At 54.8% G+C, this 268,925-nt stretch overlaps 19 protein-coding genes across 28 annotated transcripts; 12 read left to right on the top strand and 7 right to left on the bottom strand.

Moving 5' to 3' along the window:
- The first annotated feature begins 2,554 nt into the window (after positions 1–2,554).
- On the top strand, positions 2,555–55,268 carry RUSC2 (RUN and SH3 domain containing 2). Of its 5 annotated transcripts, none has more exons than XM_057431216.1 (13): positions 2,555–2,593; positions 18,760–18,850; positions 37,221–39,299; positions 41,501–42,283; positions 42,759–42,959; positions 44,156–44,299; positions 45,008–45,084; positions 47,622–47,796; positions 48,740–48,845; positions 49,920–49,966; positions 51,577–52,573; positions 53,219–53,392; positions 53,668–55,268. In XM_057431216.1, the coding sequence occupies exons 3-13, from the start codon at positions 37,328–37,330 to the stop codon at positions 53,846–53,848; spliced, it is 4,857 nt and encodes a 1,618-aa protein (XP_057287199.1). In that variant the 5' UTR covers positions 2,555–2,593; positions 18,760–18,850; positions 37,221–37,327; the 3' UTR covers positions 53,849–55,268. The 5 variants fall into 5 exon arrangements, with proteins under 5 accessions (XP_057287199.1, XP_057287200.1, XP_057287198.1 ...); XM_057431217.1 differs by lacking the exon at positions 2,555–2,593 and adding an exon at positions 4,371–4,684; XM_057431215.1 differs by lacking the exon at positions 2,555–2,593 and adding an exon at positions 15,679–15,926.
- Positions 55,269–68,944: 13,676 nt separating this feature from the next.
- LOC130610984 (receptor-type tyrosine-protein phosphatase alpha-like) lies at positions 68,945–86,321 on the top strand. Its single transcript, XM_057431231.1, has 26 exons — positions 68,945–68,966; positions 72,284–72,611; positions 72,807–73,097; positions 73,335–73,432; positions 74,740–74,932; positions 75,127–75,238; positions 75,344–75,590; positions 75,724–75,763; positions 76,305–76,410; positions 76,590–76,657; positions 76,883–77,025; positions 77,154–77,241; positions 77,837–77,907; positions 78,170–78,206; positions 79,043–79,140; positions 79,325–79,441; positions 80,549–80,706; positions 80,783–80,918; positions 81,617–81,766; positions 81,918–82,017; positions 82,515–82,594; positions 83,019–83,153; positions 83,542–83,667; positions 84,326–84,483; positions 84,734–84,869; positions 85,473–86,321. The coding sequence occupies exons 2-26, from the start codon at positions 72,287–72,289 to the stop codon at positions 85,545–85,547; spliced, it is 3,288 nt and encodes a 1,095-aa protein (XP_057287214.1). The 5' UTR covers positions 68,945–68,966; positions 72,284–72,286; the 3' UTR covers positions 85,548–86,321.
- Positions 86,322–86,759: 438 nt separating this feature from the next.
- LOC130610986 (uncharacterized) lies at positions 86,760–92,627 on the bottom strand. Its single transcript, XM_057431232.1, has 11 exons — positions 92,433–92,627; positions 91,287–91,529; positions 90,801–91,091; positions 90,466–90,563; positions 88,967–89,159; positions 88,661–88,772; positions 88,309–88,555; positions 88,136–88,175; positions 87,751–87,856; positions 87,629–87,675; positions 86,760–86,894 (listed from the first exon to the last, which is right to left on the bottom strand). Exons 1-10 carry the CDS (start codon positions 92,542–92,544, stop codon positions 87,633–87,635), a joined length of 1,485 nt encoding a protein of 494 aa, XP_057287215.1. The 5' UTR covers positions 92,545–92,627; the 3' UTR covers positions 86,760–86,894; positions 87,629–87,632.
- A 20,988-nt stretch (positions 92,628–113,615) lies between these two features.
- TESK1 (testis associated actin remodelling kinase 1) lies at positions 113,616–124,875 on the top strand. Its single transcript, XM_057431223.1, has 10 exons — positions 113,616–113,952; positions 120,138–120,259; positions 120,386–120,434; positions 120,656–120,802; positions 120,936–121,018; positions 121,373–121,463; positions 121,678–121,761; positions 122,170–122,259; positions 122,352–122,502; positions 122,927–124,875. The coding sequence occupies exons 1-10, from the start codon at positions 113,734–113,736 to the stop codon at positions 123,949–123,951; spliced, it is 2,061 nt and encodes a 686-aa protein (XP_057287206.1). The 5' UTR covers positions 113,616–113,733; the 3' UTR covers positions 123,952–124,875.
- A 994-nt stretch (positions 124,876–125,869) lies between these two features.
- Positions 125,870–129,814, bottom strand: LOC130610982 (B-cell differentiation antigen CD72-like). The gene is made up of 8 exons (XM_057431228.1): positions 129,608–129,814; positions 129,440–129,529; positions 129,156–129,245; positions 128,050–128,364; positions 127,692–127,840; positions 127,247–127,398; positions 126,342–126,508; positions 125,870–126,046 (listed from the first exon to the last, which is right to left on the bottom strand). The coding sequence occupies exons 1-7, from the start codon at positions 129,690–129,692 to the stop codon at positions 126,367–126,369; spliced, it is 1,023 nt and encodes a 340-aa protein (XP_057287211.1). The 5' UTR covers positions 129,693–129,814; the 3' UTR covers positions 125,870–126,046; positions 126,342–126,366.
- A 1,636-nt stretch (positions 129,815–131,450) lies between these two features.
- LOC130610987 (B-cell differentiation antigen CD72-like) lies at positions 131,451–133,567 on the top strand. Its single transcript, XM_057431233.1, has 5 exons — positions 131,451–131,659; positions 131,780–131,884; positions 132,705–133,019; positions 133,147–133,295; positions 133,478–133,567. Exons 1-5 carry the CDS (start codon positions 131,515–131,517, stop codon positions 133,565–133,567), a joined length of 804 nt encoding a protein of 267 aa, XP_057287216.1. The 5' UTR covers positions 131,451–131,514.
- A 10,736-nt stretch (positions 133,568–144,303) lies between these two features.
- LOC130610988 (B-cell differentiation antigen CD72-like) lies at positions 144,304–146,471 on the bottom strand. The gene is made up of 4 exons (XM_057431234.1): positions 146,329–146,471; positions 144,854–145,168; positions 144,577–144,725; positions 144,304–144,393 (listed from the first exon to the last, which is right to left on the bottom strand). Exons 1-4 carry the CDS (start codon positions 146,447–146,449, stop codon positions 144,304–144,306), a joined length of 675 nt encoding a protein of 224 aa, XP_057287217.1. The 5' UTR covers positions 146,450–146,471.
- Positions 146,472–147,635: 1,164 nt separating this feature from the next.
- Positions 147,636–151,547, bottom strand: LOC130610983 (killer cell lectin-like receptor subfamily G member 1). Of its 2 annotated transcripts, none has more exons than XM_057431229.1 (6): positions 151,359–151,547; positions 150,842–150,952; positions 150,286–150,366; positions 149,557–149,705; positions 149,285–149,388; positions 147,636–147,844 (listed from the first exon to the last, which is right to left on the bottom strand). In XM_057431229.1, the coding sequence occupies exons 1-6, from the start codon at positions 151,411–151,413 to the stop codon at positions 147,649–147,651; spliced, it is 696 nt and encodes a 231-aa protein (XP_057287212.1). In that variant the 5' UTR covers positions 151,414–151,547; the 3' UTR covers positions 147,636–147,648. The 2 variants fall into 2 exon arrangements, with proteins under 2 accessions (XP_057287212.1, XP_057287213.1); XM_057431230.1 differs by having other exon boundaries at positions 151,365–151,539.
- Positions 151,548–152,723: 1,176 nt separating this feature from the next.
- LOC130610981 (uncharacterized) lies at positions 152,724–155,559 on the top strand. Of its 2 annotated transcripts, none has more exons than XM_057431226.1 (7): positions 152,724–153,159; positions 153,277–153,351; positions 153,465–153,542; positions 154,433–154,486; positions 154,689–154,733; positions 154,862–155,005; positions 155,090–155,559. In XM_057431226.1, the coding sequence occupies exons 1-7, from the start codon at positions 152,823–152,825 to the stop codon at positions 155,422–155,424; spliced, it is 1,068 nt and encodes a 355-aa protein (XP_057287209.1). In that variant the 5' UTR covers positions 152,724–152,822; the 3' UTR covers positions 155,425–155,559. The 2 variants fall into 2 exon arrangements, with proteins under 2 accessions (XP_057287209.1, XP_057287210.1); XM_057431227.1 differs by having other exon boundaries at positions 154,436–154,486.
- Positions 155,560–172,673: 17,114 nt separating this feature from the next.
- Positions 172,674–181,664, bottom strand: TMEM8B (transmembrane protein 8B). 2 transcript variants are annotated; one of them, XM_057431221.1, is made up of 13 exons: positions 181,520–181,664; positions 178,500–178,689; positions 177,730–177,937; positions 177,441–177,574; positions 177,047–177,306; positions 176,447–176,796; positions 176,029–176,125; positions 175,706–175,829; positions 174,114–174,256; positions 173,784–173,962; positions 173,549–173,695; positions 173,359–173,475; positions 172,674–173,172 (listed from the first exon to the last, which is right to left on the bottom strand). In XM_057431221.1, exons 1-13 carry the CDS (start codon positions 181,602–181,604, stop codon positions 172,837–172,839), a joined length of 2,370 nt encoding a protein of 789 aa, XP_057287204.1. In that variant the 5' UTR covers positions 181,605–181,664; the 3' UTR covers positions 172,674–172,836. The 2 variants fall into 2 exon arrangements, with proteins under 2 accessions (XP_057287204.1, XP_057287205.1); XM_057431222.1 differs by lacking the exon at positions 181,520–181,664 and adding an exon at positions 181,168–181,186 and having other exon boundaries at positions 178,496–178,689.
- Positions 181,665–183,555: 1,891 nt separating this feature from the next.
- Positions 183,556–188,212, top strand: TAF1C (TATA-box binding protein associated factor, RNA polymerase I subunit C). Its single transcript, XM_057431220.1, has 14 exons — positions 183,556–183,708; positions 183,810–183,903; positions 184,116–184,222; positions 184,314–184,409; positions 184,490–184,560; positions 184,983–185,230; positions 185,307–185,417; positions 185,509–185,632; positions 185,747–185,818; positions 185,929–186,064; positions 186,150–186,278; positions 186,374–186,548; positions 186,666–186,803; positions 187,058–188,212. The coding sequence occupies exons 1-14, from the start codon at positions 183,577–183,579 to the stop codon at positions 188,182–188,184; spliced, it is 2,760 nt and encodes a 919-aa protein (XP_057287203.1). The 5' UTR covers positions 183,556–183,576; the 3' UTR covers positions 188,185–188,212.
- Positions 188,213–188,378: 166 nt separating this feature from the next.
- Positions 188,379–189,904, top strand: HINT2 (histidine triad nucleotide binding protein 2). The gene is made up of 5 exons (XM_057431185.1): positions 188,379–188,469; positions 189,176–189,322; positions 189,416–189,520; positions 189,610–189,682; positions 189,754–189,904. Exons 1-5 carry the CDS (start codon positions 188,383–188,385, stop codon positions 189,843–189,845), a joined length of 504 nt encoding a protein of 167 aa, XP_057287168.1. The 5' UTR covers positions 188,379–188,382; the 3' UTR covers positions 189,846–189,904.
- Positions 189,905–194,165: 4,261 nt separating this feature from the next.
- Positions 194,166–196,716, top strand: SPAG8 (sperm associated antigen 8). The gene is made up of 7 exons (XM_057431184.1): positions 194,166–194,272; positions 194,753–195,095; positions 195,788–195,959; positions 196,040–196,085; positions 196,191–196,305; positions 196,413–196,475; positions 196,562–196,716. Exons 1-7 carry the CDS (start codon positions 194,253–194,255, stop codon positions 196,694–196,696), a joined length of 894 nt encoding a protein of 297 aa, XP_057287167.1. The 5' UTR covers positions 194,166–194,252; the 3' UTR covers positions 196,697–196,716.
- A 546-nt stretch (positions 196,717–197,262) lies between these two features.
- NPR2 (natriuretic peptide receptor 2) lies at positions 197,263–209,558 on the bottom strand. Its single transcript, XM_057431182.1, has 22 exons — positions 208,745–209,558; positions 203,858–204,057; positions 203,662–203,775; positions 203,099–203,234; positions 202,917–203,011; positions 202,709–202,841; positions 202,537–202,621; positions 202,305–202,425; positions 200,922–200,996; positions 200,690–200,767; positions 200,446–200,550; positions 200,125–200,196; positions 199,889–200,048; positions 199,660–199,815; positions 199,411–199,579; positions 199,159–199,305; positions 198,882–199,005; positions 198,695–198,763; positions 198,434–198,608; positions 198,263–198,361; positions 198,075–198,166; positions 197,263–197,919 (listed from the first exon to the last, which is right to left on the bottom strand). The coding sequence occupies exons 1-22, from the start codon at positions 209,499–209,501 to the stop codon at positions 197,863–197,865; spliced, it is 3,219 nt and encodes a 1,072-aa protein (XP_057287165.1). The 5' UTR covers positions 209,502–209,558; the 3' UTR covers positions 197,263–197,862.
- An 8,855-nt stretch (positions 209,559–218,413) lies between these two features.
- On the top strand, positions 218,414–220,071 carry MSMP (microseminoprotein, prostate associated). Its single transcript, XM_057431186.1, has 3 exons — positions 218,414–218,919; positions 219,521–219,629; positions 219,872–220,071. The coding sequence occupies exons 1-3, from the start codon at positions 218,814–218,816 to the stop codon at positions 220,059–220,061; spliced, it is 405 nt and encodes a 134-aa protein (XP_057287169.1). The 5' UTR covers positions 218,414–218,813; the 3' UTR covers positions 220,062–220,071.
- Positions 220,072–220,958: 887 nt separating this feature from the next.
- Positions 220,959–233,077, bottom strand: RGP1 (RGP1 homolog, RAB6A GEF complex partner 1). The gene is made up of 9 exons (XM_057431183.1): positions 232,870–233,077; positions 232,175–232,314; positions 228,263–228,399; positions 227,816–227,899; positions 224,003–224,152; positions 223,777–223,923; positions 223,259–223,386; positions 222,178–222,355; positions 220,959–222,007 (listed from the first exon to the last, which is right to left on the bottom strand). The coding sequence occupies exons 2-9, from the start codon at positions 232,288–232,290 to the stop codon at positions 221,784–221,786; spliced, it is 1,164 nt and encodes a 387-aa protein (XP_057287166.1). The 5' UTR covers positions 232,291–232,314; positions 232,870–233,077; the 3' UTR covers positions 220,959–221,783.
- Positions 233,078–233,262: 185 nt separating this feature from the next.
- GBA2 (glucosylceramidase beta 2) lies at positions 233,263–248,731 on the top strand. The gene is made up of 17 exons (XM_057431208.1): positions 233,263–233,522; positions 236,605–236,696; positions 236,878–236,993; positions 237,089–237,307; positions 238,876–239,115; positions 239,561–239,663; positions 241,204–241,357; positions 241,603–241,728; positions 241,831–242,015; positions 242,361–242,465; positions 243,104–243,211; positions 243,563–243,714; positions 243,866–243,972; positions 244,128–244,270; positions 244,579–244,694; positions 247,518–247,709; positions 247,795–248,731. The coding sequence occupies exons 1-17, from the start codon at positions 233,302–233,304 to the stop codon at positions 248,020–248,022; spliced, it is 2,607 nt and encodes an 868-aa protein (XP_057287191.1). The 5' UTR covers positions 233,263–233,301; the 3' UTR covers positions 248,023–248,731.
- Positions 248,732–252,356: 3,625 nt separating this feature from the next.
- LOC130610974 (avidin-like) lies at positions 252,357–256,479 on the top strand. 3 transcript variants are annotated; one of them, XM_057431213.1, is made up of 4 exons: positions 252,357–252,510; positions 252,591–252,801; positions 253,241–253,361; positions 256,225–256,479. In XM_057431213.1, the coding sequence occupies exons 1-4, from the start codon at positions 252,439–252,441 to the stop codon at positions 256,256–256,258; spliced, it is 438 nt and encodes a 145-aa protein (XP_057287196.1). In that variant the 5' UTR covers positions 252,357–252,438; the 3' UTR covers positions 256,259–256,479. The 3 variants fall into 3 exon arrangements, with proteins under 3 accessions (XP_057287196.1, XP_057287195.1, XP_057287197.1); XM_057431212.1 differs by lacking the exon at positions 256,225–256,479 and adding an exon at positions 253,576–253,664; XM_057431214.1 differs by lacking the exons at positions 252,357–252,510; positions 252,591–252,801; positions 253,241–253,361 and adding exons at positions 253,923–254,081; positions 255,097–255,307; positions 255,735–255,855.
- Positions 256,480–260,814: 4,335 nt separating this feature from the next.
- Positions 260,815–261,992, top strand: LOC130610989 (avidin-like). The gene is made up of 4 exons (XM_057431235.1): positions 260,815–261,060; positions 261,145–261,355; positions 261,695–261,815; positions 261,896–261,992. The coding sequence occupies exons 1-4, from the start codon at positions 260,815–260,817 to the stop codon at positions 261,927–261,929; spliced, it is 612 nt and encodes a 203-aa protein (XP_057287218.1). The 3' UTR covers positions 261,930–261,992.
- Positions 261,993–268,925: the final 6,933 nt, after the last annotated feature.

Consider the following 268,925-nt stretch of genomic DNA (forward strand, 5'->3'; position numbering starts at 1 on the left):
GAGATGGGGCATTCCTGGTCACTGTGCTTAGAGCACTCCTTGCCAAATGTCATGCTTTGCAATCCAGCAAAGCTCTGATACCTGCAGTGCCTGGGTCCTGCAGAGACCTCTGTGCAATACATTAAGCTGTGGTTTGGAATGAGGACTATAATATTCTGACGAGTCTAAGTCAACGCAGTCAGTTTAAAAACTACCTGAAGAATTACAGGAGTAACTTGCAAAGCTATTAGCATGGTAAAACAGCAAATAGGACTCCTTGCTGGTAAATGCCACATGTAATGGCCATTTGTGAACAGTTTCTCACTGCCCACAAGAAGCCCTTTGGAGTCATTGTGGATCATTATCAGAGCACATCAGCTCAGTATTCAGCTGTAGCCAAAAAGTCAGACCTCAGACATGGAAATAAAGAATAAATAAAAAAATGCTGGAATATATTCTTGTAATCTTAGGTATGCAACCATGTTGTGACTGGATATTGAGTACCACATAAAGTCTGGTCATTCTCTCTCAAAAAAAAATGACATAGACCTGGACATGATACAGAAAAAGAGAATGAGGATGAGTAGGGGACTCTGATAGCTTCTGCAGGAAGAGAGATTAAACAAGAAGTAGATGATAGTGGGAAAGTGCAAAGGCCTATAAAATAGCATACAGTGGGGTGAAGTTGGGTAAGGACTGACCTTACTCAACTTTGATATTTCTCAAAGCACAGAGGAAGCACATCCAACGAAATTATGTATCAGGGAAGAGGTTAAGGAAGTCCTTTTTCAACACAGTTGATTTGCAGAACATGTTGCTACGAGATGGCATGGAGGCTGAAAATACACACAGATTCCAGAAGGAACCAGACACCTCAATGGCAGGGGTGCATTTCAGACGTTGCTAAACATGGTGCTCAGTATGCAACCTCCAGCTCTAGAAGCTCCTTGGCTGCTGATTGTTGCAGTCTGGAAGAGTATGGCCTTAGGAGAGATCAGTCCATGCTCTGTGATATGAATATGCTGGTGCCAAAATGTCTAGTATAGAGCACTAGATGAGAAGAATTCTTGGTGTGGCCCAGTATGGTGGTTCTTGTTACCAGAATGTGCTCAAACAGTGGGGTAAAACAGTGGGGTAAGAATGAACTGATTCGGTTTTGGGCACTTCTGGTCTAATGGGTCTCCTGTGGGAGTTACACACAGGTCACAGATTTTCTTATACATTTTATCAGCAAATCTGGGAGCACTTGAAGGAGAAAGGGACTGGTGGAGCATAGCCCAAGCTCACTGTGCTATACACAGTTGTGGTTGTTGCAGAGTATGTCAGCTCAATGACTACTGCCCAGCCAGTCAGATGAGATGCCTGGTGTTAGCTGTCTGGTCCTGCATTTGCTCCCCCTTGGCTTCTGATTTAGTTTATATCCTAATGGAACAAAATCTGCATTCTCAGACCCTCTTCTTCATATAACTGTGGGTGTTACTGTTATCCATCCAAATGTCTTGTCCTATGGAGAGGGGAAAGAGCAGGATGTTGTGAATTCCGCTGTCCTTTCCAAGTCCTATGTTGCAATTTCCTTCACAGGCTAAATAGCAGAATGTCTCCAGTCTCCCTCCGCCGAGAACTGGGAAAGGCACTGCCCTGAAAAGTCTATTTACTGGAAATGAAGTGGCTTAGATTCTCATTCTAGGAGCACTAGTAGGACTGTTATTTGTTGCTCACCCTGTTGAAAACTCATCAAACCAACGTTCTTTTTCTGTGGAAGCTGGCCGGACAATAATGGCTTTATGTTTTTTGTCTGCCGTTCAGCTTGCAGCAGGGGGTTTTTAACTGCTTAAGAGCGAGAATGGTAACACAGTGAGATTTTGGGAACACTGGATTTGAATCCAGTCATCTGGATTTGAATCATTCTACCTCCGCCTTTTTCCGTGAACCCAAGTCTATACACTCACAAGCTCTAACGTTTGTGCCTCTTTCAATAGGATGATTAAAGAGTTTAAAGCCCCTGTTGTGCTGCCCAGTTCCCTGCAGAGAGAAAAGAAGTCTCCTGGCAGCCTCAAGCTGTTTTTAAACGAGACAAATGCTGGGGTGCCTGTCTGCCAGAGCCCCCAGCCTGCACACCGAGTCCCTTTTTAGCACGCTTCTCCATGCAGCTATATCTGGCTCCAGTTTTTTGCTCTGGGAACGTGACCTCATCGTTGTTTTTGTATTTCCAGTGATTCAGCCCTGTCCGGGGCAGGGAGGAGTCATTCCTGGTGCAGGCTGATGGGTGTTTGTGCGTAGCTGGAATTCCAGAGCAGTGCAACCCCAGCCCTTCCGCTGCCTTGACAGCTCAGCTGAGGCTGGTGCATTGCATTCCTGCCTGGCAGATGGCCTGGATGCAGCTGGTAGAGGGACCAAAGGTCCTGCTGTTGCAGGTAATGGGGGTCCCTGCCTTTGCAGCATACCTGCCGTGCTGAGGGTGACGAAAACTGCAGGCAGCAGTTGTATGCCTGGGGAAGCCACAAGGAGTCTCCGCTTTATGGGTGGAAAAGGAGCCTCGCAGAATGCTCGGTACTGTTCACAGGCTGACAGCATCCAGTAATGAAGTTAACTTTATAACATCTGCAGCAGCTTGGTAAGTGTCATGTTCCTTATTTCACAGCGGGGGAAACAGCGAAACTGAGGGAGCGAAAAGGGATGTGGTCTGCTGGAAGTTTTATGCAGCTGAGCTGGAAAAGCAAACTCCCATGAAGGGCTGCTGACTGTGCCCATCCTCTCCTGTAATGTCTGGATTCTTCCAGCAAATGATGAACATGAGCAGTGGGTCAGACTGAGGTGGGACAGTGCTTGTAAGAAAGAGCAGCTCCCAAACTGAGATGAGCGCAGGCTGTACAGATTGCTAAACCCCATTTTCTCTGGGTATCACTTTCATCCATCTCTCCAGGTGTGATCAGAAAGCACAGGGGAGAGCTTATAGACAGGGCTCCACAGCCAGGGTCAATGCCGTGCTTCTAGGAGGCTGTCACAGGGCTGTCACTTGTGCTTTGACAGGATTACTGTCGCTGCAGACGTGGTGAGCCTTATTGCTGCCTTGATCTAAGCACTCTCTACTGCCTCGTTTGAGCCGTGGGACGTTGTGAATGGTTTCCAGACCCTTTGGGATCATCTGCTGGTTAGCCATTCCCTGGCTGAGACCAGTTTGGCTGCAGAAGCAACTTAGAAGTTGCTTCACCCCTCAGGTAGGTATCACTAGGACATATATACCTATTACTTTGATGTCCGTGTACTTCCCTGATAGGTAGGTTTTTAACAGCACTCACTGATGCAATTGGCCTAAGTCAACTGTTTTCAAACCCCTGAGGCTTGGCAGTACATCTTTCAAAGGAGCACACACATACACACCACACACACACCCCCCAAGCTTCTACAGAACAGACATCAGTTGCTTCGTAGCCGCATGAAGTCCTTGTTCTTTGTCACTGATTGTACCCACAAGTCCCTGGTGTGAGCTTTATGCCTGTCTGGCACCACGCTTACTGAAAATAGGCTATGCCTGCTGTGGTATGCATCCTGGAACAGCTCCTTCTCAGTCTCTGCTGAGGTCTTTCAGTTCTCGTTTAACAGGCAGTGGCTGAAACCTGTGAAACGACTCTACTGCTGGCTCCAGTTGTGGGCACAAATGGAGTCAATGTCCCCAAACCCTTTGACACATTGGTGCTTTGCCAAGATAGTTCCCTACCCCCTATCTTCATTATTTGGTGTAAATGCAGTTGTGATACAGCTTCTAAATTATCCTTAAATGGCAGGGAAAGAAGAATCCTAGGGAAAGAAGGAGGTGCCAAAGACAGAGAACTGGAGAGAAAAGGTAAGTCCCAAGAATGTGGAGCCCCCAAGCATGGGTAGAGGGCCTGAACAATGAGAATGGTCTCCTGCTTCTGTGTCACACGTATTCTCAGATGGAGCAATGCTGTGATCAGCCTTTCTCTCAGGGATGATGGGCTGCTTAGCATTATGTGCCGCAGCTGGGCAGGGCTGTGGCTGTCCCAGGTGGGGCGAAGGATGGAGAATACATAGGTCTGCATTATTGCTACCATGTGCTGTGTATGGAGGGTGCAAAGCTGGGGTGTCTCCCATCACTAGTGGCCACTTCACCCGATGGCTTCCCCTTGCAGCCCTGCAACCCCCCTGCCTGCACGGGCAGGCCATGGAGCACAGCCCCATCACGCTCGCTTCTTTCTGAGCGTGCTGTAAATGGCTCGCTGTAACACGAGCTGCATTTCTGCCATAGTCCTCTCCACACTGCATCTGTATTTACACACTGGGGCTCTCATCAGTAATCTGGCCCTTGCATTGCCCGCAGCCCTGTCTTTCCCCCCCGACCACAAGCACGGTGAGTGGGACCAGCACCCTGGCACTGCCGTACCCGAGGACAGGCAGGTGACTGGCAGCAGGAGGGAACCCGCAGCCAGCTCCTGTTTGGAAGAAGTGCCTTGTCATGTTGCCTGCCTCCTGCCATCCTGCAGCAGCGGTGGAGCTGCCTGCAGAGGCTCCCCGCAGCACGGCTCGCTGATCCCTGAGCCGGCACGGGGACAAGCGGGTTTTGCTTTGGATTATCGCCGGCTCTGCATGCTGTATTCTTCCTGCGGCTCTCAGGCTATTGCTGCGGCACCCGGCTTCCAGCTGCAGTGAGCTGAGCCCACCGTCAGGGGAGATTGTATCTGGCAAGGTAGGAGATGATCCCTTCCATTTGTTCTGCTAAAAGTAATGTGGCCAGCCCTGCCCCTGCCTAGAAAGCATGTTCCAATGAGTGGTGTGCATGTGGTTTTGTTCTGCATTGTTCTGTAGCTCTGGGGAACAGTCAGTGTGCTGTGCGGGCTGTAGCCGCTATTACATGGGAAGAAAATGCGTATACCCTTTTTCTTTTTACCTACACATCCGAAAACAAAACTCTGGCTCCCTTTCTACCCCAGGATGCTGTGTGCTGAGGGCTCCAGAGCCTGTTTGTCTCAGCTCTCATTCAGCATCCTGTGCATGTTCTCCAGGTCACATCACCTGCTTCATCAGCCTTCATGTCTTCAGAAGACAAGAAACTAGACAGCAGTCTGAATGTGTCTTGGGCTAAAATAGGAGGGAGAAGAAGCTCAAGCAAGACAAAAATCAAGGAAGCTCAACAGGCATGGAAATGGCTTTAGAGAATTATTTTTATCCCAGGAGATTAGACAGGGGAAGAGCTTCCTTTCCATGGATAGTCTCAAAATGGTGTTTGTTTTTCCTCCTCCCGTCCCTTAGGGCAAGCTGTTCTCATATGTAAAGGCCTGAAGCTGCTGTTGTCCCTAGGGATGAAGGACAGTCAGTCTTGTTGGTCTGGTGGTTTCTTTCCAGCAAACCTCACCTTCCCCTGTCACTGCACACCTTTACTGGGGCTGTGTAGGGAAAAGAGGTGATGACCAAGAAACCCTACCTCTTGCTGCAATAGCCAAGGATAGATAAAACAGGAGGGCAGCAGCATTTTCTTCTGACTCGGCAGGTGTTTAGGCAAAACTGTTCCTTTTTTAGCCCACAGCAGCTGGGATGTGCCTGCCCCTTTACACACAGCCATCATAGAATCATAGAATAGCTAGGGTTGGAAAGGACCTTAAGATCATTCAGTTCCAGTCCCCTGCCATGGGCAGGGACACCTCACACTAAACCATGACACCCAAGGCTCTGTTCAACCTGGCCTCGAACACTGCCAGGGATGAGCATTCACAACCTCCCTGCCCAGCCCATTCCAGTGCCTCACCACCCTTACAGTAAAGAACTTCCTCCTTATATCTAATCTAAATTTCCCCTGTTTAAGTTTGAACCTGTTCTATCACCCCCAAGCTTGCTGTACTTGGGCTTCCCTGCTGTGTGGACAAGAGTGCCTTAAACAGCACAGATGAGGATACCTGGCCTTTTACAGGTGATGGTTCACTTGTGAAGACTAGCCCAAACAACAAACCATGTTTAGGGACCCCTGTATATTCCTAGTTGCTAAGCTGCAAGGAGGGAAGGGGGTCCTCTAGCTTTCCCTCTAAGCATATCCTACTGTGCTGCCAGTGGGTGTATAAATAGTGCCCACAGTATACTATTTTGGTGGCAAGCTCTTCCCAGGATTCATCCAAAGAGTTATGTGAGCAAGTGTTAAAAATATCACCAAGCCCTGCCCAAATGCTGGCGTCGTTTCAGCCAAAGTGTTGGGAATCTTCCATAGAAAGCAGACTTGGACCCTTGGGAGGGGGCAGCAGGAGGGGACCCAGCAGAGCTCCCCATGTTTTCCTCTTCTTGCTGCCCTGCTGACCACAGAGGACACTGACCCTCAGGTTCAGCAGATGTGCTGGTCACCAAGAGGATGTGATGACTTTCACTTCTGGTTAGGTTATTTGCTACTGAGCTTTCCTGAGTGTTATCACTTGTCTAATGACAGATACAGGAAATCCCAGGAGGGGCTAACCTGAGCTTTAATCCAGCCTCTGCCAGCTCCATGCTGGTGGTCAGAGCTACCTGCTTTGCTGAAAAGTCTTGGGCTATAGCAATGGCACATTTGGGGGTTCTGGCCCTGTGTTAGGTTTATCCCAAGGGCTGGTAGCCGGAGATTATTTGTTGTTGAAGGCATATTAAATCTGTATGTTGAATTAACAAGTATAGCTCTAGATGTTTCTTGTTATCCATATAAACACAAAAGTTATTCCAGAATTCTGCCTTTTTCATGTTGTGGTCAGTGCCTGTAGCTGAAAACCAGATCACACCATTTGAGGAGCTGGAAGCTGCAGTTTGTTTCCCTCAGGCTGGGTTTTGCCTGTTGTTGGCCAAGCCCTGTGCTAAGTATGCAATTCAGCTACTCTCATGGTGCTGCAGCATCAGCCCCTGCTGTGTGCTGGAAAACAGCAGATTCTACTGGAAAGCACAGACCCCATTGAGTCCTTGTGTTCACTGTATGGAGCCCAGAGCTCACAGAAATGCTTCTTGGAGAGTTCAAGGTCAAAAAACCTCATCTGAAGACTGAGATGCTCCTTCCTGCAGATAGATGATGTGGCTCCACTTTTGCCTGGCCTAACATGGGATGTAAAAGTTAACCCCTACAGGAGTGGAGTGCCCATTGCTGTTAATACATGGAGCATTGCACATGGATGAAAATGAAAACAGATGAGATTTCTCCTGGTTACAAACCCAGGGACAGTGCTTACTCTTACCTATTTGCCCTGAATGGAAAGCAGAAGTGTCGTGGACATTGAAGACCTCACTTCTCTTTCAGATGCTGGGGTTCAGGACTACAGCTCTATAGCTCCTTGGCCTCCACATTTGCATCCCCAAGTACAGCTGTGCTAGTTTCTGGCTTTGTAGAAAAGAGCCAGATGCTTCTGCAATCTCAGAGTACTTTACTTTCAGAGCACTGGATTTATTTTAGGCTGATACAGAAAGTTGCTGTGAAAGCAGCAGGCATGCAGAAATTGCTAGAAAGGTCACAAGTGCTGTTTGTCACTTCATGCTTCACCTCCTCTGATACGGGATTACTAATTCTGCCAGATGTTCCCAGGGGTGGAGAGCAAGTCCCATTAGAACACCATGACCAAGGGTTTTCTCCAGCCATTGCACAGAGAATGAGAGTAGTTGCTCGTCTTCTGACTTGGACAATTGTATCTCACATGCTCAGACCTTCTCCACATCCCAGCTTTTTGCTGTGTGTCAAGATGCACGCGTTGGTTTTGGAGTGCTTTCTTGAGTGTGTACTGAAAGCACAGATTTCAGAGTTGTCCTGAGATGGAAATATGTCATGGAGATGGAAAACATGTTTCTGTTTTTCCAGGAATATGCTCTGGGCAATCAGTCCTTCATCAGAGGCTTCCTGTTCCTCTGTTCCTCTGACATGTCCAGGCAACAAAGGAGCTCTGAGTCATCATCATTGCTGCTTACTATTAGGCCTGAGCAAATGCTCTGTGTATCATAAACCACAGAGCTCCTGAGGGCTCTTTAAGGGCTCTTTCCACCCTTGCATATTCTCGTTCCCCTGACTGAAATGTGTTTGGAGTGTATAGAGGCACATGACCTTGTTGTTGTCTTTAAGTACCTCTTTGCTGGATGTTTCTCAGTAACCTTCTGTGCGGCGCCATAGCCCCACAGAATGGTTCCCAGCAGTTCCTCAAGTGCTGAGATGTTTCTATGGGGAACCCATGAAGAGCTGTGCCCAGCCCTTTCATCTGCTCCACACAAGGCTGGGCCCTGTTTCAGTCTGTTCAAATCAGTCTAAGCTTGGTGTGTTTGTCAGGCATCTCCAGTGACCTGTTTTGCCTTCCTGGCCTTCCTCATCACTGGTGCCTGGACATTGCCTCTGCCAGCTTTTCTTTTCTGTTTTAAAGGTCATGGCAGGATTTTCTCCTGCACATGGATCCACTTTATCCCTGTAGCATTTATTTCACTGTTGGTCTATCTCCAGTCTGAGCAAGACTGTTGCACACAATCAACAGGCATATACTTCCCATCTCTGGCTCTGTGTGCCAGCCTGCATACGGGATGTCTGCCTGTTGTTTGAACATGTCTTTTGGAGGAGGTAGACCTTGTACAGCTGGTTGCCTGGCAGCTAGGTGCTGCAAATTGGGCTCTTCTTGCCAATTAAGCGTACACTGATAAGCACGTCAAGCCAAAAGGTTGTTTAATCATAGGCTGACCTGACATGGAGACCTCAAGTACAGGTAACGGATGGTCCGGGACAGCCTGCTCTGTTAGATGGGAATAGGTTAATAATAACCAGAGACAAACTTAGAAAGGTTCTCAGCTGTGGTCAAGGATCATCTTCAATAAGATCAAATTAATGAGAAAAAGTCTCTTTGCTGCAGTGGATGAAAGGAGGGTGAATCCTCTGGCTGAAAGCTGATGCTAAGCATATTCCATTTAGGAAACAAACCCAAACAAACAACCTGGATTATGCTTTTAGCAGCCAGGTGGATTAGCTATTGGATCACCTGGCACAGGATGCTTTTCCATTCTCAGGCTATCCAGGAGCATGCTTCTGTTTCTTCAGGTATTCTGCCTCACATAATAAACTGCTCTCAGCTTTTAATCCTGCATTAGAGGCTTCCTGCTCCTCTGAGTCAAACAGAAATCATATGAGAATAAAACCCCCAGAAGCCATGTAATTATAGTTCCCTGATCCAGGCATAGTGGACTCGGGCTACACTATTCCTTGTGTTTCTTCATTTCATCTCTCTAGAAGCTCCCAGTGATTAGGACATTATCTCTGCTGCATCCTTCATCTTAGCAGTCTAGTTCCTTCCCTCTGTTGGTGTCTCCTGATGCCACGGCACACTGGGCTGGCCAAAACTCTAAGATGGACATTTGTTTGGTGGCAAAGCCAGAGAAAGAAATAGTTCCCAATTTCTGACACTAAGGGCCTGTGAAAATTAACAGGAATGCCTGCCTCTAGATAAGTATGCAAAGAGCATTTGAGGCAGACGAGACCATGGAAAATATTGAGAAAACCAGTTTTACCTCCTGAGTGCTGTGTTTTATTTGTGGAATAAAGAATGTCTAGTTTTATCTGTTATATATGATGTCTAACCAAGACTTCCCTGGCTGCTCCTCAGGGAGCATATTTCTGTTGTTGAGGATATGGAGTACAGCTTATTACTTGCTCAGGGCAGCAGCCTTTTATACATTTCAGAACTACTTTAATCTACCCTCTAGCTCTCTACAGAGAACTAACCCGCTTGCTTTGCAATTTACTCCTTTCTGGTTTTCCTCACTCTGTTTGAACTCCCACCAGCTTGTCCATGTAGGACATGTCCATGAGGCATGTGCCAGGGCTGGGCAGAGAAGAAGGATTACTCCATGTCTTGCATATGACATGCCTGTTCATACAGGCCTACATACTGTTTGTCTGCTTCAAAGCAAAATGCCATTATTACTCAAGTTCAGCCTGTGATCTGCAGTAACCACAGATCCCTTCTGAATGAGCAGGTCATGCATGATGATTATGGGTGGGGATGTGCAACCTGTGCTGTGTGAGGTGTCATGGTAATGATCATAATTTATGTCAATTTGGTGTTTATGTATAGACTTTATACCTTCAGCTAACAGTACTGGTACTGCAGACAATACAGATGAAAGGTATAAAACAGCTGCTTCATCTGCAAGCCAGCAGACTAGATGAACAAAGGGTGGACGGGGTCTCCAACGATTAGTTACAAGCCTCCATTACAGAGGCTTTTTAGAATGAATTTTCAGCAGTCTTTTTTCTCTTCCCTCTGCAGCTTTTCTATGTGCCTACTGGGATGTGGGTGCTCAGGAGCACAGGCAGTTTCTTGGGTGGCACTGGAGTCCTGTGCCTGCCAATACTGGGCTGTAGAACTGCTGCTAAGTGGGTGTTTTTCGAGTGTGCCTTCAATAGTCTTTTTTAATCAGAGAAGAACAAGCTGTCTAGACATTGCTTTATCTGTCACTGAAACGTAGCTATCTGGAGCCAGGTAGCACTGCAGACCATCACTGTGTGTCGCATTTGGGTGGTAAATGGAAAAACTTGGGGAAAATCAGTACAAACAGTCATAATTAATATCACATGTCTCTAATACATCAGCTGGTGTTATGTGCTGCCTGGGCTTCGTTGCAAAGGTGGGGGTGTTTGAGAGTAGGAAGGTCTGCTGGGAGCCCACTCTGTGGCAAGATGACAGATCTCACTGCTTGACTTCTCCTGTTTCTCTGAGCAGGGATGGCAAGGAAGTACTTTGGCATGGAGAGAGGGGCGAGTGTGGGTTTCAACTTGGAATACAGAGCAGTTTTCATGCTTGCTGTTGCCTTGGAAAACTGGAATATTTATGACTCAGTGCTGAAGCAGGAGGGCAGGAGGCCTTCTCCGTTCTTGGATGTGGCCTCTTCTGTGTCCAACAGTGATGTTTTCCTTCTCCTCTGCTTTCCCCTTTTGTGCTGCATCCCTTCCATTGCAGTCCCTGTGAGCTGAGGCTTGTTTGCTGTGCAGTCAGCCTCACTTTGATTCAGCCCCTGGAGTGGAAATGGAATGTCACTTTGGTGTACATCATGGGAAACATGAGCAGTCACCTTCCTTGAGCAGCGTGTGCTATGTACACAGGAGTATGTGGTTGTGCTTAGCATATAAACCGTGAACCATTTCATGGCTGCAGATTCAGCTCAGCATGGCAGCTTTTCAGCTGCTTAGTTGGAAATACATGGTTTTTATTTGAGGTCAAAATACAAAACAGTGAATACAGAACTGTGGCTGCCAAATCCAGCAGCTCAAATATAGTATGTAATGTGGCAACTCAAGGCTTTCCTTTTGGCACTGGGGAACTAATAAATTATGATGAAAATTATAGTTTAGGTAAGTTGTGCTGTGTAGCATTGATGTCATTTTGGAAGCCAATTCTAATAGAAGTGAAGCCAGTAACACCTTAATACCACTGTTGCCATGGGCTGCTCAGACCAATTGATTGCCACAGAAGGTGTATCTTTTTTGTCATAACACCGTTTCTGCTCCTTTTGCCAAGTCTTTCCTTGGTGAAAGAGTCTGTATTCCCACTCGGCATATCATCAATACCTGTGTGAGTGCTTGAAGAAACAGAGTTGGTCTTAGAGCTGAGCTCTTGCTACAGACACTCTGAAATCTCAGTCTGGATCAGTTATGTCCAGGTCTCTTTAATTTAAGGTTTTCCATACAGCTTCATGAGCTCAGGTTATCAGATTGAAGCTGAGATTTCAGGCATGACTCAGGAGCTGCTCTGTTTCTTTTTTGTCCTGATCTCCCTCTGCCTAAAAATGTTCAGCTATTTCTTTGTGCTCTTGCTTTGGCAGTACCAAGTGTTAGGGCTAAAAGATGGCGCCAGGGTTGTAGGAACACTTGTCCCTTTCCCAGTCTTCTGAGTGATTCACATCTCCTTATTGCCACAGTCTCCTGGTGTAAAATGTTCATAGCAGCACTTTCCTAGAGAAAGAGTACAACCATAATAGAATCCTGGGCTGGAAGGGACTGGAGACAGGCAGGTGGTTGTGGGCTGGGTTTGGTTTTCCCATAGATATCTCACAGTATTGTAGAGGTATGTGGAACTCAGCCCAGCCCTGTTGGGGAGCCTTGCCAGCACTAGCCCTATCTGGTAGTTGTGACTTTTTATGGAGCTTGTGAAAGCCTCTGTTCCTGGGCAGTGAGGCATCAGCCACTAGCAATAGGAAGGATTAGACCTTTGGGTAGAAATTAAGGTAGTGACTGGGATGGAGGAACCACCTTGCTCAGTATGGTTTTGCCAAAATATGTTGCTTACTGGTGGTCGTCTAGGGAAGAGGGGCAGCAGGGCAAACAGGTATCATATCTTAGTAATTTTTTTCCAGGGGATTTGCTAAGTCTATTTATTTTATCCCTTTAGTGAGCTGAAATGGATCCCTCAAGTGCTTGCCCTGCCTCCCCTTGAACCAACATGAGCTTCTTGCATCCATACTACGCTTGAAAACCAAGAAGCAGTAAACAGACTGCAGGAAGATAACAGGAATGTTGAAAGAGGAACTACTGGTGTGAAGGGAAATTGTTGGAGGAGAGTAGTCTCGAAATGGAAGCTATCTGATACATTAGACAGTGCTCTGAGCAGTAAAAAGTAAGATTATACTAGTGATGGTTCCTTAAGACATAAAGCAATGAAGCATCATCAGAGGCAGTTGAGGATTATTCAGCGGGAAGAGCTGAGATGTCCTTAAGGAATAATACAAATGAGAACTGGATAGCTCAAAATTAGGTGGTTGTGTGCATCAGAAGTGGGCAAAAAGTGCAGCTCCAGCTGGGAGCTTACTGGGAAAAGAGAGAGACAGAGAGAAAGCCAGGGTTTATCAGTGCTGCACAGGAAAATTGTAAGCATCCAGTATGATGCAGCCATGAAAAATATAAATGTCATCCAATGTGACACATTGGAAAAAGTATTTATAGCAGAGATGGAGAAATTTTAGCGTATTAAGGCACAGTGAGACCTTGCTTAAAAGGCTGTGTACATTTCCAGTTGCTTTCTGAAGGCTGTATGCAAACTGGGTCAGGTCCAGAGAAAGGATGTGTATGATCAAAGAACTGGAGAGCCTACCTAATATGAAATGATTTAAGAACTCAAATGATATAACTTAAAACACAGGCTGGGTAAACACTGACGTTAAAGCTCATTTTTGGAACATGAGTGAATAGGGGTGAGATGTGCATGGATAAGTTGGAAATTTAGAGAATGTTCTTAAACATCAAAGGAACAAATTTAAGGAATTAATTCTGCTAGAAGGCAGTTAGTAAGCAACAAGACATGACCAACCTGGGGAAAAAAACAGCAGCAACTTCTTCTTTTCAAGCCCTAGTCCTGAAGAAATCAGTACTGCTGTTACGGGCAGCAGGCAGGGCTGACTGGGACAGGATCATCATGGGGGGTTAGTGAATCCTGCTGTTGTGAACATGTTTGCAACCAGCATATTCCCACAGACTACTGTGCTTCTCAGATGCTCTTGAAAGGCTGTTTCAGTGGGGACTAGCTGGTCATCCCTTGCGGAAGTGTGAGGACTGAGAGCTGGCATTGCCGCTATCCCAACATGTACTTTTACCAATCTGCTTGGATTTTTTGGCCCTTCACCCGAAAGCTCCTATATTTGTTCCCACTGAATAGAAAAGTTGTCAAGCACATGTTGGTAACGATCAGCCTGTATTGATCTCTGTGTGTTTGAGAGATGCTGATTGACCTTGAAGGGCAGGGCTTGCAGTGATGGGAAATTATTTTCCTTTCTGAGGATTTTTATAACATTCTCAGTATCTCCTGCTTTGCTGTTGGCCTCTGTGTTCTGGTCCCTCTTGCTCCAGTTTGGTAGAGCCATGCTCTTAGTTCAGCTCTGACCAACAGCCCTCTCTGTGGCACGGCTGAAATGGACTCAGTGGTAATAGGTGGGGTTGCCGTGTCTTGGGGATTCAGATTTCTGCCACGAGCAATGAGTGAGTGAGGTGGGATGGCACTGAGCTATTCCTACCTTGCTCTTGAGTGTTCCAGCATGTGGGAAAGAGTGAAGATGTCCCTCCCTTCTGTGACCATGCTACAAATGGGGTGGTCATGATCAGCCAGAAGCTGTAGCTTAGGCATGTTCATGCTGCAGATAGCAGAAGTAAAGGCACAGATTGTGGCAATGAGCTTGCTGTTTCTCTTTGCTTGAGAGGCATGGACACACTGAAGGTAATGAGGGCTAGGTCAAAACATATACCTTTTAGGAGGAGATAGCAGGCAGCTCCCTGTGCTGGCATATAGCTGTGAGCTGTGGTGCAGAGGCAGCAGCCCTGGGGCTGTCTGGCTGTTGTGAGGGTGGTCAGATTGTACAGCATGCCTGACAATGATGAGTAATTAAAGACCTGTTTCTGACCAGTGCTTGGTGTCACAGCTACAGCCCTGGCAGCTGGCTGTCATCTGGGGCTAAGCTGTTTCCAGCTCATGGATCACCAGAGCAGTTCTGCAGCAAACAGGTGGGAGGCTTGGGCTGCCGAAGGATGATTTTGCTGTATGATGTCAATAGAAGTGAAAAGGTTTCTTCATCCTTGTATGTGGGGGTGTGCTGACCCTAGCAGCCAGCTCCTGCATGGTACATGAAGGAAGGAGCCCGAGGCCAAGATAGAAATGTGCTGGCCTTTTTCCCACCTAGATGGTCTATATGTGTCTTGGTTGATGCCAGCAAGTGCCTCCAGGCACTCGCACAGCTCATGTCCAATGTCAGTGCAGCACATGGGGCTCTCCCAAAGTGGTGAGCTCTGCTGCAGCCCCACACTGGGAATGGAATGTGCCTCCTTACTGGAATTCGTGGGTGGGAGAATGTGTTGTGCATTGAGTTCTCATACCCCTGCACAACACCTGAGATGTCTGTGAGTAATGAGGCTGACATTGCTTCGTAAGCAATTTTGTCATGCCAAGCTGTGGGGTGCATGGGAAGCACCTCTCCCTACCTCTCCAGGCCCTACAGTAGCAGGGACCCCTGTTTACTGTTGAGGCAGACATGTTCTGGCACCTCCACATCCCTTAACTTGCTTCTCTAAGGAGCGCAGTCACCAGCCGCCTGCAGTATCCCTGTTCTATTCCTTGCATGAGACAGCCGTGCTCCCCTTCTTACACTGACTCATCTCTGTGATCAAAGAGAAGTCATCTCCTAGAAGACAGTCCTCAAGAAAGTGCTTTTTTCTTCCTCATTAACGTCTGTAATCTCTTTATACCTAGGAAGGTTTGAGACAGCGCATCATATTTTACTGCTGTTGCTGAGAGGGACAGATCCTAGGTGGGCAATGCAGCAAAGGGGTATTTGCTGCAGAGGTGCAATGCTGCATCAGCTTGGGGTCATAGGAACATGCTGAATGTGTTTGGGGGATCAGGATATAAACGTTTATGTTGGGAACAGATATGTAAATAAAAGAGTTTCTCAGGGAGCTCCCTTTCTGCTCATTGCTTTGTCTGGCTCTTAAAACAGCCCCCTGACTCCATCTGCTCTGGTGTGCGTGTCTGCTACACTGCTGTCAATGAATTGGTTAATGCCAGTGTCCTGTGGCTGGGACAGGGATGCAGGCAAGCACTCAGCCTGCCAGCATTTATACCTCCTGGCGTCAGCATTGGCAATGCTCATGGAGGACTGGGGAGGGCACCGAAATAGTTTCCATTCTCCTCTCTGCTGTGGGAACAAGTCTCCTGGGTAACAAACGCTCCTTGTTCTGCACAGAGCTCCACAGCTGAGACTCTCTGTCTCCTTCCTCGCTGCTGTTCCCCGACTGCCCCAGCTGAAGGGGCCGGAGACGTCTGCTTGCGCCTGCCTTAATTAACGCTGACAATACAATGGGACTGTCCATACGGGGGTCCAGGGTCTGCACACTAATGGGAATACAGTAAATAGTCTGATTTACTGCAGCTTGAGTGGAGCAGAACCTGCCACGACTAGCTTTCTGCTTGCTGTAATGGCCAGACATGGAGGTAGGTCCCTTGATCCTGCATCCTCCCTTGGGGCTTGTCCCTGTTACCTGAATGGTGTGGTCTTCTGTCTGTATGGTGTGGTTCCTGAGCATCCAAGGAAGGGCAGGCAGTGGGCTGGGGAGTGTGGAATACCACAGATAGGGCAGATGCATCAACCTGTCGTGAAGGACCTGCGGAGCCTGGGCTTTGGGATGGGGTGAGGGATCATTCCCAGTGTTTTGGAGGTAAGTAGCAGAGCCAGGTCTGTGGTCCTGCTCTAGTGTATTCTGAACACACTGCACAGCCTACACCCAGCCCAAGGCCCTTTCTTCTTGGATCTCTGCACTGGGGTGAGTCCTGGGCTCCTGCCTATGGAGCCTTTGGTGGGAGCCACCCACCAGCTGCTGGGTTTTCAGACAGAAATCTGATCTGAGTGTTAACTCAAGAGAGATTTTAAAGGTTTTCAGTGGTTTGGGATCCAAGACAATTGGCAGCCACATCCAGTAATGAGTCTAACATTTTTCTGGCGTGGTGTCCTGGGTTCGGCTGTAACAGTCATTTTTCTCCTTCTTAGTAGCTGGTGCAGTGCTGTGTTTTTGGCTTTAGTCTGACAACAATGCTGGTAACACACCAACGCTTTAGTTGTTGCTCAGTAATGTTTACCCTGATCAATGAGTTTTCAGTCTCAGGCTCTGCTAGTGAGGAGGGGCACACCAAGCCAGGAGGAAGCAGAGACAGGACCCCTGACCCAAAGTAGCCAAAGGGGTATTCCATACCACAGCACGTCATGCCCAGTATAGAAACTGGGGGGAGTTACTCCGAAGGGACAGATCACTGCTTGGGTCGGGCTGGGTATCAGTTGGTGGGTGGTGAGCCTCACTTGTGTTTATTGATTTTTTTCTCCTTCCCTTTTTAGTTTTATATTCTCTCCACTTGTTGTTTCCCTTCTCATTATTATTAGTAGTGGGTTTATATTATATGTTAGCTACTGGACTGCTCTGATCTCAACCTGTGGGGTTTGCATCCTTTAGATTCTCCTCCCCATCCCACCCAGAGTGTTTCTGAGTGGTTCTGAGTTACCTGCTGGGTTTAAACCACAACACGTAGCTTTTTATGGTGGCCTATCCAGAGGCACAAGCTTCTGTAAAGTGTTGTATTGTCTGCGCTTTTGTATTTGTTTCATTTGGTTGCTGCTTCGGGTGAACCGTGTAGTAGAGCACAAAGTAATCAAGCATGGGACAGCTCTCAATTTTGTTGAACTGTGTGTCTGTGTGCCATTTTTACCTCTTCTCTGTCTTACCCATTCCCCATGGAGCCTTGGTTTAGGAGATGAGGTTTGGTTTGGGCTCACAGGGGATGTTTTTTCCAATGTGGATGCTCTGCTTGCTGGGCTCTGCTTAGCTCAGGGCTGGGCAGTGGCTGTAGAAGCTGGGCTTAGGTGGCAAAGTGCAATAATGTGAGTAGATGGTTGTCTCAGGTCAGCTGCTCCAGTGCTAGAAACGTCTCTTCTGGCACAGCCTGGAGCACAGCTGAGTTTCTGGGGTGTGTGACCATACCCAAGCTATGGTAGAAAAGCAAGGGACACCTGTGTCCCTTGGTGAAGCTAACTGTAGGCTGCCAGGACCTGCACTGATTTGCCAATGGAACATGTTGCACCTGCCTCTGGTAAAAGGAGGATGATGGAAAAATCCTTTCACATGGCCCATGATAGCAGAGAACCTGGGCTTTGCAAGTGGCAATCACTTGTTGCAAGAAGGAAGATCTGCTGCGGTTTGCTTTGCAGAGATGCTGGGACTCAGCCCAGGTTATGGGCAGCACAATCTGTAGTTAATAGTGCTGGGATTGGCCTTAGGGGAGATTCAGGTTGGATATAAGGAAAAGTTTCTTCCCCAAAAGGGTGCTCAGGCATTGAACAGGCTACCTAGGGCAGTGGTGGAATCTCTGTCCCTGGAACTGTTCACAAACCATATAGATGAGGCCCTCAGTGACATGCTTCAGTGGTGGACTTGGCAGTCCTAGGGTAATGGTTGGACTTGATGATCTTTAAGGCCTTTTCCAACCTGGTTGATTCTATGATTCTATGATCTTGATCTGAGATTCCCTGTGACAGCAGGGACTGCAGACATCCTGCCCCTGACAGGTTTGTTTGGCACTGAGGGAAACGTGGTTGCTTGCATCTTGCTCTGGGGGTGGCTACGTTTCAGGGATGCTGTGCAGTTACTGTTAATGAAGCTTTTTAGGGTAAAGCACTACAGAAATGTAAAAGAAGCTTCAAGAAGCTTCTTGCAGTTTTCCTGGTCTCTCAGTTAAGTCCTCCCATCCTCCTGCTATGCACCGCTTTGGAGGCTAGCATTTTATCTCCAAGCATTCTAGCTGCCATTATCAGTGGTAGGAACATAGCACTCCAGTTCCTTTTGCTTTCTTTTGCAAAGGGATCAGGCAGCTTGCAGCCACACAGCATCTGAAACCCAGGCTTATCACAGAGTAAGATGTTGCAGCTTTACTCTACTGCATAGGCTTTAGCCTTTTTATTTCTCCTCATGCTGCTTTCCTGATTCCCCAATTACTGTAAGAATCAATCCTCCATCTTCCAGCTCTACTTACCCTCCCCTCCTCTCCATCTCTGCTCCCTCCCATCCCCTGCCTTGTCTGAGGTTCTGCAGGGACTGATTGCAAGCCGGAGCGGTGGTGCTGTGGGCATGCTTGCTTGCTCCTTCACACGCAGCAACGTCACAGCAGCAGCAGGAGCACTGGGGATGTGATTGCGCAGACCCTCTGCATTGCCAGGGATGCAGCTGTGAGAAAAAGATAAAAAAAATAAATAATAATAAAATTGGCTTTGTGTTTTCCACAGCATCCTGGTGGTAGAGCACCGAGGCTGCTGGAATCCAAGTGCTGGAGCAGCGCGCATTCAGTGAGACAGTGAACGGAGCATCTGTGGAAAGGTGAGATGGAGAAACAATTGGGGTGGGCATTAGTTGTACCGATGGTTTTCAGACCGTTCGTTGTCCTGCATGGTGGATGGTTTGTTTTTGTAGAGATTGACAGCTGCCCTATGAAGCACAAGGATTTTAGGATTGCTTTGTCTCCTTAGAGGCTGCTTTGCTTTGGAGCTGCTGGGATTCTAATGGATGCAAGCGAGTGAGGAGGCTGGTATTGATACGCAGAATATGTGTTTGTGCATTGTAACTATGAAATAGCGGTTGTCACGTCCAGGGCTGGTTGTGCAGAGGCGAGTCGTGCTTTCCCCGACAATGCCATCGCACAGCTCTCCATTGTGCCTGCCATAACAGCCAAGCCCACACGGATTGTTTTGGTCCCGCTGGCTACCGTGCTCTCTGTGCATCCCTGGCAGTGATGCTGGTGTGCAATTCAAAAGCTGTTTTGACAGACAGCGCTTCCATGAAAAGCCAGGAACAAAGGATACAGACAGAGGAAAGGCTGCTGTCAGTGTGGCTTTTGGCTTTCTTATTCTTTTTCTTTTTTTTCCCCCTAAATACCGGCAAATCAATTGCTGAAAAGGTGTTGGGTTAAAATATCATGGCAGGTAAAACCCTGCTCTTCTGCTAAGAGATTCATGGGGTCTGTGCAGGCTGAAGTCCTTTGTGTTGCAGAGGGTGTGTCTGTGCTGTCTGTGTAAATGGATGCTTTCTCGCTGCCTCTTTTCACAGATCGGATGAGAAAGGTTATCTAGGAATGGAGGAATTTCTGCTTTTAATTACTGAAATAAGGGGTTCAGGCTGGGTACCAGTTATTGGAGCTTAATTACATGGTCTTGTTATATCCAAATCCCTCTTTTCCTTCCCCGCCTTCCTTTTTCTTCCCTCCCCCACCCTCTGCACAAATCCTTCCATCAAACTGCCTCTGCAAATGCAAAGGGAGACAGGCTTGAACAAAGAGAAGGATATATGTGGGATAGGGATATAGGTGCTAGGGAGGCGATGTTCAGGATGACAGACAGTGAGAACAATAAGGCAAAGGTATAAAAGAATGAGACTTTGGTGTATGTGGTAAAGTGACATGGCTGTAGTGGAATGTACACACAGGAATGTGGTAACAAAAGAGATAAGCAAATAGCAGATGCAGTCTTTTGGGGTTGTGGAAGACGCTGAGCATGCAGGGTTGCAGTTGCAGGTGTTTGAGGAGAACGTGTGTTAATGCTAGTTACACTAATACTGGCTGTTGAGGAACAGATTGTAGAGGGTCTGGGTTGATGGGTGTCTTAAAGGTGTGCGGAGTATGGGGGAAGTAGAGATCTGCTTTTTTACCTCCAGCTACCTGCAGCCTTGTGTACCAATGTTGCTAAAGAGTGAGTTTGGCAAGCCAAAACTATTCACAAAAACTTTGTGCAGTTTGCCAATGTCCAAGAATAATTCAGATAAAGCATCTTTAGACTTAAAATGAGCAATGGGGTAGTAGGAAAAATGTAGATAAAATACTAAATGATTGGCAGAGGACTGTGGAGCTGAAGAGGCAGACATGAGGGGCATTGCAGAGCAAGGGGGGGTTGGGTCAGAGACCAGTGGTAGAGGGCACAGAGGAGGAAATTCAGGGCTGTCATTGTCAGGGAATGCAAATGTGTCATTTGCACTGTCATTCTTCAGCCTCTCACTGTGTTCCCTGAGATGGTCAGTGCTGTGTGCAACCCCATGGGGAGTGCGGAGGGAACAATCCTCAGCACAGCCTTTCATACAGCAATTTTCTTGGAGGAACCATTTCGCTGCTGCAGGTTCTTGGTTGCTCCCTCTTCCTCCCTATGGAGTGGCAAGCTCTCCTGGAAGGAGATAAACCCAGAATTTCAGTGCAGGGTGTCAGTGGGAAAGAGAGGGCTTCCACCAAAACCACAGAACAGATTGCATTCTTCTCACAGCTCTGTGCAATGTCCTGCAAACATCCCAGGGATCCCTGAACTGCAGCTCCTTCTCATCCCTATCTTGGCTTGGGACCTGGGAAGTCTCTCTGTGTCTCCAGGTCTCTGTCCCACACAGCCTGATGGGAGGAGGGAGTGGGATATGATCCTGCAGATGTGTCCCAGGTTGCATTTGTGGTGCTGCTGCAGAGCAGCACCTCTGTGCATGGTGCATTCCGGACTGGAGGACAGGACATGCAACAGGAGGATACCTCCATACCTATGAAGGATACACATACTTGTATTGGGGTGTAGAGAAAAACTGTGTACTGTTTTCAGGTACAGTGCTTACCAAAGGAGGTAATGCGGCCTCCTTTGCTGTGTGGGATGGGAACAGGCCCCAGGACATACAGATGTGCCTAGCTAGTAGGTACCACTCTTACAGGAGCATCTGTTAAGCAGTGAGAGTGCACAGATAATCTCCACCTTGAGATGCTTAAAAGATGGGCAAGAGCTTATGGTGACTGGAGCAAACTGACATGATTCACAGGAAGGAGATCTGTTGGTGCTGTGTGTCTTCCTCTCTGCATTAATGCAGAATGCTGAAGACAAAATGCACTGGACCTGCATTGCAGAATATGCAGGTGGCCCAGAAGAAGATGCTGTGGACTTAGGAATGACCTGCCCGCAGCTCCATTACCACTTCTCAGGTGTCTGAGGCTGTGATAACAAACAAAGAACTAATTCTCTGTCCCAGAGATCTGAATTTTCTTCCGGTCTGATAAGTCAAGATCTTACTCTGGTGTTAATCCTGATAGCCAGACAGTAGCCTCCCTTTTCCAACCCCGTGTTGTGCTTTGCCCCATTTTTCATCTATTTCTTGGCCTTATTATTGTTTTCCAATGTTTTCTGAAAGTCTTATGTAGTACTAATGGCAGGCTGATAAATCTAATGTGGGTCACTTCCCCTCCTCTTTTAGAAGAGGTACAGACTTTATCCTTATTATTCACCAGCCATACAGCTTCCCTTCCCTCCTCTCTTCCCACACAGGTATTTTTATCAAGAGCCCCGTTGCCAGCTGTGATCATGCAACTCTTCTTTCATTGTTCTGCGATCGAGTATGTCTTGTCCTTCTGACTGGAGTGCATTCATCTTCCTGAATTGGTTTCCACTTATAAAGCTCTTTTCCTTTTCTGCACCCTCTTTTCTCTGTATTATCTAACCTGTGATTGCCGCAGCTTCGATTTTCTTCTTGCCAAACAGCACCAAAGATGCTATTTTACTTATGTCTAATACCCTTCTTGGTGTGGTTATTCATTCAGGTTGGTCAAGAGCTCTGCTCTCCTAATTTCATCACCTTGTTAGGTGATTCCAGATATTTCTTTTATTTATAATGAACATTCACAGTCCTTTGTGCAATACTTCTCCAAGCTCTTTGTTCTTGTTGGCTTTGTAACTGTTTTCCCTGATACACCAGAGATCTGCTCTTTAAAAATTAAAAAGGTTTCATTACAGAGCAGTTTGCTTTTTAACCTGCTGTTTAATACAAACTGGGTCAGCTTGAGATACTCAGTCCAAAGCCTTTCTCTATTGCAGATGCTGGGCGATAACTTGTCTCAGTAGACATAGTATTGGTGGTTAAACCCAGGAAAAGCAGACCAGAAGTGAGAGATGTGGGGAGTCTGTGCGGTTGGTTGAGAGGTTGTCCTGGGTTCAGCAGTAGCAGTCATGTTTTTCCTTTGTGTTAACTGGTGCAGTGCTGTGTTTTGACTTCCAGCCTGAGAACAGTGTTGGTGAAGCCGATGTTTTCGGTTGTCGCTAAGTGATGTTTACCCTGACCAAGGACTTTGTGAGGCTCATGCTCTGCCAGGGAGGAGGGGAAGCTGTGAGGAAGCAGAGACGGGGCACCTGACCCAGGCTGGCCAGGGAGGTATTCCATACCACAGCACGTCATGCCCGGGATGGGGGGTAACTGGGAGTTACCCGGAAGGACAGGAGCTTCCGGGTGGAACTCGTTTTCTTGGCCGGTGGTATCGTATTCTCTTCCCCTGTTATTTTCCCTTATCATTGTTGTAGTTGATGGTAGCAGTGGTGATTTGGGTACATTGGTTGCTGGACTGTTCTTGTCTCGGCCCGTAGGAGTTGCACGCTTTCGATCCTCCTCCCCGTTCCTCCGGGAGCGGGGAAGCGGAGAGCCCCGGTGGGGGGGGGACACGGACCCCGATTGTTGTCAGCTCGGCACCACTCACTGGGAGTGAGTGAACAAGTTACCTGACTGGGTTTAAACCACGACAGAGGTGGAGGATCAGAGGTGGAGGTGCCTCCCCATGAGGTGCAGAATCTTAGGACAATATTGCATGAGGAGATATTGTCCCTGTGTTTGTGAAGCCTTCAAAATACAACTGGTGGTGGGAAAGCTCACTTGTGTTCTGCCTATACTGCTTCCTGGGAAGAGTTGTGATGTGAATGAAGTGCTTCTGGCAGTTCAGTCTCTAAGTCCAAAAGAGGCAGAAGTTCACCCGATTCCAGAGTTATGTAAAAGGCAGCAGGACAAGGCTTGAAGGGGCTGAGGGAGCTTGGCTGGCAGGGGTTGAAATCCATAGGAGTGGTCAATGACAGCTGTGTTGGTAACTATCCTCAGCAGGGATTTGTTGTGTTATCTGCTGAGCAGGTTCCCTGCATGCCCTAGCAGTCATCTGACAGCTGGTTACTCTCCAAAAGAAAAGGGATGTCAAAACTGCTCAAGACCCTGATTCTGCTCTAGTTTTCTCTATTGATAAAAGTGATTTTAATGTTCATTTTCTGAAAGAAGTGGGTCAAAGCATGGACACATCTGTTAAGCCTGCAAGAGCAGGCTTGTCCGCAAACTCTCCCTCTCTCCACCACAGTTGTGTTGCAGCCTCAGGGGCATTTAGACAATGTTTTTTCTATCCATCAGATGCATGCAAATATTTCTTACTGGAGTAGGCTGCTCATGATTGTATCAGCAGATAAGAGATAGAAACCCAAAACAGTGTAGTCGTTGAAAGTTGTAAATGGGAGGGAGACAGAAGGCAGAGCTATAATGTAGGTAAGTGGCCATAATACAGGTGATGGCTGGGGCTCACCCTCTGAGTTTGAACTCTTGGGAGAGAGACTGTGTTTTTGGTCTTTGTGCAATGCTGAGTGTGCGGGGCTGGCAGTACCTCTGAGTGATAAATACCTGAGTGATGGCAGCAATGCTTTGTATTGACGTTTGGCAATTGATAGGAAACTGGCACTGCCACCAAACTCTCTGCTCCAGTACAAGATGCTCTCTGGGAGCAGAGAGCAAGTGTCACTGCTCTGTTGTTGTGCTTTTTGGGCCAGTATGATAGAGTGATAGAGTGATAAGAGCTAGCAGTTCCCCTTGGCAAGAGGGGATTTTATCCTCTTGGAGTTACAAGGGAAAAAAAAATAGAGCCTGGGGGGAAGAACTTGGCAAATATAGAACAGATATTCACCTGGTTCTTCCCTCAGACCCATTGGTATCTCAGATTAGACCATGCTTCTTGGGGAAGGATATGACACATGGACAAGGGATGGGTACCAGACTGGAAGAGTTTGCCTTCCAGCTGTGCGAGAGACTCACCTGAGCATCTGCGTCCCTTGCAAATACTCAGGAGCTCTCCTGCATACCAGAGCCAGGAGAAAAATCCTGCATACAGCTGAAGGAAAATGAATTTTTCACAAGAACTCAAGTTGTGATGTGAGGTTTGAGCTGATGAGTTGCTTAACTGTGATGCAGTTGACCTGTGAAAATCTGTGCTCCTGACTGCCGGCTAAGAGACTCAGTTCAGTAACAATTAGATAACCTCTCTCAGCTCCTTCTGACCTCAGAGAACAGGCTTTTCAGGTGTTATTCATCAACAGAGCAGGAAGTCCTTGCTCCCTACATAGTTAGATTAATCTCATCAGTTTTACCAGAACTACACATTGTTCTTTTGTAAATTGGCACCAGCTGCCTTCACTTCTGGAAAAGTGGGATCTAAATGCTTTAAGTGGGCAGGCTGTGCTCCATTCTGCTCTGCCTTCATTGGTGCAGGGTAAACCACATACTTACTCAATCTCCTTTTGTCTAGTAGGTCCAATTCACCTGAATTGTTTAGCAAGCCACCTTCTTCTGGTCCCTCTCTAAGGTTCCCATATTGAAGAGCAGGGACGCATGCCTCATGCTGCAGTGTCATGTGTTTTCTGTGGAAGCTTAGATAGCATAGCTTTTCCTCACAGATGTCCTTCTCAGCAGGGAGAATGACTTCTCTGGACCATTGTGCTAGTGTAATTTGCTGTTCTTAGTAGCGAGGCTAGTTCCAGTGTCTGCTTACACAGCATTTTTCCCTGTAGTCCTACCCTCAGACCTTTTCTAGTAACACAGGTGGCAGAGTCATAAGCTTACGTATGAGGAGATACAGTGGGAGATGTAAATAATTCATATCCCTGGTCCAAGATATTGTTGCCCAAGACAGCATATCTTCCTTGGCTTTTCCTAAGTCATTCTAATGACCAATACCTGGAATGACACACCTGCCCTAGGGTTTGGCTGGCTCTGGTTGATCTCTCCTTCACCACTTGTCAGTATGCGAGTTGTTGTGGTGACTTCCAAGGAATTTCTTGCCTGAATGTGGCTTATCATGAGTAGTTAGATCCCTTAGAAGAGTATCAAGAGGATTTCAGCATGCATCTGAACTTAACCATTTTCTAGAACTTGACTGTGAGATTTTCTTCTTCTAGAAAGAGACAAGAGCAACAAGCTGTTCTCTTTTGTCCACAGCCAGTGGCATCTAACTTCACCTATTGCGGAGATCTACCCTCCATCTGCTTGAAATGGCCGTTGCAGAGAGCATCTTCTTTATCCAGATGTTTCCTCCTGTGTTCGGCTCCTTTTCATATGCCTCATTTTCATTTCTGCAGGCACTTGCTATTTATAATTGCTGTATTTATAAAGCACTTTGAAGGTGATGACTGCTACTTATTACAGTAAGCCTGTCAGTCTTTTTTGTTCGTGTGTGCTGCACTTCCCTATTTCCTCTTAGGCTGCCTGGTTTTGGGGGAAAGCTGGGGCAGAGGAAAGGTGAGGCTGTGTGGAGCAGAAGAGGACATCCTTAGAGGTCTCTAAACTCTAGTGCAGTAAGGCTAGCCAGTTCAGGGCACAGTAACAAAGGAGGAGAGGAGGAACTGCCAGAAACAGGTATGTGCCAACACTGACAAGCAATGTCATGGGGATGGTTAATGCACGAAGTATCTGTACTTCTGTTGGTGACTTTGCATAAGCTTCAGAGACACCAGAGAACGTCCACATCTCCAGAACCCCAGCCTCCCTCAGGCTTTGTGCTACTGACATGGCTTGGTACTGCAGGGTTGAAAAACACCCCAACTGAAGCAATGCATTTGTATTTGGCCTGGAAGCACTGAGAGGTACCAGAACATGTTCAACAGCCCGTATTTTGATCTGCTTGCCTTGTTGTCTGCTTTCCCACTGGCAAGAGTTGAGGTTGGAAAGAAAAACCACAACAGCTTCTTGGCCTGCCCATCAAAACAAAGGGGGAATCGTCTTTCACGGGGGCAAGCCACCAAACCTCACTGATTTAATGAAGCAAATATCATAATTTTATAGATATTTATATAATTTTAATACAGGGAAAATATCCTTCAGACATTCAGGGCCCTCTTATCTCTTGGAGGACTACAAAGAGAATTTGCACGGGGATATAAGAAACCTCTTCCCACAAGCCTATGCCAAGAATCTGTGTTATCTGAGGGAGAAAACACCCCCCAAAACATACTGAACAAGAAAAAGAAACTGCTTTCCTCAGAGAACGGATATGTAAGAAAAATCCACTGGTTTATTCTAGGCTAGTCTTCTTGTGAACCTCGATTACATTTTTTTCTTTTTAGCTTGATGCTAAGTTATGTAAATGCATGTAACAGAAGACAGTCACACAAGTACACTTTGTCAGTTTCCAAATCATTAAACTGATTAAATTCATTAAATTGATTCAAACCCATTGATGTCATTAAACTGCAAGAAGAACCTGGATGCCACCCTGCTCATAAGGGACTTCACTTGATGAGCATCTACATATGAATGCTAAGGTACCTAAAAAATGAGATGGAAAATGATGGTGCAGAATCTTCTAATGTTAATACATTAGGGAGCAGGGGACATCCCACTGTTCATTGGGAAACTGTGTGCAATTAGCTACCCCAGCTCATAAGCATGACTGCAGAGTTAGAGGGAACTGAGAAACTGCCAAGGAAACTACACAAAGTTCTGGAAAACTCTCATAAGGAAAGAGACTGAGGAAATGGAAATTATTTGTGTTAAATAGGAATCTGTGAGGTTTATGATATAAAATAATGAACAGTCTGGAGAAAGGCGATAACGATTTAAGCAGTGCCCTGCTTGTAACATGGAAGTATTCCAGGAAATTAAGGAGGATTATATGAAACTGATAATAGGAATAATTTTCACATACTGTAACTAATTAGTCCACGAATCTTGCTGTCAAACTTCAAAGCCCAACAGTATTCCCAAATGGCTTGGCATTTGTGTGAATAAGAGTACCCAGTGCATCTACAGTTGGTGTTCACAGATTGCAGAGTTTTGAAACCTCCTGGTTGAGTTGAGGCCCATCTCAGTGCAAGGCTTAAGAGAGACAAATTCTTCTTGTGAGCTGGAAGATCTGGGAATCTGAGGTGTCTCCTCAGCCCTCTCGAAGAGCTTTGAAGTGATTAAAGCAGAATGGTCAACCCTTCAGTAGAGTCCCCTGGGACTCTAACCTGCTCTTCCACTACAGAGCCATTGACTATCCCCATTTGCCCTCTTTTTTCCCCCTAGTGAATAGGTCTATGCATCCACTGCAGTCTAGCAAGACTTTCCTCAGTAGAAGACCTCGGTTAATCCAGGGTTATCAGATTTAGTTAGTTAGACCCTTAATGCTCTCTTGAGCCCAGTCATACCAAGCGTAATTAGCACATGAGCTATCTCGTGGAGCAATATCCTAAAATAAACTGTCCCGAATAGGGCTTTACAAGCTCAGTTTGGTTTGGGTTGCTAGCCCCTGAAAGGGAGAAGTTTCTCCTCAGAAGAAAAGTATGTGTAATCATTAGGAGTGTCTGGTCTGCTTCATAAGTATTTTATTAAGGTTCTGGATTGCCTTTTGTTAGTTCTGTTGCATGGAAAATATTCTGTTACGTAAATTGATGCTGCGGTTTCATCCAGATCCTCTTGAGTTCTGCCTTGCTGCTGGCCATGCTAATACACAAACACATCCCACATCAGGAAGGCACTTGGAGAGAGCTTGGTGACTGGACCAAGGATCTGGGAATACTCTTGTATGTGAGCAGAATGAAAAGCTTGGGACTTCTCAGAGAGCTGGTGAACATAGTAGAAAATATGATACCCTCCCAGCCCTAGCCCAAGGACAAGCAATGAATTCAAATGTGCATATGGTCAAAAGGGCTGATTGGGGCATGTAACCTGGTGTGGAACTCACTGGTTCGGGAAGTTACAAGCCCTAAAAGATGTGAGACTTCAGAAAAGAAAATGGGACACACTAAGGGATATCAAGAATATGTCATAATGCTTGTATAGGCTCCTAATTTTCTATGGGCAGGTTATGAAACCTGCTTCTAGACATAAACATTTTTCCCACCAGAATTTCACTTAAGTGAGATTCAGACAGCATTTTGGCATGACTGCAGAGGACCTGTTTGTTCAGGGGCCTGCTCAAACCAGGGTCAATAAACGCACAGTCATCAGGCAAATTCCCTTTTCAAACATCTGTGCTATAGGGTCCTTTCTTCCAGCTACCTTCAAGGGATTGCAAAGTCCAGCCTGTGGTCTAAAAGTGCTTGGATATCAGCAGCAAAAGTGTATGTGATCCTCTTGTCCTTCAGAGGGCAGGGTAAATTTCATGCATGGGTCTCACCAAATGCTGCCTTTATTGGGCTGATACTCAGCATTTTTGCTTTGTAGCATGCTATCACCCCCAAATCAGGGTGCTGCCAGCCTTCAGAGCATTGAATTGCTTATTGCATATTCCTGCTTTGAAGAGACCCAACATTTCTTCCTGTGTATACAGTTATTGCTTCTGATCTTAGCAGAACAATGTAGAGCTAGGAAGGGTTAAGGTTTCCTACAGTCTTAGCAGGAGCCCACTGTTGGACGTAGCTGCTGTTTGAAAAACCATTTAGATGTGACTGTGAAGAGAAACGTGTAATAAAACTAGGCTGCTGCTGGGATGTTTTCTGTTCTTGCTTGAATTTATTGCTCCTGATCTGCTTGCACACAGCATGTATTAAATGCTGTGTAGGATTGCATCATTTAAAAACAATTCAGCTCTGCAGATGCAGGCATTCTAGCTGCTCAGAACTGATGCCCGTCGTTGCTAGGTAATGCCATACCTGTATTGCTTCTATTCACTGGGACGTGATTATCTAGTAATGATAGCAAGCCATTCACCACCGCTGTGTTCAAGGCTGAAAATATTCCTGCTGGGGCTTTTTGACATCTCTTGCTGCTTTATTTACGGTGGCTTGTGGAGTATTACTTTAATTATCTCAATATATTGTCCCTGCTGTGGTTTTACTTCACTCTTTCATAGCCACATTTGCTGCCTGTTCTGCTTTTGCCTTGCTGCTATGTGAGATTGTTACATCTGTAACCTGCCATCCCAGAAGTGTTTATTTTTCACTTGATAGTCATTCCTACATACCTGGGGCTCCAGGCTGAACAAACAGTAAATGTGATTTTACAGCCTCTTTAATTGAGTTATCTCAAAAGTGAGTTCCTTATTTGTGGGGCTTTCTCCAGTGGTCACTTGATGCTTTTGCCTTGCAGGAGGGTTCAGGATTATTTTACAGCTGTGATGCCTGCAAACATGGTCTGGACAGAAATACAATGCCAGTTTAAATCTGGAAGAAAATACCTTCACTTCATACCTTCACTGCTTGAGGCATGAAGCCATGGAGCAGCTGGAGTCTGTATGGATGCTGACCTGTACTGCAGTGAGATCTTATTCACTGTGAAGACAGTCCTTCTTTGTCTCTTTTAGGGCTCTTTTCCCCAAGTCATTATGGTGACAGGGCATCTAGGACTACCTGACATGAAGCTGTCCTTATATGCTTTTTCTTTGTGCAAATGAAACTTCCTTCTGAAATTAGCCTTCCATGAGCCTTGGACAAGCAGGGCCTCTGCCTTGCCATGGTCTAGCATGCAGACAATAATGTCTGAAGCCATACGCCAGTAAATGTTAGGGAGGAAAGTCCTGATGGCTTCTTGGAAGTGATTTGTGACCTCTCATTGAGAGGTCTTTCCAAAGCAGTTCTAGGGATGATTCAGATTTTCCAGCAACCCCTGACATCTCTGGTGCTGTTGAGAGTATCTCCACCCATATGAAGCATCTCCATCCATAGGGATGGAGTATCCATATGGCTGGAGTATCTCCATCCATATGAAGCATCCATGCCCTCTTCACCTCTTGCCATCATCTCAGGAGCCTTTGCCACTGCAATGCACACCTGAGCAAGAGCAGCTGCTCATTCACCACTATATGTAGCCGTATAACAGACTTCAGGAGCAGTTTTGCCATCTTGTATGCCTGCAGGCACAGAGAGGCGGCTTTGATTCATGTGCTGAGTTCAATGCCTGACTCCCTCAGCACGACACTTTATTACCTGCCCTCCTGTGGCTGTTGTGGTGGAGAGTTTTGTGCTCACAGCTCCTAGGCATAGAAGTTGGTGGGAAAAGTGCAAGTCTGAGACTCTGCTGCTCTGTTCCACCCACAGCTGCTGGCTAGGGTTTTGTCACTGACTGGTTCCAGTGATCCTCAGTTGTGCAGGTCTGTAAAAGGAGCACATTCATGAAGCAGCCAGCTGACAGCCCTGCCTTTGCAGCTAAGCCCTGGCCAAGGCCATGAAGTTAAGGAGTCTAGCTTGGCATCTTCAGCTGCTGGTTCTGCCCAGCAATTTTTTGTTTATGGGGTTTTTTCTAATTTATGTGTGGGCCCTTGAGTGTTCAGGGAGCCCTGCAGCAGCCAGGCTCCAGCACACAACCAGATCCATGTTTCAGAAAGGAATTGTGCAATTTCTGCTTTTCTAAGATCTTAAAGATGCTTTCAGAGTGCTTATGCAGAAAGGTTCTATAGAAACGTAGTCCCTTCTCCGGCTGCTCCTGCTACTAGAATGTCTGTGATAAGAAAGGATTTAGAGTGGCAGCAGTTTAATTCAGCAGTGATTTTGGTGTGTTATTAACAGCTAGAAACATCCGAGTCGTCTTCTCCTCTGCAGGCCTGCATGCAGTAATTAGGAGCATATTCAGTGGAGGCTGGGGCAGAGGATGGCTGGTAGGGAAGAGGAGGAGGAGCTGATTCCAGCCTAGATCACCTCAGTGGATGCTCATGAGTCAGGACCTGTAAGTGGCTCCTGCAGAGTGCCACATGCCAGATGATGAGTCACGGAGCAAGAGAGCACAGAAATGGGAGAAACTGGTTCGGTCACTGTCAGGATCATGTTGGCTGCTACGGATCTGCTGCTTGAGCTATTTCTGACGTCTTGTGTAACTCAAAATGCCCAAAGCAGCTGGGGCTGCTTTTCCTCTGACTGGGAGGCAGCACCTGCCTCATGCTGGTTGTGTCATCAGCAAGAATATACATCCTACCTATTGCTTATTTTCAGCCAGCCCCTTGTCCCTGACCTGCGCTGCTCCTCCTGCCCTGAGCGCAAGGGCTGTGATTGATTGTCACGTGCTGCAGTTTCCATTTTGAACACATAATCCTATATCGTCCTGGGATGTAACAATACATTCATTAATCTTGGGCTTAGTCAGGTTGTCCTAGAAGCCTCTGGAAAAAGCCTTGGCCTACGCAGCACCTCATTGTGGAAAGAAAAGGGAAGTGATCTTTTCAGGAGTCACGCTTGCTCAGCACCACAAGAGGAACCAGCATGAGAAATCTCTGAAGTATTTAGTCTTTCTATCTTGATGCAGCCCACTTTATACACTGAGCTCTAAGATATTCACCCTGGGACCAGGCAGACCACCTTCACTATGCTCCCTGTTCCCAGAGGCAGGGAAGGAGAGCTGGAGGTTTAGGATGAGTCAAACAGCTAGTATTTCCTTTTACACCTTTTCTTTCATTACACATGCTAGATTATTTGCTAAAGCATTTAATGAAGGCATGAATTTGGCAGAGATGTGTTAGCTGGCAAGAAATAAATGGATGTCCAAACAAATACCACCAGCTAGTCCCACCTTGTACAGGCTTCCTCACCTCCACCCTGTTCTTACTCACCCTGATGGTTCAAATCCCGGGCCACTCACTCTGTGCCATTGAACCCATCCTCCTCACTGTGCTGCTCCCTGAAGGCTTTCCAGCTCTGAAATTTCCTGGGTTTTGTTGTTGGGTTGTTTGTTTTGTTCTGGGTTTTTTTGGGGGGTGTTTTTGTTGTTGTTGTTGTTGTTTATTTGGCTTGTTTTGGGGTTGTTTGTTTTGGTTTTTTTTTTACTCATTCAGTATTTTCTGGCAGCTTTTGGAGTGGCCAAGCTGGGGCAGAGACTAAGTGAGTGCATTACCTGGATCCTGGAAACTGGTGCTGGAACCAGTGGGCTGTGAGATCTCCCATGCTGTCTGAAGAGTGTCTTTCAGTCTAGTTTCATCTCCCAGCTGGTTTGCCTGGATGTGGACTTACAGGAAATAAACTGAACCTCCCTCTCCCCAGGGAGCAAAGAGGAGATGTTTGAACGTTGCCCCTGCCTGTAAGCTCACACAAACCATTGCTTTTTGCATCATTTCTGCTGGTGCTCGTTTTGTACAGCTGTGTGTGGTTTCTTCAGGCATGTTAATGCAAATGCTCTGCAGGAGTCAGGGATTCACATGGAACAACCCTCAAAGAATGAGCAGCTCAAAAACAAAAGGATTTTTGCTGGATCATCTATGAATCTGAACGACCAGCTTTTAACCCTGTTTTTTCATCTTTACCCTTGGGTGACGTGATGGATTGGGTCTGTCTGAGGAAGATGATGATGATGACAGTGAAACCATAGCCATTAAGAAAGAGGCAGCAAGAACCTTTACAGTTAAAGGTTTCCATTGGGCATTCAATTTTGTAGCTGAAATGACTGAGATTTTTAGAAACAGTAACCTGTTCAAAAAAGCCAGCCTTCAAAAAGCCAGCATTGCCTCCAGGATGCAGTTCTGGTGGTCTTGCTCCTGCCTTTCTATCCTCCCTGCTGTATGTGCAGTTTTTTTGCTTTTAAATCATACCTTATTTCTTAAATCTTCGCATGCCTCCAGCAGAATTGCATTACATTTCATGAGGAAACTTGCATGACGGTGTGTTGAACACTGTTGCTCCGTGCATGCAGCTGACAGTGCTGAGCAGAGCAGGGTATTAAACAACCAGTGATGGAACTCCAAAAGAGTGTCAGGAGCAGTAACAGACAAGAATGTGTTCAGTCTTTGAGGGTACAACAGAGGAGAGGTTTGGAGGTCTCTGTGTAGTGCTCAGCAAAGACTTAAAAGCATAAAGTGCAGAGCCTGAAGGGCTCAGCTCCTCATGATGCTGCATGCCCCTGTTACCTGCAGGGTGCTGCCTCTTTTCTAAATCACAAACCCAGCTTGATAAGCAGCTGTCAGACCCATCCTTTGTTGCTCAGCATTCTCCTCCTTCTGTTTACCAAGAGCTTTGTTGCAGCTAAGGAGTTTCTGTCATATATATGTATATATACATATGGGGGTACAAGCATTGCTGAGCAATTCCACATCACACCGTAGGTGTCTCACAAAAAGCCATCCTTCTCTGCTCCATATTATTTTGACTGGAATGGAGTGTACACAGGTGATGTCTGGCCTTTGCATTCTGCAGGTAACCCTTAGCACCCCAAGGAAGAGCTGACTGAATAAACAGCCGCATCTCCCATGTAGGAGCAGGTGGTGTCAGTGTGGAGAAGGCAAAGGATTTTGACATTTGAAGATAAAATGGCTGTTGTACTGATGCATCTGGAGTCATGGTGCCCCCTGCATGCCTCCCTGCCTTTCAGTACCATGACGCTCTTTTCTAGGCAGGGATCATCGCTGGATGCTGTGCTTGCTGTTGTACGTGTAGGACTGATCAGGATTCAATACACTGTGGGCTTGTTCTGTTGCAAATAAGCGGAATGAACTGATTTGGCAAAATGTGTTCATATACACACTACATATGCACATTGGGAAATTTCCCCTTGAAAAGGGGTGTGAGTGCTTTGCAAAGATCTGATCAAAGCCAGCAGAACCTGAAACTACTCTTTTTGCTGGATTTTACACCCCCATATCAATCCCAGCCTACCAAACACTGAATAGGAACAGGAAGGATCCTTCTACAGTCTTCCAGAATCAGGGAAGGGAACGTCAAGGGATGATACAGCCAGGAAGGGTCCTCTGGAACTGAATAATCCCTGCACTGGCGATGCCATTGCCAACCTCCGCGCATCCCAAATACAGGACCAATCATGGGGTGAGAAGAGGGATATCTAGAGCACACAAAAAGCCATGCATATCCCTAGGGAAGCTATCAGAATGGCTCCCAGCAGGAGCTGGCTCTGTGCCACCCATGATATTGGGCCTTTGAGCCTTGTGCTGGGAGCAGGCTGTGGGTGCAGGCAGAATGGGCATCCATCTGCTGCTGCATCTGTGACAGCCAGTGAATCACAGTCCACCCGGGGAGCCTGTGCTGCCCCTGAGACCGAATAGCTGGGCAGAGCTGTGTGTTGCAGGCAGAGCTCTGGGAGGGATAGCTGGGAAATGGCCGTGTGTCAGCTCTCCTGACATTTTGCTGGCAAATGTCAAAGTGTGCCTGTGCAAGACTTGTCCTCCCACAGCAGCGCCTGCACCAATATGAAGTGTATGTCGCTTGTCAGCAAACTGGTGCTGGTGCTGGGAGCTGGCTCCAAGGCAGCCATTTCCCAGAGTCAGCAGAGACACAGCGCTTCAGCAGTGAAGTGCTCTCTCATCATGGTCTTTTTGTCCTCAAAATGATGCTTTTCAAGTGGTTGCATTGTGGAAACACTCAAGATATATAAAAGGCTTAGGGAGGGATGTGATTTAAGCATAACAATCAGCTACAAAGGCAGAGAGAGACAGGATAAATTGGGGCTTCTACATGTACCACCAGTGGTTCTCAAGGTCCAAATGGTGAGGGCATGAAGAATACCCCAGCTATAGAGTACCACTTTCATCATGTGTGTGTGCTAGGCACAGAGGCACAGGCTGCTGTTAGCCACAGTGATTCTTGAACAATGTGATCTGGGGAATCCTTGATGTAAAAGATCTCCCCCCCAGGAACATGGGTGGGCACAGTCTCATCCCTCTCAGCCTCTGTGATGAGTGCTGTGGGAGAGGAGCCAAAGACTTGTAAGACAGAGGAGTCACTGAAAGGGGAGTGAAGGGTGATATGGGCGTTAGGGGGACTAATAGGTGGGGGAGAGTTTATCGTGGCACTGTAATCCAGCTGGATGTTTTCCAAGTGGTCTTGGTGACCTCTCTGTGGAAGCATCCCAGCAGAAGCAGGCATGACTGTTAGGGCTCCCCAGGTAGGCCTCATGATGATCTCTGATATACCACAAGACTTGTATGAATGCTAACCCGGGTGTTTGCATTAAATCTTACGTCATTGGTTGTTTGCTGTAAATGCTAGGTCCGTTTCCATCTTTATATATTTTTTCCTGCCAGCATCATCCCATGTCTGTGAGAAGCACTACTATGTGTGGGAGGAAAGTGCTTCTTTTGATATTTATTTTTAGCATCTTTCAATTGCCATTCTTATGCCATGAAGCTGAAAGAGCTGAAGTTCCTGATCATTCTATTGAGCTGTCTCATTGTTTACTCTGTTGTTCTAACTTAATTTATCCCACATTTCTCGATTTCCCTCCTTGGTTCCCATGTGCCTTTGAAGCTCTGCTCCAAGTCTATTATCATCCAATCCATCATTGTCACAAATGCTGGGGTAAGGTAGTCAAAGATAGATAACATGAATGGCACTTTCTGGAGTCTAATGGGCAATGCTGGCAGCAGACCTGGGGTCCTGGAGGCCAGAGCTGGATCCTGGTATATGGTGTGAGGAGGCTGTGAGTACTGAGGATGCCCATATGAGATATGGGACGTGAATTGCCGACCAAGGGTATTTCAGCCAGGATTTTCAGAACAAGTGGGGGATCTATGAGAGCACTAAGTCAGCTTTTATTCCCCCAGGATCATCCTGGATCACTGTTGTCTTTTGTGGTTTCTCCCTCTCCTTGCTGCCTTATTTGCTCTCCCATACACTCCTCTGCATCTCTGATGTGTAGAAGGGAAGGCCGGAGGGAAACCCCCTTCAGAGTGCCCTGGAGGAGCCTGTAGGCTGTACCCCTGGGTTAGGTGGGGAAGGAGGAATGAACATCCTCTGTTTTTCCATAGTGAATGCTGGTGAACATCTTCCTCTGGCTTTATGAGAACCTGCTATGTACTGAACTCTGAGGGAGCTGGGGCTCCTAATGCCCTGCCTGTACAGTTGGGGTTGTGGTCTGTGGAGGTCGTACTGTTATCAAGTACAGCAGGTAATAAGATAACCAGATACAAGCCACAGGTAATGTGGCAGAGTGTCAGAGAACTGTGAACCAGTCACCCCAGATCACAAAAGGGACTACTCTGAGGTGAAGCTTAACCACCAGTAGGTCAGCAGAAGGCAATGTGCTGCATGGGACCTATGTAACCATCACCAATGGCTCCCCACGGCCCCACTGAAGTCATCCACTCCTTTTCACATAAGAAGCCCTTGTGTGCATAAGGGGTTGCATGCTTTGGCACGCTCCCCTGGCACCATTAAAGGTGCTCAGGACTTCATGGATTTTGGAGAGGAATGGTTGTTACTGTTTTCCCATTCCAGCCTGTTCTGGCTTTGCACTCTCTGCCTGGAACTGCGTGTCTCTGAGATTGCAAGGTCTGGCAGCGCAGTTCACTCTTTGGGTCTTAAAGGGAAGTTCGAGGTTTCTAAAGAGAGGCAAATCCAGTGTAGAAGATGAGCTGCTTCCATCAGAGTGCAGCACTTCATGTCAGGCCCTGTGCTGTCTGCATGTTTTCCTGCGAGAATACAGTGCCATCCACAGCGAGGTTTTCAGCTGGCCCAAAGCCTGTGCAGCCCTTTGGCCACTTGAGTGAAATCAGCTATTCACTTCAGATAAGCTTGAGAGGGGTCAGCTGAAAGCACAAGTGTTGTCCCAGGAGTCTGCAGGGAGGGGGACTTGTTTGTCTTACGTTGTGATGCTTTCCCTGAAGAAGGACAACTCAGGACTTAGTGCTCTGGTACTTGTGCTCACAAGGACCTCTCTGTTTGGCTCTTGTCAGCATATGAAGGCTTCAGACAAATCAAAGGTACTTTAAACAGTCACTGCCTTTCCTGAGAGGTGACTTCCTTTGTGTTTCTGTCTCACTCTCTAGGTATCTGAATTCCCTTATGAGAAGCGTCTTCCCTGCCTCTCATGTGAAGCTTTACCTGTCCATGGGTAGCACCAGCTTAACTGATGCCCTGAAGAGCATTCCCCACCATGGATAGTCCACCCAAACTGACTGGCGAGACGCTGATTGTCCATCACATTCCCCTGGTCCATTGCCAGGTCCCTGACAGACAGTGCTGCTCCATGAGCAAAAGGACCAACCCCTTCTGCCAGCCAGAGCTCAGCGTGACTCGGACCTCTGCCCTTCCGGACAGAGACCTTTCACAGACTGACTCCTTGGTCTACAGCAGCTTTCTCCACACCTCCGAAACCTCAGCAGATGCCTCAGACAACAAAGAAGGCAAAGGGAGGGATTTGATTGTCCCTAGTGTCAGTAAGAGACACAACCCGTTCTTGCTGACTGAGGGTGAAGACCTCGGTGTATTTGGGGATGACTTGGGCCAAAAATCTTTCCACCTTCACAACTCACTTGTGGCTGGCAAACCTCCCTTTCATCTGCACGAGCTGGCCTTGCCCCCTTTCCATCTCCACGACTCCAACAACATTGTGAAATCCTGGAACATGGCCAGCCGGTCCGGTGTGGTGGACGGACAAGAGGACAAAATCAGCAGTGACGACATCCAGAAGAGGAACAACGCGAACAGATGCCACCAGGCTTCCGAACGCATGGACCTGGATGATTGCAGCTGCCATCGTGGCAGCTCCTCCAGCTTCTCCTTTGATAGTGGTGACCAGGAGTGGAATCAGAACACGGGTGAATCCCTGAGGAATCAGGATGCTCTGCACAGCCGGACATGCAGCTGTTCCAGCTCGGAGCTCCCACACTGTCGTTGCTACAGTTCATCGAGTCAGTCTGAAGTGATTGACCAGCAGATGGGCTACATCAGTGACTCCTCCTGCAACAGCTCTGATGGGGTACTGGTGAATTTCAGTGCTCTCTACAACAAAATGAATGGGCAGTCTCAATCCAACCTGAATTCAGCCAACCTGTCCTGTGACTCTTCCTTCTGCAGCCACTCAGACACAGGGGCTTTTTACCTGGATTTGCATTCATCACCCACAGAATCCAAGATGTCTTGCGAGTCGCATAATCCAGAGAGTTCAGGGAAGGCATGTGGGTGTCAACACTCCTCTTCACCCGTCCTTGATGCTAACTGCAACTCCTACCACCTCCACTGTGAGCCTTGCACTTCAGAGAGCTCGGACCTCACTGCCTGCTTCCAGAGCCAAGCACGGCTCGTTGTGGCTACTCAGAATTATTACAAGTTAGTCACGTGTGACTTGTCTTCCCAGTCATCCCCCAGCCCGGCAGGATCTTCCATAACTAGTTGCTCGGAAGACCATACCAAAGGTAGCCCAGCCCAGGCCACTGAATACTATCTGTTTAGAAGGCCTGACTTGACTCAAGAAGAGGGCAATGTGGAGCACAGTGAAGAAGAGGTGAAGGGAGAATCCACCCAGAACATGATTGAGGGTCAGGTGTATGTGAACGTGTCACCACCTAACCTCAACACAAGCCGGCAGCGCTCCAGGAGCTATGATCAGAACCTGGACAGGAGTCCCAGTGGCAGGCTGGGCTCCTTGGAGCGCATGGTGAGCTGCCCGGTCAAGCTGAGTGAAAGCCCAGCAATACCCATCCAGAGCTCTCCCCCAAAGCGAGTGACATCTTTTGCTGAACTAGCTAAAGGCAGGAAAAAGAACGGCACCTCCCCACCACTCCGGTCCAGCGGTGATTCCTCCTTGGAGTTCTCACCTATCCCTGAGACACAGCGGGATTGCCCAACCTTCCTTGAAGAAAGAGCTCGCCGCAGCCAGAGTCTTCCACCCATGTCCTTCCTCCATGGCCTGAATCGGAGCTGTGAGGGCTTCTGTGTGAATCATGCTTTCGGGGACAGCCAGGCTTTGTGTTCCACCAAAGACTCGGTCTCCGGTGAGAAGGTCCCCAGTGGGCATGGGGCAGGTGAGCAAGCCTCTCTCTCCCTGCTGATGGAAGCAGATGCCAGCTTCTCAGGTGGCTCTGTTGGTGGCCACGGACAAAGAGATGTTAGAGCCCGAGCAGACGGTAAGGACCAAACCAGGTAGAATGGAGAAGTAAAAGAAGTGCTGCTCTTTGGAACATGAGAGTAGCATCAGATGAATCTACATAGCAATGGGAGACCAGTGCCTGTGCAGCTTGTTTCTCAGTCTACCACCCCCCGGGACAAAGCCCTACTGGGCTTATTTCAGTCCCAGATATGGTCCTAGATCAGTGTCTTGTCCTTGTATTTCTAAAGCCTCTTACGGTTTTGTGCAAACCTCTATCATGTAAGGGAGGACATGTCATTACAACTTGGAGGATTGTCTCCCCTCCAGGGTGCTGTACTCCCCCAGTCCATGGGAATCACTCACTTTTAGCTCCTAAGACAGAGGTGTGAAGATGCTCAGTGGAGTCATTCCCAGAAGATGAAGGGAAGAGAGCCACTGAGGAGCTTTTAGCCTTTCTTCTTCAGAGCTACATGTGACAAGGGTGGAGAAGGATAGCCATCAGTCTCCTCTCAGTGCAGGGTCAGGGATCTCACAGTTTCTACCAGGATTTAAATCATGATTCCTGCAGAGATTAGAGCAGCTGTGAATCTCTGCCAGAATATCTTGGTTGTACCCTCCTGCACTGGACTGCAGCAAAGGTACCCATGGAGGGTAATTGTCATAGTTACCCCTGCAGGAAAGCCTGTAATGCATGAATTGCATGAATTGCTTTCCACTTTGATATTGCTATCGCTTGCCCTTGTGAGGAAGATCTGTGACAGCCCTATTAGAGATATGGCCACTTGTCCAGCATGGCAGACCTCTATCTCTGCCTTAGACAGTTCTTGTGCCTGTGTCATAGGTGACAGCCTGTCTAAAAAGCACTACACAGCCCCTAACATGCCAAGGACCAGACTGTCTTCATTTAATGCCCTGTAGATTTCTGGCAGGAGTTAGGAAGAGCATGGCATTCATTGCCATGGCAGGTGGGACAGATTTTGGCCTTTGGAGCAAGAGTGTTTTAGGTACTGTTCAGTTTGTTTATTGAGTCTTGAATGTGTGCTTGGTGTGGAATGGTAGGGAAGGCAGCTGAGAGAAGGCAGCAAGGGGGAAGCCCTCTCGGTTTGCAGAGAGAGCGTTTGAAGTAGCAAGAGCTGTTCAGGGAGGAGTAGACAGATAGGAGCTCTCAGGGAAATATATCCCAGCACTTCCTCTCTGCCCTGATGGAGATGCAAGTCTAGAGGGTCTGAGAATGGACTAGAAGGAAAACAAGCCTAAAAGCTAAAAGCTAGCTATAGGAAGAGAGGCCTAGCACACCCCACAGGCACCAGGTAACACCAGGGCTGTGACTGGGATGGGTCCTTTGTCCCAGGATTTGCTGTGGGCTGGAAGAGTCAGGGGGAAGCAAGAGAGAAGGTGCTGCACTGCACTGGGATGCATTGCGACTGGTGATCAGGGATCCCAGTCAGCCCCATGTGTGCACCCAGTGTTGTGTGTGTTGTGTACTGTGTCACATTTCTGTGGTGTACCTCGGGATATTGTGGCCCTACCAGGAGCTGGAGGCATGCATACATAGGAGATCAGCCTAGAGCGTTCCCTTAGGACATCCCTACCCATCATTTGATGGAGCAGACCTGTGCTTTCCAGTGTTGGAAGCTCTCCTGTTTCTGCTGTGATCCTGATTTGGTTGGGAACATCCTGCTTAGGTCTGGCACAGGCAGGAGGATGAAGGGAGTTGTGTGTTCAGAGAGGGAACCATTACAGGGAAAGAAGAGGGAGGGAGAAGGGAAATCCAGCAGCCTTTCCAACAGCACCAAGTGCAATGTGGGATTCAGAGCTGCAGTGCTATTGGAGCAATGCTTGTTCTCAGCTAGGTGAGTTCTCAACATGTGTGGGAAAGGACAGTCCTTCAGCATAAGTGATCTTGCAGGTTGAGGGCAGGCACTTGGGGCCATGACTTTAGGCTGTCCTGGGAGCAAGGGATAGTCAAGGAATGTGAAGCTGGTGACCTTACCAGGGGAGATAAGCTCTTGGTGCAATGCTTATATCACACAGCTGTCAACAGCTAGGAACTATGCATTTGGGGCCACATGTCTTTACCCTGCCAGCTTATGATCTGTGTAAGCAGTTCAGTGTTGAACAACTCTGCATGTGCCTCTAGCTCATCCTCCTGAAGCTGACAGCACATTCCCTTTTGGCTCTGATGATGTTTGTCCCTCTGCCCATCCTTACACCTTGTCCCCCTTTCTCTTCCCAAAGGTGGTGGCACAGACAGCAAGCCCGTGGTACGCTACAGCAAGGACCAGCGTCCCACGACCCTGCCCATCCAGCCCTTTGTTTTCCAGCACCATTTCAACAAGCCACCCAAGGCCCGTGCCCTGCACAGCCATTTCGCTTCCAGCCTTTCCCAGCTCTACAGCTTGTCCAGCAACCGGCCTGCCAGCCAGCAGATCTCCTCCAATGCCCAGTGCTCAGCCTCGACCACCTCGGCGGAGCAGGCAGCAGTGTCGAGGAGCCAAGCCCACAGCACGCTGCTGACCCAGCGCTCGGTGGATGGAGCTGCATCCCGCAATGACAGCAGCATTAAGAAGCCTGTCCCCGAGACAACCCGGCCGTCCCCCCTGGGCAGTTACTCTCCCGTGCGATGCAACGTGCCTTTCTTTCAAAGCGTGGACTCCTCTTCCTCACCCACCTTGGAGAGAGCTGAAGAGACCCAGCCCCCCAGGAGCCGGTCCTGCCCCATCTCCGCCAGCCTGCTTCCCACAAGGTCTTCCCCTGCTATCAGTGCCATGCAGCCCTCCCAAGCCACCAAAGCTGATGCCCTGAGGAGGAAGGAGAACCCCAAGCTGGTACCCAAGCAGGAGGCAGTGATGGAGCCAAGCCTACCGCACTCTGAGTACCGACTCCACAGTGGGTCCCTGCCACCCCTCTCAGGGGGTGGTATGAGCAGAGCAGGAGGCCATGCAGATCCCCACTGGAGAAGTGGCAGTGAGACTGCCAGTTCTGGTCCCCTGAGCAGCATGGGCATACGGCCTGTCAATGGTAGGTACCCATCTGACAGGAACATCTCCAGCTCCCTATGGCTATGGCTGCTCCCTGTAGTACCATCCTCTCTTAAATCCACAACCCAGGGCAAAATTGCCCAACAGCCCCTGCCATCTCTTTTGACTGCAAAATAAATTCCTACACTAAAAGCATGTATTTGCAGTCCTGATTCCTACACTGTGTGTCTCTGAAAGGACAGCATCCACTGCTGATCTCACAGCATCCCATGCCAGGTGCTTGCATCCCAAGCCTGCCTCCTATATGCCTGCAGCCATGAGGCCACTCAGGCTCCTGCCAGGCTGTGGGTTCCACCTCCCTCTGTGTATGCATGCTAATATAAACGCTGCTGGACTTTTAACTAATGTGCTCTCCCTTTCTCTGTCCTTCCTCTTTCTCATCTTTTCTCTCCCCATTTCCCTTCCACGTGTGCTCACATCCTCCCCTCCGGTGCTCACTGCCGGCGGCACCCTAGCGAACCACCTCTCTCCCCAAGCGCTGAAGTGGCGCGAGTACAGGCGGAGGAACCCCCTGGGTCTGGACCGCGTTTCAGGGCTGCCCAGCTTAGGAGGCAGCCTTGACAGGAGGCAGCAAGAGCCTCGACTGAACCGGGGGAACCCCATCTTTGAGCTCCCTGGCACTCTGAACACCAGCCACTTCCACTGCAAGCTGAACGGTGCGCAACACCTTTCTGCTGGGCGGGCTTGGGAGGTGTCCTTGGGGCTCAGGGTCACTATCCCTTGGGGCTTCAGCCTGGCTTCATAACTGCTCTGCCCACTCAGAACAGGAGGGATGATGCATCTGCTCACAGTGGGGCCGAGGGGTACAAGAGAAAGGTGAAAATTACCTCACTGATAGGTATTAATCTGTGTGGAGCATCCCTTCTTCTCCATGACCTGAGAGCAGTCAGGTCCATCCCTGGGCAGGATTGAAGGAAAAGTGAATGGTCCAAGACCCTGCTCAGACCTAAGCAAGTGCTCCTGGACTGTCTCCAACTTGTACTTCATGTCTCACACAGGAGCTATGGCCCTTAGAGTTATTGTATCTGTGCCCCACAGTGTCCATCCATCTGCCCCAACCCTGGCAGCATGCTATGCTGTAGCTGTCACGGGCAGCTGGCAGCACGGTAGGGCTCCACTCAGTCTTCTCCATGATTTGACTTTACCATCTTCCCTGATCTACAAAACCTGTGCAGGAAGGGCTGAAAGGGGCAGGCTGGTTTTGGCTGAACCCTTGAGAGTCCTCCGGGAAGAGCAGTGTGGTCTATCTGTGGGAGGGTGAGAATTCTTCAGGCTGTCCTCGAGTCATGGAGAGAATTTTCCAAAGCTTTACACTTCAATCTGTCAACCCAATCGGTTTCTCCATCTCTCCTCCATGGGAAGATGCCTGGCACAGCGCCAGGGAATCAACCAGATGGAAATCAAGTATATTAAAGAGCTCCTGCAGTTGTCACCCCTTGAAAACAGAGGGCATCCCAGGGGACAGGCAGAAGACAAGTAGTTTGTTGCCTGTGAATACCTTTGTTTTGTGAACCCACTTGCTGGGGCTATCCACACAGCAGCCTGAGAGTCTGCTGCAGTAAGGCTTTCCTTACCACCAGCTCAGGAAGGTTAACCTCCCACAGCATCTTCCAGTTCTCATGGGCCTGCAGTGAAGATGTAGCTAGATGTTGGGAGGGCTGTGGGTTGAACTTTATATTGCAAACCATTGCTAGGAGAGTAACAAGACTGTAGCCTTGTTGTCCCAGCCTTGGACAGGCTGGTGAAGACTGCAGCTGGTGCAGGTTTCTTCTGGGAAAAGCAAACAGTGTGGGAGAGGTTTTGGTATAAGGGCTTGTGGATGACTCTTTTCTCCCCTGTGCTGGCCCTGCAGGACAGTCTATGAAGCAGCTCCAGCTCACCTACACTGACTTCTTCCCTGACTACTTCTCACTAGCAGAGAAACCCCCGGCTGAGTTCTGCCTCTCCCCAGATGGCAACACAGAGTCCATATCCATTGACTTGCTGCAGAAGAAGGGTGAGTCCATGAATCTCTCACCCACGCGAGTGTGACATAGTAACGTATGGTGAACAGTGCTTCTCTCTGTCTCATCTCCTCTCATCTCTGTAGACATAATGGTTCCTTTCCCTGCCCTTCTCTTCTGCAGCATCATAAATACATGTCCCCTGGACTGATGGCTGTTTTCATGGCAGGTTCATGTGGTCTCTGCATCATGCAGTGTGCCACAGAGTATGTTTGAGCTGCTTGTTCCAGGAAGTATGATTAGAAAGGCTCTTGAGCCCACAAGAAATGAGCAAGCAGGCAGGTATGCTGTTACCCTTGTCTCAGTATACAAGGGTGTACCTGTGTGATGCTGCAGATGTGCTTGCCTGAGATTTTGTACCTTAAAAGGTCTGCATGGTAAGACTGGTAGTCCTGCATGGTAAACTATTTATGCAAAATGATGAATAAAGTATTCAAAGCAGGACAACATATGGTTGTGATGAGACCCATGCTAGGGGCAGGGTTAGGGGCTGAGTTGTTCAGACCTGATTTGGTAAAATTTCAGAGGTAAAGGATGTCCTGATGAGGAGTTACGGGGGACTTTGTGTGTTTTTGGAAGAGTGGGCACTTGCACTAACACGGGCTTGAAATGCCCCTGCCTGATTTCTTCCTGAAATGTTCGGTCTGGATCTGTCCTAGAAGCCCCTCAGGCACCTCTCTTGACTTTTTCTTCCCCTCTAGGTCTGGTGAAGGCCATCAACACTGCTGTTGACCTGATTGTGGCTCACTTTGGAACCAGCAGGGATCCAGGGGTGAAGGTATGCCATGCTTTCAACATCATGAGCGGCATGGAGAGGATGGAGAAAGACTGCTCTCTCCATTCTCTTCCAGTCAAAACCTGCAAGGTATCCAGTGAAGGTAGTAATACCAAGAATGAACCAAAGGCAATAGTACGCCATGCAGCAGATAGTAAATCTATGACTATTCTCACTGCATCGTGCTGAGGATGCTAAAAGGGTATGTGGATTTAAGAGAAGATCAGAAAAAAATGGGGAAGAGAAATTCAGTGAGGTCTACTAAACACACAGGAATAATTTCCAGCATAGGGAGTCTCTGAGTTGAAAGCAGTTGTAGGCTGCAAGAGTATTAAGGGCAAGTATTACATATGTTTGCTCTAATTTGACTCTTCTTGTGTACTCACTTATGGCTCTTTGTAAGAAAGAACACCAGCCAGCAGGACTTCTTGTCGGATGCAGTATGGCAGCTCTTTTTTCTTATACAGGGGGGAGTTGTGTCTCCCTCTTCCATGATCTCCTATCCTGTTCTGTGTCACAGGGCTCCATAATGACAAAAAAAGTAATCATTCACTGCTCATCTGGGGCAGGTGGGCATCCCCGCATGGCCCTTACCATGAACCCACTGGCTTCACAATGCACCTAGGTTGCCTGGTTGTCTTTAGCCCATGCTCCCCTCATCTCCCACCTCTGAAACAACACAAAAGCAAAGCAAGTTGGCTGCTGTCTGTGCCAGGCAGTGTTTGCAGTCTCATGACATGTGGCATGATTGTGATGTTGTCTAAAAAGTGGGATCATTACCTGGTGTGCAAATACCAGTGCACACACAAAGTCGAGGTAATTTATTGTCAGCTCTCTTGCAAAATAGGGTGCTAGGTGCAAGCTCCACAAAGCTAGCACACCTTAGTTTGTGTACATCAGGTTATATACATTTCAGAGAATGAAGAAATTACTTTTCATCGGTAGGAAGTTATCAAATATATAATTAATTAGTACTTTCTCTTCTATTGGGTAAATTGCCCTCGCTTGTCATGTAAATGACACGACAAACGACTGACACAGGTTTTTCCAGTCCTGACCTGAGTCAGTGGTCACAATCTCCTCCTGCCACCTTTAACTTTCACCCAGCTACTGCAATTTCTTACTATTTGTTTTTCTAGTACTTCTTCTGTCTTCAGCACCTTTTGGTGCAGATGTTCTCCCTTTATCAGTCATTCAGTTCTTCTTCCAAAGTTAAGGTAGTTACTAAGGAATATATTCATATATTGCTTATACAAAGTCTTGTTCTATTAAGTGATGCTGTTAATCAGCCAGACATTGTTATTGCCATGGCAAATTCCATTCTCAGTGAACATCAGTGGTGCCTACTCTCAATAGTGAAGGCTCTGCTTCAGCCAGGGGACTCTGGGGCAGCAATGTGACACTATTTGGACATGACAACTGCTCTGAAGAGCCATCCCCAAAAAGAAACCTGACTGGGACAGATTCCAAACCCATTCAATCTTATCTCAGAAGGCAGGGTAATTTGCCGCTAATTACAATTGTTGTTGATGCAGAGATTGCTGTGCAGGGTAACCAGAGCTGTTGGGATTTCCACAGCTTTCTAAGGCTTCATATGAATTTCTTACTCTTGCAGTGTTGGTTTGGGGAATACTTGCAGTATTCCCCCATTCCTTTACTTACCAGATAGCACTTTGGTTTTGACCTGGAGTTCCGTGATGCAGCAGTGTGACAAGGGCTGAGCATTCACCTGTCAAAAGGCAGCACCCATCCCTGATGCTCCTCAATGGATCTGATGGGATTATTCCTGACTCAGAAGTTCAGCCTCAGTTCAGGGACTTTGTGGACCTGTGCCAACTGGCCAATGTAATTCCATCTCAGCTGGTAAAATCTACACACTGAACACAGCTACCTGGACCACCAACATGATGAGCAAGGCCTGGGGCTGACCCCTTTGGATACACCCCTCAGCAGCCCAAAGACTGTATGCAGCAGGATATGCCTCTGTTCTGCGGATGCTAGACTCTTACATGCTTCCTCACTTCAACCTGAGCTCTGACCATCCATTTTGCCCTCACCATGTTTATTTATAGTAATCCCTAGGAATTATAGCGTGACATGTCACTGAGCTAAGTGTTCCTTAACCCCAGTGCTGGTAGCTTGTATGTGACTTGCAGGATGCTTCAAAAATAGCAACAAGAAAATCTGCAGCAGAAAAATCCCCTACTCTTTTCTTCCTCCAGCAGGACAGCCTTGTTATAGGCAGAATCAGTCATTCCTTCTAATTGGGATATCCTCTTCCCAAACTGGGGTATTGTCTTCCCGAGATGTTGCTTCATCCCACCCTGGGGCAGACTTTGCAGGGATCAATCCAGAACTGGTGTATGAGGCAGCAAAGGTGAACGGGAAGGGTCCACTTGTTCAAGGAGCTGCAGAGCATCATCGCAGCCTGGATATTGCCTGCTGGGTGCCTAGCAGGCAAGTGGTGCTGGACTGTTTGCATGCATTTGTACCTTGTAGAGTACTTGCCAACACTCTCCTTGTTGCCTCTTGCCCTTTAGGCCAAACTTGGGAACAGCTCCGTAAGCCCCAACGTGGGACATCTCATCCTGAAATACCTGTGTCCTGCTGTCCGGGACATTCTAAGTGATGGACTCAAGGCTTATGTCCTAGACATGATCATTGGCCAAAGGAGGAACATCCCCTGGAGTGTGGTGGAGGCATCCACCCAGCTAGGTATGGAGGGAGTGCAGTGATGCCCATCACTCTGCAGTACTCCTGTGTTGTGGTGGGGAGGTACTGGGGAAGGTGGACTATAAAGGTGGGAATGCAGACTATTACCCATCTTTCTGCATGGAATAGGGTGCAGCCTTGCAAGACAGGAGAGCCACTGCTCTATTCTGCCCAAATATTTATTGTCATTTACCCTGAAATTTACGAATTCTCCTATAACAGGATCTAGCAATAAAAGAACCCCAACAAACAAACAAAAAGAATGCCCTTTTTCACTCTCTGTCTCCAGGGTGTTTCTGGACCTTCATCTTTAGCCCTGCACAGCTACTGTATAAGGCAGAGTTGTGCTCTAGCCTGTTCTGTAAGTAAATTGGCACTCACAGCTCTCTTGGCTCAAGCATGTTCACATCTGTACCCTCTGCTAGCACCAGTCTGCACCCTGGATTGTGGCTGCCATCCAGGATAACTCCTTTCTGAGGTTACAGATGGCAGAGCCACACTGATTTCTGCATCATGAAGAGCTTACATCCAGGGCTGGAAAATATTCTAGCCTGTCTGTGTCAAATGTGTAGCTCTGTGGTTTTCTCTGTGACTGCATATACCCCAGATTATAACCACCCAACACAATTCTCTGTTTACCTGCTGATTTTGAGTCAAGGGCTGTGATTGTCCCTGAAGTGTGGCAGGCAGGTCCTTGTGGTATTGAAACTCTCCCAGAGTTTTGGAGTGTCGGTCTGGGACAGACCACAAGCCATCTCTCTTGTGGAGTCTAACTGTTGGGATGGAGTGAGTTCACCTTGGTGTTTGGTGAAGAGGCAATGCACGTACAGGCACAGGCACCCAGACAGACCCAAAGACATCTGTCTTTGCCTTGATGCTGCTTTCCGCAGTGCGGTTTTGGTTTTGCTGACCACAACTAATCTCAGCATCTTACTTCCTTCCATAGGCCCCTCTACCAAGCTGCTGCACAGCCTCTATAGCAAGATCAGCCAGTACACAGAGCTCACCAACCACAGCATGAGGTTCAACGCATTTATCTTTGGCCTCCTCAAGTAAGTAGGCTCCTTGGGTTGCCTGCATGTCACTGTCCTAGTCCTTGACTGCAGGCAGGCAGAGTTGCCAATGAAAACACTTAACAAACCTGGTCAGTTGCTCCCTAGCTATAGGTGAGGAAAGGAGGAAGCCGTGAGCCTCAGGGAACACCAGAATGATTAAAACCTACCCTGCCAGTCCAGAGCTGAGAAGGGATGGCTGTAGCCCACTGGAGAACATTGTCAGCTTGTTTTAGCCCCATTACATTAGGTGGGCATGCTCTGTCTGTCAGGGTTTATACAGTGTTAGACATAACGTATACACAAATTACTCCTGGAAATCACACCTTAATCACTGCTACCTGGAGCTGTAGTGAATCCCAGGGCATGAGGCTCTGAAGGAGAAATTGCCCTGGTCCAGGACTCAAGGCTGGCTCTTCAAGGTTGGATAAGGAGTGTGCACACTACACACAGTGTCAAGCAGAAGAAGCCAGCAATGTCTTTCTGCTTGCAAAGGCATGAGTGCTGCTAGGATAGTATTTTCCTATTCCTCTCCACAAGAGAGCACAGCACAGCAAGGGCAGGGGCAATGGAGTCCCCAGTTATCTCCAAATGTTGGAGGACACTTACAAGCAGCAGCTAGCTTTGCCTTGGTCTCCCTACCAAGGGTGACTCAGCTCTCCCTGCTGGCACAAGGTACCAGCATATTTTGGGCCAAGCCTTCAGTGGTGGTCTTATGTTTGTTGATGATTTGCTTCTTCCATGTGAGCTCTTCTCAGCAAAGCTAAGTTCTGTCAAGGGCATAGGAGCTAAATGATGAGGAAACTTGCTGGAAATGTGGCTTTTAGGGCATAAGCTGCACGATGCCTCATGCAAAGCAAACTGGTTGGACCTGTGGCAGGCTGGGTGTCTGCGGTCAGTGCATACAGATAGAAGTGAACAACTGTCCTTTCACTAAGTCTTCAGGTTCACAGGTTCGTGCTGTGCAAATGCCCTTTTAAAGCCACATTTCCTTTTCACAGAACAGCAAGGATGAAGGGGGTGAATTGATTTTCATTCTTTCTTTCTCTCCCTGCTCGTTTTCCCTTCCTGCAGTATCCGGTCCTTGGAGTTCTGGTTCAACCACCTCTACAACCATGAAGGTAAGAGCCTGAGGGCTGTGGGCTGCAGTGGGAGCCAAACTCTGCGCAATGTAGAGCGCAGGAAGGACATGCATTTCTCTTCCTGGTCTCCCAGCCTAGGCTCCTCTGAGCTGAAAGATGAGATTGTACACAGCCCCAGTGTAACAGGGAAGACCTGGGTGGAAATCCAAGCTCCATGTAGCTCCCACCACATCATTCCCAGCTGCAGTTAGTACCTCAGGCTATCACCTCCAGTGAAGATCCCTCAATCTACCCACAGGAGACCCTCTCTGAATTTCTGTGTTCCCTGCCCAGTGCCTGAGAGCTTAATATAGGTGGAGATGCACACACTTCACTGAAACCATTCAGGCATGAGAAATGGAAAGAAATGGAAACAAAAACCTCCTGACAAACAAAAAGCAGATTTTACTGGATGTATCTGGCTTTTTTTCAACGAGAAATGTTTCTAGAGCATGCACGTAACCCTAGAGCAGCACAACCAAGCTGCCTGGTGCCTAGAAGCAACATGACTGAGTGCTAAGTGCACAGTGAGACAGGCGCTCCCAACCTGATGGATGCCTGAGAGTGCTGCTGGCTCAGTCCGTGCTCAGCCCAGACCTCTGCAAGAAAACCCCAGTATCTCCTGGGGACTGTCAGCAGACATTTCCCAGGTTTTTCTGGGCAGTCAGCACTTCTCTCTGGAGCAGACAGGAAAGTAGACTTGCCTTTATACTGAGCAGTGTGGCAAGAGAAAGTATCCTGGTTTTCTGGAGCAGAAGACGACCACCAGTTTCAAACCATCATTAAGAGCTGGAAGTGTGAGCTAAAGCTAGGGCTATCAGGATGATGAAGGCCTAGCAAAAGGGTTGGAGGTAAGGTGCAAGTCCTGTCCCATAAGTTTGTTATCTCGCAGAGTTCATAAATCCTGCTCCTAACTCAGTCCCTGGGAGTGAGACCTGGCAATAAAGCTGAGGCAGAGGGTACTGCAGATGTGGCCAAGTGAAGTGAAGGATGAATGCTGCAGGTTGAAATGCCAGTCCATTTTCTGTTAGGATCCACAATGCAGCCCAGACAGGTCCTGGGAAGATTATTAAACTGTCCCTGACACCTCTCTGCAAGGGACTGGTACTGGTGAGATCTGCATCTCTTTGTTCATCTCCAGGAGGTGGGAAAGAGAAATTTAACTTGTGTTGGAAGAGACCTTAAAGCTCATCCAGTTCCAATCCCCTGCCACAGGCAGGGACACCTCCCCGTAGACCAAGTTGCTCCAAACCCTGTCCAACCTGGCCTTGAACACTGCCAAGAATGGGGCAGCCGCAACTTCTCTGAGCAAAATTGATGCTCTTTACTCACACATTATTCCCATGGTATTTTGTGGCAGAGGTCATCCTGGTGGATGCTCTGCCAGGCAGGTCCTGGCTGCAGGCACAACTGGAAGCAGGATCTGGGCCAGTTTGCTGAGAGCTCGCAGAGCATCTGGTGCTCCAGACCCAGTGTTGAGCCTCACACTGCAGCCACAGCTCTGACCAAAAACAAACGTCCAGCTCCTTTCCCCATGGCTTCAGCAGCTTCTTGGTGGCTTGGCAAAGGTGCAAGGGCCCCTGCTGTAATTAATGTCTCTTGCCCTACAGATATCATCCTGGCACACTACCAGCCGGTGGGCTTCTTGTGCCTCTCTCACAGCGTGTGCCAGCCTCTTTTCGAGGAGCTCCTGCTCCTGCTCCAGCCTCTCTCCCTGCTGCCCTTCAACCTAGACCTGCTTTTCGAGCACCACCTGATGCAGATGGGCAAAGAGCAGCAGCAGCAGAAGGAGCTGCTGCGTGTGAAGCAGGACCTGCTGCTTTCTGCACACTCCACGCTGCAGCTGATGCGGACGCGGGGCAGCAGCGAGGATCCAGACGGATGCAGCACTGCCCCTGAAGCATGCAAAGTGGGTACCAGGGATGGTGACACCTCACCAGGCCACAGCCCCCAGCAAGCTGCAAAAGAGAGAGTCAAGGGGGTAGGGGCTTCCTGCGGGGATGGTGACAGGGAAGAAGAGAGGAAGAAGATGAGAGAGAGCACGAAGATGCGAGACAGCACATGGGAGGGAAAGAAGGACAAGCAGGCGGGCTGGTGGTACCAGCTCATGCAGAGCTCTCAGATTTATATCGAGGGCTCAGCTGAAGGCTCAAAGTTCACCCGGTATGAGAAGAAAAAGAAGGCTTTGAACACTGTGCCCAGGTCAGGGGAAACCCACAAGGCACCACCTCCCCGTGAAGGGGTGGTGGAGGGTGCAGAGGCTTGCCCCATTGCTGAGGGCAGCTTGGAGGGGAGGCCCAAGGCTGCCAACAAGCCAAGTCCTGAAGTTGTGGAAGAACCCTTGGAAAAGCCCCAGCAAGTACCAGTAAACGAAGAGGTGAAGGAATGGAGCTGGCCCTTCTGGATGGGCAGCCCCCCAGATTCAGTGGTTACAGAGCTGAAACACAGCAAGGAGAAGGAGGCTGGGACTCAGCAAAGAGTGGGAGCAGCAGCAGCAGCCCCCCAAGAGGCGAGCAGCCCCAGTGCATCAGAGAGCAGCCAGCCCATCAAGTGGGGACACTTGTTTGGGTCCCGGAAGGTGCAAAAAGAGCCCAGGCAGCCTAACAGGTAGGGGCAGGGGTGGCTTGGGGCTGGGGAGGGCTGGTTAACCTGGTGCTGAAGCAGTGTGGGTGGAAGCCAAGACAACCACTGGGGTATACCACAGTGGTATATCAGAGAGAATATGTGAACAGAGGGGTCTGTGACCCCTGCCCACTCCTGCCATCCTGCTGGCCTCCCTTAATTCCTCCAACACCACCACTCCTCTTGGGTCCTACCTTTGCCTAATCCATCTCACAGCTCTTCTGCCTCAGCTCTACCACCACCTTGGCTCTTAAGCCCATTCTGCAGGGGAAGGGACCCTGCTGCATGGCCCTCATCATCACCTCATCCCTCCCCAAAACACATTCAGAGAATAGAACATGAAGCCATCCCTACTGCACACAACAGGTCAGGAGAAGGCACAAGGTCACCCCATGTACCTGAGACCTCCTCACACTGCCTCTCCATCTCTACCCTTACTGCTTCTATGGACACTGCAAATGTCCTCCCCAGTCTAGGCCATGGTGTGTCTGGAGGATGCTGATGGTATGTCTCCAGGAGACAGACTGGGAACCACAGTGCATGGAGCCAGATCTCTAAGGCACGACTGTGGCTGCTCCTTACCCCCAGGTACGCTTCCCTGCCACTACCTGCTCTGTCTCCTTATTGCAGGTTGCCCTCTGGCTGGCTGAGCTTGGACAAGTCCGTGTTCCAGCTGGTAGCCCAGACTGTTGGGGCAAGCATGTGGCGAGAAGCAGCTTCTGAGCCGGAGCCCCCTCAGCCAGAGACATCTGAAGAGACCCCCGTGGCACAGCCAGCCCAGGGGCTGGCTCCTCACTCTGCCTGGTGAGTGTCACCCTGTGGTGCTGGGACACGGTGGGTTGGGGTTGTCATGGCTCTGCTTGTTGCAGTTTGCTTTGCCCCTCATGGACCAGGGGATGGTTTGGGGCAGGGATGCAGCTTGTGCATCCAGCTGCATCACTACGATCTGGAGGTGAGGGGACCTGGGAGCCTGGCTGGGGAGGGAAGCAGGAGGTGGTTTCCTTGCTCCTCTGTGCTTGTGTTGGTCCCTGGGGTGAATGTCCTGTGGTAAGCTAACATTTGCGTCCCTCTGCCTGCAGCATGGTGAAAGCCCTTTGCCATCACATTGCCACCGAGACAGGACAGTTGAGCTTCAACAAAGGGGATATCCTGCAGGTCATCTCCAAGGTGGATGGTGACTGGCTGCAGTGCAGTCTCGGCTCTGAGGAGGGACTCGTGCCCATCATGTATGTCACCCACCCGGAGGATGAGGACTATTAACGTGGCTGGGGGGCCAAGCACAGTACCAGGGGCTGCTTAGGCTCCTCTGGGAAAGCCCACCCTGCTTAGGGGAACAAACACAGCTTCTTGCTAGTTTCTTACCTTTCATGCCATTACAGAATACAGTAACCATAGGTGGTTCCTTCTTGCTCCTCCTCATGCAGCTGCCAAAGGCCACTTGGCCCCCAGGGTCTTCTGCAAGCTGCACCTTGTATTGCCAGGCATTGCCGTGCATGCAGCCACACCGGGGACCACCTGAACCCCCTCCACCCCACATCATCTCCTGCACCCATAGGCCATGGACTCGTACATAGCAGGAATCCAAGCAGACCCTTCTGGAGCAGCACCCCAGCTCAGATTCATGCTGGAGGGTGCAGGATGCTGGCTGTCCCCTCTTTGGGGGTGGCAGTGCCGTCTGCAGCCGTCAGTATCCCTGGCATCATCAGCCACAGGGTTGGGAGCACTGTGTGTTGGCAAGGTCTTTGCAAGTCTGGGCTGATGGGTTGCACAGCGGCTTGATTAGGGGCTGCAAGGGAGGCTCCCCCACACTGGAGCAGCCCTGTCCTAACATGTTATAGCGGTTCCTGCTGCGTTGTACCTGGCCAAGTGTCCTGGCACTGCCACACTGCAGGGCTGTGCCTGGCCTGGGGATCGGGACGGGGTACAAGTGTGTGTGCAGAGCAAAGGGGTGCGTTGAGTCGTGAGGAAGGAGCATGGATGTTCAGTGTTATGTAGGTCTGGGATGGGTAGTGCCACCCTGTATGGAGATGGGTGCTGTGGGGCATGGTCCTGTGCCCTCCACGCTGAGCACGGAGCCTGGGAAGCCCTGGGATGCTCAGAGGAGGGGGGCTGGAGGGGAGGGGGTGAGGGCAGGGTCCCTGACTGGGCTAGGGATGTTCTTTGGTGTTGGGGGCAGTGCTCCCGGCAGGTAGATTGGAGGGTGCTCCCAGAGGGAGATGGGGAGATGGGGAGGGAGAGGTGGTGCTCCCCTTGGCATAGGGTTTCTGGTCTTGGTGAGCAATGCTGTGGGGTGGGAGGGACAAATGTTGTGTACGAGCAGAAAGGGCTGCTGGGGATCGTGGGGTGTTTGGTAGACGCAATGCCAGTCAACCCTTTCCTTGCCATGTTTATGCCACCTGTTGGGATGGGGATCTACATTGGCCCATCAGGTGGAAAAGTGTTAATGGAAGGCCATGCCAGTATTTGGTGCCTTGGCTGGGTTGATGCTGCTTGCAGTGTCATGCCTGGGCTGGCTTCCCCATGGCAAGGGACCCTGGTCTTGCAAGGTTACCTCCTGCTTGTACATCGCTTAGTGGACGTTGCACCATATTTAATTTGTATTTCCCTGTTAGAACAAGGTGTCTCACCTTTATTTATTTCTTTATTTATGATGCATATTAATAAAAAAGGTGCTGATTGAGCTCACTGCTGCCCAGCCTTGTGATTTCAGCTCATCCCTGCAAAGGGACCGATGGGACACTGCACAGGTCTGCACAGCAGGCTTTGTCCTGCCTCCACTACAACCAACACAAGACCTTCAGAAAGAGACAGATTGCTCCCAGCTATCAATCAATCATACCTGTCAGTTCAGGCTGGGGAGGGGGCTATATCACCTCACCAGGTATCTTGGGAGGCAGTGTTGTTCAGGGTTCCTTGCCTTTGTTCCTTGTGCATGCTCATAGGGACCCAGGCAGTGGAGCTCACACCATTTCACTTTGGCATCAGCTTCCCTAGGGTGCTCAGGGCACTGAAAGGTGTCCATAGGTGCAGCCACACTGGAACTTGTAACCTGTGGACATCAGGAGGAAACCCTGAGCAGCATGGGAAGGAGGTGGTGAAGGATGGGTTGCAGGGCTGGGACACAGAGCCTGGGATAACTTGTCCACAAGGGTCAGTGGCTGCAGGCTACCCACAGAGGAAGGGCTCCAGGGCTTTTAAAGACTTGCACAAGCATTGGATTTCTAAGTCCAGCAGGAATGAGCCCTAAGAGCCCATCTCTTCACTTTACGCCCCAGGAGCTCCAAGGAGGAGGGAAAAGCTCTGCTTGAGGCTCCATCATTTGCTGCAAGAACACCACACTGGAGTTTGTTGTATCAATGTGGACAAACAATTTGCAGTGGTGTAGTGAGTCAAAAAAGCTTTAAAAACCAACAATCCATAAATGAAGCAGCATAAGACCCAGTCCTGGCTTGGAGAGGCACGGAGCAGCTAGGGCTGGCACATGGGATGGTTTAGTTAACCTCTCAGAGGGGGTGGTGGTCAGGGCTGTTTACAAATTACAGATCCAAGCTGCTCTCTGCACATGCACTGGCCCAAATGGGGAAGAGGGCTGTGTGCTGCATGATGCTGAGTCAGCCCTGGGGAACGAGAGGGGATTTACAGCCGCCTGTAAATCCCTGGGTGCTTGCTGCTGGGACAGCCTCAGATGCAGGGGATGCAGGGTGTCAGGGGGTGGATTTGGGGCTGCTGCTGCTGAAGTCTTGTTCAGGGTCATCTGGCTAAACTCAAACAGGTCCTGGTGGTGGCCGTCAGCCTGTCCCAGTCAGGAACTGCCACAGGGCATGAAGCCCATGAGGCTGGAAGGCACACAGCAGTGCAGAGCAGCCGTTCGCTAGCTAACAGGACTCCCTGGCCTCTTTACTGCACCAGCTAAAGCCCCTTCCCAACATCCTGGTTGCAAGCTGCCTGCCAGGGCCAGTCCCATGTTCCCCTGCCCACCACAGGCACAGGGCAGAGCAGTCACCACCCCAGCACCAGTGCCCACCTCGTACGTCCTGAGGTGCAGAGCAAGGCCAGAGGCAGCTCTGGACCAGCAGCAAGATGCACAGTCTGTCCTGCCCATCGCATGTAACCTGTGCAGGGTCCTGGAGCAGTGTCAATGCCCTCCAGTCCTGCTCCTTGCAGGCGGCTCTCGGGTGCTGCTCAGGGAATTTGCTCCTGGCCTCCTTGCAGGTCTTGGAGTAGGTCTTAGCAAAGAGGTGCAGGACTCTGGGAAAGAACGCTGGGAGCAGAACATCTGGCATGTGGGAAGCAAAGAAGAGCCCTTAGCAAACTGCCAAGCTGCTCTGGGGACAGGCTGGGAGAAATGAGATGGGAGCACACGTTTAGGCAGGAGGTGGGATGGGGATGGTCATGGAGTGAGAACAGGCAGCCCTGGGGTGAGCACAAGGCCCTGGGGTTATGCAGCCACAGCAAGAGAGCTGTCTTCAGAGGGGGAACCCTATAGGTGAGCCAGGACGCCGCAAACAGTTTCCAAGGAGAGACCTGCAAGCCATGCTTGCAAGACTCATGGGGAAGCAGAGGGTGTCTCATCAAACAGACTCAATAGCAGTCAGTATCAGGACTGCAGGAGGAGTGTGACTGTCACATCATCATGACTGCTGCAGCATCCGACAGAGAACAAAGAAGGCACCACATTAACACAGCAGCTTTTCAAGGAATCATAGAATCACAGCGTGGTTTGGGTTGGAAAGGACCTTAAAGCTCCTCCAGTTCCAAACCCTGCCATAGGCAGGGACAGTTTCCACTAGACCAGGTTGCTCCAAGCCCTGTCCAAGCTGGCCTGGAAGTGTCAGTGTGGTGGAAAATGGGTTCATGCTCTGCTGGGGCTCTTCTCTTGCAAGGGCTGCAGGCAGTACCGAGTCTGAGGACAGCAGGGGGGCAGATGTCTGCACAAGGGAGCACGGGTTGCAAGCAGGAATGTGTGCATCCAAAGTAAAGGCCCACATATTAGGGAATTGAGGGGAATGCCTTTCCTTCCCACACCCTTCCTGGCAGCCAGACCCAGCACTCACCCTCCCAGTGTGACAGGCAGTGGCACATCCCCAAATCCCACACGTTTCCATGCAGCACCTATGCCATACAAGGCAGTGACCGCCAGGCTGGGGATGGGCATGTCGGTGGCTCTGACACCCCTGTGACCACTGTTTTGGGGACGTCAAACCATGTATGAGCACATGAGAGCTTTGTGCATACTCAAAACACCCAGGGCTCAGGCTAGCCCTTCTGCAGCATTGCCTGGGGACAGCCCAGCTCCTGCTCCAGGCTTACAGAAGCTGCTTCCCTGGTCCCTGGCTGGTGTGACCCTGCTCATGGCAGGAGCAGTGCTGAGGCAGGAGCAGGCACATCCCGGTTCCCTTTCGGTCGAAGGACACACGGCTCTGCGGTCATGGCATGTCCTGGGACTCAGCACTGAAACAGGTGCATGCCGTGTTGACTCACTTCCTTGGCCCCTCACTGACTCCCTCTCTGCCTCAGTGCCCCCATGTGCACAAGGAAACCCACGGGGTTTCTCTGAATGAACCTCAGTGTCAGCACTGCCCTCAAGCAGCCTTCACAGCACAGAGCCCCTATTTCCCCTTGCTTCAATGCTCATGGGGCAAGAGCCAGTCTCTGTGCACCAGCATCTGCCTGTGGTCCATGGGTGACAGCATGGAGATTTGGGTGAGGTGCTGCTCCTGGAGAGCATCATGCAGGGAGCAGGGCATGCAGGTGCAAGCACCAACTTCCAGCCGCAGGCAGGAGCAGGTAGGAGCCCTCTCTCCAAGTGGCCCCAGCAATAGGGTCCCCACTTTAGGAGAGGGATGCAGACCGTTTTGCACCACAGACAGGCCTTTGGGAAGAAGAATCTCAAACAAAAGGAAGAGACTGGATGCAATACTACCATTGGCTGCTTTGCAGTAGCAGGCAGAGACAAGAAAGGCATTGATGCATGGCTCCTCCACGTGTGCCACAAAGCCAAGGGGGAAGATAGGGAACTGAGCACCATGCAGGACTGGAATAAGCATGTTCTCAGGAAAGGGATGCCCGATAGTGATGGCCACAACATGCTTCATTTCCATGACCCTGAATAATCACCAAAGACCGTAAAAATCCAGTGGCATCTTGTTTATCTTCAGAAAGGGGAAATGTGTGAAATGAGGAAACTCGGATAAAATGAAGCTAAAAGAAGCAACATGGTCACACAGTGTCCAGCAAGCTTTCAAAGATATAAGGCAGCTGTTCACGGCTTTTGGTATCAAAAGGTAAAGAGAAACCAGCATGGGTAACCACTAGGGCCAAGAGGTTAAGTGGAACAGAGAGGCCCCTTCAAAGAGTTGTCTAGATGACAAAAAATAGCATATAAGATGTAGAAGTTCAGTAAGACAAACAGGAAAAAAGAGCAAAGACCAGCCTGCAGAAGCAGCCAGTGGTCCTTTCTGCAAGCACTTCAAGAGTTTCAATTCTGACACAAAGTCTGTAGGGTCAAGGGGAGAGCATGCCCTTACAGAGGAGAAATGACATCCCCCAGGGTGGCAAGATGGCTGTGAGACGTGGCTCAAATGGCAGCACACTGTGAGGTCATGGCAAGGTGGGACATGTGCAAGGCAGAATGCCTGGATTCTGGCACCACATCAGGATGGAGCTCCCTACCTACGCCCTACACAAATAGACCCTTATCATCTTCCTGCTGTGCCAGACCTGTGCTCTGTGATGGGGTGTCACAGTGGGACCTGCCAAACCCAGAAGCCCCAGGACACCTGTGTGTCCTGTCTTGTTGCAAACAAGCTAAAGCTGACTTTGTGGCTTTGTGTTTGCCTTGTGCAAGCAGAGCATGCAGCTGCTGGACCCACTGGGGAAGGTGGCACTGGCTTGGAACACCCCTCTACCCTCCGTGCAAGAGCCCGCATTACTCCGAAGGCTGGATTTTTTCTGATGTGGAGCAAAGGGAAGTGTGAAGAGTGAAAGAGCAAGAGGGCTTCCTGGCAACTGCTTGGGCCACACTTCCTCCATGGCTTTTGAGGTTTCAGATGGGGCAATGAAGGGCTTTTGGAGATGCCGTATACCCTTAACATAGCTGCTGACAGCCACTGTGTGGGCAGTGGTGCACAGAGGGATTGGGGATGTGATTTTTTTTTCAGTCTTTTTCGATGTATGGGATTTCTCTGCTGATTTTTCCAAAGATCTTCCAAATGAGCAACCTATTCCTACTGATAGTGTGCTTTTGTAGCCCTTCAATTACTTCTTGAAAGACCCACAAGCATCAAGGGGAAGGGGGAATTGATATCTGAGTTGCTGGCTGTGCACTTGCAACCCCAAGGCACTTGTTAACATTTCAGTATGGTAAACTTTCTATGGGTGAGCTTCAAATCTGAGCAAAGGGCACAAAAAGCCATGTTCCTCAGGGAGACCAGTGGCCCTGCCAGCTTTGTTGCAGGAGGAGGTGAAGCACAGACAAGATTGTGAGGATGACACTGCATTTCTGAGCATAAAGGGCATAAGGAAGTGGCCAGGCAGACTCCAGCTTTGTCCCTAGATGTAAAAGACTGATGGAGGATCTGCCCTCGAGCACCATAACTGCAGAAAAAGACTTGTACCACATTGTGCTCAGATTTTTGGTGTGGCTGGAGTATTTGGATAGGGCCAGCTCATGGTGGCCTTCTTCGTGCTGCTGAATAAAGGTGTTGTAGGGTGTGCAAATCAAACAAAGCATGTGCATCAGTAGAAAGCAAAGCCTGACCCCAGGCTTGGGAGTACTGGGTCTTGCTGAAGAGCAAAGAGGAAGGCCATCACAAGGGGCTGCAGCCCTGTAGCGAAGCCTCAGGAAAGATGTCAGAGCTCGTTTTAATCGCTGCTGTGTGTTTTGGCTGGGATGCAGACCAATCACATCCAGCTGGAACACAGATTCACCAATTCCTGCCCTGGGCCACCTCAGGTCGGCTGCCCCAGCCAGTGCCACCAGCCTCCAGCTGGACAGCATCACCAGCAGCCACCTCCCTGCCCACTGCTGTCCCTGTGCCACCTTCTCACCTCTTCAAGGCCATTCCTGCACCCAACATGTGCTGGTAACACAACCTGCTGCAATACTTGGGCTCCAGGTCCCCAGGGCTTTCATCAGCTTATTCCTGAGCATCTGCTCTCAGCCCAGTCATGAGCACCAGCCCCTTCTCACAAAACCACATCTTTCCTGCCCATGGCATGCGCTGTCAGGTAATTAAAGCAATCAGTGCACTTCAGAAGTCCTTTCCATCACAATCCTCATCAGGCAGTAACAAGGTGAGAGTTGTCCTGCTGCAGTCTCTGCCTGGTTTTACTGTGTGTGTTTATGGAGGCTCCATCTTCCTGAAAAACCCCAGCTGTGAGCGAGCACAACTCACAGGTCCTCTGGGGACTGTCGATATCTGCGCTGGGAGAGGAAGCAGCAGCCCAGCTGTTGTGGCTGGTAGCATCTCCTGCCACAAAGCCTGAAAACTGTGGTTCTTAGGGCAGCACAATTGTGAAAGGGGCGTGAAGCTGCCCTTGTGAAAGAAAAGAACGAAAGCAGCACTTGACACTGGCAGAGGTTCTCTCTCCAATGAGGAAGCCTCTTGCACTGTATGTGATTTCTGTTTCCTTTGTGGGCTCGCACCTCTTGCAATCAGATGGGTGAGCTGTGAGGAGCCCGGCGCGGCTGACACCTCGTCCTGCCCTGGAAGCATAAACAAATATGGCCCTGCCGCGATGGATCTTTCTCCTGCTCCTCACACCTCTGCTGGCAGCAAAGGAGGAGGAAGAGCAGAACCCCAACATCTCTGGAGAAGCTGAGGAAACAGGTAACAAGGGTTCATTCCTGTACACACAAGAGAAGGTTTTGCTGCCCTCCTGTTAGGTTGTCTTTCATCTTTACTGCATGCAGGATGTATCAGAGAGGACTGCAGCTGATGTCCATACCTGGGCCCAAGAGATCTGGGTATTAGTTGGGGTTTTGAGGTGAAGCTCTGTTTGGGCATGGAAGGCAGAAGACCTCAACATGATAGAAAAGCCTCTGCAGGGTCCGTAATGTTCCTCTGAGGAGTAGGCAGTGTCCTTGGGAGCACAAGGTGGCCACATCTCCTTGCACATTGCACTGATGCCACATCCTCACTGCAGTGGAGATGGGTGCTAGTGCCCAGCAAAGACATAGGGAGCCATAAGCTGAGTCCCTATGTATCCAGGAGGCACATGAAGCGCTGGGATTGCTCTTTAATGGGCTTCCTTGGTGCTGGAAGTCCAGGGGACCCCCCGGGCTCTGCCAGGCTCTTCCTGCACAGGCTGCACATTTTCATCTCAGCAGGCTCACATGTTATTTCACCTGCAGGCTCACATGTTATCTGACCTCTCAGCAGGTTTGAGATGTGGTTCAGGGGCTGTAACCTTGCATTGTTCTGCAGCTGTTTGAACTGGAGTATTTCTCTAAGCCAGTCTTTGATAAAAATCACTAAATTAGCATCCAGCCATGTCCCAGTCCATGGCGAGGATGTATCTGGGCTGATGCAGGCTAGAGAAACCTGATGATTACATATGGTATGATAGAGGCTGGGGAATGGGACCAGCACCTTTGGCTGCTGGTGTGAAGTGACGGCAGCACGTGTACTATGTGGTATGGGCCATAGGAGCCCGTTCCCAAGGGAAATGTGCCTCTGGTTGCAGGGATTGTGAGCACAGCACGCTGTTACTCAAAAACCAAGGGCTAAACCTGCAACAGAGGACATCCTCCTGCCCAGAGTTGCTTCCCCTTGTCCAGATCCCCCACTCAAGCTGCTACCAGGACAGCGTCTGCAACCATGCCCAAGGGTGGCTCTCCAGGTTGCTTGCACAGCACACACTGCAGCCAGGACCTGTCCCCACCATGTGTGGTGGGATGCAGCGGGTGGGCAGCAGACTTGATGTGCCCTCCACATCTCAATCCCCCAGCTCATCCCTGGGGCTGCCTGCGGCAGAGATGGTATTGCTGAGTTTGCACTTTGTTGTTTGTGAAAAGAGGAACCAAGACAGAAGAGAGTTGTCAGCCGCACCCAGCAGTGCGGGCAGCCCTGCTGCATCCTCTGCACGTGGGCTTATCCCATTCTGGGACCTGCGCTTTATGGATTGGGGGCCTTCTCTTTGCTGAGGGACAGGACAAGGGGGATGGCCAGGATGGGGCAGGAGGGTCCCTCCCATCCACATTAGGGTGAAATGGCCTCTATGGGGCAGACAGCAACAGTGAGGCAGGGTAAAACAGTTGGGTAGAGACAGGGAACACAGGACATGACTTAAAGGTCTCCTTTTCCAGGGGTTCCTGAGCATCTCCCACGACCCTTGCAGACGTAGGGTGTAATCAGGGAGGGGCAACAGACAAGTGAGGACTGGATAAGCTGCTCCCCCTCACATTGTTGACCCTTTGCAGAACTTACAAAGTTCCCCCATGCTGAGGGGACCAGGGTGCAGGGTAATGTGGGGCTGTCCCCATGCAGCAGGGCTCCTGCCTGCCCAAATCACAGTGCCAGCTCCCCCCAAGCACTGAGCACTGGCAGCACTGGCTCCTGAAAAGGCACAGGCATGGCAGTAGTTTTAGTGAAGGGCCTGGCATTTGCTGAAGAAATGAGAGCAGATGGCTGAGGAGCATCCCAGGGATGAGGGCATTGTTCAAGTAAAAGCAGAGCAGCTGCAGGGAGAGGATGTGGTTGGTGCACGTGGTGCAAGTGTGAGCCAGCACAGCACTCCTCTCTGCTCACCCCATCACACCATGCAGGGTGCATTGTCTCACTGTCCTATTGTCACTTTATTGTCCTGCTGTGCTGTTCTTACAGGGGTTTTCTCCCACCTGAGATGCTGCACCTCTGTGAAAACCTCGTTCCCTTAAAGTCCCAACATGCTTAGGAGGCAGGTGGAGAAGTTTCTAGGGAATGATTTCCCTGCAGAGGCAGGGTCTATGACCCAGGCTGGCCCTGATCCCTTTCTCATCAGCCTTGCTTAACATTACATAGTGATTTAATTGCAGCTGCCAAGGTGCTCTAACTAGGGGCATACTGCAGTGCTCGGTGTGTAGGAGGGTGCTGGGTAAAATAAAGCCACACTCAGTCTGAAAGGTTTTGTGTCAGTGGGACTCTGATTTCAAACAGTGCCTAGAGTAAATCCTGTTGGGAGCACAAACACTAAGAGATGCTGCAGAGGAGTGCCATGGGGCTCAGAGCCGTGTGCTCCACCATGCTCGTCATTACCAGTGTACAGATTCAGGAAACAAGTATTTCACCTCCTGTCCTTCAATCCATGTCCAAGCTCCTTTTCTATGGCAGAGCAGTACAGGTTAAAGTGCCACCATTTCCTTACTCTTCCTGCAGTGGCTGGTTCTGTGATCTGCTTTGCCACCTCCTTTTCCCAACACTGCTCCCAAGCAGAGCATCTCAGAGGTGCCTCTGCCCCTTCCACTCTCACCCTGCCCATCACTCTCAAAGACCCACCCAGCACCTTTGGTTGCTAGTGGTGAGTACAGAGATGCTTTAAGACTCGTGTGTGTCTTCTCAATGGCTTGCAATATCACTTTACATGGTGGAAATGGTGGTTGCTTTTCTTAGCAAGCATATGGCATTAAACACAGCAAGACTCCAGTGTGCTTTGCTGTCGTCTCTGCTAGCTGCTGAGCTGCTGTGGGAGAAGGGTTGAACTTTCCCTGCTGCTCCTTAGATTTCCCCTTGTCTTTTATTCTTTATGTATGGGATAATAGAGTGCAAGAAAGTACACCTTTTGCTGGTAAGCAAAGGGCTGACCTGAATTACCAGCATAGCTATTTGTCCTGATCCTCCCTGACATCTGCTTCTGGTGCATGCTGGGGCTTTGTTTTGCCTGCCAGGCTCATAACTCCTTTGCAGCAGGGACAGGCAGCCCAGATATTTCTGTAAAATGCTTTCTATATTCATGGGTATTAAACCATATTAACAAGGAGGGTATTCATTTAGTAGAATCAACTGGAAAAAAAAAAACAAAACCAACCCACATAACAGTTAATCTCTGACTACAAGAGGCAAATAAGCTAACCTTTTGTTACCACTCCTGCCTAGGCATTTAGCATTGTCCATTTTGCAGTAAGCACACATTGCACATTGTAAGAAATGCCTGTTTGATCACATCTACACCATATTTTCCATGCTGAAATTTCACTTGTCTCAGCCTCTTTCCTATAGCTGGGGGTGGAGAACCTGTGGGCAGCTCTCTGCATACCACAGTTCAGGGTGAAAAACAGTGTCTGATGACAGTTTCTTTGCTCTCCCAGATGCTGTTAGTCCCTATGAGGCCAGAAGCTGAGTGTTTCTTTCCCCTTTCTCTCTGAACACCCTCCCTTTCCCAGCAGTGCCCCATCCCCCTGCGCACAGATATGTGCATCCACCTCCTTTGTACTAGTGGTGAGCTCCAGACTGATGGAGACTTCCCATAGCCACCACCAAAGCACACAAATGGGTTAGAGCAAAGGCTCCTTTGCTCCAAGGAGCTCTTTTCCCATGGCAAATGTTACGGGAAAATGTAAGAAAGAGGGTGATGACAGAGGTGTCCCTCCCCTAGCCTGTGTATCTCGACTGCACCCCACAGTCATGGGTTAGTTTCTCTCAATGAATTTCAAATTGTACTCATACCCCTGCTATTGGGCTTATTGGAGAAGCGAGGTTGAATTAGATGGTATTCAGCAACGTTCTTGAGACAAAAACAGATGCGGGCTGAAAGTGTCTTCTCTTCCCCTTTCTGCATGGAAGCAGAGACTTCGAGGCTTTACCCTCAAGCAGTCATCAAGAAATGCCATCAGGAAGGGCTCTGAGTGGCTGCAGGTGCGTGAATGTAAATGGTGTCAGTGCTGTAACACCCTGCCTGTTGTCAGTTCCTCTGCATGGATGGCATGGGCGCTGGTAGAAGGATGCTCTGTTTACAAGGAGCTTTGGCAGCCTCCCAGGCTGTCTCACTGAGGTACACTACCCCTTTGCAATGCAAGCAAGCTCATTTTGTCATACCCATCCCTCTGTCAGACAGCATTAATCCCCAGCCTAATTTCTAAGGCTGGTGCACTCTCCTACAGCAGCTCCCTCCAGGCTCCTCTGAGGATGGGGCTGAGCTGTGGGCTCTGCCTGCCCTTTCTGATCAATCCCACACAGGCTTCGTGCCCTGTCCCGTGTGCTCCATGCGCAGTCCAGGTCAGGGTGCTGTGTCAGTCCCTGCCCACACCATGAGTGAGCATGACATGACCACATCTGGCAGGCCAAGGTGCACAGGGGAGCCTGTAGGGAAGAAAAAGGGAGACCAAATGACCGCTCCCATAGCTCAGAGGGCCCAGAAGGGAAAGGACAAGGTGCAGAGGACAGGCATCCCATTAGTGCTTGCATGGGGCTCAGTGGGCACAGCCAGGTACAAAGAGGGATCAAGAGGGTTTGCCTGCAGGACTGCTCACTTGTGCAGTCCTTGTGCCTTTACCAAGCCTTTTTCACCTGAAAAAAGGAAAAGATTCTATCGTTCTATGCTGACATTTCTGGCAAAGGGTTGGGGCTGATAAATGCCCAGCTTAACAGATTTCACTGGAGACCTGACGGAGTTGGCCAGCCTAGTCAGAAATGTGTGGCTGTTGTTCCAGCTTAGTCCAAGGATCCCTTCAGACCCTCTTCCAGCCTGGTATCTTTACACAGCACCTGTTTACTTACACCTTAGTGAACCACTGAAAGTTAAGGGAAAGACTGAATCAATTCCAAGTGCCTGCCAACAGTAATCATTACAACACTACAGACTCCTAACTTCAGCATGCAGAAGCTTCACCTTTCAGTAAAAAAAAAAACACCATAAACTTTAAACAAAGAGCAATTCTCTTTTGTACTACAGCAAGTCTGCACTGTGTGACACCTTTAACACAGCAACCATGAGAAGTGGCTTTTTTAAACTCACTGTTACCCCTGGCCTTCATAAGGAAGCACCACGCAAGGCCAAAAACCTCTAGAGAGGTTCATTCAATCAGTGGCAAATGCTTTGCTACACAAAAGGCACTAAATGTGTTGATGAGCAGCTCAGAGAGGGCTGGGAGCAAATTAGAGCTCTGGCATACAGCCATAGCCAACCCTGCCAGCAGAGCATCAGCGTTTGTAGGAAGACACTGTCCCAGACACCTCTTGAAATCTGCATCTCTGTTACATGCAGAGGAGAATTCACCTTTACCTCCTCATCTCCTGCCCTGCAGGTTGCCATGTTCTGTGCTGCTGGTGGGGTTTGTGTCACTGCAGGGATGGTAACAGCCACCAGGAGGTACGGAAGCACTTAGAAAAGGAAAAGCAATGCAAAATGAAACACTATAAATGCCTTCATAAGTAGCTGTCACCTGCCTGAAATAATTGCTGCTCTATTTACCATTTTGGTGGTATTTTATTTATCTTGTTTAATAGGCAGGGGTCTTATTCTGGCTGAGGTGATGCAGCTCTTGTGGGCTCTTAGCCTGCTGCATGAGCAATACAGAACAATCATGGTTTCCTGGCAAGTTCTAATGCTGCCTGGGCATTGTGCTGGGAAGGAGTACAAATTCACTGTGCCTGCCTGGATGCAGCCTGATAACTTTGGACAACGGCTGAATATACTTACAGCTTTACTTACAGCTGAATTTGTTCATAGAAAAAAAGCTAACAGAGAGGTACATTTCTTACTAGATGAAAATTGGTACCTGGTCAGAGCTCGAGACCCACATTAGTGCCATGCAGACAGACAGCAGCACTCCTGTGTAGGAACTAATGGAATACAAATATAGTGATTTACTTCCATCAATTGCCCAATCTGCACGTTTCAAAATGCCACTAAACATGCAGCAGGTTAAATAATATGTACCTGCAGTCCCTGCTGAGTCCTTTTTGCCAACCCAGCTGTGGGAGTGTTTCCCCTCCCTGGTAAGGATGGGAGTGATATGGGATGGGAGGTAGCCGGTCCTAGAAGCCAGCGGGTATTTTGTGCAGGGCATGGAAAGGATTAAATAGAAAGTGTAACCTTGCAGAGCAAAAGCAAACTGGCAGCTTGATTGGGCTTTTTGCTGCAAATAAGTGCTTATGTGGGTATAAGCAAGTAGGGCTCAGCAGGATGATGGGGACACAAGTGAGTGATGCCAACAAGGACTCAATGGCTCTGGTGCCACAGCCCCTGTCTTTGGGGCAGAGAGCAGCATCCTCCAGGCAGCTGGAACACATTGGCTGGGACCCCTCTGCAGCACAGAGGGGCTTTGGGTACATTCCTGCACTGCAACTGAGGGTGCAAGGGGATCAATACACCCAGGGCTACATTCTGGGAGGTGATTATCTGTGCCACCCCTCTGCAGTGATGGGGACCTCGTCACCCCCCGCAGATGCTTCTGGAGCCCAGTGATGCTCAGGGCTCTCCCTCATGGCTTTTGCACACAGGAAGATGTAAAGCTCCCTCTGACTGGGACTCCAAGCTGCGGCTGGCCCCATACCACAGCAGCTATGCCCTGAACGACTTGGTGCAGCTGAGCTGTGCTGGGGAGTACATGCCATCAGTCTCTCGGATCAGATGCACTTCCAATGGGACCCACACTTTTTGGAACACGACTGCCACCTGCAAGGATAAGCAGAGCATCGCTCTGACCCCACTTACCTGTGGTGCAGGTTAAGGGTGCTGAGCTGGTGGTAGACCCTCCGTGACTGGGTCGTGCTTCAACCCCACTGGGGTGACAGTCCAGGAATGGGAGACCTGGATGTCTCAGCCTTCCCCACTGTCCTGGCAGTGTCAGGGCACTTTTGTCTCAGCACCCTGCCATGGGCAGCTACTGGTGTCTGTGGTCCTGGGGAGGGGTTCAAAGGCAGGAACAAGGGTCCCAGCACTGAGACTGACTATGTGTCCCAGTGGCTGAGGTGGTGAGAGTGGAAGGGAGGAGCCCAGTCCATGGACAACTTTATCTAAATGGAGCCTGAGTGGGGAAGCCTACATGTATGTGGGGATGGATGGGACTGCTCCTGCAATAGATCTCTCTCCTGCTACCTTCACTAGGTGCAAAAAAGGGATCTGGAGTTGAGTGTGGTATCAAGGGAGCTGTACAGTGTCAAAATGAGGGCAGTAGACCCCTTAGCAGGCCCCTTTCCATCCTGCTTACACTGTCTCCTGCTCCTCTGGGCAGAGAAATGCCAGCAGCCCCAGTGGGATTCAAAGCTGCACTTTACCCCACACAAGAGGTTTTACAGGATCAGTGAAGAGGTGACACTGAGCTGCTCTATGGAGGATCCTATTGCCCTTGCCGTGATCAGATGTGCAAAAGGAGCATCTCCAGATTCTAAGTATGACTGGGAGATGGACAGTCAGGGAACATGGCATGGGGTGGCAGAGAACCTGACCTGCACCACAGGTAAGTGGGGAACAGTAGGCCCCCCTGCTACATGCATCTGTTCTTGAGGAGGGACCTTGAATATCCTGACATATCCATGAGACACCTTGGCCACAGCTCAGAGACAGCCCCCAGGTGGGAGCAGACTCCTTTAGAAGCCTTTAGTGTGGGACAGGTTTTCTGACTGTCCCTGCATCTCTTCCCAGTCAATTCCTGAGTTGCAGGACATGGGGAAGCTGGAGGAGGCCAGATCCTGCCCCTCACTTCACCCCTCTCCCAGTGTCCTGTATGACCGCCTTGCCCAGGCACACACTCCTGCCCTGGAGATATCAAGTTGTCCTTCCCCAAGGTCAAATACGTGCAAGGGAATTTCTGCAAGCGAGCTCTGTAAAACCAGTCTATGGAAATGCCTGGTGGGGCAGGAATAGCACAGGTGCCTGGATACACCTTCTGAGGTCCATAGAGTGTATAGGCGATGCAGCACCAGCTCTCCCATGTCCCCTCTCTACCTTCATCCTTGATAGCCAGTCATGATGCTGCCAAGCTGAGCAGCACACATGCCACTGTCCCTCCTTGGTGCTGTGTTGCCCATGCAAAGTGTTGAAGGAGGCAGCCCAGTCAGGAGACAAGAGACAAGGTAGTGCCAGATGCGGAAGCCATATGGGCAAGCCAGCAGCTCCTGCAGTGGTTTCTGAGCAGGGCAAGTGTGGAACCCTACAGATGGGTGCCATGGCATGGGGAAAGTTTGGGGACCAGCACTGTTGTGCCCACGGAAGTGCCATGATCCTTGCTGTGCCTCCCTGGGTTGCACAGGTCTGCCTGTCCCCCTGCCTGCCCTTGCAGATGAGGAAACCTGCAAATGCAGGAGCTGGGTTGAAGGGACTGAATTGAGCCCTGGGTCAGCCCCTGGTATCAAGGCTGTAGGCTGAGAGGGATGGAACTGAGGGAAGAGCAATGCCCCTCCTCAGGTGATGGGGATGCGGGACTGGCCTGGGCAGGGGCAGAGTTGTGCTGAGTGTGCAGGTGAATGAGCATGCAGCCCAGTGCTCAGGTGAGATGGGAGGAGAAAGACAACATGGGAACCTCCCTGGTTGAGGCTGTGGGAGATGGCTAAGAGTGTCCACAGACAGAAGTGGGTGGATAGTGGAGGTTCATGGATGAAGGATAACCATGCTTCAGGTACACAAGGAGAACCCAATCCCAACAAGCCTTACCTATGGGTGATGTCCTAGCAGATGGGTATTTCACCTTCCCTCTCCCTCCAGGGCCCGATGGATCACTGGGGATCTCCCTCCCATGTCCCTCCTCAGCACCTCCCACCCCAGCTAACATCCTCTTTTCAGATCCACTAGAAACGTGCCAAAGGCCCCAGTGGGACACAAGACTCCAGCTGAAACCAGACCAAGATAGTTACCAGAAGTATGAAGAAGTGATGCTAAGCTGTCTTAAGGGTTTCCAGCCACCCTTCACCCATGTCAAATGTATAGGAAAGAACATGTCCAACAGCAATGGGAAACCTGAACACAGAGAGGTTTGGCTTGGAAAGGACAGCAGAGGCCAGTGGAACCACACTCAGGACAGAGTGGAGTGCATTGGTAAGGGTAGCATCAGAAGCTCTCTTGGTTGCCCCGCTCTGCCCCTAGCTGAATGATTGCTGATATCCCACCACCACCCCCTGTCCCAGATTGTCACCCCCCACTCCATCTAACCCCTACTTTCCCCTATAACAGAAACATGCCAAAGGCCTCTGTGGGACACAAGACTCCAGCTGGCACCAGACCAGAGCAATTACAAGAAGAATGAAGAAGTGATGCTGAGCTGTCCTGAGGGTTTCCAGCTACCCTTCACCCACGTCAAGTGCTCAAGGGTCCAGTCTGTCAGTCATGGGAAGTCAGAAGTTTGGTTTCGAAAGGACAGCAGAGGCCGGTGGAAACGCATTCAGTACGAAGTTGTGTGCATCGGTAAGAGAGGCATCAGGAGCAGCATGCTGCTTTGCAGGGACAGGATGCTAGGAATCTGTAGGGGTGAGAATCAACATGGGAAGGTCATGGTTTTCCCTCGGGGCCAGGGCTGGGGGGTTTGATGACTGTGGAGCAGTTCCTGCAGTTAAAGGATGAACGTACATGTTGTGCTCTGCACGGCACCTAAGGCTGCCAGCGACCACACACCTTAGGGGGAGAGAGGGCAGAAGGATCTCTTTGTTGCTTCATGTGATCTGTGATGAAGGTGTCCCAGGAGGGGACACACTATGCTGCACTTCCCTCTCTTCCCTGCACCACATGTACTGATGTTCAAACAGTCACAGACACTTGTCTGGCTGTGGGAACTCTCCCAAAACCTCATGTCCAGCTCCTAGGAACACGGTGACACCAAACTCCTCCTACTCCCCTACCAGGGAGCAGGAGTGACGAGTTTCGTCCATCAGAAGGCATCTTGCTGCTGCTTCTCCAGCTGGATGTGCCTGGGTGCGGGCACTGGCCGGGTGCCTGTGGTGGGGCAGGTCAAAGACTTGTGGCCGTGGTTGTGGTGCTCAGTAGGGCATCTCTTGCCTTCTGCAACAAGGGCTGTTTGAGAGCAAACCTGACCATGAGCGGGCTGACACCAGCACGTCTGTACTGCTTTGTGGCTGTTCAGAAGACGGTCTGAACCTTGTGAGATCCCTTCTCTGACCCTCTGGGAGAAGGAAGATTGCATTTTAAGCTCTTTGAGGCTGCTCAGAGGCCTCACAGAGGCTGGAACAGGGACACGCTCATTCCTAGCTGCCAGCCGGTACGAATCATTGCCTTGTCCCACAGCAGTTGGCAGGGAGAGGCTGTGCCTGCTAAGCCCAAGGGATGGTGAATGTGGTGAGGAGGGGATGTGGAGGATGGAGCAGGGCTTCTGGCAAGAAAAAGGGGCAGGAGTTGCGGTGAAGCAGGTGATGTGAATGGAGAAAGCATTGCTCATCCCCATGCCCCAGTGCACTGTGGCATGTACAGGAGGAGAATTAGTTGGCATCTCTGGTCCCTGTGGGAGGGATGAGCCATGGCTGCAGAGACATGCATCCCTGCAGGGCCGGTAGTGCCATGGCCCATCAAGGGCAGCCTGAGCCGTGGGGGGGACATGTCTGAATGGGGGCCTGGAGGGGGGCTGCTGGTGCGGGCTGAACGTCCTGGGAAGCTCCGTGCTGTGTGCCATGGAGGAGAGAATATGGTGTCCTTGGACACAAGGGTGGATGGGGAGATTCATGGCTGAGTGACCCTTCAGGCTCCAGGTGCACAAGGAGAGTCCATCCCAACCAGCCTGAGCAAAGGGTCTCATGCTGGCAGCAGGACATGTCACCTTCCCTCTCCGCCCAGGGCATGATGGGTCACTGGGGATTTCTCTCCCATGTCCCACCTCAGCACCTCCCACCCCAACTAACACCCACTGTCACCTCCACAGAAATATGCCAGAGGCCTCGGTGGGACGCAAGACTCCAGCTGGCACCAGACCAGAGCAATTACAAGACAAACAAAGAAGTGATGCTGAGCTGTCCTGAGGGTTTGCAGCCACCCTTCACCCATGTCAAATGTTCAAGGGAAGTCCAGTCCAGCAGCAATGGGAAACCTGTGTACAGAGAGGTTTGGCTTGGAAAGGACAGCAAAGGCCAGTGGAACCGCACTCAGAGCAGAGTGGAGTGCATCGGTAAGGGAGACATCAGGAGCTCTCCTGACTGCCCCTCTCTGCCCATCCTGTGTGGTGTCCTGGAGCTGCATCTCTCACTTTGCTGTCAGGGAAGATGAGCATCTGTGCAGAGGGAATGATGGGGAAGGCGAAGTTTGCTGCAGGGCTGGGAGGGGGAGGGAAGGCACTGACCCTCTTGCAATGTCTCCTCCACAGAGGTGCTCCACATTGACCCCAGGACCCTGGAGGTTTCCAGCACCAGCATCAAAGTGAACTGGTCCTGCCGGATCCCTGAGGTGTGCTCGCACATGCGGGCCACGTGCCGGCTGGCATGGCCTTCCTCCCCTCCCTGTGAGGCTGAGGAGGTTCTGGGAGAGGAGATGCTCCATGGGCAGGAGGGGACATTCTCCTGCCTTGCTCTGCAGCCCTTCACTGAATACAGTGTCACCATCTCCCTGCTGCCCGGTACCATCCTGTTCACGTGGCTGGTCAGGACCACGGAAACAGGTTTGTATTCACAAGGATAGGAGATAAGGAACAGGTTTGGGATATGTCACAGGGGAGGGTGGATTGATGTCCTCTTTTCCCAGAGTGTTGTCTCCCTGCAGCGGTGTCCTGGGAACGGGGCTGCTTGAATGCTGTGGGGGTCTGGAGAAGGGGCTGTGTGGGGCTGCCTGTGCCCTGCTCTGTGATCAGCTCCTGGTCATCAGCCCCACGTGTGACCCCATCCTTCTGCGTTTCCAGTGCCGGACAAACCAGAGAAGCTGTGGCTGGATCCCAGCACGGGGTCGCTCAGCTGGGAGCCGCTGCCCTCCTGCAAAGGGGAGATCATTGGATACCAGGTACCAGGGGACCTCGGGCTGCCTGTGTCCTCCTTCCCTTGGCACGTGCTCCTGCATGGAGCTCACTGCAGGCAGCATGGGGACGGTGGGGATGGAAAGCTGTGATGGCCCATGGTTCCCAGCCAGTTGGGGGGAATATGTAGCTGCGATGAGCAAGAGCATTTTCTGTTTCACCCTCGACATTCCTTGTGGTCTGCAGTTGCCTGGGGAGGTGGTGGATGCTCCGTGCCCTCTGGGCTTCCTCGCTGGGTGTGCTCAGCCTGGGGTTGTGCAGACTTTGCAGCTCGGTGTGCCACACTTGGTGATGTGCCTCCTGCAGTGGCCTCCCAGGGTTTCCTGTGCCTCTTGTGTACTTGTTTCTGGTTCCTGGTACAGCGATGCCTGTGGTTTGTGCTGTTCTCTAGAAAAGCCTTTCCTCCGGCAGAGCTGCATCGTTTCTTTGGGCTTTCTTCAGTGCGTGAATAGAAGCTCTGGGTTGCTCTGCTCCTTGGGCTTGGGGCTTCCCCAGGGTGCATCTCTGCTTTCTAGTACCCCTACCAGTGTGCCCAGCTCCCTCTCTAAGGACAGACCTTTCTGTGAAGTGACAGGGATCCTGACGACAAGCTGTTTCTTTGTGCCCCTCTTGAGAACCTGGCAAACAGGGGCCCTGACGGCATGGATTGTGCGTCTGTTCTAGCTGGTTCCCCGCTCCCAGACACCTCTGCAAAAAGAATCCTTTATTCTGCCTTCAGTTAGCTCCTTTTTTGCATATTCCCAAGATGCAATTTCCATAAAGACCCTGACAGAAGCGAAGATGGCCTGGAATCTCATGAGAAATTCAGATGTCGCATTGGCATATGGAGAGCCTCCATCTGTATCTCTTGCAGGCAGTCTGTCCTCCTCTTTTGATGTAGACAAAGCCTTCACAGTCCAACCTTGCATGGGGAGAAGGAGAAGTCAGGGTTCCCCTGTGGTGCTGTCACCAGTGCCTGCTGTTGCAGTGCCGGACTGGTGACCTGGCCCCGCGCTCGCCGCACCCCTTCAGACAAGCAGCCTCCCTCCTGCCCTCAGCTCCTCACCCAGGCTTGGTCCTGTGCTCACAACCGCTCTGAGAGCTGCAGCGCTGGCTCCACGTCCCTGCTCTCCTCCTCCTGTCTGCTTTGAGCTCCACGCGTGGGGCCAAGGCTCCTGCTGCTTCCTCGCCAGGGGCCTGGCCCAGGCGCAGCGAAGGGGCCACTTGCAGGGCGCTTTGCTGTGCCTCGCTGCGCTGCGGGCAGGCTCCCGAGGGCAGGGGGGAGCCGCTGCCCCAGCGCCGCCTCTGTCCCCAGCTGAACATCACGGCCAGGAGCGCGCAGGACCGCGCTTTGCTGGAGCTGGAGCGGCTGCGGCTGAGCAGCTCCGTCACCGCGCACCCGCTGCCCGCGCACGGCCCCGGCACCAGCTACGTGGTGACCGTGCGGGGCCTCACGGCCGCCGGCGCCGGGGCTGCTGCGCTCCGGGAGTTCCCGACCAACCGCTCGGGTAAGGCTGGCGCTGTCCCCCCGCTCCCTCCGGGGCGGCCGCGGCGGGCGCCCGGCTGCGGCAGCTCCCTGTGCCCGTCCCCGCCGGGGGCGCCAGGAGCTGTGCTCTGCAGCCTGCGCTGCCCGGGGCCGGCCCTGCTCCTCGCACAGCCCCTGGCTGCTGCCGCTGATGCTCGCCCGGCTCTGCCCCTCCAGACGCCCCGCAGCCCCTGCCCGTGAGCTGCCGCGGCGCCCGTGACATCTCCCCGTCGCAAGGGACGGCCCTGCTGCCCCTGCGCCCCATCGCCCGGCACCACGAGCCGCCGACGTGAGTGCGGTCCCGGCAGCTCTGCTCGCCTCACCCCCCGATGGCTTCCCCACCGCAGCCATCCCCGTGCCCACCTCCCGGCTCCCTCTCACCGCCTCCTTGCAGGGAGCACCAGCTGCTCGTGGCCGCCGTGCACAACAGCACGACGGTGGAAGGCGTCTGCTCCGCTCAGCCGCAGCCCTTCAACGCCAGCCGGCAGCCCGGGGCCTACGTGGCCGCCGTGCTCAACCTCAGCACCCCGATGGACTTTGTGCTGGGCGACGGCACCCGCGGGCAGGGCTACCACAACGCTGCCCTCCGCCCGGGCTGCAGCTACACGGCCCTGCTCCGCCTCGTGCGCCGCTCGCAGCAGGTACCCTCGTGGGGTCCTGCTCTCTGGGGACGCTGCCACGGCATTCGGTGGCCTTGAGTGGGAGACTTTTGCCCCTGGGGTGGGCACTGGGGCAGGAGTGGACTGAGATCTCCCTCCCTTCCTCCTTCGACAGGCAGAGAAGTTCACCTGCATCTGCTACAGCTTCTCTGTTGGTAAGTGGGTTCCTCATTCCCTGTGCCTTATTCCTGCATGTTCCCTTTTCCCAGCCTGGTCACTTTCTGCAGAGAGGTGCAGGCCAAGTGCAGCAGCATTGAATTCTCTGTGTCCTACTTCCATCTTCGTGTAAATGCTCTGCATCTTGAGGCTACCTATTGTACATGAGCTTTAGCCAGCCTTGGGCCACTTGGTCAGGTTGGCACCAATGGCTGCTGGACTATGCATCATCTGTTCCATCATCACTTATCACATCTTAGTCCTAGTGCTCCCCTGGTTCATGAGACACCCCATAAATGCAAACCTCTTGTCATGCTCTGGTTGTGCCTGGGGCAGTCAAGGAGGGAGGTAGGGTCCACACTGGAGGGTATCACACCAAGCTAGCACCTACTCTTTCCTCACCAGTTTTGCTATTCTCCAATACAAAGCCTATGTTGGGAGATGAGAGAAGATGTTTTTTTCACTCCATGCCCTTATGCAATCTCACAACACCTCGTTCAGGCTGTGTGGGAGCCTGACACTGGCATGTGCTGGTTGCAGGACAGGAGCCGGTGCCTCTGCTGAGCAGCATGTCCGTAGCTACAGCAGTAGCACTGGTTGTCACACTCCTGGCACTGGGGATTTTGCTGCTCTTTGTGATCTTCAGGTCAGTATGTGCCTCCCCTCTGCTACTCTTTGTGAGGCATCAGCCCCTTGCACTGCCAGGGAGCGCCCAAGCAGACCCTGAGATAAAGCAAGGTGGGACATTGGGCTGTTGCACATGCAACAGCCTCTCCTCTCTTTCTCTTTTCTGCTGGTCTATGGACCTGATTTGCTGTTTTGCAGGAGGAAGTTCCGCAGCTCAAAAACCTCAGACAACAGAGGCACTATCCCCCTGAGAAGATATCGAGGAGGTGCAGTATGACAGTGTGCCTTGTCTGGACAGGGTGTCTTTTAAAAGCTCAGGCAGGGTGCTTACAGGATCTGTTAAGGTCCTTACATGAACGAGGGGATCAGAGCTGGCTGCCACGGGGAAAGGGACACCTCCCAGAAGAAAGGGACCCGTGTGGGGAGGGATAACCTAGGGTTGGAGGGGTCCTGACCACTCTCATGCTAAGCTGGCCTCATGGTCTCTGTAGGTGTGAGCAAGATGAACACGCAGATCCCGGTGGAGGCACTGCTGGAGGCTCTGAAGAGGTTTAAGAGGGCAGAAATAGAGGCAGAGCAGACAGAGGATGAATCAGTTGACACTCATGGTGCGGGGCGTCTGGGGGAGTACCAGGTCTGGTCTAGTTCTGCTTTACCACCCTGCTACACTGCCCTCACAGCCCTCACACCTTCCTTGGGAGTGTCATGTGGTTGTCCAGAACTCATGCCAATGTAGAGTGGGCTTGTCTTCTTCCTCTGCAGCAACTCTCCTCCAGTTTGTTGCATCCCTGCGATGCCGGGAAGGAGCTGTGTAATCAGAGCAAGAACCGCTACAAGAGCATCATCCCATGTAAGCAGGGGTTGGCACAGGCACTTGGGGTGGTTGGGGAGAACACGGTGCTGGGCTGTTGTAAGTACCCCTCCAACTCTTCAGCAATGCTGAGCTCCTCACCTCATCCTCTGTGGCTACTGAAACCAAAAGGGGTTTTCCAGAAGCATCATGTTGACCTCACTGTTTTATATCCAGTTGTAGAATCCTTGTTCTGCTCCTCAAATCTCCCTGCAAGCTTAGTAATTCCTATTCCTATTCCTTCTGTTAGTCATTGCTGAGCACTGCTGTGTCCCATCCAGAGGTGGCTATTTGTGGGAAAGCAGAGTGACTCTATTTCTACCAAACTTTAAAGATCCTCTGGGCTCCACATAGCGTGGGCATTTGGTCATTGCACTGTCTTCCCCAAAACCACACTGCATTACCTGCTGTGCCACGTCAGCTTTCATCTCATTAGCAATTCTTTACTTCTGAACATGTCCTGATGCCTGGAGTGCTGCTGAGGAGGGAGCTGACAATCCCAGATTTCCTAAATTTACATCCCTCTCCTTAAACAGTCGCTTTGTTGCTGTCCCAAAGAGACCATCCCCCAAATGCTGCCTCCCTTCTCTTTCAGATGATCACTGCCGTGTGGTGCTGCAGCCCTCTGACACAGGGAATGGCTACATCAATGCCAGCTACGTGGATGTAGGTATTGGGGAATTGCTGCCTTGAGGAGGGTAGAAGTGCCTGGGGAGGGTAGAGGTGCCCCACCTCTAACAAGAAGGGGCCTGTGTGAGGAGACAGGAGCTGAGATGCAGCCCCTGGGTGCCCACTCTCCATTATGGCAGGAGTGGTGTTGTGACACAATGTGCCAAGACCCTGGGCTCTGATGACTCTGTCTTTCATTTCATTCCTCGTTAAACATTAAACCCATGTGATTGGAGATGTTTTAACCTCTCCCCAACAGAGCTACCGGAGTCCACGTTTCTTCATTGCAGCTCAAGGTGGGTGCTCCCAGCCCTCATCTCAGGAGGTGCCAGTCACTGACACTTTGGGGAGTGGGGATGTGGGACAGCAGATTAGTAGCAGTCAATGTCTCAGCTCAAGGTCCTGTATGACCTGCACATGTCTGTCTTGGAAAGTGGTTACACTCTGTGGCAATTTGGCAGCATCCAGCTACAGCTGAACCCTGTACTCCACAGGCTGGACAATGGTCTTTCTACACACAATATACATAACCCTAACCTCAACGCAAACGCTAAAACCTAACCCTAAAAACTAAACCTAACCTGAAAACCTAACCTTAACCCTAAACCTAAACCTTAAACCTGACCTTAAATCTAACCTTAAACTCTAACCCTAACCTAACTTCCACCACCCGTTTGGTGGCTGGAGTGACAGGGACAAACCTGAAAATGCCTGACATGCCTGCACTCAGTGCACTCAGAGACAGGTGTCTTCCAACAATGCAAAGCTGGGATGGGTTAGTGTGCTCTGTGCAGCATGCAGTGAGGAGGTCTTACGCTCCTTGCAAAAGCTGCATGAATACTGTTTGGGAAATAGGATCCTAAATGTGAGAGCAGCTCACAGTCCTCTTGAGTGTCTGGATGGGGAAGCCCTGGAAGGAGCAGTGAATCCCTGATTTACCCTAGGCTCCTTCTTCCTTGTCTCAGTTTCTAACATGTGTGATGAAGCCAAGGTGTCCAGTACATCCTGCCAGTGCCCAGGCTGTGCAGAAGGAAGCCTGGGGATGCTCACAGCCTGGGAACATCTGAGTTGTTCCTGGGAATAGCTAAACCCCATGGCTTGGACACTGACACAGGGTTCTCCTCTTTCCAAGGCCCCTTGCCTGGGACAGTGCTGGATTTCTGGCAGATGGTGTGGCAGGAGAAGACTTCAGTCATTGTGATGCTGACAGGCTTAGTGGAGCAGAACAAGGTAGAGAAACCATCTTAGCCTGGTCTCAGCTTGAGCTTCCACAAAGCCCAGGCTTCCCTACCTGCTTTGCTTTGCTCCTAGTGCATCTATCAGGGAAGGCAGAGAGCAGCTCTGCACCACTGCTGGCTTGCAACGCTCTCCCCCTGAGTCTGCTAGTGCTTAGCGATCTCACTGCTGTTGACAGACCAAGTGCGAGCAGTATTGGCCTGAGCACGAGCAGGTCTATGGAGATCTCACTGTGACACTCAACAACACCAGGACCACCACGGGCCTTGTCACACGCATCTTCTCCCTGCAGAAGGTAAGCCTGGTGTATAGCTGAGATGGGGATGCAGGGTGCTTTTGGGTTTCAGCAGCTGGCAGGAGCTGTTGGCCCAGAGATGCTATGGGAAGCCCTGCCTGGTTTTCTGCACCAACAGGGCAGCATTGCTATCACTGGATACCATGCTGGGGCATCAGCCCCACAGGTTTCTGTGCCAGGCAAAGGCAATTGGTCAGCTCCAGTGTTCACCCCAGCTGAGTCTGGGCAGATGATACACATGGACAGACTGTGCATCCTTGAGGGCTTGGAGGAGGTGATCACAAAGGGCATGAAAGCAGCTAAAGGGTAGGAAATGGCATCTCCATACATCTAGGATGATGGGTCAGGTGCCCTCCTGTCTCATGGGCCACTCTGCAAAGGGTCCACGGTGAACCCTTGGTCATTCACAGTTTCTAAACCTGAACAGACAGTCCATGGTTTAAGATAACATATATGAAGACATTTGTCAAGACGGGTACTTTTGCTGAAGCTGTGCCTGAGATAAAAAAAAACAGAAACTGAAGGAGTAGCAAGGAAGGGAAAACAGGTACAATATAAAGAAGTTACAGTCATGCATATTCTTGTCATTTCTTGTCTTGCCCGCAGCAAAGTGTAGCTGGAAGGTAAAATTCCGAGAGCACCTGATGGTGAAACATAGCAGTTCATCAGTTCAGGCCGAGTGAATGTGATGTTTAGGGAAAAATACATAACGGGCTGATAACAAAAGTGACTACATTCACATCAGTGCAGTACCAGCCTTAGGAAATACCTTATTTGAGCAAGCCAGGAGTGTTCAATGTCTATGGAATCATTGTAAACTCTGGATTTTATATTTTTTCCTTCTGGGGCACAAGCTGCCTTTAGTGCTCTGAGTTCACTTTTCACAGCACAGGGGAGGAGAAAACTAGGTGAATTTTGTGGCTATGTGCTGGGTGAATTTGCTCTTTGCTGTCTAATAACCTATAGTGGAGCATTCATTGCAGTGAGGGTACTGAGGGGAACACTGAGTGCTGGTATCCCCGTGAAGTGTTGTTTTCCTCTGCTCCACACTTGTTGGCATGCAAGTTTCCATGTTTCCTGCTCCCAGCCACGTCTCCCTCTTTGCAGGCAGGCTGTGCTTTCCCAAGGGCGGTGGAGCAGTTTCACTACCTGCTGTGGCCAGACCATGGAGTCCCCAGAAACTCTGCCCAGCTCCTGTGCTTAGTGGATGTAGTGAATAAGAGGGCATTGGAAGCGCCGGCTGGCCCCATAGTGGTGCACTGCAGGTACTGAGTTGGGAGATGTTGGGTGCTAGGAAAGCTGGCCAGGGCAGCCCTGACCCCCAGTTGTCTCTGTCCTCAGTGCAGGGATTGGACGCACTGGTACCTTCATCGCCTTGGACTTCCTCCTGAAGATGGGGAAGGCTGAGGGGAAGGTAGATGTGTTCCACTGCGTGCAGAGGCTGCGGGAGCAGCGCATCAGCATGGTGCAGACCAAGGTGAGGAGAGCTGTCTGTTCCCTGCATGCTGTCAGACTGCAGATCTGCTTCCTACCCTTCCCAGGGGCTGTGGCGTGCAAACAGCACTGGCCATACTGTTTATGGTCTAGACACCGAGACTGGAGCTGCCAGGTGATGGAGACTGCAGGATCTTGTTTTCAGTGCTGTGTCCAAACCTAGTCAGGATCTGCATTTCCCTGAGACCCTCTGAAGTTCCAGCAGCATTCCTATGTACCAGTCATCCATTAATATATTAATTGTAGTATGTATAGAATTAGACAAGAAGCATAAAGAGGCCTTCAGGTTTTCAGGATTTCTCCCCTAGTGGCACCAGCTGGGCATCAGTGTCCAAGCTTGGGGACTGTATACTGATGCTCAGTGCTGGAACTCTTTGGAGGTCACCAGCTTGGGCAGGATCATGCAGCTGCTTGTAGTTCACTGGTTTTCTGGGTTTTCTTCCCCAGAGCAGGGGGTCTGGTCTGAGGGGGAGCATTAAACAACAGGAAGATGGTCTTGCCTGGGTTGTTGCAGTTTCTTAGAGCAGGGCTGCCTGCACTGGGAGGTGTCTGACCTGAGAGACCCACAGCAGGAAAGTAAAGGGTGGAGCTGGCTTGTTTCTGATTGATGCCAGCTGTTTGGAGTCCCAGGGCTCCTCATGGAGCTGCTCCAGACTGCAGCTGACCCGTGTCCTCATGCAGGAGCAGTACACCTTCCTGTACGAGGTGGTACTCGAAGGCTTGCTCTGCGGCAGCACTGGGGTCCCAGTGGAGAGCATCGCCAGCCACGTCCACTGCCTTCAAGAAGCTGAAGCCTCAAGGCACAACAATGCCCTTGAGAAGGAGTTCAAGGTACCACCAGGATCTGATGCACTGGGGCTGGTCTGTGGTGCCTCCTACCAATCCCAGCTGTGGCATGGAGAGGGGAGAGCATTCCTTTGGGGTGGCTGAAGAAGAGGAAGAGCTGACAGGCAGGACTTGCTTGGCTGAATCATCCCTACAGGCCGTTCAGAAGTTTTCTGAGTTGTTCCAGCTCCTACCATGCAGAGAAGCAGAGAAGCCCAACAACCAGCCCAAGAACCGCAAGCCAGGGATCCTGCCAGGTACCACTGGCAGGGCTGGACAGCCTGAGAGTAGGGTGGGGGGTTGATGCTGCCCTGCTGCTTCCCTCACCAGCGCCATGCCACTGGCAGGTTCTGCCCAAGGTCCAATTGGCATTTTCTGGTTGGTAATAAATAGAAGGCTGGACTCTCCATGAGAGCACAACCCTACCCCTGCTTCCTTCTGGGCTTGCAGGAAACATGCATTCACAGGATAAACATGTCCCTGGGTCTGTTCTTTCCCAGTGGAGAAGCCCAGATGAGACATCAAGGAGAAATAACGAGGGGGTACCTGCTGTGCCTCTATGCCTCTGCCTATGGGGTTTTGGACATCCTGTGTCAGGCAGCCCTGAGCTGTCATGGCCGTGGGGCTGGTGGTGCCTGTTCGTCCAAGCCCCTCCAGCCCATGCCACAGGACCCCACCACTTGCAAGGAGAGCCCCATGCCTTAGTGGAGGGAGAGGTTGGCTCATCACTTCTCTCTGCCCCTGGCCTCCACAGCGGATTCCTGCCGGCCCATCCTGATGTCCTCGCTGAACGCAGACGGCTCACCAGCTTACATCAACGCTGTGTTTGTCAACGTAAGGCTCCAGCCCCAGTGGGAGGTGGGAGATGCTGGGAGCAGCAAGGATCCCCCCAGGGTACCACTACTCAAGGCAGGGCTGGGCCATGCCACACCGGTTTGAGGTGTCCCAGACCTGGGGCTTCTTCAGTGGCTGCATCCCAGCGGCTGGGGCCCTGCTGCCAGGAGGTGGCCCCCGTGATCAGCCTAAATCCGGCCTGCACAGGCAGCTCAGTAGGCAGCTGATGGCTTTTGCCTGCTGGGATGTGATGAGCTGGGTTGTGATGAGCTGAGGGTCAGCTGGGTGCAAAGCCTGCTCTGGGCAGGAATGGGGTAGGATGCATCTCCCTGGGTCCTGCCCTGGTCCTGCCGGCTGTCAAAGGGGCTCCCAAGGGGTGGGTTGTGTGACCTTTTCCTTCCCCACGTCCCCGTGTGTTTTGCAGACATACACTGAAGAGGACAGACTCATCATCACCCAGATGCCCTTCCCCACCACAGTGGTGGATTTCTGGGCTCTGGTCTGGGATTACACCTGCACAGCGGTGGTTGTCCTGAACCAGCTGCAGGAGCTGGATGAGGTCAGCAGCATATGAGCATCCCTGCCCAACCCTACCTCCCTCTGAGGACAAGCAATATGCTTTCTGCCTTTGCCCCTTTGCCTGCTGCAGGAGCCCACTGCCAGCTTGTGGGCTCCATTCAGGGGACCCCTGAGGACACCTCAGAGGTGGGGTGTCCCCTGTCTCACAGCAAGGGAGCATCCCTCAGGGTTTCCTTACCCTTGCCCAGTGTTACTCTTCTGGCTGCAGCACCATGGGCTCATCCCCAGCAAATGGCAGGAAGAGCACACACGTGCACACTGTGGCTTATGGACAAGGGACTGGTGTGTGCACACCCACGTGAAGGCTGAGCTCTGCCACATATACAGGTAGGGGCTGTGTGTGATCACACGTGTATGTGTGTCTCCAGACATACACAGAGTTCTGGCCCATGCAGGGCGAAGCTGCCTATGGCCATTTCCATGTCCACCTCATCTCGGAGGAGCCTGGAACTGGCTTCACAGCCTGGACACTTGCCCTCACCAACAAGCAACAGGTAAGTACTTTGCACAGAGATGGAGAAAGCCCTTTGAGAATGGCCTTTGCAAGAGCTGGGAGGACCTGCCAAACTCTAGCATCAGCAGGCTTTGATCTGGGGACAAAGTCACAGCTAAGGATGGCCGGGGCAACAACGGTCAGAGGGATGTGATGGGGGCCTGGAATGGCACTGTCCAGAGCAGGACCTTTTGCCCTGGGAGAAAGGTTAGTCCGAGGAGGGTGAGGCTGCAGGCAGAGGTATGTTTGTGTACCTTTCGATATGCTTGTGTACCTTTTAATATGCTTGTGTACCTTTCGATATGCTTGTGTACCTTTCAATATGCTTGTGTACCTTTCTAACTTGGAGGACAGCAGCCAGGGGTAGAGTTTGTGCATCTCATGATGTTTCATGGATGGGATGAGCTATTATGGGTAGCTGGGCACTGGGCTGGCATGAGTCTGCGCTGAACCTGATGCTTGTGGTCTGTACATCTCCCAGTCCCAGAGCACTCAATGGAGAAGGGCAAAGTCTGGGACTGGGCTATCCCACTGTGGAGCTGCTCTCTTGATCCGGTGTGCATGGCTGAGCCAGGACTAACACACTCTCTCCCTCCTTTCCTGCTGTAAAGCAAACGGGTTTCTTCCCTGCCCAACCCAGTGTCTTTCTTCCCCACTAGCCCAAGAAGCCTCCCCTGGAAGTGTGGTTCTGGCAACTGAAAGACTGGTCCATGAAGCAGCATCTTCCCCCACACCCTGCCACCATCATCAGCCTGCTAGGGAATGTAGAGACACACCACCGGCAGAGCCAGGATGGACATATCCTCATCACCTGTTGGTGAGTGATGTCCCCGAGAGGAGCAGCCATGGCGCAGAGCTAGCTCAGACTAGGCTGCAGCAGTGAACTTAGGTCACAGCTCAATCTTGGGTGGACATAAGGACATGAATGAGCTGTGTTCAGGAAAGAAGGCTTCCCTGTGGAGGCTGGCTGGATGCAGGATCTGTGGACAAGATCATCCTGAGAGCCTGCATGTCTAGTGGGACACCTCTGAGGGTCAGCCCTGCTCTCCCCTTGTTCTCCTCTGCAGGGATGGTGCCAGCCGGAGCGGGATCTTCTGTGCTGCTGGTTTCCTGTGTGAGCAGATCCAAAGCGAGGGGCTGGTGGACGTGTCCCAGGCTGTGAGGATGCTGAAGAGACGGCGGAGACAGCTGATTAAAGATGTGGTAGGTGTTGCCTTCAAACCCAGACAACAGGGCAAGACCAGTGCACAAGCTATATCTTGGACTGTACCAGCAGCTGCCCTAGCACCAATGTGCTCAGATCACCCTGGGGCTAGCAGGGGCAGATGAGACCTCTGAAAACCCTGTTTTCTGCTGCTGCTGCGACAAACACACTGACTGGGGGGCAGGTTCTGCAGGACTGGATGGGCACCAAAGCATCCTGCTTTGGTGCTGCCCTTTCTCGTCCACTTGGCCAGCTCAGTTGGGGGCTGCACTGGTGGGTGCTCAGATGCCTATCCTGCACCCATTCTGCACAACTGCCTATCCTGCACACCATTCTGGGTGCTAAGAGCCATTATAGGGTGAGCAGCCTGGATAGGAGTGAGCAGTAAACACTTCATGCTATGGATGCTGGCTCCAGCAGTGGGGAAGCCCAGCCTTCTGCTACACTTATGGTTCCTCAATGGGGAAGGTGGGCTTCGCTGGGAGGAGGAGAATGAGCTGTACGTATGCCTGACTTGCTCAGGAAGCTGTTAGCAACCAAGACTGGCTTTCCATTGCAGTTGTTGGTGTACCAGGTTCTCACATGCATCCTTCTGTCCACAGGAGCAGTATGGTCTCTGCTACGAACTAGCCCTCAGTTACTTGAATTCATTTGAAACCTATGGGAATTTCAAGTAGAGGCATGGCCACAGCACACTTCCACCCCTCCATCAGTAACAACGGAAACCACAGGAGACAAGAAGGGTGTGCACAGCCCCAGGATGCTTTAACTCCCATGAGAAGCCACCCCAAGGGTCCTCTATGGCTGGAAAGCACTAGCTGGACCATCTCCAAATTGTGGTGAGGCTTTGAAGCAGGACCCTTTGCCCAACCTTTGCACAGGAACTTACTGGAATCACAGACTGAGTATGCAGAACAGAGCAGCGGCACCAGGACTTGACCTGTTTGTGCCAGGGATGAAGAGAATCAGGCTCCCTTGTCCCTTCAGGCAGCCCCAGGGAAGTGGCATCGCTCTACCAACACCCAAACAGTGTTCTGCCAGGGGAGTGTCAAACTGCTGTAAGATCCATGGGGCTCAGGAGGATCTGGCCCAATCTGCAAGAACCATGAAGCCCAAGGCCAACAAGAGTCAATGAAGGGACAATCCACAGTCCTTTCCACCCCACACAATCCCTTCCTGGAGCTCAATCTTTCTGATGCTGGTCCAGGTGCCACAGCCCTGCTAGATCCCAAGAGGCTCCCTCAGCATCCTGTCTGGCTTCACCATGGCTAGGTGGTCTGGCTCCCAGGTTGCAGCAGCTCAACTTAAACATCTTGGATGTGGTTCCAAGCAGGGGCTGCTGCACCACAGAGACTGGTTCTACCTTTGCTGCTCAAGGGTCCTCAGAGGCGGGACTGACCCCACGGCTCTGTTCTGTGTCTCAGCAATAAAGGCTCTGTGCCAGCCATGGTGGTGGTGACCTCTGATCTTCACTTTTCTCCCAGGTTTGACCTAGTACGGGGGCTGCAAGGGAGTTGAGAGCACACAGGTCCCTCAGCTCTGGCCACAGCATGGGGACAGAACACACTCCTGCCCAAGATGTCTGTAGAGGAACATCACCCTTCTCTGGCTGCCACCATGCACCTCACCCAGACTCATGTGAGATCTGCCCAGTGTAGCCCTGCGGGTTGGAAGGCCTGTCAGGCACTACTTAGGGATGTGGGGCACAGCAGCCCTGCTCATGGCTTCCCCTCAACAAGGTGTAGTTAGCTCTCTGCAGGGGAGTGTGGCCCCACATGGGCAATGAGGAGACAGGCAAGAGCTGTAGTGGGGCAGGCAGACCACTTCAAACCACAGTTCTTTATTGGCTGTTCAGACAGAGCAGGCAGAGTCACGAAGGCAGCTCCAGCAGAGCCCTGGGTATGGCTGAATATCAGCAGACAGAGCAGGAAGAGGAGTTGAGAACCCAGGACATGACAAGAGCATGGACCATCCTTCAGCCTGAGCCCATGCAAGTCAGGGACTGGGAAACTTGTTCCTCCTTCCTGGAAACAGAAATGAAAGCAAAGGCTAAAAGAGGAAACTACAGACATCTGCATTTAAAGACCTTAAACATCAGTAAGTGAGAGCTGGGAGGTGAAGGGCGTGAGGAAAGAGAAAGCTCACAACCCACTTGGCCTCCTGTTTTGCTCTAGCTTTGCTGAACTGAATGGGACCCCCAGTGCTGGTCACAGTCACAGGAGCACCAGCGGTCCCAGCAGCCATCAGCACTGGGCTGGGGTCATCCTCCCCATGTTCTTCACTCCCTCTCTGCTCTAAATGTCTCCTGTGGTCCTGGGCAGGGGCTGCAGTGGCTGGCTTACAGCTTGGTCACCTTTACCTGTGGAGACCAATGGCACCCAGGGCAGAGGATGCTGTGTGCCCTTGGGCTGCATGGGGAGCTCACAGCCTGCACACGAGTGTCTGAGGCAGGCACAAGGCACTGGGTGCCTCAGCCACATCTGGCTCAAAAGGCTGAGCCAACAGACACCCTTTGGGATGCCTGTCTTGGCTGCCCCATGCCCCTGGTCCAGCCTGGGAGCACTGCTTGAAGCCAAGCCCTGCTTAGCAGTCAGAGCCACCCTGACCATTCCCAGCTCCAGAAGCCTGGAGAAAATGAGGGGACATGTCAGTGATGGAGATGAGTACATGTTTCTCCATGCGAGACTTTCCTCACGGATGCCACTCAAGTCTTACATCCCTGTCTGTGATGGTGGTCCAGGGAATTGCATTTTCCTACCTTTTTAATTATCCTCCTTAGCTTTTCCAGGCAGAAACTTCCTTTTCCTAGAAAGACAAAGAAGAGTCGTAAGAGACTGGTGTTGCCCACAGACCTGCTGAGCCTGTCCCTTTCCTACTCACCTGGAAACCACGAGCCAATGGATCCCTGCAAACACCAGAAGGATACCCAGCAGCACAAACACCCCAATCAGAGTCCAAAGCCAAGGACGTGGAGATTGCTCTGCAACTAATACACAGCCAGGAGTGGGTGCCACATTTTGGGCCACTTTCTGGCAATGGCCCAAACAATGGAAAAGGATATGCACAACTGTGTACATGTGTGTCTTGACTTAGGTTTGTTCTGGGATGGAGGACCACCCCATGTACTGGAAACAAAAGGTTTCCTCTGCCCCTCAAACAGACCCCATTGCTCCTGTGCTCAGTCAGATGCTCTCAATGGGAAGTGACCAGGCTGGGAAAAGGGAACATGCAGGAATAAGGCACAGGGAATGAGGAACCCACTTACCAACAGAGAAGCTGTAGCAGATGCAGGTGAACTTCTCTGCCTGTCGAAGGAGGAAGGGAGGGAGATCTCAGTCCTCTCCTGCCCCAGTGCCCACCCCAGGGGCAAAAGTCTCCCACTCAAGGCCACCGAATGCCGTGGCAGCGTCCCCAGAGAGCAGGACCCCACGAGGGTACCTGCTGCGAGCGGCGCACGAGGCGGAGCAGGGCCGTGTAGCTGCAGCCCGGGCGGAGGGCAGCGTTGTGGTAGCCCTGCCCGCGGGTGCCGTCGCCCAGCACAAAGTCCATCGGGGTGCTGAGGTTGAGCACGGCGGCCACGTAGGCCCCGGGCTGCCGGCTGGCGTTGAAGGGCTGCGGCTGAGCGGAGCAGACGCCTTCCACCGTCGTGCTGTTGTGCACGGCGGCCACGAGCAGCTGGTGCTCCCTGCAAGGAGGCGGTGAGAGGGAGCCGGGAGGTGGGCACGGGGATGGCTGCGGTGGGGAAGCCATCGGGGGGTGAGGCGAGCAGAGCTGCCGGGACCGCACTCACGTCGGCGGCTCGTGGTGCCGGGCGATGGGGCGCAGGGGCAGCAGGGCCGTCCCTTGCGACGGGGAGATGTCACGGGCGCCGCGGCAGCTCACGGGCAGGGGCTGCGGGGCGTCTGGAGGGGCAGAGCCGGGCGAGCATCAGCGGCAGCAGCCAGGGGCTGTGCGAGGAGCAGGGCCGGCCCCGGGCAGCGCAGGCTGCAGAGCACAGCTCCTGGCGCCCCCGGCGGGGACGGGCACAGGGAGCTGCCGCAGCCGGGCGCCCGCCGCGGCCGCCCCGGAGGGAGCGGGGGGACAGCGCCAGCCTTACCCGAGCGGTTGGTCGGGAACTCACGGAGCGCAGCAGCCCCGGCGCCGGCGGCCGTGAGGCCCCGCACGGTCACCACGTAGCTGGTGCCGGGGCCGTGCGCGGGCAGCGGGTGCGCGGTGACGGAGCTGCTCAGCCGCAGCCGCTCCAGCTCCAGCAAAGCGCGGTCCTGCGCGCTCCTGGCCGTGATGTTCAGCTGGGGACAGAGGCGGCGCTGGGGCAGCGGCTCCCCCTGCCCTCGGGAGCCTGCCCGCAGCGCAGCGAGGCACAGCAAAGCGCCCTGCAAGTGGCCCCTTCGCTGCGCCTGGGCCAGGCCCCTGGCGAGGAAGCAGCAGGAGCCTTGGCCCCACGCGTGGAGCTCAAAGCAGACAGGAGGAGGAGAGCAGGGACGTGGAGCCAGCGCTGCAGCTCTCAGAGCGGTTGTGAGCACAGGACCAAGCCTGGGTGAGGAGCTGAGGGCAGGAGGGAGGCTGCTTGTCTGAAGGGGTGCGGCGAGCGCGGGGCCAGGTCACCAGTCCGGCACTGCAACAGCAGGCACTGGTGACAGCACCACAGGGGAACCCTGACTTCTCCTTCTCCCCATGCAAGGTTGGACTGTGAAGGCTTTGTCTACATCAAAAGAGGAGGACAGACTGCCTGCAAGAGATACAGATGGAGGCTCTCCATATGCCAATGCGACATCTGAATTTCTCATGAGATTCCAGGCCATCTTCGCTTCTGTCAGGGTCTTTATGGAAATTGCATCTTGGGAATATGCAAAAAAGGAGCTAACTGAAGGCAGAATAAAGGATTCTTTTTGCAGAGGTGTCTGGGAGCGGGGAACCAGCTAGAACAGACGCACAATCCATGCCGTCAGGGCCCCTGTTTGCCAGGTTCTCAAGAGGGGCACAAAGAAACAGCTTGTCGTCAGGACCCCTGTCACTTCACAGAAAGGTCTGTCCTTAGAGAGGGAGCTGGGCACACTGGTAGGGGTACTAGAAAGCAGAGATGCACCTTGGGGAAGCCCCAAGCCCAAGGAGCAGAGCAACCCAGAGCTTCTATTCACGCACTGAAGAAAGCCCAAAGAAACGATGCAGCTCTGCAGGAGGAAAGGCTTTTCTAGAGAACAGCACAAACCACAGGCATCGCTGTACCAGGAACCAGAAACAAGTACACAAGAGGCACAGGAAACCCTGGGAGGCCACTGCAGGAGGCACATCACCAAGTGTGGCACACCGAGCTGCAAAGTCTGCACAACCCCAGGCTGAGCACACCCAGCGAGGAAGCCCAGAGGGCACGGAGCATCCACCACCTCCCCAGGCAACTGCAGACCACAAGGAATGTCGAGGGTGAAACAGAATATGCTCTTGCTCATCGCAGCTACATATTCCCCCCAACTGGCTGGGAACCATGGGCCATCACAGCTTTCCATCCCCACCGTCCCCATGCTGCCTGCAGTGAGCTCCATGCAGGAGCACGTGCCAAGGGAAGGAGGACACAGGCAGCCCGAGGTCCCCTGGTACCTGGTATCCAATGATCTCCCCTTTGCAGGAGGGCAGCGGCTCCCAGCTGAGCGACCCCGTGCTGGGATCCAGCCACAGCTTCTCTGGTTTGTCCGGCACTGGAAACGCAGAAGGATGGGGTCACGCGTGGGGCTGATGACCAGGAGCTGATCACAGAGCAGGGCACAGGCAGCCCCACACAGCCCCTTCTCCAGACCCCCACAGCATTCAAGCAGCCCCGTTCCCAGGACACCGCTGCAGGGAGACAACACTCTGGGAAAAGAGGACATCAATCCACCCTCCCCTGTGACATATCCCAAACCTGTTCCTTATCTCCTATCCTTGTGAATACAAACCTGTTTCCGTGGTCCTGACCAGCCACGTGAACAGGATGGTACCGGGCAGCAGGGAGATGGTGACACTGTATTCAGTGAAGGGCTGCAGAGCAAGGCAGGAGAATGTCCCCTCCTGCCCATGGAGCATCTCCTCTCCCAGCACCTCCTCAGCCTCACAGGGAGGGGAGGAAGGCCATGCCAGCCGGCACGTGGCCCGCATGTGCGAGCACACCTCAGGGATCCGGCAGGACCAGTTCACTTTGATGCTGGTGCTGGAAACCTCCAGGGTCCTGGGGTCAATGTGGAGCACCTCTGTGGAGGAGACATTGCAAGAGGGTCAGTGCCTTCCCTCCCCCTCCCAGCCCTGCAGCAAACTTCGCCTTCCCCATCATTCCCTCTGCACAGATGCTCATCTTCCCTGACAGCAAAGTGAGAGATGCAGCTCCAGGACACCACACAGGATGGGCAGAGAGGGGCAGCCAGGAGAGCTCCTGATGTCTCCCTTACCGATGCACTCCACTCTGCTCTGAGTGCGGTTCCACTGGCCTTTGCTGTCCTTTCCAAGCCAAACCTCTCTGTACACAGGTTTCCCATTGCTGCTGGACTGGACTTCCCTTGAACATTTGACATGGGTGAAGGGTGGCTGCAAACCCTCAGGACAGCTCAGCATCACTTCTTTGTTTGTCTTGTAATTGCTCTGGTCTGGTGCCAGCTGGAGTCTTGCGTCCCACCGAGGCCTCTGGCATATTTCTGTGGAGGTGACAGTGGGTGTTAGTTGGGGTGGGAGGTGCTGTGGGACATGGGAGAGAAATCCCCAATGACCCATCATGCCCTGGGCGGAGAGGGAAGGTGACATGTCCTGCTGCCAGCATGAGACCCTTTGCTCAGGCTGGTTGGGATGGACTCTCCTTGTGCACCTGTAGCCTGAAGGGTCACTCAGCCATGAATCTCCCCATCCACCCTTGTGTCCAAGGACACCATATTCTCTCCTCCATGGCACACAGCACGGAGCTTCCCAGGACGTTCAGCCCGCACCAGCAGCCCCCCTCCAGGCCCCCATTCAGACATGTCCCCCCCACGGCTCAGGCTGCCCTTGATGGGCCATGGCACTACCGGCCCTGCAGGGATGCAGGTCTCTGCAGCCATGGCTCATCCCTCCCACAGGAACCAGAAGTGCCTCTCTGACACTTCTGGGCTGCATCAGTCACTCCCTCAACTAATTCTCCTCCTGCACATGCCACAGTGCACCGGGGCATGGGGATGAGCAATGCTTTCTCCATTCACATCACCTGCTTCACCACAACTCCTGCCCCTTTTCTCTGCCATAAGCCCTGTGTTAGCCCTGCTCCCTGAACACCCTTCCCCTGATTCACAATGCATGAATTCATGCCTCATTCATGCCTTCAGCATCCAGGGCTCAATTGGCACACAGGCCTGGTGTGAGGCATGACCATTCCCAATCCTCCAGCCCAATCCCATCCTTCCCACACCACTTTTAGTGCACCCACAGCTTGTGCCCCCAGAGTCTCCCAGACAGCAGGCAACCCAGCTCACACAGCCCTCAGGGCTGTGCAGGCACTGAGGATGCAGATCTGACTTACAGCAGGAGCAGCACTAAAACGTTCCCAGGGAAGAGGAGAAAATACTTCTTACCTGGTTTCCTGGGCATTCCTTGGGCACTGGGATGAGGTTCTTCCTGGCCCCGTGCTGCTAGCAGAGGTACAAAGACCAGGAGAATCCTCAGAGCCAGCAACTGCAGGGCCATGCCAGTGCAAAGTCCCCAGGGAGGACTGAAATCTCAGCCCAGATCGCTGCCTCTGAGCCCGGGCATCAGTGACTGGCTGCAAGACTGGCACGCACAGGAAGGAAACAGACACATGGGGAAACCTCCTGAGCTACAGATGTGTTCCTCTTCTGGGAGGGAACCTCCCAGCAGTGTCAGTGCTGCTGCACTTTGGGGCACCCAGGGGCACCTAGGCTGCGGTACTCAGCTGAAGAACTTGTCACCAAGATCCCAGAGTTTCCACCCAAAACCCTCCTGGTTACCACCGTGCATTCAAGAAGCACTGCTCCTATTTCTAGGGCAATATGCATGTGTCCCAGTGTGACCTTGTGGGTTTTAGTGCTGTGATGAGTCACTGCGCTTCCCCTCAAGGATCACAGGAGGTGGAGAACCTCCAAGAAAGCACTTGAAGAGCTGGCAAAAAGCTGGGGTAGGAATGGGGGTGCAAATTGTGAGGCTGAACCAGCCCAGCTCTCTCAGCCTGCCTCCATAGCAAAGCTGTTCCATCCCTCACATAATCTCTGTGGCCTCCTCTGGTCTCTCTCGAGCAGGTCCACTCCTTGCATTTCACATCCCCATTCCTACCCCTGCTTCCTGCCAGCTCTTCATGTGCTTTCTCAGAGGTCCTCTATGTCATGGGGCATCCCAGATGCCAGAGGACTGGGAGATCAGAGGCAGGGGCTGCAGAGGAGCAAGGACCATGCTTGTCCCTCCCCTTGGCCTCAGCACGCTCGCAGCACACACTCCTGCCTGGGATGAATAGAGGGGAGCAGCACCACCTCTCACTGGTTCCCAGCACACCCCCATCCAAACACGTCAGAGCTGACCAGCACAGCCATGAAAGCCTGGGGAATCTCCAGGCCACAGCAGCCCATGGCCTCCCCTCAGCAAAGTGCACTCAGCTCAGCACCTCAGGGCAATGAGGGGACCAGGCAGCCCCCTCCACACCACAAGCCCTTACTGGGGGCCCAGACAGAGCAGGCAGAGTGACATCCACAGGGTCTGAGTCCTAGGGGGTGCAAGAGCCCTGTCTGGATGGGTAATGGTCACCCCAAACCTTCACATCTACTTTGACAGCACTGGCCACTAAGCTCACACCCTACTCCATGCACCCAGCCTTTTAACACAAAACGAGCTTGCCTTGTCCTGTCCTGGTGGATGTATCACCTAGATTTGCTCACCAAGTTCAAGCCAAGTTCATGAAGAGGTATCAGGGTAGGAGGTGGCCTCTCCTAAACTGAGATGAAACACATCTCTTTGTCTACAACTGCCCACTTCCTACCCAGTATACATGGGCTTCTTCCTACACTGGAAGAGGAGCATCACCACACTTCCCTTATCTGGTAGGAGACTGTCACACCATCACCTCAGCCCTGCACTCTGGCCCTCCATCGCAAAGGAGAGTGGCCACAACCCCCATCCTTTGAGACCACATGTGCTGTCCACATAGGAAACCACTTCCCCTGCAGCTGGGTCTCACAGCATGCTCAGCTCACACACGGCATGACGATACACATTACAGGGACTGTGAGAATGAAGACCTTGTGCCCACAGTAGGAGAGGATCTGGTTCGAGACCATATTAAAAACCTGAACGTGCACAAGTCCATGGGACCTGATGAGATCCATCCGCGGGTCCTGAAGGAGCTGGCAAATGAAGTTGCTAAGCCACTGGCCATCATATTTAAAAAACCATGGCAGTCAGGTGAAGTTCCCGATGACTGGAAAAAGGGAAATATAACCCCCATTTTCAAGAAGGGGAAAATGGATGACCCAGGGAACTACAGACCAGTCAGTCTCACCTCTGTGCCTGGCAAAATCTTGGAGCAGATTCTCCTGGAAGGCATGCTAAGGCACATGAAAAACAACAAGGTGCTTGGTGACAGCCAGCATGGCTTCACTAAGGGGAAATCCTGCCTGACCAATTTGGTGGCCTTCTATGATGGGGCTACAGAACTGATGGACAGGGGTAGAGCAGTTGATGTCATCTACCTGGACTTGTACACAGTGTTCGACACTGTCCCACACGACATCCTTGTCTCTAAATTGGAGAGACATCAATTTGATGGATGGACCACTCGGTGGATAAAGAACTGGCTGGATGGCCGCACACAAGAGTTGTGGTCAATGGCTCAATGTCCAGCTGGAGACCAGTAACGAGTGGTGTCCCTGGGGGATCGGTGTTGGGACAGGTCTTGTTCAACATCTTTGTCGCTGACATGGACAGTGGGATTGAGTGCGCCCTCAGCAAGTTTGCCGATGACACCAAGCTGTGTGGTTCGGTTGATACCCTGGAGGGAAGGAATGACATCCAGAGGGACCTTGACATGCTTGTGAGGTGGGCTGATGACAACCTATGAGGTTTAACCATGCCAAGTGCAAGGTCCTACACCTGGGTCAGAGCAATCCCAGGCACAGCTACAGGTTGGGCAGAGAAAAGATTCAAAGCAGCCCTGTGGAGAAGGACTTGGGGGTGTTGGTGGATGAGAAAATGAACATGAGCCGGCTTCAGGGTGTGCTTGCAGCCCAGAAAGCCAACTGCATCCTGGGCTGCATCAAAAGGAGCGGGACCAGAAGGTCAAAGGAGGTGATCCTGCCCCTCTACTCTGCTCTTGTGAGACCTCACCTAGAGTATTGTGTGCAGTTCTGGTGTCCTCAACATAAAAAGGACATGGAACTGTTGGAACAAGTCCAGAGGAGGCCACAAGGATGATCAGGGGACTGGAGCACCTCCTGTATGAAGACAGGCTGAGGAAGTTGGGGTTGTTCAGCCTGGAGAAGAGAAGGCTGCGTGGAGACCTCAGAGCAGCCTTCGAGTATCTGAAGGGGGCCTATAGGGATGATGGGGAGGGACTCTTCATTAGGGACTGTAGTGATAGGACAAGGGGTAACGGGTTAAAACCTAAACAGGGAAAGTTTAGATTGGATATAAGGAGGAAATTCTTTCCTGTTAGGGTTGTGAGGCACTGGAATGGGTTGCCCAGGGAGGTTGTGAATGCTCCATCCCTGGCAGTGTTCAAGGCCAGGCTGGACGAGGCCTTGGGTGATATGGTTTAGTGTGAGGTGTCCCTGCCCATGGCAGGGGGGTTGGAACTTGATGATCTTAAGGTTCTTTCCAACCCTAACTATTCTATGATTCTATGATTCTGTAACTAAAAGCCTTGACACTCCTGAAGACTTTGACTCAGTCCAAGCCTAGGTAGGCATGCCCAGCATGTACCTTCTCCCCTCCCATCATTAACCTCCCCGAAGGAGCCCATATGCCCTCATAGGGTGACATCCAGGCTTCTTCCCACCCTAGAAGAGTACCAAGTATTTGACCAGGGACAGCCTCTGCTATGGGAAAATGAGCCATGCTTCAGAAAGTACATTCCACCAGTGGGGAGAATCTTCCTTCCCTGTTGACAGTTGTCAGGAAACAGGTGTGGCTGTCCCCAGGGTGCTCTGCCATGTGGAAGGCTATGCAGGAACACCCTTACACAGAAAGAGGATGGAGGATGGAGTAAGAGGACAGCCTGGCTCAGGCAGGAGGATGACAATGACCTGCAATGCAAGAGGACACAGTGACAAGGAGGTTGCACTCCCAAAGGAGTAGAAAACAACAGAAGCCAGCCAGGAAACAGCTGGCAAGGCCAAGGCACAAGTGGTGACACAGTAAGTGAGAGGAAGGGGAGCACAAAGCTCTCTCAGGCACAGCCCAGTGGGAAGGTGAGCAAAACTGGGCCATAGGCACTGTCAGCAATTAATGCAAGCCTTTGTTGTCTAGATCTGGTCTAGAAAATGCATGTGGGTCATTCAGATGTTCATGGCTATCCCTGAACAGCAAGGACACAGGTCACAGAGAGAAAGCGGAAAAAAGCCCATATCTATGGCCGGCATGATTCCTTGATGGCACCTGAAGAGCACTGACTGCAGCAAAAGCCTTGCTGGGGCTTGGCTCAGCATGAGGCCTTTTCTGTCAGTGCAGGCAGAGGCAAGCTCTGCTCCTGCCTGCAGATCTGCTGGGCTACCTATAATCCAGACTCCAGTGGCCTCCTTCAGTGCTGCAGCTGCCAGCGGCACAGCAGAGGATAACAGCCAGAACCTCAGTTTGGTGCCCCACACCTCTTCTGCAGACACAGATCCAATATATCTCCCCCCATTAATATCTCTACAAAGCCCATCACAGCCTCCTCCAGCTCAGGGATGGGAAAAAGGGACAGGAGCTGCTGCTGAGCTGGGGGGAACAGGCTCCATCCTGCCCTGGGTAGCTGGGGGCTGCCCATTGCAGGAAGGGCAGCATCCCTCCAGCCATGGTGATGGGTAACATGACTCATGGCACACCAGATGACTTGGCAAACCGCTTTTGTTCTCATTTCTCACCTCAGCCACCACCCCCAGCCCTTTGTGTGAAGAGCAGCTGCTCCTGCTATGCCCCTCAGGGACCTCAGCAGGTATCAGCAATCCTAGAACAGCACCCAATCTCTGTAAGCCCACGTTGTCCATAGGAAGAGCCCAGCAGGGACTCAGAAAGTGCCACCAGCACTCCTGGCATGGACAAAGAACAGAACACTGTTAAACAAGCATCCCACCAAACTACAGCCTTCCCAGCCCCAGGGACTACAGGAGAGAGCAGCACTCCAGTTTACACAGGGATTCATCTCACAGCTCCTCACGCCTGTTGAACACCACCACTACCGTGCTCCCCTGCAATAAGGATGCTGCCTGGATTGCCCCAGGAATGCATCACTGCTCTAATTGGCCAGGCTTCATGTGTCCAGATAGGAAAGGCATCCATCTGCTGCTTCCAGAGACTTTACCCACTCTCTGGAGGGACACCCAACTCCCAGCATACCAAGGCTTGCTGCCCTCCATCCCCACACAGAGCTTCACCACACCACAACCTGATGGATGCCCAAGTATCTCAGGAGTGAAGCAGACACCAGCTTCAGCCCTCCGCAACACAGCTGCTATGGGCTGAACAGGGTAAGGCCATGTAGCAAATACGCAGGTAGAGGAGCAGTAAAACCTTTTCTGTAAAGAGAGAGGTGGAAGCTGCTTTTTCCTGCTTCTGTGGCTTCCCCCTAGCTCTTGGAACCAAGGTCCTTCTGCCCCCTTGCAAGCAGCAGAGGCGCAAGGACCAGGAGAAAGGCCAGAGTCAGGTATCACAGGGCAAAGAAGAACTTGCTCTGAGCCACTCTGTAAAGGTATCCATGTAACCCAGCACAGGAGAGGTGCAGACCCATACAGCTGGGACCAGTTAACCCAGAGTTTCATGGCAAATCCTTCCCAGGAGCCACCATCCTCAGCACTGCAAGACAGTGCTTGGTGAATCTACCTGCATTAGTCCAGTAGAGCAGCAACACTGACAGGGTTCTGAAATCTAGGTCTCTCCTAAGGTCCATTCAGGAACATCAGCTGTCTCACACACAGCTGATGTGAGATTAATGGGGTAAAGACTTCCAGCAAGCTCACAGCAAGAGGAGCAGCACCACTATGTCATGTCCACGCTGTTTCCTTGGGGTTTCCTGGGCTTTGGGAGCCGGGCTTTTTTTATCCCCGTGCAGCCAGGAAAGGTGAAAACACCCAAGAGAATGGCCACAGCCAGCACTCACTGGGTAATGTATCATAAAATCCCAGTGATAGATGTAGAAATTCTCACTGCCACTCGTTAACATATGAAAAACAGTGAAAGAAAACAGCCAAGCTTCCAAAAGGTACATGTAGTGCAAGAGGCATCCTAGCACAGCTGATGTATTTCTTCTCTTTTCCCATATCCTGAAATGCACTGGAGCCTAGAAATCTGTGTTTGGCCTCCTCAGAAATTCATAATTTTTTGAGATTTGTTGTCTTGGTGTATAGCATGCACTAGAAAAAATGATGTAGAAATACTGAAACCCACTGCACTCCATCATACGCCCCGCTCTTACAGTCTAACATTAGAGCTGTTAGTTAAATTGATGATGCCTTACTTCACTGGGAACCATAAAGCAGAGTTCAAATGAGAGAAGGTTTCCAAGGGACTGTCAAGTCAACACAGCAACTCACGAATCCAACTCGGCATGTCATGATCAACAGGAGACAATGAGCTCCAGCTCTGTTGAGACCTCTTGTGTGCTTCCAAGAACACAGCATGTGTGGGTTGCTCATAGTCTGCCACTTTTACATACCACTTTAGCCCTTGCAGCAGGACTAAGTCTCATAGAGCAATCTCAACAATCTTAGAGGCTTTCTAATACAGATTTCCTGTATTAGTCTATTCCTGTGTCAGACTTCACAAATATGTTTGGCCTTCATCCCCTGACCTATCCCATACTTGTCCTTGTGGAAGCCTGGTGTATCTATAGACGATCAGACACAGCCATGGTGACAGGGTAAGCTGAGGTCAGGCTGGGATGGGGGGTCAGGATCAGGCCTAGGAAGGGTAACCCAGTCAGATCCAGGATGGCCAGGCAAGGGTCCACTTCCCACAAAGCACCAGAGAAGGACCCCTTGTGATCTGCGGGTGCCCACATGCTGCTGCTTCCTCTCCAGGACACAGCCACGGCTGTAGCCCGTATTTTGCCAGAGCCCAGGGGCTCTTCTGGCAGGGAGAGCTGGAAAATTCACACAGGATCCCAGCTACATCCCAGTCCTGAGCCCTTGCTGTGGGGTCTTCCTCACCCCTCCAGCAACCTCCCCCATCCCACCAGCGCTGAGCCTTCTTCCACAAAGGGATCTTGCCGTGCTATCAGGAGGACAAAAGCCATGCACCATGCCACGCTGAGCTTAAGTGTGGAAGGTGAAGGCGATAGGATTTGCATGAGAAAGACTCTGGGAACAAGCTCTGAGGCTTTTATACCGAACATGCCTTAAGTTGGAACGTTGAAAGACAGGAAAGGCAAACAAGCAAGCCTTGGGGGGATTAGCCAGGATGTCTTTGTAACCAGGAATCTCAGCCGGAGTCTGGAGGACGTGGGGGACGTGAAAAGTGAAGCAAGAAGAGGAAACTGTCGCGTGAACAACGCGTGATCAGCATTGCGATTGGACTATTTACCTGGGGGTTGGTTAAAGAAGCCAATGGGATTGAACGCGGGGCGCTCTTGCGGCTTGGGAAACACCGAACAAGGGGATAAGAGGGCTTCATTGTAATAAAGTTTTGTCTCAGTATCCTCCCCGACCTCAGTCCGTGTCGTGATAACGCCACAAACGGCGCCCAACGTGTGGGGCACGAAAGCGGTGGCGTAGCTCAGCCGAGCTAAGGAAATGCACGCTGAAAGGACGAGGGTAAGTGTTTGAGAACGATAACAATATATATATATATATTTTATAACAAAAGAACAACAAAATGTTTTACAAGTCTTTGTTAATATTCTTAAGAAGTATGGGGAAAAAAGTAGATGAGGAAGCGTTGAAACGTATCCTTCTCTGGGCATCAAAAGCCGATCCATCTATAAATGCTGCTAATATTTATACCCCGGAGATTTGGGATAAAATTGACTTAATTTGTGGGACTGTGCCACCAAAGATGATAAAGTTGCTGCCACTTATCGAGCCCTTTGCGAACTATTTTTGAAACTTTGCAAGTTCATGTCGGCTCGCAACCACAGGAAGCAGAAGAGGCACCGTCATTTCCTTTACCACCGCCCCCTTTGCCGGACTCTGCCCTGAGGTCAAAAACTCACTCTGCTGTTGCTGGTCCTGCGGTTCTGCCGCTTGGTAATGCTGATGCTGACAGGGATGGTCCTTTTGACCCAGGGCCTGTTGATCCGTAAAAGGAGCCTGATTTATATCCCACAGACCCCCATGATAAATGGGCAGCTGTAAAGGGAGAAGCGAGACGGGCGGGGGATGCAGATGTATTGCGTGCTTTCCCGGCGGTGTATGTGCCGGACCAAGAGCCGCGGTGGGAAGGTCTCTCGTGTGCTCTTAACTAAGATCAGGGGAACAGTGACGGACCATGGACTCGAGGCCCCGTGTACAACTCATTTGATACAGTCTGTCTGTGATGCTTATGTATTTGCCCCAAATGATTTCAAAACGTTGTTCCGCTTGATAATGACGGACATACAATACACTCGCGGGCGTCCAGGCTGCTGAAAACTTAGCGTTGGGGGCGCATGACCCATTGAGAGCGGTCGCTGCCGATGTATTACTGGGGTAAGCTGATTTTGGCACCAGTGCTGCGCAAGCCAGGATTTGCCAGGCGGGCTTGCAGCAAGTTAAACAATGGGCACTGCGGGCTTTGAAAGCTGTCCCTGAAGCCGGTAAACAGAGACAGCTTTTTTCCGAATCAAGGGGCAAACGAGCCATTTATGAAATTTCTAGACCGACTTAATGAGGCTCTGAAAAAACAGATTGATAATGAGCAAGCACGTGAATATATTTTCAAACAACTTGCTGTTGAAAATGCGTCTATGAATTTCGGGTCTAGACAACACGGCCTGTCTCTGATTGCGGAAGCATTTGCGGCATTGCCGGTTAAGTCACAGCAGTGCTTTTCGTGCGGTCAGTACGGCCATTGGAGACAGAACTGTCCAAAACGAAAAGGAAATAATAAAAAGCTAGCACCTGGAATCTGCCCGCGCTGTCATAAAGGGCATCATTATGTAAATCAGTGCCGATCGAAATTTGACCGGGATGGCCAGCCTTAACCGGGAAAACCCAAGCGGAGCGCTGCGATGGGACGCACCATGACAACAAATTACCCTTCCGAACGGCCCCCTCACGGAGCTGCCGCAGTTTGCGCACCAGCGCCGGAGTGGACCTGGCCACCTCGGGAGAGACAATAATAATTCAAGACGCATCGGTTGTGCTTATTCCCACTGTCACATACGGCCCACTCGGGCATGGAAGGGCAGCACTGTTAATTGGACGAACTTCTGCAGCAATAAGAGGCCTTTTTGTGATGCTAGGAGTCATAGATGCTGATTTTGAAGGAGAAATTAAAATAATGGCGTGGACTCCAATGCCACCCTGTACTGTACCAGCAGGAAGCCGAATCGCACAATTGTCTGTTTTTCACCCTAGTCACCACGTGCTGTCCACACCATGTAGGGGTCAGGATGTTTTGCATCTACAGAGGTGCCTGAAACTTACTGGGCCCAACAGTTAGCTATGGACCAACCCCAGTTGTCCTGTACTTTAAAATCGGGAGGGACAAAAATTACTTTGTGAGGAATCGTTGATAGTGGAGCAGATGTTACAGTCATTTCTGCGCCACAGTGGCCCTATCATTGGCCTTTAATGGAAGCGCATGCTTCTTTATCACAAATTGGTGGTCATACCTTTCCAAAACAGAGCAAAGAGCTTGTTATTTTCGGACCAGAAGGAAGATTTGCCTTGATCAGGCCCTATGTGTTACCTGGATCTCCTGCCCTATGGGGCAGAGACTGTTTAGGCCAATGGGGAATGCACTTGACCACAGATTCTTCCTAGGGGCCACTGTTCTGCAGCAGGTCCCACCTTTAACCTGGAAATCAGATGAGCCCGTGTGGGTAGATCAGTGGCCCCTCCCAAAAGAAAAACTGCTGCAATTACACATATTGTAATTGCATATGTGACCACTGAAAGCTGGTCACACAGTCCCCACAACCAGCCCATGGAACACTGCTGTCGTTGTAATTCAGAAGAAAAATACTGCTTGGAGGCTTTTACATGACCTAAGAAAGTTAAATGAGATCATTGAGGATATGGGAGCTTTACAACCCAGGCTCCCCTCACCAACAATGTTACTACAAACTTGGACTCTCATAGTCATTGACTTACAATACCTCTTGCTCTGAAAGATGCACCACGGTTTGCCTTTTCTGTACCTTCTGTCAATGCTACAGTGCCATTTCGGGGGTTCTAAAAATTTTAAACAGGGGAAAGCTCATGTTAAAGTGTGTAACCTTGAAATTTATGAATGGGAAGGCCTGTTCCCTTTAATAACCTGGGTACGAGGTTATGCTTGTGTTTCAACAGATAAAGGACATCGTTGGGTCCCTGCACAATAGGTTCGTCTGGTCTTGTCTTCTGCCTCTGCATCACAGGAGGATTGACCCTACTGTGGCTTCCCTCCCAGCCAAAAGAAAACATCTGGGTAGCATTAGCCAGTGTGACAGGAAGAGACAACCCTGTGCCAGTCCGTTGCCACACCTATGAATCCTTTCAGTACACGCCTGGTAGGACTGCTGTTGGACGACTGGATGGAGGCTGTCATCCCCTCAGCAGCCCAAGCAACGGCAGCCTCGAACCCTGTGGACACATGGGATGGCTGGGTGGTGCAAAGACCAGTAGCCTTTTTAGAACCACAGGAAATTGGTTTGTTAGGATCTGTGAAAGACGTGTTTATATTTCCATTACACAGGTCGAAACCAATCAGTGCAAAATGTTAACTCTTCTTTAGCTGTTTATTAAAATGCTTCTGTATGGTGTAGTTATATTTCTGTTAACCTTTCTTGCTCTTCTAATGCATGGATATCACTTTCTCGAGGTTTCCTTTTAATCTGTGGAGATCGAGTGTGGCCTGGCATCCCTTCTCACCTACGAGGAGGCGCTTGTAGCCTAGGCAGATTAACAATGTTAACCCCAAATATTTCTATGCAAAGCAAACAAATGCTACATCCAATGCTCTTTCCAGTCTCCTTGATGTAGATTCCATAAGACATGCAACCTTACAAAATCAGGCTGCCATAGACTTTTATCTCCTTGCCCATGGTCATGGGTGTGAGGACTTTGAAGGCCTGTGTTGCATGAACCTTTCAGACCATTCTGAATCAGTTCACAGAAGTATACAAACAGGAGAACTTCAGGTTGAGGATGACTGTAACCCTTTTTCAGGTTTATTTGTTGGACTAGGAGCATGGATGAAAAAAATTAGTGTATTGGGAACTTTTGTTAGTGTTTATTAGCTTATTAATTTGTATTCCTTGTTTAATGAAACTTATACAATCTCTTACTGAGCAAGCCCTTAAGCAGGTGTTGGTAGTAGATGTATAAAACAAGGGGGAGATGTGGGAGGTGAAGGCGATAGGTTTTGCATGGGAAACGCTCAGAGAACAAGCTCTGAGGCCTTGGTACCAAGCAAGCCTTGTGGGGATAAGCCAGGATGCTGTTGTAACAAAGAGTTTCAGTTGAAGGCGAGAGGACATGGGGAATGTGAGAAGTGAAGCAAGAAGGTGAAACTGTCTTCAGGAGAACAGCGTGTGCTCAGCATTGGGCTATTTACCTGGGGGATTTTTACAGAAGCCAGTGAAATTGAGCGTGGCTCGCTCAAGCAGGTTAGCAAAGTACCGAACAAGGGGATAAAAGGGCTTAGTTGTAATAGTTTTGTCTCAGTATCCTCACTGACCTGAGTCCTTGTCATGATACGCCGCGCTTAGGAACCCTGCAGCCTCTTCCTCAAGCTGACGATGAAACCCAGACATCTTGATCTTATATAGCATGTCCCCACCTAAAGCTGGCAGGACAGCCGCACACCTGTGGAGGCAGGAGGAGGATCCCAGCAGTGACAGCATGGTCATGATGGGTTGTCACAGTCTGCTTTGGACCCAAAGCATCTGGGAGGTGCGCTGGAGAGGGGTGGCATCGGCGCATCTCTGCCGTCACCCAGAGAGTGGCCAGGGCGGGCGCGCCCCCTTGTGGCAGTGGGCACCCTGAGCTGCCATCGCTCCTCCCGAGGCAGTTTCTGGAGCCAGCGGGTCTGCCCGCGGTCTGGTCTGCCCCAGGACCAGGGCCTTATAGTGGACGTGTGATGGGGGTGCAGGGGTCCCAAGGAGGACACTCCTGGGTGCTGGGCAGGGCTGCAGCAGGCCGTGGGGGGATGGATAACTGCAGAGTCACAGAATGGTTTGGGTTAGAAAGGACCTTAAGCACATCCAGTTCCAACCCCCCTGCCATGGGCAGGGACACCTCACGCTAAACCATGTCACCCAAGGCTCTGCCCAGCCTGGCCTTGATCACTGCCAGGGATGGAGCATTCACAACTTCCTTGGGCAACCCATTCCAGTGCCTCAGCACCCGCATGGTAAAGAAATTCCTCCTTATATCCAGTCTAAACTTCTCCTGTTTCACTTTGAACCCATCACTCCTTGTCCTGTCACTACCGTCCCTAATGAAGAGTTCCTTCACAGCAAACTTGTAGGTGCCCTTCAGATACTGGGAGGCTTCTATGAGGTCTCCACACAGCTTCTCCTCTCTAGGCTGAACAGCCCCAACTTTCTCAGCCTGTCTTTATAGGGGACCTGCTCCAGCCCTTGATCATCCTTGTGGCCTCCTCTGGACTTGCTCCATGTCCTTCTTGTGTTGGGGACACCAGAACTGCCCACAGTGCTGCAAGTAGGGTCTCACAAGAGCTTCCTCTCTGTTCTGCCTGCTACAGCACCCTCTTTCCAAGGGAGGGAGCAGGACCTGCTGCCTGCTCTCCACAGTGAGCATCTCCCCACCTTCCTGACTCCATCTGTGTGTACCCCCCATCTGAGTACCCCTCTCCAGAGAAGCACGGACCCAAGCCAGTCAAGACTCTCTGACTTGGCACTGCTGTCGTGGCACACATCCCTTTGCAATGACAGCCAGCCCATGGCCCCCCAGCCATCCTGCAGCACACACCTACACCAAAAACACCCCACTCCCTTTCACTGTCAGAGTACAGCCCTCTCCCACCCAGCTGTGCACTTGATGACAGCCCGTAAAGATATTCTTAGCACACAGAATTGGACATAAGTTGTTTGCAGCTGGGAGCAGGGTGGAGTGAGGCTGGGGAGGCGTGGGATGCTGCGTCTTGGTTTGAGGAAGATGTGGTCAGCAATGGGTTTTCCAGCTCTGACCTCTGAGCACTTCCACGTGTGGTCCAGACGTTCCTGCTCCCATCCCCAGGGCCGTCTTCATCACGTCCTGCCCTAGTTCTTGGACAGGGAACCAGGAGGTGGGAATTGTAAGATCTGGAGCAGCATCTCAGGTCAGATTAGTTTGCCCCCAAGCCCTTCTGGCTGAAGGTGCTGCTTCTCTCTGCACCAAGATCAGTACTCCTGACCTGCCCTTTCTGCACCCGTGTTGCATACCCAGATTCCTGCTTTTGCCCTCTGGCATATTGTGCCTGTGGTCTCTCTCGCTCCCCAAATGGGACAGCTCTCTGTCTCCTAGACAAACCCTTCACTCTGCACCTCCTTCATTACATAAGCCTTTCCACACTGCTCTCATTCAAGTGTTCCACCCAAGCCCATGTGCTGGCCTCACTCATCACAGCTCTTTCATAGGCCTCTGATGGTGTACATGTGGTGGAGTCATGAGTGTCTCCTTCCATACAGAGTCTTAAATAAAGGGGTTGGCATTTCCACTTTTCAGTTCTCATCCCGTACAGCTTCCTGAGGAAAGCAAATCCTGAGGAGCCGCCTGTGCCACCCAGGGTAGCTGGGAACAGAGAAGTGCCCAAAATATCCCAAGCCCGGAAGGAATGGGATGAATAGGGAAGAAAAAGCCAAGCAGCTGTTTCCCTGGTGAAATGGAGCCAGTGGCTGCTGAAGGAGGGGAAGATGGCACATCTGGTGATGTTAGCTAGTCTTCTGTGGGCTGTGCAGCCACGTTGTCCTGCATGGTGATGCACCCATCATGCCTTGGAGGAGGCATCACAGATACAGGGGAGACCCAAGCTGGCACAGCTCCCGCATGATGCATCCCAGGATGCATGGCCATGTCCTGGCCATGCAGTTGCCATCATCAGAGCACAAGCCAAGGTCTGGTCTGGACCCCCCTCACCCCTTTCCTGAGTGTGCAGCCCTGCTTCTGACCAAGGCTGGGTCTGAGCAGTGTAGGAGAAGGAGGGAGGAGGGCACTGTGCCCTGGTAAGTCAGTGAGAGTGGTAGGTATGGCATGGTGCCTGGAGCCCAGAGAGCAGCTGCCCTTTGTGGTATAAATACGTGCATAAAGTCACGTGCGTCTCAGCCCAGGATCAAGCCAAGATCCTGAGCACATCTACAGCAGCACCACAGCTGACGGGAGGACAAAGGGAAGGTCCCGTATCACGCAACAACCTCCCATGAAGAACCCCCACTTAGCCCTGTCCGTTCCCTCTCAGCCCGCAGAAATCCCATGGAGCCCAGGGCTCTGAGACAAGCAGGATGGGGAGGCAGGTTCCGGAAGGGAGGCAGTGAGGAGGGAGGGTGGATGCTGCTTCACCCTTCCACGCAGGAAGTTAAATCTCTGACTGGCACTGGAAAGAGGAGATCAGTATCCCTCTGGGGAGCGTGGCAAGACAATGCCTGTGATGGCCCTTCCTGAGAGTCCAGGCTGCAGGGCATCCACACAGATGCTCCTGAATGTCCCATAAGAAAGGACTCACCATGCATCATGTTGTGACTTGCATCCCAGGTGCTGGACCAGTGGTGACACGCTTGGCTCACCCACAGCCTGCAGCACCGGCTGTAATTACCCCAGGACACCAGTTTGTCCAGTGCTGGTGCAATCAGCCACTGCAGAGCAAGGGCTCTGCAGGGTGGGGTGCCCAGCCACCCATGACACAGGTGGACAGAAATTAGGCCACGATAATCAAAGGTATTAATTGTGCAGTGGTGACATGCAGGTGCTGCCTGGGAACAGGGCTCCAGCATGCAGGGCACAGCAGGATCAAAGCCTTGTCCCATTCATCTCAGCTCTACATTTTGCTGGTGCCAGCACAGGTCCCAGGTCAAGGCAGCACTGCCAACACTCATCCAAGCTCAAGCATGATTTGTTTCTACTGCTGCTGGCCAGGGACAATCAGCATCACACGTTTGCACTAACATAGCTGAGTAGGACCTGCTCTCCATCCTTATTTTCATAAGAACACAGGTTCTTCCTTGGCAGAATGATGATGGCACTAAACTGTAGTTTCATAGAATCACAGAATGGTTTGGGTTGGAAAAGGACCCTAATGATCATTTAGTTTCAGCCCCCTGCCATGGGCAGGGACACTTTCCACTAGAGCAGATTGCTCCAAGCCCCGTCCAGCCTGGCCTTGAACACTGCCAGGGATGGGGCAGCCACAGCTTCTCTGGGCACCCTGTGCCAGGGCCTCAGCACCCTCACAGGGAAGAATTTCTTCATGTCTATTCCAGGTTTCTGTGTATGGACAGCTCTGCTCCCTCAGTGCTGTGTTGTACAGACATCACCGCTTAGAACAACACACACCTCCTTCCCTTTGTGTTTGCGGAAGATCCTGGCACAGCATGTCTGTGCCAGACCTGTCCACGTCTGGCCGGGTACAGGAAGGGTTTTCAGCCCCGTGGAGCATGGTGACTCATGGGAGAGGACTGTAGATGTGAAAGCCTGGCAGTGCTGCTCACAGACCGTGCTAAACCTAATGAGATTTTCAACAGGAGGGAGAAGCAATAAAGAGCTGTGATTGAATCGGCTGCAAGCAGCAGCATGGCAGAGACTTCCACACTGAACAAAGCATAGCTGCCTTCCCTCCCTGCAACGGCCATGCTCCAGCCTGTGTTGTCACACAGGGTCTGGACAGGGCATGGGGACAAGGAAAAGGGCTGGGAAGTGCCCCCAGCCACAGGGAGCTCCCACTCTTGCTGGTGCACAAAGAACTGGCCATAGAATCATAGACCAGTAGATGCAGGAAGGCAGGCACGCAGCTCAGCTATCCTTTCTGCCAGGAGGTGGCTGTGTCCATGTTTCCTCCTGGGAATGGTCCTGGCCCATGACCTCCCTTGAATCTGACCTATTTAGACAGGCCAAAAACTGTGTCAGGGAGCCAGACGAGTGGTGTGGATAATTAAAGGACTGCTGAGGCCAAAGAGTTACTCACACAGGTGTGGCCTGAGTGACCACTGGCTCAAAAGGTCCCTTCCAACCCCAAAAAAGTAGCTCCTACCTCTTGCTCAGGCATCTGAAAGGACAAGCAGGGCTCCACTATCTCTGCTTGGGGATAAGGCAGCAGAAGGGACGGGGACTTTCACCCATGCTGCTGTGGTGGGATGCACCCTTCCCGAACAGAAGCTCAGAGCTGACAGGTGAATGGTTCTGCAGCCTGATGCATTGCTTTATTGCAGAATGTTTTCCTTTTATCAGCTCTGAGTAGGGAAGTAAGGAAGGATAAGGAAGCCAGGGCAAGGCTGAGGTTGTTGGTTTGTTAACATAGGGTCTCTGGGGCTGGGTTGTGCGTGTGGGTTTGTTCTTGTGGGTGTCTGGCAGGCACTGTGCTGAGCTATGCATGCCCTCACTGGCCTTTCCCTCCACATTGCTGTGCTGTTCCTCCCTGCAGCAACATCAAGTCTTGCAGATCAAAGGGCCGTGATGAACCACACAGGTGAAGAGCCAAGACCCATTTCCCCTAGGCCAAGACCCACTGAGCAGTTTCAGCCCTGCTCTCCTGCAGCTGGTGCTGTGGGTCACAGGGCTGCTCCCACCAGCTCAGCTGATGCTAGTCCTGAACCTACTCTGATGTGGTCCAGCTCAGCCCACACTGCAGCCAGACCAGGTTCTTGGCATCTCTATTTCTGGCTTACATCTGGCAGAACCACAAGCACCTCAGGACACTGTGCTATGGCTAGGCAGTATTACTAATAGCTTGGCAAGATGCAGGAGATGGAGTGAGGCTGGCACAGCCTCCTGGGATGAGTGTGGAGCTGCTGAGAGCCCCATTTCCCAGGGCCAAGTCAAGAGAACAAGGAGCAGTTCTGTTTCCTGATGGCACCCCTGTAGGATGGAAGCATGGCAGGCATAGGAAGATAGGCTGTTCAGGCTGGTTCAGGAGCAGGCAGGGTGGAAGTTGCTGGAGGCATTGTCCCTATCAGTTTGGCATAAGGTGACCAGCTACTGGTGACCAATGAAGCTTTCTGCTTTGCTGGTGTTGTGCTCACCTGGCTGCATGTCACAGATGGTGCAGGCACGACCAGAGCTGCCTGTCCCTCCTTTCCAGAGGTCGATGGCTTTGTTTTATCAGTGTTCTCAATGTTTTCATATTCACAGCCCACAGGGCTTCCAGGAGTTACACACTCAGCTGGGTTCAGGCATCTGCTACTCAGTCCCCTGACACCCTGGCTTGTTTGAGGAGAAGCAGGGAGCAGGGAGCTGAAATCACTGCCCACCATTAAGAGATAGGGATGGGATGCGGATGCTGCCTCTGCGGATGTGATAATACCAGCACCCAGGCATGAGAAGCATCAACAGGAGATAACAGGAGGCAGTGAGCAAATGCTACTAGGTGCTGTGCTGACTGCTCGTAGAAAATCCATGACACAACAAATATTTGCAGCTCTCTTGCTGCAGACAAGCCCCTCATTGGCCTTGCAGCTGGAGTGACAGGTAGGGAATGGGGGGTCAGACACGTGCCTGCATGATGAGGACCTTTCCAGTTTACCAGTCCCTGCTGGCAGCTGGACATGGGCAGCTGCAGCTTGCAGCCATGGTACAGGCATTCACCAAGCTCAACAACACACAGCACAGCGTGATGGGAAATGTAGTCTTGCTGCATCACCTGCACTGTGTGCTGTTGGACATAACCCGGCTGCACATGAATCACTGGGGTTGGGACCTTCTCACATGTACTCTGGGCTCCTCACACTGACGAGGCCTCCTCAGCAGGTTGGAGCAGATGTTGCTGTGCCCCCCTCTCCTATTTCCTATGGGGCAGGAGAGGAAGATATTTGTTAGGGACTGCCTATCTCATGAACATGCAGGGCACAAGCAAGCGTGGAGATCTGCTGGGTGATGTCTGGTGGGAGAAGAGCAGAGGTTGCCAGGGGAAAGGATGAGGGGGGATGCTTGGGACCAAAAGGCTGCACCCACATGCTGGGAGGAAGCACCAAAAGGAATCATCAGAGTCAGTCGATGCTCCTTGTTCTGCTCATCTCTGGGTCTGCACAGCCCTTCCAGGCTGGAAAACCCTCCTGTCATGAAGCTTTGTGCTTGCTCTGACACAGCTTCACACACTCCCCACAGTCATCCCGGACCTCCCCCTACACCAGCAGCCATTGATTTTGCTGTGTGTTTGCAGAGAACAAGCCTTAGGTATGGATGGTGTCATGGTTTAAACCCAGCCAGCAACTCAGAACCAAGCAGTCACTTGCTACTTGCCCTTCTTCCCCTGGGCAGAATGGAAAGGAGAATCAAAAGAATGTAAACCTGTGCGTTGAGATAAGAACAATTTAATAACTAAAGTACAGTAGAACACTACTGATAATAATACTGCTAATAATAATAAGGCAAATAACAATGAGAGAGATATGAAACTAGCATGGAAAACTGAAAACAACAACAAAAAAATCAAAGTAAGTGCTACTGAGCAGCAACAAATCAGCATTATTGCTAAACTGAAGGCAAAACAGCACCAGCTGCTAAGAAGAAAAATAACTTCCCATGTGAAAACAGGGCAGATGGGCTCTCACACACTGGAAAAGTGAGAGCAGGGGAATGCTATAGGTCTGGGTCTGAGCAAAGGCAAGCTTACTGCTAGCTGATCCCAGACAGAGCTGTGCTGCAAGGACTCAATGCCAGTGTGGAATAGAGGTGGGAGTGCAGCAAGGACCAGTTTTTCTGTGTGGAATCCCCTCTGCATCCCTCACCACCCTGCACCCATATCCCATGGCCTTACAGGTCACCCCCATCCCCTGCACCTCTCCAGCACCAGCCACCCTGGGCTGTTTGAAGGCGCTCACCCATGCTCTGCCTGTGTGATGCACCATCACCAGCAGTCATGGAGAAGATGTCAATCCCTGAGCCTTTTCCCTGTGAGAAGGGGGATGGTGCAGAGTCCAGAAGGAGAAAGGGAAGGAGAACAAAGCCTCCTTCTTCTCCCACCTGCAGCTCCACAGAGCCATGGAGACCTTTCTGCTTGTCCTCACTGGAGCTTGAGCAGTTTAATTCAGGGTTTGCTGCAGGCTCAGCCCTGCCTGGCTTCTCTCCAGCTGCTCAAAGTGTACCTGCCTGCACCACAGGAGGGACTGGGGCAAGGAGACCTTTAGCCATGTCTCAGATTGAGCACTGCTGTGCCAGGCAAGAACACAGTGTGGTGGAAATAGCACAGTAGAATTACAGGCACTCAAGGGAGAAGGGACAGTACATCCTGCCATGGCAATTTCCATAGTCAGAGCCATCTCCAGGGCTTTAATTTATCTGTTACAACTTAATTGGATTTCAACCCAGTCACTCCTAAGCAGCAGGAGTCCTAAACAGGCACTGGTCCTGAACTTCTCTCTGCAAGATGCCTCATGAAGACTCCCCATCTCTGCTGCCGTGCCTTAACCCTCAGTGCTGCTGCTCACATGTACTCAAGGGAAAGGGAGAGTCAACATTCACTCTCCTGCTGCCCCATCTAAGCTGGCTTTGCTCCTCTGAACAGCTCCCAACACCACTGACGAGCTGGTTGCTGGGCTGTGGGCACAGCAGGATGCCCAGATTTTGGGTACTAGGGCTGAACCCAGGCAGGGAAGGCACCCACCCGAGCAGCATCACAGTAGAAGGGCAGAACCTGCTGCCTCCCATCCCCACATGCGGATGCTGGTCTTCTCCCTGTGCCCACCACAGGAGGCCTGTGAAGCTGCTCCTGTCATTCTGTTGTCAGCAGGACAGACACATGAGGCCCAGGAAACCCACGAATGTGGCTTGTTGCACAGTGTGGTTCCCCACAGCTACAGCAGCCTCGCTGGCACACTCCTGGCAGGCAGAGGCACCAGGCTGCAGCAGTACTGGTGAGGAAAGGGGGTAGCTCTAACCCCATGAGATGAGGACTGGCAGAGCCCTGCCCCCTACTCTGCCTCCGTACACATAGAAACTTGCCCTGCACAGACCCACTCCCTTCCGTGGACCTCGAAGAGCAGAATACCATGTATTTTGGGGGGGGGGGGGGGGGGGGGGGGTTGGAAGGAGGCAGGGGGCTATAAAGAAGTCAGAGGCTCTAGTCCACAGGGTTACTCACCCTCCTGGGACAAGGAAGAAAACCCAGAGCTCATGATCTGTGGTGTTTATCCATGGTGGCACCTGGAGCTGAGCACCAGCCAAAACCATGCCACACCACGAGACACTCCACGTGGTTGCTGGAGTGGTGCTGGGCTCGTGGAGACAGCAGAACCTCATAGGGAAACCATCCCTGGCAGTGTTCAAGGCCAGACTGGACGGGACTTGGGGCAACATGCTCTAGTGGAAGCTATCCATGGCAAGGGGTGAAACTGGATGAGCTTTAGGGTTCTTTCAAGCCCAAACCATTCTGTGGCTCTATGAAAGGGCTGAAACAAAGCAGTCACGGGGTGGCTGTGGGAGCAGGGCAGCACAACACGGTTGTGGCAGCTCCCTCGAGGCGGCTGGGGCAGGGCTGGGCCAGCACAGGTGGGAGAACGCCAAAAAGAGCGGCAGAGAAATGTGTGGGACAGAGCAAGGGCAGATCCAGCTGCAAGGGAGTCCCTGGGCACGAAGGACAGGACAGAACGGCCTTGGAGCCAGGAAAAGGCCTGCGGGGGAGCAGCAAGCAGAAGGAAAATAGGGAGAAGTGTAAAAGCTCAGAATAGGGAGAAACATGAAGGGGTACAACAGGCACTGGGCATAGTCACTGAGAGGCTGTCTTCCCTGCTCCTCCAGAGGACAGACCCCATCCACACAGGGTGGGTGCAGAGGGGAAATCAGAACCCCACATCCACAGCATCCCTCCATCCTAGTGATGGCTATGAGGAGGCATCCCAGCCTGTACCAAAGGGACCCATTCTAGCAGAGGCAGCTTGTGCGGGGAAATTGGACCCACTACACTGTGGGGCTGCGTAATGGGGAGGTCAGATCATAGAATCACGTAATCATGGAATGGTTTGGGTTGGAAGGGACCTCAAAGCTCATCCAGTTGCAATCCGCTGTCAGGGGGAGGGACACCTTCCACTAGAGCAGGTGTCCAACCTGGCCTTGAACACTGCCAGGGATGGAGCAGCCCCCACGTCCTTGGCATACTCGGGGTTATCGCTGAGGCTCCGCTGGGCGCCGCCGTGAGTCCCAAGGAGTTAAGGGCTGTCCCCGCCCCAGCTCGGCTCCGCCCCGCTTGTGCGAGGCTCAGGGCGGCGGGGGCGCAGCTCCGGGCCGCGGCGGGGGTCGGGGTGCTGCTGCCGCCGGGCCATGAGCGCTGAGCCGCTCGCCCCGCGCCGCCGCCGCCGCGGCTGAGCATCGCCCCGGTGCCGGGGAGGGCGGCGGAGGGAGGACGGGAAGGGGACGAGAAGGGACGAAGGGAAGGCGGCGGCGGCGCCCCGGCCGCGCCCGTGCGGGGATGTGAATGGCGCTGGAGGTGCTCGGCGGGACCGACATGGAGTGGGAGAAGCTGCCGCGGCGGCCCGGGGAGGGCGAAGGGGAGGCGGCGGGGCCGTGGCTGGGCTGCGGGCGGCTGCGGCCCTCCTCGTACCGGGCGCTGCGCAGCGCCGTCTCCACCCTGGCGCGCATCGACGACTTCTACTGCGAGAAGATCGGCGCCGGCTTCTTCTCCGAGGTCTTCAAGGTGTGCGGGGAGGGAGCGGAGATGGCGGTGTCACCCCGGCGTCCCGACGGGGCTGGGAGTCCCGCCTTCGGGCTCCCGCGCAGGCCCTCGGCGGGGTGCGGGACGGGGGGTTCAGGACCCCCCCCCCTCCATCCACCGTAGCTGGGCGATGGGGATGCGGGACACGGAGTGCGGGGAGCCCGGTCCCTCCGGGGTGTTCGACCTCCGTCCCTCCGTGCAGGGGGAGGGGACGGCAGCGCCGGCTGTGTTTACCTCCCGGGAGGCTGAGCGCTCCGAAGCAGCGGCGGGGAGGGCCGGGGCAGCGGTGGGGTGGCGGGCAGCGCGGTCCCGGGGGCCCCCGTCTTACAGCCCGGCAGGCCTGGACTGTGCCTATGGCAGGGGATGGAGGTGATGTTTGCAGCCGGGCAGGGGTGATTTCCAGCGTTGCTGGACCTGTTCCAGCCTGTGCTGGGCGGGTGGATGTGCAGGATGCTCCACGGGAGCTTGGGGCACCCTGAATGGGGCTGGCCGCGGCTGGGACCCCGTAGCTGTCTTTGTCCTCTGCCGTCTCGGACTGACGGAGTAGGAATGGCTGCATGTGTCTTTTACCCTGGTTAGGGGTGCATCGGTGCTGGTGGGGAGCTTAAGGTCCCAGCAGTTCATGGTGGTGTTACCCTGCCAAGAGCCCAGGAGCTGTGCCGTGCCCCGCTGCCACAGCCGCCTCTCCCCGTCCGGGGGGGGGGGGGGGCGTGCACTTGTTTTCGTCCTCGGCATCACTTAAGGCACCACAAGCTGCTGGGCAAGGTCTCCTCTTAAGCTGTACTCCTAGTGGCTTCACCGCCCTCAAAGGGCAGCTTTGGGCTGGGCAGGACCCCTGCCACCTCCCACCACAACAGGGCATCCATGTCCCAGCAGGACCCTGGGGTCCCTTCTCCAGCCCTGCTGCCGTTCCTCATTCAGCAGGGAGACTCAAAGATCTGGATGCTGGGCAGCCATGAGAGAGATGCTCTGCAAGGGGCCATGGCAGGCATGCAGAGGGGTCCCTCGTCTTCATGCTCTCTCCTTCCCTTGCAGAGTCTTTTTGTTGGCTGGGTTCCTGCTATCGATCTCTGGCTTGGAGCATGTGGCAGCACCTCAGAGCAGAGGGAGGCATTTAATAATGCCAGTGTGGATATGGCTCTTTAATAATGGATGCTCCCATGTCTCAGACAGGCCATGGTCTCTCCTTGCCTTGCTGTTTGTTTTCCCAGGTCCTGCGGGAGCCACAAAACACTCCTTCTCCAACCTGTTGTTCATGTTCTCATGAGACCACTTCCATGTGGGATTTGGGGGACTGGTGGAGGTTGGGGGGGGGTGGGAGCTGGATCAGGCAACAGGAGCTGATGATGTGTGTGCTTGCTGAAGAGGAGGCAGGGCCAGGAGGGGGCCAGATGGGGCTTTGTGGTCGTGTGGTGGGTTGAGTCCAAGAGCTCAGCAGGATGGTGGGGCAGGCCCGTGATCTGAGCTGGGGTTTGGCTGCCTGAGCGTGCGAGGAGGATGGAGCTTGGCAGGGCAGCACAGGACCCGGTTTCCTCCCACCGCCCTTGTTCCTGCTGTTGCTTTCCATGGCCGTGGGCACTTGCAGCCCCCTCTTCTTTGTGGCTGCTGCCTCATTCCAGCCTTGGTAGGCACGGGGAGGGGACCTAAACTTCTCTCCCTACGCAGGTAGCTCAGCGCTGGTGTGCACACGAACCACGATGCTAGAGCACTGGTGTCTGTCTTACCAGCATTAAAACCAAAAGGACTCAGTGTGTCAGAGTCCTTGGGTTGAGCCAAGTGCTTCTCCAGAAGGGCTGTCCAAGACAAACGGGAGACACCAGTGATGAAATGATGCCCTGGGGGTTGTTCCCAGCTGATTCCCCTCTGTGCTGCAGTGAGTTTCCTTCTGCAGCAGCTGGTTCTCATTGCCTTTCCCTGTGAGATTCCAGAGGTAGCAGGCCCACCCATTTTCCAGGTGGAAGGAAGCAGTGCAGTGAGCCACCTCTCCATGTCTCATCATCAGTCCATTGGACTGAGCAGATTGGCTCAGGTGTGTTTGTGCCAGACATCATCTCTTCCCCAAATCCTTCTCTTTACCGAGCGTGGTCCGCAGCAGATGCAGGGCTGCAAGCAGCATCCTGGCTTCAGTCTCTGGGGGCTGTATTCAGAGGTCTTCACTCATCCAACTCTGCATTTTATGTGCCCCACTCTCACACAGCCTCTTGAAGATACTGCTTCCCACAGTGCAGACCATTGGGAAAGCACCCCATTTCCATGGTGCTGGGGCCAGGGGGGAATTGGCAGCTCCCAGAGTGGACAGAACCTGGGAGAAGGCTTCAGCATTACTTCCCACCAACTTCTGAGGTTTTGCATTTACTCCCAGTTTACCATTGCAACTAATGACACAGCTCCCTCTTATCTGCTGCCCTTCATCAGCGGACCTTGCATTGGTTTACAAAGGAGGGTGGAGCGGTGTGACACAGATGGAGAAACCAAGGCAGGTGGGGAGGAAGTGGATTTACCAAGGTCAGCCAGCCATGGGAAGGCTGGGAGCAGCCCTGGGCCTGCTGTCGGCGCTGGGGAGACACGGGTGCTGGGCACGTGTTGTGCTTGTGTTAGCTGGCGACCTGCTGGCGCCTCTCCTGCGTTGTCACGGGGTGTGCTCTAGCCTTGGTGGTGAGCACTGGTGATGCTCTGGTGCTGCTGGTGTGCCCATGGAGCCACTCCTGAGAGCATGGGATGCTCAAGCATTTGTGGGGAGCAGGTGGTGCTGTATGTGCCCTGGTGCTTTCACTGCCCTGGAGGAACCTGTCTTGACTGATTCTGCCTTTTCTGTGCAATGAACAGATTTTCCAGTCCCACACGGTAGAAGACCTGTTGCACTGCTGGGATTCTCATGGCTGTGGGATTACTGGTGGTGTTTCTAGCTCATTTACTTGCCCCCCCCCCCCATCTTTCCCTGCTGGGCTTTCCAGGCCAAGGGCTGCAGGATGATGTCTCTGCATGACTGCTTTGCCAGCGCCAGGGTGGGACAAGGGGATGGATAAGCAGCAAACGGGGTGCAGGGGAGCTGGCTGCTGAGACCCACAGATGGGGAGGTGGCGGTGGTGTTTTCACCCCATGTCTAGACAGTATCACCGGCTGTGGGGAGGGAGCAGGCCGTCTGCTCGCTCTGATTAGCATGCTCTTTAAATAAGACTCTAATTTCCGCTGCTAAAAGAGCTTAGATCCCTTGTGCCCAGGCTGGGGCCCGCAGCCAGCCCTGTCCCATCCCCCAGCCCCACGTGCTGCCAACAGATGGGATGGGGACCGACGCTCCACGGCACCCCAGCTCATGGGTACCCCCATGCAGCACACGATGGAGGGGCTGTGTCGCATCATGAGGGCTTGCATGGTGTCTGGATGGAGGATCAGTGGCTTGTCCTCCCCCTTCGCCCCAGCATGGCTGCCTGGCTGAGCTCAGCTCTCGGGAATGCGCTGGGATTCCTGGGCTCCATGCCAGAGTGTGGAGGGGCGAGGGGGGACCCAGCTGTGCTGCCCAGAGAGGCTCTGCTGCCCGCTGCCTTCCCTGGGTGACAGTAGGAAGGAAACCCCTTTGGCTATGGGCTGCATCCTGCCTGGGGTCCTGGGCTGCTCCCTTTTCTGCCCTGCCTCCTTCCAGAGGGTGCTGGGCTGGTGCTAGCGGCTGGCCAAGCTGGGTGAACTGGTCAGCACATGTGGGAGGCTGTGGGCAGCACAAGAGGGCATAACCCCTTCTAGTGGCCTTGAGCATGAAGCATGTGAGGGGAACAGCAGGATAGGACCTTGCAAGCAAGCTCGGGGTACTGGATGCCCTCAGAGAGGTTATGCCCCATGGGTGTGGGGCTGGGGCTGTCCTTACAGCCCTCCATGCCCCTGGGGATGGAGTCGCAGAGTAGGGCATCAGGACAGGGCTGTGCTGACATGGGAGAAATCCTGGGGAAGGGACTTTCACCAGACCTTCCCTGTCCTCCAGGCATTAGACCCTACACGGCTGCACTCACCCAGCCTATTGCAGTGGCAGGAGGCTTTTTAACCAGAATGAATCCACAGGCACATCCTGACCGTGTGGGGCTGAGCTGGGGGCTGCTCCCTCATGCACAGATGCCATTGCTGGCAGGGACACAGCCATCCTTACAGTGCACGGCCAGTGGTGTGCGTGCCACACGGCATTCCCATCGTGGGCGCATGGCTTGGCGCCGGAGCATCGCCGCCCGCAGACATCCCAGCAGGGCACAGTGCTGTGGAACGAGGTCCCGGCGCCTGGCAGCTGCCTGTGCCAGCCAAACCGACCCAGCCAGTCCTGCCGGCGTGGGAAGGGAAGAGAGTAGTGCTGCCATTGGGAATGCTGGGCTTTGGCACCCAGCGCCGGGGGTATGGAGAGGTTGGGAGCCCTGATGTTGTGTCTGATGCTGCCTTGCGTTTGGGGATGGGGTGGAAAGAAGGAAATGATGGTGGGCAGGAGGTGGGGGGTTCTTTTCCCTGCCTGCTGGTGCAGATGTGGGCAGGGAGCCCTAGGGCATTGTGCCAGGCCCTGCAGGGAGTGGGGTGAGCAGGGAGGTGGGCATGGGGAGGAGTTGTGTTGTCATTAGATGGGGCACCATGGGTGCGTGCAAGGCTCGAGAAGCTGTGATCCAGACATGTGGACCACCCGAGAATGGGCTCTTCCAGAGCCCAGAAGCTTTGTGCAGTGCTCAGCAAGGAGGAGGCATGGGGAAACCCATCCTCCCTTCTCCTTTGGTGTGGCAGTGGGCTGGGATGGGGATCCAAGGTGGCCAGAGTGTCCCCTCACCTCTTGTTTGTCCAGGATCCATCCTGATCTCTGCTGCCATGTAGCCACCATGCAGGTGACACACATGTAACTGGAGTGGAGAGCCACGGGCTGGCAACTACTGAATTACTGAGCCTCTCCATGAACTCAGCTGCTGGTAACACAGTGGGTTTGGGTAGGGCTGGGCTGTTGCCTGTTGTACCACTCTGCCTGTGGCTGGGTTCGCCATGGTGCACCCAGACTTTCAGATCTTTGTAAAGCACTAATTTCCCCCTACACCTTTTGGTGGGGAAACTGCTGCCCATTCCCTGCGTTTTGGGTGCTGGATGGGTCCCCATCTCAGCATGCACCCTAGGGTAACTGCTTCCGAAAGCAATGCCAGCTGTGGGATGGAAAGAGAGCCCCGGAGGGCTCAGCACTCCAGGTGTTGTAATGGGGACAGAGGCCAAGCTGAAAGCAGGATGGGGGGCACTATAGGCCCTACATCCACCCGGCGCCCCATGTTTTGCCCAGGGAGGTGAGGAGGGGCTGGCACCAGCACCGCAGCCTCCACCAGCATCGACTAAAAAGGAGAAGAGCAGGGAGCTGACGGCAGCGCCGAGGAATGCCTGCGCCTCCGTGATCGCTCCGTGTGTGGGGGGGGGCAGCTGGGATCTGCTGGGTTGTCCCCACAACCGGCTGTTGCTCCGAGGGGGGGGCCCATCCCACCCCCAGCTCAGGAAGGGACACTCGGCACTGGTTCAGCCTCCACGCACACCCCACACCCCAAACCCCCCCCCCCATGGTGCTGGGACAGGGAATCCCGTGCTCATCCCTTGTCCCGCACGTGCCGGGGGTGAAGGACCGGAGTGTTCGTGCTTGGCCACACTCCCAGCTGCTGTTCCTGGCCAGGGACCAGGCTCCAGCTCGCATGACAGCGTCAGGCTGGGGACGGCTAAATATACAGCCTTATCCTAGCGCTGTGCCCCACCAGGCTGGGGTCATGCTCTGGAGCAGTGTTTGGTCTGGTTCGGGGGGCAATATGCACCCTCTGTCTTCCAACCCATGCTGGTAGGGTCTGGCTGCATGGTGCTGACCCAGAAGTACCCTGGTTTTGTGATGTTTGCTGGTGCATCCCAACCCTGCATCTGCCTGGCCTTGCAGCAGGGTTGGGGTCACAACATGGAGATGCCACAGCCTCTGGGGGGAATGGATATGGAATGGGGGAATGGGAAGAGCACGACAAGCAGGGTGCCCCAAGGAGGATGGGATGTGCATCATCAGCATTGGGGGGGGTGCTGTGCTGGAAACGCCCCCCCCCCACTTAGGTCTAGTGATCCCTGAGGTGCCCTGTGCCTCATGTGCAAGGGTGCTGCAGGGACACATGGGTCTCAGCCTCTCTTGCACACCCTGCCTCTAGGTACGGCACCGCCAGTCGGGGCAGGTCATGGTGCTGAAGATGAACAAGCTGACCAGCAACAGGGGCAACATGCTGCGGGAGGTGCAGCTGATGAACCGCCTCTCGCACCCCAACATCCTCAGGTAGGACCTGTCGTCCCTGTGTCCCCTCTTCCCCAGCCTGAGGGATTTGGAGCTACTGCTGGCTCTGGATGAGCTCCTAGAGCTGGTCTTCACCATGGCTATGCTCAGGTCCCCTCTGCCTTGCAGGTTCATGGGGGTGTGCGTGCACCAAGGACAACTGCATGCGCTGACGGAGGTGAGAGCAGAGCGATGTCCGTGAGTCTTGGGGGTCCTGCAGGGTTGGGGAGGGGACAGTGATGTGGGAACACTTTCTCAGCCCATGGCATGCGTGTAGGGCAAAGTCTACTGCGGGGCAATGCTGTGGGGTGATTGGGAGGCATGTTGGGATGAGATGGGCGTCTGGTTATGGGTGGAAGGGGGGGCATAGAGGTGCAGTGGCCCGGCTCTTCCCATCAGTACATCAACGGTGGGAACCTGGAGCAGCTGCTGGACAGCCCCGTGCCCCTCTCCTGGTCCATGCGTGTCAAGCTGGCCCTCGACATCGCCCGTGGCCTGCGCTACCTGCACTCCAAGGGCATCTTCCACCGTGACCTCACCTCCAAGGTACAGCATGCTCCAAAGGCATCCCAATGTCCTCATCCCATACCCACATTGCTGGCTGTGCTGTGCTGGCTGCACCATCCCGGGAGCAGTGAGGATGGCGCAGTCAACGTGATGGGTCCTCCTGTGCCCCCAGAACTGCCTTGTGCGCTGCGAGGCCAATGGCTACACGGCAGTGGTGGGTGACTTCGGCTTGGCAGAGAAGATCCCCAACTACAGGTACGTGGGCAGTGTCCACCCATCTGTCCCCGTCATTATTGTGAGGAGTTCCCAGCCCACTTGCAGCAGCAGCTGGGGAGGGAGGGACATTTGGGATGCAGCTGGAAGGGCAGGGATGGGAGCAGTGGGGGTGTTCCCCAGTGGTGGGGATGTGTGGGGCCGATGGACATGTTTGGGGCTAGCTGTGAGGGGAATGGAGAGGGTGTGGGTATGGAGAGACAAGTTTGTGGGCCCTTTAGGGAGGTTTAGCCCGGGGAGGGAGATGGAGGTGGTGGTTTGGGCTGTCCCAGTGGGAGGATGAGAGGGCGGACAGGGGGCTGCGGGTAGCCCCTGATGTCCCACCATGTCCCCCAGCGAAGGCAGCGAGAAGGAGCCGCTGGCTGTGGTGGGCTCCCCGTACTGGATGGCGCCTGAGGTGCTCCGAGGGGAGATCTACAACGAGAAGGTGAGGCTCCGTGCATGCCATGCCTGGGGCTTTATCCAGGCTTGTGCTGCCAGAGCTTTGCAGCTCTGGGTCTTCACAGAAGGAAAAACTGGGTGGTGGGGTGGCAGGGCCCTTGGTATGGCTCTGCAGGGAGGAGGGAAGCTGTGGGTTCGTGGAATGATGGGCCCATCTCATTGGGGTTGCAGAGCCCCCCATCACTCCCTTCTCTCTGCAGGCTGATGTGTTTGCGTACGGTATCATCCTGTGCGAGACCATCGCTCGCGTCCCTGCTGACCCCGACTACCTGCCCCGCACTGAGGTGACTCCCTGGGATGGCGGGGAACAGTGGTGGGCAGCAGCACCGGGACTGGGACTGCTTTACCAAATGAAGGGGACCATTCTGCTGTGCTGGGTAGAGCCCCGTGTGCAGGAGCTCCCTGCATCTCAGAGCAGGGGTGCTGTGTCCTGATTGCTGCCCAGGCAGGGATGCTCTCTGCCTATAACCTGTCCTCGGAGCCCATGGTCAGCCTGGGTGGGAGAAGGGGACACTATTGAAGCAGAGAGCCGTGCTGTGTCTCAGCATCCCCCAGCCTTGCCCCAACTTGGGGACCCTCCAGAGGGGTGTTGCCAGGTCCAGTCAATGCAGGGAGGGGGGGACCTGGACATCCCAGATCCCATGTGGTGTCCAGGGGACCCAGCCTCACTCCTCTTCTTTTCCCTGTCTCAGGATTTTGGTCTGGATGTCACCACCTTCCGCACCATGGTGGGCATCGACTGCCCGGCGGCCTTTCTCCAGCTCGCTTTCCACTGCTGCAGTGTGAGCCTCCCATCTCCCCTGCCCTTCCTTACCTTTGTGCATGGGGTGCGTGGGCTGCTGCAGATCTGACTGGGAACCCCTCATCCCCACAGATGGAGCCCACCTCCCGCCCCTCATTCCTGGAAATCACACAGTGCCTGGAGGGCATCCTGCATCACCAGCTGGGTGTTGAGGACACTGGGGACACCGTCTTCAGCATTGGGGAGAGCCTGCCCATGCCTGCGACAGCAGCCACACTTACTGGTAGGTGGGCACCCTGGGGACAGGCCATGGGGGTGTGCAAGGAGGGGGCATGTTCTTTACTGTGAGGGTGGTGAGGCACTGGAATGGGTTGCCCAAGGAAGCTGTAAATGCTCCATCCCTGGCAGTGTTCAAAGCCAGGCTGGACAGAGCCTTGGGTGACATGGTTTAGTGTGGGGTGTCCCTGCCCATGGCAGGGGGGGTGGAACTGGATGATCTTAAGGTCCCTTCCAACCCTAACTGTTCTCTGATTCTATGTGGGATGTCCCATCCTATCCCGGCAGCTGTAGGGGAAGGAGACCAGAATTGCATGAGTTCTGTACAGCGCAGCCTGTCACTTGGGGTGCACCTCTGTGTTGTTGGGTGCCCAGCACCCCATAGCACGCCACACCAGCCTCTGGTGACCCGCTCCCGTGCTCACATCCAGGGGTATCCAAGAGGGCAGCCAGCCACTCCGAGCAGTCACCCCTGCGCGAGCTGGGGACGCAGCACCTACAGCCGCAGGACCAGCGCCTGTCCCGCAGCCAGTCTGACGTGTTCCCCCCGAAATCACCCACCCTGCTGCAGCCGCTGGAGCCTTACAGCGGGGCCAGGACCAAGGAGACGTCCCCCCGCATCAACCCCTTCTCCCAGCGCGAGGACCTCAAGGGGGGCAAGATCAAGCTCTTCGACACGCCGAGCAAGTCTGTCATCTCCCTCACGTTCGACCTGCCCCCCCCTGCACCGCTGCAGCTCAGCACCCCCGTGACCCCCGAGCCCGCCGTGGAGGTGCAGTGTGACTTCTCGGCCCCCACCGCTGCCCCCCGCAAGTGCCACTCGCTGCCCACCTCCCCCGAGCTGCCCCGCAGGGGGGGGCTGGAGCTGGAGATGGGGTCCCCCCACCCCACTGGTGACCTCCAGCCCCCAGCTCTTCTTCCACCTCCAGCTCGGGGACGAGCGTCTCCCCCCAGCGCCAGGCCATTGGAGCGGATGGACTGCAGCCCCGACAGCCCTCACCCCCCGCAGCTCCCCGTGTTACCCCCTAACAACAACTTCATCCGCACGGCATCCTCGGGAGCCCGGCTCTGGCAGCCGGAGCCACGGGCCCCCGACAGGCTTCTCTTCAACAACAACCACGTGGTGATCAGTAAACCCCTTGCATGGGGCAGTGAGTTGGAGCACGGCTTCTCCGAGCTCAGCATCCCCTGTGCGGCGGCGATGGAGAGGACGGACCGTGCGGCCATGCTGCCTGGGCACGGCTCCGGTGCTGTGCTGGAGCAGGATGAGGTGCTGCCTTGTCCTGGGTGCTGCCTGACACTCTTCAGCTTCAGCTTCCTCTCTGTCTGCCACCGGCCGGCACCCAGCCCACCCCACTACCAGAACCTCAACTGTGAGTCCAAGAGCCTCTTCTGCCACCAGAAAGCCGCAGGGCCGGTGCTGGCGGAGCCCAGTCTGAAGCTGCCAGAGGCATAGACCTAGTACCGGGGTTCCCGGGGAGCGGGGCTGCGTCCGGCTGCCCCACAGATCCCTTGGCACAGGAGCCTGCTGTGTCCCCATGGTCTGCCCTCACTGGCTCAGTGCTTGGTGGCCACCGGTGGCTGCAGTGCCCCATGCCATGGCTACTCTGGTGCCACTGAGGAGCTCAGGCACCCATCCCACCTGGATGGTTCTCGGGGGTCTATGGGGAGCTGTGGGGTGGGCTGGGTCCCTGCTGGGGACTGAAGTGCAATAACACCCCCAGCCCTGAGCGTGCTCCAGCACTGTGTGGGTGGCAGGGCTGGTGCCCCGTGGGGCTCAAACCCTGTGTGCAGGACCCCCCCTTCCCCAAGGGCTCACCCCTCTGCGGGCTCTTGTGGAGGGGTGCACAGCAAGCCTGCTCCCCTGGGAGAACTGGGAGCTCCTGTACCCAGGGGGGGTGAGCAGGGCTGGGGGAAGAGGGGTCGGGGTGTGTATGTGTGTGTGTGTTGGGGGACCTTGTGGGGCTGGGGGATGTCCCCATGCTTCCCTACAAGTGTGGGGAGCACAGCCACCCCCTGACACAGGGAGAGGCTAGCAGGAGAGGGGCAACGCACATGGAGCAGTGCACGGGGATGATTTGCCAGCACTGGGGTTGCCCCTGCCTGCCCTATGCTGGGGTTGGGTGCTGAGCCAGCACAGCACCCACTGTCCCCCCAGCACATAGGGTTGGGAGCAGGGTGCTGGCAGAGGGGGGAAGGAGCTGCCCAGCCCCTGGCAAGGGTGGGAGCCAGCTTTCCTTCCTCCCGCACAATGCACTGGTGAATGCTGAACTCGTGGGTTTTATTACTATTAATAATAATAATAATTGCTAGTAATATATACCCGGCTTATTTAAAGTGTTCAATAAAAAAAATGAATGTCCTAGAAACTCTGGCTCCTGTCTCTTTCCTGTATGTCTGATGCAGCCCTGAGAGTTTGCACAGGCTTGGCTGGGGCTTCTGGGGAGCCTCCTGGGGACCACAAATCAGCCTGGCTCAGGCCAAGATCTCAGTATCCCCAAAGTGGCCATCTGGGTTGAAATGGCTTTGAGTCCCCTTTATTATTTAGGTTCTTTGGGTTCATGCCACTGAGTCTATGTTTGTGGTGGTGCACAAGAAAGCAAAGAGCAGACAAGCCCCATCTCTTTATTGCTACAATTGGGTTCAGCCAGCGGACAAGACAGAGGAGTGACACGTGCCACCTCCAAAATGCCTGCCTTTAACACCCAAGCAAGCAAGCTAATTCACATAGCAATTAATCAACTATATATGGCACTCATGAGCCCATAATAAACTGAGGACATTTTCGCCTGGTTGAACATGACTTCCTGTGCTCTCGCCTGGTGGTGATGTTACATCAGGGCTATTTTGCTTAATCTTCGCATGTGCATGTGTGTAGTGACTATTTAAAGTCCTGATACCTTCCTTGTCTTGCACGTCGGTCGAGCGCAAGTGCCAGAGTTGCTTTTAGGAGGCACCATCACATCGTGCAATCGTAAAGGTCATTCCTCTAATTTCTAATTAGCAAAAACCCAACAGCCAGCGCAGTTGAGGTGCAGCTTCCCTCCTTGGGCACTGAGGATGCTGCTTCCTCAGTTCTGTGAAAGCCATGGCCAAGCTGCCCCTGTGATGGGGCCAGGCTGGAGGTCCCTGCAGTGGGGAGAGGACCCGTCCTGATGTGGGGCTGTGCTGTTCCCCAATCCCATGTCCTGATGTGCCAGCACCACAGCTCTCTCTGTGCTGGGGGTGTTGCAGTGCTGAGTGTCATCAGCTCTTGCTCCACTCTGGACTCATCATACACCAGCCCGTGTGCTCCGAAAGACCTAGTGTTCCTCATGCAGGTGTGGGGCTGGGCTGTAGGGCCCATACTGCTCTGCTAAAGCACATCAGCCAGGGGCAAATGGCCACTGCTGCCGCCTCCCCAGCCCGTGTGGTGCTGGAGCATCACTGGGGAGCACTGGGAAAGACCTGGGTAGGGGTATGTAAGAGGGAAGCAGGTTGCTCGCATGGATGGGACATCCCAGGAAGGGGTGCAGTGAGGCTGAAGCAAAGGCTGCTGTGGGGTGCAGGTGCTGGAAGGGAAGGCAGAGGGTGAGATGCATGCAGCAGGGCTGGGAAAGCAGCCTGCAAAGGGGTTTCCCCCATCTTGCCCCTTTTGCTGCACCACACTTGGTGGGGTCCCCTGGGCTACCGCAGTTCAAAGGCTCCCATGGCAACAAAGGGATGGAGGTAGGCTCTGTCTGGCCTGCATCCCTTTCCATCGGATAGAGTCAACATGGCAGGCTCCCCACTTTTTCCCATACTCCCCCCCGTGTGCCCCATGCCCCTCAGGCTCGACAGAGCCTGTCCTGGGCACACTACACTCACCACAGTGGTGCTGGGCCAGCAGCCATCATCCCATGAAAGGGTTGCTTGGCCCCGCTGCCTTCTCACAGATCCAGAGGTGCAGGTCATCGGGACCAGCGCACTGAGCAGGTTTGATGTTCCCACGGCTTATTATGGCACAGGACCCATTTGACTTCGACTGCCACGGCCTGGATGGGGAAACAGCACATCAGGGGGCTGCCCTATGCACCACCCTCTGCCGAGGCTGCCTCTTATGCCCTCACAGAGGAGGGGTTGAATGCTGCGGTCAAAGGGGGGATCCCCCAGCCCTCCCCTACTCATTTCACAGCTGAACCCTCAGCAGATGCATCCCTGCCCTTCCCTGGGCGGCTGAGAAACCTTGGTCCTGGTCCTCCCTGAGGGCACGTGGATGTCAAGAGGAGCTGCCCAGGGCTGTGGGGCTACAGTGGGGTGCAGACCTCACTGTGAGGATGTGGATGGAGGGGCACGGGCTGTGTACCCAGATGGGTCTGTTCTTCCCCACTGCTCTCAGACATTGCAAGAGGAAGCGGTGGTGAGCTGCGAAAGGGGTGCACGTGGCAGGGAGCCACTGATTTTCCCTCCAGGTTGGAGCAGGGAAGCACACAGGGAATAGAGGTGGTGCTGGAACCGTTTGTCCAGACCTCACATAAAACTGGCGGTTTCTTTGCCCCCCTCTCGCTGCCTCCTGCTGGCACATACCCTGCACATGTCCTTCCAAGTCTTGGCTTTCCATTTGCACCTCCTCTAAGCATCTCATCACACCACTATGCCCACCTACCCTTGGCCTCAACTGCTTTGATGCTCTTTGTGCTTGTGCCTGGGGCTGGTTACCAGTGAGATTCAGAATATTTTCTAAAGCTACGATGGAGGAGAGGGGTTTTGACAAGAGGCTGTGCTGCCGGTACCTTTCATAAACGGAGCCATCCACCCAGAACCAGGCATCCGAGACCCCCTTTTCATCGGGGTCCCCTTCCTCCAGCCAGCCGTAGTCATACCAGGGGAAGATGGTCTTCTGTAGCCCAATCCAGTACGGGATGTCTGCGTTCTTCAGGAAGGTCTGGGGAAGAAGAAAAAGGGCCTTTTAGTGCCTTTGTATTGTGGGGTTTGCAGGGGCTGGTGATCTCCCCAGGAAGCCCCTGGGGCTGAGACAGGACAGATGGGCAGCCCTGGTGCTTTGCTCCAGTTTGGGTTCTGTCCCAGTGTGTCAGAGCCTCTGTACCCCATGTCCGCCACCTGCTATGTGCTGCAGAGATCAGCCTTGCACCCTCCAGTGTCTTGGCAGGCCAGGGGCAGTGCTGGCTCAGCTGAGGACCCCAGGGCTGGATGCTCTCAGCTTCCACAGCATCCTACCGGCACAGTCCAGCGACTCCAGGATTTGGTGATCAGGAGCTGAGAATATTTCTTCTCACACTCATCTCTGCTGTCCTCCCATGTCTTCTTCTCTGACGAGATGAAGAGGCACTTGCCCCTGTACAGCAGCCAGCCCAAAGGGCAGCAATCTGGGGGCAAGGGCACCGCTCAGGTGCTTGCTCAGCCACAGATGCCTTGCATGAGGACCACGAACAGCCCCACATCACCCCAGCAGACATCACAGGCTCAGTGTCTCATCCAGACAGCTTTAGACTGCCAAGTTCCCACCACGTGGACAAAAGAGCCAGTGGGGTGCCAGTGCCCTGACACCCCTTGTGCCCATCCACCACCAACCCACCTATGGCCGTGCAGGCGCGCAGGCTGGCCACGGTGCTCTGGCTGCTGTTGAGCTCTCCCTGCAGGCGCTGCACATCCCTGTGCAGCTCGGCCAGCTCCTGCCTGGCGCGCCCCAGCTCCGCGTCCCGCAGCTCCAGCTCCGCTCGGCTCCTGTTGCCGTCCCACCACGCACGCCCCAGCTCCGCTCTGGCCCTCACCAGCTCCAGCCGCGTCTGCTCCAGGCGCTGCTCCCGGGCGCTCAGCTCCTGCTCCAGGCGGCCCTGCTCGGCCGCGTGCTCCCGGGAGGCGTCCCGCAGGCTGCGGGTGACCTGCCAGTCTGGGCACAGGCACAGGGATGGGCAATGGGAAGGAAGCGGGAGGCAGTGAGAGGCAATGAGAAGGCAGTTGTAGTGAATGGAAGGCAATGGAAAGGCAGTTGTAGTGAATGGAAGGCAACAGGAAGGCAGCGGAAGGCAAGAGGAGACATCAAGAAGGCACTGGGAGGCAATGGGAAGGCAGTCGTAGTGAATGGAAGGCAATGGAAAGGCAGCGGGAGGCACTAGAAGCATCGGGAAGGCATTGGGAGGCAGTGAGAGGCAATGGGGAGGCAGTTGTAGTAAATGGAAGGCAATGGGAAGGGAGTGGGAGGCAAGGGGAGGGAGTGGGATAGCCCAAGCAGGGGGATGTGGAATTGATCCTACTTGAGAAGCAGGGTGGGCAAGGCATGGCAAGGCAGGGACATGACTATCCCAAAGGATGGGAAAGACACGGCAGGGAACTGCTCAGGACCTGGCAGGGGAGATCAGGTCAAGGCAGGACAGGGGGTAGGAGCAAACAGAGCAGGGCAGGCGCAGGGAGGATGCAGCAATAGGAGGCTGACCAGTGTCTGGAAGGGAAGGGCAATGAGCAGAAATGGAGAGCAAGGTGCAGAAGATGAGTGACAGAAGGCAAGCTGGACACACATGGTGTGTGAGGGGTACAGGCCAGTTTGTGGCACAGCACAGTGACCCAGCCATGAGGAGTGTGCCTGGGCATGCTTCTATCACACCCCTGCTCACCCACAGCAGCATCCCTCTCCCCATGCTGCCCAGCCACCCCAGCCCCACAACAGCTCCCCCCTAGACTCACAGCAAACCCCCAGTGCCACGGTGGCCACCAGCAGCAGCAGGCAGGTTGTCATCAGCCCTGCAGGGAGACACCACCGACAGGACCAGTGCCCTGCAAGACACCGCAGACCACAGCAGGCATCACTTGGTGAGCCAGGAAAGCTCCGTCAGCCCACAGACCCACTGCATGGTGACACCAGTGCCATGGTGTGGGTGCTTCCTCTCTTCAAGAATGGGAACAGGAACACCCCAAAACACCTCCCATACCCCGTGCCAGCATCTCCTGGGCTCCAGCCATGCACTCACCTGTGCTGGGCTGGTCCTCAGACTCATCCTGTGCCACCGGCGCTGTCTGCGTGTTCTCGTAGGGGCTCTCTGCCTCATCTATGCCGAGGACTGTTGGAGGAAGGGAGAGAGGCTGAATCCACAGGGACGGACATGGCAGGGCAGCATGGGGATCCCATGGCCTCTCACCTGCCTCCAGCACCTGGCTGGCCATGCTCTGGCCCCCCACCACTTTGGCAAACCTCAGGTCAGCATAAACCATGCTCTGGGCCATGTGGGTAAGCCCTGAGCCCTGCTGGCTCCCACCCTGCCCTTGGGATGCCTTCGTGTGGTGGTCCTGTTCCTCGGTGGTTGCACCGTCCCGCAGGGGTGCAAAGGAGAAGTGTGGGCAGCACCTGCAGAAGCAGAAGTTTGCTCTGAGCTGCAGCAGACGGAACCAGCGAGGCACGGCTGTGGGGACCAGCACCCTCCCATTGGTCCAAGCACCACTGGCCCATCCCCTCCCACACCCCAAAAGTGCTCACGGCCTCCACAAGCACATGGCAGGGTCAGGGCAGCACGACCTGAGGTCAGGGCAGTGGTAGAGTAAGGGTAGACTCAAATCCCTGGGCCATGGGAGAGCTGGGGACCAGCCTGGGCACAGTACCACACTGAGCCTGGGACAGCCCTGTGGAGGGATGGAGGTCTTCATGGATGCTGATGTCCCCTTCTGGCCTCTAGGAATGGGAATTTCCCTGTGATGTAGCTTGTAGAGCTGCCTCTTGTCCTGTCCCTGATCCCCTCCTAGAAGAACTTGGCTTCATAGAATCATAGAATCAGAATGGTTTGGGTTGGAAAGGACCTTAAGATCATCCAGTTCCAAACCCCTGCCATGGGCAAGGACACCTCACCCTAGACCACATCACCCAAGTCTCTGTCGAACCTGGCCTCAAACACTGCCAGTAATGGAGCATTTATCACTTCTTTGGGCAGTCTGTTCCAGTGCCTTACCACACTCACAATAAAGAACTTCTTCCTTCATCAGCATCACCTCAGACCCTCCCAGGAAGATGCACAGAGCAACAACAACAGCTTTGCCTTCCCATCCCCAGACGCAACCCCAGCACTCACAGCATCTCCTCCTTGGCCCCATCCTCCAGCCCCTCAGCACCTCTGAGGTCTCTGCTGAACTGCATCCAGAGAAAGGCAGGTTTCAGAAAGGGCACTGAGGTGGGGAACAGCTGGGCACATCTGGACGCAGCCAGTTCCTGGGACAATGGAGCAGTGCAGAAGTGTTGTTGTGTTGCAAGGCTGTGCTCTCCATTATCTCTGCAAGAACAGGAGAAGTCCTTCATCACTGGAGAAAGTTAAAAATCATGGCCAGCTTTGAAGAGGACGGAAAGAGGTTTGCAAAGCCAAACACTGAGCAGCTTCCACCCGATACCCAGGAAGAAGATGGAGTATATGCTCCAAGGGAACATAGTAGTAAAGACCTGAGGAGAACATGGCTGAGGATGGGGGAAGCTCAGCAGGATTTACCAAGTGCAAATGGCATCTACCTGCCTGCTGCTGTCAGAGCACCGGGCTGGAGACTGTTTACCATGACCCATTGATGTCTGGGACATGGCTTCCCCTGTGGTCCATGCTGCTTGCTGGAAGAATGCGAAAGATGTGGCCAGGGAAAGGAGAGAAGAGCAAGAGTTCACGCTGCAATGTGGAAACCCTTTTAGGCATCAGGCAAACATTTATGCACAACAGTGACACGTAAACCCCGGAGCAGAATATAGAGAGGGAAAAACACTGTCCTGGAGGGGGCCAGCACCATGTGGAAGCAGGATCTCAGGTTGACTCTCAGTAAGCTGACCCTGGCAGCCCTCCCCAGCACCCCAAACCCAAGCGCAGCACAGTGCAGCCATCCCTGGGGACCCTGAGCAGACTCGGGGTGTGGAAGGGGACAGGATGGTGATGTCAGGGCCAATGGTACGGCACAGGCCCTGAGGTTGGGATTTCCTGCTGCACCTCAGAGCAAACTTACACTTCCGCAGAAACCAGCTGCACTTCTCTCTTACACCCCTGAGAGACCAGGAGCCGCCAGAGCCATCGGGGCAGCAGAGAGCATGGCCCAGAGCGTGGTCTACGCCGACCTGAAGTTCGCAGCATCCCCGCCGCTGGCCGTGCCCTCCTGCCCCGCAGCCCCCGATGAGGACGACAGCCCCTACGAGAACGTGCTGCTGGGGACGGTGCCTGCAGAGCAGAGCCCAGGTCAGAGCCCGGCCACCGACACGAGGATGCTGAGGCGCAGGGTGGGCAGCGGGGGGCGGCAGTGGGACCATGGGTGATGCTGTGCTCACAGCTCAGCTCATCTCATGTCACCTCTTGCAGGGCGATGGCCCCGGCGCTGGCGTGTCCCCATGGGGCCACTGGCCACCAGCCTGCTGGTGCTGCTGGTGCTGCTGGTGGTGGGCACCGTGGCCCTGGGGATCTGCTGTGAGTCTGGGTGAGGGCTGTGGGGTGGGGGGAGATGAAGGGGAGGATCAGGACTGGGTTTGGGGTTGGTGGGGGGTGTCAGGGCTGAGGGGCGCTGGGGCTGGTGATCCAAGGCTGGCGTTGTTTTTGGCTTGGCCACCCTGAACTTCCTTATCTGCCTGCATTGTTTTCGCCTTGCCTACCACTGCTTCTCACTGCCTATCATAGAATCACAGAATGGTTTGGGTCACAAAGGACATTAACATCACTCAGCTCCGACCCCTGCCTTGCCCAAGACCATGTCACCCAAGGCTCTGTCCAACCTGGCCATGAACACTGTCAGGGATGAACCATTTCCCAGTTCTCTGGGAAACCACTTCCAGCACCCTCACCTCTTCCCACTGCCTTCCCACTGTTTCCCAGTGACTCCCACTGCAACAAATTGCCTTGCAATGCCCCCTGCTGCATCCCATTCCATTCCAATTGCTTGCAACTTTCTTCCCACTGCTTTCTCATCACGTACCCGCTCCCTTCCCATTGCCTCCCACTGCCTCCCACTGCATTCCCAGTTCTTTGCCATTGCTTCCAATTTGCTTCCCACTCTCTTCTCATTGCCTTCCCATTGCTTCGCAATGGCTCCCACCGCCACTCATTGCCTCCCTTCCACTTACCACCATAGACCCGTCCCTTCCCTTCCCGCTGGCACCCCAGGACAGTCTCTGCCCACATCCCGACACTCTCATCCCATGTCCCTCGCCATGGCCGTGGGCGCACGGGTCGGTCGCTGCTGCCCGTGCCCGGGCTGTGCCAGCGCCGTGCCCATCCCTGTGCCTGTGCCCAGACTGGCAGGTCACCCGCAGCCTGCGGGACGCCTCCCGGGAGCACGCGGCCGAGCAGGGCCGCCTGGAGCAGGAGCTGAGCGCCCGGGAGCAGCGCCTGGAGCAGACGCGGCTGGAGCTGGTGAGGGCCAGAGCGGAGCTGGGGCGTGCGTGGTGGGACGGCAACAGGAGCCGAGCGGAGCTGGAGCTGCGGGACGCGGAGCTGGGGCGCGCCAGGCAGGAGCTGGCCGAGCTGCACAGGGATGTGCAGCGCCTGCAGGGAGAGCTCAACAGCAGCCAGAGCACCGTGGCCAGCCTGCGCGCCTGCCTGAACACAGGTAGGGCCGTGCTGGGCTGCGGGACGGGCAGGGATGCTGCCGGGGAGACGAGGGGCTGATCCCGGCCAGGACGGGCCCCCGAGCATCCTTGTGACGGCGAGCGCCTGAGCCGTGCCCCTGTCCCCAGAGTGCTGCCCCTCGGGCTGGGTGCTCTACAGGGGCAAGTGCCTCTTCATCTCCGTGGAGAGCAAGACGTGGAGGGACAGCCGTCAGTACTGCCAAAGGATGTCTGCTCAGCTGCTGGTCCAAGGCGACTGGCCAGCGTGGACAACGCCGGTACAGAGCAGAGGGGCTGCAGCACCCCAGGGCTGGGGGCAATGCTGGGGCGGGCAGATCCAGCAGCAGCAGCGCTGCGGAGGTGCTGGGGGCCACCACCAGACCTGGGGCTCTCGGGCACCCAGTGGGCTCTGGGCAAGGGCAGCCGGTCAACAGCTTCTCTCCCCCAACTCTTTGAGCAGGGGAATGGCGCCGTGTACTGGGTCGGGGAGAGATACAAAAGTCATCTCGATTCACGTGAGGACACGTATGGATGGCAATATAAAGAGTAAGTTGTTCCATCTCGGCCACCTGCATCTCTCGCAGCTTCACCAGCCACGGGGAAATGCGGTGGGCACTGCCCTGGCGTCTGTCCTTGACATGTGACTGATGCTTGAACGAGGGCAGTGGCCGGATCCTCCTGGCCAGGCTAAGGGACCCTGAGGCTGCAGCTGTGTGGGGTACAGCATGGTGGCAGCAGGCTGAGAGCATGGTGATGGCACCTCTCACGTGTGCCCTCCCTTCTTGCAACAGAAGTTGGACCTGTCCAGGAATATCCTATGGTAAGATGGAAAGACTCGAATGCTCGAGAATACTGCCATGGATCTGTGAGAAGCTGCCAGATGTGAGGAGCACGTTCAAGACCGTCCCTCCTCTCCCCGCCAAGTGGTAACTCTGGAACACCATCTCCACCATACATCTGAGTGATTGGAGCTCAGGGTGCACAGCAGAGACACCTTTTACCTCCTGCACAGCCACATCCCTGTGTACTGTTGTCTCCAAAGCTATTGCACTGCAAAGCTATTTTAAAGGTATACGGATTCATAGAATCATAGAATGGTTTGGGTTGGAAAGCACCTTAAGATCATCCAGTTGCAACCGTCTGCCATGGGCAGGGTCACTTCACCCTAGACCTTGTTGCCCAAGGCTCTGTCCAACCTGGCCTTGAACACTGCCAGGGATGGAGCATTCACAACTTCCTGGGGCAAACCATTCCAGTGCCTCACCACCCTTACTACAGTAAAGAACTTCTGCCTTGTGCCTAACCTGACCTTCTCCTGTTTCACTTTGAACCTGTTATCCCTTGTCCTATCACTACAGTCCCTAATGAGGAGGCCCTCTCCAGCATCCCTATAGGCCCCCTTCAGATACTGGAAGGCTGCTATGAGGTCTCCACGCAGCTTCTCTTCTCCAGGCTGAGCAGCCCCAACTTGCTCAGCCTGTCTTCATATGGGAGGTGCTCCAGTCCCCTGATCATCCTCGTGGCCTCCTCTGGACTTGTTCCAACAGTTCCATGTCCTTTTTATGTTGAGGACACCAGAACTGCACACAATACTCCAGGTGAGGTCTCACAAGAGCAGAGTAGAGGGGCAGGATCACCTCCTTTGACCTGCTGGTCACGCTCCTTTTGATGCAGCCCAGGATACGGTTGATTTCTGGGCTGCGAGCGCACACTGAAGCCGGCTCATGTTCATTTTCTCAAGGATCAGCACCCCCAAGTCCTCCTCCCCAGGGCTGCTCTGAATCTCTTCTCTGCCCAACCTGTAGCCCTGCTTGGGATTGTTCCAACCCAGGTGTAGGACCTTGTACTTGGCATGGTTAAACCTCATGAGGTTGGCATCAGCCCACCTCACAAGCATGTCAAGGTCCCTCTGGATGTCATTCCTTCCCTCCAGGGTATCAACCGAACCACACAGCTTGGTGTCATCGGCAAACTTGCTGAGGGCGCACTCAATCCCACTGTCCATGTCAGCGACAAAGATGTTGAACAAGACCGGTCCCAACACTGATCCCCCAGGGACACCACTCGTTACTGGTCTCCAGCTGGACATTGAGCCACTGACCACAACTCTTTGTGTGCGGCCATCCAGCCAGTTCTTTATCCACCGAGTGGTCCATCCATCAAATTGATGTCTCTCCAGTTTAGAGACAAGGATGTCGTGTGGGACAGTGTCGAACGCTTTACACAAGTCCAGGTAGATGACATCAACTGCTCTACCCCTGTCCATCAGTTCTGTAGCCCCATCATAGAAGGCCATCAAATTGGTCAGGCAGGATTTCCCCTTAGTGAAGCCATGCTGGCTGTCACCAAGCACCTTGTTGTTTTTCATGTGCCTTAGCATGCCTTCCAGGAGAATCTGCTCCAGGATTTTGCCAGGCACAGAGGTGAGACTGACTGGTCTGTAGTTCCCCGGGTCATCCCTTTTCCCCTTCTTGAATATGGGAGTTATATTTCCCACTTTCCAGTCATCAGGAACTTCACCTGACTGCCATTTTTTTTTTTCAAATATGATGGCTAGTGGCTTAGCAACTTCATTTGTCAGCTGTTGCATTCCTCAGGGTCCTTCAGGACCCACAGATGGGTTTGACTGCAGTCACTGCAGAATGCCTCCAAGCGGGAGATGGGAAGGTGCTGCATGGGGCCGCGCGGCCCTGGAGTGCCCAGCAGACACCGGCTCCTGGGGCTCCTCACAGCCTGTGGGGACATGGGGACAGAGTGCGCTGCCTGGGAGGAGCTGGTTCAGCCCCACGCACTGCACAGCAAGAGCAGCCTCAGGAAAAAAAAACATTTGCAAATAAAAACGCTTCTGCTTTTCTGATCGAGAGGTGTCTCCACCCCACGGGGGTTTGGCCAGGGCAAGGCAGCAGCGAGCCCTCACTCTGCTGCTGCCTGGGGCGCCTGCAAGCATGGCCCAGAGCGTGGTCTACGCCGACCTGAAGTTCGCAGCATCCCCGCCGCTGGCCGTGCCCTCCTGCCCCGCAGCCCCCGATGAGGACGACAGCCCCTACGAGAACGTGCTGCTGGGGACGGTGCCTGCAGAGCAGAGCCCAGGTCAGAGCCCGGCCACCGACACGAGGATGCTGAGGCGCAGGGTGGGCAGCGGGGGCTGGCAGTGGGACCATGGGTGATGCTGTGCTCACAGCTCAGCTCATCTCATGTCACCTCTTGCAGGGCGATGGCCCCGGCGCTGGCGTGTCCCCATGGGGCCGCTGGCCACCAGCCTGCTGGTGCTGCTGGTGCTGTTGGTGGTGGGCACCGTGGCCCTGGGGACCTGCTGTGAGTCTGGGTGAGGGCTGTGGGGTGGGGGGTGAAGGGTAGCACCGGGAGTGGGTTTGAGGCTGGACAAGGTCTGGGATGCTGGGAGGTGTCGGGGCTGAGGGGTGCTAGGGCTGGTGATCCGAGGCTGGCATCGCTTTTGGCTTGGCCACCCTGATCTTCCTGTCTGCTTGCATTGCTTTCCCCTTGCCTACCACTGCTTCTCACTACCTATCGTAGAATCACAGCACCATAGAATGGATTGGGTAAGAAAGGACCTTAACATCACTCAGCTCCAACCCCTGCTTCACCGTAGAACATGTTGCCGAAGGCTCTGTCCAACCTGGCCTTGAACACTTCTAGGGATGAAGGATTTCCCAGTGCTTTGGGCAATCTGTTCCAGCACCCTCACCGCTTCCCACTGCCTTCCCATTGCCTCTTAATGACTCTCAGTGCCACAAATTGCCTCCCACTGCCTTCCCACTTCCTTCCAATGCCTCCCACTGCTTCCCATTCCATTCTGATTGCTTCCAGCATGCTTCCCACAGCCTTCTCATTGCCTACACATTCCCTTTCCTTTGCCTCCTACTGCCTTCCCAGTCCTTTCCTGTTGCTTCCAACTTCCTTCCCACTGCCTTCTCTTTGCTTTTCCATTGCCTTTATATTGCCTTCCATTGCCTTCCTTTTACCTCCTATTGCCTCCAAACGCCTTCCCATTGGCTCCCACCGGCACCCAAAAGCCTTCCACTTACCACCATAGACCCTTCCCTTCCCTTCTCTTCCCGCTGGCACCCCAGGACAGTCTCTGCCCACATCCCGACACTCTCATCCCATGTCCCTCGCCATGGCCATGGGCGCACGGGTCGGTCGCTGGTGCCCATGCCCGGGCTGTGCCAGCGCCATGCCCATCCCTGTGCCTGTGCCCAGACTGGCAGGTCACCCGCAGCCTGCAGGACGCCTCCCGGGAGCACGCGATGGGTAGACGTGCTGGGCACTGCCCTGGCATCCATCCTGTCTCTGGGATTGGGTTGTTGTGCCATTTTCTTCTGATGTGTAGAGCACTGTTGTATGGCAGGACAGCCAACAGCTCTACTTGTAGGTGCAGTCCTTGACACCAACATCTGCCCTTTAGCCATAGACGGAAGTTGCCATTTCACCTGCAGTGGGGAGATGCTCTAACAAGTGGTTCCCCAAGGCAGGGTCCCTCTCAGAGCCCTGCTCCCACATTGTGCACTGCCAGATCTTCAAGTGACGCAGCAGGAGGCTGGGAGGAAGGAATATGGCCCTTCCTCAGACTCTCCTGCCTGCCTGCCCCAATGGCACCGGGAAGAGGCATCCACAGTGAGGATACTGCTGCTGCTCCTCTGAGACATGCCCTCTCTCCTATGCAAGCTATCTTAGATCTTGTTTTATCTTATCTTCTTAGGTGCCCGCTGTCATATAAGGGGAAAAGGCAGACTTCAAACTGACGGATAATGTACCAGTGGATCTGTGAGCAATTCCTGAAGCTCAGCAGAGCATCTGAGACTCTCCATCCTCTCCTAGTGAAGAACTGACTGTACACTTGGTCACAGCACATGGAGACAGGAGCTGAGGATGCACCCTGAGACCCTCCCCCTGTGCACGCATTGCAAAGCGCTGGGAAAGGGTGTCTGTATTTTAAAGTAGACTCATGGAAATAGACCTTATTCCCCTCTCTCACACTCAAGCTTACACTTATACCACCTTGCACCGTTCCTCCGAGTGTTCCTGTGCCAGCACAGCTCACAGTAATCCAAGACTGATACAGAGCCCAGCTCCTGCCTTCTGTGCTCCCCAAGGTGGCCAGCATGCACTGGTGCTAGATGTGGCGTTTGCATCTTCTTGGAGCTGGGGGATGACAATGCCAGAGATGTCCCTGACCTCTCCTCCTCAAGGAGTCCTTTGGATTTACTGTCTGTTCCTTTTCTCAGCATTGGCAGCTCCCATCCTGCCCTTCATCCTGCCTCCATCACCTGCCCAGGTCTTTGGGCTGGGCCTTGCCTAGGGAGGATGCAGGCAGCAGTGCCTTCAGCATGGAGAAACTGATGTGGAGCCCTGAGACCCTGTGGGGTGTATGGGGGAACCCTGAGACTACAGGAGGAAAAGGCACTGATGATTCCTGAGACCACAGGGGTTGGAGAAGGGAGCCCCATGGCCATGGGGGAAATGGGAGTGCAGCAAGGAGTCTTGAAACAGTGGGAGACAGGGGGAAGCACTGGAGAGGCATGGGAACACTGGGGAAAGGGGACACTCTTGCCACCATGGGAGAAATATCCCTAAGATCATGGTGGGATCTGAGGTGCCAAGGGGGGTGATGAGGGAGCTCTGTCCCCACCCTGGTTGTGGGGGGAGCCGGCGGCAGGGGTGACCCTCCCTGTGTCACTCAGCATTTCTGCAGGGGGAGGATGAGTTAGGGACCCCTTTGCTAAGCTGAATGTGAGCAGCTCCCAGGGGAAGAGGTGTGGAAGGAGGCTGATGGAGCCAGCCCAAGGCACGGTGAGGCTCGGAGGTGGGGACAGGATTGCAGGAGGTCCCTTGCAATCTCAGCCAGCGTGCAAAACAAGGACTTGCCATGCCTGGCGTATCCTGGGGAACTCATACTTTCCCTGGTGCCCAGATAGGAGCAGGCTCCCTGCCCCTGGAGCCCTGAGCTCCAGCCACACAGCCCACAGTGTCGTTGGGCTCTGCCACCATAAGGACATGCTGCTGTCTAGCCTATAGCTCATGGGTCCCCAGGCCTGTTCAACATGGCTGATTCCTTGCCCATCTTGACAAGTCAGGTTTCTCCTTCCTTCCCAGTGGGAGGACTCACCCTTTCCCCCATCCGACATCAGCTGGCTCCATCCGTGTTCCTTCAGGCCCCTCTGAACACCAGTCCTGCCCTCCGGTATACCCATTACTGCCCAGTTTGATATTGCCACCCAGCTGGCTGAGACCATCCCCATCCCATCATTCCAGGCACTGGTGAAGGCTTCAAGGAGCACCAGCCCCAGGCTCCACCCCACAGGGATGTTGCAGCTGGATAAGGTGATGCTGACACCCCTTGCAGCCCTCCTGCCACGCAGGTTTCCACCTTCCTTCTTCTCCTCTCCTGGTCACATCTCTCCACTCTGCCAGCAAGTAGACTATAGGAAACCATGTCCTAGACATCAGAGGTTCATGGTAAACTTCCCCCATTGCTCTCCTCTTGAACCCAGCCCAGTATTCCCACCACACAGGTAGGTTGGACAGGCATGACTTGCTCTTGGTAAATCCTGCCCGGCTTTCCCCATCCACCAACATGTCCTCCCTGGGCCTGGAGCACTGCATGGCCAGGAGGACGTGCTCCACAGTCTTATTCAGATCCGGGCTGTTCTCTGACTGGGAGAACAAAGGTCAGCCCTGGGACAGGCTGTGGCCAAAGGCAGGTGATGGAGAGGAGAAAGGGTAGGACAGGAGCCAGCAGCAGCCAGTGACAGAGGAAAGGGGCAGCCAGTAAAACCAAAGCATTCCTTGAAGGGGGCCATCTGGTGACACCAATGGCGCCACATACCCGCTTTCACAAGGTGCAAGAGACACCTCTCTAACCGTCCTCAGCAAAAGGCAGCAGAGGTAAGCAGGGCTCATTACTGGTGTCCCCTCCCTGGGTCCAGGGCTGAAGGGCAGGGGCTGGGGATGTAAGCATGAGCATGAGTATAGAACACGGAAATACAGTCTCTTTTCTGTAAGCCTTGTTGTGAAATGCAGACCTGTCCCAGTCTGTCCTCCACATTAGAAAAAATCAGGGCAGTCATTTGAAGGTCCTAACAACAAAAAAATGAGGAAGAGTACAACTAAAAGCAAGGGGCTTCCTCCTAAAATCTGTTGTCCCCACCCAGAACCGCTCTGCTGTCCTGCAGGGGGCTCAAGAGGAAATGCACTCGCACCATGAACAACCGGCTGGTGCACTGGTAAAAAAGATCCCTACTTGTGCTGCCAGGAAAGAGAGGCGGGTCATAGTAGTAGGGTACTTTGAAAGGGACAGAAGCACTGATCTGTCGGCCTGACCCAGTCTCAAGGAAGATGTGTTGCCTACCTGGGGCACGGATCAGGGATGTTGCTGAGAGGCTGCCTGCCCTAGTAAGTCCCACTATTACCCACTTCTAGTGATCCATGTGGGTGATAGGGATAGAGATAGCAGGAGCATGGAAAGAAGGACTACAGAGCCCTGGGAGAGGTGGTTGGGGGCTCTGGAGCTCAGACAGTCTTTTCATCATTTCTTCAGGATAAAGGGGAGGACCTAAAAAAAGCTAGAAGGATTAGCCAGGTTAATAAATGGTTAAAAGGGTGGTGTCAGGGGTTTGGGTGTCTTGAACAAGGGACCCAAGTTTGTAGGCCAGGTCTACTGGGGGCTGGTGGAGCTGCTCTGGTAAGAGAAGGGGAAGAGCAGTTTTGGTAGGAAGCTTGCCAGACTGGTCAAAGATGCTTTAAACTAGATGTGTTGGGAGAGGGGGGCATCATTCCATCCCAACACACCCAGTCAGTTGCCAGAACCTATAATAAAAGCTCAGAGCAATGTAGATATATTCCAGCTGCTCCAGCCAATGAGCCAGCTTCATTTGGAGCTCAGCTCAGATGCCCCTATACAAACGCCCATAGCATGGGGAACAAACAAGAGGAATTAGAGATGTGTGCACATCTATGGGGATACAACAGGCACCACAGAAACATGGTGGGATGGCTCCTACGACTGGAGTGTTGGGATGGAAGGCTACAGGCTCTGTAGAAAAGACAGGCCCGGCAGGCGGGGAGGGGAAGTTGCCATTTATGTTAGGGATAGGCTGGAGAGTATGGAACTTTGTCTGGGGAGAGGGAGCAGTTAACAGAGAGTCTGTGGGTCAGGGTTAAAGGGAGAACAGCTACAGGGGACATTACTGTGGGGATCTGTTACAGACCACCTGATCAAGAGGACTGTGTGGATGAAGCACTCTATAGACAGATAGGAAAAGCCTCACGCTCACAGGCCCTTGTTCTCATGGGGGACTTCAACCACCGATATCTGTTGGAGGGACGGTACAGCCTGGCACAAGCAATCCAGAAGGTTCCTCGATTGTGTGAGAAGACAACTTCCTTCTGCAAGTAACAGAGGAGCCAACAAGGAGAGGTGCCATGCTTGACCTCGTGCTCACCAACAAGGAACGGCTGGTTGGAAATGTGACTCTCCAGGGCAGCCTTGGATGCAGCGACCACGAGATGGTCGAGTTCAAGATCCTCAGGACGGTGAGAAGAGCGTGCAGCAAGCTCACTGCCATGGACTTCAAGAGAGCAGACTTTGGCCTCTTCAGGAACCTGCTTAGTAAGGTTCCATGGGATATAGCCCTATAAGGCAGGGGGGCCCAAGACTGTTGGTTCATATTCAAGGATCACCTGCTACAGTCTCAGGAGTGTTGCATCCCAACTACAAGGAAGTGCAGCAGGAGGGCCAGGAGACCTCCTTGGATGGATAAGGAGCTGCTGAGGAAAATTCAAATGAAAAAATAGGCTTATAAAACGTGGAAGCAAGGACAGGTGGCATGGGAAGAGTACAGGGATGTTGTCCGAGAAGCTAGGGACCAGGTTAGGAAAGCTAAGGCCCAGTTAGAATTAAACTTGTCTAGGGATGTTAAGGATAAAAGGAAGGGATTCTACAGGTACACAGTGAATAAAAGATAGACTAGGGACAATGTAGGCCCCCTCCAGAAGCTCTCGGAAGAACTGGCTACCCTGGATTTGAAGAAGGATGAGGTTCTGAATGACTTCTTTACCTTGGTCTTCACTGGCAAAGGCTCGGACCACACCACCAAAGTCTTGGAAGGCAGACACAGGGACTGTGAGAATGAAGACTCTAGGCCCACTGTAGGAGAGGATCTGGTTCGAGACCACCTTAAAAACCTGAATGTGCACAAGTCCATGGGACCTGATGAGATCCATCCGTGGGTCCTGAAAGAGCTGGCAAATGAAGTTGCTAAGCCACTGGCCATCATATTTCAAAAATCATGGCAGTAAGGTGAAGTTCCCGATGACTGGAAAAAGGGAAATATAACCCCCATTTTCGAGAAGGGAAAAATGGATGACCCGGGGAATTACAGACCAGTCAGTCTCACCTCTGTGCCTGGCAAAATCCTGGAGCAGATTCTCCTGGAAGGCATGCTAAGGCACATGAAAAACAACAAGGTGCTTGGTGACAGCCAGCATGGCTTCACTAAGGGGAAATCCTGCCTGACCAATTTGGTGGCCTTCTATGATGGGGCTACAGAACTGATGGACAGGGGTAGAGCAGTTGATGTCATCTACCTGGACTTGTACAAAGTGTTCGACACTGTCCCACACGACATCCTTGTCTCTAAACTGGAGAGACATCAATTTGATGGATGGACCACTCGGTGGATAAAGAACTGGCTGGATGGCCGCACACAAGAGTTGTGGTCAATGGCTCAATGTCCAGCTGGAGACCAGTAACGAGTGGTGTCCCTGGGGGATCAGTGTTGGGACAGGTCTTGTTCAACATCTTTGTCGCTGACATGGACAGTGGGATTGAGTGTGCCCTCAGCAAGTTTGCCGATGACACCAAGCTGTGTGGTTCGGTTGATACGCTGGAGGGAAGGAATGACATCCAGAGGGACCTTGACACGCTTGTGAGGTGGGCTGATGCCAAACTCATGAGGTTTAACCACGCCAAGTGCAAGGTCCTACACCTGGGTCAGAGCAATCCCAGGCACAGCTACAGGTTGGGCAGAGAAGAGATTCAGAGCAGCCCTATGGAGAACGACTTGGGGGTGTTGGTGGATGAGAAAATGAACATGAGCCAGCTTCAGTGGGCGCTTGCAGCCCAGAAAGCCAACTGTATCCTGGGCTGCATCAAAAGGAGCGTGACCAGCAGGTCAAAGGTGATCCTGCCCCTCTGCTCTGCTCTTGTGAGACCTCACCTGGAGTATTGTGTGCAGTTCTGGTGTCCTCAACATAAAAAGGACATGGAACTGTTGGAACAAGTCCAGAGGAGGCCACGAGGATGATCAGGGGACTGGAGCACCTCCCATATGAAGACAGGCTGAGAAAGTTGGGGCTGCTCAGCCTGGAGAAGAGAAGCTGCGTGGAGACCTCATAGCAGCCTTCCAGTATCTGAAGGGGGCCTATAGGGATGCTGGGGAGGGACTCTTCATTAGGGACTGTAGTGATAGGACAAGGGATAACAGGTTCAAAGTGAAACATGAGAAGGTCAGATTAGGCACAAGGCAGAAGTTCTTTACTGTAGTAAGGGTGGTGAGGCACTGGAATGGTTTGCCCCAGGAAGTTGTGAATGCTCCATCCCTGGCAGTGTTCAAGGCCAGGTTGGACAGAGCCTTGGGCAACACGGTCTAGGGTGAAGTGACCCTGCCCATGGCAGACGGTTGCAACTGGATGATCTTAAGGTGCTTTCCAACCCAAACCATTCTATGATTCTATGAATCCGTATACCTTTAAAATAGCTTTGCAGTGCAATAGCTTTGGAGACAACAGTACACAGGGATGTGGCTGTGCAGGAGGTAAAAGGTGTCTCTGCTGTGCACCCTGAGCTCCAATCACTCAGATGTATGGTGGAGATGGTGTTCCAGAGTTACCACTTGGCAGGGAGAGGAGGGACGGTCTTGAACGTGCTCCTCACATCTGGCAGCTTCTCACAGATCCATGGCCATTTTCTTGAGCAGTAGAATCTTTCCATCTTACCATAGGATATTCCTGGACAGGTCCAACTTCTGTTGCAAGAAGGGAGGGCACACGTGAGAGGTGCCATCACCATGCTCTCAGCCTGCTGCCACCATGCTGTACCCCACACAGCTGCAGCCTCAGGGTCCCTTAGCCTGGCCAGGAGGATCCGGCCACTGCCCTCGTTCAAGCATCAGTCACATGTCAAGGACAGACGCCAGGGCAGTGCCCACCGCATTTCCCCGTGGCTGGTGAAGCTGCGAGAGATGCAGGTGGCCGAGATGGAACAACTTACTCTTTATATTGCCATCCATACGTGTCCTCACGTGAATCGAGATGACTTTTGTATCTCTCCCCGACCCAGTACACGGCGCCATTCCCCTGCTCAAAGAGTTGGGGGGAGAGAAGCTGTTGACCGGCTGCCCTTGCCCAGAGCCCACTGGGTGCCCGAGAGTCCCAGGTCTGGTGGTGGCCCCCAGCACCTCCGCAGCGCTGCTGCTGCTGGATCTGCCCGCCCCAGCATTGCCCCCAGCCCTGGGGTGCTGCAGCCCCTCGGCTCTGTACCGGCGTTGTCCACGCTGGCCAGTCGCCTTGGACCAGCAGCTGAGCAGACATCCTTTGGCAGTACTGACGGCTGTCCCTCCACGTCTTGCTCTCCACGGAGATGAAGAGGCACTTGCCCCTGTAGAGCACCCAGCCCGAGGGGCAGCACTCTGGGGACAGGGGCACGGCTCAGGCGCTCGCCGTCACAAGGATGCTCGGGGGGCCCGTCCTGGCCGGGATCAGCCCCTCGTCTCCCCGGCAGCATCCCTGCCCGTCCCGCAGCCCAGCACGGCCCTACCTGTGTTCAGGCAGGCGCGCAGGCTGGCCACGGTGCTCTGGCTGCTGTTGAGCTCTCCCTGCAGGCGCTGCACATCCCTGTGCAGCTCGGCCAGCTCCTGCCTGGCGCGCCCCAGCTCCGCGTCCCGCAGCTCCAGCTCCGCTCGGCTCCTGTTGCCGTCCCACCACGCACGCCCCAGCTCCGCTCTGGCCCTCACCAGCTCCAGCCGCGTCTGCTCCAGGCGCTGCTCCCGGGCGCTCAGCTCCTGCTCCAGGCGGCCCTGCTCGGCCGCGTGCTCCCGGGAGGCGTCCCGCAGGCTGCGGGTGACCTGCCAGTCTGGGCACAGGCACAGGGATGGGCATGGCGCTGGCACAGCCCGGGCACGGGCAGCAGCGACCGACCCGTGCGCCCACGGCCATGGCGAGGGACATGGGATGAGAGTGTCGGGATGTGGGCAGAGACTGTCCTGGGGTGCCAGCGGGAAGGGAAGGGAAGGGAAGGGAAGGGAAGGGAAGGGAAGGGAAGGGAAGGGAAGGGAAGGGAAGGGAAGGGAAGGGAAGGGAAGGGAAGGGAAGGGAAGGGAAGGGAAGGGAAGGGAAGGGAAGGGAAGGGAAGGGAAGGGAAGGGAAGGGAAGGGAAGGGAAGGGAAGGGAAGGGAAGGGAAGGGAAGGGAATGGTCTGTGGTGGTTAAGTGGAAGGGAGGCAATGGGTGCCGGTGGGAGCCAATGGGAAGGCGTTTGGAGGCAATGGGAGGTAAAAGGAAGGCAATGGGAGGCACTGAGCAGGTAAGCAATGAGAAGGCAGTGTGAATGTATTTGGAAGCAATATTAAGGAAGCTGAAAGCAGTGGGAGACATTGAAGGCAGTGGAAAGGTAGTGGAAAGGTAGTGGGAAGTAATGGTGAGGCAGTGGGAGGCAATGAGAAGGCAGTGGGCGGCAACGGGAAAGGAGTGGGAAGCAATGGGAGGCAATAGGAAAGCAGTGGAAGCAGTCTGAGCCAGTGGGAAGCAGTGAGGGTGATGAGGTGCTGGGAACAGGCTGCCCAAGGAAGTTGTGAACGCTCCATCCCTGGCGGTGTACAAGGCCAGGTTGAACAGAGCCTTGGGTGACATGGTTTAGTGTGAGGTGTCCCTGCCCATAGCAGGGGGGGTGGAACTGGATGAGCTTTAAAGTCCTTTCCTGACCCAAACCATTCTATGATGCTGTGACTCTATGATAGGCAGTAAGAAGCAGTGGTAGGCACAGGAAAAGCAATGCAGGCAGACAAGGGAGCTCAGGCTGGCCAAGCCGAAAGCAATGCCAGCCTCAGATCATCAGTCCCCAGCACCCCTTGGACCCAACAACCCCAGCATCCCAGACCTAGCCCAGCCTCACGGCAGGTCCCCAGGACCTGGGTAGTTCCCAGACACTCACAGCAAGTCCCCAGCGAGTGGATAGCACCCACTCCGGGTGCTACCCTTCATCTCCCCCCACCCCACAGCCCTCACCCAGACTCACAGCAGGTCCCCAGGGCCACGGTGCCCACCACCAGCAGCACCAGCAGCACCAGCAGGCTGGTGGCCAGCGGCCCCATGGGGACACGCCAGCGCCGGGGCCATCGCCCTGCAAGAGGTGACATGAGATGAGCTGAGCTGTGAGCACAGCATCACCCATGGTCCCACTGCCAGCCCCCACTGCCCACCCTGCGCCTCAGCATCCTCGTGTCGGTGGCCGGGCTCTGACCTGGGCTCTGCTCTGCAGGCACCGTCCCCAGCAGCACGTTCTCGTAGGGGCTGTCGTCCTCATCGGGGGCTGCGGGGCAGGAGGGCACGGCCAGCGGCGGGGATGCTGCGAACTTCAGGTCGGCGTAGACCACGCTCTGGGCCATGCTTGCAGGCGCCCCAGGCAGCAGCAGAGTGAGGGCTCGCTGCTGCCTTGCCCTGGCCAAACCCCCGTGGGGTGGAGACACCTCTTGATCAGAAAAGCAGAAGCGTTTTTATTTGCAAATGTTTTTTTTTCCTGAGGCTGCTCTTGCTGTGCAGTGCGTGGGGCTGAACCAGCTCCTCCCAGGCAGCGCACTCTGTCCCCATGTCCCCACAGGCTGTGAGGAGCCCCAGGAGCCGGTGTCTGCTGGGCACTCCAGGGCCGCGCGGCCCCATGCAGCACCTTCCCATCTCCCGCTTGGAGGCATTCTGCAGTGACTGTGGAGTTCTGCCCTCAACATTTCTCAGGACAGATTCCCAGGGATGTCCATGCTGGAGCTGCATGCTGCTGGCACAACCCATGTGGTCTATATCAAAACCGTAATAGCCCCCAGGGCCAAGCCCCTCCAAACCAAGACCCTGTAGACCTTTTAGACTCTCACTCATCACCCAGCCTCAAGGCAAAGTGAGGGCATTTGCTGTGACCTCCTCAGACGATGTGAACCAGCGGACAAGCTCCTGCCCAGCCCTCCATGTGACCAGGGATGCTTACCGAAGCAGAATAAACCCTGGACAGCCACCACCACAACCAAAAGCCCGGAGCTTTGCAGGGATCTGCTCCAGCCTGCACAGGAGCTTTTCCAGGCTGCCCCCAGGACATGAGGGTGCTCAGATCGATGCCACTTCTTCCAGTGCTGTTTCCCACCCAGCAGCAATGCGATTGGGTCTGGGCACCAGAGGATGCACCTCCATCCCACCGCCCTCATCCCCCAAAACCAGCCACAGCATTCAAGTGCCAGGATTTATTGGCAAATTGCAGAGATCCAGCGGGGTGAAGCGTCTGAATGAGGAAGCAGCAGCACCAAAGGATGCCTGTGCATTGGGATGGGACAGTCCCTGGAGGTCCCCACGGTCATCAGGGGCCAATGCAGGTGTAGGTGGTGTTTCCCCAGAGGAGGGTGGGTGGCGAGGACCGGACCCACTGCAGGGTGGATGCGCGCTGCTCACAAACCCAGCCCAGGGCTTCCCCACACAGACCACCTGACAGCCCCAGCCCTGACACCCTGCCGCAGGCCAGGAAGGAGCTGGTGGAGCGATGGATTGGGAAGAGCCTGCAGGGAGAGAGAGGGCAGAGATGGGATGGACAGGAAGGACTGGGGTTCTATCATCAGCAGCTCCTCAGGACAGTGATCAGGGATACTATGGGGGCAAAGCTCACCCTCTCCAGGGAGCACTGTGCCCTGACACCCTCTGCTTAATTAAGACACATGCTCTGATCCTCCCGACCCTACCCATGCCTGTTTGACATGCAGCTCCCATCCCCATCATGCACACAGCACCCCCAGGTCCTTCCTGGCAGGACTCAGCACCAGCTGCACTAAGAAAAGCCTGAGAACCTGGTTTGAGGGAGCCATCCCAGCTCCTCACCCAGGTGGGATGTGGGCACCATCCCTTCCCAGTGCAGCCCTCAGAAGACAAGAGACAGCCAAAATGTGGAGCACATCTGTGAGAGACTGATCTGAAATCAGACTCCACTGCCCACTGTATCAAAGACTGGTCTGAGAAACTGAGCTGGAAATTCACCTATCTCCTGTCTCAGAGATGAGTGGGAGGAGTTGAGATAAGACTCCAATATCCATTGCCTGGGAGAAGGGTGTGAGAAGCTGAACTGGAACTCGACCACCCATTGCCTGAGGGATAAGTGGGAAAGAGCTAAGACTCTTCCATCCATTACTTTGAGGACTGGTGTGAGCTACTATCCCAAGGATCGCTGCAGACACATGTGTGTCAAAGAGCTGGCTGCAAGACCAGGGAAACTGGTCCACCAGGAATATGTAATATGTGACATGAACAGAGGTACTCCCCCCAACTCCTGACAAAGGGGAAAAGGTAACCACCAAGAGACACATCACCAGGAGCCACATCAGCAGCGAGCCATTACCATGAGGATAGCTCCAGAAGGACACCTCCGTGAGTACACTGTCCATCGATGAGTACTATGGATCCTGAGGGGCACCCTCCATGAGACATCGCCATGAGACACACTCCATGGGGTACTTTCAAGGGGTCTCAAGAAGGATGCCTCCACAAGGACACCCAGCTCCAATGGACTCTTGGGGAACACTCTGCTCCGATATCGACTACAAACCCTGAAGAACTTCCACCACCAATGATGATGTCAACGGATCCCTGGGACACCACTGGATCCATGGTGGCGACTCTCTCTCTTCCTCTCTCTCTCTGCACCCCGACTCCTTCCTTCATTTTCTACTTTTTTTCCCCAATCTGTTCTATCATTACCCCCTTTATTACAACAATTTCCCTTTTTTATAACTCTCTTTTTGAAATTTGTAATAAACAAAGTGTCCAGTTATGGTACTTGACCTCATTTGTGTCTTAATTTCAATCTTGGGATCATGACATGAAACATGGTCTGGCACTGGGTTTTTTCTCCAACTGGACCCTGGAAACATCCTCACATGCAAGTGGGCTGCCTGTCTCCCCATCACCTCCCTCAGCATCCCTGGCTAGGGACAAGCAGGGAGCCTCACCCCTTCAGTGCAGTGCCATCCAGCCACTTCCAGTCAGACCTGGAGCCATCCCGCTTCAGCCCCACGTGGAAGACCTCTGTGTTGGCTGTGCGCATCAGGAAAGCCTAGCACAAGAGAGGACCTGCATGAGCTACCTGGGGGGAAAACCCAGGCCCCTCCCAGTGATGGGGGTTGCAGAGTAAAGACACAGCACCTCCAGCTCTCTATCTGGAGGCTTAGCTAGGCTTTGGGCATGAGGGTCAGAGCCAGGGAGCTGAGATGGGTACGCTCACCAGGGTGGTGTTGGCTCGGATGGTGACCAGCTGTGCCCCTCTGGAGCAGCAGTCCTCTCTGCTCTGCTCCCAGCTCTTCTTGGTGAAGGAGAAGTAGTAGCACTGCCCCGCATCCCAGAGCCAGCCAGCTGGGCAGAACTGGCATCGCCCTGCACACCAGAAACACAGCTTGCAGCCCAAGGCACAGGACAGTGACAAGGGGCAGCCAGAGTATCAACCAACCCAATGTACTTCTATGGATACCCCTTGGAGAGGACCCTCTGCTTGCCCATGCTCTGGAGCCCAGCTCCTGCATCCAGTGCAACAGGCTGGTTACATGAAGGTGATAGTATCGGGCAGATGGGTTAGCGAAGGGAGCTCCAGGTTTGGGGTGGTGATATAAACATCATTTGCAAAGCACAGGGAAAGCAGTCAAGATTTCAGCTTCACCAGAGACTGGTTGAAAGACAGCCCCCAGTGCCATCCAGCACATGGAAAACATGATCTTGGTGCTGGTGGAGTGCCCGGGCAATGCAGAGCCATGCTGGGGCCATCTCTTCCAAAGGATCCCAGCAGGGCAGCCTGTTAGCAGCACCATGGTATGAGCCAGGGGACAGGCAGTAAGGGTGAAGGAAGACTGGTGGGAGGCACATTCTGGAGCAGGGACAGGTCCTGACTACTGAAAAGAACACCCAAGCCCCCTCCAAACCCTCTCCAAGCCTCACACAGGAGCCCACCAGGTTTTCCTACCTCGCTGCATCTGTCGCCCATAGCTGGGGCTCTCCTCCCCGCTCCAGGCACCACAGGTGCAGCTCGCCTGTTGTCCTAAATCTACAGAAGAAGAATAAAAGAGTGCCACTGCCAACCCTGTGCTCCTGTTCCCAGCAGCACCAAGTGGCCTCTCCCATGGGACAACCCCCTTTAGGTGACCTGCCAGCCAAGCTCGACAATCTCCTTGTGGGTTTTGCTGTGCCTGGGAGCCCATCACAGAACAGGCTTTCGGGGAAAGTGCTTCTTTCGGTTTCAGTGTCACCACTCTCCCTCCTGTCTTCATGTCACTGCCATGTGATGGAGCAGGATGTCCTGACACAGTCCCCAAGCCCACGCCGTTCCACCGCCTTCCTCTCCCAGCCAGGCAGGCACAGTCTTGCTTCACCAACTTTCCTGCTTGCCCCAGAACCTGCAACACCCTCAGCCCCAAGCAGGAGGATGCTTGGGACATGAGCTCTGTCTGTTGGTACATGGTCCCCATGGTGCCAACCCCACCACCCCGACCAGAGAGCTCCAGGCACAAGCAGGTACTCACAGTGGAAGCTCAAGCTGATGAGGATGATTTGTGCCAGCAGGAGCAGCAGGGAGAGGACAGCCAGGCTGAGGGCAGCCCAGCACCAGGGCAGCCGCACGGTCTGCTGGGGAGCTGAAAAACAGAGTTAACCTCGACTCTGGGGGCTTTGTTGGAGCGGTGGGGACACCTCCAGCCAGGAGATGTCTGTGAACCCTGGTCAGGGTCTCAGGAAGCAGTTGGGGAACCCAGGAAAACTGAGGGAGAGCCCGTTTGCAGCACCTTGATCCTATTAGTGTCTTGCTGCAGACAGTGCTTGGCATGAGGCAGGTAGAGCAGAGTGGGGTGCAGTGGGCACCCCCTGACCTTGAGTTCCTCCTGTCCCCTGCCCCATGAGCAAGCAGAGTGCAACAGTGCTGGAGAAGAGCTGTCTGGGAGAGGGTTCCCAGAAGAGGGGGTCAGGGGAATGGTCCCAGAGAAGGCAAGGGGCTGCAGAAGGGCAGGGGACCCTCCATGGTGCCAGGGACTGGGAGCAGCTCACCATTACCTGGGGTGGGAGGCAAGCGCAGATCAGCGTACGTGACCCCCTCGTCCATCCCTCCCTCAGTCTCTTGCTCTGCACCCACAGGCGAAGAAGCAACCCCTTCCCAGCCGCTTTTGGCAGCTGGCTGTGACGTGAAATGGAAAGTGTCACTTCCTGGTGGGGTCCCCAGGGGCACCACCTGGGACAGAACCCTGGGGGGGTCACAGTGATGACAGTGACCGACTGGGGGAAGGGGAAGCCCCACGAGGCTGGCACCCAGACATTCCCTGCATGAGGGAACCCTGCACCCACACTGTGGGGCAGGGAGCTGAGGGGATGGCTGCTAGCTCAGACATGGGACTGTAGAATAGAATCAGAGTCATTTGGGTTGGAAGGGACCTTCAAAGCTCACCTAGTCCAACCCCCTGCAATGAGCAGGGACATCTTCAATTAGATCAGGTTGTCCAGAACCATCCAAGCTGGCCTCGAATGCCTCCAGGGATGGGGCATCCACCACCCCTCTGGGCAACCTGTGCCAGTGTTTTACACCGTCTTTGCAAAGGATTCCTTCCTCACATCCAGCCTGAATCTGCCCTCTTCCAGTTCAAAACCATCACCCCCAGTCCTATTGCAACAGGCCATGTGAGAAAGTTTCTCCCCATCCTCCTTATAGGGCCACTTCTAAGAACTGAAAGGTCACAGCATGGTTTCGGGTTAGAAGGGGCCTTTAAAGGTCAGCTAGATTCTTGTGCTCCCCACCACAATGTTGGGACAGCCACAGCCCCCCAGTGCTCAGCCTATCTGCCCCGCGGGGCTGTGCATCCTTGGGGAGCAGGGCTCTTTCTGCATCCCACGCTCCGCACTCCGAAAGTAGCAAGGCCGCGGGGTGTTTGCTCTCACACATGGTTCCTGCTGCCTTGTTTGCAGCCCAGCCCTGGAAAGCGGGACACTGGGGTTCTCCACCCCATCCCAGAGCCTTGAGTGCTGCCGTGATGGCCATGGGGGGGAGGGCAGGGTCCCCCAGCCGCGGGAGAGTCCCACCCGGGGGACAGCACCGCTGCAGCCGGGCAGGCTCGGACCACGGCCCCTGCGCCCAGCCGGACGGCGATGCGCTGGATAGCGCGGCCGGGACTACGTTTCCCAGCGGCTCCTCCCGGCGCTGCACATGCTCCGTGCGGCCTCCCGGCAGCTCCCGGTGCGGCGCCCGGTGCAGCGCAGGGACGCTCGGAGCGGCTCTGGTGCTGCTTCGGGTGCAGCTCCCGGTGCAGCCCCCGGGAAGGTTCCCGGTGCGGCTCCCGGTGCTGCTCCCGTTGCTGCTCCCGGTGCTGTTCCCGTTGCTGCTCCCGGTGCTGCTCCCGGTGCGGCTCCCGGTGCGGCTCCCGGTGCAGATCTCTCTGCGGGTCCCGGTGCGCTGCGGGCGCAGCAGACCCTCGGGGGTGCCGCGCCGCCGGGCCGGAGCCGAGCTTCCCCCGCCCTGGCAGCATGCCCCGCGGGCGAGCCTGGACGCAAGCGGAGGTCAGCAGCCTGCTGGCGCTGGTGGGGGGCTCGGGGGAGGCCGCCCTGCTCATGGCTTCCACGTCGCGACCCAACGAGGCGCTGTGGAGGGAGATATCCCAAGGGCTGGCAGCGGCCGGGTACTCGCGCAGCGTCGCCCAGTGCCGCTCCAAGTGGAAGGCGCTGAAGCAGGCTTTCCACTCGGAGCGGGAGACGCGCCAGAGGGCAGGACACCACTCAGACCGCCTGCCTCCGCACTACCGAGCCATGAAGAGCATATGGAAGGCGGCCGGGCGGCCCGTGTTCGGGGAGCGCAGGATGCCAGGTGAGTGCCGGGATGGGTAAATGGGTTTGGCAGGGTGGCTGAATGTGGGATACAGGGTTAGCACTGGTACTGCACGGCCACCCGGGGTCTGCTGACGGTCTCTTCCTCTTCCTCTAGACATGGCGAAGCTGCCCTCTGGGAAGCGCAGGTCAGCCCATGCTGCCTGCTCTTTATCCTCACCAGAGCCACCAGGTACCTGTGGGCTCAGGCAGCCGGCGTGGGGCTTGTCCTGGCTGTGGGGTGTCAGGCACCCCTTGTGTCCTGGTTGTTGAAGCTCTTTTCTGCACCCACTCGCCCTCCTGCAGAGCACAACGTTGACGGGGACACCCCGGGAACGTTGATGTCCCCACTGCTGCGGTGTGTAAAGGACGAGCCAGAGACCCGTAAGTACCGGTCTGCCCCGCTGCACCGGGCTGCACGGCCACGGCTCCAGCCCAAGCCCATGTCAGCATGGTGGGAATGGAGGGCTTGAAGGGCTTAGAGGACTGGGGGTCCCATCACGAGTCCCTCAGCAGGGGTGTTGGGACTTCTCTGTCCAGGGGCTTTGGCTCCAAACCAGTCCCAGAGCATGATGGGTTGGCTGGGACAGGACAGAAGGGGTTCCCCAGCTCTGACCCAGTCTGAGGGCTGCCTCATGGCTTTAGGTCTCTAAAGGATGAGGCCAGGGGGCTCTGGCAGCTGTATAGCACTGCAGGGCATGACACCCCTTCCTCCAGCAGGTCCTGGCTTCCTGCTTCCCTGGTAACACCATAGATCTTCAGATGAGTTAGGGCTGGGTGTGAGGGCCAGAGGTGCTGCAGCTCCCCTGCCCTGCAGCCCACCCAGGGGCAGATCCTGCATCCCTCTCACTGCACATCACAGGGGTTTGGCACAGAGGTGATACAGATTATGTCCCTGGATCTGATTTGTGAGGGCGCCCCAGCCAGCATCCCACACTGGGTAATCGCCTTCTGTCTCCCTAAATTCCCCCTGCAGTTTCAAGTGGATGTGGGATTCTTCTTCACTTCCAGCCCTAGTCTGTTCTGTAGCGTTGCTGCGTGCTGCTATGCCGCTGCTGCCTTCCAGCCCAGAGGTGGCTGCATTGCAGTGGTGGGTGAGTGACTCCTGCTTTTGTATCTAGCTTGTGAAATGCTTTGGGGCCCTGCAGGGCACTGTGGAGCTGTGGCTAAGGCAATTCGGGCTGCGGGGATGACCGGACAGACCCTGGGCTGGTGGTGACCCCCCCCAGCAGGTTCCATCAGACGGCGCATCTCTCCTCTCTGCTCTCTCCCAGCAGTGGATGGGGACCGCGTCGCTGGAGGGCCACCCGCTTCCCACACCATGCCACGTAAGGCTTTCCTTGCCCTGCTCAGTGCAGTAAACCCCCTTGGCCCCGCAAGCAGGGTCTGATACAGTTCTCATTGCAGACGCCCGTCACTGTTTTCCTCCCCTTCCGTTCCTGGGTGAGTACCATGCCCTGGCCACCATGCTCAGGTGCCCTGGAGCAGGAGGTAGATGCAGCTCACAGTCTGTGTCTGCTCTCCTTTCAGGCTTTCACACTGCCCTGAAGCAGGAGGGAGTTGAGCAAAAGGCTGGTAAGTGTCTGTGCCTTCAAGCAAGTCTCCCTGCCCCATGGAGCGGCTGTGTCCTGCCCATGAGGACAGGGGGCAGGGGCTCCTGCGGGCACTCTGGTTACTTCCTCTGTGCCAAACCGCTGTGGCAGGTTTTCCTGCAGAGACATCCCTGGGGATGGCAAGAGGAAGCCGAGCGCTGCCAGCGGCCACCACAGCCCTGTGCTCCCCGGGTATGGCTGCTGTGAGTGGGCAGCCAGCAGCGGGTGAAGAGGCATCCAGCTCCAGCCTGCACGGTGGGTCCTCCCTGCAGCATCCCAACGGGGGGCTCCCGGAGCTGTGGGGAGGGTTTGCAGCCACTGAGCTTCTCCTCATCACAGGCTCCGGTGTGGCGGGCCTGCTCCAGAACGTGCAGCAGCTCCTGGTGCAGATCCTGCAGACATCCCGGCAACAGCAGGCGCTGCTGGAGAGCCTGGCCAGCGACACCGTCTCTCACCTCCACCTCCTCTCCCACAGCCTGGTGCAAGTGGGGGAGACCCTGCACCAGCTCCTGCTCCGGCCACAAACTCACCCAGGCACCCTTGGCCACTACATGCCCCATGTACCCCTATTCGAGGGCACCAGGGTGCCCTGCTCCCCTGGTGATGCCCACACCTCCCCAGATCACAAAGAGAAGCCTCAGGGGTTCCCTGACACAGGGTGCATCCCACCGTGAGCACCACCATCCGCGTACCCAGGGACAATAGTTCACTCACAGCCACAGATCTTTATAGCAGAGGCACCGGATGTTTTGGAAATTTATAGAAGAGAGACATTTTAATACAATTAAAAATAGGTTTTGTACCAGTGATGACAATCGACCAGTTCTTTCCCCCTCCTCGGGGGATGTTCCCCTTCTCACTTTCGAGATGAGCAGAAGGGAAACTTGGCTATTTACAGCCTCCGAGAAACTCCCAGGCCATGCACCATGAGGCAGAGGTACTTTCTTCACCCCTGCCCCACTGTCTGATGTCTTCCTGCTGCAGCTGGGCAGGACTCCAGCCTGAAGAACATGCTGCTGGGGCCGTGGAGGACAGGGGAGACTGCATACAGCACAGGCTGCATGGTGTACGCTAACCTTCTGCAAGGGAAGGGGCCATGATGGGCAATGCTGGGGAGGCAGTGGTGTTGCAGCTGTGGTCTCTTGGTCACCAGGTCCTTGGTGGGTCACATCCAGCGCATGAGCTGGTGCTGTCACAGCCGATACTGTGGAGTTGGCAGCATGTTGTTGTGTGCCCTGTCCTGCTCCCAGGACTCAGGACGTAGATCACTGTCAGCAGTAGTTGCAGACATGGCATGGCACGCTGTGCTTGGCAAAGTGGTCACTGGCTCTTGCACAGGGTGCCCACATCCTCTATGGAATGGGGTGGATGTACTGGCTGCCTGCAGAATCTCTTGGCAATGTCCTAGAAGAGAATGTAGCTGATGGCGCTGGTGTAGGGTGGATAGACATCAGCATGGCAGTCCTGTCACACCACATACCACTTGTTGAGGGGTGACCTGCCCCTTCTCCCAAAAGAGAGACCCCATGTAGAGGCTGGTCCACGCCACATCAAGCCCAGCCAGGAAGGTGGGCAAGGAGTCCCTGTTGTCGTATCTCCTGAGCATGTAGCAGGGCTGGCACTGCTCCGATGCTATGCATCACCTTCAGGGTGAGGTTGCAGATGTCCCCCAACTCCTGCCCTTCCCCACATGTGGCCAAGCCATGGAGAGAGGCCAGCGGCATGGCCAAGAGGGTTCACCAGTGAGGTGGCTGGGTGCTATGACACCAGTGAGGTGTCCTCTGTGCTCCTGAGCATGGAGCAGAAAGCTCTGCCTGCAAGTCTCTTGGTGTTGGGCTGCTGCCTGCAGAGAGGTCTGCCCTGGCCTTCCTCCTTGGGAGACGACCAGGGTGGATGAAAGTAGGAGAAAAGTGGGATCTCCCTTCCTGACCCCGGCTGCTTGCCAGTGAGGTTGCAATTTGAAGGCATCTTTGGGTTGTGGTTGCCCATGCTCCCCACTACCCGGCTGTTCTCCCAGCTACCCAGCTGTGCTCCCATCGTCCCACTAAGCTCCCCACAACCCAGATGTGCTCCCATCATCCCACTGAGCTCCCCATTACCCAGATGTGCTCCCATCATCCCACGGAGTTCCCCACCACCCAGATGTGCTCCCATCATGCTGCTGAGCTCCCCATTACCCAAATGTGCTCCCATCATCCCACGGAGCTCCCCACCACCCAGATGTGCTCCCATCATCCCACAGAGCTCCCCACCACCCAGATGTGCTCCCATCATCCCACGGAGCTCCCCACCACCCAGATGTGCTCCCATCATCCCACTGAGCTCCCCATCACCCAGCTGTGCTCCCATCATCCCACCGAGCTCCTCATCACCGTGCTGTGAGAGCCAGGAAACTGAGTTTGTCTCAAACACTCTTAAACCGAGCTTGCCTCAGACACCATTTACATTCAACCATGGGAGGCCTGCAAGAATTATCATAATCAAAGCAGACAACAGGGATGTTGGTTTCAATTCTGCATAGGCAGGATCATCCCAGTCCCCTTGTCTGAAGCTGATAACCCTCCACAGGGCTGTGAAAAGTGCTGACTCAAAGGATGGGGTCAGATAGCGAACACACTATGAGGGACAGCAGCCACCCAGAACCCCAGCTTTGGAACCGTGCATTCACTAAAGTACATCCATCATTATCACAGTGATGCCTCTCTGCACTTTGCACGCAGTTATGGGTAACACCCCAAAGAACCCGAACAGGCTCAGAGGGTGAGCTCCCACTGCTGCAACACCCTGGGTAATGGCCAGTGAGATGCCCCTGGATCCATGAGTGGCGACTATCTGCTTGCAGCTTCTCTTATCTTATCTCTCTCTCCCCCTCTCCTCTCTCCCTGCATTGATCTCTCCAGGAATAAACACTGGGGTTTGATAAGGAGTTTCAGGGTCAGGCCTCCTTTGTGCCTTCATTCCAATCAGGCGACTCATCTATTGATTCTGGCCAGGTCTGAGTCACGGATGTGTTCCAACCAGGCCAAGACACCATCCTTGCTTCCCTGCCATCCTGCTGTGCTCCGCACTGGAAGCTGCAGCCTTGTCCCTCCATCCCCCATGGGACTCCATGGCACCCATTCCCTGAGCCCTGGGGGTGCTGGGGCCATGGGGCAGGCTGTTTCCCCACACAGAGAGGGGCAGGAGGGGGATCGTGGTGAGGGTGCCCTAGGATGAGGTACAGCAGGAGGCTGACTGCAGGAGTGTGGGGTGCAGAGGGGGTTACAGAGCTTGGGGTGGCATTGGGGGTGCAGTGGGAGACAGCAGCCTGCAGAACCGGGGACCAGGAAGGGTAGGTTGTGTGACAGGGAATGTGGGGTGCAGTGCAGTGTAGTGGGGTGCAATGGATATGCAGTGTGGATGCAATAAGGATGCAGTGGGGTGCAGTGGAGTCCAGCTGGGGTGCAGTGCGCATAGAGTGCTGTGCACAAGGGGTGCAGAATAGTGCAGTGGTTTTCAGTGGGGATGCAATGGGTGCAGAGGAACTGCAGTGGAGTGCAGCTGGGGTGTAGTGGGATTGCAGTGGGGTGCACTGGGGTGAAGTGGGAGTGCAGTGGGGGCTCAGGGGTGTGGAGTGGGTTGAAGTGGGGATGCAGTGGGGATGCAGTATGGGCAAAGTAGGATGCAGTGGGGGTGAAGTAAGTGCTCAGTGGAGGTACAGTGGAATGCAGGGGATGATGTGCGGGTGCAGCAGGGTGTAGTGTGGTGCAGTGGGGATACAGACAGTATGGAATGGGGATGCAATGAGGGTGCAGTGGGTTGCAGCAGGGTGCAGTGAGGTTTAGTGGGGTTACAGTGGGGGTGCAGTGGAGGTGCAGTGTGGTGCAGCAGGGTGCAGCGGTGTGTAGTGGGGGTTACAGAGGGGGTGCAAGGGTGGTACAGAGGGAGTAGAGTGAGGTGTAGTGCTGTGCAGTGGGGTGTAGTGGGGTGAAGTAAGGTGCAGTGTGGATGCAGTGGAGGTGCAGTGGGATGCAGCGGGTGACATGGGGTGCAGCAGGGTGCAGTGGGGGTGCAATGGGATGCAGGGGCGATGTGGAGGTACAGTGTGGTGCAGTTGGGTGCAGTAGGGATGAAGTGCGGGTGAAGCGGAGTGCAGTGGGGACTCAGAGGGGCAATTTGGAGGTGCAGTGATGTGCACTGGTGTACAGTGGGGGTGCACTGTGGTGCAGTGGGATGCAGTGGGGTACAGTGTGGTGTAGCATGTAGTCTGGTCCAGTCTGACCCACAGTTGGGGCATCGCCACCCCTTGCACTGCCCCCCCAGAGCACAGTGTCACCTCTCAGTACCAACGGGGTGAGACCAATCGGGAACTGCCCCATAGCCAGAACAGTGGTGTTTGTAGTGGGTGGCTGGGCAGGCAGGGGGTGCTCCTTCAAAGACACCCTCTGGCACTCACACTGCCCCTTCTCTGCCCAAACATGCCCCCAAACACTTGGTCACAGGGGGATGTCAGGGGGCAGTGGGGCACGGTGGGACCCCAGACCCTTTCCAGCAAGCCCCAAGCCCTAGGATGCAGGCACCAAGCGGTTACAGCAAGGGAATTGGGGTTGGCACCAAGTGGGTGCAGTGGGGAAGGGTCTGAGCGAGAACCCCCCCCCCCATTGCTGGGGTATCCATCTGAAATGACCCCTGTGCCTGTTGGGATCCCTCCTGCTCCAGATACAGGAATGTGCCTGTGCTTCAGCGGGAGAGCGACAACCAGAACATGGGGTAAGCCTGGGGAGAGGAAAACAGGCTCCTTTGGGGATATGTAAAGGGTCCAGGGTGGAAATGGAGGTGAAAGCAGCAGATCCCAGCACATTTCAGTGCTGCCAACTGGTGGTCCAGGGAGCGTGAGGGTCCTGCCCTAGGCAGCAAGGATGGGGATGGATACGGCTCCTTACTCCTCCACCCCAGACAACAGCCTGCAACAGGGCAGCCACAGCACATCGAGCAGTCCCCCTGTACCCTGTCAGCCATGCAGACCCCAGGGCAGCTAAAACTGACCCCTGGGGTAGTGTGGGGAGGATTCCTTCCTGGATTTATCCTGCTCTGGAATAAGGCAAAGCTGCACTACTCTTGATCCTCTCCTTCCCACGTGGCCTGCCCAGCCCAGAGCCTACCTATAATGACTATAGGAATTGGAATAATAGAATAGAATTGCCAGTGGAGCTGGCAGTGACCCCCCTGTTCCGAGCCACCGCTGGCACACCATGTCCTGAATGTGATGCTGTGTGCCTCCTGGATCATTGTCCCATCCTGCAAAGCAAGGGCAATAGGAGTGTGATCCCAACAACGGCCCTGAGAGCACCTGTGTCATGGAATCACAGAATGGTTTGGGTACGAAGGGACCTTGATATCACCCAGTTCCAACCCCTTGCCATGGGCAGGGACACCTTCCATAGAGCAGGTTGCTCCAAGCCCTGTCCAGCCTGGCCTTGAACACTGCCAGGGATGGGGCAGCCACAGCTTCCTTGGGCAACCCATTCGAGTGCTCACCACCCTCACAGTAAAGAACTTCCTCCTTATATCCAACCTAAACTTCCCCTGTTTAAGTTTGAACCCACTACCCCTTTTCATACCACTACAGTCCCTAATGAGAAGTCCCTCCCCAGCGTCCCTATAGCCCCCCTTCAGATACTGGAAGGCTGCTGTAAGGCCTCCACACAGCTTCTCTTCTCCAGGCTGAGCAGCCCCAACTCCCTCAGATGTGTTCTTTGCTTCCCTGTTCCTGATGCTCAGCCCTGCGGCTTTCCCACTGCACCAGTCTCCTTCTCCCCTCACTCACACTCACTCTTGGGAGAGGATTCACTCCTCCTCCTTTGGACTTCCCAAAGGTTTCCCACAGCAGAGCCTCAGATGTTCAGTTCCAGGAAAAAGCAGTTTAATAACCGAGTGTGGTGCGGTGTGAAGCCCAAGGCTTCAGCAAATCTAGCTAAGCAAGTAAAGCTAAGCCAATAGCTCACTAAACCACAAAAAAAAAGGTAACTCTAAGTGACTCAAACTATTTTAAACGTACTTATTTAAGCTAAATAACATCTTTCAATAGTCCTCCCTTTGTTTTTATTAAGCATTCCTGCTAATATGGTGAACAAGCTTCACATCTTTCAAATCATGCAATCATTCTCAACAGTTTCACATACGAGGGGACTATTCTGTCAGTAACAGGTACAACATGGCCAGACTAGACCACCATTCTCTTTTATTTTATACTTAACTATCCTGTAGTAGTCACTAGGGCTGAGATAGCATTAAAACATTCCATTTCATTCATGGAGTGAGAGCCGCCCTGAAGAGGAGGAGCTGGGGGTGCTGGTTGATACAATGCTCCAAACAACCCAGCAGTGTGCGCTCGCAGCCCGGGTCAGCTGTGTGCTGGGCTGCATCAAAAGGAGCATGTCCTCGGCATGGGCTGGGCACTGTATGCCAGCAATTTCTTTAGGTAGTTGGATTGATTCCAAGTTATATATTTATTCTCCATTGGATAGTCCCTTCCCTGGTAATGTGATAAACCCTTGTCCTTTCCATAGCATTCCAATTGCATGACATACCTCAAAGGCATACCAAGACTCTCTACAAATATTGACTCATTTACTTTTTCCCAGATGTATTGCACACATTAAAGCTGCTACTTCTGTTCCTTGTGCACTCATCATTGCTGGGAGAAGTTCAGCATCTATTACATGTCCTTGGCTGGCCACTGCATATCCAGTCTGTCTTCCATGCAGGTAATAAGAAGAGCCACCTGCAAATAGAGTTAGGTCTAGATTCTGCAAAGGAACACTGGTTAAATCTACTCATAGTTTATTTGAAGTGTCCATCACCTGCTTCCACTGTTATTCTTCATTTTCAGGTAAAGGCATCAGGGTTGATGGACCCAAGGTATTACATCTTTTCAGAATTACATTATCCGCCATTAAAAGGATCAGTTTGTATTTGTGTGCCCATTGTGTTGATAAGGCTTGGGCTGCATATTGTTTTAACAATATTTGCACCTCGTGTGGGATGTAAACTGCTACAGGGTGTCTTAGAATGAGGGGGCAGCTTTTCTCTAACATTGTGGCCACCGCTGGCAGTGATTTAACACAGACTGGTGCTCCTGTTGTAACCAGATCTAGTTGCACAGAGTAGTATGCAACTGGTGTCTGGAGCAGTCCTGATTTCTGTGTTATCACTCCACTGGCTATTCGTTTTTGTTCATGCATGTGTACACTAAAAGCCTTTGCATAATCTGGGAGGCCAGGAGCAGGAGCTGATGGCAAAGCCCCTTTTATCACTTTAAAAGCTTGTTCCCTTCCCAAACCCCATGCAATAGGTTCCACCTCCTCGTTTCTTGTTGCTTTATAAGAATTCTGTAATTCTCCTAACCCAGGAATCCACGGTCGACAAAATCCCCTCACAATTGTTCCTTTGTAATTGAATGCAGAAGCATCCATCTTTCTGGGTCTATTCTTCACTGTTCTTCCCTTAGGATAGACCCTAAATATTTAACTTCCTTCTGCACAGGTAGAGTTTGGAGGGAGATGTGTGATGACCTTTCTCTGCTACAGCAGTGCATAGAGGTATAATATCTTTTACATAGGCATCTTCATCTTTACTTGCTATCAGTGTGTATCAACATCTACGTGTTGTACAAGAGCTGATTCACTCAGTAGTTTTATGTCTTTCAAATAATATCTCAGTATTTGCAAAACTTATGTGCAAGGTGCCATATATATATATATGAGACCTTGCAAACCCTTATGGAAGACATGACCAGGTTAATTGTTGTCCTTTCCACATAAAGGCAAACAAAAATTGGCTGTCTTCATCTGAAAGGACACTAAAAAAGCCAGCAATTAGATCAATCACAGCAAAGTATCTCGCACAACGTGGTACTTGCAGAAGTATGGTAGAGGGATCATGCACCACTGGATGAGGAGCCATTGCATGCTGATTAATTACCCCAGATCTTGCACAAAACAGTCTTTTGGATACTTATATTCATCTAATCTATTCTTTTTAGTGGGACTATAGGAGTATTATATGGTGACTCCTTTTTCAAAATTCCTTGGACTAAATACCATTTTATTTACTTTTGAATGCTCTTCTCAGCTTCTTGAGGAATAGAATTATGTTTCCTCCCTTGTTTCCATGTTTATAGGTTGGGCTAAACTAGTAATGCCACCTCAGTGCTAGTTTTACTGCACAGCTTTGTTGGTACTGATTTCAGCACTCCAGATACTTTTGGTTCATTTTGTAAGCCTTTGGTGATCACACTCATCCCCATAATTATTAAATCCATCTCTTCAGGTGACAAATGTAATTCAACATCCAGAGCCTGCAAGAGACCTCTCCCTGGCAGGCACTGTGGGGAGTCCTCTGCTAATACAAAATGCTTCCATATACTCATTTCCTATTATTACTAATGAGGGCTTAGTCAAATTCTGCTCCTTTTGTCCTGTGAGTCTATGTATTAAAATTCTCTCTGTAGTCCTAGAGGCTCCTGGGGTAAAATTCAGAAGGAATAATGTGTCTCCTGTATCTACCAGGAATTCAACCTCGCACCCTTCAACTTCACTTACAGTATGACCGTGTGGGTCCAATTGTATTAACCATGCATTAAAAATGTCTAACCTTTCTAGTTGTCCCCAAAAAATCCACAGGTTCTTATCCTCTCGTCATTGTGGTTTTGAGTCTTCCTGGTGAATTCTCCCGGGTCCTTCCCTTCTGCCCTTTCTCATGGCCAGAGTGGACATTATTGCTTTATATGTCCTAAATTCTCACAATAATAACACTCCCTTCCAGTAATCCCTCCCATTCCTCTTTTCCTATGTCCAGGTCTTAGTTCAGACCTCATATCTGGGCTTCTCCCTCCGAGGTCCAGGTCTTTCACTGGTAAATTCCTTTCTAAAGCCACAGCCAGTAAAATTACCTCCTGTTCTTTTGGTTTTTTCCTTTCTTTAATCTGCTCAGCTTTTTGCCTTTCCTCGCCCCCATCATGTACAAACACACTAAAAATCTTCTGCAAATTCTCTCTCTGACACCCAGGCATGTGTTCTTTTTAGTATTTCCGTATATCGGGGGATGCTTCATCCACAAAGATGTTAATTGCAAGTGCACCATTAAAATTCTATGGTGTCATTCCTCCATATTTTCCCAAAGCTTGACAAAGCCATCCCTGGAAATCCCTAGGATGCTCGTTGGGTCTCTGCCTGGATTCTTGTACTTTAGTCCAGTTCATTCCTCATTCCCCAAATGCTCTGATAGCTTCCACTGAATTCTGGAGCCTTGTCTGACAAATGCCTCAATTCCCTATGTTATTATAGTCCCAATTTGGATCATTTGCTGGCCTTGGGTTTCTGTTACCTCCAATTCAGCATCCTTATTAGTTATTTTATCTCTCTCATCTGGTTGGAATAATTCCCTCCCAACTGGGATTGTGCCCAGTAGACATGTTGGAAAATAATTGAGCACATTTCCCAGCATCCTCGCTCTGTCTTGGCATTTTTAATTCCCCATAGAGCCAAGTCACTAGGATTCCAAGGTGGATTAGTAAGAAGATGCACTACAGGTGAAGCTCTGTCTGCTGCCCCAGTGTCATGGCAGTGGGATTACGCAGTACATTAGAAGCCATAGAGTAGAGTCCATCAGCCAGCAGAGCAGAATTGGAAGACAGAGACGGAAGATTAGGTAGGACAAGTGAAGCTGAAGACAGGCTGAGAAAGTTGAGGTTGTTCAGCCTGGAGAAGGCTGCATGGTGACCTCATAGCAGCCTTCCAATATCTGAGGGGGGACTGCAGGAATGCTGGAGAGGAGCGCTTCATCAGGAACTGTAGCGATAGGACAAGGGGTGATGGTTTCAAACTGAAACAGGGGAAGTTCAGGTTAGATGTAAGGAAGAAATTCTCTACTGTGAGGGTGGTGAGGCACTGGCACAGTGGGTGACACCATCTAGTGTGAGGCATCCATGCCCATGGCAGGGGGTTGGAACAAGGTAATCTGACTGTCTTTTCCCAAACCAGTCTACGATTCTATGATTATCCAGAGCTTTGTCCAGGCCAATAGGCTCAGCTACTGCAAGTGTTACCTTTGGTAATGTCTCTTTCATCCTTCACCCGTGCTATGCATTTTCTCCCCCACCCCCGAACATGCCAAACAGACCAGTAATCCATGTGTCCCAGGAACCTATCCTCTAGCTGCTGTCATAGAAAGGTAAGTCTGTGCTGGTTGAAAGAACTCTTGTGGGGGCCACTGTTCTGCCAAGGTCCCATCTCTAATTATAATTGGCCACTCTTCTCAACACAAAATATCTGTGATAGATCTGCTGTACCAGAAATTCTCTTTCAATTTTGTATTGCCTCAGCCGAGGGTGCCCCCTTCTTTGTGTGGGTTATATTCCCCATTACCAGCAAAAACAACTGTCAGGGAAACTCTTCCATTGAGTCTCCAGGTTCAGACACCCTTGCTTTCTAAACTCCCCTCAGAGAGGAGTTGAGGTGCAACTGGATCCTGTCTTAGTCCCAGACTTGGTTAACAGTTTATGTCTAAAGGATTGTATTGCTAGGAAGGACTTGATCCCACTGCTGTGTGCGCTTTACACTGATCAAGCCACACACCCCCAAAGCTGCAGCAAAAACTTCTCTATCTGCACTAAATGACTCAAACTATTTAAAACTTACTTATTTAAGATAAATAAACATCTCTTAAAGCTGCTAAAGCCCCCAGACTTGGCAAAACACAGAGTCTTGGCATTAAGTGCAGTCGCCCAGGACCTGAGCCTTGCAAAATCCTTCTCATCAACTCCAAATGTTGAAGGAGAGGTTTACCATGAGTGCAAGTGTGACTCTCACTATAACCCCACGCACACACCGCTTCCACCTCCTCATGCCTCTCCCTGTGCAAGTGGTTGTCATTCACACCCAAGAGCTTTCTCCTAGGATGCTGAATGCCCAACCTGCTGCCAGAGATGGGTCTGCAGCCTCTACCAGCAGGGTATCTGGAGGGATGGACACCTCCAGACATGGAGATAACCCAACTGGCCCTTGGGCAATACTCTGTTGTGCTTTTAAACCCAATATGTTTTTCAATAAAAATGGAGTCACTTTCACCAGCAACTCTTAACTCAGCATAGGTGGGCGAGAAGGCAGTGATGGAGTATTTGAGTTCATGGTCATGCCCTGAAGGTGTCACACGCTGCAGAGCAACAACCAGCATCTCCCCCCTCCAATCATCCACCCATCTGGGATACAACACAGGACTGATTAGGCAGAAGTATAACTCCAGATTTGAGCAAAGTGGGAGAGGGCATTTAAGGACAAGGGGAGGAAGTTACTTTGAAGTGTATCAAGATGATTATCTTGATGTCAAAAACCTTATTTCTCTTTCCTTAATGAAGCATCTCCCCCCTTTGAAGTGGATCCTCCCTGCACTGCGCCTGGCTGTGGCTCCGGAGCTCTTGCACAGATTCACCCTCATCAGAAGTTAATTTCTCTCATGTGATTTCCTGGAAACAGAAAAACAGCCTCCATGTTGCAGCAGACAGGATGAAACAGAAGTGAAGCTCAGGGATGAGTGCAGACGAGCTGCCTTTGGACCCATCATGCAGAGAATGGGGTTGGGAGGGTTTTTGAAGGCAGCCCTAAACTGGAGCACACCAGGGGCCTGAGACTGAATTTGGGTTGAAGGCAGGGTGCAGGGAGATGTGTAGTGTCTGGGAGCACCTGACACTTCCCCACCACAACCCCTGAGCCTCGGGGTGTACTAAAGCTTATGGGGTCCCTTGAGAAAAGCTGGGTGTTGTTCTAGGTCCCCTCCAAGCAGGGAGGAAGCCTCCAGCTCATCTTCCCCTCAGGAGATGCCTTCAATAGGTAATTAGAACAACAATCCGCATGGGCTCGCCCAGGATTTGTAACTGTGCTGGAAGGAGATTTACTGACTGTGGTTGAGCAGTGGGGCAAAGCACCTCAGGAGGACACGCTGCATGGAGCTCAACAGGAGCTACTGCTGAGCCAGGAGCCTCTGGGTTGCACTTGTTCCAAGTCCATTTAATTTTAGCCAAAACACTCCTCCTTGGAATGTGGAGCCCTGGGTTCTGTCCCTGGAGGTGGGGAAGCATCTTTATCTGAAATTAGAATAAACCATAATATACCCCTCGGTGTAGGCACCACTCACACTCCAACAGGGAGGTTCAACGTGATTTTTTAATACAGCTTCCGCTGAGAGCACTATTCATACATAACAACGTATTGCTTAGCACTTGGCTCTCTCCAGGGAAATTTTAGTGGTGGTATTTGAATGGGGCGAAATGTTTTTTATGAGAAAACTTTAATCTGCAAGCCATAAAGGGAACAGTGGCTTTGCATCCCATGGAAAATGTTCTCAGCCTCCACTAACATGGTTTTATCTTCCTCTGCAGGCTGGCTTCTTAAGATAAATTTATCCAGGATTGCATTTGGCATAGCAGTTTGATTTCTGCTGGTGCGAGGCTGATTTCTCATGAGAGTAACTGCCTTAATTTCCTACCACAGCCAGCACAGCTGCACTTTGTACTTGTAGACTTTGTTCTCGCAGTTGCAGCCCACGGGACATCCTTCCCCTGCCCGCCAGCCACAGTACACCAAGGCTGCTCCTCCAGCAGCATCCCTCTGTGTTGCTGCATGGGCCCTGGGTGTCTGCCCTGGGAGAAATAGCTTGACTTTGCTGTCCTAGCACAACCGGCAAAGCCTTGCAGGACACGCAGGTCCTACCCCAAGACTCATTTGAAGAAGGTAGGTCCAGGTCACAGCACACCCCCAGTCTCTTTGCTACAACAATGCCTCAAAATTGGCATTGCAAAATTATTTGGTTTTACGCTGTGGCCAAGATCTTCCCCAGAGACTTTTTGGGTGTTGTTTTCCTCTGGGTTTTTTGGGGGTTTGTTCTTTTTTTTTTTCCCCATGTAACTTCATCCCCTTTCCAGTGCTCTCCATTTTGACACAGCTTTACCTCCTTGAGGAATGACCTTTCCCACCCATCCACCCACTTCTCTCCTTGGCCAAGCTGGCTCTGCAAATCTCATTAAAGGACGTGCTCGTTTACTGGAAGTCTCCAGCATGCTGCTCTGAGCAATTCTCATGCTGTCTGCAGGCGCTCTGCCCTCCTGGCTGCTCTATTAATTTCTTTTAGCAAGCTCCCTGATTTCTATGCAGCTCTCTTGATGAAGTTAAGCACGACTCAAAGTGGCTTTTCCGCTTGGCAGAACAACTCTTCAACAACCCTCTTCTAAATTGCTAGGGATAAAGTCCCAAGTCCAGCCCTCCCTTTGAGTTCCTGCCCTAGCCTCTCCAAGAAACAAATTACCAGCAGCTAAAAATCATGATGCTTTGCATCACCACCATATTTGCATGGTCTCCTTCCCCTTCCCTGCTCACTGCTCACCTCCAGCCGTGCGACCTTAGCAGTTGCTCTTTGTCCCCTGCAATGCTTAAGTCCCTGTGGGTACAACTAAGACATTTGCCCCTCATCTCCATGCTTCTGGTACCAATACCACGATGCAAAACCAGGCATGCTCTGCTGCTTTCTCACATTTCCAGGTCCTGCGGCACAAGATGCTGCTGAGCAATGTTGGGTCCCCATGCCCTGGGTCCACCTCTGAGCTCCTTGTCCCTGCTCTGGGCTGGCTTTTGTCATGCTCAGCTCTGTCCCAATTGCACAGGACAGGTACCCATGGCATGGTTCTGCCCTGGAGCAGGCACCTGGGGAGATGCCCCATGGCAGAAGCAATGAAGGAGCATGCAGTGGGCCTGTGCTTGCTCTGTCTATAGTTGTATCTCCTGCTTGCGGGAGCCTGGCTCCTATCTGGCCCTCTCCCAACAATCTGCAGACTGTGGCTGAAGCCTTGAGGGGTGTCTGACATGAGAAGAGGGCTGGGTAAGGCAGTGGGGAGGGTGGAACACAGTGCTAGGAGTGGGGAAGAAGAGGGGTGCGCAAGCAGGCTCTGTGTGCCTTCATGCAGGAGAAACGGGGTCCCTTTGCATGCTCAGAGCTGCTCCCCCGAGGCTGACCATGGTGGGGACACTGTCTGGGGTCTGAGGGATGGCAGGGACAGAGCAGGGCAGGCAGCTCCAGCGCCTGCGATCTGTGCAGTGATGCCAACTATGGGTGATGGATGGGTCTGCACGGGGAGAGCGGTCGAGGCTTGCGGCTCTGATGAGAAAATCATCGAGTGGCTGGAGGCTGCAGCAGGCAAATTGCTAAAGAAGAGAGCCGCCGGGCTGTTCTCCCAGGTTTTCGTCATCCCCAGAGCAACGCAGAGACAGCCCTGCACGGCCAGGGAGCAAGCTCTGGCTGCTCCCACTGCAGGATTTACGTTGACTGTGGTGAAAAGGTTTTGTCTCACTGGGACCTGGCGTCACAGCAAACAGGAGGGGTGAGGACCTCCCAGGGAAGTAGTGGGGGATCTGCTGCCTCTGGCCATGGGGTTTCATTAAGGATGCAGGGAGGAAGCATCCTGTGGTGGGGACAGAGCAGGATTACCTACATACCTGTCACTGCAACCTGCAAAGAGCATGCTCATGGACCACCGACCAAGCCGATGCACCAACAGCCACCCTGCCACCCAAACCTCACCACCCCTTGGGCTAGTAAATAGCAGAGCAGCCTCGTGCACCCAGATAAACCCCCAAGGCTGGCACCTCTCTCACCAGCCCCCAAGCTGCCTGCTGGAGTGTGCACGGGCAGGGAGAGGAGGAGGATGTTGTCTCCTGCCCGCACTCACGCAGCCCGCTGAAGGGCTCAATAATTCAGGCCTGGCACATTAAAGTTGCATGGCGTGCTGTTGCTGTCTGCAAGGACAGACTGCACTGGGGCCACTGCCCAGTGAGCCTGGCCCCACAGACATGGGCAGGCAAGTGGGTCCAGCAGCCCCACAGCAGGGGCAGAGTGTGGGCAACGAGCAGAGCATCTCTCCGGTGGGATTTAGAGGTAGGATGAGGTTGTGGAAGGAAGCACGGTCCTGGATTTTGGGATGTGTGTTCCCTGGGAGCATGGGGATGCTATCCTAATGGTACTGACATTCCAGGGCTGGGATGTAGGAGACTGAGCTGAGGGTGATGCTGTCTCCAGGACCATCCCCTTCTCCTGCATGACCTGTGTCCCCCACAGCCTCCCTGTCAGGACAGAGGCCACAAAAGTTTGTGCTGCCCCAGGCATCACTTCAAAGCCCTTCTCAGCTGTGTCCATCCCCATGTCCCTGCAGCCACCTGCCCTCACAGGGCCCAAACACCCCCATCCCTCCCCAGAACAGAGGAAGCAAAGCTCTTCACCGGCTGTTCAGGGAGTCGGTTGCTATGGAGATGTCAGATGTACCTGGTTGTAATAGGGACACTGTTGCCATGGTTGTGTGATTGCTGTGCCTGGTGGAGGCAGGGATAGAGCATCAGAAGGTTGTTTACACTGAGGGGGAGGGAGTCACAGAGATCCCAGCTCTCTATGAGCAGGGAGGAAAGCCAGAGGCCATTCTTCACCCCAAGCACATCCCCATGGGGCTGAGGCTGGAGACAATGGGAGTGAACCATCAAAGCTCACCCAGCCCCACAGGGATGGACAGGTCGGTACTTCCACCCCTGCAATGAAGAGGAGGTGGCTGAGGGGATGCAGAGTCTGCCATGCAATGTCCCAGTCAGGCTTGATGGGACACAAGGTGCCACACAGTCTGTACTGGGTGTCCTACAGGAGAGAGCACCCTTTATCGTGCTGGGTGCCATGAGCACCGAGCACAAACCTGTTGGTGCTGCAAGGCTCCATGTCCTATACTCACACCCCACCACGATGCTCCCTGAGCTCTGCAGGCTCCTGGGCAGGGGGATGGTTTCTGCCCCACTGGGGCTGGGGTTGAAGTGAGGAGGGGGAGCCCCAGCTGTCAGTGGGCAGCCTACAGCAGGCCCCATGGGACGAGATGGCCTGGCACAGAGTGCCTGAATCCCCTCCAGTGCTGCTTGGCTGAGCTCCCTTCCCTGGAGCATGGTTGGCTGCTTGGTCTGTCCTTGAGATGAGAAATGCAGCCGCAGGTTTAATTAATGTGACGATGCTGAGCCACCCGGCAGCCTGGAGTAGAGTCCACCAGAGCCCATGAGTGGCTTCTCCAGGCTTTCCTGGGCAGCTCTGTCTGCTAAACCCCCTGCCCATCTCTGCCAGGACACCTCGGGGGTCCATACCTGCATGTGCCACCCCACGGTGTCTGCCATGAGCAGGCCAAGGGCTGTGCAGCTGCTTGCAAGGTGAGTGCGCATCCCACCGTGTGCTTGCTAGGTTCTGTTACTGTAGGGTCTACACCAACATGGCAAGCAGCCCTGCAGCAGTGAGCAAGGGGATGAGGGAAGGGTAAAGATGCTGCATGGAGCCCTGACATCTCTATGGAACTGGCGTGTGCCTGCCCCAGAGCAGCATGAGCCCCAAGCTCGGTGTGCACCACGCTTCAGCGTGTTGCTGATGAGAAAGACAAAGCTGAGCTCCTGGTTCTCTGGGGGCTGCTGCTGCTGTGAGAGGTGGGGGAGGAGGGATGCAATTGGAACTGGTGAAGTGAGTAATGTTTTTAATTAAAAAATTAATCCTTAATCAGCTGCCTGGCTGGACCAGACAGGGCATTCTGCATGGCACAGAAAGGGCTGCAGGGTGAGCTCTTAGGGGGAGGAACAGTGGCAGATTCAAGTCCCCCAGCCTCCCTGCACAGCAAACAGGGCTCCTGCCTGTCCCCCCTAGGCTGCCCAGAACACCTCCAAGCCAGGCTGGCTCCCTATGTCTATCACCCCCCAAAAAGGCCCAGAGAGGCAAGTGGCAAAGCCCTGAATCCACTACCCTGGCATGGTCCTTGCTGGCTCGCCCCTCCTGCTCTACACACCCCATCTTTGCCACTCCTGCAGCCCTCCAAGCCTACCCCGCTGCAGTCAGCTGCAGCCCAGCTCCCAAGCAGCAGTTTTAATTAGACTGCAATCCCATTACATAGCTGCCTGCCCTCTCACAGTTGCTAATCCTGTTAGGCATCCACTAAGTCTCCCTGCTCCAGGCTCTTCCTTGGGTACGGTGTAAGAAGGGGCAGTGGGGTTTCCCCTCTCCTCCCTGGTCCATCTTCCCTGCACTGAGCTGAAGGATCAGGATGGAAATGCCCTGTTCTTGAGCCAAAGTCCGGGTGTTTGCTACCACACCACAGCCATCACTGGCTCCAGTGGGTGCTGAGCCATGGGGTGGGATGAAGGACAGGGGCTGAAACAGGATTGTCCCAGTCCATGAGGAGGTACAGTCCCACCGATGCTCAGTGCCCTGCAGGGACAGGGCAGCTGCTCATAGCTGGTGGCAACAATGGGGACACAGAATCACTGCTCCACTCGATGATCCTGGCTGGGTGCACTCAGGTGTGGGGCGCCAAGAGAGGCTGCTCCAGGCAGTGGGTTGTCACCAAGGGGTTGTGGGTCCTGAGGATGTGGATCTTGCAGGCACAGTGCTCACAGACCCATGCGTTGCTGTGGCAAGCCGCGCTACCACCACTCCCCAGTGGCAGTCACCCCCAGGGCTATGGGCTCCCCACGCTCCTGCCAACTTGGAGGGGACCCCAGCAGTTCTGGCAGAGCACAGCTGCAATGGGTCAGGCATTGCAGCCATCCTGTGAGAGCACAGTGCCACGGAAAACTCATTCCAGCTCTGCAGCCTGCCTGCAGCGAGCCAAAGCACTGAGCTTCACCCGCCTCTTACTGGCCACCTTGCTCTATGCCAGTGCTGTGTCAGCCCTACAGCAGAGTAGCAGCTCTTGCTACAGACCCCTGAGTGAGAGCCGGAGACCACTGCCATTCCTCACTCTGCAACCAGCCACATCCAAAGAGAGGAGCACAACCCCAGCTCAACCTCAAGACACCCCAGCTCTGCACTGGACTGAGCCACAACAACTCCTGGAGACAAGTTCAACCAGGCTGTAATTGCAAGAAAAGGATGGCAAGAATGGCTCTGTGCCCTCCCGGAGGAGTCCTGGTGCTCCTGGGAAGGGGTGGCTGGCAAAGAGAGCAGGTGCCAGGCCCCACAGGGCTGCTGTCCGTGCAGGAGTCCAGGTGCCGTCACCATCAGCTGGTACAAATGCTGTTGATGGAGGCCACAGCCGGGTCAACCAGCCCCAGCTCCTCCTGTTCATTGACACAGAGCTGGTACCCGCAGCCCTTGCGCCGGGGCAGCGGCCCCAGGCGCCTGCTGGGCTTGGCACGGGGCGGCAGCAAGAAGCCGACGCTGCCGGCGATGAGCAGGTGCCAGATGCTGTGGATGTAGAAGTAGTTCTCCTCCGTCTCCACGAAGGCATAGAGCAGCACGGCGGCCGCTGCGATCAGCGCTCCCGGACACAGGTAGAACACCCAGCGCTTCCACGTCGGTGGGTAGCAGTGTCGGCGCCGGATGGTGCGGGCCGTCTGCAGGGGACAAAGAGAGGGATGGGAAAGGGACAGGCACAGCCACTGTGCCGCATCCCCCAGTGCTCAAGGAGTGAAGTTCATGGAGGGCTTGGTGCTGGCAAGGGAGTGGGGCCGGACATCTGGGCAGGATGCTGAGCACAGCCAGGGTGGGGACATAAGAGGACAGGGACCGTGTCTCCTTACCCATGCGACAGCCATGATCCCCAAGGCGAAAAGGCTGGGCCCTAGCAGGTTCCAGAGCCCATGGCGGTCCATCTGCAGAGCCATGGAGAGCAGCATGGCCCCCAGCAGGTACAGCACCTGTGGGGCAGCAGGGCACCCATCAGGATGGGTCCCCTCCAGCCCACCTCGCGCTACCGGTCCCCACACTAGCCTGCTTGACCACGGGCTGGAGCCGGGCCATGGCGATGACGGTGACCCAGACAGACATGAGGGAGCCCAGGAAGTCACAGAACTGCAGCACATCATACTCCATGATGCAGAACACCACGATGCCGGGCTGGTCACAAGCATGGTAAAACTGGTGTAGACGGAAAGGGGTGTGAGAGCTATCCCACACAACCCCAGCCCCTTGCCTGTCCCCACAGCCACCCCCACCGCACGCTCACAGTGGAGAAGAACATGGTGAAGATGTAGACGGCAGCTTCCAAGAGGTAGTGGCTGCGCACAGCGATGGCCACGGGAGGCACGAACATGACATTGCTGAGGCACAGCAACAGCGTGGAGAGGAGCTGGAAGCCATAGGAGAAAGCCTCGGAGTTGTCTGTGCAGCCCCAGCCATTCCAGCCTGTGGCCAGAGAGAGCTGCTTTCAGCCCTGCAGCACTTGCAGGGGCTGGGGAAGGAGCGAGGAAGCCTCTTCCCAGAGCCTTGTGGAGAGCTGGTGTGGGGGCACTAATGGGGGGCAATGGGCACTATGGGTGCCCGGGGAAGCTCTCACCAGCTTTGCACTCGCAGGCAGCGTACAGGTAGTTGTTGGTGCGCAGCAGCTTGCACTGGCCATAGATGCCACAGTCATTGATGCAGGGTGAGAGGTAGGTGCGCAGGTACACCTCAGCTGTCACGTTGGTGCAGGGCTCAAACCTGCAGTGCAGGAGAAGGGGGTCAGCCCTCACCTTGACACTAAGGGAAATGAGCTGCTTTGGTGAACCTGCGAAGGTGCTGAGGCTCTGGCACGGGGTGCCCAGAGAAGCTGTGGCTGCCCCATCCCTGGCAGTGTTCAAGGCCAGGTTGGACAGGGCTTGGGGCAGCCTGCTCTAGTGGAAGGTGTCCCTGCCTGTGACAGGGGTTGGAACTGGATGAGCTCTAAGGTCCCTTCCAGCCCAAACCATTCTGTGATTCTGTCCTGTGTACCAAGCTGGGCAAACAGGAGGAACATGGTCATGCTTAGACTCACTTTTCCTTTATCGACACACGCAGCTGGCTCCTTTTCATTTGTATTTTGCTGTGCAAACAGCATGCCCTGCAATGCCTGCCTGTCACTATGTGACTATGAGAAGGACCAAATGCAACAGGCAACTCAGCATGAACTACATACATAGCAGAAGAGTCAGAGCAGGCACCCCACTGCCCATGCTGCCCATGCACAGAGCTGTGGGCAGTTCCAGCACCTCCGCAGCTCCAGCTCGCAGCAGCACAGACATCCCACATCCCAACAACACACACCAACTGCTGCCTGCACACACATAGGCACCCCAACATGCACAAACATGCACACAGTGCTGTCTGCACACGTGTGGGATGCATCTGCATGTGTGTCTGTCCGTGCATGTGCTCACACAGTCAAATCTGCACACTGTGCACATAGAACATACACGGCCTTGTCTGCTTGCACAAACCTGAGCTCAAACACAGAGCTGTCTGCATGTATGCGTCCAAACATTCATGCAATGTTGTCTGCATGCATGCACCAAACGTGCACGCAGCACCATCCACATGCATCAAACATCCTATGCTGTGTGCATGCATTCACTGAACATGCACACAGAACCATCTGCATGGCACAGACCCCACATCACTCTTGTACGTACAGACACGAGTGCACAACAGCCCCCCTTCTCCACAGGGTTCTCAGGCAGACACCCATGCCAGGAGCATGGTGTCATACCCCAGACACAGAAGCGGTCCTTGGAGATGCTGAGCAGAGCAGGGGGGCAGCAGCTGCCCCCCACCCGCACAGCCAAGCCCCATCCTCACAGTGACAGCCTCATCCCCTCCCATGTATGGGTACAGATGGGCACTGCCGGAGATGGGCAGGCACCAACAGATGCACGGCATTCACAAGCTGACAGGCGCTTCTTAACCGCAAGACGGAGGGAAGAGCCGCGGGGACCACAGATGGTCAGACAGGCACACGATAGAGCCATCCATGCCCACGCAGGCACCCACACACAGCCCCCAACCCAACACGTGAGCAGTGACATGCAGTGCAAGGGGTAGGCACGCCTATGGACCCACAGAACTCATGGATGAAGATCATGGGTAGGACACCCCCTCTGGGTGTGCAGGGAGGGGACAGGCAGTGTCTCTTACCCATGGTCCGTGGCACAGAGCGAGCGCAGGCTCAGGTACCAGCTGCCTGTCTGGGGGTAGGGGATCCGCAGGCGGCTGAGGCTGGCTGTGGCATTGACAGAGAGCAGGAAGCCTGCCAGGGACTCTGTGGACCAAGAGAGCTCCATGTGTGCAGGGCAGGGGCAGCCCTTCCCCATGGGCAGAGCTGGGACAGGGACAGAGCACCCCAGGGCCAGATGCCCCCATGGTTTCTGCCATCTCCCACCCAGTCTCTTGCCGGACATATGGAGGGCAAGAGACCCCCCCACATCCATGGCAGGATGGACATGCACAGCCCAGCCTACCTGTTTCACAGGTCACTGAAGTGTTAGCACTGGACGTCAGTGGGACTTCATGGTTCAGACACCCAAACACTGTCACGTTCTCACCACACAGGGAGCTCTGAGAGCAGAGGAGGAGATGACCCTAAACCATGGACTATGGGGGATGTCCTCTGCTCTGACATCACCCGCATAATAGCACACAACCTATCAGTGCCCTAACCTAACTTCCATCACCCAAGAACACCCCAAATCCAAGCTATCACTCTGCTCTTGAGCACACTCATCTGTTCCTTGACACCCAAGAGCTCTCAAAGCCATAACCCAAGAGCACCCCAAATCCCATTCCTTTCCCTACTGCAGCCTTGATATCACCCATCTCCCAGCCTGTCCCCGTCTCAAGCTGTCCTGCCCCATCCAGGGCACAGCATGGCCATCTCACCACATTGAGCCGCAGCTCCAGGTTGAGCACCCCACCACTGTCCAGCACCGGCAGGAGGTTGATGACAAAGACAGCAGGGCGGTCAGGCGGCACCGACACGTTGGGTCCAAAGAAGATGTAGAAGTGGACGGAGAAGGTGTCCAGCTCATTGCGTAGCGTGGGACGGATGGGCCAGCACCGCTCACTAGCAGGTGAGGTGATGGGGACCGGGTACTTTGTGCTGTTGGGGCTGGTGGGTGGAGGGCTGTCCCCCAGCGCCATCCCGCCCGCAGAGCCGAAGGAGTGGGGCATATTCATGGAAGCACTGGAGGGCAGGAAGGGTGGACGGGCCAGGCTGGGTTGGGAACAGTCTGTGGGGCAAAGAGCTGTCAGGCCAGGCACTGCACAGCTCCTCTAGCCCCTCCTTAGTTCTCACCCCCACTTCTTGCCCATCACACACTTTCATGTGGAACCCAGCCCCAACACCTCCCAGGGACCTCATCCCAGCAGGGTTGTGTATAACCCTGTACCCTGCTGGGGCCAGATCCTTTACCCCCACACCAGTCACCCAAGCAGATACAAGATCGTGACCACTACCCACACCTTCCCATGTATCCTCACCTGTGAGCTGCACGGTGACCTGGAAGGAGATGGTGCCTGGCACCCCAGGGTGTTTCTCCACTAGCACATAGTACCAGTGCTGCCAGAAGGGCAGGTCCAGCGCCAACTGACAGGGATCATGCTCCTGGCAGTCCAGTGCTGTGGAGTTGTGCAGAGGGGGAGCCTTGGCCCTCACACGCAGCCAGAGCGGGCAGCCCTCGGCCCCGCGGCACCGCAGCACCTCCACCAGCACTCGTGACGTGTAGCTTGGCACAAACACCCTGCAGGAAAACACTGTCAGGTCCTGCCGTTCAACATGGACCAGTGGGACTAGGGAGGCCAGGCAGAGGGATGGTGCACCCTCACCTCCCCAACCTGAGGGTGCCCCCTCCTTGGGCGACCCTCTTGCACTCACTTGTAGAGGCAGGAGCGATTGTGGGGAGCCATGGTCTGCTCAGTGACATAACCTGGGTACAGCACGGCGATGTTCACCAGGCGCTGCACGATAAGCTGTGGCTGGAAGAGGTACTGGCACTCCTCGTAGAGTCCCTGCACCAGCAGGACAGTCAGCATGGGGAAGGGGACATGCAGCTCTGTCCCCACTTGGGACATCTGCCTTGGGCACTGCCAGCCCAGAGCAGCCAGACCCCAGCAGAACACTGCAGCAAGCCCTGTCACCCCATGCTCCCCCCAAAGCCCTTCACCTTGACAGAGATCTTGCCCTCATCTTTGGGCAGATGAGCAGCCAGGAACCAGTCCCCGGGCAGTGGGCTGGTGACATTGAAAACCCCCGTGGTGCGGTTGGGTAGGGTCCAGGTGAGGGTCAGTGCAAAGGAGCCAGGGACGGCCGTGTCCCTGGGGAAGTGCGTGTGCAGTGGGTTAATGACAGAGGGAGCCCCTGAGCGGAAGTACCTGCAGGAGAGAGAGCAGTTAGCAGAGTGCAGGCTGGGCATCACAGCAGGGCGAACATGCCCTTAATGTCGGGGGTCTATCTTTCATGCTATTAGGAAGCTCAAAGACAACATGGGAGGCCATTTGTAAGCTGAGACCATGTAGATAAGGGCCTTAGTGACACGGCTTAGTGGTGGACTTGGCAGTCCTGGGGTAATGATTGAACTTGATCCTCTTGTAGAACCAACTAAGTCTTTTCTAGCCTAGTTGATTCTATGTCTTTGCTGGAGACTGTGAGCTTCCCTGGGTGGGTGTTTAACAAAACTGTTCATCTATGGGGTTCACAAAGGAGTGGAGCCTGCAAGAGTGGAAGATGAATCATGGGGAATGAGCATGCATGTATTTGCGCATGAATGAGTACTCCTCTGCATCTATGCGCATCTGTATACATATACATATGTGTGCACATGCAAGTAAGAAGCAGACAAGAGCTGGGAGGCTCCAGGGAAAAGCCTGGCAGAGGACAGCAGGGGCAGGCAGAGGCAGGCAGGAAGAAAACAGACAGAGCAGGCTGCTTACTCACACGGTGATGCTACGGTCTGGGCATTGATCCCCAAAGGTGCCACCCTGCTCCTTGAAGGTGATGAGGTTCCAGACAGCGATGACTGTGTCCTCAGGGATGTGGAAATGGAAGAGCTCAATGCTGGCAAAGGAGCGGAAAGGGCTAAGCTTGCGTGGTGTGCGGGTGAAGTAGTCAGTCACAAAGAGCCCATCTGTAGAGGAAACCAAAAGGACTCTCAGCAGAGTGGAGAACTAGGGGAAGGGAGGAGCACCATGCCTCCCAAACCAAGCTCTGAACATGTCCCAGAACCAGGAGGCAGGAATGGATGGTGGTGTGCCATTTCAGTGAGTCCTTAGGGCTGATGTCAGCTGTGCCCAGCTGTATCTCCAGCCTTGGCACAGTTTGCATCACGCCTGATTCAGCATTGCCTCAAGCCCAGTTCCCCAAGCTGTGGGCACTCATCTTCTGGAGCCTGAGGAACCTTTGGCCTCACCTGCTCACACTCAGCCTCGGTGCAGCCCACCTCTTTCAACTCATCATCCTCTTCAGTGGAGATCTGCTCCCTGCATTTAACCTGTAATAAAGAGCTGTTCCTCATAGCTCCAGCCCTGCCCAACAGGTCAGCTCCCCCAGGGACACAGATTTCCCCTCCTCTGCTGCCAAGGATGACCAGCACAGAGCCCATCATAAACCACAGAGTCCTACCCTAGAGCTAAGAGAAGAAGGAGCGAGCAGTGCACTTCCTGCAGAGTCTTCCAGCTCTCCCATGGTTTGTGGAGGAGGAATGGTGCACATATGTGTGCACATATGCACACGTGGGTGCTGTCTGCGTGCGCGGCGATGCGGAGGCGTGCACGCCCACAAGCATGGGTGCAGGTTGCTGAGCACAGCCCCATGCCTGCAAGACACTTCCTGCAGGCCCACAGCACTCACTGGGACCACCTCCCCTTGCCCAACTGCCTGACAGTTTGATTTCAAGGGTTTTACAGGACCCCAGCATCAGAAGGGCAGCGGCTTCCTTGCCACAATAGAGGCAAGGGAGTCCTGGTCTCGACAGCAGATGCAACTTCACCCTACCATTGCCACACTTCCCCAGTGCCTGGGAGACCCATCCATTATTCCCCAGAGATGTACCAAGGATTAAATGCACCTCCACGCAAGCTGCCAGCAAGTGGGATGCCAACAGAGGATGGGCTGGGAGAAGGCATGTGCCAAGAAGGAGCTGTCCAGCTGGGAGTGGGATAGCAGACAAGAAGGGCTGGTTTGCACAGCATGAACCTGGCTGGGAGTGCCTGCATGTGCTTGCGTGCACATGTATTTTTGCTGTGTGTGTGCAGCCCCAGCCGGCTGTACACTGACATGCATCTGCTCCCTTGCCTGGAACAAAGGCAGCTCCCCCTCCCCTTCGCTTCCAGACAACACAAGCCAGGCATGAAATACCTGTTTCAATGCAAGAGCGCCTGATCCCAATTTCCCCACCATGAATCAACACGACACTCCACAGTTCCCCTCCCCACATGCAGACAGTGACCCGGCAAGGGACCCAAGGGAACATGGGGTGTTGAACCCCATAGGGGGAACCACTTGGAGCTTCCCAGTCCCTGGGCAGTTTCCTCCATGCCCACTTGCACAGGGCAAACAGTGAGGAGGCAGCTGCAGGTCAATCTGAAATCCAGCAGCCTCATGACCAGAGCACGGGACGGTTGCTGGAGGATGGAGAGGAATTTCCTAGCTATGGAAGGGGGAAGAAGGAAGAAAGCAAGCACCCTTCTGGCAGGGTGGAAGCCGCGGGACCACAATCGCAGGTCGCGACAGGCAATCAGCTCCACTAACAGCCAGCTCTGGGTCAGGCGGTCAGCACCGCGGACAGCTCCGGGCGCGATCGGTCAGCACCGCGGACAGCTCCGTGTCGGGGCGGTTAGCGCCGGGGGCAGCTCAGGGTCCGGGGGCAAGCACCGCGGGCCGCTCTGGGTGCAGGGCGTTCAGCACCGCGGACAGCTCCAGATCGGGTGCTCAGCACCGCGGACAGCTCCCGCGGGGGCCCCACCGCTGCCCCACCGCGGCCCCCGACCTGCGGCACCGGCAGTCCCCCTCCAGCTGTGTCCCCCCCCTCCCGGGGACCCCCCTACAATTCCCTGGGTACCCCTCCACATGCCCTTCGCCAAGCCAGCTCCCCGTGCCCCACAGTACCCTCACCTTTGCACAGTTCCACCAGTGCAATCCCCCTCAAACTTGCTATGCACACAACCCCCTCTCTGTCCATCCCCGCTGCCCCATCGCAAGCACATAGCTTTCTGCCCTCCACCTGCAGTCCCCCGGGCCCACGTCCCACGCACATGAACCATCCCCTGGCTGTTCCGCAGCATGTGTACTGACTGCGTCCTGCTGGCACGCACACCTCTGTGACCCACCGCACACTTATCTCCATGCCCAACTGCTCGGGCATCCCAAGCCCTACAGCATGCTTGTCGTCGTGCCCCACACCATGCACATCCTCACTCCCCCATTGCATTGGCGTCTGGTACCCTCTGCACACGCATCCTCATGCCCCGTTATGCAAACATCCCACGGCACACGCACTTCTGTGTCCCATCGCACCCACGTTGTGCCCTCCTGCTGCACGTCCCTGACCCACGTACCCCCACCTCCTGCCCCATCTCACACATGCTCCACACACAACCAGGCTCACCAATGTGCCCTGTTGCTTATGTGCCCCAATCCCCACTCCGTGCGCACCCCATCCATCCCTCCTTGCACCGAGCTTCCATGTCCCACTGCACGCACATCCCACACTCCCTAGAGCCAGCTGCATCCCACTCCCTGCCCCCAGCCCCACTGCGTGCACCCCCCACATCCCATCCGTCCCGTACCCCATCATTCCCATCACAAGCTCGCTCCCCCTGCCCCACCACCCGAACACCAAGCGCCCCACCCGCGCGCATCTCCATCCCCCCCATACCTCCCTCCCCAACCCCCGGGTGCCCCGGGGCCGCCGTTGGCCCCCGTCCCCCCCCAGCCCTCTGCCCGGCCGCGGGTCTCACCGGCAGGGCCCGGCGGCAGGAGGAGCGGCAGGAGGAGGAGGAGCAGCGCGGGCTGGAGCCGCTGCCCGCCGCCGGACCGGACCATGCCGCCGCCACGGCTGCCGCGGGGCGCGCGCCCACAGCAGCCCCGCCGCGCATCGGCGGCCATGACGTCACCCGCCCCGCCCCCTCCCGCCACCATTGGCCCCCACCAGCATCACTCGACAGAGGCAGCTCCCCCCCGGGAGATACCGCCCACATCCTCCCCCCCTCCATCATGTCGCTGGTCGGGGCAGTGGGGAAAGGGACAATGAGCGGGGACATGGGCATGGGGCTGGGAGGGACAATGAATGGGGACAGTGAATGGGGACAGGAATACGGAGCTGGGGAGACGGACATGGGGGTAGGAGGAGGATAATGTATGGGGGCACGGATATGGGGCTGGGAGGGAGACAATGAAAGGGACCAGGGACATGGGGCTGGGGACAGAGATATGGGGCTGAGGACAGGGACAATGAATCGGGACAGGGATACGGGGCCGGGAAGAAGGACTTAGGGCTAGGAGGGGGATAATGAATGGCAGCAGGGATATGGAGCTGGGGACAGGGACAATGAGTAGGAGCAGCGATAAGAGCCTGGGGACAGAAACAAGAAGAAGGAACAGGGATATGGGGCTGGGGACAGGAACAATGAGTGGGGACAGGGACATGGGGCTGGGGAGAAGGACATGGGGCTAGGAAGGGAGACAGTGAATGGGAACAGGGATATGAGGCTGGGGACAGTGATAGGGAGCTGAAGACAGAAACAATGAAGGAAGAGAGAGATGCGAGGCTGAGGTCAGGGACAATGAATGGGAACAGGGTTAGGGGGTTGGGGGCCGGGACAATGAGTGGGAAGAGGGATATGGGGCTGGGGAGAAGGAAACAGGCTGGGGACAGGGATAAGGGACTGAAGGGAGAGGGACAAGGGAGCTGGGATATGCACTGGTGCTGAGGACAGGGATAAGAGCTGGGGAACAGGGCAAAACCTGAGGTCCAGGACACAGGGCCTGGGGACACGGGACATGGAGCCGGGTTGCAGGTGGGCATAGGACCGCAGGACACAGCTGAAAGGGGCTGTGGGGCTGGGACACGGGGGTCAAGTGGGCTAAAATGCTGGTGGCAAACAGGGCAATTTGTGCAGAGGGGATGGGAGGCAGCAAAGGCTTCCTATGGGGCTGAGGGGGCTACCTGTGAGGCTGTGATGTGGGTTGGGTGGCTTTCTAGTGGTGGGTACAACCTTACTAGAATAAGTTATACCACTGACCTTACAGAGGTGTCCGTGAGAGGGGCTCTGCATGCGGGGATGGGAGAATCCTGACGTGAACCGGCCTCATCGCGCTTCCCAAATTCCCCTGACATCAGCCTCATCCTCCCCTGACAACACCGTCCCCCTTAACCAAGGCGAGTGACCCACGGTGTGCACAGCCCCACTTCGGGTCACTCCCATCCCGCTCCCCTCCTCTCCGCGGAGCGCCCGGGGTGCTGTAGAGGACCGGCCAACCCCAGGGGTCTATCCAACAGCCCCGTGCCCCCCTCGGCCACTGCTGGGGTCCCACGGGTCCGGAGCACCCGTGGGAAGGGGACCGGCAGCCGCTGCCTCCCGAAAAGCCGCAGGGTCCCACCGGGACAGTCCCGTGAGCGGCACGGGCGGCTGTGTGTGCCCGCGGGGGCGCCGGGGCACCCCGCACCCATGGCTCCGCAGTGCCTGTGCCGGTCCCTCTCTTCCCCCCTCACGCTCCCGCCCCGGTCCCGGTCCCGGTCCCGCCGGTGCGGCGCATTTTCTTCCTCCGGCCGCCAGGGTGCGGTAGCGCTCCGAGAGGCGCTGCCGCCGGCGCCGCTCTGCCCCCTTTCTCTTCCCTGGTGCTGATTGGTGATAGCCGACGGCAGTGAGCAGCCGTCGTGACGTCACTTCCGCCAGTGGCACTGGTACCGTGTGGGCAGGCGGCGGCGGCAGCTCCCGGAGCCGGGATCCGCCGGCTCAGGCCCCGCTCCCGTCTCTCTCAGACCCCACCGGTACCAGCGCTGCCCCCCCGGGACATGGAGTTCCCGGCCGCTCTCTTCCCCTCCCACTTCGGAGCCGGCCCGCCCCGGCAGGAGGGGGGCCTCGCTCCGGCCGCCGGCTGGGGCGAACGCGGGCAGGTGCTGGAGGCCGGTCCAGGCCGCCACCAGGTGAGACCGCGGCGCAGCCCGTCCTGCCCGGGACCCGGGGCGTGGGGGGGGTTGGGTCGCGCCGGGGACGCCCTCACCCCCCCCGCCGCCTCTCCCTGCAGGCCGAGCCGGTGTTCGTGCCCCGCCGCGGTGGGGCGGGCGAGAGCTGGGACCCCGCCGACGCCGCCGTCGTACCCTGCCTGCCGCCTAACGCGAGTGAGAGCCGTGGGAGGGGTGCGCTGCCAGGGGTGGTGGGGGGCAGATCCCGTTCCACCTCCACACGCGCTGCTCGGGATCCCACCCGGGCACCGGGGGCTTTAGCAGCTCCCCTCGGGGATGTTTTGCACAGGAGGGAGTGCGAACGGGTGAGCAGTTTCCCCCCGTGCTGTATTGTCATGCCAGTACTGGCCCCTTCCCTCTCCCCACAGGCTGCTGGGTCCCCTCAGTCGCCCCTCGGGACATCCTCTACCGCGGCATGCTGCACAGGAAGCTCCAGGAAGGCAAGTCCGGAGGCACACTGGACTTCGCCAAGCAGGTAGGGCCTGGGGCACCATGTCCTGCGAGGATCTGGGGGGACGGCGTGGGATCCCTGCGCATCCTAACCCCTCCCTGGCCTTCCGTCACAGCTGAGCCATTTCTTTGTGGATCACCCAGAAGATGCATTTGGCTCCCTGGGGCAACTGCTGCACAAGAACTTCCACTTGGGCGACTCGGGCCTGAGGGTCAGTGTCAATCCAGGGGCAAAACCTGCTTCCAGACGTATTCCTCGTGCAGCTGCCAGCCCAAACCTCTGTCCCCACAGAGACCGGCTCGGGAAAGCACCATCCGGATGACAGCCTTGATGGAGGAAATTGAACGTTTAGAAGGCAGGCGGTAAGCATCAGAATCACAGAATGGTTTAGGTTGGAAAGGACCTTAGGATCATCACTTCCAAGGTCCCTGCCATGGGCAGGGACACCTCATACTAGAGCAGGTTGCTCCAAGCCCTGTCCAACCTGGCCTTGAACACTGCCAGGGATGGGGCAGCTACAGCTTCTCTGGGCAACCTGTGCCAGTGTCTTACCACCGTCACAGTGAAGAATTTCTTCCTTATATCCAACCTGAACTTCCCCTGTTTCAGTTTGAACCCATCAGCCCTTGTCCTATCACTACAGTCCCTACTGAACAGTCCATCCCCAGCATCCCCATAGCTCCCCTTCAGATACTGGAAGGCTGCTATGAGTTCTGTATCCCATGCCCTGGCAAGGTCTGAGGGTGTCCTGCTCTCTCCCCCACTGACACTGTTTCCCCTGCAGCGGCTGCCCCCAGAAGCACGTTGTTTCCCGCCTGCGCTGGTTCTCCCACCTCTGCCGGGACTGGCTGTTCGAGATGCCACTGGTGATGCTGGCAGACTGCGTGCATGAGGAGCTGCTGCTACAGTGGGCCAGCCTGCTCTTCGATGACAGCCCTACAGGGGGGGCGCTGGCCTGGCTGCCCCCCAAAGACACTGGGGCACGCGTGGGCTGCCTGGTGTACCCCAGAGGGCCGGCCATGAACCACCTCTGTATCCTTTCACATGAGGTGTCCCTGGGGTGGCAAGGGGGAGGGTTGTGTTGCGCTGCCCTTAGCTAGCACCCCAGATTTCCAGGACATGGTGCTGGAGAAGCTACCCCATGCCCAGGGCTCCCCAGCACGGTTTGAGCTCAACGGGCACATACGGCAAATAGCTGCTGCACGGGTGGATGGGGAAGGTGAGCCAGACGCATGATCCAAACCTCGGGCAGGGGGTAGAGGGGTGGCAGGGAGCCCCCAGGATGCTGTCATCTCACTGTCCCATTCCAGATTTCGTTGGTGTCCGCTCAGACTATCACTGTGGTGTTTGGAGGGTGTCAGGCAGGATGGGAGCAGCTCCCACCCCACTGCAGGTGATCCGCACCAGCATGCCTGCCTCCTGTCTCACTGTCAGGTAGGCAATGAGGGAAAGGAGCTCAGCAAGGAGGGGCTCTGCCACCTCTGCAGCCCTCCCTGCCACAGGAGATACTCTCATCCCTGTGGTGATGCCATCCACACCATCCTGCAGCCCTCACCTCCCTGGGGAGCTGGCTGTCTGCACCCAGAGCGGAGCTGTCTACCTCTGGAGCGTCGAGACAGGGTGAGAGGGAGCGTTAAGGCCTGGGAAGGGGGCTCAAGCAGACCCCTGGTCTCAAAGGAGAGAGGGACCCAAGAAAGAGGGGCTCTGCCATCACTGTCTTCTCCAAACAGGCTACAGCAGCTCCGACACGACCCGCAGACCATGTTTTTCCGGGACCACTCACCCTGGCGCTGGAGCGACTTCACTGCCCACCCGCGTGTGCTGAGCTGTGCTGACCGCACTGGCCTGCAGTGCCTGGACACCCGGGTGAGCACAGGGCATAGGGCTGGTGATGGAAGGGGTGAGGGCTCCCCAGCCTGGGGTGCTGACAGACCCTACCCTGCTGCCGCAGGTCCCTGAGAGGTGCCAGTTTGACTTGTTCAAGGTGGGTGAGGAAGCCAGCTGCCAGCGGGGCGAGCGTGTGGTGCTGCCTATGTACCTGGGCAAGGCTCATCCTTCCCAGCACCTTGTCACCACCCAGGTGAGTCCCATCACACCTCAGGGGGACACCCCAGGCAGGGGGGACTGCCACAACATATCAGTGTGTGCCCCCCTAAGTCATGCCTCCCATCCTAGTTCTCTGTGTACGTGCTGGATGAGCGGTTGCCACTGGTGCCTGTGCTCAAGTGGGTACACATGATGAAGGACCCCCCTCTCTTTGCCCACCTGATACCAGGGGGCTCTGAGAGGAACCATAAGGTGCTGCTTGGCACATCCTGCACCCAGGAGCTGTTACTGCTGCAATACCGGGGTGAGTGAGAGATGGGGCTTGGTGGTTGCTGTGGGTGCTTATGTGCCCACGTCCCAGCATCTTCACTGCTGGGACAAGCTGTCACCCCTGGCCATTTTTTTGTGTGTTGTTCCGCAGGGGACAGCCAGTCAGTCTGCCAGCTAGCAGGACCTCCACAGAAGCTGCACAGCATCGCTGGCTGCCTGCAGCACCTACCTGCACAGCTCCCGCACAGACACTGGCTGCTCCAGCACCGCCTGAACACCCCAGCGGCTGGTGAGGGCCCTGTGCCGACCTGGGGTGTGGGTCTTGGTGGGGAGGGGTGTGGGCTAGAGGGGGGTGAAGTGTAGCCCTGGGAAGGTAGTGGTTGAAAAAGAAAAAGCAAAGCCCTGAACAACCCTGTGCAAGAGATTCATGACTGAGAAAGGGACATGGGGGGACAGGAGCCAGCAGTGAGTGTGCCCATGTGGGCTGGAGGCAGCCCACGCTGCTGGCCAGGCCCCAAGGCAATGTGTCCCCTGTCGCCACAGGTCTGGCTGCCACAGTGGAGAAGGATGGACCACAGGAATCCCTGCTGGTTTTCCAGCTCTCTGAGGCCGGGGATGTCTTCTGCCAGAGGCTGACTCACAAGGCAGCGCATCCCCCTGCACCAGCTGCAGTAGATGAGGCCACAACAGCCCCTGGCTCTTCCCCTGTCTTCACGTCTCCAGTCAGCAGGCCGCCAGGCTTGGGCAGTGAGGAGGAAGAGCAAACTTTGTCCAATCCAGAAGTGATTTTCAATGAGGAGGAAGAGCAGGTGTTAAACACTCCAACAGCCCAGGATGATGCCGATCTGCCACAGCCACCCTGTGCCAGCCCAGAGCCCTCCCCAGTGGTGCCCAGCCCAGACACTGACCTGCTGTACCGCCCCTGGCTGAAGGCCCTGTTCAAGGGCTGCAAGAAGCACCTCCGGCACACCTCGCCTTCTACCATCAGCCAGAATCGCCTGTTCTTCCGCAAAGAGCTGGAGGCACCGGCAGCGCCCAATGCCCTGCAGGAACGGGCACGCCAGCGGCTGCGCCAAGCTATGCGGGAGGGGGGCCGCATCCAGCGCAGGGACTTCACGGACCTCCAGACCTGCACCCCACCGCAGCCTCTGGAGGTGGAGGGAGATCCCGACCCCCTGAGCACCCGTCTAACGGCAGCCTGGTCCGGGGATTGGGGCCAGTGGTGGGAGGAGAGGACGAGCTTCCAGCTGGTGCAGGCGCAGAGGGCGCTGCGGGAGCGGCGGCGGCGGCAGAAGCAAGCCCGGGGCCGGCGCAGCCTCTCGGCCAGCTTCACCTCGTCCCTTACGTACCAGTCCGAGCTGAGCGACTCCGGCCCCCTGCCACCCACCCCCGGGCTGTCCCAGGAGCGCAGCCTGCCGCCGCTGCCACCCTCCAGCCCCCCGGCACCGCCGGAGGACGGGCTGCTCTCCTCGCAGAGCCTGCGCTCCCGCGGCATCCCCAAGGAGCGGCGCAGGACGTTGCGAGTCTACCTCGGGATGTGGGACGAGCCGCTCGCCGACGCCGCCGAGCCCCCCGGGAGCCAGGCCAGCCAAACCTGCATCCCGTCCTCACAGAGCCAGCTCTCCTCCGCTTCCCAGACCCGCCGCAAGCGGCCGCGCATGGGCTTCTGAGCCGCAATAAACACGGGCAGCACCGCTTCGCCTTCCCGCGTCCTTGATCTCGGGGCGGGGGGATGCGTCCCGTGTGCCGGGTGCGATCGTGGTTTGGGTACCGGCAGAGCGGCCGGGGGTGCCACACGTGTGTGCGGGCCCTTTAAGGCGCTGGGAAGGGGGCGGGATTAGGGGTGTGAGTGACGGGAGCGGGAGGCAATGGGGCGGTGGAGCGGGGCCTGCGCCGCGGCCATGGCGGCGCTGCTGGCGCGGGGGCTGGTGCGGGGAGCGCTGCGTGCGGGGGAGGTGCGCGGGGGAACCGGAGCGGAGGGGGTCGGGGGGGACGGGACACCGGAGGAGGGAGGGCGGGGAGCGGGGTATGGCCGGGCCCGAACGTGCGCTCCGCGCCGCCGCTGCTCACAGCCCGGGCAAGGTCCGCGGCGGAGGGGGTCCGCACGGCTCCCTTGCGGGCCCTCTTCCCGCACACACACACACATACACCAACCAGACCCCATGGGTGTCAGCTCCGTGTGCTCTCCCCTGTCACTCCCACGGGTGTCACCTATGCGTGCACCCCCTGTGACCCCCATGCGCACTCCTGATCACCCCACCATGCACCTCCCATCACCCCCGTACCTACCCCTCGTCACCTTTGCACGCGCGTTCCCCGCCCGTTCGGTCCGTCCGTCCCCCCCCCAAACTTCGTTCCCCTCCCAGCAGCGGATCCGGTACTGGTGACCCCCCCCCCCCCCCCGTCCCTAACGGATGCCCCCCCCCCCCCCCCCCCCCACAGCACGCGGGTCCGGTCCTCCCGTGTGCATCCCGTGACATACCCTGGTTGTGCCCGTCCGGTCCGTTACCCCGTCCCACCCCCGGCTGTAGGCCAGGTCCCCCCATGGGCATCCTGTGACACCCCCCCCCCGGTTCTGTCCGTCCGTCCCCTCCCGTATCCCCGTGCCCCGGCCGAGGCTCCGGTTCCCCTGTAACCCCTCCGGTGTACCCCCCGGTGCAGCGCTGCACGTCCGGCGGTCGGGGCGGGGAGGTGGACAAGGCGCATCGGGCGGCGGCAGCCGGCGGCGATGCGGGGGGACAGCCCACCATCTTCAGCAAGATCATCGCCCGTAGCGTGCCCGCCACCATCCTCTATGAGGACGACAAGGTAGCGGGGACCCCCGGCAGTGTCTCCATGGAGGAAGGGTGCAGCACCCATGGGAACGGGGCTCACTCTGCTCCCCCCCCCCCCCCCCGACAGTGTTTGGTCTTCCGCGATGTGGCCCCCCAAGCCCCTGTCCACTTCCTGGTGATCCCCAAGCGCCCCATCCCCCGGATCAGCTGCGTGGGTCCCCAGGACACTGAGGTGAGGCCGGGGGGGTTCCCTGTGAACAGTGGGGGGGGGGGGGTTCAACACTCAGTGCTGACCCTTATGCTGCCCCCTCCCCACCACAGCTCCTGGGGCACTTGCTGGTGGTGGCTGCTCGCACGGCACAGGCGGAGGGGCTGGCTGATGGGTACCGCCTCGGTGAGTTGGGGGTCCCAGGGGGCTGGGGGTGTCTGAGGGGGTGTCCTGAGCCTCTGTCCTTTTCTCCACAGTGATCAATGACGGGAAGCATGGCGCTCAGTCTGTCTACCATCTGCACATCCATGTGCTTGGGGGGCGGCAGCTGGGGTGGCCCCCTGGTTGAGCCCCCCCACACTATCTGATGCTCCCCAGTAAAGCATCTCCTTGGTGGTGGCTTCATTGGCTCTGTGTCAGGGTGGCTCTCAAGCGTCACAGTAACAGGGACATGGGTGGAACTGGGTGCCTTGCTTATTGGAGGGGCTGTCTGAGCTCCGCACATCCCAACCTGCCCACACTGGAGATGCTCTGGGACCCCCCAGTTGAAGGAGGTTTTTGGGGGGTGCCCACATCCCACAGACTAAAGGCCCATCGGGAGGTCAGGGTTCCCAAGTTGACGAACGTCCCAGCAGCGCCCCATGCCCTGAGCTGCCCACCCAGCCCCACTGCCACAACACAGCCCCAGCACTCCTGCGTGCCCCTCACCCTGCCTTTGGGTGACCCGTTTGTGCACCATAATGCAAAACTCACTGCACACCTTACCCCGGACCCCCTGCGCTTGCAGCACTGTGCAAAGCACATGGCACTGCTCACCCCAGACACCCTGTGCTATTGCACTGTGAACAGCAGAGCTCTGTGAATGCACTACTGCGCACAAAACAGTGTTGCACGCCCCAGAGCCCTGTGCCTGCATTGTGCTGTACACCCCAGACCCATTGTGCATGCACCCCTGTGCAAGTGCTGCACCCCAGCCCCTCATGCATGCACCACAATGCAAGTGTTGCATACCCCAGACCTCTGTGCAAAAGCGTTGCACTCAAGACCCCTTGTGCCTGCATTGTGCTGTACACCCCAGACCCCTTGTGCATGTACCCGTGTGCACGTGCTGCACGCTCCAGACTCCTGTACATGCACAACTAAAAAACTGTGTTCTACCCCCGGGCCTACTTTGCACACTCAGGACCCCTTGTGCCTCCATTGTGGTGCACATTCCCAACCATTGTGCGCAAACCAATGTGCAAATCAGTGCTGCACACCCCAGACCCCTTGTGCTTGCATTGTGCTGTACACACCAGGCCCTTGTGCATGCACCCCTGTGCAAGTGCTGCACACCAGCCCCTCGTGCATGCACCACAGTGCGAGTGTTGCATCCCCCAGACCCCTGTGCAAAAGCATTGCACACTCAAGGCCCTTTGTGCCTGCACTGCCCTGCACATCCCCATCCCTTGTGCACTCACCACTGTACAAAACACATGACATTGCACCCCATGCTGTGGGCAGCACTGCACACATGCATGCCTCTGTTTACACACACGCCCCACACACATATGTCCCTGTGTCCCCACTGCCCTGTGTCCCCACACATGCTCCGAGCCCGTTGCCTCCCATGCACCGTGCTCTGGGGCTATATTTAGTGTCGGTGCTGGTGCTGTGGCGGCGCACGTCGCACCTGGCACCGGTGCCAACCGCGCAGGGACCGCAGCACCACGGTGTGAATGGCAGCTCTGTTCTGCACGGCGCCGGCGGTGGGGCCCCTGGAGAACCGTGGTGCTTCCACACACGCCCAGTATAGCACGGGAATGTTTTCAGGGTGCAAATGAGCCTTGAAGATGTTGGATGATGATGGCGATGACGCGGGCGGCCGGGACCTGGCCGAGCTGCAGGGCAGGATGGGGATGGTCATGGACATGGGATAGCCCTGCCTTGGGGCTGCAGAGACCAGGGGGTGGGGGTCCCTGGGACTGGGAACCCCCAAAAGAAGATGGGTGCCTCTGTGGAGATGGGGACCCCAAAGAGGGGATGAGGTTCACTAAGGAGGTGGGGACCCCAAAGAGGGGATGAGTGCCCCTGCCGAGGTGGGGACCACATAGAAAGGATGGGGGTCCCTGGAGACCCCAAAGAGAAGCTGGGTTTCACTGGGGAGGTGGGGACCCCAAAGAGGGAATGAGTGCCCTTTGGGAGGTGGGGACCACATAGAAAGGATGGGGGTCCCTGGGGACCCCAAAGAGAAGCTGGGTTTCACTGGGGAGGTGGGGACCCCAAAGAGGGAATGAGTGCCCTTTGGGAGGTGGGGACCACATAGAAAGGATGGGGGTCCCTGGGGACCCCAAAGAGAAGCTGGGTTTCACTGGGGAGGTGGGGACCCCAAAGAGGGAATGAGTGCCCTTTGGGAGGTGGGGACCACATAGAAAGGATGGGGGTCCCTGGGGACCCCAAAGAGAAGCTGGGTTTCACTGGGGAGGTGGGGACCCCAAAGAGGGAATGAGTGCCCTTTGGGAGGTGGGGACCACATAGAAAGGATGGGGGTCCCTGGGGACCCCAAAGAGAAGCTGGGTTTCACTGGGGAGGTGGGGACCCCAAAGAGGGAATGAGTGCCCTTTGGGAGGTGGGGACCACATAGAAAGGATGGGGGTCCCTGGGGACCCCAAAGAGAAGCTGGGTTTCACTGGGGAGGTGGGGACCCCAAAGAGGGAATGAGTGCCCTTTGGGAGGTGGGGACCACATAGAAAGGATGGGGGTCCCTGGGGACCCCAAAGAGAAGCTGGGTTTCACTGGGGAGGTGGGGACCCCAAAGAGGGAATGAGTGCCCTTTGGGAGGTGGGGACCACATAGAAAGGATGGGGGTCCCTGGGGACCCCAAAGAGAAGCTGGGTTTCACTGGGGAGGTGGGGACCCCAAAGAGGGGGTGGGTGTTCCCGGGAAGATGGGGACACCAAAAGATAAGATAGGTTCCCTGTGGAGGTAGGACCCCAAAGAGGAAGTAGGTGTCCATGGGGAGGTGGGTTCCCCAAGAGGGGATGGGGGTCCTTGGGGAGGTGGGAAACCCAGAGAAGGGATGGGTGTCCATGGAGGGTGGGGACTTCAAAGAAGAACTGGGGTTCACTAGAGAGGTGGGAACCCCAGAGAGGAGCTGGGGGTTCCTGGGGAGGTGGGGACTTCATAGAAAGGCCAAGGATCCACAGTGCATCATCCCGCCAAGCCTACCCAGAGCAATCCCCCAGGATGGGGCATAGGGCAAGAGCCTGCACACGAGGTCAGGGTCCGTACGGCTGCAGCCACGTTTCCTCCTGCGCAGGGTTTATTTTGTCATTCCCCAGGCAGCAGAGGGGTCACAGCCCCATGGGGCCGGGGGCAGGGGAGCAGCGGCTGTTTTCATTCCTCAGCTGAACGAAGACTATCACAAATGACGCAAGTTCCCAAAAGAGCCGAGCAGGGGGGGTGATGGGGGATGTGTCAGCCAGGAGAGGCAGCCAGATGTGCTCCAGCAGCTGCCGCGCTGCTGCCCCACGGCGATGCTGCCTGCCAGGGTGCAGCCCCGCAGTCATGCCCCCTATACCCCCCTAGAGTGAGTGCACACCCCCAAGCTGGCATTGTTGGGTCCCCGTCCCACACTGTGCTGTGGTGCCTTTGTTGTCCTGTAGTCACCCATGCTGCCTGGCTACGCTTCCGCCTCCCCCAGGGTGTGGCATCCAGAGGTGCTGCTGGGATGAGCACCCTGGAGTGGAAGCTGGGGCAGGACACCCCCCTCCAGCATGAGCTGGAGCACTGGTGCAACTCAGCCCAGCCCAGGACATGACCAGCAGCTCTCCACCCTCCCAGCGAACCCCCAGTGCTTGGGACACCCTGACCTCCAGTGGCGTCAGGCCCTGATGCAGTCTCGCTGTGGGGGGCCCCTTTGCTGGAGCCTGAGCTCCAGGCATGTCTCTGCCTCCTCCCCGCAGCTGCGCTGCAGATGGGCTCGCAGCAGCCCCTGCTTGGCCCGGAGCCGAGCGCCCGCAGGGAGGAGCGGTCCCCCTCGGGGGCCCCGGCTGTCCGAGGCCAGAAGGGCCGGGCACATCCCGGCCAGGAAAAACAGAGGCCCCATGGCCAGGCGTGCGGCGGCCCCGTCGGCACACACCGCAGAGAGCTGGAATAACAGCCCTCGTGCCGGAGCCCGCCGCACGCTATCAAAGGGCCCTTCTTCTGCCTGAAGAACGGGGGCCCAGCGAGGGCTGGCAGCGAGGGGAGCTGCCCCACGCCGTCGGGGGGCACCCACTGCGTCCAGCCAGTGGCCGGGCACATCCCGCCCCATCACCCTGTGTGTGCCCGAATGGTGTTGGGGGATCACTTGGATCAAGCCATGGGGAGCAGTGTGTCCCCAGTGCGGGGCTCGTCCCGCCGGCAGAAGCCGAGCTGTGCCAGCACGGGCATGGTGCCCACCCGGCTTCCACTGGAAGAGCCTCTGGGGCAGGTCCGAGGCACCGGGGCCTTGCGGGAGAGGGGCACACGCACGGACCCATAGCGGGGACAGACCCCGGGGCTGCCATGTGCCTGCACGCCCCTGCCCCGGCCACGCCCCCTTGCCCCGGCCACGCCTCCCTCGATCAAGACCCCGCCCCTTTCATATATATCGCAGCTGCGCTTTGGCCCCGCCCTCTCCCTTCTCTCCGCCAATAGAAGACGCGCTTCCACCCGGCGCCACCAATCAGCTTGCGGAGCGGCCTGTGTTTACGGTCTCCATGGAGACGGAGCAGCTCCTCTCGGTGCAGGCGCCATGGACGGGGCGCCCCACGGGTGGGTGAAAGGACATGGGGTGACCCCCGACGGAGGCGCTTGGAGGGCAGGGGTCTTGGGGGGGCTATGGAGCACTATGGGAATGGGGGGGTAGGAAGTGGGGGGAGGGTCTGGGGTACGGCCTGCGGGGGTGGCTCCTGGGGAGGAGGTAGGGGTAGAGCCTGGGCTGGGAGCTGCAGAGCCCTGGGAGGGGACACGGGGGGCGGAATGGGACATAGTGGGGAGCTGAGCCTGGGCTGGGACACTGGATGGGGGAGAGGGGAATTATGGGGGGGGGGGACGGGACACCTTTCTGAGCGTGGGCACTGCTTCTGAGCCCAAAGGGAGAAGAGTCCCTTGTCCCCCACCCCGGGGTGGGGGTGACACTATGGGGTACCCGGCCTCAGGGTCCTGCCCATGCTGGTGGGGGGCTGCAGGCAGGGCAGGGAGGCTGAAAGATGCACCTCACTGCCTTCCCTCAGGCACTGTCCCCTCTCGCAGGGTGGCTCTGCCAAGCCATATGCACCCTGAGGAGAGGCCACTGTACACAGATGGGGCCCAAAGCAATGTCCTCCTGCCTGAGGTGCCCATGGAGAAGGCCCCATGTGATGCACTGACAGCCATGACCGAGCTGCCTGCCGAGGCCCTGCCAGCCGTGCCCGCCACAGTGACACCCACCGAGACTGACACGGAACTCTGTGCAGCCGAGCTGCCGCCCTGCCCGGGGAGCTATGGGGCTTCTGCCTGCGAGGTGCCCTCCACCGTGGTGCTGCAGATGCCTGCACGGCAGCCCCCCAGGCTTGTGCCCCGGGGACGCTGCTTGATCCACAACTGGCAGGAGGAGGTAACTCCTCACCATGGGGGGGAAATGTCCCTTCAAAACTCACCCCATCGCATCCCACGTGCTGATCACATGAAGCTCCCTGACCCTGGGCAGCCCCCTCTCTTTAAATAGCTTCCCTTGGCCAAGCTGGAGCTCCCTGGATGACCTTGAGCCCAGCGGGATGGAAAGGGGATGAAATTCAATAGCATAAAACACGGGCAAGAACGTGGGGCGCGATGGTGGGGCTGTGGGAGGAAAGCAGGGAGCTTGCTGCTGGGATGTGGGGATGCCTGCTTGGGCAAGCCAGGCTGGGGGGGGGGACATGGGCTAAGCTTTGCTACGGCCTGGGGACCCCATAGTTTGCTCAAGTGCAATAAGAGCACTTGTCCTACATTGGGGCCCAAGCCACAGATGCCCCCACTCCTGCTTTCCCAGTGAGCTGGCTTGAAGGACCATTCCTTCCTTCCCCTCTTTTTGCAGCTCATGCCTCTGGGATTGCTCCCAGGTCCTGTCAGGCATCTGCCTGCATGGCACGGCCTCAGTCATGGGGCACTGCCCCAGACTGCAGCTGCTCAGCAGGAGGGGGGTGATAACCTCACCTCCCAGCCCTGCACGGAGTCCCCAGTGGATTACCAAAAGCCTAAAAGCCAAGAGCGGGCACTGCAGGGTGGGCTCCTGCCCCCCTTCCCACAGCTTCCACCATCGCTCTACAGAGAGCCACGAACCATCTGGATATCGTGCAAGGGCAGGAGCAGGGCAGTGAGGGCTTCATCCACCGGCACAGCCATCCCAGGCTGCTGTACCACCATCACCTCCCTGGGCCCAACAACAGCACCACCATGGACACCTACTGCCCGCCACATAGTGTCCTGATGCTGGGACAGGGTGAGGCTGAGCCCTGTGACCCCCAGAAGTCAGCAAGGGGATCAAAGCTGTGGGGCTCATGGCACCTTTTCCTCTCACAGGGCGGCGTGAGGCCATGCTGAAGGCCATGCTTTACCATAAATACAGGTGAGTCTGCATCCCTAAGTGCATGGCCATGACTTAGAGGAGGGGACCCTGCTGTGGGTGGGGGAGGTCCCAGCACTGAAGGGTGCAGGGTCTGCTCTGCTGCAGGGAAGAGATGCTGAAGAAGATCTCTTCCCCCCGGATGCCCATGGAGTCAACATCTGTCACACACCAGGATTACCAACCCAAGGGTTGCCTGTCCGCACCATCGCCCCCCTCCCAGGTACAGGCAGGGGACAGCCCCCTGCCCCCCAAGCTTGTGGCAGCGCCCAGTGAGCCTGCAAGGCTCCCGTGTCCTCCTGGACATGCCATGCCCCTGTCCACTTGCAGCCCCATGACTACTTCACAGAGCAGCCCTGCAGCTTCTGGCTGGAGCAAGCCCGCAGCCTCACTGTAAGCCCCCCCCAGCACCCTTCCCTGCCAGCACTCAGAGGGCTCGGCTGCTGATCGGGACCTCTCCGCTTCCCCCCTCCCTCCAGGGTGTCACCAGCATCCGCAGCGGTGACAGCCCCTTTGCGAAGGACGCATCCTTCTCCACTCCCATCACTGAGTCCCTAGACCAGCCCCCGCCCTGCGCCCTGCTGACCAGCCGGCTACAGTCCCACAAGCAATAAATATATTGGGGTACGGGTGTTCTCGGCCTCCTTTCTGCCCCAGGGTTGTCCTCAGGCTGGGTGTTTGTAGGGGGAGCACCGTGTTGCCAGCATCCCGTGGGGCCATGCAGTGCAGGCACTGGGACACCCTCCATCCCCTCCGCACATCACTGGTACCCCAAAACACACTGTGGCCCTTGTGCAGGGAGGGAGAGCCCCTGGCACAGCCCCATCCCCTGGGACGTGCCCTCTCCCAGTTCCCCAGCGGCTGACACACGGTCCCCATCCCAATCCCCAGGCACAGGTGGGTTCCAGTAAGAGGCGGCTGCGGCGCTTCCAGATCATGAGCTCAGCGGAACGCACTGCAGCCCTCAGGCCAAAGCAAACCCCGCCGCACCGGCCCTGCCCTCCCAGCACCGCCCCGAGCCCTCGCCAGCCGCAGCCGCCCGGTGCCGGCCGCCCCTGCCCGGCCCCCCCAGGATGCTCCCTGCATCCATCGCCATCCCAGGCTCAGCTCCATGCTCGGGGGTGTCCCGTGTCCCTCACCACCGTGTGCAGAGCGAAGCAGAGGTCTGGGCACAGAGGGATTTGGGGAAGTTTGTATTTCCACAAAATAGTTTGCAGCGACTCCTATATTTACACCGGGGGGGGGGGGGGGGGGGGGGTATTTACATGACCCGGTGGGGTTATATACAGGGGAGGGGAAGACTGGGGAAAGGAGGGGGGGGAGCCGCAGCATTGAAGCATGCCCTGGCCAAGGGATCAGACCCAGCAGGAGCCCCTGTATTCCCCTCCCCGGGTAGGGGGTGACATGGGCACAACTTCTGCCGGGGGGGCCAGGTACTGAAAAGAGATGGCAAAGTGCCTGCGGGGCAGCCAGGCCCCGGGAGAGGCTCAGAGCCAGCTGAGCCATAGGGCAGAGGGAAGGGAAAGCAGGGATAGAGGGTCCCCCGGGCTGGATCGCAGCAGAGGCTGCAGGGGGAACTGGTCTTTGCTGGTGCCAATGGAGGGGGCCAGGCAATGCCGTGGCCGCAGGCCCCCTGTGCCTAAGCCCTGCTGAAGCAGGGGGGCTGCAGTGCGTATATGGGGGCTACAGTGATGGAGGGTGCCGGTGTATCCCAGGGGTCCAGGCACCGGGAATTGTTGGCTGCCCCATTAGGGCTGGGGCTCTGCCACTGCCACCAGGCTCAGATGGGGTCTTTCCTCTCACCCAGCAGCCAGTATGTCCGCATCTTCCCCTTGCCCTGGGGATGGAGGGGATGCTGAGACCCTCCCCACCTCCAGTGCTTCGTCCTTGGGTACAATCTCCAGCACCGAGGGGCACAAGGGGTCCCAGCCCCAACCCACCCACCCTGTGGCAGGAAGCGCTGTCACCCCACCGGTGTCCCTGCACCCTCACCTTCATCTCCACATCCCCACGCAGCTCCAGCTCGAAGCAGCCAAACTCATCCAGGACCTCCTTGGTAGTGGATGATACGTGGATCTTCAGGGCTGGTTGGCACAAAGGGACAAAAAGAGAAATGACTGGGCCTGGAAGCGGGGCATGACGTGCAGCACTGAACCCCATCCGCCTTCCCCATGGCTCACCCTGTCCATTGGACTCCATGCGAGATGCGGTGTTCACTGTATCCCCAAACAGGCAGTACCGTGGCATCTTCAATCCCACCACCCCAGCACACACAGGACCTGCGGGCACAGGGATGCTCGTGGCTGCTGCAGGGCAGATGGCTGCCCCCCGGCTGCGGCACCAGCGCTCACCGGTGTGCACGCCGATGCGCAGCCGCAGCTGGTCATTGGGACGGTGCCGGATCTTGAAGGTTTTAACAGCCTCAAGGAGGGCCAGGGCCATGCGGACGATCTCACGGGCGTGCAGCTTCCCGTTGCGCACCGGCAGCCCCGACACCACCATGTAGGCATCCCCAATAGTCTCCACCTGCGGGGTCAAGGGCAGCAGGTATACCCCAGGCTCCTCGCTGCCTGCCTCACTCTGGGGGCTGAGCTTGCTGGTATCCCCCTCACCTTATAGACGTCAAAATTGTCGATGATGGCATCGAAGCATGTGTAGAGATCGTTCAGCAGTGTCACAACCTGGTGAAGCAAGGGTGCGTGTGGGGCTGGGAGTCGGCATGTCCCCCCCTGCCCCAGCAACGGCACTGCCAGGGTATGAGCCCCCATGCCAGGGCTGCCCCCCAAGCCCTGCTCTCACCTGCATGGGAGTGCTCTCTGCCGAGAGGGCAGTGAAGCCCACGATGTCGCTGAAGTAGATGGTGACACTGTCAAAAGCCTCAGCCCGCACCGTCTCCCCACGTTTCAGCTGCTCTGCCACAGAGCTGGCAACGACAGCGGGTGACGATGGCGAGCTCCCACCACAACCCCATTCCCTCTGCACCCCTTGCATCCGTCTCCATGCATCCCAGCAGCGGATGCATGCTGACCCCACAACAACCCCAGACCCGCACACTCCCATCTCTCCCCCCTCTCACTGGGGCAGAATCTGGTAGAGGAGGTTCTCTGCCTTGCGTTTCTCCTCCAGGTAGGCCTGCGTCCGCTCCTCCACCAGCTTCTCCAGGTTGTTGGCATACTGCTCCATGCGCGACAGCAGGTTGTCCAGGATGCTGGTGCTGCCCTCCCTGCCGGGGTACAGTCAGTGGCACCATGGGAAGCCCCCAGCCACAGCCCCATGGCCATCCCTGCTCCCCCCACAGGGCCACCCTGCCCATTCACCAGCCACCCACTTGTTGAATCTACGGATGAAGATCTTGATCTGGCTGAAGTCGGGGCGCTCAGCCGGGTCCTGCGCCCAGCAGCGCTCCATCAGCACCGCCAGCTCCTCACTGTGCACCCCGATGTCGATGGAGGGCCGGAAGAACGGCTTCTGGCTGTTACGCACCTTCTGCACGATCTCTGCAGGGGGCAGCCAATAGTGAGCGCTGCAACCACCCCAGCAGGGATGGGACCACCCCACACCTTCCCCCCATCCCCACCTTTGGGGCTCAGGTCCATGCCCTCGATGTAGAAGGGGCCGTTGCGCAGCGCAACCTCCTGCACGATGATGCCGAAGCTGTAGACATCAGCTTTCTGCATGCCTGGGGTGGGCAGGCGCCCCTTCTGCAGCAGCTCTGGGGCTGTCCACAGCTTCTCTGGTGGGACACAGCCATGGAGCGGTGAGACAGGGCCACCCCACCCCCCTGGTCCCCATGAGCAGCCACTCACTGGCATAGAGGGCATGAGTGTCCTCGCCGTCGCAGGGCGAGCGGAAGCTGGCCAGCCCGTAGTCGGTGATCTTCAGCACGAAGCGGCTGTCAACCACGCAGTTGGATGACTTGAGGCTGCCGTGGTGGCCGATGATGCTGTTGTGCAGGAAGGCCATTCCCTGGGATGGACAGACAAGGTGAAGACGGCATCCCTCAGGTGCATCCCTCAGCCCTTTACGCGCCTTGCTTGGGTACCTTGACGATGTCATTGATGAGGGAGTGGCGGAACATCCAGTCCAGGTTGATGCTCTCATTCTCCAGGACATCCTGGGACAGCACATTGAGTGGACCCCAGTTCAGTGGGATGGTGGCACTGCTATCAGCCCCACAAGCACCCATCTGCAGGGGGGCTCTGCAGCACCAGTCCCCTCCCCTCCATCTCTGACTTCTTTTTGGGCACCTCTGCTGAGAGTCTTACGGGGCTTGTGTGGCCACCAACATCTACAGCCCTGTCCCCAATGCCCAGCCCACCCAGCTCACCAGCAGTGTCACCCAGTGACCCTCAATTTCCCCTACCTGCAGGCTGCCCCGCGGGCAGTACTCAGTGACAATGCAGATGTTGGGGGGGTCAATGCATGCCCCAATGAAGCGGGTAAGGTGGTTGAACTGGATGTCCCGCATCTGCACATGGAAGCAGAGCCCAGACGGGCTTGAGGTCAGATGGGACGGGCTGCTGCTCCCACCAGAACCACCCCACAGCCAGGACCAGCTCCTGCACCCCCAAGCAGGGCGCCCACCCCAGCCCAGACCCCAAACCTACGTGTTTCAGCTCAAAGAGCACCTGCCGCGTCAGCTCGATGCGCTTCTTGTTGATGTGCTTGATGGCCACCACATTGCCCTGGGGTACAGGGATGGGAGGAAGAGGCAGGGTTTGGGGAGGGATGGAAAGTGTCAGCATCTGGCAGGGCAGCGGTACAGCCAAGGGAGAGAACCCCATTAGGGTTGGGAAGGGTTTAGGAGGAGTGGCTCAGTTCCCGGCCTGCTGCACTGACCTTGAAGTGGCCGGTGTTGGCAAAGATCTGGTACTTGCCATGGCTGGTCATGAGGGAGCCGTAGCTGGAGCCACGCTGTGAGGAAGGAGGGGGTTAGCAATGGGCATGCTAGGCTGGGGGGGTGCATGCAAGGGATGGTGCAGGACAAGCTCTGCATGCTCTGTAGGGAGGGTGAAGACTTTAGAATCATATAATCACAGAATAGTTAGGGTTGGAAAGGACCTTAAGATCATCAAGTTCCAACCCCCCTGCCATGGGCAGGGACACCTCACACTAAACCATGTCACCCAAGGCCTCGTCCAACCTGGTCTTGAACACTGCCAGGGATGGAGCATTCACAACCTCCCTGGGCAACCCATTCCGGTGCCTCACTACCCTCACAGTAAAGAACTTCTTCCACATATCCAATCTAAACTTCCCCTGTTTAAGTTTTAACCCATTACCCCTTGTCCTGTCACTACAGTCCCTAATGATGAGTCCCTCCCCAGCATCCCTATAGGCCCCCTTCAGATACTGGAAGGCTGCTATGAGGTCTCCATGCAGCTTCTCTTCTCCAGGCTGAACAGCCCCAACTTTCTCAGCCTATCTTCATACAGGAGGTGCTCCCGTCCCCTGATCATCCTCGTGGCCTCCTCTGGACTTGTTCCAACAGTTCCATGTCCTTTTTATGTTGAGGACACCAGAACTGCACACAATACTCCAGGTGAGGTCTCACAAGAGCAGAGTAGAGGGGCAGGATCACCTCCTTCGACCTGCTGGTCACGCTCCTTTTGATGCAGCCCAGGATACGGTTGATTTCTGGGCTGTGAGCACACACTGAAGCCAGCTCGTGTTCATTTTCTCATCGACCAACACCCCCAAGTCCTTCTCCGCAGGGCTGCTCTGAATCTTTTCTCTGCCCAACCTGTAGCTGTGCCTGGGATTGCTCCAACCCAGGTGTAGGACCTTGCACTTGGCATGGTTAAACTTCATGAGGTTGGCATCAGCCCACCTCACAAGCAATGTCAAGGTTGAGGTATGGTGTGCTGCAGGGGATGTAGGGAATGGATAAGAGTGGCCATGTAGGGGATGGAAGACTCCGTAGGGGTTTGAGGCGGTATGGTGCTCTGTAGGGGTTTCGCAGCTATGTAGGGGATGGATCAAGAGTGGCTCTGCAGGGATGCAGGGTCATGGAGGGGATGGATAAAGTGCAGCTCTATAGGGAGGGAATGGAGGGCTACGTAGGGATGGAGGACTGTATGAGGGATGGATGCAATGGGGGCTGTGGCTCTGAAGGTGATGGAGGGCAGTGTATGGGATGACAGGGTAGGAGTGTTGCACAGGAAGGAAGGGCAGCACAGGGGCAGAGGCAGGAGGAGAGGTGCCGCAGGCTGCAGCTCTCACCAGAGACAGGGTGAGCCGGCTGCCTGCTGTCTTGTGGTACCGCTCAGGGCTCCCAAACTGCAGCTCATCCCATCGGATCCTCCACAGCATGCTGGCAAGCTCCTTCTCCAGCATCAACTTCCTGTAGGCACATGGGGGCTCAGGGACCTAATATCCCCCCTGCCCTGCCTGCTCCCAACCAGGCTGAGAGGTGCCTGGTACCCAAGCAAAGGGTCCCACAGCTTCGACTGACCTGAAGATGAGGAAGCTGGAGATGCCAAACATGACAAAGGTGAGGCCGGTGCCCAAAGCCACAATGGCCAGCATGGAGAGTGGGGCTGCAGGCAGGAGGGGATATCAGCATGGCCCAGCTGCCCTGCACGCACACGGAAGGGTGCTGGGGACAGAGGGATGTTGAGACCCACTTTTATCACAGGAAGGGTCATCCACATCGAAGACACAGGGTGGGTTGTCCAAGGGGGGAGCCCCCTTCACCCAGGGGATGGGTCGTCCCAGCCAGTGAATCTGCTTCTCCACACCTGAGTAGTGCCCCACGACCTATGGCAGAGAGAGCTAAGCCCCACCATGTCCCCAGTATCCCAGCATCCCGCAGGATCCCAGTGTGGTCCCCACCTCGTACTGCCCGGTCTTGGGGTCGCTCATGGCCCATAGGTTGAAGTCAGTGTCCCGGTCATTGTTGCTGTCCATGCTCACCAGCCCTGTCACCCCTGCAGGACAAGCAACAGCCAAGGTGGGACAAGGACTACAAGAGCTCGGTGGTACCCACAGCCTGTGTGCCCCTGTCCCACCGTTACCCTGGAACTTGCGGTCCCGCATCTTCTCGATGATGTGTGTGGCGTTCTTCTTGGAGCCGCCCTCCCGCAGGGTCTCATTCAGCACCATGGCATACAGCAGCATCCCGTCATAGAAACACCCCGCCACCAGGTTCATCTGACAGGAGAACCTCACCATACCCATATGCACACAGGAGCCCCCCAGACCCAGGACCCCCACACCAGGGCCATGCACCCATTCCATAACCCCACATCAGGGTCAACACGCACCCTGTAGAGATCATAGAATGGTTTGGGTTGGAAGGGACTTTAAAGCTCATCCTGTTCCAACCCCCTGGGATGGGCAGGGACACCTCACACTAGAGCAGGTTGCTCCAAGCCCCGTCCAGTCCAGCCTTGAACACTGCCAGGGATGGGGCATCTACAACTAAATGACAGTGGACGGCAGTGCCTGTGGCTGTTCCCATCTGGGACAGCCCTTCCTGCATTGCCCATGGCTGCATCCCACCCTCTGCATCCTGGTGATGTACCACAGCCCCATGCAGAGCATCCCACCACCCCATCACACAGCGGGACTCACTCACCAGGGAGTAGTTGAGCTGCACCCCGAACTTCTGCTTAGCCCGCAGGATGAGCTGGGTTTGGAACTGCTGGTACTCCGGGTTCTGGGGCTCGTAGTAGGTGATCACGAGCACCATCTGCAACCGAGCACAGCACCCGGTTCACACACCACAACCGGGAGGAGGGGTCCCTGTCCCCAGGCTGGTGTGTGCCCCTCACCTGGAAAGCCTCCCGCAGCTCTGAGTCCTGTCCTGGGCTCTGCTGCCACGGCTTGAAGGCATCACGGGCCGAGTCGCCCCGCAGGCTCTCCCCGAAGACATCCAGGTAGAAGAAGACGTAGTCACCATTGGTGAGGTTCTCCTGCTGTGCCAGCTGCATGATCTGCCGCAGCATCTCCGGTGGCCCACAGAGGTACACCACTGCCGGATGGAGGTGGGGCATCAGGGGTGTGATGCCACCCCATCCTGGGGCAGATATGGGGCACGATGTTTTCCTATGGGGTAGGATGCTTTCCCATGGGGTGGGATGCTCCCATGGGGTGGGATGCTTTCCCCTGGAGCAACAGGGCAAACCAACCCTGGAGACACACTCAGTGCCTGTGGCAAGGATGGAGGAGGCAGATGGGGCAGTATTCGGCTCACCACCTCCACATGCCACACACCCCATGGCCTCAGACACATCACCCTTGTTGGCCCTGACCTACTCCTGCGCCATCAGCCACCTTATGCTGAAGGGGAGAAGGAGAACAGAGGGAACCACTGCTGCAAAACATGAGGCAGACACCCCACACACAGACCCCCAATACCCTGCTCCACCAAAGGCCAGCCGGGGGATGCCTCCCCTTGGCATCACCTCCCCATCTGCTCCCAGCCCCACTGAGGGGCCCGGGGGGGGGAGGCCGGAGAGGCGCCGGAGGCCCCTGGGGAGCACGGTCTGAGCAACAGGACAAGCCCATGTTTGGGTTTGTGGCCGGCCAGCCGTGCGGCAGGAATGCGCAGGTTCGCGGATTCCAGCACCTTTGGCGGCCGCAGCGCTAATTGGAAACAGAGCATCTCACTGCTGTGACCCACACGGCAAGGGGGTGCCCGGGCCCCGGCCGCCTGCCCCCCATGTCCCCATCCACTGCTGGGGGCTCAAACAGCCCCGGCGCGATGCCCACCCCTGTGCTGCATAGGGGCAGCGTGGGGCTGGCACAGGGCACCACGGGCTGTGGGGACGGGCGCCCGAGGGTGTCCAGAACCCCCCCGAGCAGGGGCCCTCCCTGCCCTTGCGGAGGATCCTGCCACTGCCTCCTCCCTCCCCCCGGAAAACCAGGGCCCCCGCTCCAGCCATCCTGGCTGGGAACCCGGGATTGAGCAACGGAGGAGGCGGCGGCGGCGGGTGCGGGAGGAATGTCACACTTGGGCGCTGGCCCCGGCGCACAGCCCTTCTCCATAGGGCCCAGGGCTGGAGCACCAGGAGGGCTGGGGACAGTGGGGAAGCCCCACGCCATGGGATGGGGTCCCTGCTGCTGGAGGGCGCCTGGCCACGCAGGCAGCAGTGCCGGCAGGTCGGTCACCCACGGGGGCTGGAGTGGGAGAAGGGACCCAGCACAGCCACCATGGGCATGGGAAACCCACAGCGAGGTGGAGAGATGATCGTGGGCATGGGGGAAGAGGTAAATCACAGCAGCTTGGGCTGTGCATGAGAAAAAACCCCGTTCCAGGGTCTGAAATGGCTTCCCTGTGAGCGCGGTAGTGCTTCAAATAAACACTCCCAGCTTGCACGCTTGGCTGGTCCTGCAGCCAGCACGGTGCCATCCCTACGTCTCTCAGCCGCGATGGGCACCTCAGCATCATCCCACCATCCGGAAGCCGAGGGTCCCCCTGTGGGGACACAGCCCGGTACCCTCCACATCCCATCGCAGGCACTGGGGAAGGCCGTGGAGCCGCGGCAGCTGGTGGCAGATGGTGGGCACCCGGGGCAGGCAGCCCCAGCCGCGGTGGCGGTGGCACAAACCCGCCCGGTCAGAGGCCACCGAGCGAGGGGGGGGGGGGCTGGCGCCAGCGTGGGTCCCTAGGGACAGGTTTCAGGAGCCACACAGAAGGGAAGGGTCAACGCTTGAGGCTCTCGGTGACACCAGCAGCTTCATCCCTGCCTGCTCATACACCCTGCAGGGACCGGGAATGGCCAAAGGCAGCCCTAGCATCACCAAGGACAAGGGGAATGAGGTCCTGTGAGGCTGGGGTGCAGGCAGCCCACAAGCATTTGTTTAAGGGGTGCCCATGATGCATGGGGATGGGCAGGACCATGAGTGTGCAGATGGAGTGGCAAGGTGCTAGCTGATCCCTGCGTGGTGGAAGATAACCCTAAAGAGAGGGTAAATCCTGGGTTTATGTAGCTAATCCCAGTTATGAGCAGCCCCATCAGTACAGGGCCCCAGCCCAGCATCTGCCCTATGCCCACAGGGACTGCAGGGGTGAGGACTGCACGCACTCCCCTCTCAATGGCAGCACCCAGCCATCCCCCAGGCAGGGACCTGGGCTCTGCAGGCAGATGCTCTGGTAATTCCCTCAGCCACAGCTCTAATTATATCAGTGCTTTCACAAGTGGCAGTAGGGACGTGGGCCCCTGCACGTCGCACAGGCACTGCTGAGAGGGGCAATGGGAAGCGCGATGTACCCACATCCCCCTGTGCCTCTATAGAACACCAGGGACCGGCAGCATTGGGGGCACACAGTGGGGCAAGGAAGTGGCTTCCCCCTGGAAAAGTTTCCCAAACTCCTGCCCACCCATGGGAGAAGGAAGGTGATGCCAAGAGGGACAAATGCTGTGTCACTGGACACGGATGTGGTTGTGACCAAAGCTCCTGCTTCCCCCTCCATGCTACGCCACACAGAGGTGGGCAACCCTGGGATGCTCTTGCAGGTCCCCACTCCCTGCCCTGTATCCCAGGTCAGGAAACCACCCAACATCAGCATCGCAGCCCTCAGCACTCACCCCGTGGGGCCAAGCACCCAGCCCCACATCCTGCCCCATCTCTGGGTGCCCAGACTCCCCTGCAGCCCAGGTCTTTGCCCATACTTGGCTTCCTTCCCCATCAGCCACAACCCTCTGCCTGCACCAGGAGGGATCGATTCCCATCAGGGTGACTTACAGCACCAAGCCGGAAATGTTCACGGGAATCACTGATTTCAGACTTTTTCCCTGCACGATCCTTTGCCCCCATCCCACATGGCTCCAAGGCTGGTGACAGTGCATGCGGGCAACTTCCATCCCAGTCCCTCAGCCAAATGAATGAGGGGCAGCCACAAGCTGCTCATCTCCCGCAGCCCACCATGGGATGCTCAGACATGGAGAACCTGGTCTAGCACTCCGAAGCGCCCCAGCCACAGCTCCCAGCCTGAACCATGTCTCCCACTGGCTCATCTGGCTCCACTCATCCCAGCGCAATGTCCTTCTTAATGACACAGCATCTCAGGATCCATTAAGAAGCATCGCAGAGCGGCTGGCTCCGGGATCAATACCCCGCTCATCAATAATGAACGAGCATCAGGCTGCCCTTTCTCTCCAGCTGCCTTCGTAAGCCCCTCCATTTCCTCCCGCTCCCAATATAGCTGCCCTCCTGGGGCTCTCAACAGGCCCTGGATTGATGCACCCATCCATCAGCAGGGTGGGGCCATGCCCAGACCCATCTGTGGGGCACAGAGGGGACGGGCACAGTGTGGGTGCCACGCTGGGGGCCTCTGCATGGGCCTGGCATGGCCACCTCAGCCCCAGGCATAACCACGGCCAGCACTGCCCTTCAGACGGCCACGTCCACACCATCACCTTCAGCCTCCGAGGAGGTGGCTGGGTCCTGCCTGCCCGTGGGATGCCCTGTTCCTGCTAACACAGAGGGTAAGGTGGCCCCAGCACCCTTCACACTGCATGTCCCACATAGGGCAGGGTCATCACCCAGCACAGGGTGACTGGGTAATGGGGCAGGGCGGGGGACACCATGGCACTGGGGTGGCCCAGGGGTCTTGGGTCCTGCCTTGCCCCCCTTCTGCACTCACCTCCCTATGCAGGTCCCACTGCTCCCCCAGCCCCACTGTGAGAAAATGTGCCCATCCCTCACTGCTTTGCCCACCCTGCCTGTGCCCCACATGGGTCCCACCGTGCCCTCAGCCCATCCTCATGCCCCACATGGGTCACTCTGCGCTCCCAGCCCTTCTCCGTGCCCCACATAGGTCCCACTATGCCCCAGGCCTTTGCTGTGCCCCACAAGGGTATCACTCTGCCCACTCCCTTCTGTACCCCATATGGGTCCCTTCACATCGTCGGCCCCTTGCTGTGCCCCACGCAGGTCTGCTGCGTCCTCAGACCCTGACGGTGCCCCACAAAGGTGCCACTGTCTCTTTAGCCTGTTGCTGCACCACACATGGATCCTGCTGCGTCCCTATCCCCTCCCTGTGCCCCACAAGGATCTCACTGCCCTCTTAGCCCTTTGCTGTGCCCTACGCGGATCTCAATGCCCCCCTACCCCCTTGCTACACCCCAGATGGGTCCCACTGCCCCTCTGACCCCTTTCTGTCCCCCATTGTGCTCTCAGTTCCTCGCTGTATCTTGCACAGGTCCATTGTGTTCCCATCCCTTTGCTGTACCCCAGATGCGTCCCACTATACCCTCAACCCCTTGCTGTACCCCACATGTGCTCCACAGCACCCCAATCCCTTCGCTGCACCCCAGGCAGGTTCCACTGCACCCCCAGCCAGTTGATATACCTTATGTGTGCCACACCGCACCCCTGTCCTCCCACTGTGACCCACATGGGTCCCACCACATCCCTATCCCCTCCCGTGCCCCACACGGGTTGCATCACACCCTTATCCCCCCACCGTGCCCCACACCAGTCCCCCCGCACCCCCACCTCTCAGCTGTGCCCCACACAGCTCCCACCACATCCTCAGCCCCTCGCTGTGCCCCACGGACAATTTCGCCTCCCCTCCACCTCGGATCCCTGTGCAGTTCCCCTGCGGGGACCCCCTCCTCTCACTCTCCCCCCCCCCCCCCCCCCCCCAGGCTTTCAGCCTCATCCCGAGTGGGGTCCCCCCCAAGCCGCTCCCTCCCCACAGCCCCACGCACCGCGCCCGTTGGCTTTGATGAAGTGCACGGCGGTGTCGGGGCCGCCCTCGTCGGGGGAGTAGATGTGGTGGCGCACGGTGAGGTTGCTGCCGTCCTGCAGCTCCTGGTACACACCCTCGACGGTAAAGTAGTAGGGTCTGTCGTCGGTCTTGCGGTCCACGTAGAGGAGGACGGCGCGGGTGCTCCAGTTGAAGTGAGCATGGAGGTGGGAGACGAAGGCGCCCAGTTTAGGGGCCGAGGGCCCGGTACGCACCGTCGTGCTGTAGTGCTCCCGTTTGCGGCTGAAGCCGGCCGCCACCGCCCCGCCGGTGATGAGCGGCAGCCGCCAGTGCGACGCGAAGCGCCCCACGGACGCGGCCGGGTACACGCAGCCCGGCCCGAAGAGGACGTCGGGGTCGTGGTAAAGCTTCAGGTCGACGGCGTTGAGCGGTGCCACGTACTCGGAGCAAGCGCCCTCCAGCTCCGAGCTCATGAACTCGACGCGCACCGAGAAGGGCCGCGGCAGGAGCGGCGGCTCGCCCCGCTCCAGCGCCTCCAGCGCCAGGCTCAGCGCCGGCCCCACTCGCGGCCAAGCCCACGCGTAGCTCACGTTGCGCTCCGGTAGCACCACCGCCACCGTCAAGTTGGCCGCCGAAGCCGCCCCGTCGGGGGTCGCCGCCCGCCGCCCCGCTCCCGGTCCCGCTCCCGCCGGCAGCGACACGGGCAGCAGCGGCAGCAGCAGCAGCGCCGCCGGCAGCAGCGGCAGCAGCGGAGCCATGGGCCGCGCTGCCTCCTCCGCCGCCCGCGGCTCCTGCGCCCGCCGCCTGCTCCCTCCTTCCCCCCCCCCCCCGGCGGCACCGCCCCGGGCCGGCCAGCGCCCTCTGCCGCCGGGCCCCGCCCGGCCGGACGGCACGGGGATGGGCGGCACCGCGGGGCGGGGGGACACGGGGGGCGGTGTCCCCAGAGGAGGAGGGGGGGGTCCGGGGGAGGGGTTAGCTGGATGGGGGGCACCGGTTGGGGAGGAAAAGGGGGGGGGGGGGATGATCGCTCTCTAGGGGTCTCCGGTGGAGGGGATGGGGAGCGGGGTGGGGGTCCCCGAGGGGCGAGGTTACTGAGGGGGGACTCAGGTCCGGAGGCCCCCAGCTGTGTGGGATTGAGGAGGAGGTGCTGAGGCTCTATAAGGGATCTATAGAAGCGTGGCGGCGGGGGGGCAGCTGGGTTCGGCATGTCCGCAGTTCGTGGGGGACTGTGGAAGGGTATCTGTGCTCCGGGGACGTCCAGCAAGGAACAGCTCCGTAGTGGGTATCCAGGTTTTAGCATGGGAACTGGGGAGGGGGTGCCCACCAAGGGCTGCGGCAGGCAATGGAGTGCAGGGGGTGTATGTGATGGGGCCTTGGCAAAGGGGTGCCCTGGGGGATGTTCCACTGGTGGTGTGAGGTGTGAGGAGGTGCGCAGCTGAGAGGGGTGACCCGAGCAGGGATTTCAGGGAGGGCTTGGGCTGTGGCGTACAGGGAGAGTAGGGCTGGGATCTGGGTGCCCCCTTTGGGGGGACATCCGGTGCCCTGGGTGTGGGTATCCCCACCCGGGGCAGACAGGGAGTTTGGGGAGATCCCTGGGGGTTCGGGATGCAGGGTGGCAGCTGGGGAGTCCCGCCCAGATAAGCAGGATGCTGTGGGGATCCTGATGCCCCTGACACGCAGGATGTCCCCCAGCAGCAGAGGGTGCAAGTGGGGAGCCATGCCAGAGGGACTTGGTGTCCCTGCTGCCGAAGCTGGGGGGGACTGGAGGCAGGGGGCATGTCACCACTGCGGGGTTTAAATCTCTAACCCCTGTGCTATGGGTTGCAGGCCCTGGGAGGAAAATACGGATGGGAGGGACCGTGGGGCAGCCCCTGGTGCCCAGGGGAGTGCTCTAGGGGTTAACGGCTGGCTATGGGGCAGGATGCCGTAGGGCCGGGACATCTCGACTATATGGGGAAGGATGTGAGGTGATGGCAGCCATGGGGGGCTGCGTCGACCCGGGGGGGGAGGGGGGGGGGGGGCACAGAGGTGCCCTGGGCTTGCAGGAGAGGCCGGTGGGGCAGGGGGAGCTGGGCAGGGGCAGCATGCCTGCGGTGCATTCCTCACATTCCCAGCCTGCCGCCTGCACCCGTCGGGCGGGAGGGGGTGTGTGTGGGGAGTGTGTAGGGGGGGGGGGTGTTGTCTGACCCTGCCCCACTGCTCACAGCTATGGGAGGCGGCATGAGTGTGTGGGTGCTGGGGAGCCCAATAGCTACACGGGAACCCTCAGTTCTTGCTGGGACCACCGGCCCTGCAAAATCCCGTGAGGATGGGATGCATGAGGGATGCTGTGCCGAGGGGCGGACCGGGGCGGGCGGGGGGGGGTCCCTGTCCCCTCCTGTGGTTCTGGGCAGGGCCCCACGGTGGAGGACATGGCACTCCAGGGTCCCCCTGCATTTGGGGCTGCTGTAATCGCGGCTGTGCCACTGCAGGTGTCCCCGCCACGAGTGACATGTCCTTCCTTTCACAGGGTCACCGAGCCCGGTTCATCAATACCGACACAACCCGCGCTGGAGATTGTGTTGCGGACTATAAATACCCCGGTCCGGTGGCAGCACGGAGCCGGAGGCGGTGCCTGAGCCGAAGGACGGTGAAATCCAAGCGGCAGCGAGTATCAGCAGGGAGAAGGGAGAAGGGGGAAGGGTATGGAAGAGCTTCCCGTGGGACGTGGAGCTGGGCACGGTGGGTCAGTGACAGACCCATCGGGGACCACAGAGTCTGCTGCCGGGGGCTCACGGCGCACGGAACCTGCGGCTGGTGCCGACCTTGCCGGGGTGATGCTCTCGGATGCAGGATGCAGCATGCGGAGGAAACCGAGACGAGATGTGGTGAAGAAAGCAGTGGGGCAGCCCGAGGGACCCGCTGCAGGCGCGATGAGGTGTCCTGGGCACCCCGTGTTTGCGAGTTCGTGCCAGCAGAGGGGGCCCGGTGCCCGCAGCGCTCACGGTACACCCCCTGCAGCCGGCCGCACCGGCTACAACCCACGGGGCTGTGCCCGGACACCCGCAGGGCACACGGGGCTGCAGCCCCGGCTCTGCGTCCCTGGTTCGGAGCAGGGCATCCCCACACGAGTGCACATAGGGGGAGAGGAACCGAGGTGCTGTGGTGCTTGTTGTGCCCTGAGGTTGCTCCCTGGGGCACGTGGGGCTGGGGCTCACCATTCTTCGGGGTTTTTGTCACTCCATCTCACCTCTCCATTCACTAGCCCCACGATGAGTTTTAGTCTTTCTGCACTTGGCATCCCACGTCCGACAAGTTTTCCCTCCACAGACCTGTGCCCAGCACCCTGATCCTGCTGGCAGTCAGTCTGCGGTGGTGCATGGAAGTCCATGGTGATCAATGGTGCTCTGTGGCAGCCCATGGAGGTCCATGATGGTCTATGGTGGATGTGATGGTCTATGATAGTCTATGGAGATCTGTGATCATCTGTGGTGAGCTGTGGTTATCCATGGCAGTCTATAGTGGTCCATGGCAGTCTATGGACATCCATGGCGGTCCATGACAGTTTATGGTGGTCCATGGCAGTCCATGGAGGTCCATATGGTCTATGCTGGAATACGGTGACATGTGGTGGTCCATGGGAGTTCACAGAGTTACACAGTGGTCTACAGTGGACTGTGATGGCCGATGATAATCCAAGCTGGTCTGTTGTGGTCTATGTCAGTCCACAGGCTTCAGGCTGGTCTGCAGTGGATTGCGGTGGTCCACGATAGTCCAAGGCGGTTCCTGGTTGTCCATGGCAGATTGTGGTGGTCCATGGCAGTCTATGGAGTCCATGGTGATCTATGATGGTCTGTAGTTGTCTGTGCAAGTCCACAGTGGTCTATGCTGGTTCTTGCACTGCACCAAGGGTACAGCCGTGCTCACCTCCCTGGGGAGCTCATGCCCATGATGTTCCCATCTTGTTTTCCATCCAGACCAAAGCTGATGATTGTTTCATCCCTAAGAACTGTTTCTGCACATCCTCAGGTGCAGATCCTGCGCTAGCGGGCTGCAGGGCCCTGCCAAGTGCCCTCACCTCTGCACAGGGAGCAGGGCCAGGAGCCTGTCAGCTCCAGGAGGTGGCTGTGAAGAGCACACAGGCACCGCTAGTGAGTGCCTACAGCACGGTCAGCTCCAGCAGGGCCAGGGGAAGGAGGCAGTGCCAGGGCACGTATGGCACTGGGTCATGGAAAGGTCGAGCATCAGCAACACCGTCTTACTGGAGGCTGGGGGCTGCCAATGGGTTGTGAAGGGGGCGCAGGAAGAAGGCAGGGATGGAGAAGGCATCACTGAGGGTTCCCATCTCCATCCAAGTAGGAGCCAGGGTGCTGCTGGGCTCTTCATTCCCAGTGCTAGAGGAGCCACCCAGACTTAAATGGGAGAGGAACATCTCCAGAAGGTTGGGATGGCTTTGGCCAGGTGGTCATGAAACACAAAGGGATGGATGTAAGCGCAAAGGGGAGCCTTTGCACATATGGGTTTCCTGTGCTTCTGCTCTCTGGGAAACCTGAAGGGCTCCTTGTGTGTTTTTGTGGTTCATGTGCCAATAGCAGCAAAAATGAAGCAGAGGGAAATATCTTACAGGGAATAATGTGGGTGATGCCGCAGCTGTATCATCTCCCTGGTCCAGGGCAGGGGCTGACCCAGTGTGTCCATGGGAGAGCCCCACACCTCTCCATGCCCCAGACCCACAGTGGGACCCTAGGAGTGTCCTTGTAGGACACTGGGACAGGATGTATCAACCATTACCCCCTTTAGGAGGACCCTGCCCCTATGAGCTGGGGTACCCCCTGCATTGCTTTCCCCTCCATCTACTCCAGGACCCCCATGCTGGGTATGATCAGTCCTGGCCCCATGCTCATGTGGTCTCTTCCACCATGCTTTTTCTTGTAGGGTGTACCTAAAGCATGGCAGCACCCCAGCGTGCTTCCATGGATGCCTGTGATGCCCCAGGATGATGCAGGGTGCAAGGGAGGATCTGCCTTCCTGATCCTAGAAGGAGGCTGGGGAAGATCTGTGGGATTCATCCAGGAACCAGGAAGCCTCAGTGCCTACTGGGGCTCTCTCAGTCCCTGCATCCCACTGAGTCATGGTGCCTAGGACAGGCCTGGGAGTCCCCAGGGGCTCCCTGCACATCCCATAGGATGGGATCAGTGCTGCTGTCAAGGCAAAGCCACCTCCATCACGTTGTGCCTGAGCCCTCAGGCAGGTCCCCAGGCCCCCAGGTCTCCCATGGCACTGTTTTGGCCGGAGCAGCGCCTGCATGGCCCAGGAATGATCTCCCGGGGTTATTTCTGACTCACAGGACAGGAAGCGTTTCAGGGTTTAAGCTGAGCTGAATAATGTGCTCATTTCCTTGTGCCGACTACAAAGCACCTGCTCCGGGGGATTTATGGAGTGCCGCCTCTCGCGCTCGCTGCCCACACGGATGTTTTCCTGTTTTCGGGATGGACGGCGGGTGCCAAGGCCTGTTTTCCTAAACACTCTGCACGTTTCCTTGAGGAGAGCCCGGGCAGAGCTACGGGATGCATGCAGCACCCCTCTGTGCTGGGGTACCAGGGTGCTGGGGTGCCAGCACACTGGCAGGGATGAGGGCAGCGGGGATGCGTGGGTCACACACCGGTGCCAAAACCTGGCCTGGCACAGAGCAGGGATTAACAGCACAAGGGTGATGGAAAGGGATGGAGCATGGGGGAGAGCAAGAGATGAGGCTGCGTGAGAGGGCAAGAGGGAAAGGGAGCCTGGGGAAGTCATGGCGTGGGGCTGCTTGGACCATGGAACTCTACCTGAGAACCAGCTGTGCAGAGGACAGACCCAAAATGGGGTGGGCAGAGCACATGCTACAGACACCACCCCATAACGGACCCAATCCCATGGCTTGGGACCCCAGACACCATCCCATAAGAGACACCATCCTATAGCTTGGGACCTATGGACACCATTCCATAACAGACCCTATCCTATGCTAGGCACCCACAGACATCATTCCATAACAGACCCCATCCCACAGCCTGGGACCCACATGGCTGGATCCCCACAGACACCATCCCATAACAGACCCCATCCCCATGGCTGGGGACCCAGACACCATCCTATAACAGACCCCCTCCCACAGCAGCACCCCCACAGACACTAACCAACCCAGGCTTGTGGAGCCCCTGCTAAACACTGTGCCCATCCCATGCGGTGGAAACAGCTCTTCCCTTCCAGCAGGGTCAGTGTGTGTGTGCCGAGGCCAGGGACTCCCATGGGAGATGCAGGACATGCCAGCGTGCCTCCCAGCTCAGGCTCCTCCAGTGTCACCGAGCTCCATCCAGAGGGCAGCAGAGCAAAGCGATGTCGAGGTTTTCATCCTGTCCCCTCTGCGTTGTCCCCTTCATGGAGGACCAGCCCCATTGTTTAGCCCTGGTGGGGTTGGTTCTCATCCCACCTGTACTTCCAGCCGCTGGGAGCTATCCCGTCTGGCTTACCAGCTACAGGACAAAGGATGGAGTGAGCTGGTTGCCATGTCCCGGGCAGCCCTTTGTACCCCCCTTCCCAGCTTCTGGTTGCCCATCTCTCTCTGCCCCCCTGCTTGCCTCTCCCTGGGGGCTGGCCATTCCAGTGAGCAGGGAGTGCTCATAGGTAAATGAACATAGCCTAAAGCTGGCATCTCCTCTGCCTGCACCCTGCCCGCTCCCTGCCTGCACCCTGCCCTGGGGGCTCTGGAGCTCAAAGCATCTTTGAGGCATTGAGCAAGTGACCCACATCCTGCAGCCACCCTGGGCCCGAGGCAGCACCAGGGCAGCTCAGCTGAGTGATAAGTTGGGGTTGGGTTTGTTGGGGTTTTATTCTCTGTTTAAAGAGAAAATAAAGCACTTGTGGGGAGCAGCAGCCAAGCTCCCCAGTGCCTAAAACAGCAGTCGCAGCACTTCCTCGGATTTATGGTGTTTGCTTTCACAATGCCAGCCGGGATCCTGTTTGCTTCCTGCTCTGCAGCTGCAATCCCAGCTGAAGGCTCAGGAGATTCAGGTTTTATAACACTCCTGGATCCTGCCGATGGCAACTTGTCCAGCATCTTTTATTAGCCTCGTGCCTCCCGTGGGGATGAGGTGAGCTGCTCTCACCCCTTCCCAGCACCCACCAGTTTGGGTGCTCATGTATGCCCATACATAACCTGCCATCCTCTGGAACCAGGGGTTGAGCAGCAGAAGGACCCAGCCTTTGCTGGGAGAGGAAGGCAATGCCGTGCCCTTGGTGGGTGCAGCACGCAGCTCTTCTTGGGCAGAGCTGCAATCCAGAAGCCAAGCCAGGCAGGCGCAGCTCTCATGCTGTGGGGATGCTGAGACATGGATGTGACCTTCTGCAGGGTCTGGGGATGCTGAAGGATGGTGACTGCTCCCCAGCAGCGTTCCTGGACATGCAGCCAGTCCCTGCTGTTGGCCTACGCATGATGAAGTGGCTGAGCTTACAGTGAGGTACCTCCTTCCAGCCCCTACATCCCTTCTGTAGCTCTTCCCTGGGTCTCAGCTGTCTCCCCATGTTGTGAGCACCAAAACCAGCTCCCCTTTCTCTCTGTGGGGCAAACCCTCCTCTGGGATGCACTTTCTAGTGCAGCTAGAGGGTATCAGCATCCTTTGGGTACCAGAACCGAGCTCTGGAGCACCAAGCTCAACTCCAGCTGCTGCTTCCCAAGCTACAAGCCCCATCCTGCTCTGGTCTCCGCATGGGGCCAGAAGGGTGCCCAGGGATACGAGGAGAAAGGAGAAGGAGTGAGGCCTGGAGGGGGAAGAGCTGTGTGGGGCCACCAGCCCCATCCCCAGCCCACAGCCACAGTATGGAGGGTGCTTCACGCTACACGTCCCTCTGCAACATGCCAAGGGGTGTCCTGACCCCCTTTCCTCCGCATCTGCATTTACCCAGCAAACGGTGCTAATGATGTGGGCTGGTAGCCTTTATCCTCTCTTTGGGAAACCGGAACAGTTACAGAGATCCCAGGAATGCCTCTGCTATGGAGCAGGAGCAGTGCCCCTCCACACAGCAGTGCGAGGCTCTCACCCCAGATTCCCAGCGCTGTTCTGGAAGCCCAGCCAGGCCATGCAGCCTCCAAATGAAACCCACCGCTTTTGTTTAGTGTTTGCCACACTCGGTGATGAAACCATGATGGATGGTTTCATTGTGGTTACCAGCGTGCCTGACTTCTCTTTCCAAACACACAATAGGAATATTCATTTACCGCTCTGACGACGAACGCTTTTATCCTCCTTATATAGTAACAGCTCTGCACAAAAGGGTGACTTTGATTAGTCACTGGCACGCTTCACCATCTCAGTGTATGTCCTTGTATCCAGCGGATTGCTCATGAGTGCTCTGAGCTTCTCTGATTTATTATCAGCCTTTTCCGACTGATCCCATCCTCGCTGCCACCCAGGCACCCCACCAGGAGGGACACAACATCACCCAGGGCACTGTGAGAGCATTGGGGTAACTCCCAGAAGGGAAAATGATACAAACCTGGGGTTGGTCCTTGAGAGGCTAAAGCATAAGATGCAGGATGGGGATGCAAGAGGATGGCGTTGGGGCCCAGAGGACCAACGCAAAGCGACTGTGCCTGCAAAGCCAAAGGTGGTGAATCCAAAGCGGATAAAAGGAAGCAATTCTTTTTCACTTTTTTACTTCGTGCTTAATTAGGCTGCCACAGGAAAACGCTGAGGCCAAAATTTAGCAGGATTCAAGGACGGATTGGGCATTTATGGGGCTGAAAAAAATACCCAGCTATGATAGCAGGTGCCAACACAAATTCTGGAAGGGATATTCAGCCTCACGCGTCAGGGTGTAAACCTATCCCAGCCCCTCCGAACACAGGGAGCTTAACACAGGGAAGATGAGCCACATATGCCATCACTACTGACACCACCTCCTCAATGCCTGGGCCCGCTTCCTGCTCCCGGCAGCACCTCTGACAAGGGCTCTGATTTCCCTTGGCAATTCAGCCCTTTGCCGGTAGCTCTCCAGGGCTCCGACCTGCTCCATCTCATCCATCCCCTCCCTTTGACAGCTGATAACAGCCTTGTCACGTCAGCCCACAGGCAGTACCTCTGGGTAAGGGTCTGTGAGGACCATGGGCATGTTCCTGGGTTGTGTGGCATCTTCACAGGGCTTCTTGCTTCCAGCCAAGCCCTTTGGTTCTCTCTCACCATTGACTAAATGCACCTTGGCCTCTGTTTTTGTCCCTCCTGTGCCCTGTTTCTGCTGGGGCTGGTTTCCAGCCTCTGTAAGGGGCTGCTCAGCTCTAGCATCTTGTGAGTGCTGCATGTACACAGGCATGGCCCCACTTTCACAGGCACTGCTCAGACGCGCCCTGGATCATGCCTCATGTACAGCCTTCCTCACCAGCAATCACTGTACTGCCTGCTCTTGGCCAAAAACCTCATTGTCACCCCCAACCCATGCGTGGCCATGAGCCTGGCATGGCTGCAGCTTAGGATGGGCTGAAACTGCCATGTTTTGGTACACAGGAGCTGCGCATGAGCATCTCCATCCCCACCAAGGACAGTGCCATTGCATCCCACACTGCTGACAGGACACCTGTGCTGCTCTCGTCCCTACACAATGGGATGCTCCCGAATCCCTGGCTGCTGTGAAGGATCAGAGATCAGCGTGACCAGAGGGGAGCCTGGGGCTATCCTGATCAGGGTCCAGGATCTCCAGTGCTCATCATGCTGCTGAGGGCAACCCCGCTGGGGTCCCTTGGATCTCCCCTCGCTGCGGAGCCTTGCACCCACCAGGGCTTCCAACTGGAGACATTTCTGGAGGGCATGAATCAGCTTTTCACAGCTTGTTAAAAATCTTGATCCTACCTCTTGTTTTCATGCCTTTCAAATCAGGAAATGAGTTTTACAACTTTTCCAGTGGGGCACAGCTGGTGGCCAGGGTCGTAAAGCTGAACTTTATAAATATCTCTTGTTGGGATCAGGAGAGCATTAAAAAGGCGCTCAGAGCGAGAAGGGAAGAAGCAAAGGCAATAGAGAAGCAAGGCAACCTCGGTGAAGACGAGCTCAACGCTGACCATGGCCATGCGAGCACAGAAGATGGGGTGTGCTTGGTTTTGCCTGCTGCTCTCCCTCCTCCTCCAGCTGCCGGGCTCCCAGGCCAAATGCTATTTCCAAGCTAAAGGTAAGCAGAGAGGTGAGAAGGGAAGAACCTGATGGGAAGAGGAGGCCTCCGCTTTCCCTGGGGCAGCGGGGCTCTGTGAAGGACAGGAGGGAGTGTGATGAGCTCAGGAGTGTGATCGTGGGCCAGTGACTAGTAGAAGGAGCAGTCTATAAACTACACAACAGCTCCCCAGGGCTCTGGCTGAGAAAAAGCTCGCTGGGTCATGGATTGCTCCTGGCAGGAGCCCGGCTGGGGCTGAGTGTGCAGCAGAGAAGGGCTGCCTTCCAGGGCTGCAGAGATGCTCAAATCCCAAGGGATGCTGGATATGGCCTCTCCTGGGAAGCAAGAGCTGCTTGCCTCTGCCCTATGCTGCCAGGGTAGTGGGGAGAGCTGCAGGGCATGGTCAGGGGATGATGGGTGGAAGCATCACCCTTGACACATGCTTAGGTATCCCATGCCTGCAGCATGGTGGAGAGATCATCAAGTGTCTCCTGTACCATAGGGTGGGTGGGAGGTCATGGCATCCCCCTGCCCCTCCTTCAGGGCACAAGGGGTGCTGAAGAGGGTCCCACTCACCCCAGGGCAGGCCCACATGTGCTCATCACCATTGTTTCCTTTGCAGCTCCCTGCGAGTACGAGGGGAAGCAGTTCTCCCTTGGGGAGTCGTGGCTGAGCACCAACTGCCTGCTCTGTACCTGCCTGCACCCCGTTGGCGTGGGCTGCTGCGAGACGTGAGTGAGGGGACCAGGGGTACTGGGGTGGGATACTGCGGTCATGCTGCCCTGCCATGGCACCTCTGTGTCTGAGCCTGGTGGGTGTAAATGCGGGGTGCCAGGCCCTGGGGAACAAGGGGCAGAGGTGGGCAGGAACCCATTGAAGTGCTGAGGGTGGCGGTGAGAGTGGGGTCAGGGGTGTCGCAGCACAATGAGATGCCCAGGAGCTATGGGGGAGTTGACAGTGCCTTCTCCTGCAGTACCCAGCACCCCATTGACTTCCCTGACTGGTGTGAAGCCCACTATGACTCACAGACGTGCCAGATCTCGGTGGTGCAGAAGGCCAACCCCAGCCTGCCCTGTGTGAAGAGCCTGGAGCATGAGTGGGGCTCACCCGGCACCCCCGAGCCGCTCATCAACAAGGTGCTGAGTGCAAGGCTGAGCAGATAAAAGCTCAGCAGCACCCCGTGTCCCCCTGGCATCCATCACGTTCCACACCTCCCGCATGCTCCAGACCTACCCCATCCTGTAGAGACATCACTGCTGCCACCTTCGAGGGAAACCACTATGCACACACTATGGTACTGAGTTAACATTTACACCCTAGCGCTGCCACGGTACGGCTTTGCTTTTGCCTTCAGCTCCCTGAACAGAAAGAGGCCCCCGTCCTCCAGAGATGCTCTGCAAACCATGGGAAGGTAGATCCTATGGGATCTCCTCCCAGGTGGGCAGGAAACCTCCAGCTACTAAGGAAAGAGATACAGGACCAAACACATCCTTGTGCTGTACTCCCACATTTAGCCTCAAGCTAAGCAGCTCCTTCCTCCCTCCCAGATCTCTGTCCCCCTGCACAGCAGCCACTGGGAGCTCACTGGGGAGCACTGTGTATGCAGGACCCACACACCTCAGCCAGCCCCTTCTCTGTCCCGCAGCACGAGGGGCACAACCCACCTCTGGAACCACTAACACCCCTGCTCCCACAGCTCCCAGGGCTGGAGGGGATCCCCAGCACTGCAGGCCAGCCCTGGGCAACACTGCAATGGAGCCAGCCCAGAGCGGGTGGCAGAGCAGGAGAACCACTAAATGTCTCCAGGGGACGCCCCATGCCCTGCTGCAGGGTGCCCTGCCAGGTTTCAGGGAGCTGAAGTTAATCCACACATGCCAGGATGGAGCTGGCCATCCTGGCTGCCTGCCCCTGCTGGTGCCATGCCTTGTGCTGCGCAGAGCCTTGTGTAGATGTTTCTGTTCTTGCAATAAAGGTATTAAACAAAGAGGACGTCTCCAGCCTTTTGACTGTTGTGCAAGGTGGGCTGGGTCACCCACTGGGAATGGAACCGGAACAAGGTGCTTGGGAAGGATGAGTTTTGCACATCTGGATTTTTATTAGACTTTCATTAATAAAGAAAAACTATGGAAGGGTTTGGTAGAAATGGGGAGCTGGGGGTTGAGCAGGGAGACCTCCAGAGCACAGCACACATTCACTCCAGCTCCCTAAGGATCCTGAGACCAGCAGGATGACTTCATACCCAGGAGGGTGAACAGAGAACAGCTTGCTGTGGATCATCACTGTGGTGCTGCCACAGCACATGGCCACAGGGACACAGGACACCAGCACATGCTGGCAGCACAGAGCTGGCCTGCCAGGACCTACCTTCTCTGGGTGAGGGTAGGGTTGTGCGTACAGGACACCCCATGCAAGAGGCAGGATGTGTGCTGGGGCAGGAAAGCAGGATCCCACCCAGCCCATGCGGACAGACCTCTGCTTTAGGGGTCTCTCTGTAGGGGCACAGCCTTCACACGAGGCTGGTATGGGGCTTCACTGGAAAAGCTCCCCTATCCTTTCCTTGGGCTAGGACTTTCCCTCTTGGAAGCCCCTCATGGGGTAAAGGCACGTCAGGCTGTTCTCTGGGCAGCAGACTTCTTTTTGGTGAGTGCTGGGACTGCACCTTCACCCAGGCAGAGAGGATCCAGCTCCCAGCCAAGGGCTGCAGCACAAGATACCACAGCAAGCACAGTGCTCCTCCACCTGCAAGCAGGACAGACTTGCCCAGTGACTACAGATGAAGGGGATATTGGGATGTGCGTCCTGCAGCACGCTGGTGACAGTTCTACCTGCCATTCCCACCGGCAGCACATGCTTTAGCACCACAGGCCCTACCACCTCTCACCACCTCAGATGGTGATGGAATTAGTACTGGAGAACTGAGACACATAGGAAGCCAGGATGGGGTTGGTGGGAAGGACTTTGATGGGTAAATCCCAGCTGAAAGTGTCCACTTCCATCTGCTCCACCCCAGTCCAGGTGATGGCCTCTGGCTGGCTCCCACGAACCAAGCAGTTCCCCGCCGACTCACCGGAGGTCACAAACTCAAAGTGCAGCCTCCACTTCAGGGACACTGTGGGCAAGACAGGGGGTCAGCAGCCAACACCACAAGGGACAGGGACAGCAGCTGCCTCAGTGCTGTGTACTGGCAAGGGGACACGCAAATAAACCCGCTCCTTCCCCCAGGGCACAGTCCTCCTATGGGTACAAGCAAGAGGGGGTCCCTTCCCTGGTGCCACTAACCAATGTTGGTGGTGAATCCCGGGGTAGAGCTGAGCGGGATGGGCAGGCTGAAGCTGCTCTGGGCTGTGTGAAGGCAGGCCTCCTGATGGCGGGCATGCGTGCTGAAGGACACGGGCTGCCCGCGCCGGCGCTGAAACTCCTCCTGGATGCTCTCCTCCGTCTGCAGGCTCACTGAGAACTGCAGGGCAATCACAGAATCATAGGATAATTTGGTTTGGAAAGGACCTTAAGATCATGCAGTTCTAACCCCCTGCCACAGGCAGGGACACCTCACAAGAGATCAAGTTGCCCCAGGCTCTCTTCAACCTGGCCTTGAACACTGCCAGGAATGGAGCATCCACCACTTCTCTGGGCAGCCTGTTCCAGGGCCTCACCAATCTCACAGGAAAGAACTTCTGCCTTGTATCTAACCTGAACTTCCCCTGTTTCAGTTTGAACCCATTACCCCTTGTCCTGTCACTACAGTCCCAGATGAAGAGTCCCTCCTCAGCATCCTTACAGGCCTCCTTCAGATACTGGAAGGCTGCTATGAGGTCTCCACACAGCCTTCTCTTCTCCAGGCTGAACAGCCCAAATTTTCTCAGCCTATCTTCATACCGGAGGTGCTCCAGTCCCCTGATCATCCTCGTGGCCTCCTCTGGACTTATTCCAACAGTTCCATGTCCTTTTTATGTTGAGGACACCAGAACTGCACACAATACTCCAAGTGAGCTCTCACGAGAGCAGAGTAGAGGGGCAGGATCACCTCCTTCGACCTGCTGGTCACGCTCCTTTTGACACAGCCCAGGATACGGTTGGTTTCTGGGCTCAAGCACAGCTCATGTGAAGTTTCTCATTGACCAACACCCCCAAGTCCTTCACTGAAGGGCACTCGCTCTCACAACCTCAAGCAGCCCCGGTGCAAAGCCCCAGGACCTCCATTTCCCAAACAACCTCAGAACTGGAGCCCTTTTCCTCCTTATATCCCAAGGGGACCTCAGCTGGGTCCCACTAGAAACCCCACAACAGCCCAGTGGCACCCCAATCCCTTCTTCATCTCCCTCCTGCCTCTCCCCACAGTGACCCTGAAACCAGCACTGACCTGCAGACACGGGATGTCTCCTTCTGAGAAGCTGAAGGTCCCAATGACATCCTCTCCGATCTTATACACGGTCTTAAAGATGCAGAATGTCCCCACCTTGCCACGAGTGTTGCTAATGTTATACAGGTCTGTGGAGCAAGAAGGGGGCAAGAAGAGAGTTGGGGTAGGAAAAGGATCTACTTCATACACTGCTCTGGGTTAACCACAGAGCACAGCAGATGTGATCCCTGCCTCCTGTTTGGGTGTGAAGGACAGACCCTGGAGGCAGCATTCCCATTGGGAAATGCCTGCAGCAGCTGCAATACACTGGGAAAAGGGCCTCTTTGGCTGAAGTAGGAGCAGTCTGTGACTGGCCAGGAAGAGCCAGGGAAGAAACTGTGACCCAGGCAGGACCTGATGGAGCTGCTCCAAAGCTCCAGTCAGGGCTTTGCTTTGCCAGCAAGGGTTCTGCAGCAAGCCCTGAGCTGTGCTTCACGCCCAGGTTAGGACAGCACGTTCAAGAAGGGGATATGACCTACGCAGGCTGCGTCGGGAGGTGGCCACCATGAGCAGCTCTGTTGCCAGGTCTGCCAAGCGAGAGTCTTTCTTCAAGCCCTCCTCTGCTTCCAGGAAAGGGTTTGAGGGTGCAACAGCCTCATCCTGTGGGAACTGATAATCCTTGAGCCCTGGGGAGAAGGCAAGAGTGTTAGAAGGACAGGGTGCAGCCAGACCTGTGCCTGCAGGCAGGGCAGCACGTGGCCTTACCATGCAGCACGAGGACACGGAAGGGTACCCGCAGGAGCTTGATAGGGGAGTTGACACGCTGGCAGCCGATGGTCAGTTTGTATACGTACTTCACCGACTGTCCCCGGAAAGAGGGAGGCCCGTCTATGGGCAGCGTCTCGCAGTATGAATCTGCAAGGAGCATAGAGAAGATTGAAATGTTGCTTTCCAAGGGCAAAAGAAAGCTTCTGGAGCTGTTGCTCACAGGCTCCCTGCACCAAGGGCTAGCACCAGCAGTGGTGCTGAACTATGGACAGTGCCTGGTGCTTTCTATTGTCTCCTTTTTCCAACAGCATGCCAAGCGCTTCCCTGGCTTCCCTGCACCACCGCACTAATCCTCACATCACATGCACCGTCATCCAGATGCTGCTTCCAGCACATGCAACCACACAAACCAACTCTTCCGCCTCAAAAGAATGCGAAAGATGTAAAATCCAGGAACTCAAACACATAAGAGCTAAACTTGCTCATCACGAGTTCAACCTGAATTTGTCTCTGCGCACTTCCTTCGCACACTGCTTCCCCAACGTGGTCACAACGCTGCAGCCTCCTCAGGGCTCTGCTCCATGCGGCAGAGAGGTGCTGATCAATACCTCATGCCACTTTTGATACTGGCTTTACACAAACCCCAAACTCAGCAACAAAAATTAGCTTCTTCCTGTGTTTTCCTCTGAAGCACTAGATCTAAACAGCCAAGAAACAAATCAAGAGACCTTCACAACAAGTTGTGGTACATCCCACTTGACAGACTGATGACTTGGACCACAAAGCCTCTGTCTCTGAGACCTCTGTGATGCTGGGGCTTGGCTTAGACCACATTCAGCCCCCTCAAAGCCCCTTGGCCACCACACAAACCCCAACGCTTCTTGACACAGCATGAACACTTCTGCAGCTTTCCCAAACCACACACTGTGCAATAAGAAAGGCACAAACAGTGAACTGTGGGAAGCCTCCACCTCTCTGGCTTGCCCACCATAACACAGATACACCCTGCCAGAGGAAGGGCACCATCCTGCTGTGAAACCACAGATCCTTCCCCACCTCTGGCACATCCTAAACATTGAGGCTTAGATTAAAAGCTAGGGTTACATTTTCAAACATAACTTCTAGATGTAAAATAACAGGACTGGAAGGAAGAAAAAAGCCCATGCTAGCGTGTAGTATCCACAAGCTGTCACACCTTAAAACACAAGCCTGCCCTGCTGGACTGGGGTGCAGATCAAGACAACAACTGTCCTGACAGGGAGGAAAATCAAAATACTTCCCAGGAAGGAAGCAGATTGCTTTTAACCCCCTGTATCAAGCTTAAAAGGGTGCTCACAAAGACCTTCATGCCCAGTGAGGATAATCTGAGCAGAGACCACCACTGCCTGAGGAGGATGAGTGGCTTGCTACCTGGCACAGGAATGTCAAGATTCAGGAAGTCCCAACTTCTGTGCATATCCCAAAAGGAAGCACATTCCTGAAGCTATGGATGCCTTCCCTACCCACCCACAGTACCCTCTGGCTGGGCTCCCAGCTGTGTCCAGGCTGCTTCCATTTCCTCTCCTCTCTGTGATCCACTAAATATTTAAAGGTATTACAAAACCAGAGAGGAGGCAGAGAACAGCCACAGAAATTGAAGGCTTCAGAAAACGTTTGATGGTGACATATCTAAAGAGCTCAGCCTGGGCATTGTGTCAAAGGGATGGCAGATGAGTCAACTTCAATATACAGGCACTATAACGAGAGGAATATATTGGGGAATAAGCTGGTGAGCAACTGAAAATAAGGCCTTTTATCAAGAGACGGCCTGACCTCAGCTGTATGTGCCAGCTCTGGCTACAGTTTAATAACATAGTGCTCTGCTGAAGCAGAATTAGGATTTCTTGGGTTGGTTTTACTATTTTTTCTTTTATTTTTTGCCTTTGCAAACTGCGCAGCAAAAGTCAAAACTTCTGAAAAACAGGAAATGAAGAATTAAGATACACACCCACACAGCCTTAACTCTGCCTCCACGGAGCTGGCAGGAGCCCCCAGGAATGCTGTGCAGGCATGCCAGATGCAGTCTCGCGTGAGAGGAACAGCTCCACAGGCTGATGGGATTGGTGTGAGCAGCCTGGCAGAGCCAGGGCTGTGATATGGGGGTTTCAGCACTGAAAAGCCCAGTGCCACACACTGCAGCACCACACAGCCAAGGGGAAAGGCTGTAACATACAGCCAACGAAGCTCAAACTGTTGGAAGAGTTTGTGTCATTTCTATGGAGGGGCATCCAAGTGCAAGGCAGATGCAGGCTGCTTGTGCCAGTGTCACACACACACAGTACAACACCACTGGGAAGGAAAGCACAGAGTATCACCAACTTACCTGGGGCTGAACAGCTTTTGCCTGCAAATCCAGCACACAAGGAAAGACTCTCAATCCATCCCAGCCACCTGGAGGTGGGACTGTAGTCACCAATCTGTTCTCCCAGAACACTGGTGAGCCAGCCTGAGATGCACAGGAAAAGGGGCTTCCCCCTGCTCCTGGGGAATGGGTGCTCCAGCCTCACACTGGCAGCAGCAAGGAGCACAGGAGAATCCCAGTGAGCTTCAGGCCAGCTGAGGTATTTGCCACCTTTCTTCTTTCAGAAAGCACAGCAGACCTTGTCTGCAAAGTGGCAGGGCCAGCTCCTTTCCCCAGCACACTGCTGTACAAAAGTAAATAACCAAACCTGCTCAATCTGCTTTGTAGTTTAGGAGACAGAGCCCCAGATAGCACTGCCCAACCCCACTCATCACCTACCCAAGCCTGACTGCTTTCACCCTGTCCACCTTTCCCTCCAGTCAGGGCCCTTCAAGCCTAGAAAGGCAGAAGAACCCAACTTCAACATCAGCATGTAACAGCCTGCAGCTTCTTGGTCTCACTTGCAGCTTTGCTCCCCAGAGCTCAATGCTCCAGCGGAAACCCTCCACCACAGGCAGTGCCTCTCCGCTCCCTTTGGTCTGTGACTTGAGATGTCTCCATCAACCATTCCCTAGAGATGGCTGATGCAGCAGATGCCTAGGACAATCTGAGGCAGCTCTCCATGTGCAGCCTGCACTGCCCAACTGTTACACTGCTGCTGGAATGCAAAGGAGATGCCACACGAACTCACATGCTGGGTCATGCAGTCACTGACCAAGAGACAAAAACACATACTTGTATTTTCATCACTGTCTGCTCAGGTAGAAGCAGTTGCCTGGAACAACAAAAACGAGTGGCTGCAAGCTCCTTGTGAAAAGGATGAAAATTTCTCTAAACAGCAAAAGGGAAAGCAGTAATGAAGGAGAGCTTAAAGGGGACTCACTGGAAGGACACCACTGGAGGGCTCTGGAGACATGGAGTGCTTTGACCAGAGAAGTGCTCACTTTTACAGCAGAAAAACTACAAGCAGCAGAAGACTGTGGTCTGAAGAGGAAGCACAGACTTCTGTGCTTCACACTCCAGTGTGGCTGAAGAAATAAAGGCGAGGAAGCATGGGTGTGTGTAAACGTTCCTTCAGCTGCAGACACATATTTCAAAATGTTTTATGCCCCACAGCTACACAATGGACCTGTGGCAAAGGCCACAGGCCAGGGGCAGGATGGAGGGACATGTTGCTGTATGCAGTGTTCGTATGGTGGAGAACAGACTATGGGTGAGGCAGCATGCTGTTCCTCAGCGCTCACACTCCCACCAAAGCACCTTGGTTTAGGAAGCACCAGGGTCTGCCACTCAAGCACTCAGGTCTGCAGAGCCAGCTTTGAAAGCGGGGCTCACCAGGGTCAAGCAGGGGAAGAGAAGGCAGGACTCACAGGACTTTGACTCCCCCGGGTCCAGTCGCAAGTCGCAGAAGAGAATCTTTGGTGGGGTGGACAGGATACACTGACCCCGCTCTCCTGGAAGAGAAAAAACACATTAAAGCTGCCCAGCTTCAGGCTGCGACCAGGACAGCCAGACTAGGAATGGGGAGAAGAGGGCTGAGAAAGAAAACACCTAAAGCCCCAGTCAGATCATTAGACATTCCCAGAACACCTGGACAGACAACCTTCCAAGCTTTTGCTTCAAGGTATTGTCACTTTTGATCCCAGTACTAGCAAGCTCCTGCAGCAGCCATCGCCAGGGAATTACACATGGAAAACAACACGGACTGCCCATTCACTTCTATGCATTCTGCTCTCAAGAGACACATTAGAGACTGTTAGATTCCTGCTTGCTGCGCTCTCACCATCCCTACCGAGGGTTACAAAAGTGGCACGCACCTCTGTTGGGCACGAAGACTGTCTCATTCTCTGCCTGTACATCATGCTTGCTGCCATCAGAGGGAGGGAGTGCCACCCGGTTCTCGCTGGCGTGAAACTGGCAGTGAATCTGGGCACTGGCCCACGCCAGCATCTCACTGGGAAAAGAGAAGAGCAACACTCATGTTTGTGCTTTAAACCTGGATTACAGGAAGCATGAACTGAGAGAAGAGCAGGTCTTTCTGCTCAGCTCCATGTGGGACTGCTAGCCTGGGAGAAAGGACTTGCTTCACCATCACTGAAGCCACTCTCACAGTCCCACTCCAAACAAGCCTTTGCAGCAAGCTCAAGATGAGGTGCTGACACAAAGCCACTTCCACTCCATCTGCTGACAGGAGTTTCACCCAAAGCCTGGCTCTGGGCCTGAAGGCTCTTCTTCAGCAGCAATATTTGCAGCCTGAGCCACAACACCTGAGGACAGCACAGACACCCCTGCCCTGAGAAGCCCACTGTACATATGTGGCAGAAGACAGCCACCAGTGCAGGTGGGCAGCCACCCCTTCCATGGGGACAGAGGTGAAGTGTCCTGTGCAGAAGGTCACAGGGATCCTCCAGCAAATATGCTGAGGTGAAGCATCTCAAGATCCGGTCCCAAGCCTTACTCACTGAATCATCTTTCTCATCACCCACAGCTTGGGACTGGCCACAGAGTGCACTCTTGAGAGAACACCTCTACTCATCATGCATCAGCCAGGCCTGGCAGAGGGCTTTCAGCCACAAAGAACTGAATCCCAAGCCAGAAGTGACACACAGAGCAGTACTCCGAGGCATTTTGGTAATAACAGAACCATCAGGGAAGTGGGCAAATTCAAAAGCAACAACTACTTAAAACCTGGGGTCATCTGCCCCTGCCCACAGTACCCAGTGCTGCAAGCTCAACACTCCCCAGGGCAGGCAGGGCACAGACGTGCTCCCTTTGCACAGCACCGTCCCCCTCAGGAACACCAATTTCTGTCTCTGTCAGGCCATAGGAGGACACTTCTGGGTCCTTCATAAGGACCTATTTTCTCCTCCTGATGCAAGGGACTTGCTGATGGCTGTGGTGGAGGTAAAGGTGTCATTTTACCCCTTTTCTGTTCAGCCACAAGAACTGGCATGAAAAGCAGCGTCATGTCCTGGACCCTGCTATGATCACCAGCGATTCCACAAGATATTTCCCCTGGCAGTACAGATGCCTCTCAGTTTTGAAAACACTCATCTATTTTATTTCAATAGCAGCAGAATTTTTATTTCGATTAGCCAATGTATGGTTCCTCTGGTGTTTTCTAACACCACTACCTGATTAGTAAGCACTGACACTACTTCTAGGTGGCACAGGGATTTTTTGTGGCACACAGGTATCTCTCAATGTGACACATCAGAGCAGTTAAACGTCCAGACAAACCAGAGGGAGAGGTGTGCTGCATTTGTTTCAGCTGACTAACAATGTGTTATTTGATCTTCTGTATGTGCTGGCTGCCTCTACACAAACACGTGTCGGTTACTCTACCCAGTTACCTCTAACCCCACAACTGTCATCCTGTATCTTCAAAAGCACCAGCATGACTTTTCCATAAGGGCTGCCATAAGGTTGTAAGGTATCTGGGAACATATATGGCAACAGAGAAAAAAAAAATCTTAAGAGACAATATTCACTAATTTTATATAGGGCCATGAATATATTTATATATATTTTATATATAGTCCATGAACATGCTGCAAGGGCTGGATCAGCTCTGCTCTGGAGACAGGCTGAGCGAGCCGGGCTGGTTCAGCCTGGAGAAGGCTCCAAGGAGACCTTTTAACAGTCTTCCAGTACCTAAATCAGAGCTACAAGAAATCTGGAGAAGGACTACAGGCTACAAGGTCATGCAGGGACAGGACAAGGGGAACGGCTTTATGCTGACAGAGAGGAGATTTAGATCAGACATTAGGAAGAAGCTGCTCACTATGAGGGTGCTGAGGCACTGGCACAGGGTGCCCAGAGAAGCTGTGGCTGCCCCATCCCTGGTAGTGCTCAAGGCCAGGCTGGACGGGGCTTGGAGCAACCTGCTCTAGTGGAAGGTGTCCCTGCCTGTGGCGGGGGGTTGGAACCGGATGAGCTTTAAGGTCCCTTCCACCCAAACCATTCTGTGATTCTACAGGCTCAGCACGATTACATTACCTTCAAATTCAAACACTGTCTTTTGACTCTTTCCCTCCCCCCACCCCCCAGTATTGCCTGACAACAAACTGCTGGATTGGTTTCATTTTTCTAACCAGACACCCAAACAAAATTTGCATGTTCTTTCCTACCAAACACCTGGTTGCTCTAGCCGACAGGGTGCAGAAGGATCCTGTGCTGGTGCTGAGGTCACTTCCTTCCTCTCTCACCTCCCCCTGTGGCTCCTGTAGCCCACAGGGGCCACGCTTCACACAGCCTTTGGGCAGAAGACCTTTGTTTCTTGTATACCACCACCAGATTAACTTCCTGGCATTTACTGACTGTCCTTTAGTTCTGTCCCTACACTTGAAATGCGTGCTTCTCGGTTCCACCACCTCCACCACAGCTTCTGACAGCCCTGAAAGCTTCTAGTCCCTGACAGGTCTATCTGCTTTTTGCAGTGACTGCGCTTTGGTCTGGCTCCTGCCTTTACGCAACCCACATTCTGTAAATTGGTATTTGGTGTTGCCACTCGTATGACTTCGCCAGGTCTCCTCAGTTTTGGTTGCCTGCTTCTTTATTTTAAAGAGTTTCCAAGTGGCAGTTTTCTGCAGATCAGGACACAGCTGAAGTTCCCAAATGAAGCTTCTGTAACTGCACTGTGAACCTCCAAAACTGCTCCACTTGCAGTCTCACATGTGTCAGAACTAGTCAAAACAGCACTGCCACCATACAAGATGAAACTCTGGAAAGGTAGACATACATCACAGCCGAATGTGAAAACTGAATTCAGCACGCAAAGTGAACCAGGAAGAAAAAGATGAAAAGTTGACAAAGGCAATAAACAAAGAAGCCCTACGGCACTAATACAAGACACCGCTTTGCTGCTGCTGAGGCTGCAAGCACTGGAAGCACGCCCACCAAAACAATTACGTGTGAAATATGTGCAGGTGGTGAAAAGACGCTGAACCTGACAGGTCTGAGAATGGACACTTCCCAGGGAGGGCTCAAGATGAGAAAGCACTCTCCACCCCTGGGAGAACCAGACAAGGCCACACAATCAGCGGACATGGATGCTTTGGGTGACTACTTACGACGTGGAGTCACCCACTGTGAGCCAATATAGGAAGCTTCCTTACTGTCACGTTTCCTCAACACCTCTTTCAGGCACAGCAATGATAAGGGGAGATGCAGCAATCAAATGCTGGGCCACAGAAAATGCTGCCACAGAAGGCTGCCTTTTTCTGACTATGGGCAGTGCTTGCCCCTCTGCCTGCCAGCTCTGGAGGCAGGCATCGCACTGATGTGCCAGCACAATGCTGGACAGAGAGAGCACCTTCCATAAACATAGGAAATCATGACATCTGGAAGTTGCTCTGTGAGACTGTCACCCTGGTGTAACTAGATATCCCACTTTGGCAGCCTGTTTGGCTTCATTTTCTGCTGGCAACCCTGTCACTGAGGGCTCATCTGAAGAGCAGTTAAAAGCAACTTTAACTGCATAGCTTTTTTTCTTGTCTCTTTCTTGAGGGCAGAAAACCAGAGTAATTACCTCAGTTTCAGCCCTGAAACAGCAATGGTACAAAGCACTCTTAAGGGAGTACTGCAGGCAGGGAAGTCACCAGTGGCTGAGCTAGCACCACTGTCCCACAGAACAGCCATGACATTTGGCCGCTCAAGAGGGAGGGAATGCCGTCCCCTTTGGAAGCACCCAGGCAGAGGCAAGGGCTCACTGGCACAGGCTGCCATACCTGCTGGCAGACGTAGATGAGGCTGATAACGGGTTGGTGAAAGTGATCACACACTCCAGCACCTCCCCTGCCAGGAACACAGGCCCACGGCCCAGCTTGGCCAACACTTCAATCATGGCTTGGACAGCACTGCTGCACACCTGCCAAGAAATAAAGGAACAGTGGGCATGGAGACAGGGCTAGGTGGTGTGGCAGAGAGGGACAGCAATAGCCAGGTGCAGCATGTGCACACGGGGAAGTCAGGGAGAGCCCCAATTCTAAACACGTACAGAACACAGACATTTACAGAGGTGAGAGACAGCTCTGGCCTGGCACACACATACATACACACACATGCACCACTACCCCTCCTCACATGCACAGGGAAGTTAGGGAGAGCCCCAGCTCTAAATATGTATAGCACACAGACACGTACTGGGGTCAGGGGCAGCTCTGGCCTGGCACACACAGACAGACATATACACTCCTCACACACATGGCAGGGGGGAGAGCAGAGACAGCCCCAGCTCTTCACTCACACACGGAAACCAAGCACAACCCTGGCCATACACACTGTTATACACCCCCTGCCTCAGCCCCACAGAGACTCAAGGGGGCCAGTACATACTGAGGGGGGTAAGGGCCAGCCCTGCCACCTCAACCCAGGCGGCTCAGGAGCGGCCCCGACAGCAAACGCACGCACTTAAAACACCCACCTGAGGGGTCGGAGACACAGCACCGCACCTTCCCCGCAGCCCTAGGCCGCTCCGCACTCCCTGCCCCGCACAGAGCCACCACCGCTTCAGGCCCAGCTTCCCCTCAGCTCTTCCGACCGGCTCGGCGGCGTTCGGGGCCTTTTCGGCAGCGTTCGGCGCTCACTCGGCACCTTTCGGGGAGCGCTCGGGAATTCTCGGGGCGCGCTCGGGAACTCTCGGGAACTCTCGGGCGCCGCTCAGCAGCGCTCGGCCGGGCGCCCTGGGGATCGCCGGCCGCTCCGGCGGCGGGGCGGAGCCGGGTTTCCGGACGCGCTCGGAGGCGCCGTGCCCCGGGGCCGCGGGCGGGCCGGGGCCGGGGCTGGGCCGGGGCGGCCGGGGCGGGGCCGGGCGGTGCGCGGTGAAGAGGGCACACACGACAAACGGGGGGCGGTGATGGCGGCAGCGATCCCGCTGGAGCGCCGGTGTGAGGGGACGGCGATGGCGGCCCCGGCCCCTCTGGAGCGGCTGTATGAGGGGACGGCGCCGGGCCGCGGCGTGGCGACGGCCGGCTGGCGGCTCTGCCTGGCGCACCGCTTCGAGGAGCTGCGGCAGCCCTACGGTGCCGGCGATGTGTCGTTCCGTGACGTCCTGCGGCACATCGGACTCGCCTTGCGGTACGGGGCGGGAGGGTGGGGGAGATGGGGATCGGGCCCTTGCGGAGCCCGTCGGTGCTGCGGCGGTGCCCCGGTGGACAGAGGGCAGAGTACGGCGCATCACGGAAGGCCCCGGGCTGCCGGCTCCCCTGGCGCCAGCGCTGATGTAGACAGACCCAGGCGTACTTAAGGGCTCTTTAAAACCGAGCAGGAGCTGGGAGGGCTTGGGATATGGTTTGGATGGGGCTTTACCCCTACCTCTGCCCCCTGAGGCTCGCTGCCGGTGCCGCATCACCCCGAGCAGTGCCCGGCGCTCAGCTCCTGGCATAAGGCGCTTTTCGGTAGATGGAGATTAAGCTGGAGGTGAATTGGGAGCATTTTAAGAGGACATGTGCTGTAGGGGGATCAGGAATGGGGGTTCTCCTGGCTTTGCGTTAGGGTGACCTGGAAGTAAGCAGGAAAAACGTGCGTGGGAAACGGCAGTGTCGTGTTAACCTTTAGAGCGGCAGCCCAGCTGCTGAGGGTGTTTGCACACCCGTCACGATGAGCACTGAAGCCAGTGATGGTATGATTTATTTCCTGATGCTGTCTCTCTGTCTCCTGCCTCCATTTTCAAAGCTGCTTTTTCTTCCCCCTCCCTGCTCGATGACCTTGGAAGCTGCTGCTTGCAAAGCCTGATGAAGGGGCAGATAGCGGACCGCTTCGGGGTGACCTGAGACATCCCGGCATGAGCCTGGGCATAAGGGGAGGGAGAGCGTGGGTCATGCATGGGAGAGAAACGCTGCTGGAAAAGCTGCCAGTGCAGGTTGGGATGAGCTGAATGTGTAGGAGAGCGTGAAGTTCTGGTATGGTGAGCAGTGAAAGGGGAGGTGATTGCCCCTGCAGCAGCTTTGGGGTTCTGGAATGGAAGTAGCTTGTATCAGCCCTGCAGAAAGGTTTTAAGGTTCAAAAGCAAGAAACTAAAAGTCAAACTGTTGCCTCTTCCCTCACAAATTTAGGAGGTAGTTTGGTTATCAGCTCCATACACTTGCGCAGAGCAAACCCTCCGTGCAGGGAAGCTCCAGGTTTCTGCAGATGGCTGGTGTGCCCTGGCAGGGGGTCACAGCACGGATCTGGAGTAGTTAGGTAATGCACAGACATGTTCTAGTTCCACTGCCAATTTGAAGGGAAAGAAATGCCCTCCAGCTTTGGCAAGGAGCTTGGGAGCTGCAGAACACGAAGACTCTCCTGGTTATTCTGCAGCCCTGGCAGAGCTGTTAGCAGCCAGCGACTGGACATCGGCCACCTTTCTCTTCTTGGCTTGCACGATGCTGCGAGAAGCTGGCGGGGGAACAGTTTGCTATTGAGATGGCAGAACGGCTCAGGCAGTGGCTGGCTGTTAATTGCAAACCTCTCCTGCTGCGTGCTCATAGGAAGTCTGCTTTTTGAGACCCTATGTCACCTCCTTTGCAAGGAGCTGGGAAGCCACGCTGCAACTGTTCTGCCTGGGCACCCTGTTTCCTGTCACCAGAAACCTGCTGGGGAAGCAGCTGGGTTGGTTCCCTGGTTCTAGGTTAACGACACAAAGAAGTGAAATAATTTCCTTGAGAGAGAGCACGCTGCCAAAACCTCGCCTCAGCAGCCTAAAGCCAGGGCTGTCTCAGCTGGGAGAAGAGCAGTTGCAAGCAGATGTAGCTTGGAGATAGTGGCAGGCCCTGACTGAGGGTTGGTTGTGCAGGACAGGTTGGTTGTCATGGTGCCCTGGACCTCTGCAGGCAAAATGTCCTTAAACAGACAGACATGGAGGTGTAGGAATGGAGGGCAGCCTGCAGCCCAGAAAACATCAACCCGAGAAGGGTTTGGGGACCTTTGATATTGATGACTAAAGGTGAACATCCAGTGGCCACGTAGTCAAAGTGCGGTTGTGTTTGGTTGTGGAAGAGTGTGGAGGAGGAGTGTTGTGGGAAAGCCTCTCCCTTTTGCTTCTGGGGGTACATGTCTGGGGAATTACTGCTCACCTATTGCCCATCACCAGCATCCCACCAGCCATTGGAATAGAGCAGGCTCCCGCTTGGGTGACTGCCCTCTCAACACTATGGCATCGGTGCCTACAGATACCTAAAGGGGACTACAGGAAATATGGAGAGGGACATTTTACAGGGGCAGGTAATGACAGGACAAGGGGGAATGGCTTTAAACTGAGGGGAGGTTTATGTTAGGTGTTAGGAAGAAGTTTTTCACTATGAGGGTGGTGAAACACTGCACAGGTTGCCTGTTGTAGGGCTCCCATGCCCCTGTTTGGCACCAAGGGCTATGTAGCCACTGGTTGGGTTTTGCCTGTCTGTTTGCTGTGGGAAGCTCATCAGCCTCATCTAGTCTGGTAGCTCTTTTCCGTATGCTAATTGTCTCCCTGAGGAAGATTTAACTTGGGGCGGTTCATTAGCCAAAGCCAGTCCTTTACGAGCGCTGAGCTCCTCTTGCCCGCAGTGGTGCTGGCACACCCAGGCTCAGGTGTGCCCCTGTTTGGGTGTTTCTGGATTCCCAGGCCTTTGGGTGAGGAATTATCTGATGGGCAGTGCCTGGCTGCACAGCTGGTGTGTGAGCAGAGATGAGTCCGCAGGCAGGCAGCATGGCCTCCTCCAGGGCAAGGCTGCCCCGTGCCATCTGCACCTGGGGATGTGGCACTGGCAGGGTGCTGTGTGACCATGGGGACGTGGAAGTGGAAGACCAAGGTTCATGTCTCTGCAGTGTATGGCTTCCCTGGGCTTGTGCTTCTGCTCCCAGACCTTCCTAAGTGAGGACATGCCCAACCAAGTATGGAGGTGGTGGTTCTTGTGTGCATTACCACTTCCTCATGGAAAGGCTGGGAGCCCTGTTCTTGAGTATCAGAGTGCTCTGTTTTCATGCTGTGCCCTTGCACTGCCTGCTTATGTCTGCTGACATGGTGCAGATGGATGGCAGGGGCTGCCACCCCGTGTGCCCTGGGACACAGGTTCCAGTTGTACATGCCTACAAGAGGGATGTACAACAGCTGCAACATATGCTGTTCACATACTGCCTAGTGACACTGAAGGAACAGTGACGCATGCTTCCATCTTCTTTCATACTTCCCTTTCCCTTACAGGTACTTCAGGTGGTGGTACAAGAAGACCCGCATAGAGAAGAAATCCGCCTTCATTGACCTCTTGTGTGCTGTTCCTCTGCAGCAGATCTATGGTCAGCCTCCAGTTTGGGCACTGGCACAGTTCAGGGTGGGCAGGGGTTCACATGGGGCCGTCATGGCACTAGAGGGGGGGAAGTGGGACAAGGAGCTTCTGGGATATGGGCAGTGGGGTTCCTTGAGCCAGATCCCGCCATGGGGAGCATTGGGGGTGCTGATTTCTGGTGTCTTTGGCAGGGTGCCCGCTGGGCGGGATCGGAGGAGGCACCATCACCCGTGGCTGGCGGGGAGAGTTCTGCCGCTGGCAGCTGAACCCTGGCATTTATCACTATGGGACTGTCATCGCTGACCAGGTAGGTGCAGCAAGGCCTGCAAGGGATGCATTGGGTGGTTGAGGCATCTGCTGTCTGGCTCCTCTCACCCCTTCACATGCATCTTTCCTCTCCAGTTCACGGTGTGCCTGCGTTGCAAAGGGCAGACGGTTTACCAGCAGGTCTTGTCCACAGAGAAACCCAGCACTCTGCAGGGCTGGAACTGGGGGTACTGTGGCCACTATGCCTTCTACCATGCCCTGTACCCTCGTGCCTGGATGGTCTATGAGCTCCCAGGGCAAAACGTGGTGCTCACTTGCCGCCAGGTCTCTCCCGTCATCCCCCATGACTATAAGGTAAGGAGGTGGTGGCTCCGTGCAGGTTGCAACCCGTTCCATGGGAGCACCGGGTCACACAGCACTGCTGCAGCATGGCTTTCATGAAGCAGGTTGGCTGGGATGTGGCAGAGCTGCCTGCATGGGAATGAGAAAGCCTGGAGAAGAGAAGGCTCTGGAGGCCTTAAAAGAGTCTTACAGTCTGTAAAGGTGGCTACAAGAAATCTGGAGAGGGATGTTTTACAAGGGCATGCAGTGACAAGACAAGGGGGAATGGCTTTAACCTGACAAAGGGAAGATTTAAGATTAGACATTAGGAAGAAGCTGCTCACTATGAGGGTGCTGAGGTGCTGGCACAGGTTGCTCAGAGAAGCTGTGGCTGCCCCACCCTTGGCAATGTTCAAGGCCAGGTTGGACAGGGCTTGGAGCAACCTGCTCTGGTGGAAGGTGTCCCTGCGTGTGGCAGGGGGCTGGAACTGGATGAGCTTTAAGGTCCCTTGCAACTCAAACCATTCTGTGATTGGCACAGCAGACACAAGACTATACTGTGTGATGCTTGATGTGTCGTGTTTTGGTAGCAGAGGCTTGGAGTGGTGAGATTTTGACCCCTGAATGTTGTCTGTGTATCAGGGGATGCTGCAGTAGTGGAGTTCATTACCTGAAGACAACCAGACTTGCCACCTTGTTAATGTTCTTTCCCAGCCTGGTCTCTTCTGCCCTAAGGCCCTGTCCTAGTGCCAGCTGCCAGGTGGAACGCTGGAGGGCTTTTCCCCTCCTGGAGTAGTTGGCGTTGAAAGGGTTATCCCTGTTTCCTTACTCTTATCTCTGGCAGCTGCTCTTTCCCCTCTGAACTGTGCTTTGACTGTTTGTACTGCCTGTTTCCTGCCTTTGGTTTTTTCCTGTGACCATCCCAGCTCCCATCCACCCGGAATGGCAGGTCCAGGGCTGTGACCTTCCTGCCCAGAGGATCCGGTGATAGCGCTTTGGGAAGCCCTCAGCCTCTACTCATGGGTTGGTTTGTCAGCTGGGTGTTCCAGAGAGTGCTTTAGCTGGTTTTTGCCTGCCGTGCCCAAGGGAAAAGCTGCTTATTAGCAGGGCTTTCCCAGCTGGGCTTCCCCAACACTTCCCTGTGCTCCCAGGCAAGAGGAACCCCCACAGCAATGTGGGAGCTCGGGATGGCAGCAAGGGATGCCTCGACACTCCTGCTCATTCCCAGCCCCAGGCGAGGGTGGGAAGCTGTGCTGCTGACATGCCTGACCTTCCTCTTACCCCAGCAAAGCACGTGAGCCTGTATCAACCTGTTTAGCAAATGAGTGGTGAGACACCTATCTGAGCACTGAACGCTGCTTTCCGTCTGTGTATTGCCCCATGTGGGGCTTGCTAGTTCAGGGCTTGTGATTTGTGTTTTGTATATCCTGCCCCTGCCATTCCTCTATTCCAATTGCTGCTCCCCATCTTGGCAATGGGCTCTGAGACCAAGTTGTTCCTTGCTGTATCCCATGTGGTCTCCTAGGTAGTGGGAGAAGTGATGCTCCAGCAGCTACCCATGGAGCACCAGCCCTGTTCACTGCCTTGTCTGTCCCTGCCAGGACTCCAGCCTGCCAGTGGGAGTCTTCATCTGGGAGGTGGAGAATGGGAGGGATGAGGACGTGGACGTCTCCATCATGTTCAGCATGCAGAATGGCATGGGAGCGAAGCAGGACAGGAGCGGAGGGCACTGGAATGAGCCCTTCACCCTTGAGAAGGAGGGCGAGCGGGTTGCTGGTGTCTTGCTGCACCACTGCACGCGTGTGAACCCCTTCACCCTTGCCATCTCTGCCCGGGAGAAGGTAAAGGGCTGGCACTGGTGGTATGGCTCCTGCTGGGGGGGTTGTACAGCCCTACTGAAAGTGGGGGGGCTGGTGAGGGATGGGTGTGCAATGGGTTGGGGTTGGCACCCATCCTCAGTGCTTGACCACTGGAGCAGGGGTGGGGACATGATGTTCCTGAGGGTGCCCTCTTTGTGGGTGGGTGCCAGGAGGGACATAGGGAAGGTTTAAGATTGGACATTAGGAAGAAGCTTCTCCCTGTGAGGGTGCTGAAACACTGGCACAGGGTGCCCAGAGAAGCTTCCCTATAGGTGAACCTTGTAGGGTGTGTAGGCTTGGAGTTAGTAGTTTGGAGTCAGAGCAGCATGTGGGGAGCGAGTGTGATGTCCCAGTGTTGTTAAAGGGGACAAATGTGCATCTGCCCCTCAGAAGTACTACTCCCTGATGATGCTCTTCTCTTCCACAGGCTGGCACAGGAGTCACACACCTCACGGCATTCAATCCTGCGGGATTGGGTAGAGAGGTGTGGCAGGACCTCCTGCATGATGGCAGGCTGGAGTCACCCCCCGGTGAGTCCCTCTGTCCTCTGTGGGCTAGATGGAGGGGGAGTGGGCGGAATAGGTGGCCACACTGGTCACAGGGAACCCAAGCAAGGGTGGATTTCTCCCCTCCATCCACTTCAGTGCTATCACAAAAAGCTCTTAGTTATGCTGTCACTTATTCCCAGCTTTAGGCTGTCCAGATTTCCCATAGCTTGTCATGCTATCCTTGTTGTGGTTCCCCAAAGCCGTTTGCACCATTCTGGGGCTATGTTAGTTGCACATGCCAGTGTTTTGGTAGTCTGTGTAGTGTAGTCTTCACACTGAGCTGATGTTTCTGCTGAGTAGCCAGGGTGATGCCTGGCTGCCTTCCCTCAGTTCCTATTGCCACATCTGCAAGCTGGGCCTTGTCAGATTTGTTCTAACAGGCGTTTAGCAGTCCTTGGGGTTTGGTGCTGCTACCACTTGCTGTCCTCTTGTTACTATATCAGCTCCCTGAAGGCCCCTGGTATTCCCTTGACACTTCTGCGTCATCCTCCGTTGTCTGCTTGCTCCCTGGGCAGAAGCCTTGAAGCAGGGTGGTATCTCCCAGCCCTTGCTACTAACCTCTCATTGTGACCATTTGCCTAATGCCCCTGCCAGCTTTTGAACAAGGACAATGCTGACAAACTAGTGACACTGGCAATGGGCCTCTGCGAGATTCCTTGAAGCCTAAATTATGTAAATAGGATGTTTACATAAATATTTCCGGAAAACTAAATTTCCTGCCTAGTTGCACTCTGAGTTCTCCAGGCTATTGGAATGTGGTTTTCCATCATGCATGCCAAGCATTATCATAGCAAGAATCTGTGCTTCTGTTAAAATTGTTGCTCTAATGAGTTTACCTGGTACACATGTCAGAGCCAGCGTGTAATTATCCACCTGCCTCAGGGCTTTCTGTAAACACAGGCACAGTCCAAGCACCATGCAGAAAGCCTGGAAATGATGACTTGTCACTAGAAAGTCACAGCACCTCTGAGTGCAGCGCAGTTACAAAGTCATGGGATGCTCTGTCCCTTCCACTCATGCCTGGTGGCTTTTCCTGCCTGATTTGTTCCTCTGCTTTGATGACTAACTTCTTTTAACCTCTCCGCCCATGGCAGGTATTTTTTTCCTGCTTGCAAAAAGCAGTTACCTCGCATCGCCATCCCTGGAAGTGTTCAAAAAGCACATAGATGAGTGACATGGTTTAGTGGTGGATTTGACAGGCCCTGAGGGGACAGTTGGACTTGGTGACCATGAAGGGCTTTTCCAACCTCATTTATTCTGTTGTTCTATGTAGTAATGTCATCCCTTGAGATCCTGGAGATGTGCCTTCCAGGTTGCAAGGGGGTGCAAACATAGAATCTTAGAATAGTTAGGGTTGGAAAGGACCTTAAGATCATCTAGTTCCAGCCCCCTGCCCATAGGCAGGGACACCTCACGCTAGTCTCATTCCCATTGGAATGCATGGGAGCATCAGTTACCCCACCTCCATAGGGCTTCCTTGATTGCTCGTGGATACCTTTTAATGCTGTTTGTCTCCTGTCAGGTAAGAGCAGCCTGACAGAGAAGGGGGAGCTGACAGCAGCAGCAGTGTGCGCCAGCTGCACAGTGCCTGCCCGGGGACACAGAACGCTGGAGATGGCCCTGGCTTGGGACATGCCCTGCATTCACTTCGGCTCCAAGGAGAAGCTGCACCTCAGGTGGGTGGGTTGTGTCTCAAAGCCTCCTTCCTGCCTCTGGGTTTGAGTGCTGCCTGGGGAGCTTTGTGCCACCCATTCCCTGCCAGCTCACAGAGGGGACCATCTCCCCAGCCCCTGTTCCCCACTGCCCCTGCACTAGCAGTCACATTATCCTGGTATTCACTACAGTCCAGCCCCTCTCCTGTGCCGGGGTGGGCTCTTCCCAGCCTGATCCCGTGGCATACTCACCAAACCTCTGTTTGCAGGCGCTACACCCGTTTTTTTGGCAGCGGAGGCGATGCTGCTCCTGCTCTCTCACACTATGCCCTGACGCACTACAAGGAATGGGAGAGGAAGATTGAAGCGTGGCAGAATCCCATCTTGGAGAACAGGTAGGGTGGATGAGAGCACTTTCCCAGTGCCCTACTGGGACTGGTGAGAGCAGAAGCATCACCCCCTCATCCGCTGTGGCTGAGTTTCCCTCTTGCCTGTAGCCAACTGCCTTCCTGGTACAAGTCTGCCCTCTTCAATGAGCTGTACTTCGTGACGGATGGGGGGACCATCTGGGTGGAACTGCCCCCAGACTGCTGTGATGAGGACCTGCGGGGCCAGGCGGCAGCTGGCATCTCCCACCTCCTCCCTGTGCTGCGGGAGTACGGAAGGTTTGCTTATTTGGAAGGTAACTTGCAGGGACTCAATGGATGGTCCCAACTCCACCTCTCTCCCTGTTGGTGTCGCCAGGCGTTCTTAACCTGCTGTGGGGATGCTTTTCACACTCTGATAGGGAGAGGGCAGCACTGCTTCCAGCAGAATCACTTGAAGGACCAAGCCGTGTAGGATACAGCATGAAGTCTTCTGCAGACCCACTGTATATAGGGAATAAAACCCCTCTTCTAACAGGAGCCTCTGCCTTATGCTGGGAAAGAGCCCACCTTCCTGGGCCATGTGGAAAGGAGGACCTGCCCCTCCTTTCCTCTTCCTGTGGCAGGTCTCCCATCCCTCACCATCTCCCTGCTCCTTCCAGGTCAGGAGTACCGGATGTACAACACCTACGATGTCCACTTCTATGCCTCCTTTGCTCTTGTCATGCTGTGGCCCAAGCTGCAGATCAGCCTGCAGTATGACATTGGTGAGTGGCCCACAAGACTCTGGCTTTGTGCCTGCTGATGTCTTCACCTACGAAGGAGATGGAGGATTTGAGGCTGCATCTGCTGTAGAAATCTGTGCTGTGGAGTCAGCATCTTCCTCCAGCTCCTTCCTAGGTGAAGTGCTAGGCCCAGTACTGGCAAACCCACAATGTTGCTGCCTCAGTGTCTCTCTGCCCAGCAGTGGGATGCCTTCTTGCTGCACATGGGGTGCACAGGACCAATCCATGGTCTTATCAGCTCTTTTCATGCCCCTTGCAGAGTAGAACCATGTTTACAGACCCTGATGCTTTCAGTGGGCTTGGAAGCTGCTTGGTGGTGGCCCAACCAGTGGAGCAGCACAGCTCTTTGCTGGGCTATGAAAGGACTGAACCCCCTGGGCTTCCCTTCCAGCCTTGGGTGCTGCCACCCCCTTGCTGAAGGGGGTGGTGACAGCTGCATGTCACATGCTGTGGGGAGACTGGGGGCAGCCTGGTGTCCTCTGCCTTTTGCAGAGGGCTGGGATCTTGTAGGCTTGATCCTAGCCCAAAAAGCAGCCTGGCATGCTGGTGGCCCTGCCAGTGCTTGGAGCTCGCTGCAGCACCTCCTGCCTTTCTGATGTCTTGCTCTGTGTCCCCTCCAGCTGTCACAGTGATGAATGAGGATATCCAGCTCCGCCAGTATTTGATGTGTGGTCAGACAGCCCAGGTGAAGCTGAAGAATGTGGTGCCACATGACATCGGGGACCCAGGTAAGGGGTATGGATGGAGCGTATGGGGTGTGGGGCTGCTCACATAGCTCTCTTGCGGTAGTTATCTCCCAAGCTGGGCAAAAGAGGTATAGTGCGTGGAATACAGTTTGGGAATGACAAGCGTGAGTGGTTTGGGGTGGTGGTGAAGAACATGCTGCATGGAGCTCACACAAGAGAGATGGGGTGGAAGCTGAGCAGTAGTAAGAAGGCTGCTCTTGACAGAGATGGCACAAGATGCAACATGTTATTTTAGTGCTGATGTATCACAGCACCCTTGGGACCTTGCTCCTCAGCAGGCGAGGGGACATTCATTGCTTACTGCCCTGCTGCATCTGCTCTATTCCTGCTTAGGTGATGAGCCATGGCAGCGTGTCAATGCCTACCTGATGCATGACACGGCTGACTGGAAGGACCTCAACCTGAAGTTCGTGCTGCAGGTGTACCGTGACTACTATCTGACACACGACTCCGTATACCTGCAGGACATGTGGCCAGTCTGCCAGGTATAGGGAGGAGATCACACTGTGGGGCATCCCCCTTCCACACTTCCCTTGGGAGCCATGCAGCATCCTGAGAGGATGGATGCTCCTGAGCAGAGTGTGAGGGGCTGCCAGGATTCAGAGGCTGTGTGACCATCTCCTGCCTCTTCTGCAGGCTGTGATGGAGTCAGAGCTGAAGTTTGACACGGATAATGATGGACTCATTGAAAATGGTGGCTTTGCTGACCAGACGTATGACGCATGGGTGGTAAATGGAGCCAGGTGAGCAGCAGAGCCGGATGGAAGTTTGGAGATGGGACCTATGGGGTGGGGAGGTATCTCAGAGCTAGAACTGTGGTCCCCATATGATGTGGGAGCTCTATGCAACCCATGAGGTGGCACAGATTGCTGATGGTTCTCTCCTTTGGCTCTGGCAGTGCCTACTGTGGTGGTCTGTGGCTGGCAGCAGTCTGCATGATGTGCAAGATGGCAGAGGTGCTCGGGGATGCCAAGATCCGGCAGAAGTATATGGACATCCTGAACAAGGGCAAGGAGGCATTTGAGAGGAAGCTCTGGAATGGTGAGCCCTTGCTGGTGGGGAACCACATTCACTGGCCATGCATCCCTTGGGAATGGGGTGATCCCTTCTTGGGTAACAAAGCCTTGCAGGGGATGGGAGAAGGAGGCAAAATGCCATCCCTGCAAGTGGAGGGGAAGGAGCAGATACCAGAGAGGGAACAGAGAGGCTATGATGGCCTGGAAAAGGAAAGAAAAAGAGACCGTTCTGGAAAAAAGTGTTCTCCTGCCTCACAGAGAGAAGTGTAGGGGCAGCACACATGAGCTGGGGTGCCAAACTATTGAGTTTAAACTGCTTCCTGCCTTTTCCAGGAAAATACTACAACTATGACAGCAGTGGGAGTGGCGCTTCCAACAGCATCATGTCAGACCAGTGTGCTGGGCAGTGGTTTCTTGGGGCCTGTGGCCTGGACCAAGGGGAATTTGAGGTAAGAGAAGGGGGATCCTGGCTGGGATGAGATGGGACCTGCAGTAGCAGGGCTGGCATGTGGAGTGGGTTATACATTACAGATTGGTGCAGGGGTCTCCATCCAGATATGCGCATCCAACAGCCTCCACCAAAGCACACATCGGTGCACCCTGCCTTAAACCAAATCTGCTCATGGAAAGGAAGGTCTCACTGGGGTTTGTTCTTGGCAAGGGGCTGTTTTTTGAAAAACAGGAGGAAAAAGTGTATGAAACTTATTTTGTGTTAGTTGCTGCCCAGTTTAGATTCCTGAATTATTATCCTAGGGAACTAAGACTGATTTGGGTCCCTAAAGTCTGTTTCTCTTCATTTGGAAGAGGAGAATTGGCTGAAGGCTCCTCTTATCTGATGGCATAGCAAGGGCAGCTGCTGGTGCTGCAGCACCCGGAACAGAGCTGGGAAGTGCATTTAGCCCAGTGTGGGTCTTCAGAACAAGTGAATTGAGGCTGTGCCTGCGGCTGCAGGCAGAATCTGTCCCAGAGCCCGCGCAGTAATACTCAAACGTCCCTCTTGGGGGCAAACATTGAACTTGCTTCGGTCCGAAGATGCCGCTTTGCGTTTCCATAGCCTCAAGACTGTTGTTAACTGAAGGTGGCACTGTTTCTCTGCTGCCTGGTGAGCTTCGAGTTCACTGGAGGTGGGACTGGTAAACTACTCTCTCTTCTGTTACCATGGCTATCGAGGGCTTTTTTCCTAAGTATTTTGATATCCTGCCTGGCTGGCAACGCTCCTGGTCTTAACCTCATTAATACACTCTCGATGGGTGTACAGTTCTAATGAAATAGAAAATAAGAAAAGCTAGTTTCTGCCAGAGATGGCTGCTTCACACCAACCCTTTCTGCTGATTCTGGCTCCCCAGCAGCAAATGGGCTTAGGTGGAAAGAAATCAGATCAAGTGAACTTGGATAACCTAGTCTCAGCTAGTCCTTTCCAGCTATAACCATTCTATGATTACCTCCAGAGCCACAACAAGGGAGAAAATGACTGTTTTGGATGCTGGACTTCAGCACAGGTAGAATGCATTTGCTGCCCTTCTTTTGAGCCTAACAAAGCTGTGTGGTTGGACTGCCCAGGCTCCCTTGGCAAGCTTCTGCCTTGTGTCATCGCACCTTTTGGTCGCCCTGGTTCTGGTAGCACCAGAGTGGCAAGAAAGGTTCTTGGGCTGTGCTGATGACCTGCAGCTGCCTGGCTCTTCCCTGCCTTACAGACAGATGTCAAGGTAGCTCTGAGACTTTGCTTCTTCTCTTGGTTACACCACAGAGTTCTCATTATGTTCTCATTATTTTCTTGTTATGTTCTCATTATGTTCTTGTTATGGCTTTCTTGTTGTTAAGTGGGTGTGGGGTGGAGAGAAGCCAGCCCTTTGGTTTCAGCATCGAGTCTTCAACCTTCCTTTTCTCACCAAGGAAGTGACTTTTTCTGCACTGACACTTCCTAATTTTACTGCCAGTAATGAAAGCAGTGCAGAAACTGTATTTAAATTCAGTTGTGCACGGAGGCTTTTTAATTTAATGCAGTCCTGGCTGTGTTACTGTTCCACTGCTTTTGTTTTGCTGTCAGGTGTTTTCGTGCGCAGGTCAAGTTGATTTTGGTTTTGTTAAAGTCTGTGGAGGTTGTTTTGTTTTCTTCTTTTGGCAAGAGCTTACTCAGCTTGATACTTCAGTCTGTTCTCATAATTGTTTTGAGCTCTTGGCATTAGTTTGTTGAACAACTGCCTTGGTTTTGGTTTTAGTCCCTTATTGGGAAGTGAAGGTTTTTACTTCCTTGTGATAATAGACTGAAATGGCTGTTTATCCTTCAAGCACTGCTGATGTTTCACAAGACTTAACTTTCATTTGGAACAAAAGTTCCAGATCTCTCCTTCCAGACACAGAAAACCATCAGGCGTCCTGTGCATTTTAGTCTGAGCTCTTCATCCCCTCCTCTCATGTAAAACTCACCTCGGTCCAGACCACAAACACTTGCATCACTGCCTGATTACAAAATCGAAAGGATTATAGAGTCCTTTTGAAATCATTCAAACCTAAGCCCTGTTTGGTTGGGGATTTTTCTGTTTCTTGAATTGAAGCTTATTTCTTAATTTTCTTCATTATTTCCCCAAAATTCCCAGCATTTACCCAAACAAAACTACCACTATCCACAGCATTCACTTTGCAGCTGCAGGATGTATTCTAGTCTCATCAGACTGGCTTTACCCTAGTCTTTCCCTTCGGCAGGAAGGTGCCTTCAGCCTCAATGATCCCTGACTATTCTTTGGCCACTTCTGGCTGGTGTCCCATCTCTTGTAGGTGTTGCAGTGCCTTTTGTATCTGGTGCAGGTGTGCTGAGAGAACAGGAGAATGTCTGGACCTCAGTCATTGCCTGGGAATTGAGCAGTGGTAACCTTAAACTGATGGGCTTAGTCCCCAAGGTGGGAATAGTGTGGTTGGCCTGGTCCCCAAAGCAGACTCCTGAGAGACGTGAGGGGTTCAGCCAGTGCCTGAAGGTGGAGAGGCTGTAGGTTGAGACACACTAGTTTGAGCTGTCAGCCTCCCCAGGAGGAAGGTGGAATGAAGTTCAGCATCTCTTCTGTTGAGCAACTGTGCTTTTCCTGTCTTTTCTCTTGTTCCTGTCTTTTCGGGGAAAGAGGGCTTTTCATTTCCTCCTGTTGTTTTCCTGAGGTGGCTGTTTACCCAGCGAGCAGTGCTGACCCCTTTATCATTGAAAGCTTCACCCTGCTCCCTGCAGACCCAGCTGAGGGATCTGTGTGTGCACTGAGCCCAAAGCCCCCTCTCTGTCCACCCAGGTCTTCCCCAAGAGTCACATCGTCAGTGCCCTGAGGACCATCTTTGAGAAGAACGTCATGAGCTTTGCTGGTGGCACCATGGGAGCAGTGAATGGCATGAGACCTAGCGGGGAGCCCGACACCTCCAGTGTGCAGTCCAATGAGGTGTGGGTTGGTGTGGTCTATGCCTTGGCTGCCACCATGATCCAGGAGGTGAGTGGTGATGCTGGCCCCTTGGCACATGCCATCTCCTTTGTGCCCTGTGGATGTGCTGATGTTCATCTTCCCTCTGCTGCAGGGGCTGGTGGAAGAAGGCTTTCGCACAGCAGAAGGCTGCTACCGGACAGTTTGGGAGCAGCTGGGGATGGCTTTCCAGACACCAGAGGCCTATCGGGAGAAGAAAGTCTACCGCTCGCTGGCTTACATGCGTCCCCTTAGCATCTGGAGCATGCAGCTGGCTCTGGAGCGCAGAGCCAGCCAGACACCAGCACCCACACAGCCCACCCGGGTCCCCAACCACCCCTGAGCCCAGTGGCACGGGGCAGAGCAGCAGGTTCACCAGGAGGGCTGGTGGAGGCCCTTCTCGCCTGCCTGGTAATACTCACATCGCTGTCTTCCTTCCCTACCTCCACTACATGTCCTTCACCTCAGGGGTCTTCCAGCCACCACCACTGAGCTTGAGGTGGGGACAAGAGGTGCAGGTACCAACTCCTCAGCAAGGAGAGGAGCGGGATAAGGAGGTGCTGCTGGAGCCTGCGCCTCCCTTTCCCCATTGCTCAGGGCTCTGACAGCCTGCAGCCCCCGCCCCCCCCAGCCGTCCTCAACCAGAGCTGGTACCTTGCCTCAGAGCACAGGAGCCCTCTCTCCTGTGATCAGTAGGCTGGGTAAGGTGGTCTGCAGGGCAAAACCAGTGAAAAACAAAGAGTGTGTGTGTGTGTGTGTGTGTGTGTGTGTGTGAGGACATGGGACTGGTGCATGCCAGCACATGGATGCTGTAGTTGTTCATCACTTTTGTGACACTACAACTAAAGACTGGCTCTGCCCCAGGGCGGATGCAGTCCCCAGGGGAGCCCCGGCTTCCTGGGTGATGACAATCTGTGACAATCGAGCCCAAGCAGCAGCAGTAGGACCTGGGCTGGTACCATGGCCCCCCTCCCTGCTAGTGCTAGGGTGGACAGCAGAGCACGTTTTAGGGGATGAATCATTTAAGTTCTTAATAAATTTGTCCAGCTGTGTCTCTTTTGTGTGTGTCTTCTGTGCTGGGGTGGGGGGGCAGCCTGAGGAGGGAGACCCTGCATTGTTCCCTGTTTCCTTACTGGGCTGGGGATAGAGGGAGAGCCAACACTCAGCTTAATTGGAGAGGGCAAACAATTAGCTGGCTGCCTCTTGTGGGGGACTGCTAACAGGAGCAAGATGTGCAGGGGACATAGGACCTGCCCCTTGCTTCTTCTCTGTTCCCTCCTTGTCAGAGGAAGGCAAGGAGCTTAGCGTGCTGCCTGGAACTGGCTCTGTGTGGCTGCCCTTGACAGAGTCATGTTCCTCACCTGCCCAGGGCTGGGCACCTTGCTTTGTTTTCCTAATTTCTGTGCCAGGTCAGCCTTCAAAGGCTGCACCTCCCTGGTTTTGTGGGTGCGGGGAGGAAGCCCTGCACCCAGGTTTAGCTACAAGCTCTTTCTGCCCACTGGAGAGCCTTTTGCTCTAACACCCTCTGAACTGTAAGTGCCATGAGGGTTGGGGTGAGAGGCAGCCTGTCCTTCCCCCCTGTGCCTGTTCTTGCTCTGCCTGGATGCTGGTGCAGGCAGGGCATTGCTGTGGTGGCCCTGCTGCCATCAGGTGATAAATGTCACTCTGCAGGGAAGCGTTTCCACATCCGCCTGGGCACAGGAGTAACATTATCCGGGAAAGGGCAGGTTCTCCTGGATATGGCCCCCCTGGACCAGGCAACCAGTCCTCCTCCCATGGCAGCGCTCCCTTAGGGTCACTGGGCTGAGGCTGGGGGGGGGGGGGGGGCAGAGGGGGGCCAGGATATGGTGCAGCTCACTTGAGCTGCCCACTTCCTTCTGTGTTGTGTTGGCACATGGTGATGTCCCAGTCCAGCTGGCAACGTACAAAACCAGGTACCAAAGGCAGCACAGCCTCTGACCAGGCTGGGTTTGATCGCTGCGACCCACCAGCAATGCTCCTTAACCCCAAGGGACAGGCTGCCTGCAGACTTCCTCTCTTAGGCTGGGGCATTCAGGCTGTGTTCAAGGGGTACTTCTGCTTTTTGACTGTATTGCATCAGTAATACGCAATAATAAACCAGTAGGCTCAGCTTTCAACAGCAACTGCATGGGTAAAGCTATGGGTTGGGACCAAGATCCTTGGTTACAGATATGATTTTGACTAATACTTGCCCGTAACACTATTTTTCAAAGCTGACTCAATCCTGGTTTGTGCAGGAAGTTTAATTGTTCATTAACCCTTTATTCTTATTATTCATTAACCTTTATTATTCATAAACCCCTGACACACACAGATTTAAACCAAAGCCCTGCCAACTTTTAACTTCTTCAGCACTTTCTGCTTTGGACTTGTTCCCTGCCTGCCTGTTCCCCCTTGCCCACTCCCCTGCTGTGCCAAGGCTCAGGAATGGCATCTCAGGATTTAGTCATAGTAATGATTTCCAGGCTCCAGCCGCTTCGCTGGCTGCCCTTTGGAGGGTGCAAATCTCACAGAGATACCCGAGGTATCTGCTTGTTTTGGTTTTGACTCCTCCAAGGCTGGTCAAGAAATCTATGTCCTTGAGCTCTGAGCTGATGCTTGCACTTTCAAGATACGCTTCTGGGACAGGGTTTGTTAAATACTGGAAAAAATAAAGGTTTTGCGAAAGCAGAAGAAATACTGTTTGTGTGATGCTAAAAATGAAACCTCTGCCTGTAAATGAGATGTGGGTTGCTATCAGCAGCAGCGTGAGTGCAGAGACCTTGTGTTGCTCATCCCCATGGCCACTGTAGCCACAGGGAGCTCCTTGTACCAAGGCAATGGCAAGGCGATGACAGCAATGGGGTGATGGAAAGGGGGTCATGGAGAGGGAGTAATGGAGAGGGGTTGAGGGAGACGGGCTACTGGAAAGGGGGGTATGGAGAGGGTGTGCTGGAGGGGGGTGAAGGAGAGGGGGTGCTAGGGGGTGATGGCAAGGAGGTGAAAGAGGGGTTGATGGCGAGGGGGTGAAGGAGAGGGAGTGATGGGGTGATGTCACAGGGGTGAAAGAGAGGGGGTGGTGGCAAGGTGGTGATGGCGAGGGGGTGACGGGATGATGGCAAACGGGTGAAGGAGAGGGGGTGACAGTGAGGGGATGATGGCAAGGGGGTTGTGGTGAGGGGGTGATGGCAAGGGCGTGATAGGGGGTGATGTCAAGGGGTGAAGGAGAGGGGGTGCTGGAGAGGGGGTGAGAGTGAGGGGGTGATGGAGATCAGTGAAGGAGACGGGGTGATAGGGGGTGAATGCAAGGGGTTGAAGGAGAGGGGTGGTGGTGAGGGGTTGATGGCGAGGGGGTAATGGAGAGGTGGTGATGGAGAAGGGGTGATAGGGGGTGATGGCAAGGGTGTGAAGGAGAGTGGGTGATGGTGAGGGGAAGAGGCCTGCCCTTCCTGCCCATGCAACATTTCTAGACTGACCAAGCTCATTGTCACAAAAGTCGGCCTCACTCCAGGCAGCACCTGGTTGCCAAAAACACAGCCAAAGCAAACAGTGGAAAAACATACCTTATCATTCAGTTCATTTCTAAGACAGAGGGAAGCAAACAGAGGGGCAGGAATTTCCCGCAGGCAGCCAGCTCTCTGGCCAGGTACCCCTCACTGGCAGGGGTGCCATAAGGCTGTGTGCTTCCTGCAGAGAGGAGAGGGGAGCACTGAGGTGCTAGCAGCAGAAATGCAATGCTCCCCAGCATGGGTGGTGGTGAATATTGCTGTCAGAAGAAAACTGGGGCTCAAATTGTGAGGTTAAGGGAAAGCAAATCTGAGGAAGTATATCTGAGATGTTGCAAAGAGTTGCCTTGTCTCCGTTTTAGGTAAAAGAGCATTTTCTGATGAATCCTCCACAGTCGTTTGCTGTGATGCCTGGAGGAATTAAAACACACATGTTCTAGGAGGCTGCCTTGAAAATGACTGAGGAATGGGGTGAAGAGTTCTGGTTTGAATAAAGCCATTACAGCCTCTCCAGCCAGCAGCAGTATAATGTAAGGGGAAAATATATAAACACATACTTAAAGTTATTTAAGAATCCCTGCATCGATACAACCTTTGTCATCATTAAAATGTGATGTCCAAAGTATTTGGGGAATGCTTGTTTTCCATAAACAGAGCAATTCCAACAAAAGCCAGTTTGTAAAAACAACAGCAAACCTACATACCAGCCTTGAGTGAGAGGAGGACAAGTGTTCTGAAGCCTGATCTCTGGCTGCATCAGTATTGGGGGTGGATAAAGCAAAGCTCTTAAAGGAGCCTTTCGGATGGGTTTGCACAAGGATGCCTGGTGAGGAAGAGGAGGGTGAGGCTGTGTGCTGCAGTGATATTGGGATGCCCTGGGTAAGGCTCCTTAGCACCCTTTACACACCCCAGGCACAGCAACGGTGTGGAAGAAGGGGTTCAGAAAGGATATGAGGGTGGTTTCCCCTGTCTTGGTGATCACTGAACTGCAAGAGCCAAGGTTTCCCCATGAGATGCCAGGGTAGTGTGAGCAGGGAGGGACTGTTTCAGCTGGCGTTTCTGGGAATATCTGCCAGCAAACACACTTTCATCTGTCCGGGAACTACAAATTTGGGAACACCCAGATTGCACAACGCCACCGGTGATGCTGCCACCGCAGCCCCAGAAGCAATAAATAGGGGAGAAGCAGGCACATGAGCAGAGCTCTGTGAGGAGAACACCCCCAGGTACAACTGCTGCCAGCTGCTGCAGAGATGGTGCACGCAACCCCCTTCCTCCTGGTGCTCAGCCTGGCCATGGTGGCCCCGGTCCTCTCCACAAGAAAGGTAATGGCAGGGCTGGGATGCAGGGGCAGGGTGGGCAGGGGCTGCACTGCAGCACTGGTGATGGGTCCCTTCCACCCCAGTGCACCTTGACCGGGCGTTGGATCAATGACCTGGGCTCCAACATGACCATCATGGCCGTGAATGAGAAAGGTGAATTCCTCGGCTCCTACCACACGGCTGTGACGGCCACTGGCAATGAGATCAAGGTGTCACCGCTGCAGGGGTCCCAGCACCGCACGGACAAGAACAGCCAGGCCACCTTTGGCTTCACCGTCAACTGGAGCTTTTCAGGTGTTTCTCCTTCTCCACCTCCCTTGTTGTGTCCTCAGAGCTCCACTGTGCTGTCCCCAGAGCCCCCTGCCCTTGCTGTGATGTCCATGATGCTCTTCTGCCCTCACAGCAGTGTCCTTCATGATCCCTTCCTTTCCCCTGTGGTGTCGGTGTCCCCCGTGCTCTCACATCCCCTGTGCTGTCCCTGATGCTTCCGCATCCTTTACTCTGGAGCCCTTTGGCTGGTGTCACCTCCCAGTCTCAGGGTGCAGAGGATGCTCTGGGGGGTTGCTGTGTGCCCATCTCTACTCGAGACCCCTCCTGCCTGCTCTCCCCATTACCTCTGTCTGAAGAGGGCAGGGACAGCCTGGGTCTCCTGCCCCTGTGCTGGGACAGGGTGCAGGGCACTGACCCGCCACCTCATCCATGCTCCTCTTCACCTCCTGCCCCATCCCTGCAGACTCTGTCACTGTGTTCACGGGCCAGTGCTTTGTGGATGAGGAGGGAAAGGAGGTCTTGAAGACGATGTGGCTCCTGCGGTCAAATGTGGACAGCATCAAGGACGACTGGAAAGCCACCATGTGAGACCATGCCCTGCAAAGGTCCCCTGAGCATCCCCAGCAGTGATGCACCTCCTGGTGCTCAGTACCCCCAGAGCTGCTGGTGGTGACCAAGGATGGTGTCCAGGGGTCCCACCACAGTGCATCTGCTGTTGGAGGAGACAGGGCTGGGTGGGCTTGTCCTGTGCAAGGCTGCAGTTCCCACCCTCACATCTCCTCCTCCTGTGTCCTACAGGGTCGGCACCAATGTCTTCATCCGCCTGCGCCCAAAGAAGGAGTGAGGCTGATGGGAGTTCCCGAGCTGGCTGCAGTGTGTGTCCCCCCACTCCTGATCCTCACTGCTTCTCACAATAAAGCTTTGCTGCAAACACCCACCATCTCTCGTTGTGCTGTGCCTCAGCCCCAACATCCCACCACCCCTTCCACAGCATCCCTGGGGGTCGATGACCTCCCCTGTCACCATCCCCCGTGCCCAGCGTGGGGGGTACCGAGCCGCTCCGTGGGGCTCCGCTCGCTGCGCCGCGGTGGCCGGTGGCCCGTGTCCCACCGCGGTGGCCTTTGGCCGGGGGCCCGGCATGGGCGGCCGCTACCCCCTTCCGGCATAAAAGAGCCGGGGCGGGCACGGGCCGCAGCGTGGGCAGCGCTCGCAGCCCCAGCACCGCTGCTGCCATGGGGACCAGCGGCTGCTGCCTCCTGCTCGCCCTGGCGCTGCTCGCTCTGCGCTCCGCCGTTGCCAGGAAGGTAAGGGCAGCCGGGGGGCCGCGCTGCGCCGCGCCGGGTGTGCTCAGCGCGCAGGGTGCCTGCAGGACGGCTGCTCTCCGCGCTGCCATGCTGTACTGCGCCGTGCCGTGCTGCGCCCTGCGCTGCTGCGCCCTGCACTGCTGCGCCGTGCCAGTGCCCCGCTGCTGCGTGAGCGGCCAGGGGGCTGCCTGCTATTGCTGCGCTGCGCTGTGCTGCCTGGTGCCGTGCCGGGAGATGCCGTGCCATGCCGTGCCGTGCCGCGCTGTGGTGTGGCACTCTGGCACCGTGTGCTGCGCAGTGCCCTGCTGTGCCGTGCCCTGCTGTGCCATCCCTGAGGTGCAGCGCGAGCAGCCGAGGGGCTGCCTGCTCTTGCTGCGCTGTACTGTGCTGTCCGGTGCTGTGCCGTGCTGTGCCATGATGTGCCATGGCATGCCGTGCTGTGATGTGTAGTGCCACGCTGTGCTTTGCCACCATGTGCTGTGCTTTGCCACCGTGTCCTGTGCCATGCAGTGCTGTGCCAGACTGTGTTTTGCCACCGTGTGCTGTGCCATGCTGTGATGCACCGTGCTGTGTGGTGCTGTGCCACGCTGTACTTTGCCACTGTGTGCTGTGCTGTGCAGTGCCACGCTATGGCACCCCTGGGGCACAGTGTGCATGCCTTTAGGGGGTTGCATGCTTTCATGGTGCCATACCAAGCTGTGCCACAGAGCATAGAGTGTTTGTATCCGAGGGGCTGCCTGCCCTTGCTGTGTGCTGTGCCGTGCCATGGAGCAGGACACATGACCAAGGAGGCTGCCAGCTCTGGCTGGTCGCCTACCCGTCGTATGGGGATACCCAGCACCCCTCTGCCCTGCCATGGGATGGGGAGGTGCTGTTCCCATCCGTCCCATCTGCCATGCAGAGGGGCTGTGCCAGCCCCATGCATGTGGGGCACACATCCCACTGCTCAGGCACGATGGAGGGTGGGCTGTGGCTTGGCACTGCCCAAGGCAGCCACACAACCCCCGGTCCCCAGTGCAACCTGCAGGGCTTGTGGAGGAACGAGCTGGGCTCCAACATGACCCTCTTGGCCCTGGACGCAGCTGGAACCTTCTCGGGCTCCTATCACACTGCTGTAGCAGCCACCAACAAGCAGATCCTGGTGTCACCGCTGCAAGGGGTCCTGCAGCACTCCAGTAGCAAGGGGCAGCCCACCTTCGGCTTCACTGTGCAGTGGCAGTTCGCAGGTATGATGATACCCAGCAGAGGATCCTGGGGCAGCCAGACATCCCCTTCCCATGCTGGCAGTGGGGTGCCACCACACACCCCCCATGCACCGAGAGAAACCATGGCTGTGTCCACGGGTCAGTCAAGTGCTCACACTGCTGCCATGGGACTTGGTGTGGGGAGAGCTGTCTGTTTGGGGTGGCTGGGAGGAGAGTCATCTGGGAGGGTGGCAGGAGTGTCCATCTGTCTGGAGGGCAGCAGGGATGTCTGTCTGTCCAAAGGACACGACATGGACAATACCCATCTATCTGTCCAGGCGATCTGGAGGTCCCTCTGTTTGTGCAGAGCAAGTGGTGGGGGGTGTATGTCTGTCTGTCTGCCAGAATCAGGTTTCTCTATCTGGGGAACATATGTGGAAATCAATCTGCCTCAACTGAATCCCAACAGACTCCATCACAGCATTTGTGGGCCAGTGCTTTCTGGACCGCCGTGGGAAGGAGACTCTGGAGACAACATGGCTTGTGAGGGAAGAGGTCCCATCCCGCAGAGACTCATGGAGAGCAACAAGGTGAGCCCAGTCCCTGCATTAACAATAACCCTAAAATTAAATTTAATCCTAGGCCTACCCCACAAACTAATGATAGAACTAAAACTAAACATGCCCAAAAATTCAGCCTAAGCATAACCCTAAACTTAAGCCTAAACTTAAACATAGACCTAAAAGTAATCCAAACCCTAACCGTAGCACTAAACCTAGCCCTAATCCTAACCCTATCGGTAGCCCTAACCCTAATCCTAGCCCTAGCTCTAGCCCTAACCCTAACCCTAATCCTAGCCCTAACCCTAACCCTAACCCTAAGCCTAACCCTAACCCTAACCCTAACCCTAACCCTAGCCCACAGCCCTGCCTCCGCTCTGCTGACATGTCTTCCTGCAGGGTCGGCACCTCTATCTTCACCCGCATCAAGTGATGGGGATGGAGATTGGAGCTGCTTGCATCCTGCTGTCCCACCTGCATTCCTGAGGCTCTCCACTCTCCTGGTCCTGGGCTGGGCTCCTCCTTGCTCCCAGTATCCTGGCTGGAAACACACCCTCACTCTGTGCTGCTTCCTCCCAGTGCTTCCCAACATCCCTTCCCAAAGCTTGCTGCCCCCATACATGGAGCTGAATAAACCTTTCTGTGCCTGGAAAAGAGCTGTGCCCTGTGTGTCCCTGGGGTGCAAGAAGCCACCCTGTGCCCATGGGCAGAGTGAGGTGGTGGCAATGGGAGGGCAGGGAGGTGTTTTGCGGGACTGGGGGACAAGGGGAGGATAGAAGCTGGGTCATCCTGCTTCCACATCGTGGCCTCAGGCCCCTGCAGGCGCCTTCTTGCCCCTGGATCCATGTGGGGCATCTACAGGCACCCTACAATGGGTGTCCCCAGGCAGCATCCCTGGTGTGGAGCCCCATCCCAGCAGGATGTGGGCCATGGTTGGGGTCAGGGTGAAGGCTGCACATAGGAAAGCCAGCACCTCACCTGGCGTCATCGTCTCTGCACCCCAGTCTGCCTCCTCTTCCCGTTGAACTCCCTTTCCAGCTGTTGCTCTGGGTGTGGGTTCATGGGTACATGTAACAGGGGAGGGCTGGGTGCCTGCTCCAACAGAGGGGACCATGGTGGGGTTTTGGAGTGATCCAAAGTCTAGGAGGGGTTCTATAGGGACCATAGGAAGGACAAGTGGCTCCAGGGATAGCTACTGGGCAGACTGGGCGGCTAAGGCCAAATCCTAGAGGGATCCATGCTGGATATATGCATGTATGCTTGCATTTCCCGCTATCTGGTTATCACCTGACCAGCCAGAGGGTGTAACACGATAAGGCTCCTTTTGGGAACTCAGATTCAGAGGACAACACCTGCACATTAAACTTTGTCAGTTCATTGGTAACGAAACCACACACATCAAACAATGCCCTTTGCACGGGCCGGTCCAACACGTGAACTCACTAATTTATCACTTCACTAGCTCACGATGTTCCCAACTCACAAGTTACCCAATACATAACATGCAGCTCCCAGCTTGGGTGCTCCTGAGCATCCCAGGAATGGGCTGGGAGAGACAGGAAGGGCTCAAAGGACAGTGCTGCTTGGGGAACGTGGGGCTGCTGGGGGAAGAGACTGATGGATGGGGCAGGGACAGCCAGCACACAGTGCCTTGGGGAAGCATGGTGCCCTGTCCACCATCCTCTTCCTCTCACAGTGTTCCTGCCATTCCCCAGCCTTCCTCAGCCTTTGCTCCTCTCCCTCCTTCCCTGCTGAGCTCTGGGGTTGCTCTCAGCCACGCCAGGTCCTCAGCAGTGCATGGAACAGAAGATCTTGTCCATTCTGAAGAAAGGATTTCTATAAATACATTTCTGACTGTTCACAACATGACTCTGTGTGTTCAGATGCAGTTTACGATGCGGCATTCCAACAAAAAGCTTATTAAATTTTCCTTCCAGTAAATGAGGCTTTTACGATAAGAATGTGAATAGAAATAGGTATGATAAAAAATATTCTGGTTTTACCTTTTGTCTAGCTTCATTTTTTGGCCTAACTACAATTCTGTGGCTTGATTGAGTGTTTTCTTTGTTACCCTGCAAGAACCCATGTTGTGCTGTGAGAACTGGGGCGCATTGCTCTCACCCAGACTTGTGTATGCAGAAGAAGGCAGCTTACAGAATCAAGGATGAGGCAAAGATCCTGCTTGCAAAACTGAACAGAAACAGAAAGTAAAACCACAGGTTTGCAGGAAGCCAGCACTGCCAGTGTCAACACCACTGCTCCCAAGCCACACTTATCATCAGCCCCATAGGTTCCCCACATCCCTGCCCTGCCTCCCATATGGCCCCGCATCCCTGCCCTGCCTCCCATATGGCCCCCACTTGGATGCTTCAGCAGCTGCCCTGCTCCCCTGCAGCAACAGCCCACCCTGGCCTCATCCTGCCCTGGTGTTCGCTGCCCTCTTGCTCACATCTGGTGCATGTAACAAGGGCTGCCCACCTCTAGACCTCTATGAGACACAGGGCCAGGGACCCTCAGGCTGGACAACACCAGTGGGCAACCTGAGGCAACCTGTCCTATACAGAATCAGGATGGTTTGGGTTGGAAGGTAGCTTAAAGCTCATGCCAACCCCTGCCATGGGCAGGGACACCTTCCACTAGAGCAGGCTGCTCCAAGCCCCGTCCAACCTGGCCTTGAACACTGCCAAGGATGGGGCAGCCACAGCTTCTCTGGCACCCTGTGCCAGTGCCTCAGCACCCTCACAGGGAAGAACTTCTGCCTAAGAACTCACCTTAATCTCCCCTCTGTCAGGTTAAAACCATTCCCCTTGTCCTGTCCCTACAGGCTCTTGTCCCAAGCCCCTCTCCAGGTTTCCTGTAGCCCCTTTAAGCACTGGAGCTGCTCTAAGGTCTCCCTTAAGGAGCCTTCTCTTCTCCAGACTGAACCAGCCCAGCTCTCTCACAGCAGAGCTGCTCCAGCCCTTGCAGCATCTCTGTGGCCTCCTCTGGACTTATTCCAGCAGCTCCACATCCCTCTTGTGTTGAGGGCCCCAGAGCTGAATGCAGGACTCCAGGTGGGATCTCGCCAGAGGGGCAGAATCACCTCCCTCGACCTGGTGGACACACTCCTTTGATGCAGCCCAGGATGAAGTCTGCTCTCATGAGTTCCAGGGCATCAAGCTTGCTGTGCAGCCTCCTCACTGATCTAAGGATCTTGAACTCCACCACTTCATGGTCGCTGCAGCCAAGGCTGCCCTTGGGCTTCACACTTACCAACAGCCCCTCTCTATTGGTTTGGAAAAGGCTCAGCATAACACCTCTCCTTATTGCATCCTCTATCACTCGGAGAAGGAAGTTAACATCAACACATCCCAGGAACCTCCTGGACTGCATATGTTGCGCTGTGCTGTCCATTCAACAGCTATTGGGGTGGTTGAAGTTCCCCATGGGGATGAGGGCTTGTGAACATGAGGCTGCTCCTACCTGTCTGTAGACAACTCATCTATAGACAGGTAGGAGCAGCCTACATGCCCTCATTGCACCTTCATCCCCATCCCCCTTCTGATATCCATCCCCATCTCTGCCTCCATCCCTGTCTCCATCCCTGTCTTCATCCCCGTCTTCATCCCCATCCCCAACTCCATCTACATATCCATTCCTGTGGCCATCCCCACCCCTTTCCTTATCCCCATCCATGATACCATCCCCATCTCCAACCGCATCCCTATCCCCATTCCCACCTGTACCCCCTTCTCCATCCTCATCTCTATCCCCATCCTCAACAACATCCTCAACTCCATCCCTATCCCCAACTACATCCTCAGCTCCATCCCTATCCCCATCCCAATCCCGGTCCCCATCTCCACCCCTATCCCTATCCCTGTCCCCATCCCCACCCCTATCCACATCCCCACCCCTATCCCTATCCCCATCCCCACCCCATCCCTATCCCCATCCCCACCCCTGTCCCCATCCCTACCCCTGTCCCCATCCCCACCCCTATCCCTATCCCCACCCCTATCCCTATCACCATCCCCAACTCTATCCCTATCCCCACCCCTATCCCTATTCCCATCCCCACCCTAATCCCCATCCCCACCCCTATCCCCATCCCTACCCCTGTCCCCATCCCCACCCCCACCCCATCCCTATTCCCATCCCTCCCCTGTCCCCATCCCTACCCCTATCACTATGCCCATCCCCACCCTTATCCCTATCCCCATCCCAACCCCTGTCCCCATCCCCACCCCTATTCCTATCCCCATCCCCACCCCTATCCCTATCCCCTCGCCTATAGCTATGCCCATCCCTCCCCTGTCCCCATCCCCACCCCTATCCCCATCCCCACCCCTATTCCTATCCCCATCCCCACCTCTATCCCTATCCCCATCCCTATCCCTATCCCCATCCCTACCCCTCTCCCCATCCCCACCCCTATTCCCACCCCCACCCCTATCACTATCCCTATCCCTATCCCCATCCCCACCCCTATCCCTATCCCCATCCCCACCGCCCCCTCCATCCCCGTCCCCAGCCGTGTCCACATTCCTCCTGCCGATGCTTTCCGGGAAGCCAGCGCCTTAGCCATGTTATAAAAAGGGGTGGGCGGCCCCGGCACGGTTGGATTCGGTTTCGCGGCTGCCGACGATGAGCCGCCGCCTGCTCTGCACCCTCGCCGTGCCCACCGGGACAGCGCTGGCCGCGGGGATGCAGGTGGAGCTGCGAGTCAGGATAGGACACTGGCCCGGGGAGGCTGCCCGGGATCAGGAGGGACCCTCCGGCAGCGGAAGAACCCCCCGCTCCAGCGGGAGGTCCTGCCGAGGGGAGCCGGGGGATGCTCCGGGGCTGTCCTTGTCCCTGGGAGGGATGGGCAGGACATGAGGGGACACCGGGCAGGGTCCACCGGTGGGGTGGCTTCTTGCCCCTGCCTGGGGAAGTGTGGTGTGGGGAGGACAGGCTGGGTTTGGAGCTGGAGCTGGAGCATTGCAAGTGGGATGCTGCAGGGGCTGCATGAACCTGAGGGTTCACAGCAAGCACCAGTGCCATGCAGAGCACTCATCCCCACATGCACAGGCAGATGTGTCCTGGGGTCGCAAAGCTCACCTGCCTGCCCCTGTGTTTTACCTCTTTTCAAAGATCTTCTCCCAGGCAGATGAAACCCCAGGTGGGGAAAAAGCCAGCATGAAGGAGGCAAAGGCAACCAGCACCAAACGGCGGCTGGGCCAAAGGCAGGAACACTCCACAAGGAAGAGCAAGGTGAGTCCGGCACCCCATGGGGATGTGGGCAGGGGAAGGGGCTGTGTGCGAGCAGCCCCCAGGGACAAATCTGCTCATCCCCAGGTATGTGACCTGATTGGCTGGTGGGAGAATGACCTGGGCTCAAAGATGCTTGTGGACAAGGTTGACAGCCACGGCATCTTCTCAGGCGAGTACTACACTGCAGTGTCCAGCACCCAAAAACCCATCGAGCCATCCCCCCTTTTTGGCACCCAGCACCTGGATGAGGACGGGCTTTGCACCTTCGGATTCACTGTCAACTGGAAGTTTTCTGGTCAGTGGCTGTGCCTGCATGGGGAGGTGGGATGAGAAAGGGAGCTTAAGCAGGTCTCAGTGCCCATCCCTATCCCTTTGTTCCTACACCTGTCCCCAGTCTGTCCTTTCCTGAGCTGTCTCCACTCTGCACAATGCCTGCAGGCAGCCAGTGACCTCCTAAAACAGTGTTTGGGCTGGGTGGCATCAAGAGTTGCTTTGACTGCATCACTGCCAGAGCATTCCCCTGCAAATATCAGGACCCCCCTTTTTCCCTGAGCATGGAACCCATTCGTGCTCATGAAGCCCCATAAGCAGCCGGGGTCCCACTGGGATGCTAACAACCCCTGCTTACCCTCAGACTCCACTGCTGTCTTTGTGGGCCAGCGCTTTGGTGAGGACAGAGGTGAGGAGGTCCTGCAGACCTCCTGGATGCTGCGGGAGAAGGTTGACTCCCAACGCAATGACTGGAAAGCCACAAGGTGAGCCAAGGACACCCAGCCCTACTGGGACCCCTGCCCCTCCACCAGCTGGGCACTAGTGGCCTTTTGCTTCCCCACAGGGTGGGACGCAACACCTTCAAGAGGATGGCCTGAGAGGAGGATGGAGAGCCTTCGTACTTCAGACTTGGAGAGCCTGAGGCCCCTGAGCACCAGCATGGGGGTTGTTACCAGCCCTGAGAGAAGATGTGCCCCCAAAACAAATAAAATAAACTATTTTTAACTTCAAACCCAACCTTGTGCAGTCTGTGGGTATGTCCCGGGGAAGCTGGGCTAAAGCACTGTGGTGGGTACAGGGGGATCTCTCACCCTGTTATTGCAGGAAGAGAACATCCCCTTTTCCAGCCCAAATAGGATGCTGCATCCTCAAAGTGAATCTCTGGCACCAAGCATGGCAGGGCATTGCCTCTTTCCTGTTTGATGCTGGGTGAGTGTGACTGGAGGACAAGCTGGGGGCCCTTCTGCATTCCCAAAAGGTGGATGAGAGCTCCTTTTCCCCAGCTCTGAGGCAGCCCTCAGGCTCTTGGCTTCATCCATACTCCGCCAAGCAGGAAGTGCTGCTTTGTGCTGGCAGCTCAGCACTGGGAGCAGCAACACATTGAAAACTCCTCTTAGGGAAAAGTGTGTGATTTACAGGAACACGGACATTCCTCAGCTGCAGCTCCAAACCTCTGCCCATTGGATTTTGTGACTTATGGAATGCGCTGGGATTGTGTGAGTCACACATCCTGGACAGAGCAAAGGATTTTCAGGAATCTCAGGTTGAAGCTTGGTCCTTTAGCTCTACACTTCCAAAATAACCCCAGATGAGCAGAACACCCCTTGCTGGCACCCTGCCTGGGATGTGAGCAGCCCAAGGACAGAAGTGGGTTGGTGGGACTGCCCCCTCCTGCTGCTCCCCTTGTTTTCCTGCCAGGAATGCTGAGGGAAAGCATTGTCAATAGTATCTGTGGATTTAGCATGCTTTCCACCTGCTCTGTGTTTCAACTTGCCTCATTGCAGACTTGCATGTGGTTTGACTGCCACATTTTGCTCCCTCGGGTCCATTTTCCTCTTCTGGAGCGATGCTTGTGTTTCCTTCTTGGTGCTTCCCTGAAACTCCTTCAGCTTTTTCAGTTCTCTTACAGCCTTTATAAGCAGAACGTCTTTATGCCAGGTCCCTCTACAATGTCCTTTGGTCTGTGCAGTCTTTTACCTGCTTTAGAAGAGCCTGAGAATTAGGAAAGAGGGTGGCAGAGGGACTGCAGGACTCTGCTCTCACCACAAAGCATGCAGCCTTACTGTATGCATCCTCCTGACTTCATTATTGCCTTCATGCCAACAGAATGATTCAACAATTAGAGCCTGTTAGGGAGGGATGGGGTTCACCTATACAGAACCTTTGACAACAGGCTGGCCAACTTGCTAAGATGGGCTTTAAACTGAAGGACTTTGGAGCAGGGTCCAAAGTGCCAAAACACTGTTGCAGCCAACTGGGGAGTAAGTCAGGCCAACCAGCGCAGTGACAAATGTTCCTTAGCTGCCTTCCAAGTTGGGAAGTGGGATACCAACTATTTCAAGTGTATGTACAGCAATGTGTGCAATGTGGGGAACAAACAGGAGGACCTGGAGCTCTGTGCACAGTCAGAAAGCTTTGATATCACAGGAATAACTGAGACATCGTGACACAACTCACATGGCAGGACCACTGTGGTGGATGGCTATAGGCTGATTCATAAAGACTTGCAGGTTAAAAGAAGAGAAGGAGTCCCACCCTATTCAGGAAAACCTAAGTCCTGTTAAGGAGAACCTTGGATGTATAGAAGTCAATGACGGAGACTGTGGAAGCCCTACTGAATGCCTCTTTGTCAAGATCAGAGGGGTCATCTCCAAGGGGGATTTTACAGTAGGCGTCTGCTACTGACATTCAAACCAAGGCACTAAGGCAAACAAAGCAATATTTGAGTCACTGAAGCAAGCTTCAGGTCAACAGAACCTGCTTCTTATGGGTGATTTCGCCTACCCAGACAATTAGTGGAAGAACAATAGAGAAGCCAGCATGTCATCCATCACATTCCTGGACAGTATAGACGACTGTTTCCTCATAGAAATGTTACATGTTCCAACCAGGAATGAGGCACTGCTGGACCTGCTGCTACTCACAAACCTAGCAAACCTGCTTTCTAGTATCTTGGTTGGCAGCGATCACTATATTGTGGAGTTTTGGATGTGGCTGAGCACTGTCTCCCCATGAGGAGTACAAGAATATTTTTAGGTTATGTAGGGAGAAAGTTAGAAAGGCGAAGGCACAGCTGGAGCTTAATCTGGCCACAGCTATAAAAGACAATAAAAATATTTTTACAAACATATTAGCAATAAAACGAGGGCCAAGAAGAATCTCCATCCTATATTGGATACTAGGGGAAATCCAGTGACCGAGCATGAGGAAATGGCTGAGGTACTCAATGCCACTCAATGCCACCTTTGCCACCTTTGCCTCTTTATAGTTACACCAGCCATTCTCAGGATACTCAGTCCCCTGAATTGGATGACCCAGATGGGGAACTGATTGAAGACCCCATAATCCAGGAAGAAATTGTCAGTGACCTCCTGCTCCACTTAGATGAACACAAGTCTATGGGGCCGGATAGGTTGCACCCAAGAGTTCTGAAGAACATGGCAGAGAAGCTTGCTAAGCCACTCTCCATCATCCATCAGCAGTCTTGGTCTAGTGGGCAGGTCAGAGCATTGAGTGAAGCAGATGATCCTAAGTGACATCACACAGTATATGCAGGAAAATGGGATCAGGCCCAGTCAGCACAGGATCATGAAGGGCAGGTCCTGCTTGACCAACCTGATCTCATTCTATGACAAGGTGACCCACCTGGCTGAGGAGGAAAGGCTGTGGACATTATGCATTTGGACTTAAGTAAAGCATTTGAAACTGTCTCCCACAGTATTCCCATGGAGAAGTCGGCTGTTCATGGCCTGGATAGGAGGATTCTTCACTGGGTTATAAACTGTCTGGATGGCCAAGCCCAAAGAATAGCGGTAAATGGTGTAACATCTAGCTAGCAACCGATCACTTGTGGTGTCCCTCAGGGCTCAGTGTTGTTTTATATCTTCATTGATGATCTGGATGAGGGGTTGGAGTGCACCCTCAGTAAGTTTGCAGATGACACCAAGCTGGGTGGGAGTGTTGATCTGCTGAAGGATAGGAAGGCTCTGCAGAGGGGTCTGGACAGGCTGGATACATGGGCTGGGGCCAATGGGTTGAGGTTCAACAAGACAAAGTGCTGGGCCTTGTACTTGGGGCACAACAACCCCATGCAACGCTCCAGGCTTGGGGAAGAGTGGCTGGAAAGGTGCTCATGGAAAAGGACCTGATTGATGGAGCTGAACATGAGCAGCTTGTGCCCAGGCAGCCAAGAAGCCAACAGCATCCTGGCCTGTACCAGCAATAGTGTGGCAGCAGGGCCAGGACAGTGATCATCCCCCTGCACTGGGCACTGGTGAGGCTGCACCTCGAATCCTGTGTTCAGTTCTGGGCCCCTCACTACAAGACAGACGTTGAGGTGCTGGAGTGGGGCCAGAGAAGGGCAAAGGAGCTGGTGAAGGGCCTGGAGCACAAGTGATGAGGAACAGCTGAGGGAACTGGGGGATTTAGTCTGGAGAAGAGAAGGCTCAGGGGGGACCTTATCACTCTCTACAACTGCCTGAAAGGGAATGTAGTGAGGTGGGGTTGATCTCTTCTCCCAAGTAACAAGTGACAGCAGAAGAGGGAATGGCCTCAAGCTGCTCCAGGGGAGATTTAGTCTGAATATCAAGAAAAAGTCTCTTCCCCAAAAGGGTGCTCAGGCATTGGAACGGGCTGCCCAGGGCAGTGCTGGAGTCACCGTCCCTGGAAGGGTTCAGAAACCATGTAGATGAGACCCTCAATGACATGGGTTAGTGGTGGTCTTGGCAACCTGGGGTAATGGTTGGACTTGATGACCTTAAAGGTCTTTTCCAACCCGGCAGATTCTGTGATTCTATTAAATTGTCCAGAGCTGTCAAAAACTGTAAGAAATGGTTCTTCAGGTACGTAAACAACAGTCAGAAATAGAAGGGAAACACTAGCCCGTTGTTAAACAGGAGAAACTGATGCGTTACTGTCTGGATGAGCGGTCTGTGTGCTGGGTGGGGAACAGGCTGACCGGCCTCACCCAGAGGGGGGTGGTGAACAGCTCCCGTTCTAGCTGGTGACCTGGCACTAGTGGGGTCCCCAGGGATTGATATTGGGCCCAACATTTTCACAAGTGGTCTGGAAGGTGGGATCAAGCGTGCCCCGGCCGCATTTGCCAATGATATTAAACTAAGTGGGGAAGTAGACACTATGGAAGGGAGAACCACCTTGCAGGAAGACCTGTACAGGCTGGAAAAGTGAGCTAACAAGACCTTTGTGAAGCTCAACAAGGACGAGTGTAAGGTTCTGGATAACATGATGCAAGACTGCAGCACAGCCTGGGGTCTGCCCATCTGGGGAGCAGCTCTGTCGAAAGGGACCTGAAGGTCCTCGTTGACAGCAAGCTCACTATGAGTGAAGAGTGTGCAGCTGCAGCAAAGTAAGACAAGAGGATGCTGGATTACATCAACAAAGACAGCATCAGTGGAGACAAAGAAGTCATTATCCCACTCTACTCAGTGCTTGTGAGGCCACACCTGGATTACTGTGCTCAGTTTCGGTCCCTGCTATACAACACAGGCTGGAGAGGGTCCACAGAAAGGCCACAAAGATGAGCAAAGGATTGTGCAGTTTGTGAGGAAAGGCTGAGAGAGCTGGCCTTGTTCAACCTTGAGAAAAGAAAGCTTAGGGCAGACCTTACCACCATGGTCCAGTATATAAAGGGTGGCTACAAAGAGGATGAAAACTTCCTCTTTACAAGGAGTCACGTGGAAAGGATGAGGGGTGGATGGGCACAAGTTACTCCTAGGGAGATTCCAGTCAGACAAAAGAGGAAAATTCTTCACAATGAGAACAATCAGCCATTGGAATAACCTCCCCAGGGAAGTGGTGGATTCCCCAAAGTTGGACACTTTAAGATTCAGCTGGATAGGGTGCTGGGACATCTTAATTAGAGTGTGCTTTTGCCAAGAAAGGGTGGACCAGATGATCCCTTCTAAGCTAGTATTCTATTATTCAATGATACATGTCAACATTTTGCCAGGACAGGGCTCCACAGAGGCTGTGCAGCAGTACTGAGGTGTTCCAGCAAGGTGGCATTGCTGAACATGTCCTTCTGGTGTTGTGGCCCCCAGAGCTGAATGCAGTACTGCAGGTAGGATCTCCAACATTGAGGAGTAGAGGAGGAGAATCACCTTGCTTAACCTGCTGGCCATGCTTCTTTTGATGAAGTCCAGCATAGAGTTCCAGTTTCTGCCCAGACTGAATTTGTGCTTCGGATTGACACAGCCCAGGTGCAGGACCTTGCACTTGGTCTTGGTCAGCTTTGTGAGGTTGGCATTGACCCACCTCTCTAGCATGTCAAGGTCCTTCTGCATGGCATCTCTTCCTTCCAGTGTGTCAACTTTACCGCACAGCTTGGTGTCATCAGCAAATCTGCAAATTACTGAGGTTGTACTCAGTCCCACTGTCCACATCTCCCACAGAGATGTCAAACAGCGCTGGTCCCAAAACTATGAAGAAGTCATCAGTGGTCTCCACTAAGATATTGAGCTGTTGACCACAACTCTGTGAGCAATCATCCAGCCAATTACTTATCCACCAAGTGGCCTGTCCATCAAACCCATGCCTCTCCTCTTTAGAGACAAGGACCTTGTGTGGAACCTTATCAAATGCTTTGCACAAGTCCAGGTAGATGACATCAACTGGTCTTCCCTTATCAACTAATGCTCTAACCTGTTGAGGCCCTCAGACTTGTCAGGCATGATTTGCAGTTAGTGAAGCCATGATGACTGTCACCAACCACTTCCCCCTTTTCCATGTGTGTTTGCACAGATTCCAGGAGGAATTGCTCCATAACGTCAGTGGGCTCTCAGGAGGCTGACTGACCTGTAGTTCCCCAGGTCTTCCTTGTGTCCCTTTTTATAAACGGATGTTAGGTTTCCCCCTTTCCAGCCAGTGAAACCTCACTGGGCTGCCACACTTCTCAGACATGATGGAGAGCAGCCTGGCCACTTCACCCACCAGTTCCCTCAGGCCCATGGGTGCATCTCATCAAGTCCCATGGACTTGTGAACCTCCAGCTCCTTTAGAAGGTCTCAAACTTGATCTTTTCCTACAGCAGGGGTTCCTCATTCTCCTTGTCCCTGCCTTTGCTTTCTGTGACTGGGGCAGTCTGGCTGGAGCTCTTGCCAGTGCAGACTGAGGCAAACAGGTCACTGAGTACCTCGGCCTTCTCCATGTCCTGGGTAACCAGGTCTCCCCTTTCCACTGGGAGAGGGCCCACATTTTCCCCAGTCTTCCTTTTATCACCGACATACCCACAGATGCTTTTCATGGCCGTGAATGAGAAGGGTGAATTCCTCGCCTCCTACCACACAGCTGTGACGGCCACTGGCAACGAGATCAAAGTGTCACCGCTGCAGGGGTCCCAGCACCACACAAACAAGGACACCTTTGACTTCACCGTCAACTGGAGCTTTTCAGGTGCTTCTCCTTCCCCACCTGCCTTGGTGTGTCCTCAGAGCTCCACTGTGCTGTCCCCAGAGCCCCCTGCCCTTCCTGTGGTGTTCCCAGGCATCTCCAGCCCTTGCTGTGGTGACCTCAGACATCCCCAGCCCTTCCTGTGGTGTCACTGAAGGTCCACCAACTTCCTTTGGTGTCCCCTGTGCCCCTCTATACCCAATAGGCACCTCCCAGTCCCCGCTTCTCACTCTTGTCCAGGCAGGTCCTGCCCAGCAGCAGATGGGGCAGAGCTGGGTGCAGCCAAGCCAATTTTTTAAGTAAAAACAAAGAGGAATGTGTACATGAGCAATGCAGATCCTGCTCCCCGGCAAGGAGGAGAGTGGTTCTTTGGGCATATTCAAGCCCAGCCCAGATGTGACTGTGGAGAACTCCCAAAGCAGACACTTATTCCTGTGTTGGACAGGGACGAGAGAGGCCCTCTGTGC

The sequence above is a fragment of the Pezoporus wallicus genome, unplaced genomic scaffold, assembly GCF_028554395.1.
Source record: "Pezoporus wallicus isolate ANWC-B61680 ecotype Strahan unplaced genomic scaffold, APGP_CSIRO_Pwel_v1 contig_12129, whole genome shotgun sequence".
In the NCBI taxonomy this organism is placed as follows: domain Eukaryota; kingdom Metazoa; phylum Chordata; class Aves; order Psittaciformes; family Psittacidae; genus Pezoporus; species Pezoporus wallicus.

What these genes read in the sequence shown, in the direction of transcription:
- RUSC2 (XM_057431216.1), top strand. Translation starts at nt 37,328, where the DNA reads ATGGATAGTCCACCCAAACTGACTGGCGAGACGCTGATTGTCCATCAC. An exon ending in TTTATCTTTGGCCTCCTCAA is followed by an intron (nt 48,846 to 49,919) that starts GTAAGTAGGCTC and finishes CCCTTCCTGCAG; the next exon opens with TATCCGGTCCTTGGAGTTCT. An exon ending in GAGCCCAGGCAGCCTAACAG is followed by an intron (nt 52,574 to 53,218) that starts GTAGGGGCAGGG and finishes TCCTTATTGCAG; the next exon opens with GTTGCCCTCTGGCTGGCTGA.
- LOC130610984 (XM_057431231.1), top strand. Translation starts at nt 72,287, where the DNA reads ATGATGGGTCACTGGGGATTTCTCTCCCATGTCCCACCTCAGCACCTC. An exon ending in CTGCTACAGCTTCTCTGTTG is followed by an intron (nt 75,764 to 76,304) that starts GTAAGTGGGTTC and finishes TGCTGGTTGCAG; the next exon opens with GACAGGAGCCGGTGCCTCTG. An exon ending in CCCATAGTGGTGCACTGCAG is followed by an intron (nt 80,707 to 80,782) that starts GTACTGAGTTGG and finishes CTCTGTCCTCAG; the next exon opens with TGCAGGGATTGGACGCACTG.
- LOC130610986 (XM_057431232.1), bottom strand. Translation starts at nt 92,544, where the DNA reads ATGGCCCTGCAGTTGCTGGCTCTGAGGATTCTCCTGGTCTTTGTACCT. An exon ending in CGGCACCACGAGCCGCCGAC is followed by an intron (nt 88,556 to 88,660) that starts GTGAGTGCGGTC and finishes GCCTCCTTGCAG; the next exon opens with GGAGCACCAGCTGCTCGTGG. An exon ending in CTGCTACAGCTTCTCTGTTG is followed by an intron (nt 87,857 to 88,135) that starts GTAAGTGGGTTC and finishes GCTGTGTATTAG; the next exon opens with TTGCAGAGCAATCTCCACGT.
- TESK1 (XM_057431223.1), top strand. Translation starts at nt 113,734, where the DNA reads ATGGCGCTGGAGGTGCTCGGCGGGACCGACATGGAGTGGGAGAAGCTG. An exon ending in AACTGCATGCGCTGACGGAG is followed by an intron (nt 120,435 to 120,655) that starts GTGAGAGCAGAG and finishes TCTTCCCATCAG; the next exon opens with TACATCAACGGTGGGAACCT. An exon ending in GGGAGATCTACAACGAGAAG is followed by an intron (nt 121,464 to 121,677) that starts GTGAGGCTCCGT and finishes TTCTCTCTGCAG; the next exon opens with GCTGATGTGTTTGCGTACGG.
- LOC130610982 (XM_057431228.1), bottom strand. Translation starts at nt 129,692, where the DNA reads ATGGCCCAGAGCATGGTTTATGCTGACCTGAGGTTTGCCAAAGTGGTG. An exon ending in CAGCCAGGTGCTGGAGGCAG is followed by an intron (nt 129,530 to 129,607) that starts GTGAGAGGCCAT and finishes TTCCTCCAACAG; the next exon opens with TCCTCGGCATAGATGAGGCA. An exon ending in GGAGTCGCTGGACTGTGCCG is followed by an intron (nt 127,399 to 127,691) that starts GTAGGATGCTGT and finishes CTTCTTCCCCAG; the next exon opens with ACCTTCCTGAAGAACGCAGA.
- LOC130610987 (XM_057431233.1), top strand. Translation starts at nt 131,515, where the DNA reads ATGGCCCAGAGCGTGGTCTACGCCGACCTGAAGTTCGCAGCATCCCCG. An exon ending in CGTGGCCCTGGGGATCTGCT is followed by an intron (nt 131,885 to 132,704) that starts GTGAGTCTGGGT and finishes GCCTGTGCCCAG; the next exon opens with ACTGGCAGGTCACCCGCAGC. An exon ending in GCGCGCCTGCCTGAACACAG is followed by an intron (nt 133,020 to 133,146) that starts GTAGGGCCGTGC and finishes CCCTGTCCCCAG; the next exon opens with AGTGCTGCCCCTCGGGCTGG.
- LOC130610988 (XM_057431234.1), bottom strand. Translation starts at nt 146,449, where the DNA reads ATGTCACCTCTTGCAGGGCGATGGCCCCGGCGCTGGCGTGTCCCCATG. An exon ending in CGTGGCCCTGGGGACCTGCT is followed by an intron (nt 145,169 to 146,328) that starts GTGAGTCTGGGT and finishes GCCTGTGCCCAG; the next exon opens with ACTGGCAGGTCACCCGCAGC. An exon ending in GCGCGCCTGCCTGAACACAG is followed by an intron (nt 144,726 to 144,853) that starts GTAGGGCCGTGC and finishes CCCTGTCCCCAG; the next exon opens with AGTGCTGCCCCTCGGGCTGG.
- LOC130610983 (XM_057431229.1), bottom strand. Translation starts at nt 151,413, where the DNA reads ATGGACGAGGGGGTCACGTACGCTGATCTGCGCTTGCCTCCCACCCCA. An exon ending in GCCTCCCACCCCAGGTAATG is followed by an intron (nt 150,953 to 151,358) that starts GTGAGCTGCTCC and finishes TCTGTTTTTCAG; the next exon opens with CTCCCCAGCAGACCGTGCGG. An exon ending in GATGGCACTGCACTGAAGGG is followed by an intron (nt 147,845 to 149,284) that starts GTGAGGCTCCCT and finishes CTCTCCCTGCAG; the next exon opens with GCTCTTCCCAATCCATCGCT.
- LOC130610981 (XM_057431226.1), top strand. Translation starts at nt 152,823, where the DNA reads ATGCCCCGCGGGCGAGCCTGGACGCAAGCGGAGGTCAGCAGCCTGCTG. An exon ending in CGGGGAGCGCAGGATGCCAG is followed by an intron (nt 153,160 to 153,276) that starts GTGAGTGCCGGG and finishes CTCTTCCTCTAG; the next exon opens with ACATGGCGAAGCTGCCCTCT. An exon ending in GGGAGTTGAGCAAAAGGCTG is followed by an intron (nt 154,734 to 154,861) that starts GTAAGTGTCTGT and finishes CCGCTGTGGCAG; the next exon opens with GTTTTCCTGCAGAGACATCC.
- TMEM8B (XM_057431221.1), bottom strand. Translation starts at nt 181,604, where the DNA reads ATGGTCCGGTCCGGCGGCGGGCAGCGGCTCCAGCCCGCGCTGCTCCTC. An exon ending in GGTCACCGTGCAGCTCACAG is followed by an intron (nt 176,797 to 177,046) that starts GTGAGGATACAT and finishes TTTGCCCCACAG; the next exon opens with ACTGTTCCCAACCCAGCCTG. An exon ending in TTCAGTGACCTGTGAAACAG is followed by an intron (nt 175,830 to 176,028) that starts GTAGGCTGGGCT and finishes CTTGGTCCACAG; the next exon opens with AGTCCCTGGCAGGCTTCCTG.
- TAF1C (XM_057431220.1), top strand. Translation starts at nt 183,577, where the DNA reads ATGGAGTTCCCGGCCGCTCTCTTCCCCTCCCACTTCGGAGCCGGCCCG. An exon ending in CACTGGACTTCGCCAAGCAG is followed by an intron (nt 184,223 to 184,313) that starts GTAGGGCCTGGG and finishes CTTCCGTCACAG; the next exon opens with CTGAGCCATTTCTTTGTGGA. An exon ending in TGCAGTGCCTGGACACCCGG is followed by an intron (nt 186,065 to 186,149) that starts GTGAGCACAGGG and finishes CTGCTGCCGCAG; the next exon opens with GTCCCTGAGAGGTGCCAGTT.
- HINT2 (XM_057431185.1), top strand. Translation starts at nt 188,383, where the DNA reads ATGGGGCGGTGGAGCGGGGCCTGCGCCGCGGCCATGGCGGCGCTGCTG. An exon ending in GAGCGCTGCGTGCGGGGGAG is followed by an intron (nt 188,470 to 189,175) that starts GTGCGCGGGGGA and finishes CCCCCGGTGCAG; the next exon opens with CGCTGCACGTCCGGCGGTCG. An exon ending in TCCTCTATGAGGACGACAAG is followed by an intron (nt 189,323 to 189,415) that starts GTAGCGGGGACC and finishes CCCCCCCGACAG; the next exon opens with TGTTTGGTCTTCCGCGATGT.
- SPAG8 (XM_057431184.1), top strand. Translation starts at nt 194,253, where the DNA reads ATGGACGGGGCGCCCCACGG. An exon ending in ATGCTTTACCATAAATACAG is followed by an intron (nt 196,086 to 196,190) that starts GTGAGTCTGCAT and finishes GCTCTGCTGCAG; the next exon opens with GGAAGAGATGCTGAAGAAGA. An exon ending in CACCATCGCCCCCCTCCCAG is followed by an intron (nt 196,306 to 196,412) that starts GTACAGGCAGGG and finishes GTCCACTTGCAG; the next exon opens with CCCCATGACTACTTCACAGA.
- NPR2 (XM_057431182.1), bottom strand. Translation starts at nt 209,501, where the DNA reads ATGGCTCCGCTGCTGCCGCTGCTGCCGGCGGCGCTGCTGCTGCTGCCG. An exon ending in CACTCATGCCCTCTATGCCA is followed by an intron (nt 199,816 to 199,888) that starts GTGAGTGGCTGC and finishes GTGTCCCACCAG; the next exon opens with AGAAGCTGTGGACAGCCCCA. An exon ending in GTGGGGATGTGGAGATGAAG is followed by an intron (nt 197,920 to 198,074) that starts GTGAGGGTGCAG and finishes CTCCATCCCCAG; the next exon opens with GGCAAGGGGAAGATGCGGAC.
- MSMP (XM_057431186.1), top strand. Translation starts at nt 218,814, where the DNA reads ATGGCCATGCGAGCACAGAAGATGGGGTGTGCTTGGTTTTGCCTGCTG. An exon ending in ATGCTATTTCCAAGCTAAAG is followed by an intron (nt 218,920 to 219,520) that starts GTAAGCAGAGAG and finishes TTTCCTTTGCAG; the next exon opens with CTCCCTGCGAGTACGAGGGG. An exon ending in GGCGTGGGCTGCTGCGAGAC is followed by an intron (nt 219,630 to 219,871) that starts GTGAGTGAGGGG and finishes CTTCTCCTGCAG; the next exon opens with TACCCAGCACCCCATTGACT.
- RGP1 (XM_057431183.1), bottom strand. Translation starts at nt 232,290, where the DNA reads ATGATTGAAGTGTTGGCCAAGCTGGGCCGTGGGCCTGTGTTCCTGGCA. An exon ending in CACCTCCCGACGCAGCCTGC is followed by an intron (nt 223,387 to 223,776) that starts GTAGGTCATATC and finishes CTTGCTCCACAG; the next exon opens with ACCTGTATAACATTAGCAAC. An exon ending in GGGATTCACCACCAACATTG is followed by an intron (nt 222,008 to 222,177) that starts GTTAGTGGCACC and finishes TCTTGCCCACAG; the next exon opens with TGTCCCTGAAGTGGAGGCTG.
- GBA2 (XM_057431208.1), top strand. Translation starts at nt 233,302, where the DNA reads ATGGCGGCAGCGATCCCGCTGGAGCGCCGGTGTGAGGGGACGGCGATG. An exon ending in AATCCCATCTTGGAGAACAG is followed by an intron (nt 241,729 to 241,830) that starts GTAGGGTGGATG and finishes TCTTGCCTGTAG; the next exon opens with CCAACTGCCTTCCTGGTACA. An exon ending in TGGACCAAGGGGAATTTGAG is followed by an intron (nt 244,695 to 247,517) that starts GTAAGAGAAGGG and finishes CTGTCCACCCAG; the next exon opens with GTCTTCCCCAAGAGTCACAT.
- LOC130610974 (XM_057431212.1), top strand. Translation starts at nt 252,439, where the DNA reads ATGGTGCACGCAACCCCCTTCCTCCTGGTGCTCAGCCTGGCCATGGTG. An exon ending in CGTCAACTGGAGCTTTTCAG is followed by an intron (nt 252,802 to 253,240) that starts GTGTTTCTCCTT and finishes CCATCCCTGCAG; the next exon opens with ACTCTGTCACTGTGTTCACG. An exon ending in GACGACTGGAAAGCCACCAT is followed by an intron (nt 253,362 to 253,575) that starts GTGAGACCATGC and finishes TGTGTCCTACAG; the next exon opens with GGTCGGCACCAATGTCTTCA.
- LOC130610989 (XM_057431235.1), top strand. Translation starts at nt 260,815, where the DNA reads ATGAACCTGAGGGTTCACAGCAAGCACCAGTGCCATGCAGAGCACTCA. An exon ending in ACTCCACAAGGAAGAGCAAG is followed by an intron (nt 261,061 to 261,144) that starts GTGAGTCCGGCA and finishes GCTCATCCCCAG; the next exon opens with GTATGTGACCTGATTGGCTG. An exon ending in TGTCAACTGGAAGTTTTCTG is followed by an intron (nt 261,356 to 261,694) that starts GTCAGTGGCTGT and finishes GCTTACCCTCAG; the next exon opens with ACTCCACTGCTGTCTTTGTG.